This window comes from Syngnathus leptorhynchus, chromosome 1 (assembly GCF_054491065.1).
Source record: "Syngnathus leptorhynchus isolate UIUO chromosome 1, UIUO_Slep, whole genome shotgun sequence".
Lineage (NCBI taxonomy): Eukaryota > Metazoa > Chordata > Actinopteri > Syngnathiformes > Syngnathidae > Syngnathus > Syngnathus leptorhynchus.
The window spans coordinates 17,347,188-17,556,617 of record NC_141195.1 but is presented as its reverse complement, the minus strand read 5'-3'; the positions used below and the strand labels follow the sequence as shown (position 1 = coordinate 17,556,617).

Here is a 209,430-nt window from a genome sequence, read left to right as displayed (position 1 = left end):
ATACCTTTGCTCACTTGATATATGGTTTGCTTCAAACAAAAGGTGCTCTGTCCTGATTTGTTTCACACATCTAGATGTACATACCATGATGGGATTCATCTTTGATCAGAAACCCAAATAAAGTGCACACCAGCTTTATACCATTATGCGTACTTGAGCCTAATTATAATCAAATGTGAAAGGGCATAGTGCACTTTGATGACATTTATGAGGTCAAAGAAGGATTTAAGGCATCCTTATCAGCACAAAACCTTATGGTTGTAAAATATCTTGCATGTCAGCGTTGGGGCCCCTTTGGTCAGTCAATTTGACAGACACACATTTGCCAAGTCTCGGATTGCTCAAACACAAAGACAAGCCCAAGCTTGCATTTCATGATCCGAAATATCTGAATATCAGCTTGGATTTATTTTTGTTCCTCTGTTCTGGACATATTTAGGGAGCCCAAGACACAAGAGGGGGAAAAAAGAGCATTTGTAACTACAAGATGGATAAAATGTGTGTAAAATCCAAAGTTGTGGCTCGTATTGACTAATTTACTTATCTAAAAAAAAAAAAAAACACTGCTCAAAACGGTTGTGATGCGTTTTTAATAATAATTTTAAAAAGCACATTTTAAATCATACAATACATATAATACAATGAACGCTTTTAGTTCAGTGGGTCTCCTTTTGGTGTGTGCATCCTGGCCACCAGGGGGAAGTATAATAAAGACGTGTGGAGCTGGTCAAGCGGGTGTGACGAAGCATCATTTTAGTGATGTGCATTCCAGTTCTTTTAAGTGAACGGAATCTTTAGAATCAGTTCACTCAAAAGATTCGTTCAAACGAATCGTTCAACAAATCGTGCCCCCCCCTCACACACACACACACACACACACACACACACACACACACACACACACACACACACACACACACTGATCCATATATTATATTATATATATATATATATATTTATAAATCAAATAATCAATAATCATGGTCAAAACTTCACGGAAAGTGAAAAGTGCCACACCCGCCCTCACCCCCACTTTCTGATTGGCTGCTTGATCTGTGACGTCACTTGAACACTATTAGTCTCGAGCTGCTCCATTAAACCATATAGCGTACGTACCTTCCAAACTCCACAAGCCAAGGTTCCATAGTATAGTGGTTAGTCGTCTGGACTCTCACCCCAGCGACCCGAGTTCAACTCCCGGTGGGACCCATCAACAGTTTTAAATTGCAATACAGTGTTAGGGCCAGGGTTGGGGTTAGGGTTAGATTTGGGGTTAGGGTTATAGCTAGGGTTAGGGTTGTGTTATGGTTTGGGTTAGATATAGGGCTGGGGTTAGGGTTAGAGCTAGGGTTAGGGTTGGGTTAGGGTTAGAGCTAGGGTTAGGGTTGGGGTTAGAGCTAGGGTTGGGGATAGGGCTAGGGTTAGAGCTAGGGTTGGGGATAGAGCTAGGGTTAGGGCTAGGGTTAGGGCTAGGGTTGGGGTTAGGGTTATAGCTAGGGTTGGGGTTAGGGTTGGAGTTAGGGCTAGGGTTATAGCTAGGGTTGGGGTTAGGGCTAGGGTTAGGGTCAGGGTTAGGGTTGGAGTTAGGGCTAGCGTTAGAGCTGGGGTTAGGGTTGGGGTTAGAGCTAGGGTTAGGGTTGGGTTACGGTTGGGGATCGGGTTAGGGCTAGGGTTAGAGCTAGGGTTGGGGTTAGGGCTAGGTTTAGGGTTGGAGCTAGGGTTGGGGTTAGGGTTAGAGCGAGGGTTAGAGTTATAGCTATGGTTAGGGTTAGGTGCTAGGATTAGGGTTAGGCCTAGGGTTAGGGATAGGGTTAGAGCTAGGATTGGGGTTAGTGCTAGGGTTGGGGTTAGGGTTAGTGCTAGGTTTAGGGTTGGACTAGGGTTGGGGTTAGGGTTAGGGTTAGAGCGAGGGTTAGGGTTATAGCTAGGGTTAGGCCTAGGGTTAGGGATAGAGCTAGTGTTAGGGTTGGGTTAGGGTTAGAGCTAGGGTTAGGGTTGGGTTTAGGGTTAGGGTTAGAGCTAGGGTTAGGGTTGGGAACAGGGTTAGGGCTAGGGTTAGAGCTAGGGTTGGGGTTACGGTTAGAGCTAGGGTTAGGGTTAGAGTTAGGGTTGGGTTTAGGGTTAGGGTTAGGTTTAGAGCTAGGGTTAGGGTTGGGAATAGGGTTAGGGCTAGGGTTAGAGCTAGGGTTGCGGTTAGGGTTAGAGCTAGGGTTAGGGTTGGGGTTAGGGTTGTGTTAGGGTTGGGGATACGGATAGGGTTAGGGTTGGGGTTAGGGTTAGGGCTAGGGTTAGAGCAAGGGTTGGGGTTAGGGGTTAGTGCTGGAGTTAGGGTTAGGGTTAAAGCTAGGGTTAGGGTTGGTGTTAGGGCCAGGGTTAGGACTAGGGTTAGATCTAAGGTTAGGGTTGGGGTTAGTGTTAGAGCTAGGGTTAGGGTTGGGTTAGGGTTAGACACATTTCTCTCTATAATACAACACCTACACACTGATCCGTTGGCAACAGTCTCTTTTTGCTTTTAGGAAAAATAATACTGGAAAGTGCTTTTTTGCTTGTTATGAAGTTCGCTGCATCCATCTGATGCATAACCAATTTTTCTTTTCGACGTTAAAACAGAAACAAAAAAGGTTAGAATATTTGGAGATGCCGGGGTATTACATTGTGGCCACAAAAAGTAACTCCACAGACAGAGGTAATATTTTCTTCAAGGCTTAAATCAAAGAATTCTTATCATAGAAGTAATGCTGGAGTGAGTATAATATATGAATGTACCAGGTGCTGTCCTCACTGTCTTTCGAGCAGCCATGACCTCCAGGTCCTTGACCCACGTGTACATCAGGAAGTTGACGTCCTTCCGAGCGTTCCTGCGGCGGCATGGTGGCATTTTCACACGCCCAGCTGGAATGACTGGAACTTCACGTGGTGTTAAAAAAAAAAAAAAACAGCCAAGTTAGGGATCATCAGCTTTAGAGAAATATTGTGTCAGACATCATGAATGATGTTTCAAGTAATTAGTTTATTATTAATTTGCATTTCATTTGGATTTCTACAGACCATGGCTATAAATTGAGGCTGCAAAATTGTGAAAATCAAGCCCTCCTCTCAGCTTTCAGACGCTGTGGGCATGTCCAATGCCCTAACCCTGACTCTAACCCTAAAACCACACCCTGCTCAAGTGTCAATCAAAGCCCACTGTTATGACCTTGGAAAATGGATGCTACTTCCTTCTGCATCTGTCTTGGAATGTTCCAGGATACGACAATAAGGTGTTATAAAGTGACCACGTCAGCCCTCAAAACCCCTGTACACACACTGATGTCATGTCTGGACCCCCCCATCCCCCCCCCCCACACATACACACACATACACACACACACACACACACTCATTGCCGACAACGAGGCGCTCTAGCACGTCAACTCAAGTGGACAATCTGAAGAAAAGATGAGATTTCCTGGTGAAGACACAGCTAGCCTGTTAACTACACATTAAAATTACGCCTGGCAACAGTTAAACACGATACGTATTTCCACAACTGAGTATTACTTTCTGTTCCCTCACAAATTACAAGGAGCATTTCTGATGTCACAAGCTTTTTAGGCTGACACAAGAGACATACTTGAGTAAAGTGTAATGTCTTAAAAATTTACATTTAGATTTGGTTTGCTTTACTTTGTTAAAGGAGGTGAATCCATACACAGGATTTCTTTACACAAGTATTTGTACTTCTAAATACACTGAATTCTGTTGCTACCTAAAATCAATGTTGCCAATAAAATCAGCACTTTATAATCAACACCTCCGTTTTTGTGATGCACTATCACAATGCTACACAAAAATCCTTTTAATGTTGATGTGTAAAAAGGATTTGTTAGGTTTAAAAAGACTTTCAAGCACCATTAGCAATATTGTCTGAAGCTAGCATCAATGACGTCATTCTTGCACAAAAATAGTCAAGTGGAAAGCTTTCCGACGTGTGTTACGTAAACGGGCCTTGTTTTCCAGCTGCTTAAACATTTAACTTTTCAAACTTTTCTACTTGGAGCTACATTAAAAAAAGGGGAACTCGTGACATTGAAGTTGAAATGATGTAACCATCAACATTTCTACAGGTAGACTGAATGTTGTTTAAATGACAAAATAAATCATTTCAATGTAAAATTCTTACAAGGTATTTTGTCTCTGAGATGAAAAAAAAAGCAACAAAAAAAAGGCAGAAAATTATTATTTTGTGAGGTTGCATGTAGAAATTTGAGGACAATATCAGTGATCCATTTTGGAATGAGGCTGCAACATTCACAGAATATGGAAAAAGTGAAGCACTGTAAGTTTACTGTGTGTATGAAAAGTCTACACACCCCTGTAAAAAATTGTAATTTAAGAAAAAGAGAGCAAGGTAAATGATTTCAAATAGTTTTTCCACCTATAACATTATCTATAACCCTTGCGGTTGTTGCTAGGCACAAATGACTTTGCATCAGCCAATAAATTTGAATGACGAGTTCATATATATTAAATAATTCTTCAGTTGAATCACTGCTCTGTATTAACTAGAAAAGGGATGAAAAAAAGAGAAATCTGTTTGAAGTGGTGGGCTACTGATGGTGATTCAAACCTGGAGCTGCCTTGCTGTGGCAGGACAGCGTCAACATGAATATTTTCACGTGGCTTTTTCACACAGGGCTTGTTTCTCTACATTTTTGTCTGATGAGGGACTTGAAATGTCTAGTCACTGGGCTCAGAGAGGATGTTGATCAGAGAAAAAAGTGTTGTTTTAAGAGGAAACTATTTGACATGGTGGGTGTTAAAAGAGACCGATTTGGAGAGTCCAGTTGTTTTAAGAGGAAACTATTTGACATGGCGGGTGTTAAAAGAGACCGATTTGGAGAGTCCAGTCAATGACCTCTTGTGGGCTTGTTGATGCCGCGATGACCATCGTCTCCTCAATCCTGCCTGGAATCATGAGTCAGTGCGACATCATAAATGGAATTCATGTGCATTTCAAACTCGGGAGAAAAAGAACAGCTGTGGGACCGTTCTGTTGGCCACAATAACGCTCAATCTCCACCCACCTCAATTAAAAAGCGATTTCTTCAAGTGGAACACTGTAATGTAAAACACAGTCTGTTTCCTGTCCATTTGAGTCAAAGCACGTTTTGCATTACAACAAAAAGTCACCGAACAAAAATGTGGCAAAAAATTGATACAACACCAGCCAGAGATGGAGTACTCAAGTCATCTGACTTGACTTGAGTCAGACTTGAGTTGCCATTTTTTATGTGTATAATGTGTGATCAAAACAGAACTGTACCTAATGCATTGTCCTTCCGTGGTGTCTTGCATTGCGCCACCATTTGATGTTGCCCTTCCACTGCAAAGGAAACCAATATGAGCTAATACTGGCTAGATGTTGTAAAGCAGGGAATTTCAACTGGTTTTGTCCAAGGGACCACCATTATAACCAAGATGCAACTCAGGAACCACTGCTTTGCCGGAATATTATTTTATTTTGCACCGAAGAAGGATAGACCCATACAAGCTATTTATTTGCATCTGTGTGGCTATTTTGGGAATATCAGCTACATTTGACATGATTTGGATGGTTAAATGATTCCCAAGATTAGCTGGAAAATAAATCAAGTCTAAATAATAAATCCATTTTATTTTCAAAAATGGTACAATTATTTTCCATTTCCAATTTTACGGACCACTTGCAATACCCGTAAGGACCAGTAGAGGTCCGCGGACCACTGGTTTACTGTTGTAAAGTTTGCCGGCGCCATCTCGCGGTTGGGGTTTAAAATGCAGACGTATCCTGATTTATTTTTTCTTCAAGAAAAGAAAAAATCGGGCAAACAACAACTCGTATCAAAGTATAGTATATTTTTTTGACATGACTTTTCTGTGGTGGTGTTCTGTGAGATTTCACTGGTATAGAATATGTGCTTTGACTCAACGAATGCCAGGAAAGACTGGTCAACATTGGCAACCGTACTTGCCAGAAAGCTGCAAAGCGTATTGCAGTAAATGCTGTAAAAGTTGTCCAAGTGGGCTGGCATAACAAAAGAAGCATTTTTGAAAAATGCTGTCATCTCATTCTGGCCGAAAGTTAGGACCTGTGCCAGGTCTGGAGGATCCCTGTGGAAAAGCATCAGTGGGCGCCAAAACGTCACGTAAAGCTCACAGTCTGTGAGCCACTCTGCGTGTGTCAGACATTGTCTATTAATTGCGTCTGTTTGCTTTTAGGCACAAGTCTCAGTTACAGCTTGTCCGGAAACCACAAACTGACGAACCAGAATATTGGAAGGCCTAAATGTTGGGAGGTGCACAAAATGTACTTTTCAGAGTCAACATGGTGCTGGAATGTTACTGGCAAAAGGTCAAGAGGCACCAAAACACCAAGTCCAGACACACAAACTGAGTATGTATTTATGTTCCAAACTGCATCCGGTGGAAGAAGTCCCATGCCACACACAGAAAGAGTTCATAATGATGCTAAAAAAAGTTTTATTTTGCAGAAAAGCTGTCAAAATTACACAGACAGCAACAGCGTGGTCTTGAATAAGCGAGTTTGTCCAGAGATGGTTGACAAAGTGTTGACATTTACAATTCAAAGCATGCAGCCACTATTGTTTATGGAAGTGGCCAGGGAAGAAAAATAACAGTTTCTGAAGAATGCAACCACTGTGGTAACGCCAGACCGGCTTCCCACCTGGAACCCACCTGCTCACGTACTCCTAATACCTCTCATTCAGTCCTTCCTGTTCTATTTATAAGTCACATTGTCACTGCCCACCCAGAGAATCTTATTTCGCCACCTTTTGACTTGACTGCATTTGTGTACACGTTGTGTACATTCAAGCGATGGATAATGTGGGTGGTCGAGTCAGTGTTTAACGTGAACTCATTCTTTTCTTATTAATCGACCTTTCGGTGTTGACATGAAAAATTGGAAATGGTTTACCTTCTTTGACAAGTGACCTACTTGCCTAAATCCTCCTCTGTTGTCTAATGTTCATTCATCGTATCAATTTTTAAATATAATTCTATTGTGTGTGTGTGTGTGTGTGTGTGTGTGTGTGTGTGTGTGTGTGTGTGTGTGTGTGTGTGTGTGTGTGTGTGTGTGTGTGTGTGTGTTTTCAAATAAACACTTCTCAAAAGTGTTTTTGTAAAGACAGAGTTTTTGGCAAGATGGGCGAGTCAATATTTGTTTGTGTGACATATTTCAACAGTTATCCTCTAGCCCATTGGGTCAAGTGTTCACTATCAGAAAAACTGACCTACATTTAACATCTAAATTTAGATATTTTTTGTCTTTTAGTAGCATTTCTCTTGGCTGCATTTCTCAATTGAAGGTTACTTTCAATACTTTACGTAAAACAAAGTGAATGAAACATTCTGTATTGAAAAACGACCACATAGCCTCTAATCATTAGCATCTATGTTGCGGTATGGCTACCCTTTAATGTCTCTAATGAATCTCCATCAGTTGGAGAAATGCATGTACAAAGATGATATGATAATATAAAGCATATAATCTCCGCAAAAAATACTGATATTACTGCCGTACTGACAAGTCAAGAGAAGAGCTGAGTATGACTTATGCTACATACAGTATAATATTAGTTCTGTTTTTGTCAATCTGAATTTTTTATTTATTTTTTGCTTAATACTTGTGTCTCCCATGTGGCTGGTTTCTTTTCTTCTGTGGGAGAAGATGACAGTAGTCGCCAGCAGAAAGCAGGCGGAAGACACGTGGATCCAATCTCGGTTACGTCTGGATAATTTGAAGGATGGAATAGTGGAAACGTGTGTAAAAACATCGACGTTCTGAACTCCCCGCCAATTAGACTGGAATCGTCACCGTACCCGTGTCTCCCCTCGTTTCATAAGCTGGAACATCACACAGCTGGAAAGAGAGGGAGGGCACTCTGGTGGAGAAGGAATGTGAAACATTTCTGATGTTGCTCCAGTGGCTGTTTACACGGTAGTCATCGTGGCAGCGTGACATCAGAGTGCTGACTTTATAAATGTCAGCAGCAGGCCAGAGGCGAGTGAAACGGACACAGCCCGGAGACAGACGCAGACCCGAGACGGACGCAGACTCTCTCTCACCCTCATGGAGCGACTACTGTGTGATTGTGTGACCGCTTCGGCCCTGCTGCTGCTCGCTGTGGCCTCGCAGGTGAGCCTTTTTTTTGGTCTAAAAAATAAAATAAAATCATTTTTAGTCAAGCCACTATGAGACGAGAGGATGCAATGTTGATGAAGCCTGTCAGCCCCTTTAGCATTTTTCAGTATTTTTCAGTATTTGGTCTTTCTACTTTCATGTCGACATGTGACATATTCCCGCGTTGGCCCACTTGATGGCTCTCCAAAAGTGATGTAACATAAATGACGCAATTTACCTCTTGATGGGCGGAGCTAAATACATTCCTGAATTGCTGTTGCAGAATAATAACCAAATAATCATAAAGAAAAAAGTTTGGCTCCAAACAATTCGGCCACCCAATTGGGGAATTCTCCCGATCAACTGATATTGACCTTGTACTGCAGGGAAACCAATGCGAGTTGATCTGAAGGTTGCTGCCGCCATCTAGCAGTTTGGGTCTAAAGTGCACTTGGAATTTTGCTCATATCTCAAATAGGTCAGGTGGCACCAGTACGCTCAAGGTGCCATTCTATTCAATTGAAGTAGAGATTTTCAAAAATTCTATTTCTGTCCAATGACAAAGTAGTTATACTTCCTTAATTCCCAACAGTTTTTGTCAGTGGTTCTGATATCGGTTTTATATGAATTATCGGAAGCCTTTGTGCCATCCTGCAGGTGTTGTGTCAGGTGTGTGACGGGCCGTGCCTGTGCCCCCGATCAGCCCCCAAGTGTCCCCCCGGAGTCCCACTCGTGGCGGACGGCTGCCAGTGCTGCACGGTGTGCGCACGGCAGCGGGGACAGCCGTGCACGGAGAAGTTCCCGTGCGACAGCCGGCAGGGGCTGACGTGCGACTACAGTGCCAGCTTCCCCGGGGGTCCCGGGGAGTGCGTCGGTGAGTCGCTCCCTATGAACACTCGCCAAGAGGAGTCCTGGAGTCAAAGCTCCTGATGTCATCAATGTGTAAAAACTTTCCAACCAATTGTACTTTCTAGCTCGGGAAGATCTGACCTGCGAAGTCAACGGCATCACTTACCAGGACGGCCAATCCTTTCAGCCCTCATGCGACGTCCACTGCCACTGCAGGGGCGGCGGTGTCAACTGCGTGCCCGCTTGTCCGCTGAATTTCCGCCCCCCCACTGCGGACTGTCCTCACCCGCAACTTGTCCGGCTACCGGGGAAGTGCTGCAAAGAGTGGCTGTGCGAAAATCTGGACAACTCTGTGCTTCAAGACGCCATCACAGGTAATTATAGTCACCATTCTCAAAATTGACCTTGCAGATTTCACACTAATTCAGAATATTTGTGAGTAAATTGAAAAAAGAGCGTCATTATTTCATTTCACGTTTTGCATTTTATTTGATGTTGTGCCAGGAAAGTTTTTGTATTTACTAAAATGAATGTCTCAGTTCAGTAAAGGTTGGAAAACACTGCAATGGTGGACACTGTTAGGAATTTGACATCATGTCATATTTAATCAAATTTAGATGATTCATCTTCGACTCATGGCAAAAATAGCGAGGTGTAGTTTTTGGCCTCAACTTCCAAGAGCTCATGCAGCTCAACTATTTCATCCTGGTGACTCATTTAGTCTCTGGCTGGTTAGTCTTCATGCTGGTGACTCACTTAGTCTCTGGCTTGTTTTAGAGGATTGGCCTTTTTTAATAACAAAGAGTTAGAATAAGTTTGGTTAGGGTAGTTTCTTCCAACACAAACATGCGTGCAGGTATCGTGGAGCAAATATTCAAGAAGGAAATGTTCTCCTACTTGCACTTTGTAGCAGTCAGACCATTGTTTGGAGTTTCAAATGTTTTTATAGTGGCTTCATTTCCCTTCTCTGTGGCGCTCTCTGTCTTTCTCACACACATAAACAAATAACATCCACTAGTGTTTAATTTCTACACAGCTGCTTGTTGCTATGAAGCGCTATTAAAAGAACTGTTTGCGCCTTCCTCCCCGATGAATTGTGGCTTGCTTTGGCCAGACGCAGCCTTGTTAAAAACGTGCAGACATGACCAGTCGCCATATGGACGAGCAATCACGGAGCCACTAGGGAGGATGTTGCAAATATTTGGAGAGAAATGACAACATGCACCATGGGAAGGAAATATGTTCGGAATTAAGTCGGATCAAGTTTTACAGACTACCTCCACACGCCGGAAAATAAGCTCGTTTATTTTCCATGCGCAGTGTTACATAAGTCAAATTCTTCCAACCTGTTTGTTAAATACTATGAAGTTGCCAATGCCACAAGATCCAGATTTTTTTTTGCCTTTTGTTTCTGATTTTCCCAACAGCTATGAGCGGAGACACTCCGCAGCCACCGGTCCCGGTGCCGGTCTCCTCCATGTGCACGGAGCGGAGCACCCAGTGGAGCGCGTGTTCCCGGAGCTGCGGGATGGGCATCTCCACCCGGGTTTCCAACCACAATCCAGCGTGTAAACTACAAATGGACACTCGCCTGTGTAAAGTGCGACCCTGCCATGCTCATCTGACCATGCCGAGCGGACCCACGGTGAGTCCAAACAATAAATCCTGTATATACCGAAACAATGCAAAACAACAATCCGTCCTGGTCTAAAATATATATATATATATATATTTGATTTGTTTATGCTGGACTAACCAGCTGGGGCAGCAGGGCAAGTGCACGGTCAGCTACACGGCACCCGGACCCGTTCGGCTGGTCCATCAAGCCTGCAGCAGCGTACGCACTTTCCGGCCGCGGTACTGCGGCTCTTGCAGCGACTCCCGCTGCTGCACGCCATCGCAGACATCTACCGTCGACGTGACCTTTCGCTGCCCTGCCGGCAGCCTGCGACGGCGACCGGTCATGGTGATCCACTCGTGCATCTGCCACAGCGACTGCCCCTACTCGCCATTCACCAACCCGGCTCTTCGAGGATACAGACCTTGACTGGTCAAGAAGATGGTGGGTTGAGACGTTGCTATGCCTTGAAAGAAACAATGACTATTTTGTAGATAAAAGAGAAAAAAAAACTCATTGTTTCTGCACGCATCATGGTGTGCCCTGCGAACTCTCAACATTTTCTGGTTCAATTTGAACCGCTATTTAAAGAGAACAGCCCTGTTTTGGAGGCGGTTTGTGTTGTTGACATTTTGATGTCTGGAACTAGATGATAAATGTCAATGTTAGGAAGGACATTGGTCATGTGGATGTGGGCCTGAATATGGACGCATACACACCCACTCAGACACAAAACACTGACAACTTTTCTCAAACTACACACAAAATGATACACACAAAAAAACAATTCAATGTTTATTTGATCATGAATTCTATGTGGCAGAAAACAAATGTACTATTTTTTTACTGCTTATTGTATGTTTATGAAATGTTTTTGTTAATATGACTGTTTATAAGCTTCCAGCTTCAGCCTACTCCATTTGTGCTCCTTTCTTTACAATGTAATGTAAATATTGGATGTAAGTGAAATATTGCACATAGCTCAAATAAACGGATTGATTGATTGATTGATTGATTGATTGATTGATTGATTGATTGATTGATTGATTGATTGATTGATTGATTGATTGATTGATGACTCTTCTACCATCTAGCATATCATTGTTTTGCCTTTTGCTTGATGGTCGTTGCTCGATGATCAAAGGTATACTATCCCGTTGGTGTATGAATGTTGTTGGTGCCGATTTAGCTTCCTTGGCTTAAATTCTTATTTTTGTTTAAGATTTGCTGGCTTTGGGCCATGGACTTTTATTTGACAAAGCCTTTGGTCACCTGGTTAGTCACCTGATCAGTCACCTGATCAGGTAAAGATGGCTGCTCCCACTTGGTAGTCAGTCTCACCCAGTCTCAGTGAGACAAAAAAAGGAGATCATAGTGATATAGTTTTTTACCGCTCAAAGGCCGCTTCAAACTACTTCAAGCCTGCTCCAAGCTATAAGTATTTTTCTGAAACTTGAAAACAAACTTTAGTTTACTTCTTGGAACCCTTTATGTTGAAACCTCTGTTGGATTCCAAACAATTTGAATTTGCATCTGTGTGCAAAATCTGTGTGTAGGAATGCTTGCCTACCTGCCATCCCCCCCCCCCCCTTTCCTTGCCTGGCTTGGCTTACTGCCCTTGCCTGCCTGCCATTGCCTCTCTCCCTCTACCTGCATGCCTGCTTGCCTCCATTTTGGACATTCTACCTCCATCTTCAGAAAGGTATGAGCAACAGCTGTACACAGTGTTTTGAGATGGGCATGTGACAAGAACTATACAACATCTAACTTTTGAAATCTAAACTGAACTGAAACTGACACTCACAAATGTGTTCATCTGTTAATTACTTAATTCCCGTGACAGTGAGGCATTCACATCTTAAACATCTTAAACTTCCACAACTGGTTCATGAAAAAAAAAAAAAAAGGAAAAGTGGCTCATTTTTTATAACTAATTAATTGACGTTCAGTAGAATTTTTTTTTTTTCATTATAAAATAAAACCATCACTACAATGCACTGCTGTGATTTTATGTATGTAGGACACTCCAACTCTCCTTGTAAAATAATGTCTAATCTCTACCCTATTTTTTGGTCACTTCCCCCAATCAACCAGCAGAGGACGACTCTTAACTTTTGAATTTCTCAACTTTCATATTCCATGTTAGAGCAATCCGGACACACATTTGACACAGGCAATATAGAAATTAGCTGGCAACCGGTTCAGGGTGTCCCCCGCCTACCACACACACATATGATGATATTAAGATTTGGATTAAGTTGGCTAAGGTTCCAAAAGCTGCATTTACAGCTTTATACATGGACAAAGCTTCAGACAACTCTTTTCGCAAAATTCATAATGTGAATGTAACGAGTCACAAACTTTCCTTGTGGGGCTTCTTTTCAGGAACTACTGTCTCTTGGATTTGAATGTAGAATTCTTGGGCCTCACTAAGCACTTCCAGAGACATCTACAGGAAACCCACAATGATGCAATGACCAGAAAACACAAGAGCGCAAGTACAGCAATCACATCCAAGGAGTGATAAGTGTACCATGGCATCTTATAGGACTCTGTGCGCAGATGTGGGGCACCTCCATGCCTCATGACATACTCTATCCAGAAGACAGCAGTGTCAATGGGTTTCATGGGTGTGTCGCGATGAAGTTGGGAAAGTTTCATCATGTTCTGCTTGTAAGACTTCTTGGGATCGACAATGTTCTTCAAGGAAGCGGTGAAAGATTCCACGTCGAGAGCCACCACATCCACAATCTCGGCGCCTCCCAAGGCCTTCATCCGCACCATGTTGTCATGCTGATCGAAGATGAGCGGAATCCCCAAAATCGGGACGCCGTGGTAGATGGCCTCGTAGATGCCGTTGGTGCCCCCGTGTGTTACAAAGACTTTGGTCTTGGGATGGCCCAGTAAGTCGTTCTGAGGCAACCAGTCCACCAGTAGGGTGTTGTTTCCCAGAGTGGCGGGTCGCTCCCCGATATGCCTCCACACGACCTTCTGAGGTAGGCTAGCAAAAGCAGAGGCGATGATCTCAGATAATTTAGGACCTAGGTCGCCCAGCAGGGTTCCTAAAGTCATAACCACCACTCCGTGTTCTCCAGAACTCTGCACAAAGTCCTCCAAATCTGCCGGCAGAGGTTTGGAGGGCTTCCCCTGAAACCCTCCGATGTAGACCACGTTGGGCATGGTGGGGCGCGGGAACTCAAAAATAAAGTCCACCCTCATCAGCCAGATATCGGCTCCCTGCATGAGAGACATGGGATTGACGTCCCCTCCTAAGTAACGATTGCACACGTCCCGGTAAGGCGGATCAGACACATAATGGTGCATGTAGATAAGAATACCATGATAGAAGACATTGTTCAATCTTTGGAAGAAGTCCATTTTGTCCGTGTAAAGGGAGAACAGTTGAGGGACGTAGGACAGAGGAGACGGCGCAATGGCAAAGTGAGCCTCTCCGTTAAAAATCCAACGCACATTGAAGACCATGGGGAGGTCCAGATAGTGACCCATTAGCACCCCACCCACAAAGGCCGGGTCTGTCAAACAAAGATCATATCTACTTTCTTTCAGTTCCTGGATTAGAGTTTGATTTTCAAATATGCTGACCATCATATGGGCTACAGATATATGGGTCTCCTCGAGAAAGTTGAAAATGTTCCTGTAAAACTCCACAAAAGCCCACAGCGAGCCTTTGTGCCGCTGAATCTCGATGGACCTCTCCAGGAAGGACGTCATGCTATTCTGGCTCTCGATGTTGTTGGACTGCTTCACCTCGATGGTAATGGAGGTGTAGTGGGGAGACTTCTCGGGTATGTACCAGCTGGTTGAGGTTCGCAGCACTGTGATTTGGTGGCCTTGAGAATGAAGGCTTTCCAGCAGAATTTTCATGTTGATCCAGTGACTTCCTTCTGTGGGGTAGACAAAGATTTTACCGCCCCAGCATGTCGCGGAACACATCAGCAGGAGTGCCAGACTTGGATATGGTGCCATTGCTTAAAAGGACACACACACACACACGAGCTGTTAGCCAGAAAACTGAAAACTTAAATCTCAAATTCCAAATCAATGTAAAAATATTAACATTCTGGTATGCAGATAATAACAAATGACGAAAGCACCAAAAAAAGTCTTAGGGTGACTTAATTGTTTGCTCTCAAGCTTAATGTTTCGACTAACAGTGTTAATATTATGCAAATCTTTTCCTATAAAATCAATAAATCCCTGATTTTAAAAAATCAACAACTTAGAAGTAATTTAAACTTGAGTAACTTATTTGTTGTACTACTTTCATTTTGTCTTCTCTTGTAGATTATTTTACTGGTTCTTTTATCACAGACAGAGTGTCTGATAAAAGAACCAGAACTGTCACAGACAGAGTGTCTGATAAAAGAACCAGTAAAATAATGAGTAATTTATTACTCTACACAGACAACGATAGTAAATATATTATTTTTAAATGCAAGTAACTAGTTATATGAATTGAAATATATTACATTATGGATGCAAGTTGCCCAACATTGCAATTAATACATTCAGACAATTATTCTTTACGTTCATTCTTTACGTAACAATTCGTGTAAAATGAAGATCTTCCGTTTATAGGTCAGTCCTGTTTGCTTTTTTCTAATGCAACACAAATGTCGAAAATCACAAAGAATATCAAATCACTGCACTCCGGTGAGGGAAATAGTGCCTACCTACGAATGATGAAACAAATCTGACATTTTGGCAGTAAAGCAGATCTCACCTGAGGTCTTGTCCCGTACCCCGAGAGAGAAAACTCTCGTATCTGCCGTTGTGTTGTAGTGCTTGCGCTGAGGTTATTTATGCAAGTGGAAGTCAATGTGTAACTGCTCCGTTTTCCCGCTTGTTTTTCTAATGTCTTTGGGGTCATTCTATGAGTTGGTCAACATTTGGAGTGGAGTCACTGTTTTAAAAGAGCAAGTCCAAAATCTGTAGTCCTATGGGAGCAAACTGAAGGATTGTATGCTCCAAGCTTGCTTTTTATCTGGAGTAGACTCGATTATTTCGATGGTCTTCCGACGACTCAATTAAACACTGCTCCGGGTCTATGAATCATTAAGAAAATGCTCATTGATTATAAACCCAGGAGGGCTTTGAGGTCTGCAGACAGGTTAATAAGTGCATGCCGGTGAACAGGAATTTACCAGTTATGCTGCATGAAAATGGAATATGGAGCTATCGGAATTAGGCAAACCTCGTTATGATAAACAGTCTGGAAGATGAATGAACAAATATTTCACGCTACAGCCTTTTAGTAAATTTGGAAAGCTACATTCTATTTCTTTATTTTGATTTGTATTCAAATCTTTTGGTTGCGCAAGTAATTCAATGTTGTCATTATACATTAGTTCAATCATTTTCATAAGCTACTTTTGTTGCCTTTGCGCTGCAAATGTCTTCAGTGGTTTTGCTGCTTAAATGCATTTCTTATGTTATGCTTATGGTTGTGTGAAGTACACTGAGTTCCCCTGCGTATCAAATGTGCTATACAAATAACGATGCCTCGTATGTCACACATTACGGTTTGTTAGCCGAAATAGATAATGCTGCATTATCGCATACACTGCCCCCCATTGGCCAGCCATTGAAAGAGCAAAATAAAAAGCAATAAAAATGTATGGCATATCTATGGCTCTTACTCTTCTACATTATAGAAACTCTTCCCATTTTTTGAGTGACCTTTGCACTCGCTACCCGCCCTCTGCGTGCTATAAACAAAATGTATGGGTTATTAATTGCTCTCTATGTCCGTCTTCATACACACGAAAAGACTTCTCACTTTTTGAGTGACCTTTGCACTAGCTAGGACTCGCCCTCTTCATGCTGACTGTGTGTGTGTGTGTGCGTGCATGCACGAGTGTTATGAACTCCAGCCCTGGCAAACGTTAAAGGACATCAGCAGTGCGCTGCTATCGTATGTCCATGTGTCATGAAAAGAGGGCTGCGGCGGGTGGGGAGTGGGCTTTGCTGGCAAATAACTTGGGCATGAAGGGCTTGATGTCTTTATAAAAAGCATTGCTTCTTCTGTCCCCGGGCTGCGTGAGCTTCGCTGACGGATGCACACGATGGAGCTGGAACAGACAGTGAGACGCAGACGGTGCGACAGTAGCACAGGTGAGGTCGGATGTGAGCTGCGGAGAGCATCGGCCCATTTATAGTTGTCTTGTAAGCTTTGTGTTAGGGCAGAATGAAGTTCTGAGGTTGGGGTTTGAATCTGGCCTTTGACCTTCCCATGTGGTGTGTGTCCCGGGTACTCCACTTTTCTCGTACATTCCGAAAACATGCTGGCCGGCTTTATTGAAGACTTTCAATTGGCAAAAACAGGTCTGCTTGCCAACGGATTTAGGATTTTTTTTTTCTCCTCTCCCGGGGCTAAAGGGAGGGGGTGATGCTAAGACACGAATTTAAAAGTACAGTATGTTTTATAATATCAAAGAAAATCACAGAGGAGCTTAATTTTCAGCTTCACATGTTTCTAAAGAGGCCATTTGCCTCCCTTGAGTGCAACACAGTCAGATCCCCAAAATAAATCGTAACACAGTTCTGCCACATGTTACATTACTTAGCCGTCACACTCAGTAAAGAAGCACAAAATAGTCTTAGTGTGACAACAACACAAACCACCAGAGGGCCAAAGAAAAAGTGCTGAAAGTGTTATTACAGTGGTCATGCTTTTGTTTTGAAGGCCTGACTTTGAACAGGATATTATGCCAATGTTGTCCCAAATGCTGGAGTATTGCCAAATGGAGGCTTGTTTTACTTGAGTTGGTAATCCATTGGATATTTTGCTGTTTTTTTTAACAGCTGTTAATGGAAAAGCCTTGAATAACAAACAAAACAAAATAGAATAGAAAGTAGGATTTTTGCAGGTATTTTGACAAACTGACAATTGAGTCGTTTAACAAGGTCGGCTTTCTCGAGGTGCAAAGTGCAGCAATGATTACACTTTATCAGTTGTGATTTTTGTGTAGCCTTGTTGTTGAAGCCTTCTTTGTGAGGCCAAAATCATACGTACTACAGGGCGCAACGATAAAGAAACGAGACTTTGGCTGCCATAACCTTAACTGATTGCTAATTGTTCCAGTGTTGCGCAACATCTTGCCACCATTCTGCTGTAAAGTTATTCACTTCTTTTACAAAATCTGGTTCGCATTCCTCAGTGTCACTGCAGTTCTTGTTATTTTTTTGCACTTTATAATCCTTAAGATTACAACCAATACGTATTTTTTTAATGTCGTGTCGTCATCAGAAGTAGCAAGGAGTAGATGGTTTGAATTTCTTTTTCTTTTTTTTGTTTTAATGCAAGAAGGAAAAGGAAAATGACTTCTGTGACAGGATTTCGATCTTCTGCCTAGTCACAATTTTGTATCAGATACAAACACAAAAATACACTTCTTACCTTTTCAAAATAGGCTTGGAGCTTCTTTTGTGGATGATGACATGACTTAAAAAAGATGTAACTAGAGAGAGGTCAAGTCATCTGGCTTTGAGTCATTGATTGATCAAGATTTTGGGCACTTGGAAGGGAAACAAATGGGAGTAAATTGAGATGGGCTTGGGAGATCATTATTTCAAGAAATACCTTTTGTAGCATTTTTCTTTGGTGGTGTGCCTTTTGTTTGTCACCGTCAACAGATTGATTTCTTCTTAGTCCTGCATCCCACACATGCTGGCAGGGGATCCAGACAGTGTTGGTGCCATCCGATCCCATGCCAGCCAGACTAGACTCAGTATAGGCTCAGTCACTGACGAGGCCCTTTCAACATTTTGCACATGTGGCATAATCCATTGATAATCGGACAGACTGGAGGCCAACAAGCCCCCCCCCCCCCCCCCCCAGTACCACACAGACACACACACACACACACGAGCCATCCGGGTACGTTGGCGGCACAAACGTCTGCAGGCTGCCTTATAAATGACTGACACGTTTCCGTTTTAATCACCATGAGCAACAGCAGAATCGCAACAGGGTAAGAGTCAAACCGATCCTTTTTTTTTGTATCTTGGAGATTTGTCAACTTAAAAGGGAGTTTGCAGTTTAAAAAAAAAAAAAAAAACACGACAAATTTGTTCAAACTAATTGTGACTTGAGCATAGAATGTGATACTTCTGAGCAGATCAGGGGGGCAGCCCTGTGGGAATAAACAGTTCGGAAGATGAATGAATGAATGAATGAACGAACTGTGGATGGATGGATGGATGGATGGATGGATGGATGGATGGATGGATGGATGGATGGATGAATGAATGAATGAATGAATGAATGAATGAATGAATGTGCGTGCTTACCCTATTAATTTGGGCTTTTCCAACCACAGTAAGATGTGTCACAAAGGTGTTCTTCATCACTGTCCACGCTTGGGAATTATCCAGAAGAGATTCCAGAGGAGTCTACTCATCAAAGAAAATACACATCATCATGCTTGAGTGATTTAAATTGTGTTTATACCATCAGTGCCGCAGCTCTGCAACTCTCCCACACTCATCGTCATGGTGGGCCTGCCAGCTAGAGGGAAGACTTACATCTCCAAGAAGCTCACCCGCTACCTCAACTGGATCGGAGTTCCCACGAAAAGTTGAGTTTCACAGCAACAAACAACGTGAAAGGAAAAACAATCAACTATTGAAGCAATATTTCACTTGTTGTTGATTCCCACCAGCTTTTAACGTCGGCCAGTACCGCCGTCAGGCTGTCAAGACCTACGAAAACTTTGAGTTCTTTAAACCGGACAACGAGGAGGCCATGAGGATTCGCAAGTAAGGACTGACAAATCAGTGACTTGATGATGGCGTTAAAGAAGCCTCAACGTTGCGCCTCGCTTCGCAGGGCGTGCGCGGCAGCCGCCCTTAAAGACGTCGCCGCTTACTTCACAAGTGACCAAGGTCACGTGGCGGTGAGTCGGAGCAATGTTGGAAGCTTCCCACTACAGCTGATTAGGTAGCACTTTTTGCCCATAGTAACAAATCCGTCTCACGCAGGTTTTTGATGCCACCAACACCACAAGGCAGAGAAGGGCAATCATCCTCAGCTTTGCCAAGGAGAGAGGCTACAAGGCAAGTGCAATTGGAAAGAAAAGCCACCCCACGGCCATCCTCTGTTTTAAGTGTCTTTTAAAAATATCTGTGCCCAGGTTTTCTTTGTCGAGTCAATCTGTGACGACCCGGAAATAATCGCAGAGAATGTCAAGGTGAGAACTTTTCATTTCTTGTACTTAACTCTAAAGTGAGCAAACCCAAATTGTTATGTACACCATCCCTTTAGTGCATTTAAGTTTATCCACAAATGTCACCAACTTTTACTAGCAGTGCTTGCATGCTCCATTAAAATATCCCAAACTCACATCCTTTGCAGCAAGTAAAATTCGGAAGCCCAGATTATGTGAATTGCAGCATGGAGGAAGCCATGGAAGACTTTCTGCAACGCATTGAGTGTTACAAGTCCAGCTACATGCCGATCGACGACGAGAAAGACAGGTCTAGAGCCGGGATGGAGACGATGCTCTGATGACACGACATGCACCTCTAAAGTTTGTTTTCATGGAACAGGAAGCTCTCCTACATCAAGATATACGAAGTGGGTAAAAGATATCAAGTGAATCTGGTCCAGGATCACATCCAGAGCAGGATCGTCTACTACCTAATGAACATCCACGTTGCGCCGAGGTCCATCTACCTGAGCCGCCACGGGGAGAGCAAACTCAATCTTCTGGGTCGCATCGGCGGAGATTCTTCTTTGTCCGCCAGAGGTTATGAAGTGAGTGGAAGAAGACCGTGCCTGGTTTCACTTGACTAATTGGGAATCCATGTGTGCAGTACGCTGCTTCTTTGAAGACTTTCCTGCAGAGTCAGAAAATTCATGACCTGAAGGTGTGGACCAGCCACATGAAGAGAACCATCCAGACTGCACACACTCTGGGGGTCCAGTATGAGCAGTGGAAAGCTCTCAATGAAATAGACGCAGTAAGTTACATTCTGATTGGACAGGAAATAAGGTGACCGCGAACATACAACTGACATTTAAGAGAAAAATATCTATTTTTATTTACCACTTAGCATTATATGTTTCTTAAAAATCTGGACCCAAGAACAAGCAATAAGTCTAAATTTTATGAGGAGTGGTTTTTTTTTTCCTGCTGCCCCAAGGGTGTGTGTGAGGAATTGACTTATGAGGAGATTCAGGAGCAGTTCCCCGAAGAGTTTGCACAGAGGGACCAGGACAAATTTCGTTACCGTTACCCAAAGGGTGAGGTAAGGCTTCCCACCTACGCACTTCATCATTATTATTATTTTTTTTCAGAAATGCAGGTAACTTACATTGTCATTGCAAGTGCTGCATGTGGAAATATATTCCATGATCCCAGTTTACCTAGAAACCGGCAAATGCAATATAGTTGAATGTCAACATTGCCTTGAACAAATAGAGAAAATTTCTTTCTTTGTGTCAGTCCTATGAAGACCTGGTCCATCGCCTGGAGCCCGTCATCATGGAGCTGGAGAGGCAGGAGAATGTTCTGGTCATCTGCCACCAAGCGGTAATGCGTTGCCTCCTGGCTTACTTCCTGGACAAAACTGCAGGTACATAACTTATCTCATCCCCCATCGGCACATTTCCTTCATAATCAATCTTTTGGTCTCTCTGAAGACCAGTTGCCCTATTTGAAATGCCCTCTCCACACGGTGATGAAACTCACACCAATAGCCTACGGTAAGTGCTTGCCGTTTGGCTCTTTGACAGCACGTTCCACGGTGTTCTTCTTGTTTGTAGGCTGCAAAATTGAGTCATTTTACCTCAATGTAGAGGCAGTCAACACGCACAGAGACAAACCTACGGTAAGAACAAACTAACAGCAATCAAACCATACTGGCTCTTACAATTTTATGAAACAAATGAGTGAAATTTCCATTTATTTCAGTGACCTATTGATTACAAACTCCCCATTTTAGTGGACTTATTGAAACCACACATTGAATTTGTTGCTGCTGCAGAACGTGGATATCAATAGGAACCCAGAGGAAGCGCTGCAGACGGCTCCTGATCACATTTGAACGATAAGAAATTGGGATACGGCTGGCATTTTGGACCTCCACACTCCACAAGGATTCAAGCGTCCTGTGCCGAGCGGCTCGAAACGCTCATCATCGACTGGCATCAGCTGGAAGGTCGATTGCGTGGCTCCATATTCTACATGATTTGAAAGCATATAGTTTGGAGGGCAGACGCTATCTTGCAGGGATCCCTTCCTGTCTGTATGTATGTCCGTTGGAAAACTGAGTTCTTAAAATTCCAACTAGCCTACATTTCACCCATGTGGTTGGTTAACACAATGCCAAACAAATTCATCAGCAATGAGACATTTTCAAAGTAGGCTGGTCAAATAAGAGTCCATTGTAATGTTTATCGTTCCATGTGCTCCTTCTCAGCAGTATGATGGAAGCAAGATATTTCCCATTAATAGTCTTTAAGACAATTATTGAATGTGGTCTGTGTCAAAGTCTCAATCGTAGTCCGTCACGACAGTCAGCTACGCCTCCCTATTTAAAGCTTTGCCGATGAATTGTCTGTAAATTACCGAGTCGTCCAAGACTTTGGACCAAGACTTTGGCCTGGATGTGCTTGGGTTCTTCACCTCATGTCGGTCAACTAGACAGCAGTTTGTGTGAAGTGTATCGCCCCCACTACCTTTCCAAAATGCTGCATTTTACAAACCACTAACTGGATCATAATGAGTATTATGCATTTTCTGCATTGTAAATTAAATCCTGGTTTTATATAATAAAGGGATAGAAATTTTGATAGAATGTTTTGGTTTTGTTACATCTGATTCATCAATTAGTAACAAAAATATTTGACGGATTATTTATTAAATTAAATTATTACATTTTTAAATTAATCATTAGTGAGGAGCGCTAAATTTAACAACTCATTTGCCTATTGAAATGTATTTATAAAATTACATGTATGTTTATAATGTTTATATTCATGCTTAATAGGCAATTGACCTGGATGTCACTATTTTTCCACACAACCTGAAGTCTGGCTTTATTTGAAAAGAAATAAATACACACATGCAATGAAAATTAAACAAATGTGACAGTTAAATAGGACATATTCAAGGACTAGAATCACAAACACACAAATGACTCGGATTCATAATCTTAAAGAGGAAGTCAACCCCAAACTTTTCTTTGTAATACTGTTCTCGGAAGCCCACCCAGTGAAATTACAGTTTTCTGATAAATATTTGGAAAGAATATTTTGACTGAAAATGACATTGCAGTTGCTGGGTCTCAGGTCACAACCGATCACAACTCATCAGTTTTCAGCCTTCATTGTTAGTCCATTCGTACATATGTCCAAATTTAGCACACAGCATATTTGTCAGATTTCTTCTTTGTGCCCTTCTTCTTCTTCTGTTCATGTATGTTATTACAATAATGGCCCTCAGTGTTCAGACTAAGACATCACGACTAAAATAAACAATGCCTTAAGAACAAGATGATAAATGTTTGCTATTCCCAAATGTTACTTTAGCATGAACTTTAATTCTTTGAACTTCATTGTATTCCTTGAAAATAAATTGCGCAACTCATATCTCAAGGCAACATTGGCCAATCTTTACCTCTACTGCTACTCTTAACACAAGTAAATGGAGTTCGAATAAGCACAGAGCGTGATACTTTTTTTTTTTTTTTGCCCCCTCTGGTGAAGCCCACGTGTGTGTCCAAGCTGTCCGTGTACAAACAGTAAAAAGACTCCAGTGTGGCAGGCAGGCAGAGAACTGCGGGCTCGTAAGTTTTTTTTTCTCTCCCTCAAATAGCTGAGCATGCATGACAGCAATCCGTCATTGCACTCATGAATCCGAGTGGCAGCAACTCGTGGAATTTCCAGTATACGCACAGAAGAGTTGCTCTCGTCAACCCCACTTGGAATTGAACTTTTTTATTTTTTTGCAGCATCTTTTTGCTCACCGTCCTCTAGCTAAATTGATACTTGGCGTGTTTTTTCACGGACCTGAGGGAGGAGGGAGGAGTGGGTGTGGATGTGGGAGCCCCAAGGGAGCAGGCAGCGTGCGTGCGTGCGTGCGTTGCGCGTAGTAGTTAGTGGTAAAAATGTGAGGTGCGTCACTCCTCCGGACATCATCTTACTTTTTTGTTTTAGTGGCCAAACAGCCGCTTGATCATGGAAACAATGCTTTTGAGCATCCAGTGCATTTTGCTTTTCTTTCTATTTTACGCACAAGAGGGATTATCTCGGGATTATTCGGTTCATCCTGGACAAAATCTTCCAAGGGTGAGGACATTTTTCCCCTTGAGGTCATGCTATATATAACGGTTAAGTCTTTCATTTTCAGACTGTTGCATGCCACAGAAAAATGAAAAATAGTTGACCTTTTTTTTAAATTGTCTCAACTTCTTGCCATTCGCGTAAAATTGATGATGAGACAGAAAGTTAAATGCTTCCCGAACAGTTTCCACTCTTCAGGTTGTGTTTGTTTGAATCCCCCGGATGTGTGGTAATGTATTGACACAGCAATGACTTGTGCCAAATGAACATTTGAAACCGACGCGTGCGCTTTCCTGCTCACCGCGTACACTGAGAGCATTTATTTATTTCCCCTCCGTTCGTGAATGGTTGGGATTCATCGTTGCACAGGGCCGGAGTGTGGTCAGCCCCTTTGCGAGACCCATCATTAGTTGTCTTCCGAAAGCATAGCAGTACCTTGTTGTTCTTCTTACGCACGAGTAGGAAACCAGGGGCGATTCTAGGAGCGCTTTAAGGGGTGCTACAGGTGCTGCAAAGACGTAGGTCAGGGGCGCTGGGGTTTGTGGTCTTGGGGGGGAGGTGGGGAGGGGGCTTTGGCTGCTGTGCACCGGTGTGCAAGGCACATTAATAAAGTACACAGGAATGCTGCAGGGAAGTCTACAAGTAAACCAAATCTAAAAAAGGTTGCCACAGCACAGGAGAAAAACATTGAAATTGGTTTGTCGCAGCACCTCATCAAGATACACATTGAGAGTGTGCATATTTTTGGAGTTAAGCAACCCCCTAGAGTGAGTCCAAAACTCTGTATAACTTTTCTTGAAAGGCAGAGGTCCAGTTAGTTCTCTCTTCAAAGTGAAATTAAGCAAATAGCAGAGGTCGGATGCCCATTTTGTGGATGGAGGATGCAGGACCAGAAAGCTAAAAAAAAAAGATGGACTGACAGAAGTGGGTTTTCGTACGTCCGTGGAATCCGGGACCGTTTCAGCACACTCACATGGAATTGTGCCAATATCCATTTTCGCTTTGTCTCGCGTATGTACTCCGTAATTATGACACTGATGACAACACGTGTTGTCATCACATTTATTCCCAGTACCAGTATCTGTTTTTCATGTTAGTATGAATTTAATTATTAAATCTGTGACTGATTTGAAAAACTTGCCCTGAAACAGAAGGTGGAGGTGGTTTCTTAAGCAAAATGGAGTTTTTACATTTCACCCGTTGCCTATACTGTGTTTTTAACAGCTTTAGAGCTTGTTCAAAACAACACAGTAAAATATAAAATCTCAAATCTTTTGGGGGGGGTGCCAAAAATGGGCTAGACATTCCTATACTCACAGCGGCTCTCTCTCATCTCTTCCAGAGAGGCAAACGCCAAAGCAAAGTTACCCGACCAGCGGTAAGTTTCTACTCCATTTCATGGTGGCTGCTGCCATCAACTGTTGTTGTCATCATTGTACGGTTCAAATGTATAGCACATACATTTTAGATTTAAAAATTGTCTCTTTGTAATGTTTTAAAACTAAACACTGAATTGTATATGTAAATATATTGAACTTCATCGTAAATTTAACTGAACTGTACTTAATAAATATGCTATGATTTCAATTGGGATGAGAAATACCCAGCTCCTGCTTCCCAAAGTAGGAGCATCGAAAATACCAGCAAGCAAGCCAGGAGATCACACGCAGCGTTGGCTGACCGCGCCGCTCTCAGCGGGCGCCGGCGTGGCCCATGTAAACAAGAAGAGGGCCATGACTGCATGTGGGGAGCCGCTTTGTGTTGTTTTGTTGAGTCGGTAGAGGGAATCGGACTGTACCCTAACAGAAAAGGAAGGACAAACATGGGCCTCATGCCACAGCTGGCAGCATGACAACATTGGCCTTTCTGTCCAAATTTTGTTTGCCCAATCAGATTTCATAACTGGGGAAAGAGATTGATTTCTTTTTCAATGGGTTAAAAACATTCCTTTGTTCCTGTTGCTTGGTACAAAAATCGGATATGGTTTTAAATTAGCTGTGAAGAAAATGCACAAAATACAGCTGCTGGTTTGAGCCGTAACATCTGTCTAAAAAAATGGTGATCCTTGTAAATCTATTCTTTGAGGTCACACAAGGATAATCAGTCTGATTTGAAAAAAAAAAAATGAAACTGAAGTTTTGATTGTAGTTCAGTGGCCATGCTTCCGTTTCACTCGATGACATACCACTGAAGTGACTGATTCCCAACAATCACACCTGTACAAGAAAGCGGTAGTTGATCCCAATTTCACATGTTCGTATGTTCCATGCCTGTAGCTGAAGGTCACGGATTACCACGTCAAGTGTAGTGTGGTGTCCCGCTATGCTGTCACCAATGTGCAGAGCTCCATTTGGAACCAGATGGCCATCACCAAGGAAGCCGCCTTCGAGGTGGACATTCCTTCCTCTGCATTCATCTCCAACTTCTCCATGTAAGTCAACATTTATACTCATATTTTGTGAAAGAGGCTCACGGCGATTCTCACGGCATAGGTTGCATTGGTTCTTTGCAGAGGATAAAGAATATGTGCATGTAAGTGTTGCTATACGTGCTAGCTACTTGGGCTGAAGCAACATGTTCAGATAAAGCACGGATGTAAATTGTTAGCCTGTTTTTATAAGTCTCTATTTTCTTTTTAGTTTTATAGTAAACGGAGAGCATCCACAAAAACTCGAGGTGTCGCTTTGAAGAATCGTTTACTGCCCGCTAACTGCTGCTTGTGAAGTGAATTCATTTGGGTTTACAGACAAAATTGAGCACTCGTATCTCAATTTGGCTCACAAATCAAATGGAAAACAAAATCGAAACACCACCGCGTGAGATTATCCACAGCTGAACTTTATGAATAGTCCAGTGAGTCTTGATGTTTTCCTCCACCTTAGGTGACAGATTGGGACCAAAGAGCATTCACTTGAAGAGCAAATATAAGATCTAGATAGAAGTTGCGAGGAATTCGGCAAGGCGTCTGGGGGCGGGGCATCATTTGATTACTAAAGGTGTTGGGAAGCACACTCATTTCAAAGTGCTAAATATAAACAAAACAAATAAGTCAACAGTCCACGCCGGCAGCCATCACGGCGCTCGGAAGCGGGAACCCGAGAGAGCGTGAATGCCGCCTTTTGTGCAAAAAAGTTCATGGAGAAAACGACAGCCGTTTGCCTAGTGCCGCTTATTCCCCCCTCAGCGCCGTAACGGTTGACTGAGGCTCGCAGCCAAGCGGGAGATACGCACACGCGCCGCCCGCTGCCGCCTTTCCACTTTTTAACTATTTGCCAGTCTGCCAGTCTATTTAAGATCCTTTTTTTTTTCTACACCTTTTCATATTCTCGCACAATTAGAGCCTGTGCCGACTGCAAATACCCGGAGGAAGAAAAAAAAAGTTGGGGGAGGTATTGGTTGTGTGTGTGAAACTTAGAAGGCTTTGTTTGTGGACGCACAGCCGCTCCTTCACCTCCACTGCACGGAAATACAAACGTCTTCCATTTTCCACTCAGAACCTTCTCATGCACATGGCCCGAACAAGACGTGTTTTATGCCCCAAGGTTTATTTTAGTTACTGTTTGAAGTTTTTTTTTAATCCCAGGATATATTTATTTTAAGGATTTGACCTTAATTTAGCACCTTGTCATGTGACCCCAGCGGTCAGCAGAAATGAGGAAGTTGCGTGAATTGGATTACACTCAGAGAGTCGGTTTGGCTCGGGGATTTTGTTGGGTGCTGCCCGCGTCAAAGAAATTATTATTTTTCCACTCGGCCTGTTTTGAAGTAAGCCTACTTTTCACACGCCATTCGCTCCTAACAAGCAACATATGTGTTGCTGCATGTGGCACTCCAACAAAGAAGGTGAAGTTCACAGCCATTTTGAAATACTGTGGCACCGTTCCATGACGTGGGTCTAACTTCAAATTGCTCGTAAAAAATAATTCCCATTGAGCTCAATTATCCACTCATTTAGTCTAGGTATGCTGGAGTCTATATCGGCTGACTATATAGACTAGATTTATTGTCATATTGTTCTGGTTTGAACTATTAAAATAGGCAAAAACCTTTTCATTTTTTTTAGGGGTCTTTTGGGAGTAAGGGCCACTGTGAGTCACTGAATTTTTTTTTTTGTCTTTCCCTTCAGCACGTCGGGCGGCAAGATGTATGTGGCCCAGGTGAAGGAGCGAGCCACGGCCAGGAAAATATACGACGCTGCAAAGAAGCAAGGAAAAACAGCAGGACTGGTCGCTACCAAGTTAGTTCCAGACAAATGAATTTACTGCACTGTGCAAAAATCGTGGGCCACCATTTTGGTTTGTAGTTTCCGCAATAATAACAATAACATTGGCTTATATGCGTTTTGGTGAGCAATGTTATTTCCAAGTTTTTTAAATGAATCATTCCATTTAGGGTGGAACAGAAGAAAAAGCTAATCCAAGTTTATGAGTTTAGCACCATACGGTTCATGTGGAATTTCCTGTAGCTCTTTCCTACAACGCCATTTTGTTTCTACCAGAGAGCGGGAGATTGAGAAGTTTCGCGTGGCGGTGAGCGTGCCGCCAGGAGTTCGGATGTCCTTCTGCTTGACTTACGAGGAGCTGCTCCCTCGCCGCTTGGGCCGCTACGAGCTTAGCGTGGCTCTGCGGCCCGGCCAGCCCGTTTCCAACCTCACGTTAGAAATCAGTCTAGCAGAGCCAACGGGTATCGCTTACATCAAGGTCCTTCCACTTCGGACAAGCAGACTGCTGTCCGACAACAAAGCTCAAGGTAATTCTGGCTCATGTTTGTATTCCAATAAAAATTGCAATCGCCGTGGCAACTAGGGGATCTGCGCTATGTTTGAGCGAGTTAAACCGTCCTTGTTGCTCGTGATACAAACTTGTGAAATGGACACATTGCAGCACGGTGTCCCTGCAGGTAACGCAGATCCTCCTGCGTCGACTCAGGTTGAAGAAAGCGTGGGCTGCGCTCGCGTTCGTTACAATCCCACCCCTCAGCAGCAGGTCAGCATTTCGCCCAAGGGTCTGAACGCTGACTTTGTTATTCAATACGACGTGAACCTCACAGACCTGATCGGGGACATCCAGGTGAGCGGCATTGGTTGGAAACCCATCTGTCAAACGGAGACGTGCCTAGATGACGTTTGTCTTCTCGTCAGGTGTTTGATGGCTACTTTGTGCATTACTTTGCACCCAGAGGACTTCCCGTGGTTCCCAAGGATGTCATATTTGTCATCGATGTCAGCGGCTCCATGATCGGCACCAAAATCAAACAGGTCACAAGATAAGACCAAGTGTGATGAAGATCACATTTGGTATTTTAAATACTATTTACGTTTACTGCAAGTGGATGTTTCTGTATTTTGTGCCTGGATTATTTGAAATGTCACACAGTGTCATCCATTTGTGGATTTGTGTCAATAGACCAAGCAGGCAATGAGCACTATCCTCGGGGACCTTCGGGAAGGAGACCACTTTAATATCGTCACCTTCTCAGATAAGGTTCACACTTGGAAGAAAGGACAGACGGTGCGCGCCACTCGGCAGAACGTACGAGATGCCAAAGAGTTCGTCAAAAGGATTATTGCAGAAGGATGTGAGTCAGCATTGTGGCTTCTGGATTTGTATCACGAGTGTCATTAAAAAAAATGTTTGCCTGATCTCCACAACACTTTAGGGTTTGAAGTCAAGGTTAGGCTCTCAATTTAGGTGAGTTTTTGAAATAATTAATTACTATATATAATCATTATTGTTTTAATGCAGAATAAAGCTGATGTGGCAGATTTATCTGTAGATGTTCCATCAATTGTTCTGCCATCATTTTCTCCAGCACATTTGATACTAAAGGAAGGTTGTTCATCGGCCTGTTGGGTTTCAAACAGCGTTTAAGGTCACAAATTAGGGTTTAAAGACAAAGTTGGGGTTTTTAGTCATTTAGCCTGTCTGTTGTTAGTCTGACTGTTCCCTATCTTCGCTTAACGCCGACCATCTCCGATGTTGCTCTCTTTCTCTCTTCAGGGACAAATATCAATGCGGCTCTGCTCTCGGCTGCCCAGCTGCTAAACCATCCATCCCCCGGCTCCCGCCGCGTCCCCCTGGTGGTTTTCCTCACCGACGGCGAGGCCACGATCGGAGTGACGGCAGGTGACGTCATCCTGAGTAACGCCAAGAAAGTTCTGGGCTCAGCCTCTCTCTTTGGCCTGGCCTTCGGAGACGATGCCGACTTGCCGCTCCTCAAACGTCTGGCACTTGACAACCGGGGTGTGGCTCGGATGGTTTACGAGGACGCCGACGCCGCTCTGCAGCTCAAAGGCTTCTACGACGAAGTGGCCAGCCCCTTGTTATCTGACGTCCAGCTCCACTATCTGGACCAGCAGGCGTTTGACATCACCCGCTCTATCTTCCCAAACTACTTCAGAGGCTCCGAGTTGGTGGTGGCCGGCAGGCTTCAAGCGGGGTTGAAGGACTTCAGGGTGTCGCTCTTAGCCAGTGATTCCAAGCAGCGCATGAAGTTGGAGAATGACGTATTAATCAACAGCACCTGGCTCTCGTCGGACTGTTCGAAGGCTCCTGAAGGTATGTCCAGCTTTGTACGTCGTCTCTGGGCGTATTTCACCATCAAGGAGTTGCTTCTGGCCAAACTCAACACCACAGATGCCGTTACGCAGAAGCTCCTGGCAGACAAGGCCACCAATCTCTCCTTAGAGTACAACTTTGTCACGCCTGTCACGTCTTTAGTTGTCGTGAAGCCCGATGTGGACGAAGCTGCACCAACCACTGCAAAGCCTTCCGCCATTGCAACGACAACCGCAACGGTGACAGCCAAAATGTCCGCTGCAAAGAGGGCCCAGTCACCCTCTATCTCGAGAACCAACAAACCTAACCCTCCTAAACAACCTAAAAAAACAGCACTACCTCCTCTCGCCACAAAAACTGTGAAAACAACACCAATGTTCAGCCCCGCTGCCACTCAACCTCCCCCAGTGCCATATTCTGGCAAAAAGCTGAATGATTCCAAAAGTGCCTCTATGCCTCCTGGTGGGAAACTGTCCAGTTCTCTTTTCAATTTTCCCAAGACAGCTCAGCCTTCCACGCCCTCTTCGCCCCCCACGGTTTCAACTCCCGCCCTCCCTGAAAAATCCTCCACCACCCCGCTTTCTACCAGGCAGACGGAACTAGAGAGCAACACTGCATCTACCCGCCCGGACATCACCGGCACGCCGCCCACTCCCACTCCGGTCCCTGCTCCGGATTTAGAAGGAAACGTCATAAAAGTTGCGGAAGAGAACGATATCCGTGTTGCCAACCTCATGGCCGCCACTTTTGCGCCCATGCCAGGTGTGACAGACGGGCCCAGGTTGTGGGAGGCAGCAGGCCTTCTGGGTAAATGCCACTTCATTTAACTCTCTTAGCCCAACAAAATAAGTCAGGTCAATAACTGAACGCAACTTTCACAGCAACAACTGTACCAAAGCAGAAAATTATAAATAATACGCAGAGCTCAATCTATTCCAATATTTAATTGCGATTAATAGCATCATTTCCTTCGTTAACTTACGATTATTCACTAAATAGTCGCACATTTTTATCTCTTCAAAATGTACTATAAAATGATTTTTCTACCAATGTGAACAAAATATGAACAAATCTGCTTATCCAGAGTGACCAATCACTTACATAGCCTCATGAGAGCTGTAAATATTCATTCTTTATCTTTCCACTAGATGTCTCTACCTCCATTCAGATCCAGAGAAAAGGTGAAGAGAAAATGTTTTCATCCAAAATAGTACACTTTGTTTCAAGACAGTCTGTATTCTCATTTCTATCCATACATCTTTTATTCAACAGATATTGACCTTGTGAAAGGTAAGTATGAGGAATCATTTTTGATATGATAAATCATTTCATTAAAACTCAACTGAACTCTTTGCTTTGTCCAGACTATGACGTGACGTATGATTACGACTACGATCTCAACTATGATGCCTGTAAGTTGAAAACGGGAACATGAGACCATTCTCTACTCTCTGAAAACATGTTTGCTTTTTTTGTCCCCACTCGTTTTAGGGGGCAACGCTGCTGACACGGAATCCTTCGGTAGGTACACTTCTCAAAAGGTTGAAGTGCTGAGATGCTGTCACCATGCCACCCGTATATGTGGACTCTTGTGATTGATTTCAGTGCTTGGGAATGAAGAGGATTGTCCTATAGTTGAATGTCTTGTGCTTTTAGAACCTCCATCCAGACTGAGCGCTGAGCACTTCTCCTCATCAGGTAATTGAATCTTCTACTTGTTGACTCATTACATATGCATCCATTCATTTTCTGTACCGCTTGACCCCACGGGGGTCACGGGCGCGCTAGAGCCTATCCTAGCAGTCATCGGGCAGTAGGCGGGGGACACCCTGAACCGGTTGCCAGCCAATCGCGGGGCACACAAAGACGAACAACCTATGGGCAATTTGGAGTGTTGCATGTTTTTGGAACATGGGAGGAAACCGTAGAGCCTGGAGAAAACTCACACAGGCACGGGGAGAACATGCAAACTCCACACAGAGGGGGGGCCGGAGGTGGAATCGAACTCGCACCCTCCGAACTGTGAGGCGGACATGCTAACCATTGTTCCACCGTGCCTCCTCATTACACATCATTCATTTAAAACAAAAATACTGCATCATTTTGTAGTCATCTCTGTCGAGTGCAGTTGAGAAGACCATTATTTGAGTTCTACAAAAACAAACTTAATAAATGATAAAAACTGTCTGGCTCATATGGTGTTCGATGTTCTCTACTGATTGCTGGAGAGGGAAGTTTAAAGGTTGAGGCAAGTGTCTGTTTGAAATTTTAATTTCGCTTCAACTGCTTGTATTCCAGCTGACGGAGATCCTCATTTTGTGCTCCAGTTACCAAAGCAGAAACACAACTTGTGTTTCACCGTAGATGGCCGAGCTAATGATGTGCTAAGGCTGGTGGAGGACCCACAGACAGGTATTTCATTCTTTGGCCATTCACACATCAATTCAGGGTTCTTTGTATATATGTCAATATCTTACCATTCGATTCGAAACAGTAAAAATACCATGATTGATTTTGATATGCTTGCTTTTTGTTTTTGTGTCAAATCTGTAACCCTTTCAAGGACTGATAGTGGATGGCCACCTGACCGGAGCTCCCCCCAAGCGCGGTCACGAAAACCGCTCGAGAACTTACTTTGACCGGCTGAACATCTCGGCAACCGCTGGCCGCTCAAGCGCCATCACGATCACGGTGTCGTTGGAAGAGGTGGCAATCGAAGGCGAAGGGCGGGACATTCTCAGCATCAATCAAACAGGATCGGTAAAGAGGCAGGGCGTGACGGTCGCCGTGGACAACCACCGGGGCTGCTGGATCGAGCTGGCCGAGGATGTGCACTTTCTGGTTCTCTTCCATCATTACAAGCACCCCAGCTACCTGCAGATGGCGCACCTGGGCTTCTACATCACGCGTGGACGCGGGCTGTCGGCCTCCACTCGAGGCCTTCTGGGTAAGATGACCAATAGCCACGCATTTTCTTCAGAATTACAGGGAACCCTGGATTTGATTGGGAGTCGGTTTTTTCAAGGCGCTGCTGGACTTGAATTTTGTAACATTTTACTTTGGTAAAAGATGCAAAAAGTGGCGAAGCAGCGCCCTCTGTTGGACAGCTGCCGCTGATTTCGGAGTCACAGCACCACTTACATTTTTTCTCAGGGCAGGTATAATTTAAACATAAATAAACAAAAGTTTTGGCATATTGGAGTATTTGTAGGCTCTTGACAGATTTCCTGATGAGAGGTGTGTTATAGTAGTCCATCTTGGAGGAGACAAAAGAAAATGAGTTTGGCAGTATTGTGGAGGTTATTGGTATGATTGTCAAAACTAAGTCAAGTGCGGACAAGAAAATGTCCTTCAATTTTTGCGTCATCCAAGTCTGTTTTTTCTTTTATTTGAAAAAGTGATTTTTAATGATGCATTTCCATTCTGTCTGCAGGCCAGTTTCAGCATGCTGCCTTAAGCGTAGCAACTCTGAGCCATTATCATCATGGGGAAAACAATGATGGAACGTTGGCTCGGGGAGTCCTGAGGCGGGGCTCCCAGCTGCTGCCTGTCACTTTGCAGGACAAGATGCTGAAGGATACACTACTCAGGCGACACACGGAGCAGTGCTGGGTGGTGCCCAAGTCGGAGGTAGAACGACTGCTCGGACAGGCGTACGCCAGGTTCGTGGTGGATGCAGTGTAATCGTAGCTCAGTGGGCTCCGCCCTGTCCCCTGGCAACCTCGCGGCTCAAGTCCAAGTGAAGGCATTGTGACATTGTGGTTTGACACATAAACTGCCGCTCGGACGGGTTGCGGTGTTGTCACGTTTTCTTAGTGACAGTCTGTATTTCTGTCCGCAGAAGAGATGACAGTCAAATTCAAAACAAAGATACACACAATCGTTTGAGCCAGGCATGTCAAATTCATTTGACTTGAGGGGCCTCATTCACCCCACTTTGGATCAGTGTGTCTGTTGCTTAAAAAGCTAGTAGCAATTATTATAAAAAGTTTCCATTGTTTTCGAGCCAATAATTACAAGTCAGCCTGAAAATAATCACATTAGTTGGTTATTTTATTTCTATTCACAGATATTTCTGCAAATCATAATAGTAAGCTAAAATGTGTCACAAGAATTATTTCAGTTTCAACAGAGAACTTTGACTCATCAGTACATTTTTTTTATTTCCACATGAATGTGCAACTTATAGCTCAAAGTGGATTTATATACCGTATGTACCTTTTATAAAACAACTTTTTTTATGAAGTAGAAATCATTTTAAAATTACTTATATTTTTGCATCCATCTAGACGTCTTAGTGATGTCAACTGACTCACCACACCATACAAACTTAGTGGGAACATTTCAGATACACAGTATAGTCTGTAAATGTAGACATTAAACACAGAAGTTGTGGCAGTGGCCTATCTGAAAAAAAAACATAAAAGGGTTCCACTAAACAAACCACTTATGGAAACGTGACTAAAATTTGGCATTGTTTAACCTTCAAAAGTCCATCAATATAAGATTTAAATGATTAGTGGTAAAATTGAGTCGTCGTCAGTGCGCCCTCCAGTGGACAAAAATATCAACAATAGTTACATTGGTCAAAGAATTGCGGTTTATTCTCTATGCCCACCAGCCAGATTGGACTGTCTGATGGCCAGTTTTGGCCCACGGGCCGTACGTTGGCCACCTCTGATTTTGAGCCGTATGTTCTCCGGTTCACATTCACAATGGGTTTTGTGTACGGTAGCAATATTTGTAAGTTGTTGTTTTTTCATTACTTGTAATCAAGTAAACATTTATAATGTTTTCTCATTTTAGTTAACATGTATTACTGGATGCATCCATCGGTTTTATCTTTAAAAAGAAAGGCAGACCAATTCTTCCAGATTTCGCCATGTGCTTTTTTTTTATTTTTCTATCATTTCATTCATAGTTTACTTCATTGTATTTGTTACACAAGACATTAGGCATTGTTCACATACTAGTGATCAAACAAGGACAGTAAGGTTTCTACTACTCGGCCTATTTCTTTAGTCAATTCAATGGGAAGTTGTCAATAGTGGATCTCGGAGGCCAAACGATGTGAATTAAAACAGTACAACAACATGTGGGCCTTTTTGTTTTCAATAAATTAAATAAAAAGATGTTATAGCACTTTATAATGAGGAAGGCAGGGCAATATATTAACGAGGAAAGCAAATTCCAGTTATTTTCAGGTAACATTTGTCCACACACAAACAATGTTGAGTTAATGAATAAACTGTGAAAGTGGCAAAAAGACAACTGTTCGCATCTGGACTGGGACTGTCGTTAATACCGTTTCTCAATCCAAGCAAATAATTGGAAGGAAGGATGACTGGTCAAATGAAACACGCCATTGCTCTGTATTTCTGTGTGAGCACATTGCAGAACAAGCAAAATGAGCGGATAGCATCTTCAACTTGAATAAATAGAGAATATCATTAAGACACATACACTCATGAACTCTTTTCAGGGTTGCCGAGTGAACAGATGCTAAAGGAAGCAGTTGGATGGGCAGAAGCGTAAGTGAGCAAGTGCTTTCAGGAACATAATGGGCCAGAATTTTCAATCAAACCCCAAATTAAGGCTTCAACCAAATAACAGCGTGTCGGTTTGTTTGTTGTGGGGCGGCATTTCTCTTCGGCTTTGTCATCGTGGAGGCTTCTCACCTTCCCTCTGTCGCCAAGCTTATATTTTCACTGGAGTCACGTCCATAGTTATCGGGAAATGGAGACAATTGTTGTCTTTTTGGATCTAAACACATCTTGTTGGTTTCATTTGGTCCAATTGTTACCATGTCCCAATATTTAGGGACCTGACTGTACATTTAGCCTCCAAGCGACTGACTCATCACATTGACCTACACAAGGCTTGGAACAACTGGGACACAATCGGGTGCTTTCACTTTCAGACAAAATGTCAGTCTTCATTCACTCACGAGTGAAACATTCCGCTAAACTATTAACAAATGTGCTCGCATCTGTCATTTCCAATCTCCACAATCAAAAAACAAGTCTCACCTCAGTCTTGCTTACTCTCAACAACATTTCTGCTCAAGCTCAGTTTGTACCTCACCTCTGTAAACGTCATAACTTCAGCCAGTGAAAACGTGCACCAAACGCAAACACATAAAATCCTTTGAAATGTTAAAACTACTGCACTGGTAAAAAGGGATGTGACGTGTTAAACAAACCACTGCTTTTGTACGGAAGTGACAGAAAAGAGCCAACCGACCCAAAGTAGGAGTGGCGTGTCATACGAATAAAAGCAGGGCTGACAGGTGTCACAGCGCGGCCTTCGGAGCGCCGTCCGTGTTGTATGCGCGCTACTACTGCGTGGGAGGGACTACCATGCATGCACGTGAAGCCTTCTGGAAAATTCTACACAAAGCTGTTAACTGACATATGAGAAAAGATGGTCGGAAAAGAATGAAATGCTAAATTCTAAATGGACATCTACAGACAAGACGTGATTATAGATTCTACAACGGAATGAATGACCGTATCAGCTCTGCTTTTGGGTGACTGCGGTGTGTGTGTGTGTGTGTGTATGTATGTGCGTGTCAGGAGAGAGGGGAGCGTACAAGGAAAAGGAGGCAAATGGCGGCAAAAGGCGGGCACAGCACTTTGATGCCAGGCCATCTCCCCCCTTTTGCCCCTTTCCAACGCTGCCTCCTCCATCTCGAGCGGACCGCTCACTGTTCGTCCTCCCCGAACACGTCGTTCTGTTTGCGCTTCATGTTCTCAAAGTCAAAGTCGCTGCCCGTCATGCGCTTGTAGATGTCCTTGATGTCATTGCAGGTGGTCTCAAAGTGAGTGGTCGCGTCGTAGGAGCTGGAGGCGAAGATCTGCCAAGACATGCAAAGTTATTATTACCAGCAATAGATCTAGCGATTCAAAATGAATCGAGTCATTGACAACTAACGGTTTAGAGACGTTATTTAACTTGTCCAAGTTGTGCAAATCCTTGGATTTTAGTCAATGCAGAGTTCGGCGTTACAATGATCATGTTTTTGCATTTTCTGACATTTTCTGACATTAATCTATTATATTAATTATTATTGGCAGCCGTAATATTGTAGTTGAACCTGAAACAGCTTAAAAAGTGTCGTAGTGCGATTTTCGTGCCCTTCTTTCCTTAGCGTGTATCAGTAGCCAAGAAGTAGCTCTCACTTACCAAATAGCTGTACATCACTCCCACTCGTGTGATATTGTGCACTTGTTGTTTATTTGTTTTTTTAATCATTAAATAATACCAAATAATCAGATAAAAACAATGATTGGTTAAAAAAAAAACACCTTGCAAAAATCTTAAAGCATTTTTTAATGCAGTTATTTAATCAATTGATGACCTCATCGATTCTAAATCTTTTCCTGAGTGACATCCCTCAAAATAATCTCACCTGGCTCTCCGTGCCGTCATCCGTGGGCTCGTAGAGATCACTGATAGCCACAAACCTGCAAGAAACAAAATCCTCACTGTGGCGGTTCTACAGCCTAACGGTGATCTCAGGTCGCAATGGAAAAGGAAAGACTTACTTTTGGTCAATTGGCTCCAGTAGCTCGATGGCAGGCTGGATCTCAGACTCCGGCTCGCTGGTTTCCACCGTGGTGCTGACGATGGCAATGTACTTCCCCTGGGCCGCCACGTTGTGGGCATAAGAGATCATGCACACGTAGATGTCTGCACAATGAAGCAGAATGTCTTAAAAATAACCAATAAGCTATTTATAGAGCACATTTCAAACAAGTATTGCAGCACAAAAAAACACAACAAAAAAGGCATACAACAACAGTAAAAGAAGGTTTTTAAAACTTATTCAGAATTTGCTCTAGTGGAGATTTCAGCTTGAGACTGTAAGTGAGGCAATTTACTAAAAAACATCTGGAGTGGTCATAAAATGCACAAGTAATTTGTACGACAGCGAGACTAAATTCCACAGATTCCATCAAGATTGTATAACTTGAAGGTATGATGCCACGTTGAAAGTGAGTAACGCTCACCAGAGTTACGATTAACCTGATTCTGAGGGATGATGATCTGGCAGGAGTTGGCATCGTTGGTGTTTTTGATGGGATGGCTGAGGATGCAGATGACGCGGATCACCTGGCCCGCCTTGCGCACGCGGTCGGGGATGTAGCTAGGATCGCAGATCAGCTGCTTACAGCGAGCCACCTGAAGCAAAGTTCACTTCAATTATTCCCATGACTCTCTATGTCTATCAAATACAGTGCAAATAAACAAGTATTCCTCGCAGCGTCACTGTCACCATACCTCGCCTTCAGACTTAACGCCAATTACGTGGCCGCCTTCAATAACAATTTCATCCACTGGCTTGTTCAGCATGTAAGTGCCTCCGTAGATGGCGCTCAATCTAAGGAGAGTGAACTGTTCAAGCATCCGCATCAAAAAACGGATAAATGAACACTGTCACGACACCTGGCAAATCCCTGCGGCAGCTCTCCAAGGCCATACAAGGGGTAGAGATACGGGCTCCTCCCGTAACGTGCCAGCGACTCGCTGTACAACTTGATTCGATTGATGGTGTCCAGGCAGGGGAAATCCAGGTACCTGATGACACACAAAATACCTTGATGTCAACTTGAACTCATTCACTGCCATGGACGTTTGTATTTGTCAGCTGTATTCCGACCAATAACAAATATCTTCAACAGGTTGCTAGATTTTGACTGTTTAATTCATATTACACAAACAAAACATGAATCAGAACATTGTGTTTCAATTTGGGATGCACAGAACATATGATAGCTAATCAAATTTGGGGGTTGACTTCCTCTTTAAAAACGTGTGACAGACTCATTGTAAATTGGATTTTGATGGAATGGAATCGTCAATCAACAATCGATCGTGGGTTCTCTTACTCATCTGTCCTGTAGAGGGCAAGGGCATGGCCGGTAAAGTCGATGACATCCTGGCCCAGGTCAAACTTCTTGTAAACATCCCTCATGGTGGTGGTCTTGGGGTCCATGCCCTCGAAGGTCTTGGGGTCGTTCTCGTCAAAGTTAGCCACAAAGACTAAGAACTTGCGGAAGCGGCGCTTCTCAAACATTCCCATCAAATCTGGAGATTCGAGCGTAGGCGTTACTACTAAGGCAGCAGTTGTGCTCGATTTGTGGAGGCATTCGGACTTACTTGAAGCTAACGCCTCAGTTTCGGTCGACGGGACCTTGTAAATCTTTCCTCCCTTGTAAACGAAACTTCCTTCCACCACTTTGAAGTCCAAGTACCGAGTCACTTCTGTGTACAACAGCATCTTCACCAGTTGACCTATAAACAAAAAACACATTTGCTTGCAGTATTGTTAACATCTGATTTATAACAACAATTTATACTTTTGCTAAAGCCTCACCAATAAGAACAAAACATTCATGTGTGATTAGTGCTTGGTTTTGATGGCCTTTTTCAGTTTTAGTCTAGACTTTGTGCCAAGATAGTTTTTGTTAGTTTTGGTTACGTTATATGTTTAAAGGTTAATGAAAATGAAAAGATATTTTAGCATAGATTTTGTAAACCACATTAAAACACACATTAATTCACAATTGCAATACAATTGAAAAGTAGTCGCCAGTAGAATACCTTTTTCAAATTGTTCAGCCACATTTGAGATACAAGTATTTGGCGTCTCCAATTAAACGTGTATGTCAAGGCTTCTAAGGCTTATTGGCCGACCTGTTTCCACGTACGTACAAAACCGAACTGACCATTGGCCATGAGAAACTTGGGGATGAGGTCCACGTTCCAGTCGCGTCCTCGGCCCATCGATTCGGGCGGAGTGTTAGGAAGGCTGAAGCGCTTGTAAAGCTGAGGGAACGCACAAGATGTACATGAACAGATGCTGCAGCTTGTGCAAAAGGAAACACCTTGTGGCACATCGAACATTTTGAGGGCCCCGTTACCTCTTCCAGTGGGGTGATGGAGGAGCTCTCACCACCATAGTACGGGTTCCTGTCCATGTGCAGAACCTTCTTGCCATTCACAGACATGATCCCAGATAGGATACATTCCTGCACAAAACAATTGCATGGAAACAAATGAGGACTGTTCAAAGGGCAGCTTTTCACCCTTATGATAATCTAGTTTAATTATTATTAATGATATTTATTAAAAATAACTATAATAATAATAATAATAATAATAATAATAATTATTATTATTATTATTATTATTATTATTATTAATTATCATTATAAATAACTTATTATATATAAAATATATAATAATCATCATCATCGTTTAAACTATAATCATTATTGTTATAACAATAATTATTAACATATATAATTATTATTATTATTTGTATTATTATTGTTGGTGTTGTTTATAAACCCAGTAAATGTCTTAAATATTGCTGGGCAACAATTAATCAATTATACTAATAAAAAGAAAATCAATTATCAAATTAATAAAAAAAATCTTGTTAGCTGATTAATTGTATAAAGAAGAGCTTGTTTAGCTTCAAATTGTCTAAATCTTCATAATTTCAGCCTCTCAACAAAGTCAATATTCTCCCAGTTCTGTCATCCTGCATGAAAGCACATTGGTTATCGCTTTTTCAAAGACATTTACCTCCACCTGCCCTCAATATTACACAAAAATCTGGAACTGAATCATTGTGATGTTATGTTTGTGCATTTTTTACAATGTCCTATTTTTTTCTACAACCGGCTGGAAATTAAAAAAAATAATAAAAATTTATTCGATACAAAATCAGCAGATGGTTTTAAGACAATAAAGTGTCCTTTAAGTGTGGAATGTGAGTTGCTATTGATGTTTATCTATATGTGCCCTGCCAATTGACCGCTCTTGCTGTATGTCAGCTGGGAGAGTCTGCAGCACACCCGCAACTTGTGAGAACGGACGTATCCACTATCCACTGTGAACTCTAAGTTGTGCACTTTGACAAACTGATTCGTAATGATGCACACATTTTTGTGATGAAAATTCAGATTTTGCACCAAACCAATGGAGAATACTTGGAAGTGGTTATTTATAGCGGCTTAGGCCACAATTATACTGACCCAGCCCATTTGAACTTAAATTGAGGTGAATGTGGCCAATAAATCAACTGTTTGACCCTCCCCTGGACAAACTAGCGGAAGTGATGCGAAATGAACAGACGGATGCGGGGAGGAGAGCCAGACTGGTATGCGCATGCGCCATTTCGGGCTTCAAGCATTTCTCGACTTTACTCTTTGCAGGAAAAAAAAAAAAAAAAGAACAGGAATATTGTCAGCCTCGATGTGCGTGTCATGATGACGTGTTCACACGAGACAGCATGACAAGATTGACTGGAGAAGGCTCTTCTCAAATGACTACTTTTGCAATTCAAATTAAATGTCCCCCAAATGTGCGTGAGGACGCATTAATATCGTGTCGTGGCGTGAAGCAGCAACTGGAAGACGATTCGAGAGGGGCTCCGGCCTGCGGCGGCGAGGAGGAACAGCAGCAGCAACGGGGTGACGCCTAAAAGATGCTACAGGCTGCAACACTACACCCCACGTACACCAAACCCGTCCCCCGCTCGTCCACGCACAATTCCACTCGTATTTCACTTGAGCGTCCATCTAAGCATCTAAATGCACATTTCCTATCACAATGTCACGAATGCACCGGCGGGAGGCTTTTTATGTTTCGGGCCTCGATGGTGCTGGCCAACACTAGGAGACGCTCAGTTGAAGCCCAAGGATGCAAAAATGAAGCTTGACGTCTTACTGTGAGTCCGGTGCCCAAAACGATCACATCATATTCTTCATCCATGTTGTCGTCTCGCCGCCTCTCCCGTCTCGCCCTCTTTTTTTTTTTTCTATGAGAAACGCAGCGAACTCTTCCGCTCGGGGAAAAAATGCCACTCAGTGTCCTGCTCACAGTGCAGCTACTCCGGACGCCTGGTCGGCACTTTAAATGTGTTTTGTGATCATAAAATGAAGCAACGAGGAGTTGAATGTGTAAGATGTCCACACTCGATGTCACTGGCGAGGACGACCAAAGATGGCCTGGACCCTGGAGCGCTCGGGAACAGCGTGTCTGCCCGCTTGCGCGTCGGCAAATAGTGCGCTCCCTCCCTCCTCACAATGGACACCGAGCAGAAAATGACACGCCAACGTTGCCCCCGCTGCGGTAAGCATAATCCTCAGTTTCAGAGCTCTTCTTTGAGTTTATAACGACCACAACGACTTTTTTTTTAACAATTCGATCCTGTATTTTCTTTTTCTAGCCTCCCTTTCCAGTTGTAGGTTCAGTATTATGTGGACGAATGGGAGGTATCCTTCCGCCAGTACAGCTGTGTGAACTGCTTTCCCACACTTCCGCACAGAAAATGGCGAGAAACCACATAAAGTCGCAATTTGTTTCTCCAAGATGGTTTGTCTGTTTGTGTAGCACGGGTACGTGGTGTTCTTCTTCTTTTTTTTTTTTTGCCTATTAATCCAAACCAATATGCTGACAGAAACGTAGCACCATGGACAGTTGCCAGGTGCACCTGCACGTCACGCATCCACCCGAAAAAAATAGTGGAACTTGCACATGTGACATGTGACGTTTATACCCCCTGGCATAAATTGTAGTTTTTGTTCCTTGTTGTATACCATATCTGTATACCTGTTCTTTATCTCTATTAAAAAGTAATAAAAAATAAAAATGAAAAAGTGGAACTTGCTCTCTGTATTTGTAATTTGTATTAAGTATGACTGCCACAACACGGGACAAAAAAAAAGATAAAAAATAGATGGATGGAGTTTGATTATAACATATAGCTCCACGTTTGATTGCGGTAGTTTATCCCGTAAAAAAAAGATAAAAAATAGATGGATGGAGTTTGATTATAACATATAGCTCCACGTTTGATTGCGGTAGTTTATCCCGTTATAAACAAGTATTACGTTATAAAATTAAGTTGAACTTGTTTGTATAAAAACCCTTTTACTTATAAAATAAGAAAAAAAGACCTCATGTTTACAATCTAATCGTAGAATTTCCCTCATAATATTCCATTATCTTTTTCAACTTGTTTTCCTTTTCTTGATTTTTTTTCCATATAATTTGTGATTTTATGATTTTAATTACTTTTATTTCCTATTTTCATATAATTACCACTTTTTTTCCACAGTTATGTGGTAATCCTGTCACTCCACTGTTATAAATGGTGACCCTACTTTGAAACCCTAATCCAAAATTAAAACCCTAATTTGAAACTGTAGTTCAAATCCTTTATTTGAAGCCCCAACCCCAACTTAAACCCCCTAATTTGAAACCCTAACCCTAGTGGAAAACCTTAATTTGAAACCCTAACTTTGTTCAACTTGGAGCACTGGCGTCCCTAACCTGAAAGACAAACATACTGACAGACAGTGAAAGTGAAGAGCTGGGGACATACTGACAGAGCGGCAGTGAGCGCATGCGCAGAAGCTCGCACCATCTTGGTCACATGACAGTCAGCTGTTTGGTGTCACGTGCAGGAAAGTTTTGGTACAACTTGTCAAGATGGCATCAGGCTGGCCGTGCTATCGTCGAGCGCGGCCAATGTTTTTACTTTGTGTTTTTTTGGCCTCTTTTGGGACGGCGGATTCGACTGCTCAAGTACCGCATCTCATTTGGTCTTCACACGGGTAATATGTCACGTATTCCCCTCATTTAGTCGTGAAATGAACGTCGCCGTGTAGCATGCTAACGCTAACACCCGTTGCTAAATTACTTTTTTCTCTTAGATCTTTGAATAAGAGCAAGCGAACAAAACTCGGGCAAACCTTTCCCTTCCAACGTCTAAAGACGAATATTCAAATGCAATACAGTATTCATTTGAACCTTCAAAGAAATTTCTTGGGAAGGATTACACTCGTCGATGTTATGTTATCCAACTTGGTCTCATAATTATTATTATTAAATTATTACTAATTTGTTTTTTTTATATTACTGGAGCTTATACCAGCTGACTGATTTGTATTCTCCGGGTACTCCGTTTTCCTCCCACATTTCCGAAATATGCATGTTAGGCCGATTGAGCAATCCAAAATTGAAGTAATTCTTGTAATAAATGGTATTACTGTGCATCATGAATATACGGGACCCGCTTTGACAGGCTCCCACCCCAAAACGGTGCATTGTCCTGCCCTCTGTTGTTTCCAAATGGAATGAAATATTCCAGTGGTGTATTGTAGGGCTGTGCAATTAATCAAAGTTCAATTACAATTATAACACTCCACGATGAAAAAAATTATCATGGTCGTAAAAGTAAAAAAGATTGTTATTTGGTTGGTCAAAAGGGAACTTAAAATAAACATATTTTTCAAGAAATGTATTGAAGGAATTTGCTTGTATGCAATCATTGAATGAGCTGTTTCTCTTTTGCTTTCCAGCAGTTTGCCACACGTGGCCTCATCTTCAGCAGGTCATGTCACATCCTCCCAGCAGCTTGCCTCCTACCTCGGCTCCGCCTTTGGCTCCGGTGTCCACACCGTGCTGCTCTTCCTGCAAGATAAGGTCGGTGAGGCGACATGTTAGATGAATGGAGCAGGCTAGTGGGGAGGGGGAGAGTCATGTGACACGGTACCACGTGATGCTGCGCTTCTTTGTTCTCATCGTAGTGTGACATTGAGTTGGAGACTTACTTCCTCTTTGGAAATTCCTCTCCACAAACAATTACACTATGTGTTCTGGGGGAAGGCGTTTCCGTTGATCTATTACAATAGCTCGTCTACAATTACCACGCAGTTCCTAAGTCAGGAGATGACATATAAGGGCGTTAAAAGTAAACGTTGTAAACATCAGACAAATGTAGCTTTTTAGCATAGAATTTGAGTTAAGCAGCAAAATTCTGCCAATTTTATCCGTCTCAGGGGGTGGCCATTTTGCATCTTTTGCAGTCGATTGAAAATTACATCACTGTTACCAGGTCAGGCTCAGCTTTACAAAACTGGTGAGCCATGATTGATTGTGACCTTGGGTGTGAATATTAGCAGAACATATGTAACAATATACTGTCTGTATTAGCAGAGTAAAATGAGATGTCTTTCATCATGAATAAAGAACACCGCTTAGCACAATAAAAATAATCATGAACAAAGACCACCGCTTAGCACAATAGAAATAAACAGTATGGTTCAAAATAATTCTTAGTGTGCAATCTGATGCATCTTTATGAAAAAAAAATTTCTGTGTTTGTACAGTTGAGCAAAGATGACTTTACAGTGTTCGCCGGCGTGTTTGGAAACAAGCAGGATGGCGCCTTTCAGAATCTGGAGGTACCTTTTCCATTCACCTGTGTGTTCAAGATCGCATCGTTTGGCCAGTTGTTACTCACCGCTTTGTGTCCAGGTGCTGCTACGGTCGTCTGCATCTTCAGTGACGTTTCCCGCTGTGGCGTGGTCGCCCTCGACATCCACGTCAACACTGCTGGAAGAGCTTCTAGGCGTCTCGCCAGTGCTGGTGGATGGGGACATGTCGCAGGTGGACCTGGATGCATCCGTCAACAATCTGCTCATCATCAAACTGCCTTATTGCACAAGGTCAAGTAACACCGGATGAAAATGCTTTTTCATTTGTAGCAGTATGATCTATAACATCAAGAATGTAATTATTTTTACCATGCAGCGTGCAGAAGTCTTGCCAAGAAGTGCTGCGTGACAACGGTAAGATTGATTGCAATTTGCCTGACTGATATCCATTGGTTATTATGCCCCAGAATTATTTTAGCAACATGATTAACTGATAGCTTGTCAAAATAAAAATTTGGGTTAGAACAGCACCTTCCATGTGAGTACACCTCACCAACAATTTTGAAAATCACTCACCCCTAAGCTTCTTTTAAAGAAAACTCTTTTAAAGAAAAAATATTATTACCATTATTAGTAATGATGCCACTTATTATATTTATTAATATAATAATATTATCAATATGCATTATTATAATAACCCTGATGAGGAAAAGCACTATGGAATTTGAACGAATACCTTCTCATATTCCTTCAACAATGAATCCCTCGTCTTTTCAGATGCGATGATCGCCAAGGTTGTGAGGACGATGGACGACATCAATGTGCCTTACACAGCGGTGTATACGGGAGCCCAACCATCACGAGTGAGGAAACAAGGCCCTCGTTGAACGCATGGCGCCAACAGTCTTTATTTCAGCTGACTTTATTTTTCAGATAATTTCCTCGCCCTCTGTGAAGCGTCCTGCCATCGGTCGGTCGTTGCTCCAAGCCGCCGTCCCTGATGTCAAACCGCCCATCGTGTTCAACAATGAGTCCGGCAACCCCTGCATCATGCTGTGGGCGCAAAACCTCAACATCCGTGTCTCACCCACCGAGGGGTGGATCGACCTCGCCAACAACACGCCCTCCTTGGCGGGCTCCATGTGCAATGCCACCAACTCCTTGTGAGAGGCGTTGTTTGGACTTTTGGACTACCAATGTTTTTGTGTGACTTTAATGTTTGCCTTTTTATTTTATTTTTTTATTTATTCAGGCTTGTGCTCAGCTACCCATCAGGCGTCAACCTGAGGTAAGGAATTCAAGGCCAAAGCACAGGTCTTGAAGCCAAATTTTGCAATGAACTCACTTGCCTGTAAGGAATTGATAGGCAAATTGTCAAAGCCATTGAGTGATTATGGTGACCATTTGCCCTTACTCAGCACGTTTCTTCCACATGCCTTTGCAGCTTTGCCATGAGTCAGCGCTTCTATCCAGTGTCGGCCAGGAACTGGTTCACCCTGGACTGGGTGTGGCTACAGTCCAACAACGGGACGGCATCCTTCATGGGGACCCGCGCCCTCTCGGCACCCGCCGAGTATTCCTTCCGGTGCGGCATGTTCAGCAGTTTCCGCAATGCTCTACTCGTGCCTAACTCCACAGAGGAAAGTGTGGCCGACTGGAGGTTCAATTTCATCGACTTCCAGGTAATTTCCTCGCATGCTCAACAGGGCTCACATTGGGGGGGGGGGAATCATTATTTAGCTAACTTTTCAGGATATCCAAGATATTTCCCTCATTCCAAAACTTCCCACTTTTCCCCATAATTCCGAATTCCCCCCCAACAACAATCCCACTTAACACAGTAAAATACCCTCCTCCTTCCACATTTCTTGACTACTTCCAATTACAAATTGTTCATTTAGTTAAGAATATACATTCTCAAAATACATTGATTATGTTTCTCTAATTTCCCCGAGAAAGTTTACAATGTAATCTTATTTCTCTCCTCATTCCTTGACCGATTCAAATTCATATTTCACTCTTCCGTCCACATTTCTTGACCAGTTGGAACCATTCCTACATAAACATTTTAACAGTTTAATTAATTCCACTGCCTTTCAGTTGAGCTTCAGCTTTCCGATTCTGTTGCTACTGAATTGCAACCAACTAAATTGATGGATTTCCTTCCGCTTTGCAGATTCAGGGCTTCAGCTTGGTCAACGGAACGAATTTCTCTTATGCTAGCGACTGCGCAGGCTTCTTCACGCCAGGAATTTGGATGGGGCTGTTGACGTCGCTGCTCCTGCTGACCATCTTCGTTTACGGGCTGCACATGATCATGCAGATCAACACCATGGACCGATTCGATGACCCCAAAGGGCCGTCTATTTCTGTGCCTCAGTCAGAGTGACAATATTCAAGCCCTTCTCTCTGAGCTCCGTTTTAAGACGCTGTTATTCCCTAAGTGCCAAAACCATCAGGTTGAGTCACCCTTTTAGTGTATATCTAGTTTAGCTTGATTGTGTGTGCATGTTTCAAAGGTTTACCACAATTGCCAGAGATAGAATGCCTTTTTTGCATTTGATTGTGTGCTTGATGCTTAGAAGAATGTTTCAGACCTGTGATTTAATTTGACACACCATTTTTATTTTGAAAGGTGTATGCAGTGTTGTATAAAAGTCCACTTATCCTGAATCATTCCTTTATGTTCAAGTCACGTTCAAATTGTGCCACTACTGCTCTCGAACCTTATTTATTTGCACAAAGGAGGCCTTCAAAGTTTGATTCAGGATCCTTACACTATGCAATAAGTGAGTGCTGTTAAACTTGAACATGTTTCTTTCTATTGCCATCTGATGCAATTCAAAATAAAATATACATTTTGTTTGTCATTTCTGCCTGATTAACAAGTAGTTTGGCAATTTATGAATCTTGAGTATTTTTTCTGAATGCAGATGAAATTTGCAGAAGCACCATGTCGCCCAACTGTCATTAAACCAAGGCTCCACCTAAAAAAAGTACAAAAAGCAATTAATGTACTCAAAATGTGTGTGGTGTGAAATGTGGTTCAAGTTATTCTTATGCAAAATTATGAACACAGATCAATGAGATGCCAATTTGACAAACCACACAACTTTACAAGTCATTTTGTCTATAGTTAATGAAAATGTGCATGGTCTGGTGGCACCAGATTAAAAACCATATAGTGTGAGTACCTTCCCTGTTGATAGAGCAAAGGTTCCATAGTGTAGTGGTAAGTGCTTTGAACTCCCACCCTGGCAACTTGAGTTCGAATCACGGTGTGACCAAGTGAAACAATTTTTAACCCTAACACAGAGATAGGGTTAGGTTCGGGGTGAGAGCCACCCGCCCAACACCCCTAAGTTCTAATTGGCTGTTTGATCAGTGACGTCACTCGGACACTATTAGGTATACCGCCATTTTCAGATGTTCCTAATAACAGGCCACTTCATTCGGGAAAAATCATGGTCAAAGCTTAATTAAAAGCGAAAAGTGCCACACCCGCCCTCACCCCCACTTTCTGATTGGCTGTTTGATCTGTGACGTCACTTGGACACTCCATTAGGTACACCGCCATTTTTAGGTGTTCCTAATAACAGGCCACTTCATTAGGGAAAAATCATGGTCAAAGCTTACATGAAAGTGAAAAGTGCCACACCCGCCCTCACCCCCACTTTCTGATTGGCTGTTTGATCTGTGACGTCACTTGGACACTCCATTAGGTACACCGCCATTTTTAGGTGTTCCTAATAACAGGCCACTTCATTAGGGAAAAATCATGGTCAAAGTTTAAATGAAAGTGAAAAGTGCCACAACCGCCCTCACCCCCACTTTCTGATTGGCTGTTTGATCTGTGACGTCACTTGGACACTCCATTAGGTACACCGCCATTTTTAGGTGTTCCTAATAACAGGCCACTTTATTAGGGAAAAATCATGGTCAAAGCTTAAATGAAAGTGAAAAGTGCCACACCCGCCCTCACCCCCACTTTCTGATTGGCTGTTTGATCTGTGACGTCACTTGGACACTCCATTAGGTACACCGCCATTTTTAGGTGTTCCTAATAACAGGCCACTTCATTAGGGAAAAATCATGGTCAAAGTTTAAATGAAAGTGAAAAATGCCACACCCGCCCTCACCCCCACTTTCTGATTGGCTGTTTGGTCTGTGACGTCACTTGGACACTCCTTTAGGTACACCGTCATTTTCAGGTGTTCCTAATAACAGGCCACTTCATTAGGGAAATATCATGGTCAAAGTTTAAATGAAAGTGAAAAGTGCCACACCCGCCCTCACCCCCACTTTCTGATTGGCTGTTTGATCTGTGACGTCACTTGGACACTTCATTAGGTACACCGCCATTTTTAGGTGTTCCTAATAACAGGCCACTTTATTAGGGAAAAATCATGGTCAAAGTTTAAATGAAAGTGAAAAGTGCCACAACCGCCCTCACCCCCACTTTCTGATTGGCTGTTTGATCTGTGACGTCACTTGGACACTTCATTAGGTACACCGCCATTTTTAGGTGTTCCTAATAACAGGCCACTTTATTAGGGAAAAATCATGGTCAAAGCTTAAATGAAAGTGAAAAGTGCCACACCCGCCCTCACCCCCACTTTCTGATTGGCTGTTTGATCTGTGACGTCACTTGGACACTCCATTAGGTACACCGCCATTTTTAGGTGTTCCTAATAACAGGCCACTTCATTAGGGAAAAATCATGGTCAAAGTTTAAATGAAAGTGAAAAATGCCACACCCGCCCTCACCCCCACTTTCTGATTGGCTGTTTGGTCTGTGACGTCACTTGGACACTCCTTTAGGTACACCGTCATTTTCAGGTGTTCCTAATAACAGGCCACTTCATTAGGGAAATATCATGGTCAAAGTTTAAATGAAAGTGAAAAGTGCCACACCCGCCCTCACCCCCACTTTCTGATTGGCTGTTTGGTCTGTGACGTCACTTGGACACTCCATTAGGTACACCGTCATTTTCAGGTGTTCCTAATAACAGGCCACTTCATTAGGGAAAAATCATGGTCAAAGCTTAAATGAAAGTGAAAAGTGCCACACCCGCCCTCACCCCCACTTTCTGATTGGCTGTTTGATCTGGTACGTCACTTGGACACTCCATTAGGTACACCGCCATTTTTAGCTGTTCCTAATAACAGGCCACTTCATTAGGGAAAAATCATGGTCAAAGCTTAAATGAAAGTGAAAAGTGCCACACCCGCCCTCACCCCCACTTTCTGATTGGCTGTTTGATCTGTGACGTCACTTGGACACTTCATTAGGTACACCGCCATTTTTAGGTGTTCCTAATAACAGGCCACTTTATTAGGGAAAAATCATGGTCAAAGTTTAAATGAAAGTGAAAAGTGCCACACCCGCCCTCACCCCCACTTTCTGATTGGCTGTTTGATCTGTGACGTCACTTGGACACTCTATTAGGTACACCGCCATTTTTAGGTGTTCCTAATAACAGGCCACTTTATTAGGGAAAAATCATGGTCAAAGTTTAAATGAAAGTGAAAAGTGGCACACCCGCCCTCACCCCCACTTTCTGATTGGCTGTTTGATCTGTGACGTCACTTGGACACTCCATTAGGTACACCGCCATTTTTAGGTGTTCCTAATAACAGGCCACTTCATTAGGGAAAAATCATGGTCAAAGTTTAAATGAAAGTGAAAAGTGCCACACCCGCCCTCACCCCCACTTTCTGATTGGCTGTTTGATCTGTGACGTCACTTGGACACCCTATTAGGTACACCGCCATTTTTAGGTGTTCCTAATAACAGGCCACTTTATTAGGGAAAAATCATGGTCAAAGTTTAAATGAAAGTGAAAAGTGCCACACCCGCCCTCACCCCCACTTTCTGATTGGCTGTTTGATCTGTGACGTCACTTGGACACTCCATTAGGTACACCGCCATTTTTAGGTGTTCCTAATAACAGGCCACTTTATTAGGGAAAAATCATGGTCAAAGTTTAAATGAAAGTGAAAAATGCCACACCCGCCCTCACCCCCACTTTCTGATTGGCTGTTTGGTCTGTGACGTCACTTGGACACTTTAGGTACACCGTTGTTTTCAGGTGTTCCTAATAACAGGCCACTTCATTAGGGAAATATCATGGTCAAAGTTTAAATGAAAGTGAAAAGTGCCACACCCGCCCTCACCCCCACTTTCTGATTGGCTGTTTGATCTGTGACGTCACTTGGACACTCCATTAGGTACACCGCCATTTTTAGGTGTTCCTAATAACAGGCCACTTCATTAGGGAAAAATCATGGTCAAAGTTTAAATGAAAGTGAAAAGTGCCACACCCGCCCTCACCCCCACTTTCTGATTGGCTGTTTGATCTGTGACGTCACTTGGACACTCCAATAGGTACACTGCCATTTTTAGGTCTTCCTAATAACAGGCCACTTCATTAGAGAAAAAGCATCCAAACATCGCATTACAGCTGATGCTATTTTTTGCAGGCAGTCGGAAATGCAAATGAGACATTTTGTTCAGTTTTTATTGAGAATTTTGACAGTTTTGCAATCAGGGAAGTTCCAAGTCGCTTGTGACGAGTCTGCAGTCGCGAAACACAAAACTGCAAGACTCGCCTTAACATAAAAGTCGTAACTCGAGACGGATTTTGTCGAATAAATTTCACCCAAAATGCGATTTATACTCCGGAGCGACCTATATATGAGGTACTAGCTCATCAAACTTCAAGTTTCCCGTCAGTCATACACAAAGTCATAGACACACTAAGGGCTGGTTTGGAACCAATAAAAACAAACAGTAACCAGGTTGAAAAAAACTCACTGTGGCACCGTTTGTATGAATTCAACTATAAAAGGGATACAAAAAAGAAAATATGCATTTATTCACAAAAAATCTGTGATCCCAAATGACAAATAGATGCCTTTCAACGAGTGCTTCAAGAACTGAAGAGAACAATAAGATAAAATCAAACACAATGTTCTTTTGAGTAAACCAATCCAGGTTACCATGACAACTGATAGTCCAACAGTTTGTTCATTTCTTCCTCCTCACTTTGGGTTTCTTGACGGGTCGCAAGTACGGGTTGTCGATCACGTTGTCCTCGTTGCCCTTGGTGGACGGAATAGCGCCGCCTGGAGGAAGCATGGTGTTCTCTTTGTCCACCACTGTGTCATCCTGCCAAAGCAGCACAATTTGGAGATATTTCTTGCCTAGTTTCATTCATTCAAGAGGAATACAATAAGGCTTTTAGCTGCTGCAGTTTCTTCTCATCTGTGACCAATTCAAAAAACAAGGACAGTCATACATGCCAACACAAGCGTGCAAATTTCCAGCCTCAAGAATGTTTTGAGTTCTAGCACGTGAACCTTAAAGAATTCTGAGGTTTCACTTTGTGAAGTCCAGCTTAATCCACCCTGCCCCAACTTGAGAACAAATCGAGCACCTTCATTTGTATCAGCAGTGCTTCGGCACAATTGCACAATTATCAAAATAATGATTGATTCTAAAATTGATGAGTTGTTGATGAATTGATTAATCACTACACCCTGCTGTATTAATCATTTGTAAGACGTTGCTCATTTCGAATTTGAGCTACAAGGCTTCCCATCTCAATGGCCTAATTACAAAAAGGTTGTCTTGTTTTGAATAGCGGCATCTTACACTCAAAATGTTCCCGGCAGCATTCTCGCCATCCGTCTGGTCGTCCTGCTCTGATGAGTCCGCCTCCTCCAGAGTCTGCAGCTCCAGTTCGGACGGCAGGAGGGCACTGAGGTAAGGGACGGCACTTGGCTGCGCTGCGATCACTAGCCGCAACACAAAATGTGACACACTGATACATGACAAACGCATTCGTCCGTTCATTGCAACATTTCCCTCACCTTGACACCCTGATATTGACACTTTGGAATCTGAAAATTCGACTTATGTTAAGACTTTTGAAAGTTTGACACAATTCAGGCCTTGTTTTTTAACTTTTGGATTCAGTGACTTTTAAGAGATGGGAAATTCATTTGTCAAAAATCCCCCATTATTTACTTCCCATGTAAACATACCAGGAATTTAACAAAAACGTTCCACACATTTTCACGTGAGTTTGCTCTTCTGTTGATGGCACTAGAGGGAGGAGCTACCATGTGAACAGGGGAGCATACAGGTTGTCATTAAAAAAACGACTTACATGGGAAAGAGGTGATGTCGTCTTTGAAGAGGCTCTGCGTTTTGCTGGTCTTGGCCATGAAGCGCGTGAGAGCTCGCTCCACATCCCGCCTCTGCGTCGCTGCTTTCTCACGCACCACCTGGTAGTCTGAGACTGGTTCCCGAAATGTCTGCGCAGAGGAAAATGACTGACTGTGTCAAGGTCAAGAAGGTCCAACTGGACAATGCAATACAGGAACTTTTCTAGGTTTGTGATAGGGCTGGGCGATACAGCCTACAAATAACACCGATGTTAAATGACGGCTCTTTTTTTGCAAGAAAACAATTCTTATTTTAGTCAATTTATTATCCTTTGCTTGTATGAAAAATATTAGTTTTGTGGCATAAATGCCCAAGTCTTATTTAACTCATTGTCATGAATCCTACTCAAAAATAACATTGTGCCAAATAAGAAATGTGTTTTTGTTTTTTTTGGGTTTTTTTTTGTAGGTATGCGATTTTTGACTCACGGGGGTTTTGATGTAGGTGTGTGGGTCGGGGAACTCCGGATAGTGGCTGGGAATGTGAGGCGGGTGCATACGCTTCTGTCCAGCCGACAGCGCTTTGGGTGTCATCGGGTGGTTGGTGACTGGAGCTGAAAGTCAACACACGTGGCACATTTCACACAAGCTGTTCAAGTCAACGCAAGTTGTTCAAGTCAACGGATGACGATGAGGAGGATTCTCACGTGCGGTGATGACCATCCTCTGGGAGCGCTTGGCGTATGCGGGCAGCGTCTCAACATTAAATCCTAAAGGCAAACAAACACAGAATCTCATTTTTATCCTTCCGTTTGTGGATGAATGCTATGCTTCGTAACTCACCCATTTCAATAAGTGTCACTACAGTGTCCGAGAGAGTCGGGATGCTTCTGGCTGTGTGCTCACAATACGACTTAGCACAGCGCCCAATTTCGGTTATATCTGAGGAAAAGAGGAAAAACTAGTTGTGTTATTTATTCCGCAACCAAAAACATTTACCTATCTAGCTTTTCAAATAGCAAAAGGATAAGAACTGGAGTGACTTTCTGATGGGGACGTACAACTCTGCATCATCTCGGTGAGTGTTTCCACGGCTGCTTTTTCGGCACAGTCGAAGCCGCACTCTGTTAGAAGAGCGCTCACCACCACCTGGAGCGTCCGCCGTCGAGCCATATGATAGTTCTCCACCGGGCTGCTGGTAGCTTTATTGCCAACTGCACGCTGGAAAGTCACAGCAAATACTTTCAGTGATAGAGTAATGTAGACAACACTTGCTTTATTGTTATTCATTAAACACATGGTAATGAAATGAGTAGGTGCATAGAAACAAGACAATAATACTAAAAAAATAATAACTAAGCATAACTAAATAACCACTTGGATTTCATGCATCACACAAAACGAAATAACTAACCTAAGTAAGTTGTTATTGTTTTTTTTTTTATACATAACTGCACGGATCAAAGCGTAGACGTAACAAGACATGAAGGAAAGACGAGATATTAACCTAACATTTTTTGAACGGCATGCATGTAAAAGCAAGTGTAACTTGAGCCTAAATTTACAGAGTGGTAAGGAATAGATATTAAAGATCACTCAAATGTTTTTGCTAAATCCATGACGTATGCGCTCTTTGGCATTTGAGGATCAAACAGCGTTTAGGAAAAAGACCCAGGAATGTGCCCACTTCTACACATTGATTTGGGAAATATACTACAAACCACGTCAAAATGCACATTTAATACGAGCACAACTTTACAGTAGATGCCATTTAATCAAACGTGCGTGTGTCATGAAACATTTTGTTAGGATAGCTTAGCCCCCCAAACTCGCTAATCTGTTGCCCGCATTTGAGTTCTTCTCACCCCGCCAGCAGCCAGCGATGCTCCCGTTGCCACCGCAGGATCCGCCATCACACGTTCCAACAAGCACCTCGCGTTTGTTTTCACTCATTCATACGGAGGACAAGTTGATTGATTTTTACACTGCGCTACGACCGCGGAGTCGCCGTTAGTAAACAACACTCTGCGCGCACGTTCATGACATCACTTCCGCCGACGACAAAAGTCAATTATTTTTGACGAGGCTGAGCTCGCTAGTGCTACCAGTGTTTACAAATATAATTACATCAATTTTTGAGTCACTGTCATCTCATTCCGCGCAAATGTGCCCATGTGGTCTTCTTTATCGAAAGTACCATCTGAAAAATATATACGTGACTCTCCAAATTTAGTACTGCCATCATGACGAACTTTGTCCATCCATTTTCTCGAGCAAGTCGAGTCGCATGGGGAGCAGTTTTAAAGGGGACGTCAACCCTAAAATTCTCTTTACAATAATATGTTGTTTGTGCCCCCACCCTTCTAAACACAGTATTCTAGTTAATATATTGTGTGTGGAAGGTGGTCGAGTTAAACAACAAAATTCACCCATTTTTATCCATCAACCATTTTGCCACTTGCTGTTGACTGAAAATGACGTCAAAGTTGCCACGTCACAACCAATCACATCTCCACATTTCTTCTTAGTTTCCTGCTAAAACTGCCACAAAGGACAAAGAATCTGACAGAACACCCATAAGTGACTTTATTTGGTGAACAAACATGGCCAATAGCTGGATAGAAGTACGCTGCCCAGGTGTGTGGGTGGTTGACTGACTTTCTTAGAGTGACCATTGCCAGATGTTTGGACTGCAAAGCAGCGTAGTGTGGGAACTGGTGGACACCCGTTTCTTGGCCTTTAAGAGCACTTCCACTCTTTCTTCTCCTCCAGTGTCCAGCTGCTCAGGGACTGGCACGAAGGCCATCTCCAGTAGCCCTCCTAGCACCCCCAGCACCACCAGAGCTGAGCCCAGCACATAGATCTTCAGAAAACCCAGTCCGGGACTCTGGTGCAGCATCTACTTGGTGAACGGGATTATATCGTCTTTCAACTGCGTTTGATACCGATAATGATATTATTATAAGTCGATAAGTCAAACGTGATTGGTCAAATCAAGTATTGTTCATTACATACAATTGCGAGGAGGTACTTACAGTGAATCGGCCTTGATGGGGTTGTGTTGTTGCGGGTTGGGCCTGATCAGACATCCGCAGGCACACTCAATGGCTGCTCTTGTGCTTTATATACAAGAGGAGAATCGGCCGACTCCTACCGGGGGCCACATAATTCATATTCATGAGTAGCTCTTGTTGGAGACCAGGTAAAAGGGCAAAGTGTTCAGAGAGACAAATAAACCCAGTGGATTTCACAATGATAACAAAACTTAATGAGATGGCTCTGTGTCCCTAAATGTATTTTGGATGCTGATTTAAATATTACTAAATATTATATGATCATTAGGAAAACTTGATGTGCTCGACAAAACTAGGGCGAATTAATTATCAGAAAAAAAAAAAATCACAAAATGTTACTTGCATCTCTGATTAAAAAATAAGTAAAAAAAAAAAAAATGTTAACCATCGTAAGTTTGTGCCATAACATGTTCCAAAGGTAATAAATATTCCATATAGGCCTCACCCATGTATGGTACAATTATTGAAACCATCCATTTCCAATCAGCACTGTATTTATGGAGAAACATTGCATCATTTTGCACACTATTGATAATCTTGAATAAACTAATCAAACCACACGATCTGAAGGCGCTCCAGTATCTGAGCAGGAAGAGTCTCACGGCCAAAACCTTCGACCTGGTTCATACTGTCGCGTGTGTCATCAGGCTGTTCACTTGCGAAATGTGTCTGATCTTTGTCACAGAGAGGCTTGATATCATTTGTCCCCTCTCGACCTCACGAGGTCCGCTTCCACATCTCGCCCGTCATGTCATCACGCTAGTGACTGGAGTCCACGTCGTCCACATTTGAATGACATTCACCAATCTGGTTGGACTTGAAATGCCAACTGCAAGCGTGCAAACACCCATAAAAGCAATATTACAATCTTTGTTGACTGTTTATCGAGACTTGAGCAGTTGCACCACTTAAAACAGACAGAGAGAGAGAGAGATGCTGATTATTTAAAGACTATAAAATCCATCCTCCTCCACTAGTTAGCTGTGTAGTCAGAGCTAGCGAGTTAGCTTGCCACCCAAAATCTTTTTTTCAGTGTTGAAACAAGCCAGTAACGGTGCTGGGTGAGCTATCCTCACAATTTCTATTTATTCTTGAAAAGTCCACCTTGAAACAAAAGTTCTAATCTCTGCCATTCATCTTAATGCATGGCAAAAATGTTATTAATCAATCAGAAGTTTGAAAGACATGACTTGAGACCTGGCAACTGTGATGTCATTTTCAACCGACAGCAAGTGGCAAAATGGCCGCCCCTCAAGATGGATAAAAACGGATGGTTTTTACTTGTTTTATTCATATTCCAAAAACTGTGAGGACATCATGTTTCAATTAGTTGGGCTACACAGAACATTATCGCAAAAAACAACAACATTGATTTGACGTCCCCTTTAAGGTTACAAAGGCGTGTTGATAAGTCAACAGTGCACCTTTATACAGTTCCTAACTTTATGCCATTCAATACCATCTTGCGACTCTCACCTGAACTGCCCCCGAGGCTAGGATACAAATATTAACACATATTTCTGGAACTGTTGCTTTAATTATGCTAGCAGTGAATTTTCTCATTGAGGCCGTTTGAGAAACGGATGTTAATCACCAGGGGGGGAAAAGGTTGCCCTTGTTTGGAGAACTTTGCTCCATCTTTGTGCCTCCTGCGACTTGTTTGAGTAGACTGTGGCTTCACCAGGTTATTATTATTTTCTGCCTGGCACATATACACAATTGGATGTTTAAAAATCATTTGAGAGGAAAATCAAAAGCAGGTTTTCACATTCACTGTCAACTGTTAAAGTGGTGTCACACATAAAATAGAAAAACAACTGCGTTTTTAGACTATAGGCCAAGGCAATGCAGCTTTATTTACAAAACACATTTCAAGCTTTATTCGTCCATCACAGTTTCAAACACAAGCTCACCCCAATGTGTTTAACACAATCAAATAAACATTTGAAAAAAATTACATTAATTTGTCTTCTTGTCCAACAAGCGTGGTTCATGACGGAGTCAATGAAGTAAAACTAAAACTGATTCACAGTTCACAAAAATAAAAAATGAAACATTGAATGAAATGGAAGGGAAAAAAACCCCCAAATGGACTAATTAGGTCGTGCAATGCCCTGACATGTGGGCAATGAGAGCGAGATATTTAGCATGGAGGTCCGCTGACAACACAATGTTTTTATTTATGCTTGATCATGACACACTTCTATGAAATGATACTCTTTTCCCATAATTCATATGAAATGTTTCCTGTAGGGTATATAATTTCACAGACCGCATTACAGGAAATTGCCCACTCTTAACAACCCCTTAAATTTGGCACCAATTGAATAGAATCTCAATTGCAAAATTTTGAAAGGAAATGACCAAAATGATACTCAAATGTAAGACATACGGTGTCTTTATCCAGCATGGCTTCTGGTTTTTATCCATCTACATGGGATAGAAGTGTCTCCTGAGTTTCATGTTGCTACTAAACTGGCATAGAGGGCTGGATTTTCATAAATCCAGGGGGCGCTGCTGAGGCCACTAAACTGATTTTCAGCATGGAAAGGTTTGTAAAATATAATGAATTTTTCAGTATGGGAAATCACTAGGACTACAAATAATGATACTTTTACAAAGTTCAAATTATATATAGCATTTTGGTGCTCAACATTTCAGAAAATCAAAAAATCAGAAATTGTTGATCATAGTTTTTTGTTGCAAATGTAGTCGAAAGCCTCCTGGGCACATTTGTAACTAAATGACAAGAACCAATGTGACAAATGTGTCCCATTGGCTGCGGTGGAGAGTTTGCAAACAGACGGCTCATTTCCAGCAGGCTGAAACACTTCCCATTCTCAGCACCGGGTGGCGCTGTAGACAAAACAGCCGCATGCTGCTGAGCTGCTCAGTGTGCAACAGCTACACGAACCTGCAGAGAGCCAAGTTCAGAGCATCAGCAGAAAGCTACTTTGAAAATGTTTGCGTCTTTTTAGATTTTGATCAAATGAGAATGGCACAAACGAGAGTTGCATAATCAAAGAAAAATCTCACCCATTTTTTTTTTTAATAGAGAAATAGGTTATTTCATCATTGTGAAAAATGGGCCCATTTAATTGAAAACAGTGCTATTATGCTGATGTAAAGGCAACAGGTTCATCGAGTAAACCGGTTCTCAATCTTTCGCATGTATTAGTACCAGTGATTTTTCATTTAAATTATTTTTTGTACCACTAGAGAAAGCATACGCATCACTGGTGGTACTCGAGAGGCAAAGAAACTGATCTAGTGGAAGAGCATTTAATCGTGTCTGTCACTATGAATGAACAAATATAAATTAATAGAAAATAAAATTGTGAAAATGAAATGAAGCTGGAATATTTTGGGTGGAACGCCTGATGACCACTCCATGACCAAGCAAAGTGGTTGGGCATTAGTCGTCCACCATGTTGTTTATCAGTATGAAAGTGAAATTAATTCTGCACTTACCAAGGAAAGAGTATTTTTTCTCCAAGTAAACTTGATTCAAGTTTCACATGATGGAACAAACGCTGGTCTGAAGGGTCTTTCCAATTCTGTTTTTGCCATATCTGAAAAAATAGGCGAGATGATGTCAGGTGAGTTCACAACATTGGCCTGGCGGCCCAAAACGGATACGCACCCGTTGAGGTTGGCCGGTTCCGAGTGGAAGATGTACTTCTCCGTCTCGGCGATGGTGGGCGGGTGCTCCATGCTGTGGTTGGCCTTCAATGGGTGGAAGTGGCACCTTAGGTCCACATGGCTGTCGGGCAGACTCATGTGGGTCGCAGACGCCATTTTCCCTTCGGCATCTTGTTTATCGTGTATATTTAGGCCTTTGTGTTGCAAGACAGGGGAGGATGCCTTGACCACATGGATGTCCGGGATACGAGCCATCTTGGGGACCTGCCCGGCCGCGGCGTGCGCAAGCTGCAGCTTCTTCATGTGGTGGATGGCCACAGTGGCATTGATGGCTTGCTGTCAACATAGTACGACACAGCCACATTTTGATACTTCGAGTCTCAGTGAAGTAAAAACAAAATGTGTTGATTTTTTTTTTTTTTTTTTAATCTATGACACACCACAGAAAAGACACAGCTGCCAAATGTAACAATTATTTTGATATTCGATTAATCGAGTGGTTATTTTTTCAAATAAAAAAATCTTTTCATTGAAACACCAGACATCCAATTGACAATTGCAGAAAATGTGCAAACATAAATTGATTATGATTGACTGACAGGACAAGTTTGAAGTGAACAGCACTTAAGGGCTAATTAAGAGTAAAGTGCTAGTAAAAGTCCTACATCAGCGACCTTGATTACAAAACAAGCTCGATTCAACTGCCCTTAATCATTGAGGATTTAGGCAGTCACCCAATTGATTGAGCGTAAATGGCCCGCCCTCAATGGGCTTAGCCGATCAAAGAAAACAAATGAGCCGGCACTGACCTTCCATTTGGACTTGGCAAAGTTCTTTTGCATCTGCACACTGACGGAATAGTAGATGTCCTGGCTGCGGGCCGTCTTTCCGATTATCCTAGAAAAGCACGCAACAGGTGTATTTTCGGGGAGGCTGCTCATCTTTCATCCCTGATTGCTTTTCTTCACTTTATACGATGTAGACTAAACGGCCAAAAAATTAGGCTTAAAATGTTTTTAAAATATATCATATTATTTAACAACATGATCTGCCAATGGAACAGCAACGGTGTTTTAAAAGGGCTTTCAAGGCAGAGCTTTTTGAAACTCACCAGGGATGTCGGAGTGCTTGGTCAGTGGTGTAGCGCTTGAGGGGGTTCTTCTCCATCATGTTTCGGATAAAGTCTTTAGCTGCATTGATTAAGAAAGATGGTTATGAGACTCCAAAAACGAGAGACACCGGCGTCCACGTGGGCCTCGGCCGCTCTTACCCGATTCGGAAATGTTGTCCCAGAAGGGAGAGTCAAACTCGTACTGCGCCTTGATGATCTTGGAGAAGAGGCGAGTTTCGCTCTCTTCGTAGAAAGGAGGATAGCCACAGAGTCTGAAAAGACACAATTAAGAAATTGAATCAATCAGAACAAAAAGATATCAAAAGAAAAACCATCAAAAATGCTTTTATTGAAACAAATTGGCTGAAAAGAAATAAAAAAAAAATAGATATATATATAATGGCACCAAAATTGTTCTTTGTTTTTATCGTTGTTATTTTACACCATAACTGAGCTTTTAAGGTTTATTTTAAAGGTATTTATTTTGGCATTGCTGTACATTTGCAAATATTTAGTGAGTTGTTTTTAGCTGGCACTTGACAAGCACTTCAAAATGAATGAATGAATGAAAGAATGAATACATTTGCAGTTGTGCAAGGCAAAAACGACTCTGGAGAAATTGTGAATTCAGTTTTGACTTTTTGACTTGGACGCTCACAAGATATAGGTGATGACTCCAATAGACCAGCAGTCCACTGCCTTGCTGTAAGGCTTCTGTGCCAACACCTCAGGAGCTGCAAGAAGTGAAACATTTTCAGTTCAAATTCAAACCAGTCTTACAATGTAATGCAACAAATACATGTTCATCGATTTAGGAATAAATCATTGAACTGTATCTTCCTCACCAACATATCCTGGGGTGCCACAGGCAGTGGACATAACACCCTTGTCCATCATCTTGGACAAGCCAAAATCACTGATCATGATCTTGGAGTTCTCCTCTGGGCTGTAGTACAGAATGTTCTCTGGCTACACAAAGACAAAATGTGCAATAAGTTTGTCGCAATGATGGTGAGAAGCAGATATTGACATTTTGCTCATATTTTAAATACATATCGCACCACGGCTCAGCTAATTGGTTTGCATGCTACCGTGCAAAATCTCTGCAGTTAATATTTCACTTTGGAGATTCATTTTGTTTATTTTGAACTGTATTTGTGGGTAAATTAATATAATTTGTATTTATTTCAAGTGTCTGACAGCAGGCAATATTCTAATTGATGGCTCAGAAAAAAAAAAGTAATCCAGTAATTGATAGTTGTAGAGATCCCAAAATTTTGCCTGAGGCCAGCAAGGTATTTTGTCCATATTTTGTTTTCAAAGTTGTACCTTGAGGTCCCGATGGACAACGCCGCTCTGATGCAAGTAGCTGACAGCCTGCAAGACTTGTTGGATCACACGACTGGCGTCCCTCTCAGAGTACACACCTCGGTCCAGGATGCGGTCAAAGAGCTCGCCGCCGGAAACGCTGGTGGTGGCGCATGGACACACAACACTTGTATCAATCAACCTTTCAACTGCTTTGTGGACGCCATTCATCCAATTTCAACTCACAGTTGCATGACCAGGTAGAAATGCGTCTGACTTTCATAGAAATCTTCCAGCCCCACAACGTTCTCATGTTTGATTCTGTTCAAGGAAACAACAAATGTGGGGAACGGTTCATTTGACTCAAAACAAACGTACAACGAGCAAAATCAGACTCTCCAGGTTTTCTGTCTGTTGAATCAGGATGTGCATAATTCAGCTGAAATAATTAGGTCTGATTTTTATAGATAAAAAAAAAATCTCACAAATAATTCAATACTTTGATGAAATGTCAAAAAAGGTGGTGAAATAAAAACAACATATATGGACTTGAATCTTGCTTGCTTGATACAACATGCCAATTAAAGTCTAGACGTGACAAACCTCCTGAGCACGTTAATCTCGTTCTCCAGGTTGAGGTCCCTGGTATGCTTCTTCTTGATACATTTCATTGCGAACGACCTTCCCGTCTTCTTCTCCCTCACCATGAAAACCTCGGAAAAGGCCCCTCTGTTTTATTGAATGCATAGAAACACAGAGGATGAGTTTGATATTTGATTTCACGGCTTCTATCACACAGATTACGTTCAAAGTACATAGACTGTCACAGGTGGCAAAAGTATGACGGTGAAAAAAAATCACAGTCCATCATAATTCAGATGATAAAAGAGAAAAACATGCCTCACACCCTCTCGCACTCTTTAAACCCTTAGGCCGCATAAGACGGGTAAAACCAAAGTAGGGCTAAGTACAGTAGCAAAGTGTTTGTACTGAGTGTGAGGTGTTCACATGTCGGGGACATGAGTCGTGATGTGCCCTGGCTATGTTGAGCCGCGTCTGAGAATAGGTGTTCCAACGTGCGGATTAAGGCCTCTGTATTAAGGCCTCCGTCCCTGACGTCACGGAGCTGTTCCCCCCCCAGGTTGCACGTTGGACCACTTAAGACGCAACAAGCTCCTTTGTGTCTTCGTGCGGCTCACTGGCTGACACCCGGAGCACCCCCATGACAATGATCCACTTCACTCCTCAAAGTCTTTCTGTTTATTGTGCAATTTAGTGCGCTTACAATTATTATTATTTTGTTTATATTTCTTTAAACAATTTATAGGACCTCAATCATAAGCATGGGAGGGAAATTCTCAAATATTTAAGGGCATGATATCTACTTTTACACCAGATAGATGTGCTGATTTTACACACAGACTAACATATTGTAGTAGGGTCACATTTAAGGTCTTTTGTGTCTTTCCTTTTTTTTTTTATTGACATGATGTACGCTTAGTTTGCCGGATCGTTACTCCAATTATGTGCCGGGAAGGTGTGCCATCAAGGGTGGAATTGGTTCATTTGTTTCCTTTGTTGTATTATGTCTATGTTTTGGACACTGCATCAACCCAATAAGTTTAAAAATAAAAACTCATTTCATGTCCCCCTTATACATAAAAAAAAACCGTTCAGGTACATTCATCAGTCAAACGCTGTTTCTATGGGAACTACAACTCATTTTCCTTCTATGACTCTCCTGGAAGCTTCTGATGGCCCTCAGGAGAAATCAATGGGCAGGAAAGCTCAAATTATTTTGGAGTCGAATATGAAGACAGCTGTGTCCGTGGATGTAAACGGATGCAGCATATTGGCTCCTCAGCATGTTTGCATGCAGCACAGCACATGTTGCTTCGGAAAATAATGCCATGGTGAACCTAACGCCCACAACATTGCAATTTTGAACAGCATGTGATAAATGACTTTAAAGTGCGCAACACAATATTTAAAGAGCCCCGAATAAGAAATGGTGGCAAGAGAGAAAAAAAAAAAAAGACGTGTAGCTCATAACATGCTAATTTGTTTTCGCAAATTTGTGGCACCATGTCTACCTTCCTATTTGAAGCATTGACATGAGAAAAATATCGTAGCACACCACCAAAAACTGTTCACAAAATTTACGGAAAGTCTATTGCCTCCCAAATACAAATATTCCTTCCGATGTGAAGGTCACACACCAGGAGTAGGCTACATCTTAATTGATTCATATGTTGTTTTTGTGGATGGACACCTCAACTGCCAAACAAACCAGACGCCATCGACGAGGTCAGACAAGGCCCGCGACGGACACAATGTCTAAATCGCCTGTAAAGTAGGCCTTGTCGTCGTAATCCCATCAAATGATTCGTCTGGCCTCCAGCAGTAAAAACTCAATCACATTGGGGACTGTGTGTGCTAAGAAGCATTAAAATGGAAGAAAAATCCATCTATCCATCAATCTACAGTATCTAATTTGATGAGGCTAAGAAAAGTACAATGATCAAAATGGAAAGAAACAAAACAAAACTACAATGTTCATCTAGGTGTACTTACGATCCCAACTCCTCCATGAAGTCGAAAATCTCCTGGATGTCCTGCGTGTCTTTTTTCCACACGTCGTCGGCCTCCTGACGCCCCATGTCTGCAGTGGGCCTCGGCGGGGATTTCTTTGGCAAAACAAAAGAGAGCGACACTTTCAATTTACTCACTCGAGACGACGGTTGCGCCAATGTAAAAGCGCCACGGAACAATTGAGCAAGGCTGTTGAAGCGCGCGCGGTCCTCGTTTTATAATCCTACAATTCGTGTGCAGACATCCTGGACGGCGCCAAGAAGAAATGGGATTATGAGACAGCGCACATGGGTGAAGGTCGCCGCTCAGACTGTTTGCTGAGGTCACCACACGCAAATTTGTCTGGCAGGTTCGTACTGATGTTCTCAAACTTTTGGGGTTAGGAATCATTTAACAAATGTATTGCACTGTATTTCACAAAACTTTATGCACAGTTTGAATATTCAATTCAGTAATGCTTTTGCATACCACTAGAGGGAGCTCACAAGTGGTACCACCATCTTTCGAAACCAACGTCATGAATGTTACGTGGAAACGAATTAGAGGATTAAGAACACCTGAAATGAGAGGGTTACCCAATTTGTTCTCCTGGCCTCTTTTCTCTTATATAATGGATTAGAAAGTCTTGATCTGCTCACCTTGATGACATCCAATGCCGCGCATGCAACTTATGTAAACCATTTATATAAAAAAAAAAAAGCTTTGTATTCTTCATTGAAAATTCAAGATTGCAACTCATACGAAAGGTACTACACTGAAATGAAACACAAGTTGAAATTGTTTTCGTTACATGCCATCTGACAATAGCTCATCAAAATCAAGCAGGATGTTATTTTTGTCTAAATAAAGCGTAAACAACCAAATCACAAGAAAATAAAATGACAGCAAATGTTGGCACTTCAGTAGAACATCACACGTGCGACTATCCATTTTTATACATCACAATCTGCAGCCGTTGTTGAAATGTGACACAATTACATTTCATTATTTTAATGTCGAGAGAACTTTCAATGTGAAATCAACCCACTCTGTACATATTGCAATTCATCTTAATCCCAAAAATGAACTTTCCAACGTGCATTAATGATGCAAGTATTGGTTAAGTTATATATTGCGTAATACATTTGTGTCTATAATTACAACTGACCACACAGCAACATCTTAAGCATCTATTTTATTCGGGTTCATCTTAGACCTGAAGATAATTCCTCACTGATTCTCTTGTATTTATCTGTACTTAGTTGCGTGTTCTATATTATTAATTTAAATATTTGGGAGCATTGCTGCAGTGACAAGATCACTTCCCTTCACAGAATCAAGCAACAATCAGAATATAACCATCCGTCCATCTAGCTATCGCTCTATGTCATAGGACTCACCTAGAGAAATGCTGGAAGTCTGCTGTGACTCTTGTCGTGTGCGCTCAGAAGCCTGGCTGGGACGTCGCATATACCTGGAGGAAGAGGAGGATGAAGAAGATGAAGGAGGAGGATGAAGAGGAAGGGGCGGGGCATAGAGCATTAAATGCAGTATAGACAGCAGTCACATTAAAATAGACAAGAATTGTCAGAGTTTGTGCAATATAAAACTTCACAGCTAGCTGTTTTTCCTTTTACCGCAAAATAATTGTGTCTCCAAATTTTAGTTATGGGCCTCTCTGGATTTATGTATAATTCTCAGATGGTTTTCCAAAGAGGTTTGGGATATTGAGACTTTGGGGTGAATCTAAAATGCACACTTGACCTTTGGGCAACTTAGTCTGACCTTTATTGAGACCTTATTATGCAACCTTAAACAAAGAACATAGCTGTAAAATAACAAGCATTTGATCCATAAATGGAAGAACACATTTTTTGCAGGTTCAAAAAGACTTGTTCTGCTTTTCATTGCTCTTGACATTTTGACATCATTTCAGATGCCACCCAACAATAGATCAACAGTAACTCACCATCAAACAGAAAGTACTCACCAAATGTGTCTCCTCTCCACCAAGAGACAAAACAGGTCAAACAGATTGCACACAAAGGAAGTTATTTTGGTGTTCACACAATTACATAAGTCGATTGAAATGACAGTTAACCCGCCGGCTGCTCAACAACAACCCGGGATTATTGCAAGACAGCAGCACTTGATCAACCAACAAGAAAATTTCACACACAGCAACAGCAAAAACAAAACATACAAATGAGCTTTTGAGATGATGCAAGTTTTTGCCAATATAGTTATTTCTCTAAATTCAAGTAGTTCAAATGTGGATTTTGACGTGAATAAACGGCATCAGCTTGTTCATATGAATGAGTCACACAGGAAAGGAAAAAAAATATTACAGTGGCGTGATTATGTTTTTCTGACTTTCTTGCATGTTTGTCAAACTTGGTAAATATTTCCCATCATCTAACAAATGTAAATATCAGTCAAGTAAAGACAAAATGCAGTTTTTATATGAAGTTTCTCTTATTAATGGAAGACACTGGACGGTTTTTGAGCATGAACGGCCTTTTAAAGGTCATGCTGCAAACCTTTGTTTGGACCTCATCAAAACCACTCCAAAATCTTCCTTTTGTTTTTTTTTCCAGTTTACAACTGGTCCTGGGGCAACAAACCAGCCCCATATCATCTCACTACTACCTCCGCGTTTGATTCTAGACATGTTCTCCTAAAACGCTGCGCTATATTCTGCACCATATGTGACAAGACTCATATCTTGCAAAAAATTCAATTTTTGTTTCATCAGTCACATCTTTTGCAAAAGACAAGATGTTTTTCGTTGTTGTTGTCAGTAGTTGTTTTTGCCTTGGAAACCTGCCATGTCATTTTGGCCCAGTATCTTGCATATTATTAAATCATAAATCCTTACCTTAATTGAAACGAGAGCCATCAGTTCTTTTGACATCATGCTGGGTTCCTTTGTGACCTCCTGGATGAGTCATCTGCATCGGCTGGCCACTCAAGTAGCCGACTTCTTCACACAGGGTCAGGAAGCATAGAATATTCTTTTTCTTAACGGTTAGTGTTATGGGCTGATGAATAAAAACAAATAATGTAAAAATTGCTTTTTTTGTCATCTAGCTTGTCTGTTAATTCTTTACATTGGTTGGATGATCTAAAATATTCACATGGGCAAATCAATTGTAAAGGAGTAAGTGCTTCAATCATAAATACTTCATCCTAATAATTGATATAGCCGCCCCAAATAAAAAACAATTTTTTAGTCTTTTCCTTTTAAATCCTTAAATCCTTTTTAAGTGTATGATTTAATGATCGAAGACTCATCAGTTATTATTGTTTGTAATTTCATGCTTTGTAGGTTTTTCACCTGACGAAATAAATTGAGTGAAGCCACGTCCCCAAGTCACGGTCCTTCTTTGCAAGTGGAAAAAGGTGAGCGCTCAAAATATACTTGACAGGCAAGACGACAATACATTTGAATGGACATTTTGCGCCCCCTTGTGGAGTCACTCCGAAGTGGTCATCAAGCACACAGTTGGGGATGGAACAAATTCGGGTCATACATGGAACTCAGACGATTTTGCTTCAAGGAAGTCCAACATTATTAACATTTGATTTGGGATTAATAAACAGCCTTAACATAAGTAAGCATACACACTGGAAAAAAAAACTGATTATTTCAATATGCTGCTATTGAGGTATTACTATATTTTTTGTTTGCAATGCAACACTCTATTTGAATTGTCTGCTTCTTCAATAGAAATTGTTCATTGCCGTTGCTTTATTCCTGTTTATAATCAAGCTAGAACCTTTCTCTGGTTAGAATGGTTTCAATCTCTTGAGAATTGTGTGCAGGTGACTACGTATATGTAAACAAGGGAATTCTGGGAATGGTGAACCAGAAGTCAGTCCTGAATGAGTTGATTGTTTCAAGCAAAACGTAAACTCACACGGACTTGGGTAAAACATCTGCCCGATCGGCATTGCTATGTAATAGCGAGAGAATAAATCCGATCGGCTGACTGCAAAATCTTTGAGGTCCACCGTACCATAAGCTTTATTGACTAGATTGAGAAGTACCAAAGAGAGCGTGTGGATTATTTCTCACTCAATGAGTGAACAAGAAGCAATGTAAACCTTTTCAAAGCCTCCATCCGGCTCAACATCTTTCATCTGCAAGGCTGTCATTTCATGCTGCTTTGTCGAGACAGCCTGTTTACCAGACAAATCCAGGTCAGGTCCCTCGCTGGGCGATGATTATCCGCCATTTCTGCATCATCAACACCATCATCTCCCATCTGATGTCTCCCCATGGTGTGGATGGAAGCTGCTTCATTCAGCTCGTCATTGTCTTTGGCTTTGCAGCATTTGTGTTTCAAGTGTGAGCACGCCCAAAGAGTTTTTTTTTTTCCCTTCTTCTTTTTGTTGCCGTCAGTGAACCTGAGCTCCCGTCTTGGAATGGCGTTTGGCCTCCATGACTGAGAGAACCTCCCGCTCCTCTTGGATTTCCTTCAGCCTTTTTTCCTCCAGGAAGGACACCAGCGAGTCTCGCATGTCCACCACCTCGATCATCTGCTGCAGGACGCGATCCTCCTCCGCCTGCTGCTCGGCTGTCTTGTCTGACACACGGAAGGAAGCCAATAGACGAGTCATAAATCACCGGTATATAGTTTCAGTCGGAAGTCACAGAATTTTTTTGGCAAGCTTGATATAATCAACAATAAATGATGACATCACATATCAAGTCCGCATGCCTTGAGTTTGACACCGTTTGCAGATCTAAATAAATCATCAATGTATACACCCACCGCTCATATCCATGTATTTCCTGAGCTCCAATTCCAGCATGCTCTGTTTGTCTTCAAGCTCCAATTGTCGCGATCTGTGATAAAAAGCAACATTGCATATGGAATGCTCCCCACTCCAGGCATGATCCAGTTAAGTCAAGTCACTTTAATGTCATTGACTGACGGTAGTGCTAATAAGGCTACAGAAATCATGTGAAGGCACTTAACACATTCAGCAAATGACTCCTCATACAATAAAAAAATCAAAAAACAAAACACTAGCACTTAGCAAAGGAGGCGAGTCTTTCTTTTTTTGTCCACAAACGTCAGACTATTCCATATTTCTTAAAAATGTTCCTACACAATGACTGTGGTCTGAGTCTGTGTGGGAGAACAACTACAGCCATGGGCTAAAATGCACACTTACGCCACCATGAGGTCAGACTCCTCTGAGACCAAGGCGTTCTTCTCGTGGACCAGCTGCATCCATTGCTCGATCATGTCGGGGGAACTATCGATCTCTACAAGTGTAAAAGCAGAATTTTGGATAAGTCAATAAAGATGACATGCTGATTGAGGTTATTAACAGCATGAATATTCAATCTAATGAGTAACTGGGAGCACAACTGAATATTGGCTGTGAAATCCACAGCAGACTGGTCTCATTTGAAGCTTTTTGGGAAGAATGCATTGTCTTTACTGTTTTTTGCTTTTGTAAAACTAGGCCGCAACATTTGAGTCCCAGGGCGAAAACATTCAGTTGAGAATCACAGCAACTGCATGAAAACTACAATCATCAGCCATCATTGAGGGAGTCACGTCCACCAGCAATAGGTGGAAATATACTTTAGTGTCTCGAAAATGCATAACAATGAAAACAAAATGGGTTCTTACGGGGTTCTCCTCTTATACTTTGTTCAAGAGCCACGCCCTTCTCCTCCAAATCCCGGAAGGTCACCTCAATCTCTTCCAGCCTTCTCTGGATTGACTACCAACAAAAAGGGGGGGGAGGGAGACGTATTGTGACAATATGCTAGAAAAATAAAGGACAATAATGATTATAAAAATGCACTGTACAGTAAAAGTTAAATAAAAGTAGTTCACCTCGTTGCCAGCTGTTTTAGCACATTTTGTCTGAGCCTTCAAAATGCACACGATATTGTGTTCTACAACAACAAAAGCTCCCAATCTAACTTCTTTTAAAAATATCTTTCCTTTCATTAATCATCAAGTCCAACATTGGCTGGTCACCAAAAAAAGAAAAACCCACCAACTACTGACCAAAAAGTGAAGAAAAATTTGCTTTTTGTGAAAAACAAAACAAACAAAAAAAACAACCCAAAAATTAGAACTGTGACTTTGGGACCAATACATTTTGCTTTTGTGACACCTCAAACTATAAAGCCAAAAAAAACAAGACTAGAACTATTTTTGAATGGGCAAAACAAAACAAACTAGAACATGACAGACAGGTGTCATACACACCTGTGCTTGTCGGAGTCTTTGTAACTCGCTCATCTTGGCTCGCCGCTCCAGCGTCCTCATCTTTATCACTTCCAACCTCTCCGCCTCCACCGGGTTGACCGGTAACATCCGAAACTGCAAAGTCATCACGGTGAGTGCACGGCGCTGCGTCGAGCTCGGCAATTCAAAATTTCTGCTTGCCTTCTCGTCCAATAAGTCGATCTCGTCCTGGTCCAACATATCATCGTCATCGTCTTCATCTCCGTCAACACCTTCTTCGGAGTCCCCGTGAATGTGTCTAAAGGTTGTTTCTGTGGAGACATAAGAACCAGAAACAAGTTTGCTTGCCAGCCTACAGCGTTCCATCCATTTTTACTTTTTTCCCTCCAAAAGTATCTATTTTTTAGTTTATACAGAATTGTTTATTATTACGTTTGTACTCCATATGCATTAATGAGTTATTATTGTGCAACTTTTTTGCCCATTTGAAAATTGAAATGAATAAAACACAAATTATTTTGTGTGTTTTAATTTCTTGAATGATTTCTGAATTAACATCAAAGCATTTAAATCAACATCGAATCAAATCGCAACCTAGCATTTTTAGGGGTGGTGGCTATCGAATATTTTTTGAAGAAATTATTTTACCGTTTACCCCAAAAGTCATTCAAGTAATCAGCAAGCACGTGAGGGACAGGCATGATTTTTGGACACCATTTGTTGCCGTTTGTTCAATGAAGCAATTGGTCGTAAACAACCTTTACTCACCCACTTTCCCAGGCTGATGAACGCTGAGTCGTGTGTCTCTGCCGATCCTGGGCGAGGAAAGATTCCAAGGGGAGAACTTGGATCGTACTCTGGGTTGCCCGGCGGGCATCTCTTTCCTCCGGAAGCAGCGTCTGTTCCTCTTTTCGCGAAAGTGACTGGCCGTACTGCCGCTCCAGTAGCCCTCCTCCTCTGGTCCGTCCTCCTCCTTGGGAGGACTTGTGCCTCGCACCGTCGCCGAGGACGAGGAGCAGGACGAAGAGCCACCGGGGGTCTCTGAGTCCGAGTCGGCGGTGAAGGTCAGGAGGTTGACCAGGTGATCCTTCTCCTCATCGCTCAACTTAAGTTTGCGGAGCGACTGCTTGGGCCGCGAGTCGAGAACGACCTTGGGTGTCTCTCGCACGGCATTCGGAGGCGGAATGTTTTTCGGACTTGCGGGAAGCATCGCGCGAGGCTTCACCACGGGAGGAGAGGGCTGGGGGCTGGTCTGCCGAGAGAGACGGGGCTTGGGGATTGGGGTCTGTCTGTCTGTCTGATCAACTCGCCACTCGGCATCGTTTGTGGTTCCTTCTTTGACAGAAGGTAGCGATCTTAGCGTGGGCTCGTCATCGTCATCAGATGGGGACGGCGTGCAACCTTCGCTGGAAAGGCTGTTTTGTTCATTTCCTATACTGTCCTAAGAGGACAAAATACATAGAAAAGATATTTCAGACTGTGTACAATGCAAAATAAAAAACACTGTATAGTGTTTTAATGTCTGTCTACATGTTGGTGCTGCACCATTTGTGTTTAGTTTATTGGTTAAAAAGTTGAAACACTGAAAAACACTAGCTTATCGGCATTAAGTTGGTAAGGCTTCACCTGGTCTCTTTTCTTTATGTGTAGTTTTCAAGCAAATGCAGCAATATCAAGATTTTTGCAAACATGTAAAGGTTTTTCATGTGGCAAAATAAGCTAGATCAATGCAACCTTTCCTAATTAGTTGTTATTACACAAGATAACTATTAGCTGGCGATGCAGTTTGCGTCTGACTAGCAAAATTCTAATAAAAGCATTGTGTGGATAGGAAGCAGCAGAAAGAAAAACAAGAGCACTTTGCATCTGATGTGTTGTGTGACGCACCTTACGAGACAAAATCCCGGCTGGGTCTTCCAGCTCTTCAGCGTGAAGCTCGCAGTAAAATCTCCCTGAGGGGGATGACACGCATGAAATAAGCAGGCACACAGTCTTGTGCCTACAAACGAGCTAGTTTGTATCTATTCTGTTGTCTTAATTTATTTTTGTTTCTTTTATTTTATTTAAGCCACTGCAAATCAAGCAGCAACAGACAACAACAACAAACAAAAGGCAGACGTAAAGCACTCAGCTTATTGTTTCAGGCTAGCAAGTAAATAACTACTGTATTTTTCAGACTAAAAGTCGCTCCGGAATATACATCACATTAGCCATAAAATGCACAATAAAGTGAAAAAATACATATATAAGTCGCTCCGGAGTATAAGTCGCATTATGGGGGAAATTTATTCGACAAAATCCAACACCAAGAACAGACATAAATGAGCAACAACAGGCTAAACGATACGGTATGCTAATGTGACCTAAACACAAACACAAAAACCCTGGTACTAACCTAACCCTAACGCCTCGCCCCAACCCTAACTCAGGCTGCGAAAAAGTAAGTACCTGTGTCCTGATGAAAGGCGTAGTCTCCGAGTCGCAGCGTGATGCCACATCGGTGGCACATGAAGCAGCCACGATGGAAGAACTTGCCCTCTGCACTGATGCGCTCCAGCACATAGACCCGGCCGCCGCAGAAGTAGCACGCCTCGCTGTTGGCCTGCGACATGCAAGCAGGCTCAGGCTCAAGTGCTGGAGGTGGACTGAGATCAGGGGAGCTCAGGGGTGCCGCCTGAGATGTGGAGTGACGGATCCCAAGTGTCCTGAAAGGTGCCTATATGTAAAATGAGAATTAGAATCATTATAGTTATTATTATTAACAGGGGCACTTAGTTGTAATTGGCCTCAAGGTTCCAATTCTCATTGTGAAATCATGGACTGTTAATACTGTACTTAGAAAAGGTATACCATAAATAAATGGTTTAGTGACATTTTCCAGAATTTCAATTCAGAAAACATACTGAAAACCAAATGGTTCATCTTTCACTTAAGTTCAAACAAAAATGTGCAAGGACGGACTGGCTCTACAGGAATGCAGCTGCAATAAGCAATAAAAAAAAAAACGATTAAAAAATCCCCCCCAAGAAAAAAACAACAAAAAAGAGCCATTGCTAATAATTGAAAACCCTTTCTTTTAAGTAAGTCTTTGAAACCCCTTAATAATTTGCTCCACATGATTGCCCCTGCATTTTGCTTCTTCAAATTTTATGCTAGATAACTTCTTTTGAACAAAAATCAGGGAAAATTGATGGCACGCCCCCCAAAAAAAATGACCAGGAGGTATCAGATATGGCCCACAAGCCTTGAGTTGGCTACCAATGCATTACATCATTATGGCAGAGCTATGGATGCTCTTGCAAACATTCTTGTGGTTGTTAAAAAAAAAATAATACTCATCGGTTGTTTTTTTTGGTCAGTGAGGTTATACCCAAAATTTAGGCATGTGAAAATATAATTCTGTTTGTATTAGCTTCTCTGGTTCAGAAAGCTCTCAAATATGTGGTTTAGTGAATAAAAACTTACACAGTCCTCTTCTCCCATCTTTGTATTGTTTTCTTCGGTTTGCTCTTTCTCGGCTGCCAGTTTCTCCTGCGGATGAAATCCACTCTCATGACTCGACACACTATTCTAATGAATAATTAAAAACACATTGCCCTGAAATGTTTGCGCTTTCACTGCTCAGCAGTCATGAGTCATAATCAAGAAGTCAGGGTCAAGACGCCAGACAAGCGACGGGCCGTCACATTTCATCAATTTAAGATGGTAAGTGGGTGTGCGGGTGGGTACCTTGCGTCTTTGCAGAGAGTTATGCTTAAGCTTGCTGAGGAAAAAGACAGCCGAGTGCGTCTGGGAGAGAGTCAAAGGCTTGGACGACGTCAAGAAGCCTTTGGGCTCTGGAGCTGAAAGAGAGGAAGAAGAACAACAGGAACATGTTAGGCAAGAATTACGTTTCACAACACATTCAAATGTTGCGGCACTGCACTCATGACAGCTCATCAGCACAACAAACTTTGTCTATGCAGATGAAACCGTGAGAAATGTCATTTTGTCTGCATGTTTTTTTTTTTTTGTGCAAAATTAGCTTGATTATGAATCCCAACATTCAGAATCGAATTGAAGCAAAGCATTCTCTCAGTTCATCAGCACAGCATCGTTCTACGCAGAGGCACGGCACTAAACGTTCTGCTGGCTGTGAACGTTCTCGTCACCGTGTCACACACAGCCAGCTCGTCTCGACTGCAGCCTCTCTGTGGTCCTCCCGAACAGCTGGGACCGCTTCACATCAAAACTCTCTGGCCGCACTCAAGACGAGGTTACCGGTAAATGACGGCTCTGCCCGCTGCATGATCAGCCCATCCTGAGCGCAGCATCACAGAAGGGAGGGTGAGCAGCGCACCCCAGCTGGAACACTTGACACGCACACTGTTCACGTTGTGAAAATTCATCCGCGGGCAGTGTGTGTGTGTGGGGGGGGGAAAGTCCTGGTTCAGCACAGACTCATCCCATCAGAGCCTGACAAAAAAGCTCCATGGCAAATGCTGCGCTGAGGAGGAAAGCAGCAGCAGCAGCAGCAGCTGCAGAACACTAGCGCTCAATGAACTATGGGTAATCAGCTCTTAAAGAGCCAGTGTCCCTACGATGCACATTTCAGTGGGAGGACGGAAGCGTCTGAGCCTTTGATGAGTGTGTTACGCAAGAAGAGACACTGCTGTTACCACAAATGTTGGCGAGCTCAAGCAGCAGCTTTTATATGACTTATTTAATGGAAGCGTTCATTTCCTGAATTTCTTTAAGGCTTACAATAAAATTGTGTCTTAGTGACATCTATACCATCGATTTCTTCGCCAATTAAATTCTACTTAGGTGATACGGAGCTGACATTTTGTGCAAATACACCTAAGCTGTCTGCTCAATTTAAAAAATAAAAATGAGTTGATAGTATTTCAAATGATAGCTTTGTGAAGAAGAACACATTGATGCATACTTGGGTAGCTGTCAAAAACCTGATGATCCGCACATGACTCAATTTACACTTTGCCATTGTGTCTACAGACAGACTGATAAATGACACTGAACCCTTTTGGCATTTTTTTCCATCATTGCTTACCTGGTGAGAGGACAGTGAAGGCATTTTTGATCTGCGTGAGGTAGAGCACCAAGGACAGTCTGTCTATTTGCCCGTCGTTGGCAAAGTCAGCGGCCGACATGACAGGCGGGATGCCGAATTCCTTCTCCAAGATGTTGAAGGCCACTTGGTGATTGTGAATGCAAGCCGACGCTTTCAAGGACCTCATATCACTGCAAAAGAAGACGCACGCTCAGGCTCACTATCGACTCCACCGTTTCCAGTGAATGACTCACATGAGCTGAGGTCGGAAGTGGTGGATCAAAGCGCATAAAGCCAGCCCGGACCTCCACGAGTTGGTAAAATCTTTCACATCCACATCTCTGTAACCTACAGTGTTCTTCTGGCACCATTTTAACAACTCCTCAAAGCCACTGAAAGAATCTAGAAGCCACAAAGGACAATATATTAGCCTTTGAATGAATTTCAAGTGAAATTATCTTTATAGTAACGTGGTCCACGCCTGCCCACCTTGACGGGTGTATGACAGTCTGTTATTCTGTTTCTTGCGTGACGAATTGGATTTATCAACGACGTAAAGGTGCTGCACCTAAAAAGAGAGAGAACTGGATGAGAAAGCAGAACTCTAAAGCAAAATCAGAGAAACTGATCATTCTGTGAAAACTTAAATATCCAAAGAAAGCTAATTAATGGATTAAAGAAAGGCAAAATGACGCTACATTTTAATAATACACCGCACCTTGCTAGCCCATTATAAAGCTCTAAAGAACAATTCCGCAGTTTTTTCATTTCATAATTTACATTAAGATTTTGAATATTTTTTTAACAACTATTTTCTCCATCAGGTTATCACCTCAGTTATGATGAAAGGAAGTGATCTCAGAAGAAAAAAACAGAAAAGAGATGATGTGACTGACCTGGCTGGTCTGGATGGAGGTGAGGTTGACTCTGACATAACGCGTTTTGGGGTCGATGCTGTAAGCGGCGTAGTTTTTGCTAGTGTTCTCTGGTGTGGTCTGGGACAGGGCCTGGTAGATGCTTTCTCTACAAATTGCAGAGAGGAGATTTACGGAATGTGACAGAGTGCATCTGCAGTGACGCAACACTAACTTTGTCCCAAATTCAGAAGAATACGTGTATGACACATTCAAGAAGTTGCGACGTTCGAAATGGGTGGTAGAGTCAAAGCAATCAGCTTTTGTCATTACAAAAACTTACATACGACAATGGACAGGCCAATAAGTTGCTAACAGGTCTTATTAAAAGGTCCTGGATGTAATCTAATCACAAATTCAATAACGTTTTGTGCACTTTGACCTCCAACTCACCGCTCAGCGAGGACTTTGAGAAGAGGCGTCCCTGCACCCCAACTCTTCACCATCCACGCCGTGTCAAAAGCTGCCAGAAATCCCCGAGCGACGCCGGTCCCGAGAGGCCAGAACGGCTGCCGAGGACAATGCAAATTAGATGCAACTACACATCAACACCGGCCCACTTTTAATTAGATTAGAGTGTTTTTGTGAGTTGATCCCATCAGATTTAGCTTGAGAGGCAAGATGAGCAACACCCTGCAATGATTGCTTCAAATCCAACAAACAAAGACGCGCCACAACAAAAGCAATCAGCGCTTATATAAAGCACTGTTTGTCGAGAAGTGAGTTGAGGTGAGTTGAGGAGAGCAAAGGCGCACCCACCTCCACCAGGCAATCTCCAACGAGAGCCATCAACAGCTTGCTGCCTCTGCGCTCCCTAACGAGCGAGGCGTTCTCGGCCCGTTGCATGCACGTGAAGTCAAAGACGGCCACGTCCGGCTGGCGGGCGTGGTTCTGAGCAAACTGCAACTCGGGCAGTCGGCCGCCTGTGGAGAAGTTGGCGGCGGCGCGGGCGTAGCGGCACAACGCCTCCTGATCAATGTTGGCCGGCGCCAGCAAATCCTCTGCTTCGTTGAAGTCCTGGATGACAAGTTAGAGGATGTATGCCATGTGTCAGATGGCTTCCGGAAAAAATCACGGTTCCATTTTGTGACAAAGACGTGTTGTTCGCACCTGCTTGATGACGCCCTTCTTCAGCAAGCTCATCTTTTTGGCAGTCATGACAAAGTAGTGGGTGTCGTCTTTGTAATATACGATGTTCTCCAAATCAATACCTGGACAGTAGGATGGAATAATGTGAAAGAGAGAAATGTACCAAGAGAATGTGGCTGTCAGGTTTTATGGTGTTTGAAAATCGCCTAACAAATTGCATAAAAACAGTTAAGAAAAATATTTATTTTAATCTACAGCAATATTAAAATTGATATAAAAATCTGCGGTGAAAGTAAAAAAAAAAGTTATTGTATAAATTATTAGAACACTTTAATAATGGGGAACATTTTGTGTTTAGTGACATTATAATCCGAAAATGAAATTGCATAAAAGTTATTGATTCAATGAATTCCTGACCTACAAAAAGTCAAAATATAATAACCTCAAACATTTCACTTCTTTAGTGGAAAACCAGTGGTTGCAATGATAAAAGGGCATAAAAACACCCGACAAATTTTATATCTATCATTAATTTGGAGATTACATCTGAAAAGATCTGATGGTCAAAGAAAATGATATATTCATAATTTTAACACAGAGACCATTTTGGGTGCCTATCAATGTTAAGTTTGCTAAATGTTAAGATGCCTTAATGATTAAAGTTGAGTTTTTAAATGAATGAATAATTGTGTCTATCAATAATGATGTCAATACAATTAACAATAATCACGTTGATTATTTTTTCCACAATTGTCGCAGCACTGTCATCTGCTCACGTGGACTCGTACCAGTCTCGTTCAGCAGGTCCTGGAAGAACCTCTGGTTGTAGATGCGGGCCACGCCGCTAATCTCGGCCACTTGGGCCTCGGCCGTCGTGTTCCTGTTGATGAAGTTGACCGTGATGCCGATGGCTAGCTTGCCTCTCAACTCCTTGTGTTTGAAACCTAGCAAGCAGAACTGAAGCAATGAATACGTCAAACGTGCGTTATGACGATAACGAGGATATGACGGCCTTGCAAAATGTCAGATTGCAGCCCCCCCCTTGCTACGGCAGCGTGTCGTTCGTCTCACCCTCGGGGACGAACCTGCCTCCGCCGGCAGAAATAAAAACATCAAACTGGAAGGTTGAAGCGGGATGAGTCTCAGGCAGCACTTTGGCCGTCCAACCTGTCAAATAGAAAAAACAGCAGTGCCTCAAGCACAGCAGATCCTGTATGAAATGTGTCCCCAAAAAAGTGTCAATGGTACCTTTGTCTCCTGAGGGCTCACACAGACCCAGGTACTCCACTCCGGTGTGAACCTCCACCCCAAGGAGAAGTGACACTTTTAAAAGAATTAACTGCAGCTGACGAATACCTAAAACACAAAAAGATGAATTCAATCTTTACCGTCTTAGCATCTTAAGTCAGATCAGGTGTGTCCAAACTACGGCCCCAGGGCCATTTGCGGCCCACTGTCCATTTTGGGGCAATCTGTGGCATATACTAAAATTCACAATTGACGCAGCTTGTAGTTTTGCTCGCATTGTATTGTTTACTTTTGACATTGATGGCAAAACAAGAGAAGATGGAGGGGAAGAGGGGGGGGTGTAAATCATGTGTTCTCATCTCACGTTTTTTTTTTTTTTTTTTTAAATTTTTTTAAATTTAAATCCTTAAAAAATGTCCATAAATGTGTTGACATTTGTCTCTCTAACTTTGAGCTCTTTTGACCTGGGGAGTTCAAACTGTTCTGCAAACTAGTTTTACACAATAAATGGCACAGGAAATGCCTGTGCAACACAAAAAGAAAATGCATGACGTAATCTCACATACAAGGGGTGAAATGGAACAAAATGAAATAAAGGCCATAATAGAGACTACAGATAATAAATGCTTGTTTGAAATATAAACAAGCAGAATATTTGAATTAAAATACACCAGCGTGTGCACCTTTATAAGACCACAAGTCTCCTAAAGGTGCCACTGTGCACTAGCGACAGCAAAACCTTTGGTGCTCAGTTTCCATTTCACCTTCTTGGAACTTGTCAGCCTGACAGGTGTGTCTGCCGTTTGTTTCCACTTCCTTATTGTGAAAGGGAGTTTCTGGCGTCTGTTTTTTTTTTGTAAAGGGTGAACAACTATTGGGCTCAATTCAGCCAAGTCAGGGTGTCTTCAGGAGAGACTGTGGCTTTTTCAATGGATTGGTCCGTAAGTGGAGAAGATGTTTGGGCGGTAGCAGCTTGTAGCACAAGCTTGGTTGGCAAGTAGAGCTGGATGATCAGTTACTTGCTTTGCTTCCAACTCTTGTTCTTCCAATGTGTCTGGATTATGTGGCCAATTGTTTGTTGTGAGACGCTGGCACCGCTGTGTCTCCTAGCATCAGAGAGGAGTATCGATACTCAGAACTAAAATATCAATATGGTGTCATTTTTATTCATATTGATGCGCATCTAGGTATCAATATTTTGAGCACCGCCCTAATTTGATGCATTCAAGTCATACTTAGCGGTAGATGGTATTTATAATTTTAATAAATCTTACAATTTACTCGAGGTAAGTTTGTTGTAAAATATAGATTATTATGATAAACCTTGAATAAGTTAATTACAAAGCAGGCTTTGCAAAAATAAATGAATCTGGTGGTTCCTATCGTGTCCCTTATTGGAACAATTGCAACCATTCCCGGGGTCCCCTACTAATGCATGTCAGCCATCACTCACTGATGTGATCCAGCGAGCCGGTGCAAAATTTTCCGTAGAACTTCTTGGCGCCGAGGCTGCGGAGGTCACAGATTGTGAAGGGCCACAGATGGAGAACATTATTCCTGGAGAAAGTATCTCGCTTCTCCAGCACCACCACCTGAACCCCAAGTAGCGACAGTTCGATGGCCGTCCTCAGCCCGCATGGCCCGGCGCCCAGGATCAGACACTGCACAGGAGGAAGAAATACAAGCACACACCAAGACAGTCAGGTCAAACACAGGAGACTCAAAATCCAACCAGATCTTAACCATGAGCCTAAGCTTTTCAAAACTGGTCGCAAACAACGGGATCTTGCACAGTCAGGAAAATAATTCATTTGGAAATATTGTTCAAAATAAAACACCATAATCAGTAGAGTCTGTAGGCTCATTCTGTGGGGATTCTCTAGTTTAACATGGCAAATGTGATTTTTTTCTCAACTGCCTTACATAAAAAATAAAATGAAGAATGTTCCACCTTTGAACACTAGTGGATTTTTTTTAATTTGTGAAGCAGCGGGGTTTGCTCATTGTACCCAAGTGTCTTCAATGTGTGACAATTATCTCAGGGTAGCTTCAGAACGGTGAATTGCGTAATTTCATCTTGACAATACCTTGTTTTTGGTGCATGCTTTCCTTTGCTGGTAGTCCGGGTGAGCCGCCCTCTTGTCCAGTTTAGCCCACAAGGCTTTGGCCCGCCAGTAGTTGAGCCTTTCTTTCAGCTTGCTGTAGAAGCTCCGGAAATCCTTCAGATTGATGTCCAGCTGCTGGCAGAGCTCGTTGAAATGCCGCTGGACATCTTTGCAGTCCTGCGCTTGGATGAAGCGGTCAAAGGCCGCGTGCGAAGGATTGACGGGTTCCTGGCTTGCCATGGTGGACGAGAGCCGCCACTCTGAAAAAGAGATTCAACTTTAGCTTGGACGATTTCCTTCCTACCTTCAGACGTTAATGATCAAAAGACCTAGTTGCTGGTCGCTGCTTGATTTTTATAGGCTCCATCTAAGTCTTCCCAGCTTCTGCGTGATGGGAAGTCCCCCATTCACTCGGCGCTCCTAATGATAGGCCTGATGATTAAACACCGCGGACGTTGGCTGACTCATTAACAACTTCCTCCACGTTGTTGTTTTGGTAACTTCACGACGGTGTTTTAGAGTCATGCTTGCATATAGCCTCAGGTGACAAGTTGTTGTTGGTTTCAGTCTCGACGTGTGTAACAATTTCCACATTATCGCAGATTTTTCTACATTGCTATTAATACATTGAAAAATTAACAAATTAAGAGAGATTGGAAACTATAAAACTATAAATCTAAAACGCCTTTACATCAGAGTAGAGGCGTGACAATTCATTGATTATGGACAATAATCAATTAACAACTATTTGGATCACTCGTCAATTAGAGACCTAGATTAAAATTGACTCACATCCTAAAATATTTAACCTCCCATCAAAAACTATTCTAGGATTTCTGTAGTAGGGGTTTTTTTTTTTTTTTATGGTCAACAAAATAAGATACATTGTATCGGCTTTAAGTTTGGAAAAGAAAATTTTACATGACCAAACCAGTAACTGAATCATAATTAGTTTGTGGCTGCATTTTCAGTTTAAATGAAATTATGTTTTTGAATCAATGGATGGGATTTTTTTTTTTTTTAATCAAATTCATTCATTAAAAAAAGACATGAGTTGATCATTAAAATAATCACATTGTGCCATTAACAAGTGGGTATGTAGTAGGTATAGATTACAAATCAACGAGCAAAAAGTCTGATTTTGAACAATGCCTTCCTTCACATTGTTGTCTTAAGGTGGTTTATTTGCAGCACTTGCTAATCTTAACAGTCAATATTGCAGTCAAACAATGAGACGTGTCGGTGGCTTGATCTACACTACGCCGAACCTGCCGTACGTGTTATGAAGTGATATTTCTGCCAAGTAACCAAGGCAACGATTCCGGAAGGTACTACAACCTCAACTCTGCTGCTCCCGCTGACTTCCACCTGCGCCGGATTGGCACAATTTCACTGCATGAAGGCTGAATGAGCATTTACGCTGCTGCATTGCCGCCTTTTATGACATTACAGGAACACAACAAGCAGTCAAATAATCCTGCCATCTGTTATGTGCTGAAACTTGTGAATTTCAGTTTGCGATTGGATGAGGACCAGTCCAGGGTGTGCCATGCTTCTTGCCCCAAAGTCAGCTCAGACAGAGGTATCAAATTGCTTATTGTAGTTACAGTTTCCCTCAGAGGGCTGTTAGAACTGTTATCACAGAAATTTACAGCACTTGAGTAAAACTATGAGGAAGTTTTAGAATGTTTTCATTTCAATACGTGCTTTCGATAACAAAGGTTCAACTGGAATTTTTAGTAGTTTATACAACAAAACTGTCATTTTAATAAAACATAAATGTCAAAATGAGAATTTTTTTAGTTTTAAAATGATTGAGTAATGCAGTGATGTCTCCATTTTTTGTCTTCCTCAAAATTGTTATCTTTATGGCTCGAAGGACCACAACAATAGATTTGAAATGAAACTAACAAGATGTTCTTTAACTATAGACTTCATAATTTATACACCAATTTACTCGTATGTTTTCAAAACAGAAGTCAAGGGAACCAGATTAGTTCAACTATTGTTCAATTTAGTTGACAAAAAAAGATGGTAGTTATAAAAAGAGGTGTGTTAAATTTGGAAATCCATAAAGTATATCTGATTCACCTATTAAACAAGATTACAGAACAGGACTTTGGTGCCTCTATTTCATTGCCCTTGTGGAATACATTTTTATGTATTCTGTGATTACAAATGTGTGCCTCGTGTACCTACGTTTGGAAAGAAAACGCTCTGCAACCCTTCCCGTCATGGATGCTGGCAAGGGCAGTTTCCCTTTATGGCGCCTTCCCAATCTGTCCCTATCTGTGATTCAACATACAATTCCCCATAAACATGCACGTGATTTCCTTGCTGCAAAGCACTTTGGACTGTCTGGAACAGTAAACCAGTCTCTACATAGTACAAAACTAAATGCTGGCCACCTTTGCCCTATCTCTATTAATTAAAGTGGGAAGACAGCTGTTTTTTTTTTAAAGCTAAAAATACTTCTAAAATATCACCACAGGCTTTTTCATCTATTTCTAACTCCTGAGGAATATACAAACATCCTCTTTTTAGTTCCATGCTAAAAATACAAAGATCACATCCCCATGAAAAGTGATGTTTCCAAATATAGTTGCAAATGATGAATAAACCCTTCTATAGCAGCATTTTGACTGCTTGAGTATGAGAAGCCATGCAGTTATTCCTAAAAGTTGTTGCTTTGACCCACTTTGCCATGACGTCTGCTGGCTGCAGCCCAGCACGAGGTTTATTACCAAGGGAGAAAGACAGGCAAGGCTCTTCAACCTCCTGTGCTCTCTTTTTTTTTTTTTTTTTTAACCAACAGTGGACTGTGTGTTTAGTACCTGGGTTTTCTGTGAGGAAGAAATAACCAAATCCATACCCTGGATTGGTCTCCAGCCAATTGCAGGGCACACATAGACAAGTAAACATTCACACTGGACTGTGCGCCAAAGGTGCTACACTTGCTTCCCCTTGCTTAATTGGGCAAAGTCATTGCATAAATGCAAAAAAATGTGGAAGTTGGGGCCGTTACACAGCAAATTGTAGTTAAGGGTGCCATCAAATAGGCCTCTTGAGTCTTATCAGGCCACAACAGATTTCCACTGTTGCTTGTTGGATTGACAGAGGTGTCATCTTCGTAGTTTACAATAAATACAATGTTTTGTTCTTTTTCTCACACTGCATAAGCAACTCACAGTGGTCTGATGACCCGTTTGGCAGCAGAACGTTATTTTTTGTGTGGACTTTTACAAGCAGTCTTTGCACTGAATGTTAACTTTTCCGTTAACGGCACTGGAGGGAGCTACAATAAATTGTTGCAATACAGCAAAAGTATCTTTATGTTAGAATACATTTGCACACAACAGCAAGCAGGTGATATTTCTGAGCTATGTATAAATTTGTGAACATGTCAGAATTGTTATATGGCTTTAATGCAATTACACATAATTGCCTTTACTATTATGCTTGAAATCTTTTAATAACTTTTTGAAGTTAGGATTTTCAACATGGCTTATTCAGCATGGGTGAGACATTTACACATATAAAAGCAAGGCAGCATAAATAAAATGATGAATTGGGAAAAATGTGTTTTAGAAGTACATTTACCGTTATTAATTGCTTGATATGAAAATGATTTCATACACCTTGTGTTCAAACGCTGGATGACAAAAAAAGATTTGTAATATCTGTACCAAGTCAAGAAAATGTGCGCACTTTTTTTTTTTTTCCTAAAAATGAATGGAGGGGGGGGGGGGGGGGGGGGGAACTCTAAGAACATTAAGATGCGCTTACGCAAAAGAGCTGAGCCAGGCTGAATCTGAGATCTGGCGTTTGACAACAATGCTTTAGAGGCATCCATAAAACAAAGCAACGCGAGGGGCTCTTGTTACTGGAACAGGATTCAAGTCACTTCTTTTAAAAGTTCGAATCAAGTCATTCATTTGAGGACTTGAGCAAACAACCCGACAGGAAACCTCACTTGACACCACAATGCTTACTTAATTAGGTCACCCAACGCGGATGAGAGAGCAAGGGTGGTGAAGCAAACGATAAAGTAGCGACACATCCAGAAATGGGCCGCAAAACATTGGAAATAAGCGCATCAACTTACTTCCTTCTCACGTGGCCGCTCACGGAAAGCAGGAGAAAAGAAAAACGGCTTCTGTGTCCGTCCAACTAAATCCTGCTGGTCCCGTACATGCTTTGTTTGTTTTGCATTTGCGTGTGTTGCTTTCTCTTTGCTGACAAGGTGACGAAAATACGAGAGGAGCTCACCTGCGTGGTTGACTCTCGCAGCGACTCGCTCTTGTGCGCGTCGCTTATTGATCACTTCCGGGGAGTTTATGGGAGGCGCGCACCCTAGTGCGTTCAAAGATACTAAAGATAAGTTTACGTCACACGATCACCGCGTGATGACGTTAGGGTTAGGGTTTGAATCGTTTGTTCACGCTACTTGTTCCAAAAAAATGGCTAAAGAAATTTCTTTTTTTTTTTTAACAATAGAAATAATAATAATGAAAAATAAAACTTAGGAAAACAGCCGTTTTTTTAAATAATAATAATTAATAAATATTCTGAGTTTTTGTTGTTTTTCATTTACTTTGTATTATTTATTTTACTCACTTTGTATTATGTATTTTATTTCACCACCACTCTATGTATAAGTACAAGAAATACTGCTAAACGGTATATACGCATTCAACAACATAAATGAAAGTTTGAATGTACATTTTAAAAGTATTTAAAGTGGAAATCAGGGCAAAAATGTTCTTTGCAATATGCCCCCCCACACACACACTATATTCTAAATATAGTAATCTAATTAATATTGTGCTTGTGAAATAAGAATTAAGGAAATGAATCCAAAGCTACCTGTTTGATGTCCGTTCGTGTTGCTGCTGTTTTTTTTCTGCCTTGTAAGACACGTCTACACAAGATGATTTGGGAAAAGTAAGGAATACTAAATTCAGATACTTATTTTCAATGTAAGTCGTAAATGTAAATACAATCATCAGGCAAAATAAATGCTCAATAAAGGTTTATAACTGAAAACTTGATCAAAACATTTACAATTGTACATCAGTACCTTTTACCTCAACTGATCATTGAACTACTTTGTTTTCTTGTTTTGTTTGTCGTCTTTTAAACCTTTGGTAGAGGTGCGCTAACGTAACAAAGGAGCAGTCTTCAAAAGAGAAGGCGCGTAATGCCATCTGGTGGACGTTTTGTATTACTGCACTTGATTTTCAGCGGCGTAACCAGGACAAACGCTTTACTGATAGTTAAAGAGGCATGATGCTGTTAATGAGACAACAATGACTTGTAGAAACAAACAAACAAACAAACAAACAAACAAACAAACAAACAAAAAAACAATGACATGTAGCAAAAGTGTAAAAACACACTCAGCAGTACACGCACGCACGCACGCACCCACGCACGCACGCAGCAATAAGAATAATTTTGTACTGTGCAATTCAGAATCTGTACTTTTTCAAACTTTTGCTAAAAGTGACCATTGATTAAGCTGAACATTGCAACAGCAAAAGACAACGCACTCTTGGTGCACTAAGACTTAGACACTCTGCCAACTTTTTCCCATTGAGTGTTGACTGCCTGTGAAATCACTTGAGTTTCTTGTAAGCAATGACTCAACACATACTGTTGCACGCATATCGCATTATTTCGCAAAGGTTGGCTGCGTTATATCATCGCTCCTAAATGACTCATTTGCAAGGACTAGGGGCTTTTGGAACTGGAAGGTATCGTTTGAGTCCTGCTGTCGACAAAAATATCAAATACGGTGTGCAGTCCAATCAGATTTCAGCCATCATCAATTTCATCTACCTAGTGTTTCTGACTGTTTCTTGAACCAATTGCATTTCAAATATACATATTACTTCAGGGGAATGGAGTCATTGCTTTGAGTAATAAATTGATGCTAGATACTTGATACAATCCTTTGTTCATTTGAACAAATTTGGCAAAGAAAAAAAAAAACGAACAGATCAACACATTTCTAGATTTTTCAAGTGATAAGTTGATTACAAAATATTTGATTACAAACAGAATGATTGTTTAGCTTCTAGCTATAGCGAGAAGGAATAATAGATAGATTAGATAGAATTTATCATGATTTGTTGGTTGTCGTGAGCGGATGCGTTTGTCTACTGAGTCAACCATTTCGAGTTCAAATTGGATGAAGTCAGTAGACTGAGTGTGTGTCACTCCTCAAGTAACCTTTCAGCTGGCTCCTCATGTTATATGCCCAAGTACGGAAATATTTCACAAAGAAAAAGGCCTAACATCACCTCAATAAAGAAAAATTGAATATTGTAAAAATACTAGTGTTTTTTAAGAGAAACTTGGTATATATTTTTTTGGTTTTAAAAGAATCCGAACTTTTTTTAAATTATTTTTTCATTAATTCATTTTATAATTAGGAGAGACTATATATTATTGTAAGAATAAATTGCAAACATTTTGAGCATGGAAAGTCTTGATCTTAATTGTCCAGAATAACAATGACGAAGCAATTTCAAGCCGCTCTCGGTGCCTGAGCCCAAATAAAGGCACCGATCCATTTCCTCTCTTCCTTGCGACCCCCGTGCAGTTCATGAGTGAGTCACATCCTGGAAGGAGCTTTTGACCGTGATAGCTCGAGTTCCAGTAAATTAGCCTGGGATCCCCCACCCCCGAGTACCACCCTGCTTCCCAAACGAATGTCCACCTTATCTTCAGCTGGCCATCCCACATCGAAGATCTCTTCGCTGCCAGGTGGAGATGAATGCTGCCCTCTGATTGACTGAGAGGACTTCTGGGTAGAGCCCTCCGGTGACCTTGTCCACTCAGAAGCATCTGAGTGGGAAAAGCAGAAGGAAACGTGGTCGACGTGTGCAGTTGGACGTCAGTGCAGATTTTTGCAGGTATGTCATCACAATATTATGTATTTAATCTTATGAAGAACAGGAAATGACTTTGTGTGTCTTAACGTCTTGCACGTAGTTTGGTGTTCCACTTTTAGGCAGAAAGCCAGTTTCACACTGAAGGAAAAAATCCCATCCTTACTCAGAGTTAAAGAAATAGTGATTTGGAAATGACAGCAAAAATCCCAATATTGCATGTAAGCTGTTTTGTTTGTAAACTGAATCTTAACACTGAAAAGAATCTCCTCAAATCCTCAAATCAAATGTATTCATTTTAATTGACATCCTAAATTGTTAGTTCAGTCACTAATTTGGCCCATAGAAATGGTCAGAAAATCGGAAAAATTGTTAATAATTGTTTTTCAGAGCAGATGTTTGTAAATGTCTAATTTGCTTTCACCACATAAACAATCAGTCTGCTTTCACCGAGGACTACAGATGTTGCAGGTTTATGGTTGAGAACCTGAAATCAGTGGATTAGGACAAGGTCTATAAACAAAAATCAAAAAGTTGTGGATCAATTTGACAGTTATTACGTTGTCGATTGTTGTAACTTTCAAATGTCATTTTTGTTGTGTTTGGACAAAGTAAAGAGCATGCCTTTCCATCTCCGTGACCTTGTCCTGTTTTTCTTATCTATTAATGCCTGACCAAAAAGCAAATATTGACTCTTTCAAAGGAGAGGTTTTTCTAAAATACTGTAGTAATAATTGTCATCACCAGCAATGTGCAAGTGCTAAGCAGAAAAACATTTAAACTATGGTGCGGCATCAATTGAATTTCAGCCTTCAACTCATTTACTTCCATACCCAGAAAAAATTGAAAGTAATGTTAATGCCGATGGCTTCCATTGGTATCCCTGCAAAGGAACCGACTGTCCTCTTTTCCAAGGGCAAAAATAGCGACATCACCTAACGCTTCTCTAAGTCCAACATTCCATCTGTCCTTCTGTCGCGCTATACTGAAATGATTCATGTGCGCTTTGATTATCACTTGATCAGGCCTGACGAGTTCCTCCAGTTGCACTCAACTGACGTTCCCTGACCTAACAACTCTCCTAGATTCCATCTGTAAACATTTGCAGCCTATTTCCATAAACATTTTGTTTCGAAAAGGCCACCACACTGAAATTCAAAGGCCTGAAAATTCAACCTAAAGGGGAAGTAAACTGAATTTTTGGGGGGGAAAGAATCCAAGCCAGCACTAGTCAAAACATGGTATTCTGATTAATATTGCATTTGTCGAATAAGATTAAACAGAATTATATATTTGATCAATGGAAATTTGTCAAAATAGCAAGTCTGGTTGGAATGACATTTTTAGAAAATTCCACAAAGATGGCCGCCACTTGTGGCAATAAAGATTTGCGGGTCAGTTGCCCAAAATAAACATGCACCCACATGTAGAAGCGTAACAAAAGACAAAGTCTCCTTTCTTGAACCCGACTTGTACTGACCGCTGACTTGTTCGTCAGGTACCAGATGGCAACAGTGGAGGACCATGCAGACAAGAAGAAAATGGTAGGTGTGCCACTTTGGAATTCCAGTTTGGCTATTGACAGATAGAAGGTGCAAAGAGGCAAGAAACACAAGATGATGGCAACAATCCTCCGAGAATGCAGGTTAAGTTTGTGTTTTGTTTGCCACCATGGAGCTTTCTAGCACCCCCCTCCCTCATTTCCTGGACTTATTTTCCCTTTTTGCCCTCACTGACCACCTCTGTTTCTGATTTTCTCATCCTCCCCGCCCCCTCACGTCCCTCCCTCTCTCCTGGTTTCCTTCCTCCTCTCTCTCTCTCTCTCTCTCTCTCTCTCTCTCTCTCTCTGCTTCTCTTATGGGGCGTAGGGGGTGGGATAGGTGCTGATCACTTCTCCTCCTTGCTCTCACATCTGGAGCGCCTTGTGGCATTTCTCACCGGCCGGCTGACACCCGATCACACCAGAGGAGCGCCGGGTTTCCAGCCCCTCGCAGGTTTTAACTTCTTCTACAGCTTTTTTTTTTTTTTTCCTTCTTACCAAGTGCATCCAGCATACTATTGTCTCAACTGTTCTTTGTCTTTTTGTGCAGTTGTTTCCTGTCTCTGCTGTCTTTTTGTCCAACCCCATACCCTCCCCCTCTGACAATGTTGCTCGCCCTTAAGTTGTGTTTAAAATGTCTCGAGCCTCACCCAGTCCGTCTTTATGAGCTTCATTGTTAGAACTCTCCCCACGTATCCTGTAGAAGGCAACGCGTATCGCTCATTGTGTGTCTAAAAAAGGGTGAGTCATCACATCTGGAGACTTGATGTGGCTCAGGGAAAAAACATACTCATAGCTTTGTCAATTTATTGTGTTGTTTTCTTTTATGAGAACTTTTCTTATTTTTTCATGACAACTTTCCTTGCTTTCAGACAATTACAGGGAAGTTCTTTTACCTGGCTGATAGTTGGAGAAACAGAAACTGTTTCCCAGATCACAGAACTTTTCTTCACCCCCAAAAATTCCGATAGAGATTCTTGCGCTCATTCCTGAGTATATTGGACCAGTCAGAGGCAAGCTTTGGTGTGTCCCTCGTTTCTCATAACATGATATTCCTCTCTGCAGGTGGCAGAATCGTCACAGTCATCCCTTCGCAGTGGGAACTTGAGTGTTTTAAAGAAACATTGGGAACAGCAGCAATCACCCAGCAGCTCTGCCTTCCAAAAAACTCAGCTCACGTGGCAGATTCAGAAAGCACCGGACACCCACGAGCTCCTGCAAGAAGACCCGGGCACCGAGTTGGCAGCACGCGGCCATCGAGAGCAGATGGATATGGAAGACAAGACCAGCAGAGTTGCAGAGGAGCAGGAAACAGCGAACGCAGAGGTGCCCGATTCGGAAAGACCGAGCGTTCCCCTCAACGACCTGAAGATGATTTTCGAGAAAGGGGAGTCGGACCAGGTGAGTCGCCTCCTCGAGGATCAGAAAACACGCCAGAACCGAATTGCTTGACCTCGGCGTCACGCTCAATCCAGCTGCTCTGATTTCAAAACAAGTCAACAACTCTGCCTTTTAGTTCCATCTGCCGATAGAACGGGCTGCTGATGGGTCACGCTCGGAGACAATAAGTCGGCTTTTTGTTCAAGAAGCCTCGGAGGCGTCACGCTCCTTGTCACATGGTGCGCTCTCCCCTCGCTATCCTTCCCTCAGCTGACGCCTGAGCTAATGCTCCAAAAGGGAGGCTCATGCTTGAGAGTGGAACATGACAGCAGACGTGTAGAGCCTTCAGTCACGCGTGACCTGCAGAATGCAGTCGGAACACTCGCAGGTGGGACATGTTGACACAAACAGTGTTGTTCATGAGGGCAACGGAACGTAGAAGAAGTGATTGTGTAGCTTTTAGGTGTATGGTAGTCGTTGGAGGGCAGAGAGCAAATCCTCGCGCTAATTATGAGTGACTGCACTTCTCTGACAATTCTTTCTTCTTGTCTATATTAACAGCTTAAAGTGAATCCTAAGAAGTTTCTTTTTTTTCCATTATACAACAATACCCTTAAAATGAAATCATAAACAATAAAAAAAAAAGAAGAAAAAATGTGACCAATGTGACCCTTGGTGTTCTCATATTTTACACGTGGTAAATACTCTCCTAACTTCTTCCGTTAACAACCCGGGCAAAACTTTGCTCCTTCTCAACGTTTCTAACTTTTATTTTAGCTGAGATGAACCTGTGGTCATTAACACAACAGAATGATATAGTAGCTTTGAGATCAACTAAAAAGGGCCATATTTTAATTATTGAGAAATGTGAGCTCACCATTATTTCAGTATCCAGTCATCCCACGCCCTATTTTTTCAATTTTGCAGTTTGACTGATTTTTATTTTTATTTTTACATGACTAATCTTGCAGATTTTTCACTAGATTGCTCAAATTTATGGTGATCATTTTCCCACACAGATTAATGTTCTGCAGACACCCTTTTTTTTAAGCACATAGTATTTCAATCAAAAATTCAAATAAAAGTTCCAAGATAGCAAAGCCTTTCTGTAGCTTGTAACGTTAGCACAAGTAATTCACAAATTAAGCCATAAATTGAATAAATAGACAACTAAAAATAGTCGGGTGGGGGGGGGGGGCTACTCAGTCACATGGCCACGCATAATCAATGTTCATCATTACTGCGGTCACTCCTTATTATGTCAACAAAGGGGAAAAGCAGTTGAGTTGAAAGCATGCCAGATCTAGCGTGTGCGTCTTTAAACCATCACGCGTCATCATAAAGGATGTGACACCAGACGCTCAGTTCTTGCCACATGATGAGCATAGTTGGAGATCGGCGAGCGGTCGGTCGGGTCTTTTCAATTCAAGCCAGTGAGTATGGAGTTTGGGAAAATACATCATTTTGATGGTGCTGTCTCGGAATGAGAAGAAAGTTGGGCAAAATGCTATCAAGTCACTCATGTTTCGTTAGTTGTGTTTTCAAGGGAGCATGGGTTCAAATCATCTCGATGGAAAATTGGAGCGGAGATACGCCGCCGCGCTTAGGAATGTTCGCCTGTCCGCTCATGTGACCTTTTTTTTTTCCTTCTTTTATCTTTGGATCAGGAATGTCTTTGTATTAAGTTCACCACAGAGGCGGCCTGCTTAGACACGATCGGCAGCCGTACTTCAACTTGGAGTCAGATCAGTATTTGCCAGTTAATTCCACTTGATAAAGTCCTTTAGTGTGTTTGGGTCATTGTCCCATTGTGTGATGAAGCTTCTCTTGATTAGTTTGGATGTATTTGTAAATTGGCGGACAAAATGGATTTGTAGATTTCAGAGTGCTGCTACTATCATGAGTGACATCATCACTAAAGACCAGTGAGCTCGTTCCAGCCTAAGCCATGACATAACCTCCACCATGATGAGCTTGTTTGTTTTAGATCACAAGAAAATCCTTCCTGTCTCCATCTTCCATCATTTTGGTAGAAGTCAGTACTGGTCTCATCAGTCCATAAGACTTGTTTCCAAAACGTTTGTAGCTCATCTCTGTACTTGTTTGCAAAATCCAAACTGGCCTTTTCATTTTTTTCTTGTTAACTGAGGAGTGCTTTGCATCTTGCCTGTAAATGTCTCTAAATGTGGAAGAGTAAGGTTTTAAAACTAGGGTTAGGGTTTCCAACCCTGGCTGGAAACTACTTTTAGGGTTTCTAAGATTAGGGTTTTAAAACCTGGTTAGGGTTCCCGACTAGGTTTTAAAACTAGGGTTAGGGTTTCCAGCCAGGGTTGGAAACCACTTTTAGGGTTTCCAAGATTAGGGTTTCTGACTGGGCTGTCAGCCTAGGGTTAGGGTTTCCGACTAGGGTTCCCAACCAGTTTTAGGATCCCTAATTAGGGTTTCAAACTAGGGTTAGGGTTTCTGATTAGGGTTTTAAAACCTGGTTAGGGTTCCCGACTAGGTTTTAAAACTAGGGTTAGGGTTTCCAGCCAGGGTTGGAAACCACTTTTAGGGTTTCTAAGATTAGGGTTTCTGACTGGGCTGTCAGCCTAGGGTTAGGGTTTCCGACTAGGGTTCCCAACCAGTTTTAGGATCCCTAATTAGGGTTTCAAACTAGGGTTAGGGTTTCCGATTAGGGTTTTAAAACCTGGTTAGGGTTCCCGACTAGGTTTTAAAACTAGGGTTAGGGTTTCCAGCCAGGGTTGGAAACCACTTTTAGGGTTTCTAAGATTAGGGTTTCTGACTGGGCTGTCAGCCTAGGGTTAGGGTTTCCGACTAGGGTTCCCAACCAGTTTTAGGATCCCTAATTAGGGTTTCAAACTAGGGTTAGGGTTTCCGATTAGGGTTTTAAAACCTGGTTAGGGTTCCCGACTAGGTTTTAAAACTAGGGTTAGGGTTTCCAGTCAGGGTTGGAAACCACTTTTAGGGTTTCTAAGATTAGGGTTTCTGACTGGGCTGTCAGCCTAGGGTTAGGGTTTCCCAACCAGTTTTAGGATCCCTAATTAGGGTTTCAAACTAGGGTTAGGGTTTCCGATTAGGGTTTTAAAACCTGGTTAGGGTTCCCGACTAGGTTTTAAAACTAGGGTTGGGGTTTCCAGCCAGGGTTGGAAACCACTTTTAGGGTTTCCAAGATTAGGGTTTCTGACTGGGCTGTCAGCCTAGGGTTAGGGTTTCCGACTAGGGTTCCCAACCAGTTTTAGGATCCCTAATTAGGGTTTCAAACTAGGGTTAGGGTTTCCGATTAGGGTTTTAAAACCTGGTTAGGGTTCCCGACTAGGTTTTAAAACTAGGGTTAGGGTTTCCAGCCAGGGTTGGAAACCACTTTTAGGGTTTCCAAGATTAGGGTTTCTGACTGGGCTGTCAGCCTAGGGTTAGGGTTTCCGACTAGGGTTCCCAACCAGTTTTAGGATCCCTAATTAGGGTTTCAAACTAGGGTTAGGGTTTCCGATTAGGGTTTTAAAACCTGGTTAGGGTTCCCGACTAGGTTTTAAAACTAGGGTTAGGGTTTCCAGCCAGGGTTGGAAACCACTTTTAGGGTTTCCAAGATTAGGGTTTCTGACTGGGCTGTCAGCCTAGGGTTAGGGTTTCCGACTAGGGTTCCCAACCAGTTTTAGGATCCCTAATTAGGGTTTCAAACTAGGGTTAGGGTTTCCGATTAGGGTTTTAAAACCTGGTTAGGGTTCCCGACTAGGTTTTAAAACTAGGGTTAGGGTTTCCAGCCAGGGTTGGAAACCACTTTTAGGGTTTCTAAGATTAGGGTTTCTGACTGGGCTGTCAGCCTAGGGTTAGGGTTTCCGACTAGGGTTCCCAACCAGTTTTAGGATCCCTAATTAGGGTTTCAAACTAGGGTTAGGGTTTCCGATTAGGGTTTTAAAACCTGGTTAGGGTTCCCGACTAGGTTTTAAAACTAGGGTTAGGGTTTCCAGCCAGGGTTGGAAACCACTTTTAGGGTTTCTAAGATTAGGGTTTCTGACTGGGCTGTCAGCCTAGGGTTAGGGTTTCCGACTAGGGTTCCCAACCAGTTTTAGGATCCCTAATTAGGGTTTCAAACTAGGGTTAGGGTTTCCGATTAGGGTTTTAAAACCTGGTTAGGGTTCCCGACTAGGTTTTAAAACTAGGGTTAGGGTTTCCAGTCAGGGTTGGAAACCACTTTTAGGGTTTCTAAGATTAGGGTTTCTGACTGGGCTGTCAGCCTAGGGTTAGGGTTTCCCAACCAGTTTTAGGATCCCTAATTAGGGTTTCAAACTAGGGTTAGGGTTTCCGATTAGGGTTTTAAAACCTGGTTAGGGTTCCCGACTAGGTTTTAAAACTAGGGTTAGGGTTTCCAGCCAGGGTTGGAAACCACTTTTAGGGTTTCCAAGATTAGGGTTTCTGACTGGGCTGTCAGCCTAGGGTTAGGGTTTCCGACTAGGGTTCCCAACCAGTTTTAGGATCCCTAATTAGGGTTTCAAACTAGGGTTAGGGTTTCCGATTAGGGTTTTAAAACCTGGTTAGGGTTCCCGACTAGGTTTTAAAACTAGGGTTAGGGTTTCCAGCCAGGGTTGGAAACCACTTTTAGGGTTTCCAAGATTAGGGTTTCTGACTGGGCTGTCAGCCTAGGGTTAGGGTTTCCGACTAGGGTTCCCAACCAGTTTTAGGATCCCTAATTAGGGTTTCAAACTAGGGTTAGGGTTTCCGATTAGGGTTTTAAAACCTGGTTAGGGTTCCCGACTAGGTTTTAAAACTAGGGTTAGGGTTTCCAGCCAGGGTTGGAAACCACTTTTAGGGTTTCCAAGATTAGGGTTTCTGACTGGGCTGTCAGCCTAGGGTTAGGGTTTCCGACTAGGGTTCCCAACCAGTTTTAGGATCCCTAATTAGGGTTTCAAACTAGGGTTAGGGTTTCCGATTAGGGTTTTAAAACCTGGTTAGGGTTCCCGACTAGGTTTTAAAACTAGGGTTAGGGTTTCCAGCCAGGGTTGGAAACCACTTTTAGGGTTTCCAAGATTAGGGTTTCTGACTGGGCTGTCAGCCTAGGGTTAGGGTTTCCGACTAGGGTTCCCAACCAGTTTTAGGATCCCTAATTAGGGTTTCAAACTAGGGTTAGGGTTTCCGATTAGGGTTTTAAAACCTGGTTAGGGTTCCCGACTAGGTTTTAAAACTAGGGTTAGGGTTTCCAGCCAGGGTTGGAAACCACTTTTAGGGTTTCCAAGATTAGGGTTTCTGACTGGGCTGTCAGCCTAGGGTTAGGGTTTCCGACTAGGGTTCCCAACCAGTTTTAGGATCCCTAATTAGGGTTTCAAACTAGGGTTAGGGTTTCCGATTAGGGTTTTAAAACCTGGTTAGGGTTCCCGACTAGGTTTTAAAACTAGGGTTAGGGTTTCCAGCCAGGGTTGGAAACCACTTTTAGGGTTTCTAAGATTAGGGTTTCTGACTGGGCTGTCAGCCTAGGGTTAGGGTTTCCGACTAGGGTTCCCAACCAGTTTTAGGATCCCTAATTAGGGTTTCAAACTAGGGTTAGGGTTTCCGATTAGGGTTTTAAAACCTGGTTAGGGTTCCCGACTAGGTTTTAAAACTAGGGTTAGGGTTTCCAGCCAGGGTTGGAAACCACTTTTAGGGTTTCTAAGATTAGGGTTTCTGACTGGGCTGTCAGCCTAGGGTTAGGGTTTCCGACTAGGGTTCCCAACCAGTTTTAGGATCCCTAATTAGGGTTTCAAACTAGGGTTAGGGTTTCCGATTAGGGTTTTAAAACCTGGTTAGGGTTCCCGACTAGGTTTTAAAACTAGGGTTAGGGTTTCCAGTCAGGGTTGGAAACCACTTTTAGGGTTTCTAAGATTAGGGTTTCTGACTGGGCTGTCAGCCTAGGGTTAGGGTTTCCCAACCAGTTTTAGGATCCCTAATTAGGGTTTCAAACTAGGGTTAGGGTTTCCGATTAGGGTTTTAAAACCTGGTTAGGGTTCCCGACTAGGTTTTAAAACTAGGGTTAGGGTTTCCAGCCAGGGTTGGAAACCACTTTTAGGGTTTCCAAGATTAGGGTTTCTGACTGGGCTGTCAGCCTAGGGTTAGGGTTTCCGACTAGGGTTCCCAACCAGTTTTAGGATCCCTAATTAGGGTTTCAAACTAGGGTTAGGGTTTCCGATTAGGGTTTTAAAACCTGGTTAGGGTTCCCGACTAGGTTTTAAAACTAGGGTTAGGGTTTCCAGCCAGGGTTGGAAACCACTTTTAGGGTTTCCAAGATTAGGGTTTCTGACTGGGCTGTCAGCCTAGGGTTAGGGTTTCCGACTAGGGTTCCCAACCAGTTTTAGGATCCCTAATTAGGGTTTCAAACTAGGGTTAGGGTTTCCGATTAGGGTTTTAAAACCTGGTTAGGGTTCCCGACTAGGTTTTAAAACTAGGGTTAGGGTTTCCAGCCAGGGTTGGAAACCACTTTTAGGGTTTCTAAGATTAGGGTTTCTGACTGGGCTGTCAGCCTAGGGTTAGGGTTTCCGACTAGGGTTCCCAACCAGTTTTAGGATCCCTAATTAGGGTTTCAAACTAGGGTTAGGGTTTCCGATTAGGGTTTTAAAACCTGGTTAGGGTTCCCGACTAGGTTTTAAAACTAGGGTTAGGGTTTCCAGCCAGGGTTGGAAACCACTTTTAGGGTTTCTAAGATTAGGGTTTCTGACTGGGCTGTCAGCCTAGGGTTAGGGTTTCCGACTAGGGTTCCCAACCAGTTTTAGGATCCCTAATTAGGGTTTCAAACTAGGGTTAGGGTTTCCGATTAGGGTTTTAAAACCTGGTTAGGGTTCCCGACTAGGTTTTAAAACTAGGGTTAGGGTTTCCAGCCAGGGTTGGAAACCACTTTTAGGGTTTCTAAGATTAGGGTTTCTGACTGGGCTGTCAGCCTAGGGTTAGGGTTTCCGACTAGGGTTCCCAACCAGTTTTAGGATCCCTAATTAGGGTTTCAAACTAGGGTTAGGGTTTCCGATTAGGGTTTTAAAACCTGGTTAGGGTTCCCGACTAGGTTTTAAAACTAGGGTTGGGGTTTCCACCGAGGGTTTCAAACTACTTTTAGGGTTTCTAAGATTAGGGTTTCTGACTAGGCTTTCATACTAGGGTTAGGGTTTCCGACTAGGGTGTGACACCTTCACTCCTGCCCAGTGGAGCTTGGCGGTGATGTCACGCACTGTTGTCTTTGGTTGTTTCTTCACAATGTTTTTGTCATCAACAACATCCCTCTTGGTCAACCTGCTTGATGTCTGGTGCTCGGTACAGTCTAAATAGTTTGCTTTTCTCCCATAGACAGCTTTCTGGGCACCATGTCTGCTTAAGATCAAAAGATTTTTTTTTCTTTTTTACAGGAGAAACCCAAAGCTAGAAATAAGCACTATCTAATACTAAAGCAATAACACCCGAGCAACTAGAAACATGCACCAGTCACATTTTGTTTACTTGAAAAATGTGTGGCTTCAAACTAAAGTTCCTCTATCCTGAATTGTGTGAACACAACTTGAACTTTTGTCTCATATTCATCTTTTGATTTGAAGTGTAATTAATGAAGTGTATATCACCATAATGAAAACACACGGCAAAGCAAACGTTCCAATTTACACTATTGAAAATTATTGACGATAGCTTTTTTTATTTGGCAAACGAAATCAAATGGAGGTCAAGTCCAGTGCGGTTTGAGAGTCCAGCTGTGGATTTCAGTGGAATGACTCACTTTGTAGAATAAGTCTTGTTTATTGGCATTTGTTGCCAAGAGCAAAAATAACTCAACATTGAAACTAGACTTATATGGTAATATTAAATTGGCAGATACATGTTGGCTGTACATGTATGTAGTATACAAAAGCGTGGCCTGGTAAAAGTAGTTTTATTGCATAGTCTGATGATGAAATGCTGAGGCCGAATGAAAGGACACATTGGGTCAACCGGATGCCAATGCCGGGGCTCGCACAACTGTGCATCTTTGTACCAGCCATGATGTCATGCTGTGTGCTCATGACATCATCTGATCTTCAACCTCATCAAAGCGTACCTCATCAATCACACGTGCGCCCCCCCCATACACATCACGAAATGCCCCCCCCCTTTGGTGAACCCTTTAATCCCACTGCCTCCCTCCAATGTTTATCTCAATACGCCCCTCCCCCATCCACTCCGTCACCCCTCCCATCCTTCCTGGCTCGCACAACTACAACCCTATTGCCCCATTGTGAGGCCTGGAAAGAATAGCGGCCCTTGTGCCATCTGGGTGACATGTGTGAGACGCAATGGTCGTCCACCAAGGCCTTCTCTGTTGGCCTAACTATACCTAATACCAATATTATCGACTGTTCATTTGGTTGCATTTATCTTGGCTGCACTGGCCAACAATAATGTTTGGCAAAACATGTCGGTTGTAATCTGCAGAACATTCATACATTTCATAGGAAGGTTTTCAGATTTGACGTTATGTTTTGCGCTATTGAGTTAGCATTAAGCTTGTGGGTCGAAAGGCTACGATATTATACACAATGGTTAATTTTCTTTTGTTTTATGTTTTGATTTTGAGTAAACTGGGAGTGGCACTGAACAACTTGAAGTCATTTTATTTTCCTTCTGGTGAGATGAGTTGAGTTGACTTCCACCACACTGTGCTCATATCTCAAATATTTGCTTGCAAGTCAAAACAAAGAATTGTCCGAATGACAGCTCGCATCTGGAAAAACTTTGGTAACTTGTATCTCAAGGCACAACTCAATTCACTGAGGCTCAAAAGCAGTCATGTCCAGTGACGACATCCGGATTTTCTAAATTAAAGTCAAGTCACGTAGATAGTTCAAGCAAATTTGCGGAAGTCCCAAAACTGGTGACTTAACTCGGACTTCAGTCATGTGACTTCAATCCCAGAGCTTCCGTCGTAGCTGGACCTTGATTGACACATGTCCCTTGCTCCCATTTGGCACCACGAAAACCTAAACCCAGACATGTTTGATTAAGCCCTTCAACCCCCCCTTCTTCCCCTTTTGATCAGGCAAACCATCCAGCACCCCCCCCCCCTCGCGCTGCACCTGCTACTTGTCCCCATTTCCCCCGCCTTCCCCCGAAGCCTCCCCAGGGGCTCCGCTCCAGCTCTCATCCCTTCTGTGTGTCATGAGCCAGTCTGGGCTGGTCCGCTCAGTCTGTGCCTGGACCCTTCGGAGCTGAGCAACGCGTTGCCTGAACGTCTTCGTCCGTCCATCTCAGTCATTGGTTCTCTTGACCAAAGGTAGCTATGTGTGGGCTTTTGTACTTTGCTATTCTTCTCATGAAAGTTGCCTTCATAAGGGGGAAGTTCACAAGTGGCTCTTTGGGGCCAAACATTCTCACATGTTTTCCTGCCTAGTCTTTGTTTTTGGAAGGGACTTCATTTTGCTTATCCGAGTGTGTCATACTGTACGAGAGTTTTAATGGCATTAAGATTAGCGGCATATTCTTTGTCTGGCTCTTTGATCCACGCTCCTGAGAACCCGCGTTTGTGTTTACATCGGGCTAGCCACATGTTTACACCCCCTCCCTCAGTGTCTGCGACCAACATCTGTTGGTCCCTCCTCTAAGCTGCCCCCCCTCAGCCTGCGGAACTTAATCCACCCATGGGGATCGATCCATTACCATGGAGGTGGTTTTGGAGTGAAAAGGGCGGAGCTTTTTAGCTTTTGGTCTTTGGGTGACTCACGCATTGTCAAATTGCAAATTCAAGTCTCACCACATCATATGACATAACTTGGCCCTGCATTTAGTTATTAATTTTATGGTTAATTGAGAACAAAAGTCAAGAATTTAAAAATACTGTAGCGGTGACCACTATCACGAGGACCTCATGAAATGGGCTGGAACTAGCATCAGTTTGACAACTGTACTCAAAATCTCAAGAGGGCAGAAAATCAGCAAAATATGGTGCCGATTTAACTTTGAATTTGTTGTGCCCCTCAACCGCAGCTCTCAAACGTCTGGCCTGGGGGCCAGGCCTGGCCTGCCACAAAAAAATTTTTGTGGCCTGCTGTGGTTTTTGTTTCATCCTGAATGAATTTATTCTTTTCATTTGAGCAGATAATCTGAACAATAATTGCAGTTTTTTTTTTGTTTTTCTTTTTAAATAGTTGACTACCTTGAGCTGGAATGGGGCACTTTGTTACAATGAGCTTGATGACTTGAGACAAACATGCCAAAGCTCGTGGAGCGTTCCATTCCACCATGATCAAGTGCGCTTCCCCTTCAACTCTGTTTGAGCTCTTGGAACAAATTCAGCACTCGTGAACAGTACGATCTTGTCTCTGTTCTCTTCTATCTTGTGAAATCTTACCCGCTGAGGCCTGCGCTGGTTTGTGTGAACCAACAACACACCACGAGCAGCAATGGGAGAAAAATAGGGCAACTAGATGAGTCCAGCCAGTCAAGGCAAAATTTTAATTTTGCAGCCTGGCAATTTTATTAACATTTTCTTGAACAAAGTTGTCACTACCTTTGGTCCATCATTTTTATAATTTTCTGAGGCAAACAGCAGGGACCCAAAATAATAGCCCCTTCAATTCCAGTGGGGTTTCATGATTTGAATTCAAATCGCAGGCATTGAAGCAAAGACGTGTGCAGTGTGTTTTGTCTTCTGCTGATCAGACGGGTTGTCTGTCGAGGCTTTCTGAGCTCATTAAGGGGATTAAAGTGGTGGGGAGACACACTAAACAGTGGCGCTCCGCATTTGGATTTCGCTGATGGACCTTAGCTGTGCATGTTGATGCATGAAGAGTGTGTGTCATGCAGGACACACTCTCCAGCAGTTTTTTGCTCTCTGGCTTGTGTTTAATTGCCTCCTATTTTGTTTTTCTGCTCTTTTCTTTTCAGGTGTCTCGAGAGCAGTCAAGTCGAGGAAACGCTGCTAATACAGCCAGCATGGAGCAGCTTCCAGGGGGTATGTATGGACTCTAACTGTGTCCTCCTGAATGAATTACAACACTTCTGCCTATTCAACAAACTTTATATCAACTTGACAGTGCAAGAAAATGCACAAACATACCTTAACAAAGATTCAGTTACTGGTTTAGTATGTATCATCCATCAGAAAATAGCTAAATTGGAGGAATTGGGCAAGTTCAACAAGGCCAGTGAACAAACAATTGTCAAAATACTTGTTGATTCATTTGACAACTGTTGCACCTCTGGCGCCTTCACATGACGATAGAGCGTGCAGCTTCAAATTGTGTGGAACAGTCTTGATTTACCACAAGAGGTTATGAGGAGTTGAGTGTAAGTTGTACACATCGCGTGACACAGCCGAAAGCGACTGACATGGACCATAGCAAAAAAAATTGGAATTGGCGTCTCTTCGCCAGTCACTAAGTGATTAAGTACCACACAATGACCAACAAACTACAACGGAGAAACTGAAACCTTACATGAGGTTTTGTTTGAGGTTCCACTTACAGTATTGTAATTTTTTTAACTGAACTGCAAAAGGATTGGATTGCCATAAAAAGGCGGCGAGTGAGAATAATGAAAAAGCTTGAATATTTTGAGAAGCTATTGAGTAGGATGGACTGCGCTCGTTGTGCGTTTTGGCAAGTGAGCCACTCACTTGAATCCAACCGCGCCACTCGGTGCGTGACGGGCCAACGAAACAGAAAAGGGTGAATAAATGAATAAAGTGAGCTTTTGACTGAACCCCTGAAGAGGGAAAATTGTCCCAGTGACTTTTTTTAAATAAACTACGAACAAACATAACAAAGATTTTAACACACAATAAAAGAAGTGGACCTAAAATTGATCCCTGTGGATCACCTTTTCTAATTTTTAATGAGGTTAGGGATAGCATCACATCGACCAATATCTTAAAAACACTATCACAAGCAGTCTAATAGGGGATTCTGATTTCTGAAAGTGAAACTGCCTAGTTGTCCAAATTTGACACAATTCTAGGGGTACATAGTTTGAATACAAAACAGGGAACTGCAACATGCTAAATGAACTTTTCCTCTTACCTTTAATGTGTTCTCTTGTGTTTGCATCAGACGGAAGTCTCGCGGAAACGACTCCTCTCAGAGACAGGATGGCTCTCTACCAGGCGGCCATCTCAAAACAGGATGTCACCCCGGTCAATGTGAGTGCTGTACATACTCCAGATGATCCATGAAGTAGTTATTCCCTTTTAAAGAAAGTAATCATTAAATTAGTCATTTATAACTCTTAGACTGATCTGCAAGAACTATTTGGTGGCAAACAGAAAGAGAACGTCCCACCCTTCTCCCTGGACATGGTGAGCACAACCTTAATGTGATTACCGTGATGACTTTTGGATCATGAACATAGGACTGAAGTTTGTTTCTCTCATTTGCAGAGTCCAGAGTCTGAACCGCCAAACAACAGAAAATGTTTTAATGACGAGAACAATGGTAATTTATTTCTGCACTTGGAAAGTTGTTGAAGACCCTGATCTGTTAAGGAAAGCGAAAAAGAAGCTCTGTGGTTCAAAAGAAATACCTTAATCCAACTAATAATCAAAATGGCTTGGACAAAGTGTTGACTCAAATGTCCAATAATAATCATATCTGGATCCTTCAGAATATTCTCGGGTTTTGTTTTAAGGGATTTATTGTTTGTCTTTATCCTGCAATTGCAATCAGGTCATACGACACCGGTCCCGCAATCATCAAAAAAACTTTGTGGCTTATCAATATCAAGTCCACTCCAGTTCTTATCAGTTTCAAGATATCTCTGTGATGATAATAGCTTTTTCAATTTTGCCTGTGCCATGTGTACAAAGAAGAGAACATTTTATCTACTGTCAGTGAAACATAGTCTGTTCTGAGGCTGTTTTGCTTCATCTGGCACAGGGTGTCTTGAAGCTATTGAGGTATTGTGAGGCCAAACGAGCTGCTTAATGTCAAAGCTTGCTTGTAGTTGCAGGTCGTGCAAGTGGATTAGAGACACCAACACACAGCAAAAAAAAAAAATAAATAAAAATCTGTGAAAGAAGCGAAATATTCAGTCTGGAGAAGTCACATTTCAAACCTGACAAGGTAATTGTACATGAATAATGGGCCAAAAGATGTCGAAAAGCCAAGGAACGAGATATATATATTTTTAGTCGCTCTCAGAGTTAAACTGCAACTATTCCCTCTAAAGGGTGTGCTGTTTAATCTTGCTGGTGATTTTGATATTGATCTTCCATTAGTGAGCTCAGCCAAAACAGATTCCCATCGCATGAGTGAGCACATTTTTCAATTTGAGAGCTGCTCAATAAGGATTGATAATACATAATCAACTAATCAGTCCATTATTTTTGCAAATAATGGATGAATCAGATTTAAATCAAAAGGATTCTTTCCAAAATCTCATTCATTTGTTCTATAACACAAGACATTATTTCAAATTGTTTGCAGAAAACACAAACGTAAATTACGTAAAGTCTGACCTCTCCACCCATTGAGCGTGTCATTTTTGTCCAGGCTTTTTTCATCTGTTTTATTGAAGATACAAAAAAAAAACAATGCCTTATTTCTATTGCTTAAACTCAGCAATTCCACAGCATTCTAAATTTCTGTTAAAATGAGTGTTCTTATTTTAACTCAAATTTGCCAGCTCTCCATTCCTCTGCAAAATTTTAACAAGTTGTGATTTCAACTGCTCAATGGCACCACCCAGTGTTCAAATTGCCAACATGTTGATCTGCTGCCACAGGTCCTGGTGATGACAATCCATCTTCCTGTTCTCCAGCCAAAACTCCAAGGGTGAGTTTTTACACACCTACACACTCGGCTCACACTCATTTGTATATATCCTAAGCAGAATTTCCGTCTGCCCGTGAGGGAAACGTGCGTATCCTGTCAGAAGACAGTGTATCCTCTGGAGAGGCTGGTGGCCAATCAGCAAATCTTCCACAGCGCTTGTTTTCGCTGCTTCCACTGCAACACCAAACTCAGGTGAGCAGGCAGGCCACCTAACTCGAGCTCTACTACTTTTCTTTGCAATTCCAATGACAAATTAATCAATTAAATTAAATTAATTGAAGATGTACTTCCATATCTCGATCGGATATTATTTTGAGATTATGTACAGTATCCTTCCTAATTAGGGATGTGAAGAAAAATAATTTGAATTGGAAATGTGTTTTTGATGTTTAAAATCCAAATGGAATCATTCGTATTAATATGAATTTAAAATGCAAAACATAAGTTAACTTAACAATTGGACGGACTGTTGTACTTACACAACTTGTTCTCGAGCAAGAATCTTTACGGCATCCACATGTTTCGAAAAGTTCAAATTTGGAGGTTCGTAGCACACTTTGGGAATAGCGACTTTAACGTATGCAATTTTTATACATTCCATTTATGGGCATCAATTCATCACGCAGCAAAGCTTGGCCACATGAATTTGTTTCCAATGAGGCTCTAATATTAATTTTTTGTCTTTTGCCCTCTTTCGCCATTTAGTTTGCTCAACTACGCCTCCCTGCACAACAACGTGTATTGCAAGCCACACTTCAGCCAGCTCTTCAAGGCCAAGGGTAACTATGACGAGGGCTTTGGCCACCGGCCTCACAAGGAGTTGTGGGAGAGCAAAGGCGAGACGGGGGAGAGCACCGCCACACCGCTGATGCAGACGACTTCGCCGCCGGTCGCCAAGAGCCCCTCTTCCCTGGGCTCTGAGCTGGCGAGCCCCAGCGTGGAGGAGTCCCCGCTCGCCAAGGTCAATGTCCTGACCGCCACCATGGAGGCCCTAAGACAGGGCACCCCGGAGAAAAGTGACAGGCCGGTGGAGACGCGCAGGCTGAAAATCTCCTGGCCGCCACAACCGGAGACTGACGCCGGTGCCGCTGTGCTCGCCGACTCAACCGGCAAGCCCATTCGAGCCAAGTGGCCACCGGAGGACAACGACTCCTCCGTCTCCTCCTCGCCACCCGGACAAGCCAGTGGAGCTTCCGATCAGGGAAGAGGCTCCTCCTTAAAGGAGCGTTGCATGCTCTTCACACAGGCGGGTCATGGCGCAACGGAGGAGCTGAAAACCGGGGGCCAGTCGCCAGATAATCACACACCCACAGAGGACAGCTGCGTGGATGTCAACAGCAGCTTTGGAGAGGAGGGTGAAGACATGCTGGAGGAGGGAGTTCAAGATGTGAAGAGAGAAGACGGGCCAAAACGTCGTCTCTCCCACAAGGTCAACACTGTGGGTCTCGCTCACCCGGGGGAGTCGCTGGAGGACCAAGAAGAGGAAGAAAAAGTGAAACCTGACAGGTCCTCTCAGGAGGAAGAGGTGGAGGCCAGTCGCTCACCGCAGGATGTGGGCTACTGGGAGGGCGAGGAAACCGACGATAAACCGGAGCTGGAGACGCTGAGCGTGGAAGAAATGATCAAGCGAAATCGCTTCTATGATGAGGGAGAGGACTTCTGAATCCAGCCGATGTCCAGTGACTTCCTTTAGTTACCGCTAGTTTCAGGTTGAACACGACCAAATTCTTGAACTGTGCCTCTTTTCTACATTCAAAGCCATTCCAATGTTTTCTTCCTCTCACCTTTTTTTTTTTTTTTTTTTTAAGTGAAACGTATTTAAAGCTTCGTCTCAAACATTATTAGAGGTAAAGGCCGAAAGACTCAAATGTATTTCACCTTAGCGTTTTGAATTTGAATACCACTGCAATACCAATCAATGCCATTTTGCAATGCCAATGCCGTGTTATGCCACTGTTGCTCGCTGCCTCTTCTTTCAAATTCACAATAACGGCGAAACCTGCAAGAAACGAAACAAACCCTTCAATCTGTTACTATTTAAAGAAAAAAAAATGTTTGGTGTTTTAAAAACACTACTGCCATTTGCAATGTTTATTCTGGAAAATTATAAACCAAAACTGAATAATCTGGTTCTGATGTACTGTTTCTAAGGCCGTGACCTATTTAAATAAATTGTGAACAAAATATCTCAGTTGGGTTTTTTTTCTCCTGGGGGGAAGTAAAAGCAAAATAAGAACAGGTATTTTTAAGATGCCCTTAAAAAAAACAAATGGTAGCAATTTAGGGAATATGCCAAACTCATTCGCTTGTCCACGCGTCCAAAATTATTCAGCTTCTCATTGATGCTCAAAATGTTGCAATTATCCATGTTCTAATATCTACACTTTGATGACAAATTACTTTCCAACAATTACTACTATCAAAAAGGCATTTTGCCGTATTTTGCTGTCGACTATAAACGCCATCACGTGTGCTCAGCTTTTGAAACTCACATGGGCCGGATGTTTTGTCTCTCACTGCTGCAACACACCCCATTCAAATGATTAGGATCTTTAGCCGCCATTGCTTGCTGATCATTTGAATGAGGTGTGTTGGAACAGGGAGACTTATAAAACATTCAGAATAGCCACCCCTGGCTTATGGCTGTGCAAAAATCTTCAATTTAAAACCACTTGGGAGGAAACGAACGGTGCTTAGAACATGCAACATGTCCGCCCCCATCCGGCAATCTCAAGTGAGGAGCAACTCTGTGCTCCATCACTAGGAGGCGCCCTACCTCTGCCATACAGAGATGGTTGCCAAAGTAGGGTGGTTGGAGCACCTCAGGGAACTTGCTTGTTTTGCTTGGACAGTCAAATGAAATAAAGCAGATAAAGGGTGTTGGACCTCTGCGTTGACAGATCACACTGCGCAGGATTTACAAGCGGCAAGGTTGCCTGATGAGGCGCTGTGATTATGACGATGACATTTACAAGCCAGTGTAAGTCTTAAATAAGCCAACTGCAGAGTCACGAGCATGTTGTGAACATGGGTCTCACCCGTTGAGGGGATGCAGATCCACTGACCTTCTCGCAGCTGCTCAGCATCTCCAGGGTGGTGTGGAGGTTGCCAGATGCAATGCCGGATCGGAAAAAGAGGCGTGATCAAAATAATCAGTTATTTACTGGTTTCTCCAAAACAAATTTATAAAATAGAGCATGCAAGCTATTTTTATTTTCCTGATCAAAACATACACAAAGAGAGTTTATGAGTTTAAAATGGGCCATCCTGGCCGAATGGGCCCTTTAAATAAATAAGTGGCAACAGTGTGATGTCAGTCAAGTCGATTTTAAGTTTCCAAGTGGGCCAAGTGATCAAATATTATCCAGCTCTCATGAAAAGAATATGGAGACACTTTTCAACGTTCACACAAAAGGCTTCTACTCAACTCGGAGAGCAAATACACACGCACGCTAAAACAACAAGTGAAGTGTGTGTTCTCATATATTAAACAGCTCATGTGCCACCCATTTGAAAAGGAGCGGCTTAGTTGCTATTGTGAGGCAAACTGCCGTCATGCGTTTGCAACAATAATGGCAACGTGGTGGTAAGGCACACGTAAGGGTCGATTACACACACATCACACACACACACACGCTGACGCACCCTCGCACACGTGCAGTCCCGCCCGCCAACAAAGACATCTGATGTCAGGGAACAATGCAGCGAGGCTAATGCATTGCGCTGAGTAAATATTGACAAATCAGAGGATTTTCTGTTCTCACCCACTTGGGTTTCAGGAACACATGGGCTCACATCAACCCGTTCACACCTACGAAGGCCTGCGTGCGTTCTTGATGCTGACGAGACTCAAGTCAGAGTTCCTGGCAAATGCTGTCCTTATTATGGTATAGCGTTTATGAATTAATAAAACAATGAAACAACAATTGAACTATCAAACGAGACCTTTTCAGTTACCGGCGCGGTTATTGTTTTCCAACGTAAAAGCAGATATTTTCAATTATGAATTACTGTTGAGAGGCTGACAGCAAAGAATTTGGACAATCTTAAGTTAAAAAAAAAAAGTCTCCAAACGATGACTCGATCATTAAAATAGTTGTCGATTAATTGATTGCTCACTGTGATGCTGCTACTGGTATGTCCGCTTTGGCCACTTGGGGCAGCAAGACAGATATGTAAATGAGCTTTCACTTGTATGGATTTGTCTACTGATAACGCATCATCATTCAAGGGGGTTAATTATTCTGCCGTAGGACCTCTTTTTATAAATTCACTGTTCACTACTTTTTGAAGTTCTCCTCATTGAATTCACTTGCCACCATATCACGATCGTATTGCAATTCTATTCTTGCAAGCCAAATGGACGCATGACAGCTTGTGTCTGGACAAACCCGTAAGTCGAGTCATACTTATCTGTAGATAGCATGGAACTATGCATTATTCGGACATTTGTTTAAAAACAAAACTGCACATACACATTGCTGCTGGACTATGAAGACGTTTTATGGCTTTAATATTCCGAAACTATGTCGGAACCCATTATTGCTCACATTCATGACATTGCAAATATTCTAATCACAATCAGTAAAAACACTCTGTCATGAAAGACAGTACAGCACACTCCAAACAATCATGCAGACTAAAAGATGAAAAGATAAATCGAAAAAAAAACGTTGCAGAGGTAACCTGCCTGCGGACAAGGGCTTCTCAAGGAATCGGCGTGGCTCCTGCGGGTAAATATTTACCAAGTTGTCATGGGACCCGTCCCCAGCGCAGGATACTGTTTAAACAATCAGAGTACAAGGAAGTGGATGGAGACACTGTATCATTGTAGCCCTCATGCGGGACCTTGACACACCACACACTCTGCTAACACGCCAGAAGGGTGCAGCTTGGCTAAAAATAGTTGAGTGGGACTTTGGGAGTGTGGAGTGAAGGTGAGTTGAAGGCAAGCTTTTCCAACAAATATATCCAAATACTGATAAAATATCCATCCATCCATCCGTCCGTCCATCGTTCCATCCATCTATCGTTCCGTCCATCCATCCTTGCGTCCATCCATCCATCCTTGCATCCATCCATTGTTTTGTGTCCTGGGTCATCCCAGAAGCGTGATGGTAAATCTTCACCTTTCGGCTGAGGTCTGTCTCCACTACAACAGACCAATACAAAGTCCACCAAGTCAACTAATCAATCTCCAAAAAGAGAATAAATGTTTTTTATTTGCCTTTCCAAATTACTGACGCTGTTTGGTGGAGAGTGATGTTTTTGTTTTGGAAAACTTGAAAAACCTGATTGTGGTGCACTACACTGGAAAGAAGTGCAGTGGAATATAGTGAGGTTCTATATACAACAGTAAGTATGGATAATTTACAAGAAGCAAATACTTTGGCAAGAATAACTTTTATTTACTGTATATCATGAGATCAAATTTACAAAAAAAAAAAAAAACCCTAACCCCAAAGTTATAAACACAGCAACATGTCAGAGAACTGCTGCATTTCTCGGAAAGCTGGTTTGGAATTCTGAGCTTTTAAGCTCTGTCTGTCTTGATCATATGACCAACATATGCACTGTCACCAATCCAAAGTGCATATGCACGCACTTCTCAGACTATCTGAGAACTTCTGCTCTCCTTTTTAAGTTGCTGGATCAGAGCCCATTCTTTAACCCGCTTGTCGCAAAGCTGATCTCAGAAAAACCGCAAGCATCATTCTAGTCTCAAACAAATAAGATTAATGGTGGCCGCGTTAGGGTGCGCGCATACGGCTGCCAAACCAGACAGACCGCGCGCAGCACTCGAACTCCGGGGCCAGGCTAGTGTGCGTCGCCCATCACTCAGCGGCAGACTCGTCCGCAGACCACAGCGGGGCTTGCCGCTCCCGCTGTTTTTTTGTATTATTATTCATGCCCGAGTGAAATCTGCATAAGCAGATTGGAATCGAAGATTATAAACAACTTCGAATCATGCGTGGAATGTACAAAGGAAAATATGTTTTGATATGTGGATTTCTGTGCAGTGAAACCATCGCAGCTCATTTTAGCTCCTAGCAGAGGATGAAGAATATATGATTGGAAGTACCGCATCTATTGTGTTCAAATGTCAGTTGCAAAAAAGGATTAGATAGGAGTTTGCTGAAATGTTAGCATTCAACTTCAGGCATTTGTTTTGGAAAACGTTTATTTCTCTAACCTTTCTATTTCACTTGAGAGCACAGTTGAACTGGAAGGGAAACGAAACAGCTTTGTCATGTTCCATCGTTTGTTGAGTTCTATGTTCTTTATCCAGTCTTTTGTCGTCTTGGCTACTTTTATTTTGTAGTTATTGCTTCTTCTCATCCTCTTTCCTCATGGTGATTAGTAAGCTCGACTGTAGTCCATGTTGCCAACAGTCTGCTTTTGTTACTTTCTTACTTTTTGTTACTGATTAATTTTATTTGGTTTTGTCTCCAGTTGATAGTTTTGTTCCTAGTTTATACCAGATTTGGTGAACATTTGAGCTATCTGAATTTGACTTTCTTCCTGCTTTGCTATTTTTTTTTCTTTCTCAGATATTTCTTGTATAGTTATTTGTTGAACTTTAGAGATCCTGATTATACAATTATCTTTTGAAACCTGTGAATCGTGATTTGGACTCCCCCCCCCATAGAGTCACTAGAGTCATGGTACCAATGTCATAATTGGTTAAACGTCTCTTGCAAAGTGCATCTGGTTGGAACCGGCGCTTTTTTGTAGCCATCAAATGTGGGATAATTGTAGCTGGCTCTTTCAGCACTCTTGTTGGCAGAATCAATCAGATCAAGTCAATTCAAATTGGTTTGTTTCCTGGCATGTACTCAGGTTTTTTTTAAGCATAGTCCAAAATGCAGTCAATCTTGACTGCAGCTGCTTATGAGAAGTTAACAGGGCTTGGCCTTGTCAATTTTTCGCATATTCGAAAGAAATTAGAGCGGCCTGTGTGGATTAGAGAAAAATCCAAAACAAATTCAAACTTGTGCGCCCAATTTGTGTTCTTTTAACACGTTGCACAATCATTCCACTCAGGAAAGGAAGTGATTGAAATAAATCATTAAAAGTACAAATTTAATGAGATAAATTTCCATGCAGAGTAATTGGATGCTTCAAGCTATCATGTAAACATCTTTGTCACAAAATGTCATCTGTAGCTGTGGACCTGATTAGCAGCTAGCGTTCAAAAGCATCATTCAATAGCTTGACGCAGATCGGCAAGCTTTGTCACTTTTGTAAACGACGATATTGGCAAATCCGTCGTCCAAAACGGATGAGACTTAACATATGGAAAGAAAGATTACTCTGACTACTTTTTTTCTTGGCTATTTCTTCACTTGAATGCGAACATTGGTTGTCTTGCAGATAAATCGAGTTTTTTCTGATAATGTGAGTGGCTGCAGGTTGTTATTTTATCACCCTGCCTCCATCTTTCATGGGCTCTTTTCTAAGCACCCTGACATTCCCTCGCACCCTGAGATGTTTGAGTCGAATGTCAACAGATAGTATGATACTAACGCTGTCTCCCTCATTCCATTCAGGAGGAATTCCACACGCTTATTTGAAAAAAAACATTTTCAAAAAATAGGCTGTCATTTATATAAATTATATTTAAATGTAAAAAAATATATTAGTCAGACACCACCCGACAAATAATCAGGCACACATCAATAATGTTACATAAAGTAAACCAAAATTGTTTTTTTAATTATTGTTGTTGTATACCGTGTCAAGGTCTGGGGACAAACATAAAAGTAAGTCTGTTATTTTATTTTAGAAAAAAATTCAATATTTGACTCATATTTCACATTTGCTTGAATCCTATATGCTCTGGTGGAATTTAAAAACTAAAAGAAGATTTTGTCAAATGTTTTTGTGCAAGCGGTGGCGATGATTTTACGAGGTTCCGATTGATCTCGCAATCAACCTGGAATCGGAAGTCGCTGTCGAGCTTCAGATTCAAATATCAAACTATATTTTGTAAGTGTACTGTATTCATTAAGCACGTTTTAGAGCATTTCAGACAATCCATGTGCCAGTCCACATATCCTGTTGAGTCACAGGGAAGGCAGAGTCAATCGTTACACCCTGAACCGATCATTGTTAATCACAGCACATACACTTAAATCCTTTTTGACGGGATTTTGCCAGACTTTCTGGATTTTAATCGAATTAAAACCTTCATATTCTTTTCCCTTTACCAACATTTTGGCAGGTCTAGGCTGATCTGCAGGTGCCAACAAAAACAACTGGCGAGCCAATTTTAGACAAGTGTGACTGAACTAATTGCCAGAGGTTGTATCTGTCTTCAAGGCTTCATTATTTAAGAAACACACCACACGGCATAGCTTCAACTTAGATCCCTCTGACATCTAGAGAAATGTCTGTTTAAAGACAAACAGGCTTTAAATGCCATTTTAAAAAGCCCTAAATATGTTAAAACAGTAGTTTTCAAACTTTCCACTTGTTTTATTTGGCTTTCCATGTACGACCACAATGTCCAAAATTAAACATAGTAGTGTTTCATAAAGTTTGAATTGTTTTAATAGTGTTTAAGACCATCAAAAAATCAAAGCATCCTAAATGTTACAAAAACATACCCCGGCTATATTTAAATAGGGTATTTTCATATTGCTGATTTGATTGCGCATTGGTGGATCCCAAGACGGAGCGAGGATTACGTTCAATGTTCAACTTTGTCCGTGGCCGCATCTATTTATGTTTTTGAGTAGATGTTTTTATTTGGAAAGCTACATTAGATTAATTTGACTTTCATAAAGGTGGGTCATGAGAAAATTGTTGAGAATGCCTGCTTTAGAAAACACAAATCACCTAAAAGCACATTAAATCAGCAACTTTGCGGAATAATGAATAATAAGGTCATCGCATCCTGGCGGAGTGCAACATCTGGCATCAGGGAAACATTATCAGCTCACTTTCACAAGGCCACTGGGGACGAGGAAATGGAGATAGCTTGAGGGAAGAAGGCAAGTGGTGTACACGGACAGATTGAGACATCAGCAGAGGAAGACAGAGAGACATTGAGGAATGTAGTTACCGCTCCAAGCCCCAAACCTGTTGAGACGCCAATTCTGCTCCTCTATTGTCTTGACCGCAAGCCTGACGATTCATCAGGCTAACTAACGTGATGGAGGATTGTCTGCTGCCTGATTGATGACTCCGTCGCAAATCTCTATTTCGATGACCCAAGGGCGAAAAGTGCAATTTGACCAACACATTTGCGTCCGATGGTGACGAATCAAACTTCAAAACCAACGGCTCAGCTTCAGACGACTTGTGAGACCTGGTAACTGTGATGTCATTCTCAGGTGACAGCAAGTGGCAAAATGGCTGCCCGCTGAGATGGATAAAAAAAAAAAGTGGCTCTGAGTTAAAAATGAGATGAAACCTAAACAGGAAACAACAGGTTGCCAAGGCATGCGCACCAGAAGGAGCAACATTAAATCAGGATGCACAAACTGTTTTATTATTTACGTTCTATTTGATTATATTAATATTACTTTGTTTTTCCAAAGGCAAATATTTGAGAGTTGTTTTTTTTTTTGTTAGAAAACACCCCCACAATTATTCGTTTAGGATGGGTTCAAGGCATTTCCATTCATTTCAATAGATAAAGGCAATTAAAATTTTAGTGTTTTGAGTTACAAGCAAGGCCACTTAAAGAAGAAACTTATATCTCAAGGAATCACTGCATAATTTTTTTTTAAAACTGTCAAAATAATTTTTTGGTCACCATTTGGCAAGAACAATTTTTTTTTATTAAATCATATTTGACATGACAGTCAAGAATTATTATTTTTTTTACATTAATCTTGTATAATTTTAGATGATGCAAGAGACAAAGCTGCAATTTAATGTGGTAGATGACTACCTCCAATTACTTTTGATGCATCCAAAAAAAGAAACCAGACCACCGGGAAAATCATAGCGTGCGTTCTGGTCAGCTGCGCAGGGATATTGAGGTACATCCTTCCCATGCGGAACAAAGAATGAACAAAAGAACGCTTTCTAGCTCAAAAAGAAAAGTGCCGTCTTGCCAATTTGCTGATTGATGATTGGCTTGTCACGTTGCTGTCTCTGGCTATCGTCCTGTCATCTGAAACTCATTCCCAAAACTCAAAACATGTTCTCACTTTGCTAAAGTCCGTGAACTATGTTTACTTGACTTGGACAGTGGCTATAAAAAGCGCACACACACCCATGAGACTAATATTGGCATAATTTGGAAAAAGTATATCAAGATTTAAAAGTTACCTGTACTTTCAACCTCAAGAAAAACAAGAAAAATATTAATTTCAGTGTAAACTCTGCCATCAATTATATAAAGTTGCTCTGCTGAGTTCCAATTGAAGTGACACTGTTGACATTTGTCCCCACAAGGTCCATGAGCTAAAGAGGTTGTCCCATTTTGGTTCAAGTCTGTGGAGGCTTTGCGCAACCTATCCAATGTTCTCACAAAATGTTCCCACTTGATTTTGCCTTGCAGTCAGTGAAGCCCACCACGCCTGAAGTGGACCAGAAGGTGAATGAGTTCATTTTTCGAATGAATTCACAAAGTCCATTTTAGATGTTGTTTTAAGGTCTTGTTACGTATTGCTAAAAAAAAAAAAAATCCCATGTCTTAGCATCTTTCTATCTTGCTGACTTAGTGATACCATATGTTTTACCCCAGAACTTATGCTTGCAACACACTTGTCTATTGGTGACTAAAAAAGCTAAAAAGGAGTTTTACCGTATTTTTTCAAACTAAAAGTTGCTCCGGAATATACATCACATTTGTCATAAAATGCACAATAAAGTGAAAAATAAAAACATATGTAAGTCGCATTTTGGGGTTAGGGTTATTCGACAAAATCCAACACCAAGAACAGACATGAACAAGCAACAACAGGCTAACCCGAACCCTAGCCCTAACCACAACCCCCAACCCTAGCTTTAACCCCAACCAACCCTAACCCTAGCACTAACCCTAACCTTAACTCCAGCCCTAACCCTAATTCTAACCCTAACTCTAGCCCTAACCCCAACCCTAGCACTAAGTCTATCCTTTAACCCTAGCCCTAACCGCAACCCCCCGAGCTCTGCCTCTGACTCCAACTCTGACTTCAGCTCCACCTCCAGCACCAGCTCCAGCTCCTCACTAGCTCTGCCTCTGACTTCAGTTCCACCTCCGACTCCAGCTCCTCACCAGCTCTGCCTCTGACTTCAGCTCCACCTCCGAATGCAGCTCTACCTCTGGCTCCATCACCCGCTCCACACCAGCTCTGCCTCTGACTTCAGCTCCTCCTCCGACTCCAACTCTGACTTCAGCTCCGCCTCCAACTCCGACACCAGCTCTCTATCCACTATACCATGAAGACTTCACTAGTGTTGCAGGGAAGGAATGTACACTATATGGTTTAATGGAGCAGCCTCTGACTCCAGCTCCACACCAGCTCTGCCTCTGACTTCAGCTCCGCCTCCAACTCCAGCTCCACACCAGCTCTGCCTCTGACTCCAACTCTGACTTCAGCTCCGCCTCCAACTGCAGCTCTGCCTCTGACTTCAGCTCCGCCTCTGACTCCGACACCAGCTCCACAACACCAGCTCTGCCTCTAACTTCAGCTCCGCCTCCGACTCCAGCTCCGCCTCCAGCTCTGCCTCTAACTTCAGCTCCGACTCCAGCTCCTCCTCCGACCCCAGCTCAACACCAGCTCTGCCTCTGACTTTAACTCCTCCTCCGACTCCAGCTCCACACCAGCTCTGCCTTTGACTTCAGCTCCGCCTCTGACTCCAGCTCCACACCAGCTCTGCCTCTGACTCCGCCTCTGACTTCCACCTCCAGCTCCACACCAGCTCCGCCTCTGACTCCAGCTCCACACCTGCTCCGCCTCTGACTCCAGCTCTGCCTTCAGCTCCGCCTCCGACTCCAGCTCCACACCAGCTCTGCCTCTGACTTCAGCTCCGTCTCCAGTTCCACACCAGCTCTGCCTCTGACTTCAGCTCCGCCTCTGACTCCAGCTCCGCCTCTGACTCTGCCTCCGACTCCAGCTCCACACCAGCTCTGCCTCTGACTCCGCCTCTGACTTCCACCTCCAGCTCCACACCAGCTCTGCCTCTGACTTCAGCTCCGCCTCCAGCTCCACACCAGCTCCGCCTCTGACTCCAGCTCCACACCTGCTCTGCCTCTGACTCCAGCTCCGCCTCCGACTCCAGCTCCGACTGCAGCTCTGCCTCTGACTTCAGCTCCGACTGCAGCTCTGCCTCTGACTCCACACCAGCTCTGCCTCTGACTTCAGCTCCGTCTCCAGTTCCACACCAGCTCTGCCTCTGACTTCAGCTCCGCCTCCGACTCCAGCTCCACACCAGCTCTACCTCTGACTTCAGCTCCTCCTCCGACTCCAGCTCCGCCTCTGACTCTGCCTCCGACTCCAGCTCCACACCAGCTCTGCCTCTGACTTCAGCTCTGTCTCCAGTTCCACACCAGCTCTGCCTCTGACTTCAGCTCCGCCTCCGACTCCAGCTCCACACCAGCTCTACCTCTGACTTCAGCTCCTCCTCCGACTCCAGCTCCGCCTCTGACTCTGCCTCCACACCAGCTCTGCCTCTGACTCCAGCTCCAGCTCCACACCAGCTCAGCCACTGACTCTAGCTCCACACCAGCTCTGCCTCTGACTTCAGCTCCACATCAGCTCTGCCTCTGACTTCAGCTCCAACTCCAGCTCTGCCTCTGACTTCATCTCCGACTGCAGCAGTGTCTCTGACTCTAGCTCCACACCAGCTCTGCCTCTGACTTCATCTCCGACTCCAGCTCCACACCAGCTCTGCCACTAGCTCCACACCAGCTCTGCCTTTGACTTCAGCTCCACACCAGCTCTGCCTCTGACTGCAGCTCTGTCTCTGACTTCATCTCCGACTCCACCTCTGACTTCAGCTCCCCTCTGACTCCAGCTTCACACCAACTCCACCTCCACACAAGCTCTGCCTCTGACACCAGCTCCACACCAGCTCTGCCTCCAACTTCAGCTCCGCCCTGATTCCAGCTCCGCCTCCGATTCCAATTCCACACCTGCTCTGCCTTCAGCTCCACCTCCAGCTCCACACCAACTCTGACTTCAGCTCCTCCTCCGACTCCAGCTCTGCCTCCGACTCCAGCTCCGCCTCCAACACCTTTTCCATGATGAAATATTTTTTTGGGTCCCACCGGGATTTGAACTCGGGTCGCTGGGGTGAAAGTCCAGAGCACTATCCACTATACCATGAAGCCTTCACTAGTGTTGCAGGGAAGGAATGTACACTATATGGTTTAATGGAGCAGCCTCTGACTCCAACTCTAGCTCCATATCAGCTCTGCCTCTGACTTCAGCTCCGCCTCCAACTCCAGCTCCACACCAGCTCTGCCTCTGACTTCAGCTCTGCCTCTGACTCCAACTCTGACTTCAGCTCCGCCTCCGACTTCAGCTCCGACTGCAGCTCTGCCTCTGACTCTAGCTCCACACCAGCTCTGCCTCTGACTTCAGCTCCGTCTCCAGTTCCACACCAGCTCTGCCTCTGACTTCAGCTCCGCCTCCGACTCCAGCTCCACACCAGCTCTACCTCTGACTTCAGCTCCTCCTCCGACTCCGCCTCTGACTCTGCCTCCGACTCCAGCTCCACACCAGCTCTGCCTCTGACTCCGCCTCTGACTTCCACCTCCAGCTCCACACCAGCTCTGCCTCTGACTTCAGCTCCGCCTCCAGCTCCACACCAGCTCCGCCTCTGACTCCAGCTCCACACCTGCTCTGCCTCTGACTCCAGCTCCGCCTCCGACTCCAGCTCCACACCAGCTCCGCCTCTGACTTCAGCTCCGACTGCAGCTCTGCCTCTGACTCCACACCAGCTCTGCCTCTGACTTCAGCTCCGTCTCCAGTTCCACACCAGCTCTGCCTCTGACTTCAGCTCCGCCTCCGACTCCAGCTCCACACCAGCTCTACCTCTGACTTCAGCTCCTCCTCCGACTCCAGCTCCGCCTCCAGCTCCACACCAGCTCTGCCTCTGACTCCAGCTCCGACTCCAGCTCCGCCTCTGACTCTGCCTCCAGCTCCACACCAGCTTTACCTCTGACTTCAGCTCCAACTCCAGCTCTGCCTCTGACTTCATCTCCGACTGCAGCAGTGTCTCTGACTCTAGCTCCACACCAGCTCTGCCTCTGACTTCATCTCCGACTCCAGCTCCACACCAGCTATGCCTTTGACTTCAGCTCCGACTCCAGCTCCACATCTGACTTCACCTTCACACCAACTCCACCTCCACACAAGCTCTGCCTCTGACACCAGCTCCACACCAGCTCTGCCTCCAACTTCAGCTCCGCCCTGATTCCAGCTCTGCCTCCGATTCCAATTCCACACCTGCTCTGCCTTCAGCTCCACCTCCACCTCCAATTCCAGCTCCACACCAACTCTGCCTCTGACTTCAGCTCCTCCTCCGACTCCAGCTCCACACCAGCTCCGCCTCCAACACCTTTTCCATGATGAAATATTTTTTTGGGTCCCACCGGGATTTGAACTCGGGTCGCTGGGGTGAAAGTCCAGAGCACTATCCACTATACCATGAAGCCTTCACTAGTGTTGCAGGGAAGGAATGTACACTATATGGTTTAATGGAGCAGCCTCTGACTCCAACTCTAGCTCCATATCAGCTCTGCCTCTGACTTCAGCTCCGCCTCCAACTCCAGCTCCACACCAGCTCTGCCTCTGACTTCAGCTCTGCCTCTGACTCCAACTCTGACTTCAGCTCCGCCTCCGACTCCAGCTCTGCCTCTGACTCCGACACCAGCTCCACACCAGCTCTGCCTCTAACTTCAGCTCCACCTCTGACTCCAGCTCCTCACCAGCTCTGCCTGCCTCTGACTTCAGCTCCGCCTCCGACTCCAGCTCCACAGCAGCTCTGCCTCTGACTTCAGCTCCATCTCCGACTCCAGCTCCACACCTGCTCAGACCCTAGTCCTATCACTAACCCTACCCCTAACCGCAACCCCAACCGTAGCTTTAACCCTAACAACCCTAACCCTAACCCGAGCACAACCCTAACTCTCGCACTAACCCTAGCTCTAAACCTAACCTTAACCCCAACCCTAACCGTTATCCTAACCCCAACCCTAACACTAACCCCAAGTCCAGACCCTAACCCTAGGCCCAACCTTGGCTCTAACCTTAACCCTAACCCTAACCCTGGCCCTAACCCTAACTCTGGCCCTAGCCCAAATACTAGTCCTAACCCCTTACTCTGGCCCTAACCTTAGGCCTCACCCCAACCCTATCCCTAGCTCTAACCCTAACCCCTAACTCTTTCCAATTTTTTATTTTTTTTTATTTGAACTCGGGTGGCTGGGGCGAGAGTCCAGAGCACTAACCACTACACTATGGAACCCTTGCTCTTTCTTCATGGAAGGTACGTACACTATATGATTTAATGGAGCAGCTCAAGCTCTTTGTCCTTTATGTAAAACACCGCCGCAGCGTATGCGCCGCAGTTCAGATTACAGTAATCCCTTGCTACATCGCAGTTCGTTTGTCGCAGTTTCACTGAATTGCGGATTTTTGAATTTTGAAAATTTGTGAAAAAAATTCACATATAAGTCACTCCTGAGTATGTCACCCCCCCAGCCAAACTATGAAAAAAAACACGATTTAATGTCCGAAAAATACGGTAATTCTCCATTTAGGCACCGGGACTCCTGAATGCCCAGCCTGGCAAAATGAGAGCAGTGACCTCTGTATTGTCGACTTCAGGCTTGGTTTTACACACATTTGGGTAAAACACATCTAGTATGCAAATTTCCTCTTGAACCACCTGAAATCTGGATTTTGGCCTGTTTTACTTTTTCTCCTTCCTCCTCTCCTGCTTGCATGTTTGAAGTGGACCACTTTGCCCAGAGAAGTGTGACTGTGAAAGTTACTCTAAAATATTTTGGTTGTTGTTATCAACGGGTTTATATAAAGATAAGCGTGGAAGTCAAGTCGCACGCATTGCGTTTGCGCATACCAGCACAAGCTCGTGAATAAGGACTGGAGCTGTGCGGGGAACCAATGCAGGTCTGTGTTTGTAACACTGGCCTCTAAACTCCAGATGATAACAGAAACAATCTGACATTAGTTGATGATCAGGCTCCAGTGAGCAGAACAACAGAGCGGCTGTGTCGGGGCATGCAGGCACAGATACAACAGATAAAGTCACTTGTTTGTCGCAGGCAGAACAAGGAGGATGGGCGCACTTACGAGAGATGTGTACATTTAGGTATATGTTTGAAGAATCTATCTGTTCTTAAAAGGTTTTAAATGTATTCAAACAATGCCCAGTGTATAAGCTTGTGTATGAAATTCACTTGAGAAAAAAACTTGCCTTTCCTTAAATTGGCCCAATTTGCTTCACGTTAGGGGGTTGTCAGCATGACAGCGGGAGGAAGAGCTGCTCTCGAGAGTGAGTGAGGCCTAACCAGGCCTGAGGAAACATCCATTTGATGACACTAAGTCTTTAATCCTCCACCACAGTCAGTTTCTTGTACATCTTCAGGGGTTTGTTTGTTTTTGTTACCCCTAAATTCCACTGCAGAACTTAGCCTCTTTGTTTAGTGTCCTGGCAACCAGTCTGTGTACGAAACAGAAAGACAACGTATCAAGCAAATGCGCTGTACATTCAAAAGCTTAGGGCCTTAAGACAGAAAGAGGTCAGGTAAGGTCTACATACAGAATTTTTGTGCCAACACACATACTACTTTTTTTTTGTTTAATAAAGGTATACAGGGTAGATTTCATTTCGTGTGAGAATCAGAAAGACAACAGTGAGCAAGACAATGAGAAATAGAATGTACAATAATTGAGGCTTATTTGCAATGCGTGACACCGCTATATCTAGTTGCCTTCTCATGGGAGCTTAAAGAGATTATTGAAGGTGCTGGTGGTGGGGAAGTTCCTGTTAAAGGCAATACAGCTAAGTAAGGGAGCAGTAAAAGCAGAGTAGAAGAATGGGAAAAAAAAAAGAAAAATAGGCTTCAACGAATTTACGGGATTGGCCACAATTAAAAATTTCAGAATGCCGTCTGTTTTCAAATCTTATTTTTGTTATAGAAGTCAGGTAGTCAACACAGTCTGTACTATCTTCCCTAACAATATCAGAGTCGGGGCAGGGCGATATATCGTTACCGTATCAAAATCGAGATATGAACATTCATTCATATGAACATTGACATTGGGACAAAATCAGCCACGTGATCTTGCAACGTTTGTGTAGCATGTAAAGATCATTCCAACCAATCTTATACCTCCTGTCAAGTTTGATCGTTGATCAACAGCTAAAATTAGACAAGGACAGTGACGAGGGTTACATGGAGTCAATAAACTTTTTAAAACCCCAATATTGGCAGTATTCGAGTTTTGAAAGTCCATGTAAACACCCGCAGAAACCCAAATATGTCCTTAATCGGGTCGTTACATTTTTGAATAACACCTCTGAGTTATCTCTGGTGGAATTTCCTAACATGGAACGGGGCCTTCAAACATTTCTTAAATTCCTCCATAAGAAATAAATTCAGGAAAAATACAATGGATGACATGATCTATAATAGAGATATGAAGAATCATTTTTACTGTTGAGTCAAAAGCAGTTTGGCCTTTCACCTGTACCTCTCATTCACTTATCTATTTACCTCTCAGTGCATGTTTTCATTTGGACACAAGAGGGTGGCATCGACTGGGTTCTGCGGGCAATAATTAGACCAACTAGGTGCACCGGTGGGCAGCTTCCACCATTGAGCAACTAGGCGCACTGGTTGAGCCCATGGGTGTAGCATCGCTTTAAAAGCCTCAATTTCATTGACAGGTCAATTCATTGTGACTGTCTAATACATAAGACTCTATATCTAAAAGTTTGAAACTTTAAGTTCATGTGATCGATAAAGTCCCTGGAAGTTGAAGGACTTGTCTATAGTAGTAATGCAATTTTATTTCCTTGTTTCAAGGTTTTCAACCTGTATCTGTGTCTTAATAGAGACAATAAACTGAATTGAGCCTACATCCACTTTCTTCCTTTTTCAGGTTGACCCGACTGGTTTACAGCGAAAGGAAAAGAAACATTTCCTCTTGACCACTCTTTCCATAGGTGACCATCTAGCTCCAGACTAAACATTTTGTCATTTTTGGGGACCACCAAGCTACTTTTACATCAACCCAAAACGTTGGTACCATAGGCTCACAAAATAAGCTACGGAGAGGCTTTAAAACAGTTTGGGGATTTACCCGCCTGCTTTGTAGACTCCCTGAAAACATTGACGGGCCCTGAATTGCCGGATGAACATCCTGCAAGTATGAACAGCCACAAACAGATGGCGTGTGCAATCCAAAATTATTATGTAATTAATTGAGGTCGACATTATGCTCCATCATGTCACCATGTGAGGATGGATGGGTATCGTGTTTAAGTGAGTAGGTGGGCAGCTAAGCAACCACAAAGACGTACAGCTGAGAATCCTTTCAGTGTCATGTGACTGCACGCTTGAGATTAACCGAAATATAATGAGAAAAATACGCCTACCGTTTAAAAGGACGGGATGACAGATGACGTGGAGGTGGACAGAATTAGCCTTGTATTCTTCTTGTTTGCGCACACCTGCACGTGTGCGAGCAGGTGTGTGCGTGTGTCTCAATCTCGGAGTGAACACTTTAGACATCAGTAATAACAACATCGAAAAAAAAAAAAAAAATCAAGCATTAAAGTTAGGGTAGTGTGCTATTTTCCACGTCTGTTATTGTCTGTTGCTTGGTGAGTCATCAAATTCAAAGCAAGTTAGAAATAAATACAAAAAAAACTCCCGCTCCTTTGCGGGTCAAAAATGGGTCATTTTCATAAAAGCTCGAATCACACTTTTAATTCCAAAATGTTCTTTGAGCTGAAGTGGCAAGTTTGCATACGCACACTAGCAGAAAGGAAAATCAATGGTGTTATTTCCAAGATTTGTTTGAATTTGTTTCCTGTTTTCACATGAAGCTGTTTGTTTTAACGGTTATATGAGAAGTCAGGCTCAGCAATTAATTGAAATGTAATCGTAATTTCGATTTTGGCTTCTCACGATCGTAAAAACATTGTAATGGAAGAAAAATGATGAATGTGCCAAACAGCATGGTTTATGATATGGTTTTTGCCCTCCCTGAGTATGCTTTAAGCTTTTTATTGACACCAGCCGATCGCCGGATTTAAGACATTACCACCCATGAAAAAATGTGCATGAAATGCAAATTCTCAGCCAATCAGTTAAGTTTACTTTTGTCTTGAGTAAAATTCAGCCGATATTTTGGACTAGCATTTGCACTTGATGGACAGTCACACCTACTTCTTGCTTTGTTGCTGTTGAGTAATGGAAGCGGAGCGCGAGACGTAGCCTGGAGCAAACTGTGCCTCACTCAGATACCTGACAGTCTCCTTACCTTGCTCGTGTCCAAAGTAATTCAGGTGCAAGAAAATTGATGATGGTGTGCAAGACTTGTTTTGTTGGGCTGCTGCCTGGGAGACAGATGTAACATCTACAGAGTGGCTCTGCCAATTTCCTGTCACTCCTAATGGAAGAGAACGTAAAAAGAGCCTCATTGAGAATTGCAGCTGCAAGCTTTCTGTTGAGGGCAAAAACTTTGTAGTTTTAACTTTGTTTCAACTTTCTCATTGCATAAAATCATTTTACCACTGCCTCTGGCGTTATCAGTAGCTCACATTTGATGATTACGAATGAGCTCCCAAAATGCTTTGGAACTGTGCAAATGCTTTTGGGAAAGAAAATAAATAAATAAATAAATAAATAAATAAATAAATAAATAAATTCATACATTGGTGCATTGCAATATAAGTTGAATTTGTTCTGTGACCACAATTCTAACTCGAAACTGCACTCAAATCATTTTTCCTATTGAAATGAATGGAAATGCCATTAATCCGTTCACTGCACTCCATAAGATTGTGCTTAAAACATAAAAAACATACAGTCATTGACATTGTTAAATAGAATTAAAAATAATTTTGTGGCACGGCATCACTTAAGCGAAGCTCTAATTCTTCGCTGAAGTTACCAATGCAGCACTAATATTAGTGTTCTACATAGAGGATATGGCTGAACCATTTGTTTTCTGTCCAAAGCTTCAGGAGTTAAAGTTAAACTGCCACCATAAAACACTCGTTTCTCAGATTTGAGTTCAAAAGTCAACAGCCCCACAAAAATTAATCAGTCAAAGGGTAGTTTGTATCTCAAAAAAAGGATGAAATTGGGTAACACTATTGTGTGAATATCACTCATTCGGAAAAAGATTTGTGTCTTGCTCCTGTACAATTAAGTCTTCAAAAATGAAGGCAATCCAAGAAATCCATTGTGAAACCTTTAAAGAGGCAGCTTACCAAAGTCAAATCCAATATTTTTTTTCTTAATGCTTTGCAAAGGCCTACAATGACTGAGTAGTCCTCAAAGACAACATGTTCTCTTCTTATGAAATATGCTGGCAATTCAAACAATGTGAAAATTAAACAGCCCCCTTCGCCGACTCTGCCAATTTCATTTGGAAAGTATGTAAGATGGATGTGTCTTTTTGGAAAAATTGGGGCTCATAAACAATCACACATTTCGCGAGGCTGCTTTCCAGTGCTTAAGCCGGACTTGTCCATGGGATGCACATATTTGTGAAAAGATGATAAATGTTATGACGCTCCAAATATCAGTGTGGTGCCAGAACACAATTACAAACAATCCATCATTGCTACAGCATACATAAATTGGGAGGCGTGAGGTAATAAATAAAAAATAAAAAAAAACACTGAATGAATGCACTCGTGTTGAGTGACTCGCAGCACTTTGTTGAAACTGCAAACAGACCCATACAAAACGTACAAAACTGCAACATATACCACGCTCTTCAAAAAAACCCATCACGTTTTTGACGCTTAAAATAGATCACATCACTCATCCATTGCAAAACTTGAACAGCATTCCTGATCAAGTGTGAAACGAATCAATGCGAACGCGCACTAGCGACAATGACGCCTATTAAGAAGCACAACGGCACTCTGATGAGGTTGTGGAACAAATGAGCCAAAACAAAACACTGCAACAGCTCATCCCCATGGCGAGGACACTGTGAAAAAAAAATCAGTCTAGAAACCAAGTATCGACAAGCAATAGAGCTTCAAATATTATATGGTGAACATCTTATGACAATCAATCACAAACTTAATGGGAAAACAATATGCATACACTTGGCAGTGTCATCACACGGAGTTTTAAAAGTTGTGAGAGTCGACGATGTTTCCTTCCACTCACAACTTGTCACTCGCTGGCTTTTAATTCACTTCACTTACGATTGATTAGCAACACCACTCCTGCAAATCGGTATGCATCGTCAAAGCTAGCAATTATTGCCAGCAATGAGGCTTAATCTGATGCGAGTTCCAAACGAAATAAATCATTCATTAAATACGTGAAATAAATGTGAGAAAACGTTGGGTTTGTGCCCCCTCAAGGCTGGATTATGGCAATTTTGCTAGGTCAAAGACCTTCCAGCTGAGAAGGTTCTAGTAGTTTGGCTATACTGGCTTCCTCAAAAATTTAAAACAAAATTCGTAAGACCATTCTTGCTTGTTTTATTTCGAAAAACTACACAGTTTGCAAAAATTGAGCAAAGGCATGTACATGTAGTGTAGAGTTGAGAGCAGATCTCTTTTTGAGATCTTTTTCTCATGAAGAAGTTGACGTATAACTCAGTTACCCTTGGCTACAATTCCTTCGATGGCCGCTGCCTGATTTTTTTTCTTATCCACAGGTTTGAATCTCTTCATTCATCGCTCTCAAAATCTGTCCGCCGACATATTTCCATAGTGTGCTGCATTGGGTTGAGTTCCCCTTGAAAAAGCTTGCGGTGCTTTATCAGTTAAATGGAGTTCAAACAATGACTTGTTTTTCCCAAAATATTTGTAGAATGGGAGGTTGAGACTTTTCCTCCCTTGTGGAGCTATCCTTCAGATGCAGTCCGCACTCTCTCTGTTGAAGAGTAAACTCCCAACTTTCCTTTATGAGGCCCGCTCTGTGATTGGACAGGAGCTGGACAACCTTGAGACTATGGCTGAGAGGATGATGAATGACAAAATCAGGGCCATCAGGGCGCCCTCCTCTCACCCTCTCTATGATAAGCTTTTTGCCAGATAAGCTCGAGGAGCAGAACTTGAGCGTTGTAGTGTTACTTTGTGTCCACAACCATCAGACTGTACAAGACTGGCTGACAAGTTTCACTTCAATATATTTCATTTCAATATATCCACCAATACGTTTCTTCAATATAAAATAAGTAACTTCAATATGTTTCATTTCAATATATCCACCAATAAGCTCCTACTGGGCGAAAGTCTGACAGGTTCCCCAATATGACCATAATGTTTCCAATGCCGTCACTTGCCCTAAAAACTTAACGTAAAAGGCAAGTCAATCCCAAAACCATCTTTACAATAATATATTGTATGTCCGGCTCAACTATTTGAAACAGTGTTCTGATGAATGTTCAGTTTGTGGATTATGAATCAAACGGGCAATGGCCACTTGCTTTTTAGCCATCTCGGCTAACATTTTGCCACTTGTTGTCGACTGAAAATGACATCACAGTTGCCAACTCTCAGGTCACAATCAATTACGGTTCAGTGGTGAGCAATGTTTTATAAAACATATTACTTCAAAGAACATTTTGGGGTTGACTTTCCCTATAACTACCGCAAATGGAACAGTATTTATGAAGAAGAGAAGTCTAAGCACTATAATCACCCCACCCTCGGGAAGTCTCTCAGTGCTATATAAATCCAAGTTACTATTATTATTATTTGAATACATCAGGTACTTTACTATTCCTTTCCAGAGTATATTGAGGTATCCGAAGCGCTCATTCTATGTTTGCCTTTGAGAAAATTCCACAAAGATGGTTGCTACTTGTCACTTACATTGTTTTTTTTTTTTTTTCCTCGAAAGACTTTACATAGTGTTGAGTACATTATCCGCGACATTTGATTACTTAACTGTTGTTTATTTCGAGTGGCATTTCAACGACAATCAAGTACGTACGCCTCTCACTGACAGACACAAAGAAAAAGCCAAGCGAAAGTGGCATAAACAGCGAGAAAGGAAAATGTTTAACAACCAAACGAGGGTATGATGATAGTAGAAAGACATCCGTGATCAGATAGGCCACCTATCTAAACAGGATGGCAAATCTGCACTGTAGACAAGTCACTGGCGCCATTGTTCTCTGTGCCTTCTGCGGTTTCGCACTTAACAAGTGTGGCCTCTTCAAAGGCATACCAGTCAGAAAAGTCATTTGTCTTGCGGAGATATTCTGTCACTCGCCCCGTCCGTGTTGAAATCAGCAAGGACAGCAATCAACCGGAACACTGATTACAACAACTTCATCAAATAGCAACGTGTAAAGTCTACTTTGCTGCTGAGCTGTAGCGGAGGTGTTATTTATTTATCCGTGGCAACAGAACAATCACGAAGTCGTCGGGATGATACTCTGGCTGGTTGGAGAGGAACCCGTAGCTGCTTTCGTACTGGCCGTCAAGAGTCTAGTAGTTCATACTGCATGTCATTTTCCCATTGGTTTTGGAGTCTCAAATTATTTGATTATCATTGTTATTTATCTGCTGTATTTTGTTAGAGCTGCAGTTGTGAAAGTGCGCGAGAAAGAGAGGTGAGTGCAGAAGAGCAACGATTCATCGATTAATCAGCGACTCACTCGTTATCAAATGACTCAACCATTTTGATCATGTATTAATGGCTTAGAGTAGGGGTGTTCAACTCATTTTTGTCGCGGGCCGCATCAACGTCTTCTATATACAGTATAAGCTACAAAACAAACTGATGAATAACTAGTTTTGAAATCAGAGTTGTAAAAACTGTTCAAAATTTTTAAAAGACGAATGGTAGTAAAAATAGCAAGCAATATCTTTTTTTTTTTAAAGTGAAGACACTTTGTAATTTTAGTAATGATACAAAGTCGATGCAAAATTCGTCTTGGGGCGACATAACATTATGTGGCGGGCCACATCTGGCCCCCGGGCCTTGAGTTTGACACCCATGGCTTAGAAGATTAGAGTAGGTACTGTCCGCTCTTTTTAATATAGATATGATAACTAAAAAAAATTTTAACCCTACAATTAATTGGAACAAAAAGAATGTGAAGAAGATTACTCGTACGTGTGACTGGGACAGTCAAAGTAACAATATAAACTTGAGGCAAGAAAAAAAAGGACATTCTGGATGGGGACCAAGCCTTATGGGGTGCCATCACTTCTTGTGGAAACCACAAATACAAAATACCATATGAGTTTCTGAAGAGATAACATGGGGAGATCCATCGTTCTGCAGATTGAAATGACATGGCAAAACATTGGCTGCCCCCATCCACCACTTGGGTTGCCAGATGTAAAACTAGCAGAAATTCAATATTTTCTTTCAGCTAAAATTAGACAGCGGACAGTTCAACATAAAATACTCCCCAAGTCTTTGACTGGAACCGTGAAAGTGGAAGAAAACATAAGAATGTTTTTACAACATTCTCCAGAAAGCTTTCAGCTTTTCACTTGCTTTTCTCCCATCCTCAGACTTGTGGGGCATGCAACACTCAGATGTTTAATCAGAAAACAAAATGTTTCCTCATCTTTGTGTCTTACTGTTGAGAAAAAAAAAAAAGCCAAGACTAACTCCATTTAAAACAAAAAACAAAAAAATAAAGATTTTTCATCATCTTTGTGTCTTACTGTTTAAAAAAAAAAGCCAAGACTAACTACATTTAAAACAAAAAAACTAAATAAAGAATTTTCCTCATCTTTGTGTCTTACTGTTTAAAAAAAAAAAGCCAAGACTAACTACATTTAAAACAGAAAAACAAAATAAAGAATTTTCATCATCTTTGTGTCTTACTGTTAAAAAATAAAAAGGCAAGACTAACTTACATTAAAAAAAAAATAATAATAATAATCAAAAGAATTCTGATTGAAAAGCTTACTTTTCAAAGGGCTGGGCACATTTGTATTGAGAACTGTACACAATTAACTTTTGTTGAATTTAATGAAGATATTTTGTGAAACTACCAAGAATTAGTCGATTATTCAAAAAGTAATTGATTATCAAATGAACCATTATCAATTAATAATTCAGAATGCTTGCTTAAAGGAGCTGTATCATGTTAATTATAGGCATATACATATATGATTATGTATTGCCACAATGGTGATCTAATTTTTTATGAAATCTAAGTTAGGTATTGGTGCCAATTGTTCTAACCCAGAAGGCAAAGCATCTTTGCAAAACATCTGCTTTAACTTTAGAAGCCAATGAACATTTTGAAGAATCCCTTTATATTTCAGCATTTTCTGCACTGTTAATTGCATAAAACACATTGATGTACTGCAGATGGCATTCATCGTGTACTGTCGTTAAGTTCCTACCACATAGTGGCCTCATAAGATCATTTCCATTGCAGGAAAGCAATTTATTCATTGAGTCAGACAACTCCATTTTTACAATAATATTTTGTTATGGCTCTGGCCGGAGGACATATTTTTTGAGTCTGTATGAGCTGCTGTCTCTTGTGTTGTGTTGTGTTGTGTTGTGTTGTGTTGTGTGCGAGCGTATGTGGCGTGACTGCTCTTATCCTGAGGAGGATCGCTGCAGAGACTAAGGTGGCCTACAATGATTGGCTGAGGAGGCAGAACAGAGGAAGTTGGCCTCCGATTGGCCAGATCTCGCATTTTAGTTTGTTTTCTTGTAAAAAATGTTTTGCCATTAGGGTTGTTTTTGTAATAAAATGTGAAAAAAAATATTGTGTAAGTTTGACAGATGGCCAATTTTGATGGCTGCAGGTGAATAATCGAAATTCGGCAATAAAAGAGGACTCAAAAGAACAGTGACTATTGCCTTTAAAAGTTAAAACATTGTTACGCCATCGAGATCAGACACAGGCAGGCACAGATTACGACATTATATAAACCGAAGCCTCGAGCTTCGCCCAAACATTAAAGGGTATAGTGACTAAACGGCTGACACTTTGAGGATTTTATTAAGCGCAACCCAAACAGCAAACTGGGAGCAACTGTGACTCAACAAGGTAATCTCGCTCTGTCAGAAGACATTCAACTCAATGTTTTATCAGTGCTCTTTCAAAAGGCATCACTCAGCACAAGGAACATAAAGAACCGCTCTTGTGATTTATGTATGTATATATACACAATTTGTTAGACCAGCCGTTTGTGGAACATTTGCAACTGGGCCACACAGGGACAGTGTACAAAAAATATTTTATATGAGATTCAAGTCTGAAAAAAAAAAAAGTCTTATTGTGTTATGCCAGACGGTGGTCAAAAAGTAAAACCACACGTTAGGAAAAATAAAGCCAAATGATAAGCCAGAAGGAGAGCTGACAGACAACAAGCTGCATTTAGGAGATGAAAAATGCTGTACGACTTTAAGTATGGGTTTATTGTGACAGGTGATTTTCGCACCATCAAATCTGCCCTGAAATGTAATTTTACGCAAACCACAAGAATTAATCGATGCAATTTTTTTCCCTTAAAACTATCATTAATAATCATCATATGTATTTCCACCACCTGCAACCAGCGACCTCTGTTCATGAAGTAGAAGATGCTTGTAGTGTATGGTTGCTCAAGACTACAGCAATCAAACTGGAGGCCCGGGGGCCAGATCCAGCCAACTGCAACAATTTATGTGGCCCGTGAAAGCAAAAAATGTCAGTCATGACCCTAGCTAAACTCTTTATCAAAATGTTTCTCATTTGCAATAAATGAGATTTTGAAAGATTTTTTTTTACAATAACTGGAACAATAATTGAAGAAACTGCTATCATTGACATCTATCATTTTTTTTGTGTAATAATGATATGACGAGACAATTAAACATTTGGTTAAACCATCCTAACAGCCCTCCCAGGGAAGAAACATCTACTGCTCTAGACTGAAAAGGGACAAAACGTGATTTTATAGATTACTGCTGGTGGAGATGGAGACTCGAACTCTGTAATGTGATCGGCGTGACCCCGAGCCGGCAGCTGCTTCAGCAGACGCTCGGTGGTGGCCTGCAGCTATGGACCTCTTTTTTTTTTTTTACCCTTAAAGGGCTAATATCTCTACAGAAAAGTACACCTGTGCTATTTTGAAATGCAGATTCTGATAGACGGGTTCAGAATACATACATAGATTATAGCAATTTTGTGTACCTAATTTAAAACAAAAGATGAGGGCCTACAAATGGGGTCCAAAATTTAGTGTGCAAATCCTGAATCCCAAAAAGTGTCCCAAATTTTGACAGGCCATAGGGGCTCGTTTTCATCACAAATTTGCAAAGATCTAGCTAGACATTATCGGGAGGAAAACAAGGAATATTGAACTCTTTTAAAAGGTGATGTGATTGTTAACGTACTGCCTGGTTGTTTGTTAATATTTAAAGGGCTAAAGTCCCACGACATAGAAGCTAATTACCATTAGCATTTAGCGACCAGGTTGAAAGGCTCTGGTTATTTTGAATGCAAAATAACCATAGCCTTTCAACCTGGTCGCTAATGGTAATTAGCTTCTATGTTGTGGGACTTTAACCCTTTAAATATGAACAAACCACGTGATTGCTTTTTGGGTGTAGTTTGACAATAGACTTTACTAGGAGTGGCATTAAAAAGACATCGATGACATGTTAAAAATGTGTTTATTATTGAGTGAGGTGAGTTGTGTTCGTTGCCAACATATGGCGTACGTATATACGTATAGGATATGCTAGGACTGCGCTGGCATTTTGTGTGTTCTGTCACCACTGTGTATTCTCAAACTAGAAATACATGCCTTCTTGTTTAGATCTCCAAGCTCGTTCACTGACTAATCCATCTTAAGAGGCGCTTTTTTTGCTCTACAAGGATAGGAATGTGCTCAGTGATGAGCCTGACAAACGAGCTTCTCAAACCAATGCGGTGAGCCCAGCGGAATGTTGCGCATGTTTGAAGAAGGTGAAATGGAGCCCACGTGAAAGCCAAGCCAGGAGAAACAGTAGGAAAGTCACGATGCGTACTTTGACAGCAGCCTGACCTTTAATAGAAGAAAAGCTCCTGAATGTTTGAGATAAGTGGACAGCATGTGCGTCACAGCTGGAGAAATTCATTGCAGAAAATAAAATAGCCGCATACTTGTATTGGGTCGGGCTTGTTTAAATGTCAAGGGGACATATCGAGTTCTGAATGTGACGTCTCATTTCACTACAAACTTGAAAACTTTCAATGAGTGCGTCAGACATTGCGTTTTACAGGAAATGTCAGGCACAAATGGAGAGGCCCCTCGATACGATCCGAGCACAAAGTCAACTTTGTCGTTTTTTGTGTGGCATCTTCAAAGGAATACTTTAAGCCCGCTTCACACGACAAGATTTTGAAATTGTCGCCCGACTTCCAACCTCTGAGAGACCCCACGCGTCAGAGGGGAAATCTTACAAAACCTCTCGTGACTTCGGAAGAAACAAATATGGCGGACGAAGAGGAGGCAGTTGTGATAGTTTGTTGTTAGCAGAAAAATGGGACATAAAAAGAAAAGGCATCAGAGGAATGAAGACAACGTGAGCATGGACTTTCTGTTCTGCCGCCCTGCTGATTTCGGATTCCCCCACGTTTGTCTTCAGGGGGTGACACAATGCATTTTGAGCCTGAAATGGCAGCAATCACGGCTTATGCCGCAAGATTTTGACAATTTTAACTTTTGGGCTCTCAATGACAATGATCAAAATAGTCATTAATTATAATAATGTATAAAAAAAAAAAAACAATTTATTTATCTACTTGATAAAACCATGGCAAGGCTCTGCAAAATCCCTCAATAATACTTTTTGGGACAATAATTTATTCTTTACTCTGCCATCTGGTAATGCTCAAATGTTCAAATATTCACAATTATCATGTATGAGTTGCTGAGATGCTAGAAGGCGACTCAACAAGCACTCAAGTCTGAAAGCATCTACCGCAGAGCCTGACTGTACCTCAAAGTAGCAATTTCCTTTTGACAAAGGATGGCCAGCCACATAGCAACCCACTTCTTCTGAGTTCCCTTGGTAACTAAAGGGAATAAATTACAGGTTAACACGGAGAGCGTGAGTGTGCGCGCGAGTGTGTGCGCAAGTGTGTGTGTGCGCAACTTTTAAGTAAAAGTGCATTGACATTATTGATTCAAACAGCATCAAGCCACTTTTAAGTACAGGCTCACATGGTTATTCATGAGGAAAGAACAATTCAAATGAAATCAATGTCAGTGAACATAACAGCCTTGCAATGACTCATCATCCATTCATGAGACAGCAAATTGTAGCAATGGGAACAGGTTTGCCACAGAACATGAATATATTACATATAATACAGCTATTTTGATACAAATAGAAGTCAGAATTGATCATGTCTATCATCATAATGTCACATCTGCAACATATACAAAGTATCTAAAAAAAAAAATGACAGTCAATCATTTTCATCAATTGCCAATTATATTTGCAATTTGGCATTTACTGGCCCAGTTTTTCCCTAAGTGTCATCCTTGCCAGCTGAACACTTTTTTTTTCCCATGAAAATTTTCCTAATCAAACAACTTAAATATTTCTTTTGTTTTTAAGGTACACTGTTCAGTTTTGGGATAATAGCTTATTGTTTTGCGTTTGGTTTTATAATTCAACAAAACGACTAACTTAAAAATGTGCTCACGGATTGAACAGAGATCAGTGATCATTTTAGAGGGGTAACAGAACTGTGAAAATTTTTTGAAGGATCTCTGCTGTTCACAGAGCAGCATTATTCAGCAACTAAAAATGCTACAAATGTAGTCAATTATTCAAAGTAGGACGCAGGTAATGTCCTTGACAAAGACAAAGTGACACTTCCAACCTTGGTCAAAGCAGACATTGAATTTCAGGACATTTTGTCTCATAAATCGAGTGGTCTATAAGTTGAAATTCAAGGTCAGGGTCAAAAGGTTAGGTGGCCTCATCATCCCACAATCCTAAAAGAAAATTGCCCCAGTAATTCCCAAGATACTCGAGTGGAACGGTTGGTTTCCATGCGCAGTTTTGCCAAAATCTTCAAAACATTCGGCGGGCCATATCTCCCAAACCACTGATATAATATTTTGGATTGGCCATTGAAAGATCATACTAAGCAAATAAACCAAGTTTCATCTAATTCTGAGATTGTTGGGTTAAACTTGAGGGGGGGGGGGTTACAGTACAGTCACGGACGGACGGGGTCTTTTGAGTTCATTCACTGCAATTATTATTTTTGTTTTGTTTTCATTTACTTATCGTCTAACTATTTTCATTTACTTATCGTCTGACTAAACACAAAATGATAATCCAATTGGGCCATAGCATTTATTTTGACAGCCCTACTTGAAAAAATGTCAGTGGAATTAAGGACGTTGATCCTGTGTTGACACCGGTTGCCATGTTGACAGTAGTTCAAAAAAAGAATCATCCTGGGAAATGTGGACGCACAGAGCCCCACTTGGTCTGCCGCTTGTCTCGAAATGTCCTCCGAGTATGCCAGATATGCAGACTAATGCTGAAGTCTGCAAACTGATGCGAACGCGAGTCAGCAGGTGATTTTAGCCATCCGCGCCAAGATCAATACAACCTGCGAGCCGCAGATAACGGTGTCATTTTTGGCCTCCTGTTCCAAATGAATTCTCGTGGACCGACGGGGATACGTATCCGCTCTGCCGCGCCTTGACGTCCACTCTGACCCTTCGGCACATAGAGCGCATTTGTGTGCACGGACTCCAAAGCCCTTCGGCCAGATCCTGAGCACATATAGTATTCTGGAGGAAATTGGATACCGCTAGCATTACAAGTTAGCCAACTAAGAGGAGGGCCAATAACGATTCTTGCCGCTGAAACACTTTGTACTCTTTTGAAATGGTCATGCTCAGAGTACAGCGGTGCATATAGCATGTAAAATAAAAAATTACGGTAATGACATCATTAAAGAGAATCTTAATAATCATTTGCATCATTGTGTTAGCCCATCTACAGTCTTTCTCATTAAGATAGTTAAAAAAAAAAAAAAAAAAGATTGATGTTGCATTTTCCTGAGAGGAACAGATGCCAAGATGTTAATTTTTCGAGTACTTTGTACATAATTGTTTTCAAAGGCTGCTTTGGATTAATAAATGTTCTTTATCGCTCCTAATATCTGTCACGCGACAATGGCAAAATGCGGGTCACAGGGTCACCGCAGTTGTGAACCAATGATTGAAGAATGATGCGCTGGTTCCATTCATTTGACTTCTTGAGCAGCCACAAATGTGACACGGTGACATTATCCCACAGCCAAATGATGCGGGTATTGTGATGTCGGGGACAGCTGGACCGAGCGTTTTGCGGTGGCATTTGGAGGAGAAAGGTGAAGGTGACACGAGTGATCCATGTTTGTCCAAAATAGCTTGTGCTATTTTTAGCCAGCAGATTGTCCACGGGGGACCAGGAGCTGGCCTTAACAATTTAGATGATTACTCTTCAAGTCCATCGACAGTCCTGGATGTGGATCGGTACTCACTTGTGCGTGCCAAATTCTTTTCTGTGTGCAAATTGACCTAATTTGGCGCCTGTCATTTTCTCAAGTGTTGCCACAGGGAACGTTGTCTGTCCCCCCCCCACCCCCTCCCCGACTGAAATATCAGGCGGCTGTGCAGAGGCGATGGAGATGGAGGTGTGCTCATATTTGTTAGCATGACATGTTCTTCCGGACCCTCCCGTGGCATCGGAAACGGTGGAATAGGTTGTCTACTTGCAGAATGAGATGAGATGAATATTGCATGTGTGAGTATTTGGATCATTTGTGAAAGGGACAGCATCCACCCCCCTCTTCCTCTGTCCCTCCCTGCCACCTCCTTCTTGTCCTCCCCCCTCTCTCTCTCTCTCTCTCTCTCTCTCTCTCTGTGAGTCCCAGCCCCTGAAGGTGTCATAGCTGCGCCCGCTCTCCCTCTCTCTCACTCACTCACCGCCTTTCAGATCTTTAAAAGCCGGCGCCGTGCCGCCTCTCTCTCGAGCTCTGTTCGTCTCCTCTGGCACCGCAGGGGACTCGGCACCGAGGATAGCTGCTGTCCTAGAAGAGGGAGGGCGAGTGAAAAAAAAAAAGGGGGAGAGAGAAAGAGCAGAGGGGAGCTCTAGCTTCAGCCACATTTACCTGTCAGTGTGGAGAATCTGAGAAATGCCTTTGCTTTGTAACTTCACTAGCGTTGTCTTATTGCTGATTGTTCACTGGGGATCATGGACGGGAGCGAACCGTTTGGGCCCCTTCAAGGTCTGTCCTAGCTGCAGGGATCCACTGGGGGCGGGTAGGCCCCCCAGGGAGCACAACCTTGCCGGCAGCACGTCGCTGTTGGCCCAGGGGGAGCCCTGTGGTGTGTACACCCTCAGCTGTGCCAAGGGGCTCCGCTGCGTCCCCCCACCCAGGGAGCACAGCCCCCTGCAGGCTCTCTTGCAGGGCAGGGGCATTTGTGTCAAGCACAGCAGGACCAGTCCCACCGAGCGGCCCCACCCCACAGGTAAGATGCGCCTCCTTTACATGTGACCTCCACCTATGCATACATAGGTCGCCTGCCGCACACACACATGCGGTCGCTGTACACCGAGGCCCGTTGTCGCACGCATCATCCGGCGCTGCTCTGCAGTGCCTCGCTCCACTCATTCGTTATTTCGACCCACTCGCAATTTGTTAGCAAGTTGTGTGACAGACGCGGACGAACGAGGTTCCAGCGAGGCGCCGTGACAAGCGTCCGAAGAAAACGATGACATACGTTTGCCGTCAATGTGAACGCTCCACTAACGTTCTGATGGAGAAGCTTTATACCGCCAAACAGAGACTCCGTCGGCTGAAAAAATCATCTTCCTCACTACAGACGACCGCCCATCCATCCATAGATTGATTAATATATCTGTGCCACCGTTTGAATTTTTTTTGTGCGGACACAGCTAGGCAAAGTGTTCCTACTCTTGGTAGATGCTTAACGTTGTTTCCGTGTATGCTTTTCTCCCAGGTCCTCATCCTTCACACAGCGATGACATTGAAAAAGTAAGTTGTCTTTATTCTCTCGTAATGTACAATTAGTGAAGGCGATTCACCGTCACGACTTCCCAGATGAGGTCACACTGATAAACGTCAGATTGGATGTGTAGTTTTAAAACGCTTTATTGGCCAGCTTTGCACGAGCATGGCGTTACAGTGTACGCATGATGCGTGCGCTGCTATGCGGCACAATTATTTCAGCACGATGACAAAGGCCACACAAAATGCGTAGAGTTTTACCCGAGAGGCTTTTTAAAGGGGGATTATTGATCACTTAGAAGCACCCGAAACATCCGAAGCATCGTGTCGTGTAAACATATTTCTGGCTGTAATGCGACATCAGTGAACATCTGACCCGACTCTCGAGCTTTGCCCCCCTGGTTTCACTCAGCCTTGCTTTTTCAGGCGCCGTGTCGCAAACTGCTCAACAACGTCCTGAGAGGTTTGCAGCTGACCGTCATCCAGTCGGACCGCGACATCTACATACCCAACTGTGACACGCGAGGCTTCTACAGAAAAAAGCAGGTAAGGTCGGGAATGCTCCAAATTTGTCATGTGAGCACAGTGTTGGTGCCAAAACTGGATCAGAAAATCAATTGTTACCTTCCTCTCACTCTCAGAAAATTAAATTTAATAGTCCCAAGAGATGAAATTTGAATATTAAAAAGCTTCTACTACGTTGGCGTAGACAAACTAACATTATATTTGAATTTTCAGATCTGAACTAATCTTGTAATATAATTGCACAACTTGTCACTTCCATTCCTTCAAGAAATATACCCAGAAAGAGAAATATATCCTCTTTGTGTTAGGATCTATACATTGACCAGGCCAATCAACCGTGTCATGTTGTGGTTCAAGTAATACTAATATAATACAGGATTTATGGCACCTCAAATGTTTCCCAATATGAACACCAGGGATCGCAGTTTTTTGCAGACTGCATTTTGTTTGCGATTCTACAGTTCAGCTACATTCAGCCTGTGGTGGGCCTCTTAGACAATGAGGTTTTTTTCAAGAATAGTGGAATACGTTTATTTATTTATTTTATAATATGCAGAAAAGACCATTATATTAAAAAAAAATGCATGGTAGTTTCTAAACAATACTTGGAAAAAATAATTTGTTTTTGCTTATCACGATTTAAAAAAATATCCAGACATATCCAGAAAGGTGGAATTTTATATTAACGAATAATTTTAGTTTTAATCATCTCCTATCTTTAAACAATCTAACAACAAAAAACATCACAAAAACAGTAATGGGAAGTTTGATCCATCTCAATTATGTAAAGTATTGGTATATCAGCGATACTGGCCCTGTATTGACTTGGCATCTTGAATTAAACCAACCAGAAATTTAAATTTGGCGTAGTCTAACGGTCTAATCACGATTGTGTTTTGACATGGCATTTTTTTTCTCTCCCACCATCCTGTCCAGTGTCGCTCTTCCAAAGGCATGCACCGCGGCCACTGCTGGTGCGTGGACGAGCTGGGCACACTGGTGCCCTCCCGAGCCAGCGAGGACGGTGTTCTACCGTGCGATGGGGAGTGAGTGTTGAGCCTGTGCTATCGTTCTGCGCCTGGAGGAAGACGAGGAGGAGAGGTGCTCAGGGAGACGGACGGGGGCTTTAGCGTGGGCTAGACTAGACCAACACTGCCCGGACAGGAGGTAGCAGGGAAAATAAAAACACTCCCAAAGGAAAATACACATCAATCGTGAGGGGAAACGATATGGGTAGACTTGCAGCTCGGGCCTAAACTGCGTCGTCTGTAGACAACACTGCATGTTCACGTTGGCGGCCATTCGAGCTCTCTTTCCTGCCTCTTGTCCCGGCTTTCGGGTTAGATTTCTCTTTTGCTTTCTTTTAGGGATGCACCGTAATGAAACTTTTCCTTCGTAAGCACAACTGAACATGAAGAACCCAAGGCCAAAATAACAAAGACCAAAACATAGAAATTGCCATATCTTTAAAAAAAATATATATTACATTTTCATGGCTGGACCAATATCAATACTTTGCCAAATTTGTGCGAGCTGTCAGGTTCTTTCTGAGTAATGCGCCCACTTTGATGGCTGCCGGAGAGGCAGTCCTCCCCGGCCGGGCGGCCATCTTGCCCTGGGCCAATGGCCGGCTGTCACTGCAGAAGAATTTAAGACTCAGTTCCTCACCTACCGCTCAGTTGATGCATGGGCGACCACTCAGTTGTGAGTTGTCACCGCTACTCCCTACTGGATTGGCCCCATCCCCTTTTCTCTTCTGAGTCTAATTTTACCCTAAGTTCCAAGTCAGTGCCCAACAACCTCCCTGTCATCGTGGCCAGCCAACTAGCTTTCTAAGCGGCCTAAACAGCCTCCTTGGATGGACGCCCCCCCAAAAAAAATTGTTACCTACAAACTTTAAGTCAGTACCACGCTGGCCCGAAACCGTCGTTTCACACTCGTTCCACTGGGCTTGCTTGAAAGGTTTCACCGCAACATCCCGTTTCGGACATTAAATTTTTCGGCTGAAAAACGAAAATGCAGTTTCAGGCCATTTGAAATGTTCAACGACTGAATCTTCGGTGCATCCCTACTTTCTTCTTTAGGATAGCTGACACTGCCTGTGCATGTTCTGATCTCAGTGGGCTTAAATACTGTTACACAGGTGAAGTGACACAAACGTTTGAAAAATGTGTCTCCCTCACCATCCTCTCTCCCTCTCTCCAAAGATACACTGATATCAACGATTCCAATCTCTTAAGAGGAATTTATTTTTGGGTCTGTTCATTGTATACTGCTTTAAGCTTACAACCTTCCTTACCTTCTATATTTGTGTATGTTTTGTCTGAAGAAAAAAAAAAAAAATAGTCACATGAAAATGATCCAGGATGCTTTATTTGTCAAGTGAGTGTGGTGAATGCTTGTCGGTTGATTGTACAATACGTTGGACTCTTGTGCTTGACTGTGTGATGTTCCGAAGCTGCAGACAAAAAGCGTACGGCTGTTGTCCTTTTCAAAAAGTTGTAAGGCATATTTTTATACACCTCAATATATTTTATATATGAATTATTGCTTTTATTTAACAAACTACAGTATATTGCCATGTATTTTTATATTGTCAGCTATTTCTTATTTAAAGACTGAGATTATTTTTGTTTCATGTTGGTGGAAGTCTAGTGCTTTAAGGGCACCTAACTTTATGGAAAAAAAATATCCATCATCGGAGCTCACTTCAACTACTGTACGTGTTTTTATTTTCTCTTTTAATTTATGTCTTGTTGATTTAAACCCGAGAATGTCCATGAAAGCATTATGTTTTCCTCTTACTAATACTTTACTGAACAGAAAAAAAAAAAATGTCTTGACAAAGTCATAAAAATGGGTGTGTTAAGTGTGAGTAGAATTTATCCATTACTGACCAATCTTGTCGTGCCGATGTGTTACCGTGATGGTTGGATGTCTGCACACAAAGGACATTACACCTAATGATAATAAATATGGAAAGAAATAAAACTTATCTTAATACAAGTCCAATCACTGAGTGAATTCTTGCTTCCTGATTCACAATCACTGTATGCAGCACCGAGACATACGGAAATGAACGTCACATACTCGAAGGAGAGCATTTTTATGCGTCATGCTCCACACATGAAGGATTATTTCTCGTGATTCTCCACAGGATTTTGCAACATGCTTGTTTCCAAGGTAACACCATTCGTGGAATTACCCTATCTGTCCAACCATAATGGAAACCATAAAGCCTTGTTGAAAATGATACAAATTGTATAACCAGTGAATCTTTTGGTAGGCTTTTTGAATGCTGTTTGTCCTATGACCTGCCAATTGTTCATGTCATTCTACAAAAAAGCATCTCGATATCAAATATTTAGGTCAAATGGTCAAAGCGAACTGGTTTATGTATATTCACTGAAAATCAAAGAGCGTTAGAGTCCCCTAGCGGCTTTTGTTGTAACTGCAAGTATTCGGGTTTCTTTCTTTCTTTCTTTTTTTTTTTTTTTTTTTTGGAAAATGAGGGACTATAGGGACTAGATAAGCAAATTGCTTCATCCCGTTGCCCATTTCGGCAGGGCATGTGTTAACAGAGCATGATATAAAATTGTGATGAATGATGACAATGTACTAACCGAAACAAACAATTTGTTTAGAGAATTTTTGCATGCTTATAAACCTACCCATTCCAAGTGGCGTGCAAAACAAATACAGAATTTTCATTTAGGATGTCAAAATATTCCGTTCATATTTGAAATAATTCCAAACCAACCATTCATTTTCAATACCGCTTAAGAGAAAAACTGAATGGGTCGCACGATACACATTTCCAAACCCAAACGTTTTCAACAAAAAACATTCAACAAAACAATGACAAAAAAAATATTGAAATTCAAATTATAGTCTAATCTGTTTCATAATCTGACCTAATTTCAAATTAATGTAAAACTTTGATTCTCTTACCTAAACTTGGAGATGAAGTCTGTCACGTACCTATACAGTCTTCAATTGATGCTATAAGCATCAAGTCTCTTTTTCCTGTGTGTGCTGAGAATAATTGTTCATAGTTGGCACGGCACACACAAACTGGAGTAACTGTAAACCTTTTTTGTCAATTGAGACCAAAAACCTTGACCAAAATGCAGTCCAGGGTTTTTGTATTTATTTTGCACCGTGTGTTGTCAAGCAGGTCCGATGAGGTCAAACTTTTGAGCAACTCGTGTGCCGTAGAAAAAGAACAGGACCGACGTGACCCGGTGTGCTCTCGTACGACCCCTTCAGGGTGGAGGAGACCACTGACACATTAAAAGGAAGCTGCAAACGTTAGTCTGAGTAAAAGGGATACTTTAAATGCATCTTACAAATATCTTAAATCATTAACTGGAAACGTGAGACAGACGGCATGTGTTGTAGTACCATAACTTTGACAATAGATGGTGGTGTTGCACTGCACTATTTCTGATATAGGTCAATGCCACTGACGTCAGGTTTTGAGGTCAAATGATGATTTATTTGAACAGAGACAATGCACATTAATGAACATCAGTATACATCAGGCTTTCCCGTGTATCCAGAGAAAGACTGTTCCAGATGTTAGTGGCTCTCACAGATATCCTCCTGTCCAAACGTTGTTCTCCTGTAGGGGACCTCAGTCTCCTTTTGAGGAGGCCCTGGTTCTCGGGCCACTTAGTCTTAGATTTGAACAAGGTAGACACTGTAGGAGGGGCTAGTCCACATAGCGCTTCATTAATGAAGCATACATACTTAAAGTTTATAAGATTTTCAAAATCGAAACGATTGTGCTTGTTCAAAATATTACATTCTTGAAAATAATTGGATTTTTGGTCAAAAATGTTGATTTTTTTTTTTTTGTACAGTGATTCTAATTTTACATTTGTAGCTGCGGTGAGAGACCAAATTGTGATGCAGTATTCAACATGAGATAAAATCATTGAATGGAATCAATGAATGAATTCAATAAATCATCATTGAGTATGGCCGATCAACCTCCCCTCAAAGGACTTACCACGATCACTGCAAGTCCTACCTCAAGTTTCTTGAATTATGTCAACTGCATTTGCCAATGACTCATAGCATATGTAACTTTCAGTTTATACCAGAAATTTCCAGGACATGTATATTTTCAATCCTGTCTCAAATTAGTATCAGTTTGGACAGACCAAGCTGACAGAAAATTGAGTTTGGGATCAGTTTTACCACTTGACAGGAAATGCATTATTCTGCTGAGAGATGGACGTGTCATATATATATATATATAAAAACTATATATATATATATATATATATATATATATATATATATATATATATATTAATAAAATAATATATAAATTTCACAACTTTGTTAGTAGAATGAACACAACAATCCCAAGTTTTTTGTAAAATATATTTTGGTCAAAATGCTGATTTTCAAAAATACATGTGCAATCGATGAGGCCTTAAACAGAGTAGAGGTTTCTGTACACTTCCATGCCAGGTTTTTGGAATGTTGCATTTTGTTAAGGCTGACTGCTAAACTACTCAACTGCAGATCTAAACATAGCCCACCGCGTTGCAAAATGACCGAATATTGTCACTGTACTGTATTCTCGATTCTTCCCACACAAAACAACAATACACCATCATCAATAAACTACCACTATGATATGCTTTTAATTCAAATTGCATATATTAAATATTTAAGTCAAATATTAACAAGTAGTGTAATCCTTTCAAAACAAATTCATTTCTTGCACTTCCGTCACAGTCAAGTGCAAATTTTGCATGCGTGATTGTGGACATGGCACACATTTTGGCACTCATTTGTCATCTCTCATGCATGCCATTAGGGCACCCTTAATTCATCTCCATTCAAGGTCCAACAAAGTCCCCGATTCACTTTGTTGCTGAGATTCACGTCAGGAAGCTAGTGACTCATTCAAGTCTGCCACGTGGCCTCTGAAACTGCTCATTAATCATCATTTGCTTCCAAGAGAAAACTGTGACACTCTGTCTTCCCGGCGGAATGTACGTCAGTGTGCTTGCGAACCACGTGCGGTTTTGTACATGTTGAGTTCATTTACAGGCTGGTCATTTTACTCTCTTTCCCACAAGTTTCATTCATATTGTTTTGCTTCCACTAAGAGAAACCTTCCACAGTTTGACAACGCTCATCCTCAGTTCCTAGTGAAGCTGAAGATCATGGGCTACGGTTCAAGAGGAACTTTGAATTAATCACTGGGAACCTATTGCCCAGTTCCTGGACTCGAATGCCAGTACTACGCAACAGCGGCCTCTAGTGCCAAAGGGAAGTTGCCAGAAGGGCAATTCCTTTTTCGAATGCAATCTTTACTGTAAAAGGAAGAAACTATTGTGCACTTGAACAAGGTCAGTTAAAGATCCAGATTTCTTCCCTTCAGAGAAATAACGAAGCACATGATAATGAAGCACGCTATACTGTCTCTATGCAATGGAGGTCGTGTTCATGTCAACAAATTCAAAATTTTGCCCGGGCGCACCAATTTTGGTCAATAGCAAGGCATGTCGTTTATGCAAAAATGTTGGAGATGAAATCCCGGAACCGTTTGGCGTACTGCTCGGGGTGTACGGTGGAGATTTCGGCGCCCGCCTGTGACAAAGGGGCACAAGAGCAGACAAGCGGGTCAGAATTGAGTCAGTAGAAAGTCAAAAGCAGCCCTCCTTTCTTCCTCAAATCCCTTGCGCGTCATACTCACCCCGTGCTTAACTGTCTTGGCCGCATGAGCTGCTTTCTTCTTAGTGTCGTATTGAGTCAGGACATCGATCAGGCCCATGAAGTAGACCTCCCTCTGAGGGGCTCCTGCAATAACAAAAAGGACCGTCGTGAGAGAGCTCTTTTTGGCGGAGCTTCTCCGTCTGATGCTGCAATCTACGATTTACTGTTGGTTTTTATTAGGGCCCGACTTATCAATCAGCCAGCTGATTATATCGGCCAGTATTAGGCCTTTTTTAATTAACAGTGACCAAAGTTTTACCGATTCAACACCGATATAATCTTACTTTCTTTTTTTTTTTTAATAATTAGACAAAAATCCTTCAATTTTCTCAAAAATAGCCAGTGTGCCTTGTAACCCCCCAAAAATCTTGGTCAACTTTGACATTCATCAGATTGGTCGGTTGGGAAAAATTTGGGGCTGCTGATTGACAGCAACACTGTCTGTCGTACTGAAAACAGTCAAATTGCTTTGTTCTTGTGTTACGAAACCAAATAAGAAGTTGTCTTATTAATTAATTATCGGCAAAATATCGATGTTAAAAAAATAAAAAAATAAAAAACATTATCAGCCTGACCCTGCTCACAATAAAGACGCACGTGTACTTGCTACAGCGTATCCGCACACAATCTCACCAGGGCAGCTTGCGACAGCATAGACGTCCACGTAAGGGTCAAACTCGCCGGGCCCGAGAGGTTTGCAGCAGGACATGTAACCGGCGATCCCCTCCGGAGACGTGCCGTAAGATCCCACGGCGGGGCCAGGGGCCAAGCCGTTCTCACTCTCCTGGTCTTCTTCGTTGGAAACCTCTTCGCCTTCCTCTTCCTCCCTCTCGGCGCGGCCGACGTCGTGGATGCCGAGCAGGAGGCTGTAGTCCATGATCTTCAGCTTCACCAGGAACTGAGGAAAAGAGGAGCATTGTGACACTGTCCATGGTATCTACTTACTTTTATACCGTCTTAGCAGCCTCCACACAGGAGGGCGTCTTTGCTAGCCCATGTGACAGTGTGCGAACTGATGGCTTTATGTGGATTCAACTGGATGTGTGCCAGAGTGCCAAAGATAGAAAGCCAAGCAAAAGCTAGACAAAGGTCACAGCACTATCACAGTCTAGCTCAAGGCGTCTATCTAATTAGACGCGCCAAAGAGGCCTAATCTAATAAGAGCAACAAGTTAATTATGAACTCATCCACAACAGATTGCAAGCAGCCATTACAGAATATTTGGAGTTATCTTTTAAGATGCATAGAATATTGTGCTCTGTGTGCATCAAACCAACCAACAGTCTAAAAATCTAACATCATAAAATATTCAAATGATGACAGGGAGAAAAACAGAAAAACAGAAAAACTCAAAAATAAAATTTTAAATTGCATAGCAAACAGCAATTGCAACAGTGAAGGGGAACAAAATAAAATCATTTCCATTTACGTGCAACTCACTTCCACATCTCGATTAAGTTTCTCGATGAACTTCTCCTTTTGCTCGTCTGTGACGTACACCTTCTGCATGTTGTTCCTGAAGTCCTTGTCCTTAAAGGTGGGAAGCTCTTTACCCTGAATTGTACAATTGAAGCACAGCCAAAATATTCAAAGATTAAAACACTTTGGCATGTTGGGAAGTTAAATGATTAGAAAGTCACGTCGGCTTTTACTCGTTCTTTGTCACTTGCTTCTCGATCCACCAGAGAACCCTGCAGAGATCACAAGATTGAAAATCTGCATCTTTCTCAAACATTTCACACCAAATACCACCTAAAAAATATATATATAACTGACCGACAATTTACTGCAATGTAAGTTGGCCATAAGGCTTGTTAGACACTAAAAGGATTTTTCAAATCTTCAAAATGTGTCTATCTGTGAAAGACCCCACACGAGGATCGAAAATCAGGCATTTAACAGTTTTGGTCAGAATGCGCGGTGTGGTTTGATTATCTCAATTCTCAACACAGAGAAGAACCACACCAATGAAGATTCTGTCCAATAATCAATCTTGAAACTAAGTCATCCAAAGCAGAAATCTCCAGTGATCTAAAACAATAAAATATAATAAATATAAAATCTTAATTCGCGTCGCAGTTGCCTGCAGTCTGAACAAAGCCTATGTTGTGGAAACAAGTTTGACCACAGCAGTGCAAGCAAGAAGTAGCGTTTAGCCTCACCTTTAGGTCATACTTCCTGTGTACTACCAATCTGTGGCTGAACATGTTCCTCATGACAATCAGGTAGGTCTCTTCACTCTCTACGCTAACACGGTACATTCCCAGGAACTGAGGCAGCAGGGTACTCCCGTGACACTTCACTATATGCTTGAGGGGCATAGATGGAAAAAATAGAAAGACATTCATTCATTCAATAAATAAAATACAAGGAAAACAAACTTAAATTCATTCATTTTTTTATTTTAACTAATTAATTTGATACATTTTGTTTGGTCTAAAAAGAACTACATATACAAATTATTATTTGCATTTGGTCCAAGGGATTCTCATTCCAACTCACCTGGTGATAATCCGACAGTATGTTGTGCATGTCGGCCACGTCCTCGCCAGAGATTTGCTTGACGATCAGCGTGCGGTCGTAGGAGTTGAGGAGCAGCCCCTCCCCTTGGTCATTGACACTTCTCGTCGGGGGGCTGCGGGTCAAAGACACCTTGGAAGTTTGGGGATAAAGACATGTCAGTCATGTTTCAACACCAAGACAAATCCGTCGCTGCGTTAACCCTAACCCACTATTAAGTGACATGTAAAGACAGCAGAGAGAGGTCTTCTACCTGATAGTCCAGATCTTCTATACCAAAGCGCTCTCGAAGATTTCTGAAGACTTGAGGACAGTATTCCTTGAATTTAAAGTGTCCAGGAAGATTTTCTCTGTGCCGAGAGGAAAGCATTGTGATGTTATTAAAATGACGTGACTGTAACCTTTGAAAGCACCTTCATCGAGACGACATACTTGTTGAAGAGGTGGTTGTTCACTTTGATCTTTGTGTTGGCCTTGAAGTCATCGGGGAGCAACATGACAGGCACTGGAACCTGGCTCAGATCATTAATCTGGAGAAAAACAACACGATTCCTTCACTAGATTAACAGTGGCAAATGTATTAACACACTGTAGTAATTGGACCGTGTTAAACAAAGCAGGGTTTCATTTTATATGCTTGAAGCAGGTGTGAATACACAAAAACATATCCAGGTATGAACCAAACAACCAGTCCAATGAATCTGAATACTAACTGGTTAGCAGTCCCTCTCACAGTTCAGAGGTGCACGTTTCGATTGGGTTTCCTGTGTCGAGTTTGCATGTTCTCCTATGCCTGCAAGGGTTTCTTCCGTGTGATTCGGTTTTCTCCCATATTCCCAAAAAATGTACAGTAGTTTGACTGGGCACTCCAAATTGTCCGTAGGTGTGACTATGAGACTGAATGGCTCTTTGTTTATATGTGCAACCAGTTCAGGCTGTCCCCCCCCCCGTCCCCCCCCCCGCCTACTGCCCGATGACTGCTGGGATAGGCTCCAGCACGCCCGCGACCCCCGTGAGGACAACCGGTATAGAAGATGGATGGATGGATGGATGGATTGTAGCCCTATGCACACTCATTTGTTAGAAGATACTGTACTTTACTTATTGTGTTTAATGGAGGGCTAGCAAGCGTTTTCTAGTGTATATGCAAATGCCCCCCCCACACACACACACACACAACCCTCATGTTTCGTTTTTAAGGCCATATTATATGAATATGAAGTCCCACAACGGTGAGCAAAATTTCGTGAGAGCGCGTGTGTTTGTGCGTGCGCGCATGCATGCAGGCATGCGTTTGGCGCACCTGCTAACATCCAAGCTAAAAATGCTAAGCGAGGTAGCAGCCGTTAGCATGCTAGCTGGTGACTCACCGAGTGATTGACGCCCCACATGAAGACGCTGAGGACGGGGTCGCTGGCTCGAAACACTTTGACCTTTTGCTGGACAAAGTGCTTCTTTTTCGTCTTGGTTTTGGGCGCCAGCACCACCATAGGGCTGCTGCTGTTCGACGAGGCGGCCGCCGAGTTCCCCAGCGAAGCCATTACCGCCGCTCAGCTAAACCAAATGATGCTCAAGCAAAGGACAACCAGAAGTTAGCCGTCGACCTCCGAACCGATGTGTCACACGGATTCACGCAACTTAAACGCACTTGACGCTTCAAAACAACCCTCACTACATTAGTCGTGAACATTCATCCCCAATAAAGTTGAAAGCTTCTTCTTCGTTTTCTACTTTTAGTTTACTGGCGGGTTACGATCATTTGTCGCACACCGCCACCTACTGTTCAGGAAGATGCAAAGGCAAGTGTGAGTGGAATATTTGCTAATTTCACCAGATTTTTCTGAATATTCTCATTTATGAGTCACAAACGTGTCTTTTTAAATCCATCTATGACAGCAAATGCATTTGGCAGAAAGTACAAGTGCAATTCATGCTGCTGTTTATTTTATTTTAAAATTGTTGGTGAATTAAAAAAAAATTCCATCTTACTTGATTTATTATGATTCTTGTTCGTTTGTTTATTGTAGTGGCGATTATTGCAAGGGACACTCACCTTTTTGGACCCCCCCCCCCCTTTGAAGTGGTGAATTATATACTGCGGTGTGTACTTTTGATTGATTAAATACGCTCTAGAATACCTTCATCTTTTGTTTCGAATCAGCTACTTATCAAAGGTGAGGTACATGACATCCTTTTAATTCACCTTGCTGCTTTATTACACAATAATCATCCATTCCAGTTTACCTAAGAGGTCAATAACCGTAACTTTTTGTGTTAAATCAGTTATGAGGTTGAAGATGAGGATGATGACAAGGATGTTGTGGAGGTCAGGGACTGTTATTTGTCTCGTTTGTGTCAGAAGAGGGATTTCTGCTGACTGGTTCCTTCCTGTCAAACTCGAGAAGACAGAACATGCTGACTGTTGGATGTCTCTCATCACATACAAACACACACATAAGTGCCAGGCAGGATGAGCGACTAGCTAAAGGGTCACCATGCGAGTCCCAAACTGCTGACAATTCCGAGAAGCAATAAGAACAGCGTATCCATTAATCTGCACAGGTCCAGGCCAATGTAAATGTTCCTGCTTTTTTTTTGCTTTATGACCTTTTCCTATATTCCAAACTGCCACTGCAGCGGAAACACAACACGAGCACACAACCCTGGTGAATTGCCAGATGCATAGACTATCAAATTCATAAAAGCGCAATAATCGATCCATCTGGGTTTTTTTTTGTTTTGCTCTTCCGGGGTCGGGTCGCCTGGGTAGAAGCCAGTCTCACCAGAAACTTGGTCCTTTCTTCAGGGGGTTCAGCAGGCATAAACGCCAGCTCTTCCATGGCCCTAATGAAGACAACATATAGAAACATTGGTAAGATGGATGGATACATTTGAAATCTCCACATTTCATAGCTTTAAGAGCAATATTTACAAAATGGGAGATTTTAAAGACATGTTTCATGTAAGTAATGTTTCACAAATTAGACCTTGGCACAGAGCAGTACACCATTTTCACACCTGAAATGAAATTATTTCTCTTCCTCAAAGCGTTACAAAATAAATCTGTTCCAATTATTCCTGTCAATAATTTTGTTTTTTTCAAGCAACATTTGTTTACATACTGGCTTGTGTTGCCTTCTTCCATGCCAGCTACTCAACAAAGTGTTTTTTTAATTTCCACTATTAGAAGTAGATTGATCAACATGCTAAAATGTGATTCCTATGTAAAAATTTCCAAATTGGGCATAAAGTCTCACGAGTACTATGTCAGTCCACCATTCTTTTCCAGCATTTCTTTTGAGCGGCTCGGGCATGTCCGGAGTTCACAGCCTCCCAATTTGCCGCTGTAATCCTGTTGTACTCCGCTCATAAAATAGGTGCTCTCACTTTTGCAAGATACAGTACTAGACAGACAAAACAGATAACTCATGTGATGCTAAGGAAGTGTTTGTGTGCAGCTATGTTAAAGGGGCCCCTTCCTCAGCTTCCCTTCTCCCCAAACCCATCTTGCCTGTCTCGTGTGTCCCTTTCCTGCCATTGTTGTGCGCTAAGCTATGGCACCTCTTTGAGTTTGTACACCAAATGTATCAGCGACATGTTTTATGTCATTTCTATTTTTTTCTTCTTTTACTACAATGTTGTTTGCCTCCTTGACCAATTGGTACGGACATTAATCTATCTCTGGAACTGAACAGGTTTACGTTTCACACTAATTGCAAATTGATGGAAACCATCATTCAGAAGATTCTTTGTGCCATTTTTCTATGGTGATGTGCTGTCAGACTCGGCTAACCTAAAACGGCAGGCTCGGCTCAATAAATATACACTGTGATAGTGTCCAGCATTAAATGCAAATGTCCTGGTGGTAATGATTATTATTTTGCCCTCTTAACCCTGAAGTTGAGGTGAGGGAATCGCCGGATCCACAATTTTGCAACTTACACAGGATGTCCTGTTAGATCTGTGTGTGCGCGCGTGTGTGTATGTGTGAGAAAGTGGGGAGAAGGCAGAGTGGGACCGGACCGGCAGAGAGCTCAGACATCCATCAACATCAGAGCTGCAAAGCATCTCTAATTTGCAGGCAAGGAGGCATCAGGATCCCACCAGGTACGCTGATCATTCATTCGTGTCTTGTGTGACATTTGCCTTTTGATTCTTGACGGCAAGCCTTACAATGTGGAGTTTAAATATTTATCGGCGTGCATAGATACGTACGGTGGTCATCAAAAAGCCAGAAAAGAGTTTTATAAATATTAGAGTTATTGTTGACAGTTTTCTAAAACTACATTGATAAATTGCACATGAAAACAATTAACCTGTTGAACTCTAAAAGCAAACGCCGTACCCTCGACTAAGAATTGGAATACTGCACTGTTAAAACCTTAACTTAGATACAGACTCAACTTTTTTTTCTCCTTTGTCCATTAGGCTGCAAAACATACCTCCTTGTTTGAGAGTTAAAGGGTCATGTTTAGTTTTTTGTCGGAATCTTTGATATACATGTCATTGGATTTGCAAGATATTGTCGTTATTCGGAATTGTGCGGTCCGTTTCTTGTTAATATTTGAAACATATTCCGTGTAAACTTTACTCCGACTGAGAAAAGCCTTCGTTAGTCATACTGACGTTTTGTGATCATATTGCAGTCGTATTTTTTTTTTTCTTTCTAGAACTGAATTTGACTTACCGTCACCTTTGATAAAAAAGAAAGGGGATGGCCGTCTGTGGAGCAAAGTAGGCAGTTCACACATCCAGCTCTGGAAAAAATAGAAGGGGTCATTGCAAATGCACAAAAAAAGTCCAATGCTCCTTGCTGTCACAACCAATCATGGCTCATCTTCTGGTGAGCCGTAATTGGTTGTGACTTGAGCCCTGTGGAAACATGATTTGATTTACGAATGTTTGGAGTGCGTTCACCGAAAGAATTTATCTCAAGGCACCTCTGACCAACTGAATTTGACCTGATAATGAATTTCCAAAAAGTTGAAGCCGGTGTAATGTTCTGCACCCTTTGTACATTTGATTAAGTGATAGGTTCTGCACTTAGACAACTGCTGAGTTTCCCGAAAACATTTCCTTTCAGTGAATCTTCAAAAGGGTCTCATTTTCAGCCGTGTCTTACTTGTTTTCAGAGCCGTCCACGATGAGCGTAGAGAAGGACAACATCTCAGCCAATGCCACGCCATGGTTTGTGTCCGAGTGCACCCTGGAGCTGGATGCGGAATACCGCCGCATCTGCCTCTTCCTGCTCTACCTGTTTGTGTTCGTGGCGGGTCTGCTGGAGAACGTGGTGGTGTTGTGGGTCAACTGGCGGCGGCGCCACTCGGCCAATGGCGTTCTCTTTTGCGTGCTCAACGTCAGCATGTCGGACATGATGGTAATCATCGTGTTGCCCTTCTTCATGATGGAGGTGACCGTGGACCGCGTGTGGCTGTGGGGCCGCTTCCTCTGCAAACTCACCAGTCTGGTCTACGGTGTCAACTTCTACAGCAGCTCCTTCTTCCTGGCCGCCATGACCTTGGAACGCTACCTTTCGCTAAACCGGTCAAGGATCGTCTTGTTTCCAGCGACGGGCTGGCGCCGCTGGGCCCTCTGCGGAGGTCTCTGGCTCTTCTCCCTGTTCCTGGCACTGCTGGAGAACATCCACGTGGACCTCCTGGAGTGGGACGAGCCGGGCTGCTATATGCTTCCGGAGGCCAATTATGCCGAATGGTTCGTCTCTGTGGCCTTTCTGTGCCTGATCTTCCAGTTCCTGGGGCCCGCCTCAGTCATCATCACCTGCAATGTGCTGATCGCTCGCACCGTGCGTGCGACACCAGACGTGGAGGGCCGACGGGACGTGTGGTTAGTGCACGTCTACTCTCTGGTGTTTGTGGCCTGCTGGCTGCCCTACCACCTGGTCATGACGTTGATGATTATCAGCGACCTGTCGCCCGGTCTGTTCAGCTGCAACGTTGTGGAGTTTGTCTACTTCTCGTTCAGCGTGGTGCAGAGCCTGTCGCTCTTTCACTGCGTGGCCAATCCCGTCCTCTATAATTTCCTGAGCAAAGGCTTCCGCGACAACCTCATTAACGCCGTGGTCAGCCGCCTACCCCGGCAGACGGACACGGGGACCAAGCCCAACGGGGGAGGAGGAACAGGAGAGACAGCTTGCGACAGGGGCTCGCGCCGCAAGTCGAGCGACGTGAGCACCAGCCAGTCAGATCTCGGGTCCTGATTGGAATTTTCTTGCATGTGGACTCTCGGTTCTTTAGTGGCTGATCAAACAAGCGATCGATTGACTCCCTCCCTCAGGCATTCAGGCATGTTTGGTCAATTCATAGATGTAAAAGCCACAGACATTACAAAATGGTGGCCACGTTATAGATAGAAATGCCCATTTGTGGCCACAAACTGCACTCACCAGAGCCCCTTATCCTCCTGAAGTGTTTTCGAAGGACACTAATGTTTATGCTCATTAAGGTTCGTCAAAGGAAGCAAATGTTCATGAAATGGTTACCAGATATTTACTTGTACTTTTCTTGTCGCAAGGGAATTGTGAACTTGAATTTCCTTGCGATAAGAAAAACAACAAAAACTGTTGGTAAAGATCTGCGACCTTGAACAAACCCTGACGTGTGTACAGATTCGCCAAATGTTCGCCCCCTCAGTGGGAGAAAGACTAGGAATATTGGTGACATTTTTGTATGAACCGAAAATGCACAGAAATGGATGCCCAGGTATTTGTGAGAGCAAACTCACTCAGACCCTGAATATAGAAAAAAATTTATTCAGTAAAAACAGATGTTTGAAAAAAAACAAAAACGGGACTAAGTGGCAGATTGGGGAAAAAAATACTGCGAAAAAGCAGCGGTTTCCACAAAAATGGGATAGGTTCCATACTTTATCTAAATTTGATTTCTGCCCCTGTTAAAATGAAATATGCACAGAGAATGCACAGCAAATCACGTAAAAATGGAACTAAATGGAGAATTGTGAAGAAAACACTGCAAATAAGCAGGGGCTCCTGCGAAAAAATGGTGATAGGTGGTAATAAAAACAAATAATAAAAATCTGTCAAAAAATGAAAATCAGTGTTATAATAAATATAGGTTTTTTTTTTTAAACATCATAAAGAGAGGGAAAGATGTTTTTAACATCACTTGATGATTCTCCTGTGTATGTTTTCTCTCACTTGGCCAGTCTCCAAGCTGACCGTGAGCCCTAATGTAATGTTTTCTTTTTTTATCTAAGCCATAAATTAGTATGATTTAGTTAAAACCTCTTGAATGTAAAAGCACCAGAGCTGCTTTTTTCACAAATTTCACAAAACATGAACAAATTAAATCTAACACCATTTGTAAGAAGGTTTCTGCTGATTCTTTTGTTGTTGTTGTCATTTCCAAAAGAGGAATTTGTCCCAGAGTTTGAACAATAAAGAAGGGAAAGAGCCGGTGTTAGGACAATAGCAGGAAGAGGACGACAAGAATTTTACAAGGGGCAAGGGTGGTCGCATAAATGTGCTGTGTCATCACGGCCTGGATGTGTTCTTTTTTTTTTGTATCAAACAACTTTAGGCAATCATACCATGCATGATGACACAATTTCCTTGGTGCACTTGTTCTATTCTTGTCAATAAAAAAGCATTTACAAAGAGAAACACATTGTATAAAGATGTACAAAGTCATAGCGGTCACAGTATCATAAATATGAGCTAAGGCTAATTACAAAGTGAACATGAAACATTCCGAGAGTTCTCACTCTTTAGGTATTTCTTGAGCGTGTCCAGAAAATAGAAAGGAATTCTATTAATATCATTCATGGTCAGCTAGGTAAGCAGAGTGCAGCGTTTCTAGAAAGTATGTAGAAGTAGAGGACGTTGCACTTTTTACAGAAGGTGTGCTCCATTTTGTACTCAGACATCTAACTTGTTTTTGGGAACAATGTTAAGAGCAGAATTTAGTATGTTGTGGATGCAATTGAATACAAAATAATACTATATCATGAAAAAAAAAATTGGTATTTGGTGGCCATCATACAGATGGTGCTCACCAAATACATTTGTGTCTGAGAATCGGCTGTGGCTTGACACTTGGGTAAGAAAATGGAGCGCACTTTCTCTACAAATGAGAAAGTAGATCTAGGGGGCGAGACTATACAAATGACAGACATTGAATTGGATTTTGGACTGAAGATGCGCTCTAGAGACATTCAAAAATCAAGTCACCACAAAGAATTGTTATTACTGAGATGCATTCAAAGAGGAACTCGAGTCAAAAAAAATTTGGCACAGTAATATATTCCATGCAACAGTATTCTGAATAATATTTGGAATAGATTCTGGAATATGCAGCAAATCTCCTATCGGGCAGCTTGTTGACTGAGATGGCATTACAGGAACAGCTTGTGAGCGTTACATGGCCAAACACAGAAAACATCATTTTCGTTAATTAGGCACTGTGATGTCATTTTTAGTTGACAGCAACTTGCAAAATGGCCGCCCCCTGAGTTAGAGGAAAACAGGTGGATTAGCGATTTAAGTCATATTTCACAAATGCAATATTAATTAGAATGCCGTGGTTAGAATAGTGAGGGAGCATAGAACATATTATTGTAAAGACATTTTTGACATTTTTTAAATAGACTCCAAAACGACTATAGCTTTTTTTGCTAAGAAAGACATTTAAAGTTTCTGGAGAAGGATCCGCTGCTGTGCTCCATTAGCTTAACCGGACAATGAAGATATCACAGGAAAATTTTAAACCCACAGTTTTGTATTTCATGAGCACGTCATGCCTATTTTGTGGCCATAATTTAGTCCAGTATTTTGTTTCAGTAGAAGATAAAATGTTGTGGATGTGAATAAACAGGTTGGAGTCCGATCATTCGCTCATTTTCTACTCCCTGATCCAGGGATGTCCCAGAAATGTTTTTCATCGAAAGCTGGCTTGCTGATGAAAAATGGAAGAAAGACTGGGATTTTTATATAGAGGCCCTTTAGAGTTACTAAAGTTTAAAAAAAAAAAAAAAAAAATTATTTGTGCGCCGTTTTATGCAAATAAATTAGTAATTGGGATTTTGTGTGCATGTTATACACATATTGTACCGACAATAAATTTGTTGTCATATTTATTCTGTCACTACAGCGAAGAATTTTGTGGGCCTAAATGAGCATTTTGTAACTACGTATTTAAGTAGCCACATTTTAGGTGCCAACTACATCTACCACAATCGAGTGTTGAATCCACATGACCCCCTGACCCCCACACTCACACACACACACCTGTGCCAGGAGTCCTTTAAGCGTCCACAGAAGTCAGCGCTTCTTTGGAGTGGTCGTTATACATGAAGGTGTGCTCAATGTTGAAATCGTCCGGCAGCTGTTCCTTGTGTAGCTCCATATGTGCGGCCATCATTTTGAGCGTAGAGCAGTAGAGGCCACAGACGGTGCAGCGATACATGAGCGCGCCGGCGTGTGTCTTGAGGTGGCAGATCATGGTGGAGCGGCCTCGGAAGAAGCGCTGGCACACCTTGCACTGGTATGGCTTCTCCCCCGTGTGGATGCGCAGGTGGTACGTGAACTCACCCGAGTGTGCGAAGCACTTGCCACAGTAGCGACAGCGGTACCATTTCCCGCGCACGCCCGCCGCCCCATCGTGTCCCGTACTCCCATTGGTCAGCGCAATGGAAGACAAATTGTGCGTGGACCCCGGGAAATACTTATTAGGAGAGCAGAGGCCTGTTTCGCTTCCTGGGCCAAAAGTGGTGCCACTTATCTTTCCGAGACCTCCGAGGTCTCGTGGAGAGGAGGAAGAGGAGGGCGGGTACTCCAGTGGCTGCTCGGCCTTACGCTTGCCTAACAAGCCAGGACCCCCTCTCCCTTCCCCGCCGCCCCCGAAGGACTCCGATGTGTGCTGGCTGAGGTGGCACAGGAAGGCAGAGGAGGTAGGCAACGTCTGTGGGCAAAGGAAGCAATTGAGCGCCTCCGTTCCCGAAAGATTTTCTCCCCCTACTGTGACCACTCGGATGTCCTCGCGCTCCTTGGCGTCCTCGCCGTGCGCGGCCACATGTGCGTCCAGTAGAGGGCGCTCTACAAAGCAGCGGGCGCAGTACGGGCAGGGGAAGACAGGCAGCGAAAGGTGGGTGAGGGCGTGCCACAGCAGAGAGCACAGGGAGCGTTGGGGCAGGTGACAAACGCCGCAGCTCAGGCTTTGGGTGCACACGTGGCTTAGGATATGCTCTCTCACCATCTGGTAGCAAAAAAAAAAAAGAAAAAAAAGGCAAGTGAGAAAGGTTGTAATGTTTATTCCGAGACAGAGAATTATTAGCGTGTACGTTGTAAGCTGTATTTTTATCTTTTATCTTATATATACTTTCCTTACAAGTATCTTATTATTTTGAATAAATAAAATACATTTTTATCATCTATCATTCTGCTGCTTGTTTTATATGTATTTTTTTTTTCCAATGTCTTTCATTACCACAATTGAGGTACCTTATGCATGTAAAGTATGCAAGTCACAATTTTCGAATCAATACGCTACTTTCAAATGATACATGGTATAATTTCTTGCCATTCTTTCTAGCTTTTGCAATTCTTTAGAAATCAGCAGCAGACTATCTGTGGGTTTTACGAAACAGATCTGTCTCTGATCAACAAAAAGAGAAAACAAAGGTTTTGCTGAAAAAAATATCTTGAGAAAACTAGCAACTTTAACGTTAATCGGTTTTGCTTTATGACACCCCAAACTATTTGACAAAAACAACACAAAGGGCTTCTGATGGTGAATAATTTCTTTACAGATAGAATCAAACCATAAAAATAAAGTGCTTGAAGTTTATTGACTAATTGCATGGCTTTGGTTGAACATTAGAATTTTTTTACATCGCTGTTGCAAAATTGGGGGGGAGAAAAGAAAGAAATCCATGAACATGCAAACTGAATATTCAGAGGTCGATTGTAGTGTTGTAATATCATCCATCACCACTAGATGGCTGACAGGTGCCCTTCCACTGGGTCACGTATTGCCCTTTCTATAGAACAATGTGCAAAGGCTTTATATTTTTTCAGAAAAAAACAGTACCTCAACCCAAAAAAACTTTGAGTACATCAGGTAAAGAAGGGGTCCTAAGTGGCACCCAAATAGCACTGATGAAAAATTGACCCCCCCTCGAGCATTTAAGCTGCCCATCCTGCCTGATATATAGGCAATTCTATAAATTTTGGAAGGGGCGGCAATTATGGATGGCAAACCTGGAAGTCCTTGCTGAGGCCTTTTGCGCACACGGCACACCGTAGCTCACAGCCTTGTCCGAGCTGTGCCTTAGCACACGCCTTAGCACGCCCGGACCCGTTCTTCCGCTGGTGGCGCAGCAGCTTCTTTTGGCTGCAGAAGTCCAGGTGGCACATGTCACAAGAGAAAAGCTGCGTCCCCACGTGGGCGAGAGAGTGGGAGACCCCGGCGGCCCGGTCCCGGAACGAAAGGCCACACAGACTGCACTGTCCGAGCTCGCTCACGTGGCTCTCGGCGTGTCTCCGCAGCGCAGCCGGAACTGCGGGTAGAGGAGCCGCACAGGCTTGACATAGCAGCACGTCTCCCAGAACCTGCAAAACAAAAACAATGGGTCATATGAACATGCAAAATGCATCGGTTACATTCCAGAGCCAAAACCCAGCATAGTTGGCTGGCGGTTAACTGGCTAAACTTTATAAATTACCACTGCAAATATGACCTTTTCGTGGCCGTTTCCAACAGAGAGGTCGTCTTCATCCTCGTCGTCCTCCTCATCTCTCTCCTCCATGAAGTTGTCGTCGTCGCTCAGTTCAATGATCTCGCCTGCCAGCCCCCCCCACTGCTCCTCCGTCGTCTGTTCAACTGCGCCATTGAACCGCAGAGCTCGCCGCTCTTCGTTCCCCTGCGAAACCAGCAACTCTTCCCCGCTGCTAGCGAGACCTTCAGAGGGCGAGGAGGTTCCCGAGCCGAGTCGAGCGATAGAATCGGGAAAGGGGCAGGCGAGGGATGGCTCAGTGTCGCTCGTCTTCTCAGAAACCTTCGGCCTGCCTTTAACTGCCTCCTCCACTGTCTGCTCTTTCTTGGTTAAGAGTTCAGCCCCCACAGAGAGCTCCTCACTGCTTAAAACGCAGCGTCCCGGTTTCTCTGCAACGATTTGCCCATAGCCTATAAGAGACTGGATGTCTTCTATTTTGAAGTCCATGGGCGCAGTCCCAGCTGGAGACCGGCGCTCCGGCACCGCACCGACTTTGGCGTGAGGTGACAGGGCACCGGCAGGGGTCGGGGCAGCGGAAGACGACAGAGATGAGCAGGAGGCGGAGGAGGAACAGACGGAGGAGGCAGCCGGAAGGTCTCCGGGGCTGCCGGCCTTGGCGTTAGCTGACATGGAACCCTGCAGGTCCGGGAAGGTGGCGTGACACGCACTCGCTAGTTCGCTCAAGCCCAGCCTCTCAGCCAGCTCATAAAGAACCCCGACATCTATGAGATCTGTCAAGATCTCCCCAGTATACATGAAACTCAACACCTTCTCAAAGTTGGATGGGGAAATAAACTCCAGCGAGACGGGGTCGGTGCGGGCCGACGGAGCCTGGCTGAACAAGTTGCGAAAGTACGTGCCAGCGCAGGCCAAAACAGCGCGATGTGCCGCAAACGTGCGCTTGCCCACTTGCAGGGACACATCGCAGTAGCGGCCCGATTGGCGGCAGCGGTTGAGCTCGGCGAGGAGGAGGCCAGCGTGGCCGGGACCCTGGAGACGGATCCTCATATTTGCTTCTGGCCTAAAGGCCACCTGAAGGAGCGCAAATGGTAGGAAGGAAAGCTGATGATTTTCACAACATTCTATTCTATTCTATCATACAGTCCACTTCCAATTCTCAATGGGGAATATGTGCCGGATCCATCAGCTAACTGTTAAAATCCCCAATATGACGAGAACATGTAAAAAAGTATATGCCTACGACTACACATGGGTCGTATATACACCGATATTTGTTTCAATTAAAAAATGACAGGGATAGACATTTTTCATTGATTCATAAACAAGACATTATTAAATTGATTACAATTCGGTATGTGGTTTAGTCCGTAACGTCCATCATAAAATCTGCAAAAATGTTACTTGTGATTTCTGAATTCAAAACCAGAAATTTACAAATGTCTTACTTTTATGAACCAAAAAGACAGTCACTTTGTTTTCATTGATGTAAATATTTACTACTGAATTTTTGAGCATTTGGACAAATTGAAGTTAAACAAGGTCTCTAAACCAGTCATCGATTATTACAACTGTTAATTTGTTAATCAATTAATTGCCAATTAATCAATTAACTGCTGCACCTGAGGATTCAAAATACCTTCTCTGCGTGACATATGATATTTCATTTTACAAAAAGCTTTTTTGGACAAACTGGTTATTTGGGTGGAACCAACCCATGTTCTATTGATGATTACTAAAGAACAGAAAACGCATGAAACGAGTCTACTCTTCTTTTTTGGTAGCTTTGGTGCCTGTTTTGTCGCAGAAATTAAAATGTTGTGGGTTTTGAAAGATCAGTCCTTGAAATGCTTGACAGAAAATAGTAAAATGAATGCCCCCCCCAAAAAAACTACATCGTGATTTTGGCGGGGAGGGTGCTGAACTTGAACAATGGCATGTGAATTGATGGATGATGGAAATATATTTGATGGTTATGGGCCTGACAGTGTACAAGTTCCGTCACGTGCTCCTTGACGTCATGCGGCTTCGCAACGTCCACCAATTCACGTGATGGATGACATTAATTCATGCGTGTAAGTAGAAATCGCCGAGAGGGTCAACGTAATGTCATTTCCAACAGGCGTGAATTCCATCGAGAGCAAAATGTGTTAAGCAAGCAAACGGCAGAACGGTGTCCTTGCAGAAGCTTACCCGGTTAAGCAGTCATTGTGTTGTCGCTTGCTCGCTGCTCGATTGTGTTTACAATGACTTAAAAGGATCGGTGACGTCATCAATATTGAACAATCAAGGAGCTCAACTCGGAACGCATGTTGATGGCGTCACGCGATGAAACGCTCGGTGGGCTGGCGCCCTCTTCAGGCACAATGAAAAATGTAACCCAAAAATACAGCAGTCTCTCTCTCTCTCTCTCTCTCTCTCTCTCTCTCTCTCTCTCTCTCTCTCTCTCTCTCTCTCTCTCTCTCTCTCTCTCTCTCTCTCTCTCTCTCTCTCTCTCTCTCTCTCTCTCTCTCTCTCTCTCTCTCTCTCTCTCTCTCTCTCTCTCTCTCTCTCCCTTTTTTCAGAGGGCCGTTATGAGTCATCCTGAGCCAATGTACTTATTCAGTCTGGCGCCATTACACAAAATTCTGTGAAAGGTAAAGGAGTTATTAACACAAAACAACATTTTAAAAAAAAGTTTATTTAATACTGGGATTCGCACGACCCACCAAGTGTCAGAAATAACATACGCTTCATTCGTAACAGTAAACTCATGGAGTAGACCTACACAACAGGAACAGGATATCAATCATGGAATCGCCTCTCCTCACCTTCAGTCATTATCCCAAATGACATTTTATTACATAACATGGATGTTGTCATAAAATTATGGAGACAATGAAAAAAAAGAACAGGTGCCTTTTAAAAAGAGCATTTAAGAAATCATTTACAAAACGGATTGATTGGTTTCCATTGTGTCTTTGTTACAGAGAATGTAGTATAGGTTTAATTACAGTATATTAAAACACCTTATGTTGGAGCAGTAACAGAAACATACATTGACACATTTCATGTTTTCCCAAGTATTCCGTCTTGGAGAAGAACTACCAAATGACCTCAGGCGCTTCTCAAGGCCAAGGCCACCGTCAAAGGGAGGCAACAGGCACACAACAGGCAGACATCTCCTAGCTTTGCTCTTGTTTGTTAAAACAATGGAAGAAACGTTTCCTCAGCTGACATGAATACATGAACAGATCGTCTCCTCAGCACGAGCACACACCGCCTGCCGTTTTATTGCACTTGTTCTGGAGGAAGTCGAACACAAGTCCGCTACAAAGAGTCTACTGAAGTCGGCATCTCCCCGATATTATACATGGAATGAATATTGCTTGCTTCAAATGGTTAGATATGTTGCTCAGTCTTCTGAGACATTTGACTTAAACCAGAGGCGGGAGGAAGTCACAAATGTGCAAGTCATCACAAGTTTTAGCCTTCGAGTTTTAAGCAAGTCCCAGGTAAATATAAAGCAACTCAAGTGAAGTCCTCACTAAATTTCCAGCAAGTCACAAATTGATTTAAACAAGTCCCACAATAATGCTCAGTCACAACAAATATTAGCACATTAGTCACCTGTATCTGGCTTGGTAGCTACCGTGCTAACACATTCACATAGTTTTTTTTATTCTTCCAAAATCAGTGTCAGCATTGTCTATTTCTTTGCAGTCTTCTTAATTTGACAATAAATGGACATGAAGCTTTTTTGACCAACTATTAGGAGGCTAAACTGTGAGGTTAACAGAGCTAACTTATTTGTACATTGTCATAGCTCTTATGTCTCTTATCTTGGAATTTTAAATTTATTGCTTTATTGTCTTCTCAAATAAACATGACACCAGCGCTATGAAGTGGCGTCATCATAGCTCACGAGAGTGCCAAGTTGGTGTGGAACACACACACACACGAATAAATTTTCTTTCAAGAGCAAAACAAGTGACACACTATCTTAAAATTTGTGCATCTTCCAATGTAAACACGCAGTTCAAATCTAGGTCAATAAGAGTCAAAGTCGAGCTTTTCATCCTTTTTAGCCAAGATCGTCGGATGTCCTAAAATTGGTGAGTTAAATCTGACTTGTGTCAAGTCATGTGAGTTGCGTCCCCCACCTCTGCATAATACTCCATCACTCATGTGTGTTAAAAGTTTGACAACAGTTCCCAAACTCCAGCGGTCAGGAGGAGGTCAGCGTCCACGGCCAGGCTACGGAACGTGTTTCCTGGGACTGCTTCGACCCAGGCTGGCGGTGCTGGAGCGGCGGGAGAGGACGGGTGTGGCGACGACGGGGGAAGTCTCATTGGAGCAGCCGTGTTGGAGCAAAATATCAATGCAGCCTTTGCTTCCGCCTTTTCTGGCTATCATCATGGCTGTTTGGCCTTGGTGGTCCCTCGCTTTCACATCGATTCCGTACTGCAGGTGGAGAAATGACACGGTCTGATGTGTACCCGGAAAAAGCTCATTTCTGATCAATTTGATATCGTCACACCACAACAACAAAACCACCATGTTCTGAATTCAAGTGTACCGTATTTGCTACGAGAGGACATTTTGGGATATGAGAAGAAGAAAAAAACGCACCCAGATGAGCAGTTGCGTCATAACCACGTCGCCGAGCTGACAGGCAGCGTGCAGGGCCGTGCCGGCGGGGGGCGGCTGAGCGTTGATGGCCTCCTTGCTGCTGTGTGCGAGCAGCAGCAGGAGGCGCGCCAGGTCTCGCTCGGTCACCGCCGAAAGCAGCCGTGCCGGCATATTTTCGTCCGTACGCGGCTGGAGTGGCGGTACAAACGCCCGCTGTTCGTACTTGGCACGAATCCACGACTCTCTCTCCTCGCTTTAAAACAAAACAAAACAATAAAGAACTCACTGACATAGAATACAGCGGGTTATAAATGTAATTTCCAAACCGCCCTTTCCTCCCCCAGAAAATATTCTGAGCGTGAACCCACCGTGAAGCATTGGGCGTGGGCTTGGCCCTGCCAAGAGTGCGACCCTCCCAGATGCTGTTAGCCGTGTAGTTCCCAATGGCGGACAGCACTTGCGTGAGCTCTCCGGGCCAGTCGTCCAGGTCCAGCGAGCGCACCCGAGACAGGTGGGTGCCCAGATTCCGATGGATTCCCGAACACTCGATGCAAATCAGTGCGCCCAGGTTGAGACTAGCCCAAGTAGGGTCTTTGGAGAAGGAACAACATCAAAGTTGTGATTGTGTCTACATGGGGTTCTCATATTTTTACCATCAAATAAAGAATTCCAATCAAGCATGAATTTATCTTACTAAATGTTGGATTGCAGCTCGAGATGCATACGACCACTTACTTGGGGCTTCACAATCCACACACAGGTTGTTGCCTTTGGTGTTACGGATGGCCTGCAATGCTACTGCCTCGCTCTGGCTGCTGCGTCGTGCCTACAAACACACACACACACACACACACACACACACACACACACACACACACTTTCACAACAGTGCAAATGCGCTCTTCTCCGAAAATAACAAAAGAAGAAAGACTCCAAGCATGCGCACAGTTAGCTTGTACTTTGTGCCAGATTTGGGCTGGGCACGAAAAAGGGCCCACAGAGTGTAATTTCTCTGTTTTATGTTTAGTTAAATAGTAAACCTCATGTGAGGGGCGGCAACAAACAGCTTGACGCCTCTCATCTACAGCTTGATGCCTCTCATCTTCCCAATTGCCGCTTGTTGTGTACAATACTCGTAACTTACCTTTCCGCTCACAAGTCAAAGCACAAAATTCACCGCTCGTATGTTAAAAAAACACACAAGATGGGTCTCGAAAGAATCGTTTCCAGTTTGTACAGATTGTGCTCATTTCCCTTTTCAATTAAGTCATGTGTATACCTTGTTTCTGCCACTCTCACACGATTGCAGGCTGGCCAAGATTTGACTCTCGATGGCCGACACCCACGAGTCCCTCTCCTCCAGACTGGGAGCCTCAAAGTGCCACGTCTGTCCGTTAAAGGACACCACGATAAAGTCGGCGTTTTCTTCATCTGAAAGACAAACAATGCGATTGCGATAGCCTCGGTCATCCATTTTGAGCGAGCCAGGAAGAGAAACGGCATGCTGACATCAAACGGAGGCAAGAAAGCCCACATCGCTGTGACAAACGAGACAAATGAAGACGACCAGGATTGGCGATGAAAATGTCAGTCAAACAGAGCAAATGTGAGCGCAAATGTTACCTGTCCTGTTAATGTTTCTCAAGCTACCAAAGCTCTTTAACTTCCACATTTTGCGCTTGGCTGCAGAGCGAGAGACAAGCACAGAGAAGCAGAAGACAAAGCAAAGAAAGAAAGAAAGCGCAGATGTTAAAAATAGCCTGAGAAAACATGTTCAGAGAAAGTCACATTTAATTCAAGAATTCATTCAAGGCAGAGAAGATTCTTTTTTTGGGCTGCAACTGACTTTGGGTCAAGGTGTCAGGTACAACCTGAACAAACCAATCGCAGGGCAAACACACAATCACAACTAAAGACAATTTAGAGAACATGTGTGAAATTCGCAGAACATTCCATCAGCAGTGAGATTTTTGTCCGTTTATGCAAAAGGATAACTTTCCCTCATGGAGAGCTTTATTATTACCTTCGGCCTGTCCGACGGCCGCGTCTCCTTTTTGATTCATGCTTTTCTTCCTCCTGTTCTTCTTGCGGTCACTCATGGGAGAGGATTGGCCAGCATCTTTTCCAGAAAATGGTCCGGACGCCCCCTCAAGGGCATCTAACAGTTTGGGCAAAGGCAATCAAATCACAGATCAATTTGCAGTACTACTCTGAAGACCTTTTTCTTGTACTCAACCTTTGAAAATAGATTACAGTATGTACTTTTTACTGTTTACGTTGTCAATATAGTTTTTTTTTCAACCTCCCAAGCTCGCTGCCTATCTTCTCTTGGCTACCTCGGCGAATTTCATAAATAAATAGAGTGAATGCATTTCTTTTCAATTCTAGGTCGTATTAACTGTGGAACAAGTTTTCCAGTGAGTCATCACCAATCACAAAAATATATAAATTCATATGCAATTTATTTGTACTTCTACTTAAGTGCGTTTTGTGAGTGCTGCGGCCTCAGAGCGCCTTTAGAATGAGTTCGTACCGACGCTTTGTGCTTTGGTGGACAAAGACGAGACGCAGCGCTGAAGGCCTCGCTCTCCTCCGGCAGAGCGGTCATCGAGGACAGAAAGGGTGGAAGGACACAACTGAGGCACTGACACACAGACAGAAATTCTATTTAGACATACATCTACAACAGGGCTTCTCAAATTAGGATTTCCAGGTTCTGGGATGCTTTTGGCTTGTTTGGTACCTGTGCTGGTGCTTTCAGCAGCTGCCAGCTCTTTACTGAGCCCGTTGACGCCAGATGAGGCAGGAGGCACAGGCGAGGGCACGGGCGCCACGGCTCTCGGAGGACGTTTTCCCGGGACCTTCACGGTCACGCGCAGCAGATCGATTTCCTTCCCGTGCACATTCTGCATGTAGTCCTGAAATCCACAACATCTTACTCATCCGCTTCACCTGTTCTTTGTTTTGGGCATGTGCTGTGTTTCAACAATAAAGCTTCAAAATTATAATCTAAGCCGTGTATGGAAAACGTATGAAAGGTGAAGCTAAACGTGAGAGAAACGTCAATGCTCTGTTATCGATGGTGTCTTCTTACGCTGGAGCTGGAGTGGTAGCACAGCGTTCCGTTTTTGGATAGAGTGACGTATTTCTTCTTCCACTCCTTGTTCAAGGAGCTGCCACTTCTTTTCCACAGGATGCTCTGTGGAAACACAACAAGCTAAAGTAGGCAATGTCTTCAGTGAAAACTGTCCCGCAGCAACAGCACAAAGGACGTTATTAATAGAAAAGCTAACGTGACATCGTGATTTCATCTGATTTGGTCATTTCATCTGCAACTTGAAAAGAAAAAAATCTGGCGTTTTTCACTTTTCATCACTCCATTTTGCAGGGCTATAAAAGGCGAGGTACATCCTGGATTGGTCACCAGCCAATCGCTCACCTGTATAGACCAACTTTCCAAATCACACTGAATGACAATTGAAAGTCCAAATTTGAGAAACATATTTTTGGAATATGAAAGCAAACATTTTCTTCCATTTTTTTTAAATTTTTTTATTGTGGTTGGCTCCAACCTGTTTGATAGGGATGGCCCGAGTGCCGCTCGTGTCTCCTTTGGCATCAGCAACTCTCCTTTCAGAGTCCCGGTTCTAGAAGAAAAACCCAACAACAGGCGGAGTATGTGTGACCTACTCAAAACGTGCCAACTGGACAACAAGTGGAACAAGTGGTGGCGTGAAATGACGACAAAGTTGTGAGATGGCAGCGGGCGCGAACACAACTGACCTTGAAGAGCGAGGGTCTTCGAGGGATGCTCTTCAGGGAACGAGAGCTGCCGCCCCCCTCCCCGTGCGCCACCCTCAGCTCTCTGTGACCGAGCATGGGGGTGGAGGGGAGGGAGCAAGCGTAGCCGCCACTAACGCCATTAGTGACCTGAGAGGAAAGGTCACAGGGTGCGGCGGGTGATGACATGATGAGAATGAAGACGCTGAATGTGAAATGTAAAACAACTCCTGCGTCAGAGAGACAAAGTCTCAGACAGCAGGAAGGCGGTGTGAAAGGGACCAATGGTCCTTGCGGTTACCCAAAGTCTTCAATGCTAACTGGTCAGTCCCAAGGACCACATTTAGGCCAGTTCTAAAAATAGATCACCACTCAGGGTTCACCATCATTTAAATTTCCAATCACAGCAAAACTAGTTGCCATAGATTGACCACTTGTGGACTTTAGCAGTTTGGGAAACCACAAAAAAATGAGTGGGCAGGACACAGCGCTATGGGGTTCTCCAACCTGTCCAGGGAAGGAGGCCGAACCCGGCGTGGAGCTTCCGGAGTGACTGGGAGAGTTGGGGAGAGACTTGCAGGCCTGCAGCGCAGCCTGCTTCTTCTGAGCGACAATTTTCTGGGCAGCTGGAGAAGAGAAGCGAGTGAATTTTTGGGTGGTGATGACTCAGTCGTTTCTCGTCGTATCCTCACCCTCTAAGAATACTCGATCGACATTGAAACCGTAGGTGGCGCAGGTCTCGTAGAAGAGCGAGTGACGCACGTCGATACACAACTGGCGGGCTCTTTGGTCCTCGATCACACGTGGGTTGCTGCTGCTGATTTTATCTAAACACAAAGATATTGGCATTTCCCCAAAACATTTATTTACTGGAACATAACAGAGTGAGAAGATTCCTGTCTGATTGGGTAATGTCCTCCCTGCCGCTGATGTAGTCAAAGTGGAGAACCGCTTTTACGACTCAACAAACATCATAAATAAAGCAAGTGGATCAGCAGGGGTTGCCCTCACCAGGGAAATGCGTCCCGATTGACGAAAGGATCCCTTCACTTGACAATCGGGAAGCACTCACCTCATGAATATTAACGTCCACCCCGCCGTTCTCAACCTGTTCCGCCAGTACGAGTCACGGAACCGCTGAGCTCACCTTGAGTGCCGACAACGATGACGGGGACGTCCGCGCGCAGCGAGCCGAGCTGGCTGTAGAGCTGGTAGAGCTCCTGGAAGCTGCCTTCGTTTTCCAGACTGAACACCAGAATCACTGCGTCCACCCAGTCGCTGAACTGAAGGAGGCAGAGAATGAGATGAGGCAGACTGAGTCCATCAAGGAACGCCGTGTATCGGTCCACAAACCTGCGCATCGGGTGGCCCGGCTTCCTCTCGGATCAGTAATAAATAACTCTGTCCGTCCACTAGCACCTCCTTTTTATACCTGCCACCTGACCGAGACAAGTCATCAAGCACCATCGTGTAGTCAGAAAATGACACATCCTGTCTTATGCAATATGTTTGAGAGAGGCTTGTTACAAAGATTGTTACAGAACACACAAGATTAAAAAAAACAAGCATATTGCACTTTTGGTCACAAAAACACCAAAAAAATTCAAGAAATATGTATTAACATATTTTCTACTTTTACAACTTGATTTTTTTTTTATCACTGATGGTTATGAAAAGTATATTGTCATTTAAATTCTTCAGTGTGACTCTTAAAACGGTTGCTTTGTTTTGTGTTCTTCACACATTTCTATTAAAAGTCAGGTTCCGCTTACCGTCGGGTTTCTCAAGAGCAACATAACTGCCAGTGATGTATTTGGTCACCAGGGCCGACTTGCCACTTTTCACACTTCCCAGAATGCCCTGAGAGAAATGAGCGGAAAATTAAAAAGGAGCCAGTGCTTTCACTTCACTCTGTTCAAATCCATCACCTCAAATACACTTTTTTAGTCTCGTATAGAAGAATACTAGAGTACATTTGATGTTTTTATGATGTTTGCAAATGTTTTCCTTCTTTTCTTTTTTTCCTTTTTGTCGTCCAATCTGTTGTTCGCTTGCACTCCAACTGTCCTCTCAGCCAGTATGCTTTCGTTCGCCAGTTTCTTCACACTATTGACATTGACGCTGTTCTTGTTGTTCATCATCTAGTTCAGGGATGGCAACTGTGCTTACACTGATTAAAAGAAATACTGTGTGTGTGTGTTTGTTTGTTTATTTATTTATTTATTTATTTATTTATTTATTTATTTATTTACAGCGAAAGCCTCACCAATCTCAGCTCTGGGATGGGTCTGCCCAGGCTCCATTCCTGGCTGTTGGCGATGTTTACTGCAGACAGAGAGACAAAAACAGTCAGGAGGCAGCGACATGACGAAGGCCTCATCAGTCTCATCATGATCATTAAAGGGCAGCCATCAGGACAGCCCGCGGTGAGCAATAAATCAGAGCTCCCTGACTGGGTGTCATAAGTACACGTGTGGCCGGGCCAACTGCATTAAATGAATGTAACCTTTCTATCACAACGGGGGATCCAGAGCTCTGCTGCCACATTGCTCGTTAGCCGCTTTATTCCCCTCGTGCGGGAAAGGACTGACAAAGCCTGAGAAGGAACTCTGTTTTTTTGAAAGCTTCAACGCAAGCTCTACAAGTGCTGGGAGGCCGAAACTTAACAATAACCCAAGTTGACTCTTAACTCTTACTTAAATTCCGCTTTCTGCTCCCTTTTAACAAGAAATATGTACTATTCCGCATTAAAATGATCAAATCAGAAATACTGTAACATGATATGATTTTCAGGCCATATTGCTAATCCCTCCGTTCGTTTGGAATTGTATGAATACATTTTCTTTCATGTTACTGCACATTATGAATCATACTGAAGCTTGATTCAAGAAAATTGCATATTAAATCAAAATCTTGCAATACGATGTTTTCTTAGAATCGTTCAGCCCTCGCTCCAGGTATCACCATTTTACTGCTTGCATGGCGAGAAAAGATATTCATAGACATTGGCTTCATCTTTGTCCTTCATCCCGAGCCAAAACTGATCAGACATTGTGATTCTTCAACTGCTCTGCTGCCCAGATTTCCACAGAAAGCCAATTACCCACGCTCTGTGGCCCGAACCAGCCGTGTGGGATCCACTTAGCAGCCACATGTAGCTTACCAGTCGACGTTTAACGCTACCAATCTTTCCATTTCATTGTTTTGGAGAGGGATTTTGTGACAAACCTGTGTCACTCACACACACCAACAAATCGCCCTCCTCCTCCACCCTTCTGTTTCATCAGACTCTGCCTCTGTAGCAGCAGCAGCCGTCCTGCCGGTTGCCATGGCAACACTTCCTCCTGCCCTAGCTGGGTGAAACTGCATGTGTGTACTCGTGTGTGTACTCATGTGTGTGTGTGTGTAGTCTGACGACTTGAGTGAATCCACAATGTGCCTGTGTAACCGTGTGAATGCACAATGAATGAATGAATGAACAGACACACACACTCACTTATACAACCACAACTGTGAACGATATCTCAATGTTCAAATACTATTGACAAATAAAAACGGTACTGAATGAAAGTGAACATGTGACAGAGGGAGGGAAATCCATTTCCAGCACATGAAGTGGGCGGACTTCAGAAGAAACCCTCTTGGCTGTTAATAGCCCTCTTGACGCGGGCGAGGGTATTTTGCCTCGTGCTTTTTTGCCGATGCGACCGTTATATCTTTATGAGCTAAAAAAATCACCCCGAGCAGAAAGACCCATCTGTGCCGCCAGCGACCCCGCCCCCACCACGCCTTGGAATCATTATATGATTTAGAGCTATGCTGGGAACGCTGGTTTTATGTGTGCAAGCAGATTATCCCTCCAGCGGCGTGAAATCAGCCCACGCTCAAAGGGGAATAAGATTAAGACTGTCCAAGACGATTGCGTCGTGCGCTCTCGGATGAAAGAAGTTCATCTGTCATCAGTCTGAATTTGCACATTTACAAAAGCTTATTTCAGGACATCCATTTTGAGAGTACTGCAGATACACCAACCGCACCCAGATAAACAGGTACGTCAGTCTCCGGTGTCCAGTGTTCCTTTATCATGAAAGGTGTGAGTGGACACCTACCTTCCTCCTCACTGGAATCCCTCTGAATGAAGACAGGAGCAGTCGTTGTGGATGACCCGGCCAAAGCGGAATTGCTCTTTGTGAAAATGCCACTGATGAATTTGAGCATCTTCCTATCTTTCGAGGCGCCCCGCTGACCCTGCTGGGCCTCCCTGCTCAGTGCCAGGTCTTCAGAAAGACTGTTCAGGTCGCTGTTGTCCAGCGTGCGACTTTTACCTTTACGTGGAGCTTTGCTTGCCTGGGTAGCAGGTACAGGTAGGGAGGTTGAACCTGACTTAAGTCTGTCCTTGCGAGGCATGTCTCTGAGCATTGCGGCCACCCCGCCTCCAATCTCCAGCTGTATCCCAGCTTGGACTTCATCCCGCATGTCCCTCCATACTTCGGTCCGGCTGGCCTCGGCCCACGAGGCCCTGCAGGGGCCGGGGGAGCGTGTGGGCATTCGGCAGTCCTTGCGATCCAGACTCTGCGCCGAGGTCGGGCTGCGATCGCGACCCTCCTTGGACTCCCGGCCTCGGGTGGCCACGCTGCTGTGAGACTTGAGCAGACTCACGGGCCTCTGGCCTACAGGACGGATGGGCAGGCTGGTTCTGGTTGGGGTACGAACAGGTTCAAGGGTCTCTGCTGGAGGTGTATTGGGCAGAAAAGGAGGCCGAGGTTGCTTTGTTTCAGGGGCGCAATATGTCTTTTCTTCTTGAGTTGCGTCTGCCTCCGTCGACTTTGGAGTCATGGCTCTCTCAGGTTGTAAGGGGATAGAAAGTTTGCACAGTGGTTTCTCACAGATAGTTCTGGGGGCATCAACAGCGCAGGATGAGTCATCTTTTAACTTGCTCAGAGGTTTCCTCCCTTCATCTTTGACTTCATGTGATTTAACCCCTTTGACAAAAACAGGAGCTTCAGCGCACAAGGTTTGGGCCTGAGTTTCTCCAGCTTCACTCTGTGCTTCAGTCTCCACCTTCCCCCTGGCTTCTCCTCCCTGGCTCTCCGCTGAGTGGGTCCCCGATCTCGCTGTGGCGTCCCTCTCCGAGGCGCTGCCCTGGACCTCCCCTCCATTCTCCTCCACTGCCTCTACCTTGACCAAGGTGAGGGAGATGAGGTAGGTGGTGCGTTGCTGCAGGGCGCCGCTGTCGCTCATGGGGTCCAGCTTCAGTTGACACACAGGAAATGAATCAAAGCAGACGCTAGGAAGTCAACTAATGACAGTTTGCCGGCGAGTCGATGTGCGGAAGAATCCGACGGTGCGGCTGAGACAAAAAACTTGCACAGGAGATCAAGTTTCTCCTTACGCCAGTAGAGGGACTGTTGGCTTCATCCATTCCCCAAATCTCTCTTATCCTTTGTTTGAGGTTTTAATTTAACTCACAGAGAATCTACACATTCCATTCCATCGCTTTGGCACACAAGTCATTGAAACTCTTTTAGTCCTGGAAAACACACCGCTGCCTGAGTGTGGCTACTGAAGCTGATGAATCTTCATTAACATGCGCAATACCTCATTCGTGTCGGACTTCGATTGACCTTATTTTTAGCACCTTCCATCTGATGTGTTACTCATTCCCCACGGCTCTTCTTGCGCCAAAAAAAAATGATTCCGTTCACGACGACAACTGCCCTGCGTCTCGTACGTCATCCAACACGGGATCAATGGCAGCCGTAAAGGTGAAGTCTTTAAATATTCAGTAGGGTCACCTCAAAGAAGCACGGTAGAGTGCAGCCAGGGATCTGGATCATGAGCTCTCATTGCCATTCCTCAAGCCTCACGTGTGTTTACAGCTGCAGGCAGGCAGACAGGAAGGACATGGACTACGGCTGAGGTGGATGGAGAGAAGATGCCAGAAGAATTCCTGACGGAGGTAAACCAAGGAGTCAGAGCGCGTCTGGCCATCACGCCCCTCTCGCAGTCTCCCTGGTCCCCCGAGTCCTTTGAGCGCATGAAGCGTTGAGCATGACAAGACGTAAGAGACAAGGCGAGTCACGGCTTAGAACAGCAGAGATGCTGTAGCACAGGTCCGACGAGTCTGAGGCACGCTAAGAGCTAAGAGCCGCATGCCCCTCCTTGTTGCAATCCACACAATCCTGCTCCTTTGCCGATTTCTCTTGCAGACTGTGCTTGCTTTCTGCTCTTTGCCGCTCATCCCTCCTATCCCCTCCTCCCCTTCATCTTTCTCCCAGCTTGCCGCCGAGGCAGGGGTGGGGTGTCTATGGGGGGGCGCTAAATGAGCGGAGAAATTGGAGACAGTGGAAAATATCAGTGGGAAAAAGGAGGGGCTGGTAACCAAGAATGCAAATAAAGGATGGAGGAGGGAAACGGGGGCACTCAAGATGTTTTTTTTTCCCGAGGAATAATTTTATCAGGACCATCCATCTGTCCTCAGCTGTCTGTCGTTGTGCGTACGTGTGCATGTGTGTGTGCGTGTGTGTGTATGCGTTCGTGCATGTGGCTCCTCCTCAGTGGGAGGCTTGGCTTGTTTGTTGCTAAGGTGTTACAATCTTCCTGGCGATGGTGGCACAATCATCTCCTCCGTGTCCTTCCTTCCTCTATTAGTACATTTTGTAACGCCGCTTCACAATGCTTCCCTACGTGTGTGTGTGTGGGTGAGCTTTTCTGTGAGTGTATTGATCTGTTGCGTATTGCCTGCTACGGCATGTGTTCATTAGCAGAAGTGGGAAAGCTCTGGTCTCAGCAGGAGGATGGGAACATATTGGACATCAATAGTTGGGCCACAGAATACTATCTGTCATCACACACTTACTTAGATGTGAAATAACGTACAGTCTCTCATCCTCATTTCTGACCAAAGAAGGATCCTTACACCTTTAAGGATCTAATCACCATGAGATAACATTCATGGTTGTCCCTGTGTGGCACTCTGTCAGTGTTACCTTGATCATGCCAAAAATAGAACATTGTTTTTGGTGGCGGGGTGTGGCATGGGATTAGAAAGGATCCATTACGTCGTGGAGCCGATCACTCAAAAGAAGCAGCACTTGTCATTTTGTCAGTACCATTCCTGGCGTAAATTCGTAAGCAATATGGAATCTATCAATCACAAAGCTCTGAATCAAACAGACTTGATTGTGATGTCAGTAAAATTAATCATTATGATCATGTGATGATTTACAAATAAATTCTGGTCACATACACAACACAAAAACAACAGCAAGATTTATGTTATTAGTCGCAGTGTTTGATCATGAGCAAGCAAAAGTAGCTACGATAAGAACGCGTCCAACTCTTTAAACACAAAATTCCATGTTAATTGCTCTCACAAAAATGCTCTGATATGATATCCGAGAATATGCGCAACATGCCAGAATCACAATCAGACTGTCCACCTGCTCTGCCTGCATGCTCCTCCTTCCCTCTCTCCCGCAGTCCGCCCAATAACCACTCACACTGAATACAAAAGAGCCAACAACTGCCTTTGGCTCAAGGGGACAGACAGCAATGGCGGCCACAGCACGCTAAATTGTTTTATTAGCATCCAATATGAAATTCAGAAGCCTAAAATAGAGTCACATATCCAAAGCACAACTGCTGTTCAGCAAACAATGACCAAAGGCAGCGGTCACGCCGGGTGAGCACACGTTTCTCCTTCACTCGTCCTTTCTCGCACATGCTAAGTGCTCACAAACACATGTCAACGTCTTCATTTCACTCCCTGGAGCAGATTTGTCGTGCTCAGCCAAAAGGAGAAGCAAGCTCTCCTTTTAGCATCAGTCAACTCTGAACTCCGACATCAAGGCCCCCGCTCGCTTTGATCCTCAATCCAGACTCAACGCTCCAGCCTAATTATACAAAAATTCACTTGAATGTTGTCAAACGCCAAAACGGAGGGAAATTGTTTCAACATGAGCCAGAACCTAAAAAGACCTCAAAGCTGAGCAACCCCCCCAAGGCAGTTTATTGACCTTGGAGCAAATATGAGAAATGTTATACGGTAGATTAAAATAAAAATAAAAACCTCATTTGTTTGACCTCAGTGAAGATGAAAATTAGCGTTATCTTCAAGGAAGATGTTTTATTATGACCTGATTTAGCTCCTGTTTTATTTTTTTATTTTACATTTTCTGACATTGACATCACTTCCAACACTTGACACCAGAAAAGTCGCAATACAAGCCAATAATTGCCTGCGGGGGCTTTCGTCATTTTAACAAGAAGCGATGAGAAGTGAAGGTTGCGCGGAAACGAGGTAGAACTCGTCAACGTCGCACAAATAGGCCCATTTGTGTGAAAGGAAGTGGCTTTGAGAGCGGTTGCTCATTGGCAGACAGGAAGTAGACATCTCACCACTCTTCTGCTGCAGCCTTCAGTGCATTCAAACATACCGCTACTACTCACATTGGGGAATAAAAACGAAACTTTGGGTGGAAGACACAACGGCTAACAGGAAATGCAGAAGACGATATCCGTCACAACACCTCATAAATTTTCAAATCAAACTCACAAAGCCAAATGCGTCGTATACGCATTACCCACTCAAGTTCTGAACATATTTCAGTTTTTTTTTGTTTTTAGGGCTGCAACTATCAAATATTTTTAGAATTGATTATTTTATCAATTATTTATACAAATATACAATTTGTACAAACAAAAATCTAGTTTTAAATCGATTGCAAAATCATTTCCCAATAATTGTTTATCAACGTGTTGTTTATTTGGTATTTTTTAATGATGGAAACAAAACTAGATAAACAACAATGAAGAAATATCAGAGTGACTCCTTGGCGAATGATTCATGTGGGCCAGAAAATTATTTATACCAAGACTGCAAAAGAACGGCTTACCTTCTATACTGCGGAGATAAACTTTCAGGCCTGAGCGAAGCTGCAAGTCATCAACCCTTTCCAGTTGCTTGTAAAGTCTGTTGATGCCACTGTAGAGCGATTCGAACCTTTTGACCTCTGCCTTGATCACGGCCGAATTTACCAATTTGTTGTTGCCACTCATGATTACACGTGCCGCAAACACAAGGAACGATGCAGTGACTCACTCGGGCCCATCGAACCGATTTCCACTGCATCAGTTTGAGTCAAAGAGGTATCAGAAATAAAAGAGGGTCGAGTTCTTGTTGCAGACCTTTCAAGTCACCATCCGTCAAACCTTCCTGTAGGTTTGAGATATACTGAACTCACTTCCCCTTCTCAAGTTGAATTTGACGGCTCTTAAGGGTACTGCAGTTGAGAGCATGACTCACAGATGACAATCTTCACTTCCTTTCCCATCAAATATTTGTTCTACCTGCACTTGTTTACTGCTTACTGAGTGTATGGAATAGAGACGAGAAGAAGTGACAGTGCAAGTTAAGATATTTTTGGGGCAGGTGCTCGAGCAAAAAAAAAAGAACACAAAATTATTTGATATTAATTTCTCCATTTATTTCTGTTAATACCATCATCCAAAATGCTATAATTATCAACTAAGTCGTGAGGGGAAGCTACATTGAATTTAAATAGCCCTGTTCTATGGACAGGTTTTTGTGATATATAAAAATTAAATTGTAAGGGCAATTCTTTTTTCATGCAGAGCCAAAGGGGAGGTGCTTGAGCACCACCTAGTGTCTATATGTGCCTGATGCGAATAAGCGTTAACCTCAGCCGATTTGCACTGATTTCTTATTTTAAACCTTTATTTTGGAATACTAATCCTGTCTTGAAATTAGACTTCACGTGCCTTGAAAATCTAACCCTAGTTTAAAACTCTTAAACTGGTTTTAAACAACGATTTGAAATCTTAACTGGAACTCCAAAGTCAAACTCTGGCAAGAATACCCATCTTGAAATCTTGCTTTGAAACTCTAATAACAGGGATTTAACAGGGAGACATATTAGTTATGCTTCAACCAGTAACTAACTACTCAGATCATATTCTTTCCTTCAATGCTCTGATAACAAGCAGTGAACAGTCATCAATGGCAGAAAATATTGGACACAGCCAGTGTCTTCAGCCAGCTTCATGCTCAAGAAGGAATATCCTTACTCATCATCGTAGTTGGCAAGACAGATCACTTTAGAAACACATTTCTCAAGTCAAGGACTATAGAAATGATCCCTGAGAGTATTGTCTTAACTCAACTAACAGCAAAGATGGGAAGTCAACTGTGAGAGTGCCATTGTCACTCAGAGGACGTGTTTTTGCTCACAATGAAAAACAACCTCTTCATGCTTGATAAACAAAATTAAGGTATTGGCATTTGTTTCATTTGTTTATGTCGTCGGTCGACCAAACCAAGTGATTCTGTTCTGTGATATATACCATAAGGACATCAAACATTTCTGAGGAGGTGTCAACAATTTGTCAAATAAGACCCTTACATTAACAACCATTCTTCATCGTGCTTCAGCCACCATTATGAAAAATTGTAATGCACAATACATGTTCTCCGTGGCATGACTTTACATCAGCAACAAGATGTTTAACGTTAATATTAATATTCAACTCTTTGTACTTATGAGGAATATACATCATGTGTTTTCTGCACTTTGCCTACAGTCAGCTAGTGTAGATGAAATACTGATCAGATTCACCAACATAAAATATCAGGTGATCAATAAAATATCACAAGTACACTGACAAATACAAAAACACAAGCTGGGCTGCGGGTATGCAGATCACGCTGTGCACTATGGGTAGAGTATTTCTGTGGATAACAACTTTGAATGGGTGTCAATTGAGAAATCTATGATTTGGGCCTTTAAAATCGACCAAGTTGAAGTTTCTGATTAGATCATCTTAAAAAAAAAAAAACGGGGCAAAAAACACTAAACGTAAGCGTTCCTGAACAGGAAGACGACATTTTCAATGGTCACATGTTGACGTCACGCGTGATGACTACGTCATGTTCTCCGTACGCCCTCTTTGCTGGTGTCTGAAGAGCAGCCGTAAACAAAATAGCCATCGTTTGCCAGACACCAACGATTGCTTCTTCTATTTGGCCTACAGTCGGTCGCCCGGCCGAGCCGAGAGAGTCGCGATGGTCTGCGGTGGCTTCACGTGTTCCAAAAACGCCCTGTGCTCCTTGAACGTTGTCTACATGGTGAGTGTTGCAAATCAATCACGGCGCTAACTTTCTCATTGCTAGCTACCTTAGCGTGTAGCATAGCGATGCCTTAGCATCTAGCATAGCACAGCCTAACCCTGCTAGCAGTTTAGCCGCAACGCAGAAGAAATATTTTGACTTTTTCTTTTATTTCAACACGCCTCCGGTTTTCAGGCCTACGCGGGTACGTGCGTATCTTTAGCAGTTATAATCTCCAAGTAGATATGTTTATAGCAAATCCTCAATGTAGTTAGTCGTGTATCAGTTAGCCTGCTAGCTCCTATTCCGAGGTGAGCTTTAGGCCGGTTGAGTATCATCGAGACAAATGGAAAACCCAACTCACCCCGCAAGTTCTGTCTTCTTTGTCCATTTGACAGAACAACAGACACACCCCATACATGATAAACATTTCCCCCAATATTCTTGGTAGCATCTTCATTATTAGCAGCGCCATTACTGCTTTGCGTGCTATGCTCAATACGTTTAAACTACCTAAGCTAGGTTTTATAGAATATTACTCAAGGCCCGGGGAACAGATCTTGGCCCACCACATCATCGGATTGAAATGACCACCGAGGTGGAAATTGTCTTTGGCTCACCATACAGAGAGCACCAATCAGGGTTCTAGACTAATATTTTCTGCCACATTGTCACGGTATAACTCAAATACTTGCAGGAACTACAATGTTTCCAATTCAGATTTTATTGCGCAATTTTTTTACTCCGTGACACTGACATTCCAACAATGCACAAGTACAATGTCTTTATATTTTTACTTATGTAATAGTGGTGGTTCAGGAAAAAGTACTGTTGACCCCGTGAAGACATTTTGCCGAACCTGAAATAGCTAAAAAAAAATGTATTCACCATTAATGACACTTGAGCGTGACAGGTTACCAACTGAATCCCGAGCGAATTTTTCATGAAGGTAACAATACGGTGCCACAAAGTTTCTTGATGTTGGTAAAGTTGTCCCTAAACATCTACAATGAATGAAGTCATTTTCAGCACACATTGTTATCTGTGTATCATTGGATGGAATCTTCTAGCGAAAAAAAAAAAAGTGTCACTTTGCTTCACTGCCTTTGTTGAACAATCCCGAGGCCCTGCCGGTACCGCTTATGAATCGGGTGCTGATCGAGGTAGTCGAAGCTAACGACATGAGGCTCAGCGCATCTCATGTTTTTTTTAGCAAATTGTTTGAAGTGTGGAACAGAATGCAGCAAAATTATTTCATTAAGAAACCTCCGGGTAAACAATCATATAGAAAGGAAGCATTTTGTGGCTAATTACTGTTGTCATTTCTGAAACTGTCGTGTCTGAAAAGTAGTATCACGCCCAGATGACTGTGTGTTTTGGTACGCTAACATATTTACATTGGAATATTGGCTAATCAACTGAAATGAATTGATCTAATGGATGAGCGGCCCAGTCGAGCTGTTTGTAAGTTGCTCCTTATGTGATGCCCAGCTGGTCGGCCTGCTGCTGATTGGCGTGGCGGCGTGGGGGAAGGGTTTCGGCCTGGTCTCCAGCATCCATATCATCGGCGGTGTGATCGCCGTGGGCGTCTTTCTTCTGCTCATCGCCATCGTGGGCCTCATCGGAGCCATGCACCACCACCAAGTCATGCTTTTCTTCGTATCCTTTACACGCGTCGGTCGGTCGCAGCAAATTCACAGTAGCCTCGCACGCTTTCTTTAACGTCTGGCTTCCCAGTACATGGTCATTCTCTTCATCGTCTTCCTCTTCCAATTCGGAGTGTCCTGCTCCTGCCTGGCAATGAACCGCAGCCAGCAGGTGAGTTCGCTTGTCAATATACTTGTCAAGAATATTCCTTTGACTAACTTGTAATGAAGTTCAAAAACAAAAAAAGCTGGTTAGGTCCCTACTTTTTTTCCCCCAAAGAATCTGAATGGAGAGTCGTAAGAAAGCAGAATCAAATTGAAAAACCAGAATCGTCCAAATTTGAACAATGGCCAACCCTATTCAAATTGTTTCCCATTCAATGTACATATGAGGCTGAGAATCCCTGATGTGCTTTTCCAGGAAGGACTCCTGAACTCAGCATGGGGAATGTTGGAAAATAACACCAAGACCGACTTAGAGAGTCAGCTCAACTGCTGCGGACTTCTCAATGTCACCAGCAAACGAGAACAGTTTGAGAAGGATTGGCAGAACTGTTCCGCCGTAAGTCTGCAAATGAAATGTCACCTTTGGCGAAACTGCAGGCACAGCTTGAGCATGATAATATTGGTTGATAAATAGCCGTGTGAGCCACTCAAGAGTATCCACAACTTCCCTCGCTTTTAGCTACACAGTTCGTCCCAATAGCTCGAGCCGTGTAAGTAGGCCACATTTGAGCTCAGCTGACAGCTTGCGGATTCGCAGCGCCGCAGACCAAAAGGCCTTATCTGCTATTTTTGTGTCTTGGACTGCAGTTATGCAAGAATACGACTTTATGCTACACCTGCGGGGATATGATGCTGCACCATGCCAGCGAGGCTCTCAAGATCCTCGGAGGCGTCGGGCTTTTCTTCAGCTTCACCGAGGTGAGAGATTGACCGTGTGCGCATGAGCATCATCAGAGCACGCCAAAAACAAATTTGTCTTATTTTGAAAATTTTATTTGATTTTCCGTTTGTATTAGATTAGGGTCGATGCATGCCATCTCCTTTTTGTTGTTGAATGAGCATTGTCTGAGGAGATCAGCAACTTGTGACTTCACTTCTGTGATTAGCGGCTAAATTGGAGGTGCCTCTTTCACCGTAAAAGTGAATTAAACCAATACAGAGGTTGGTTTTTCAGCATTGGACACTTTTTCCCTAGCTAGCCCTATACGTGTATAGCTAGCAGCGTCCCTTTAAGGATTTGTCTCCAGAAACTCCCAAGAGTTCATCTTTGGCAGCACAATGTTGATCTCGGCTGATTTTCATGAATGTCCTCCTCCAGATTTTGGGAGTTTGGCTGGCAGTGCGCTACAGGAACCAGAAGGACCCGCGAGCGAACCCAAGTGCTTTCCTATAGTCTGCCCCGCGAGTGTAAACATTACGGCTCCGCACCCTTTCTGACTCCACCGGTACACGACGCTCGACGCAGAACAGACATGCCCGGCGCCCAATCGACATGAGAACACGTCTTCTTCACCTGAAAACCTGAGAACCTATCTGAGCTCACGCTTAACCGATCGAGGACTCGCGCATGACGGGATGATTCGTAATACCGGTGAGCCCCACTCGCTCGTATCGCGATGCAGCCTTGATTTGAGATCCCGACGGACTCGACTCACCCATCGCACGCCACACAGACAAGCCGCCACCCACCCAACCCTTCAAGTGAGAGGCGTCTCACAAATTATCCCTGGATGTGTTTTTCATCTACAGCACACGTGCTGGTCTGGTCTGTCTGATGAGACTGTTATAGGGAAAAGACTGGATGTGTGGAGCAAAGGTTGCTTTTGTCTAAATTGTGTCACAAAAAAATGAAATTAGCAACGTGACCAAGTGGCCACCATCTTTGTGGAATCATCTCAACAACAACAACAACAAAAAAACATGGAACGGACACTTTTAACGCCTCTAAATTCCTCCATATCCATGTACTTCTCAAGTGTCCACACTGCTCTTCTCACTAATAATCTTCAATTTGCGTCAGAGGTGCAACGATTAATCGGTTATCAAAATTATCGTCAACTGTTTTGATGAGGATTAATCGTTCAAGTTGGCCAGCTATTTTCAATTTTTGGCTCTTAACATTTCAGGCATGCTTTGTGAAAGCAGCCATTTTCTGCTTAAGCAAAAAAAAAAAAAAAAGTGCAAATATCAGCTTTGATAGCTATGATCATTTTACCCATTTTCTGGAAGATGTTATGGAATTCCAAATGTCCTGTTTTAATTGAGGGGGTTGATTTTTTTTTTTTTAACTCATTCATTAATTCAAAATTGATTATTAATGATCATCAGTTCCAACCCTAAATAGTTACTAAAGTCACGTGTAACATTTGTAGCAGATGAGAAGGAATGTTGAAAAATAATAAAAATCTGCTCTTTTAGAAGCCCTTTGAACAGATTTTCAAAAAGCTAATTTTCTCCAACACAAACTCAATTTCTACTGAACCCATCATTTGAATATTACAATTTTTGTTGCATTGTATTCAAATCAAACTGGCTCTTCCTGACAATTTTGCTTAATCTTGTCCTATTGGTGCTTCTCGTGGTTAGGGAGTAAGGAATGAAGAAATATTGCAAATTCAGTTAGAGTTGGAAATTAGTCACTCATTACTTACTCAATAATGCACTACAAAGCAATTCAGGATCTAAGTTCAAGTGGCCAATCCAAAGAGAGATAGGATTTTTTTTTTTTTTTTTTTAATCTTGTCATGTCGCTATTAAACTATCGTTTTGACCAAGGGTAAGGTAGTCAATCACATTGAAATATTTATGAACTGTAACTGAGCCAGCTGTCCCAAGTTGGATTGCCAATGGACTGCAGACTTGATGTTGTACATAATAGTGATGAAGTGTGTAGTTTCTCCTTTAGCTTCTCATCCCTTGTGTTGCACTATGATTTTGCTTCGTATGGCTTGGCAGTAGGTTTCCAGCCCATTTCAACCCAAATCTAACCAGCCAGTGGTTAGGTCTCAGTGTTTGCATATCACTGGTAGTTGTGTGTCAGTTAAGTTGTTTGAAATGAGTGTGGACTTGCATCAGACCCATTCTCCGTTGAAAACAAAAATTAAACATAATTGTCTCTCCTTGTCAATGAGTTATGGGACCAAATATTTATTTCATGATCCATTATATACATTTGCTTTTATTAATCTGGCATTCAGTCTTTTTTTTTTTTTTGGCCCTTCTTTTCTGCCAAATATTGGGATCTACATCGGGCTCAGAAATAATCCATATCAGTCAGCCCTGCAACGTAGACTGTGTAGTGCAAACAGTATATATAGGGCAACAGAAAATGATGCTCGATCACTTGGTCGAGGATTTTTTTTTTTTTTTTTTTCTTGTGAAGTGTGAAATGGCCTCAGTTGCTGTCCTCTTTCGTCAGTTCCTTTGTTAATAATTGCCAGGAGTCTTTTACATTTATCAGTGTTATTAAATGAATGCTTTGTACAAATGTGTGGAATAATGTTGGTCTATTTTAAATGATCTTTGATGGGTGTGCTTATTTACAGCAATGGCGTTCGTTGACGAGCTTATAGATGAGCGCCGACTTTAGATCCAAGTCTTACTTGAACTTGTCAGTGACAGCGAGTGCACGTTTTGCTGCTACTGTTGCTGCTGCTGGCGAGAGGTTTCCCCCCTGCTGTGTACAGATGCTTTGCCAGATATTCTGCTCAATATTTACACCACACCCTTAATTTGTGTGCACTTGTGGTTGAATTGTATTTTTCCCTTCATTTGGGGCACCTAATTTTACAAGTAATAAAATCTCAAATTAGACCATACTTTGGAGTCTTTGTTCCTTTACTGTATGTGTGTTTTAATGGCAATAGAGAATTTTGCAAATTACAATGGAAACAATATTATGGAAAAGCAGTACTGAGAAGCACAGACCTGCATTAGCTACATTTTTTTCATGCTACATGAAGTGAGCTATGTGAATTTACAGTTTCAGATGTTTCATCTGAACATGTTTAAGATAAAGTCATTGAAAGCTTTTTATTTTGTTGCCATGGCGATGCACCATTTGCAAAGGACATTTTTTTATGGGGTCTAAACATGGGCAAAAACTCATGAAACTTACCCGACTAAGAAAAAACATTTCTATCTTAGGTTATTGTGCAGTTTCTTAAAAATGGTTCAGTAGTGACCCCTATATTTTTTTAACAAAGTACCCCTGGTTGAAAAAAAAAAAAAATTAAAGCCTTTAAGTCTGCCTTATGGTGCCCAAAATACGCTGTGTGTGTCTGTGTGTATACGTGTATATATACTGGACCAACGCCCCTGACCACTAGGTTCATTTTCCTGACACGTAAGAACGCCCCTGGAAGCTATTGAGAGCATTTCCGGCGTGTGTCTCGTGGATCCGATGCCAGGCTCCGCCTTGCGATGCGGGCCCATATGCCTAACGGGTCCTTTAGCTGGCATTAGCTGTGGAGGATTGCATAGAGAGAGAGAGAGAGAGAGAGAGAGATGGCCATCTGTCTTCTGAAAGCTTTAGAAGATGATCTCCAAACACAACAACGATGCATCTGCAAGGGTGTCGTCCAAATCCGACCTGTGTGGAAACCTGCTGCAATTTTTCCAAACTAGTCATGATCAAATGCAAAAGTGGGACTGGCAGATGAAGTGAAGGCTATTCGGTCGCAGTGGTTGCTAAAAGCTCTCTCTACAAGTGTAGTGTTTGAGCAGACATTGAAAGGATGGAAGGAGGTTCTCGATCAATAATTTCTTAAATGCATACTGGATGGTCACCGTCGGCCGTAACCACCGCAAAAAAAAACATCAACATTCTCAGTTATCTTTCCACACCCCTGGTCGACATGGATTAGCATTCCCTATTCCAGCCAGTCTGCACAACTGGTGTGCTTTTATTTCCTCCTCTGGATGAGAATCCAGTTTGTTTTCACAGCTCAGTGAAGACAAACTAGAAGGCAAATCATTCTCTTCAGTGAGGAAAGACAAACAGGTCAATAAGGCCTATCAATAATGAAACAGGGCAGGAATGCTGCTTACTTGCTTGTCGGAGAGAAGGCCGACGTGAGTGTGTGTGTGGGGGGGGGGGGGGGGGGGAGCGGTGCAGGTCATCGGGGAAATGTGGCTTACGGCGGTAATGAAGTACATCATGTCACCTCTTTTACAAGAGTGTCATGAAATAAATCATTTGCACTATGCTGAAGAGCCAACGTTTATTACATGAAGTCATCATACCTGATGTTGTTTTGAATCTTTTCACGGAACCCTACAAGTCTTCTCCGGTGATTTGTTGTAAGCAAATAAATGAGTGTCGATCCCCGGGCTTTTTTCTCTAGGCTAGCGCTTGAAACGGCAAAAACGCAACAATCCGCGCAAACATTTAGAATTGAAACAGGAAACAAAACACTCATGATTGAAGCAGGCAGCCGCCGGCATAGACATCAATTCGTAGAGTGACACATTGCGACGGTGTCTTTGTTATAGCCCCGATTATAAAATGACTCGTGGTTTGTATCAAAGCTGCATGTCTGATTTTTGTAACAACCCAATCTGCTTCAAAATCAGACAAAATAATTCAATCAGATATAATGAACGGTCTCGGAAACTATAGCTCCCTAGAAGAAGGAAAAGCTGCATGCAAGCTAACTCACCCAATACCTTTCCTTGTTTATTTAATATTCCTGCATAATAATTTTGAACCAGTAATTAAATATATTTTTTAATCAAATCTGCATGATTTCATTGATTTAAACAATGTTATACATTGCAAATGTGAAATGGCTTTTGGGGGAACTAAATATTGCATGAGCCTTCATAATTTGGAAGGGTTTAATATTAATGTTTGTTTGTCTTCATTGTGGCTGCCCATGCTAATTTGCTAACTGTGTTACATAGGAAGAATACATGTCGCATTGAAAGGCTACATTCATATTTGCAACAAGCAGAGTGTGAAAAATCCATGGCGATCAATGTGTCAGGGCATTTTGTGCCAAACGTTGCCATGGAGCAGAATGCTGAGTGTTGAAGAGGCGCCGACGGCGGCGTCTTCTTTGTAAACAGCAGATGAGAGTGACCTTTGCACTCGCGCCTCTGATGTTTTTCTAATTAACTTGTCTCGCCATCTTGACAAATGAGACCAAGACACTTTCACTCCTCTTACTGCTGCCGCCTTCAAACTGAAGCGGGGAAGATTGCCAACATGTCAGCAATTTAAACTCTTTTCAATCGACCTAAAATGCCAACTCCTAACGAGATGTGAGATTCAAACTCCCGTCCACTGGGAGGCAGAATACTAATCGTGTGATCGAAATAGAAATGATTGTTCATGAAAGAAAACCATGTCGCTTGATTACTTCTATCGATGTAAAGGTCATAATCGAATCATGTGCACAATATGGCCCAACCTTTATTGAACCAAGGCATACATTTTGAAATAGAAGGCTCAGATAGAGAATGCATTGAATGCATGATTTCTTTTCTTTTGGGGGGGGGGGGGGGGGGGTCTATGAGTCACCAGAGAACCAACTTCTTGTGAGATTAAGGCTTGCAATTTATATTTTTAATTGGATAATTTAGCACAGCACATCTCATGATCTCTCAAAGCACAGCCACCGATCTGTAGAGCAATGATTGTGTGGGCGTGTCAAGTGTCAGCTGGAATGAGGATATTTCACCAGGTCAATTCCTCGGAGGTGAGCTGGAACATGAACGCAATTTAGATTTGGACAGGTTGTAAAATATATATACATTGTAAATTCAGAGTTCACATGATCATTGCGGTACTGGCTAATGAATTGACCTTTCTGTTGCTCACATCGATTGAAATGGTCATTGATCGGTTTTACCTTGCAAAGCAAGCCGTTTGTTCTGTGTTGTTCAATTGGAGGTGGCCCGAAACTAGCTGGCTGTGACCCACAGGAAAGAGCAAGGATGGGAGGGCAGACCCCGCTTTGGCATCAAGCGCATGCACGTCAGCAAAGAGGGGGAGGGAGGGAGGGAGGGCATCAGCACCCCGGACAGCGCCTAGTCAATACGCCGACCGCCTCTCGCAGGGCTTCACCCACCTTCTCGATAGAAATTGAAATAAATAAAAATAAAGTCTTTGTGTGTGGACAGGATGTCAGCAGACTTATTCCGGAAGTAGCTTCATGGGAGAGCGACCATTTGGAGGAGGGGAAACGAGCGAGCAGCATCCTGATCAGGAGCATCGACGCGCTCCACTAATCGAAGCTACTGCTGCTGGCGTGTCATTGTTGCTGTGGGACGCCTTTTTGGTCTTCTGGGTTCTCGGACTTGAAGCCCAAATAAAACCACAAGGTGCCTTGTGATTTGTTTTGTTTTTCCGCCTTTGATGGCGGCAGACGGGCAGCACTCGGTTGTTTTTGCCGGAAAATGCAAATGATTGTCTTTTTGGGAGGAGATGGACTGAGGAAGAAAGTGAAGGCGGACGCTGTGACTCTTTTGTTGTCTTGAAGGCGCCATGCAGCTCGCTAGTCTCTCTTCGGCCCGTTTGGCTCTTTTGTTGGATGATGATTGTAGCCCAGGCTCCCAGATGTGAGCGCGTGGATGGCGTGTCGTGGTCGTGGTGCCGCACAGCCCGCGTCGAGTCGCCCGCGTCGGCGTCGCTCTGTCTTCTGCTTCGGCGAGCGAATATGATGGCTCGTCGTTCTCTCGTCTCGCGTTCGTCCCTGCTGCTGCTGCAAGCTGCTCGCTGCACATGAACGCCGGCTGTCTTGTTTGTTTGCCCGACACAAGACAAATGATATGGGGATGTGTTTTGTGAAGAATGGACGCTGGCTTTTGGCACACATGGCTCGTTTTTTTGGCCGATAGTGAGAGCGCGTGAATTGTCCAAGCGAGGAGCGTCAACACGCATCCAAGCGCACTTTTTGGTGTATTGGCGTGCTTGTGCGCGTGTGTATGTAGCGGGCCCAACATGTTCAAGTATCGGATCCGCATGTTTCTAAACGAACTGAAAGTGCTGGTGTTGATGCGATCCGAATCGAGCCCGTCCGGCGGTGGCTCCTCCTCCGAGCGCTCGGCCGCCGCCATGCGAGGCTTGGGGATGGGCGGCTGCGGCTGGCCGCCCTTCGTTGACTGCCGCTCGCGCAACGACGACGAGGACTACTACGGCAGCAGCGAGCCGCGGCCGCGAAGCCTGCAGGCCTACGACGATAAGGAGCCCAAGCTGCAAGTGGGCCTGGACGCTGTCTCACTCGCCAGCACCGCCAGCAGCCTGCGGAGCCCTCAGTGCAGGATCTGCTTCCAAGGCCTTGAGCAGGTACTGCGTTCATTCGCTTTGTTGCAACTTCCTTCATCCAACCAACCGCTTTGCTTCTTACATCACGAGTCAGCAGCTGCAACAACAACAACAACAGTTTATCGGGATTTTCTCCGATGGGATGCGGAAGCCGCCACAGTTGATTTTGGAAGGGGGGGGTGGTCATATGACGTTCATGTGCTAAGTTTGACATTTTAACGTGATAAGTTGAACGAATTAACGTGGGAAGTGATTGCGTGATGTTATATATGCTCTAATATTTTTAGAATAACAATCAACGCAATAGAATGCAATTACACAATAATCAGCAGATTTTTGCAGTGGGGTAAACAACACCTGCTTGAGGAGTGGCCGTGCATGCGTCTGTCATTGTTTATCATACCACAGTCTGGGTTTCAGGAAATAAAATTCACACAAATCCACTGCCCATCACAGTAAAAGGCAACATTTTACTGAGTTTAATTTGCCAGATGATGCCATTTTCTTTGCAGTGTCTTTGTTTTTGTGTACTATCTCTACTTCACTCTTATACAAGTTATTTATTTGCTATAGCTTACTGCCAATCAAGCCATTTTTCATACTATCAATGGTTCATTCGTTCAAATCATATCCTAAAAGCACAATGACACAAAAGTGTGTTGCATTGGGGATGCATCTAAATCAGGCTGGATTGGAACCCTTGAGGATCGGATTTGGTGACCCCTGCACTATATATGGGTGCATTTTATTTCATGAAACCATGACTGGATGGATAAACAATTACTTCTTAGCTATGTTATGTGCTTACTATGGTGTGAAATTAATGAGTTTGATTGATGTTGAGTGTAAGAAGTGAATTGAAATTATTGGACAGACATTGCTTAGAATGTCAAAATAACAAGGATCAACCAGCCTCAAAATATAGACATCTCGACTTGGGCCCTCTTCAACATCCCAAAACAATTATCCTTTACATGGCTGACACTTAAAAGAGCAAGAAATGAGTCGCTTCAAGCGTAGGAATGTGCATATGAGTTTGATGGCAGTGAATCACCGTTGCAGACGCGAGGTGACAAGTGAACATGACAAACCAAGTCAGAAAACAAAACACATTGTGTGACGTAGACGAGCCCATTCCCCAAAAGCCCTTAAATCACAACAGATTTTTTTTAATGGTGTGAATTTTAGAGTCTGACACAATTTTCACATATGGATCTATTTTATAAAGGTGCCAATGTTCAGCTCGTTGAACTGTCTCGTTAAAACTGTTTATTAGTTTTTGTCTTTAAATGTGCAATTATTACAAGATAGACTTTGGGCAGAGTATCTAAGGGTCTAAGAATATTGCATCCACGTGAATATGAAAGAAAATCATTGCTATCAAAATTCCCCCCTAGGCCAGTCTGGTGGCCCTAGAGTGACAAGCAGTGGGTGGCCTTGCCGCCCGGGCATCCTGTAACTGCGCCCCTGATAATAAATATTTAAAAAGGTTTCAGATTTAAAAATATGACGCACATACGGTGGCCCTGGTTAAGAAGTGTTAAAAAAACGGAAAATAAATTTGATTGCAGAATTGCAATAATTGCAGAATTATTATTATTATTATTGCAGAATTATATCCTTCAAATTTCACCAGACACAGAATAAAGGTCCCCCCCATGGCCATTTCAGTCCTTAGATATCAACCCTATTGAATACCTGAGAGGAGGAGAGTGCAGAGGAGGACCCAGCTCGATCTGATCCAGGAGGAATTGCTTCATTTTGTTCAATGCGGAATTCAGTCAAATTTAGGACATTCAAACATGATTCTGAGCTAGCTTTGTGGGCTAGGGGCTTTAAGATATCTCAAATGTAGGATAACATTTTCTCCATAACCTTAGGTAGGCAGTTAGGACAGATTTGCCCATCTGTCGTTCTGTCTGTCCTCGACGGACACCCATTATGCAGACAAGCAACGAAAAAGTAAAAAAAAAAAAAAAAGCACAGATTCAAGGTTGACAGAAGTGTTTTTTTGTCCATCCAAACCTTTTGGCATTGTTGTGACAGCATGTTACCGGTCCTCCATGCAAATTGAAGTCTTGTGCCACGCTGGTCCTTTTTTGTCAATAACGTTCATATCAAGCACGTATGCCGATGTTGTTGTCTTTCAACTCATCCGGGTTGGAAGAGTAGCAGGAACATTCACCACCCTGCCAGCATAGCAACAAAGAAAGTTAGCCAATTAGATCTTCACCATGACAAACAAACGCAGTGCGAATGAGTCATAAGAAACGGACCATCACCGCCTGTCAGTCACACCTCTCACTTCTCTCTCGCCGTAGGAACGCTTTGGCACTTTTTTTTTCCACATTTCTGAGTCAAAACAAAAGCGTACGTCATGATGCGCATCTGTGCTTCGTGTCTGTCACCTGATGTGCTCAACACCAGCAGATCCACCTGAAGGCCAAGATGATAAGTCGGCGACTTGATAATGGTGCAGGAGCGCAGATGGATATTTCTATTTAGTCACTTCTCCCATGTACACACGTGTTATTACAGCCCATGTGCTAATTAATGACATCTGCTTCATTGTGTGCATTTCTCTTGTGAAGCGTAGTAAAGCGGACGACACTTAGGGATACACTTGCTCTCGCGCGCCTCAACGTCTGGGCTCTCCGGAAACGCGACTCAGCCCCGAGCTGCCCGCTTTGACTTTCAGACAAAGAGCGAGCTTAGTTCACTGTGCCACCCGTTCTCAGGTGATGGGCACCTTGGGACCTGTACGCCCTTTTCCATTGTAGATCAGTTGCCCCCATAAATTAATCTGCGTAAAGAAAATGTATTCTTACAAAATAGCCTTTTGAAAATACAAAGTTCTGGAAAAAAAGCCTTCTGATGACTAAACAAGAGACATTTTGGGTCCGCGATTCATCACTTGAGGGTTAGCGTCAGTTTATAGTGGTGGTCATGTTGATGTTAGCTTATTCACGTGTGCTAAGTCTTCCTGGTGCAGGCAGGGTGCACGTTTGCCATTTTCTTGTTATTTCATAATTGAAGAGGTCTCGCATGGGGGGGCCGTCAGCGGGCCAATTACTGGCAGGCGTCGTCTCTTCACATGTGGGCCGCACGTGTCAGTCTGCTGCCCTTCTGACAAATGTATGTCAGCCTTCGTTTGAAAAAATCTGCATGGTCTCATTAATTAGATCAGAAATGTTTACACCTCAAAAATTGTTGGCTCTCCCGGTATCACTGTCGTGACCTGGTTCAAAATGTCCAACTATAAACTATTGGCTGGCCCTGCTTCGTTTTTCATCAGAGTTTATTGACCAAGTCTGGAGGTAATCGGGTTTAGGTGTGGTCAGTCAAAAGTAGTGCTATAGTAAACCCGGCCATCTGATTGGTTGCTAGGGCAAAAAATACAAAACGGCCGTTATCTCGAGATAAATTGAATCAGCTATAGTACGTTGCATGCTCTCTACCTGAATGGACCTTAAACCAACGCTAAATTAGACCGAACAATGAAATTTGGCAACACAGTTGATAGAGCTAACAGACAAGATGAAAAGCGAGGGATTTATTTTATCTTGGGCCGGTTGACGGGCAGCGCATATCAGTCCTGACAGGCTCGTCAGGGTGTAATCTATCACTCGCAGGATGGTCCGGTCACAATTTTAATCATGACTGCCATCCAAATGTCAGGTAGGCCAGCAGCCGCTTTAGTTAAGCTACCGTTCACTTTTTAAGGCCCTAGGAAATGAGTTATACGATAAAAGATGTTCCATCTGCTTGTTTTCTAGCCATCATTTGCTCTGCAAACATTGACGCTGAGGCTGAAGGTGGGTGGCAGGCAGGGAGGGGTAACAATAGCCGAATAGTCGACTCCCTACCTCGTTTTCCCAGAGACTGGCCGGCTTTATGACACACTCTTGCTACATTCACCGAGGTCTTGCTAACCTAAAAAATGGCATTTCCCAAGTAACATCACAATGTTACGATGAGGTGATGTGTGTCAGTGCCACTTTTCTGACCAGAATTTGTCTCGTGACTTCTTGCGTATTCGTTCAGTCATGCATCTCCCAATGCACCTTTCACTCATTTGCTACAGTATATGACCAAGTGATCATGCATTAAAATGATGACTTATTTTTATCTGAGTGTGAGCACACATTTGACCTTTAGATTTACAGATTTTCCTCATGTTGACTTAAATGTTAACATGTGCATGAGCAAAAAAAAAATTGTTTTCTTTTCATTCTATCCAACCATCCACCCAAAGAGCTTTTCCTCCTTTTAAATGAAGGTCGATGGCAAATTGTAGAATTTTGTGGCAGTAGTAGTGCTCGGATCACGGACCTGACAAAGAGTTCACATTGACTGTAGAATGTCTATTGTGTATATATACATATTTATTTTCGACTTGTGCACAAAAGTACGTTGCATTGTAAGAAAATCGACACATCGATCATGTGCTCATCAAAATGATGCAAGGATGAGTCAAGGCTGTTGTTATGGTTACAATCACATTCGGTCATTGGCAAAGGCTCAAACGCTGGTTACGCTGAAGATATCAATACACGTTGCGAAGGCCAATGGTCAATAGGGAGGTGTGGTGAGTTTTTTAAAAAAAGAAATCAGAAATTGTATTTTGTTGTTTTTCATCATATCATATGATCATGACAATTATGAAATATAAATGTTGCTTAGCATTCATTCATTGTGCTAGTGTCAAAGATGGCTCAGATTATATTCAGATAACTCAACACTCAGATTATAGTACGTCTGCAAACCTCCCTCTTTATTTTTAATTAGAATGTCAAATTTAACCACAAATGTAATGTCAACTGGGCAGCATGAAATAAGTCATATTTCTGTATACATCTTTATATTTATGTCAAGAGTAGATTTGGTGAAGATGAAAAAAAAAAATGCTGTGATATCTGTTAAAAGCGAAAACAAATCATTTTGGAACAGATTGTCAGCCAAAACGAAAAGAACAAATTCATTTAGAATGCGACATGAAGTAAACACGCTTGATGATTGATTGGCTTCAGTGAGGCACAAAAACTGAACAAGAGTAAAGATATCTGTTTTCCAATTGGAAAGTCAAAACTTAAGAAAAGATACATGAGAAAATCAATCTAATTTATTCCATTAACGAAATATTTGTCCTTGGTTACGTTCCCACTACTGTTTTGAATGAACAAATTCAAGCAAGCAAGCGAGCGAGCGAGCGAGGATGATCAAAACAATCCCTCCGGTCTCCGAGACACTCGAGCGCTTTGTGTTAAGAGTCGCGGCGAGTACCGAGGAAAGATTCCATTTTAGGAGAAACGTGATACTCGATCAGCACTGAGTGCGCCGACGTTATTGAGCAACAGCGGAGTGCTGCTTCACATGAGCAGGCCGGTACCCAATCATTAGATGAGCATGTGCGCCGTGTGAAATATTTAGCACCTAGCATCTTTTTAGCACCACAAAACAGTAACACGCAGGTGGATGTGCTCACTTAGTCTTTCATGTGTATCCAAAACGAGCGATTAAGCTGTCAGTCAGTCAGGCCTGATGTGACTGACCTCTTTAAGGTCGAAAAAGAAGGGTTGCACAATATATCACTAAAATATCGTCATCGCAATAATGCCACATGCAATTTCCGTATCGCCAAAATGTGCAGTAATACTTTACTTTTTTTTTTATTACCTGGAAAATGGTTAGCGCTTTATCTACGGTGCACAACACATTGCAAAGGAAGCCAGATGTTCAATTATATGAAAATGTCCTAATATAATCATTCTCTCGCTCGCTCTCTCTCTCTCGCCCCCCCACACACGCGCGCGCGCGCACCCAAAATCAGCCATATGTTGCCATTTCAGTTCATGCCACTCACTTTCTGCTTGCCGGAAGTAACCCAGCGCCTATTGTTTTCAGCTGAGTCTACTTTATTGTTTTTCTGACTTGCTGTCATACTAATCTTGTCCTGCAGGGAGAGCTGTTGAGCCCGTGCCGGTGTGACGGGTCGGTGCGCTGCACCCACCAGCCCTGCCTCATCCGCTGGATCAGCGAGAGGGGCTCCTGGAGCTGTGAACTCTGCTACTTCAAGTACCAGGTTTTGGCCATCAGCACCAAAAACCCTCTGCAGGTATGACATCTGTCCCATTGAATAAATGGCCCGAGCAAAACGATGACCACAACAATGTCTACTCATTGGGTACATTACAGCTTACATTTTGGCAGTCAACTCGCTAAATAAGCTTCAATGAATACATTTCGACTAGTTATGCCTGATTTTGATTTCTTTTTTAATCTTCATTCATTATACAACCTGATAACAGTAGTCACTATTTTATTTAAAAATCATTGTGGACTGGAAGATCCTCAACATGCAACACAGATGAGAAGTAGTTCTCACCAACAATGCTTGTAGTGATTCACAGCGATGACAAATCATTTTCAGTCTAAAATATTTGACTTAAAGAAAAATGCACATGTATGAAGAATAAAAATAGATTCCAGAAAATATTTTTTCAATCAACCCACCGATTATTTGTCTTTGTTTTCTGTACATTAATCATAACATTGATGATTTTTTTCTTCACCTTTGGATTTAAAATTTAGTATGCAGTGTTCCCAATATAATGAGATAAAAATTAATTCCATGAAATCATTTCTTTAAGGGCTGTACAATTAAAGCCAATATGTGAATCACAATTATTTGGATCGTTACTGTCAATTACGTTTATTCATCATCATTATAGTATCAAATTTTCAACAAACAATGCATATGTTAACTGTGAAATTTTAAAACAGACGTTTAATCCCTTTCACTCTCTTGTTATTTAGGAACAAGCCTTAAATGCTATCACGTCCTTGTAGTCGAAGGAAAAAAAAATCTTTGACCGCTCACCGACGATTATAATAATGGTGGTTACCAAAATGGTGGTCACAATGAAAATTCGATTCATTGTGCAACCTTAATGTCTGCGCTGTTCCACTTTCTCCGCACAATGGTCACACCACAAAGAAGGAGGTGGGCTGAGCAAGGCCTCATCTGCATGAGACAAGACGGCCTTCCCTAAATGTGGCAGCTATGAACAAGAGTGTCATTAAAGATAATTCACTTTAATGACAAATGACGTTCTATATCTACATTTTTAACATTTACTGACATAAAATTATCACTCACTTAACCTATCAAACACACACAGGCTACCTTTTGATCTCAACTGACAAGCACAGATTACTTTATTGGGAAATTGGCGTAACTGCCATCTCGAGTCTTGAAGAAAGAATCTCCGATTATTTTTTGCTGGTGATGTCACACTTTTGTGTTGCAATTTGTAGACAGGGTAGGAATTGTAATGCAACAAGCTCATTTGTATCCCATAGAAAATCTCTACCTAGCTACCTACCTACCGACCCCATCCATCCATCCATCCATCCATCCATCCATCCATCCATCCATCCATCCATCCATCCATCCATCCATCCATCCATCCATCCATCCATCCTTCAATTTATCCATTCATCTCTTTTTAAGATGCTGCACATCTCCATGAAATATAGTGCAATCTTTGGTCGGGAGAGAAAAAAAGCATGTTTGTATGAAGGAGGACAAGGTTCCCTGCACACTATGAAGTGCATGTGTGCACCTCTCTGATTGGTTGAGCTGGCTGTTGCCATGGAAATATGAGCAAGTCGGAAGCCAGGAAACAAAGCATTTGGCCATGTCAATGGAATAAAAATTGACAGAACATTTCTGGAAAAGTTTGATATCAGTGAAAATGTACACTGAAAAAAAAAAAAAATCATCCTGTTCCATTGCATTTAGTTGCAGTTTTTCCTTTGTTGTTTTGTCTCATTTCTTGAAACAAAAAGGACATTTTTGAAACTAAAAGATCATTTGGTTCTGCTCAACAATACAGCTCATTAGCAATAGATCCTATCTCTCTTAATGTTCGCTTATGCTTCAAACTAAATCCAGCAAAATAGCAAAAGGTTCTCAATCCTCAATTGCATCCACGTAGTGCTTTTGCATGACTGTGTGTTTCCTTGGTGCTGCGGTGCAGTGGCAGGCCATCTCTCTGACAGTGATCGAGAAGGTGCAAATCGCCGCCATCATCCTGGGCTCCTTGTTCCTCATCGCCAGCATCTCCTGGCTCATCTGGTCCTCCCTCAGCCCCTCGGCAAAGTGGCAACGGCAGGACCTGCTCTTCCAAATCTGCTACGGCATGTACGGATTCATGGACATCGTCTGCATAGGTAAAGTGCGCAAACACAAACGAATCAAGTCCGATACGATACGAAAGGTCTTTTCAAAAAAACACTTTGACAAAGCGGTGCTTTGAGATGCAAGATGAATTTGTTTTTCACTCAAAATTCTCATATCAAATCATCTTTTTCCATTGAAATGAATGGAAATGCCATGAATCTGTTTCCGGCCTGCAAATCGCAATTTTTGTTTTTTTTTATAATTGATGCCTATTGAAATGCATTGGAGGAGGCAGGGGGGGATGACTACACAATCATGATTTTAGAGCCGGCCAGCAAGTTTACAAAAAAAAAAAAAACACATTACCAATCACCAAGCCTATCAGAAAATGAACCAATCCATCCAGTTTATTTAAACAACTTCTTTACTGTATAGTCGAACCCCACTATTTGGAGTTGATTGCTATCGGCCCGGCCCAAAAATAGCCAAATGATTTGAAAGACTATGATCACTTAATCAAACAGTGTAAACAAAACAAGCTCAAAAAATATATGTGTTATGAGTCAAAACTGAGCACTATCATCTTTTTAAGGGTGCAATGTTTACAAGAGCTCTCATTGTGGTTCTCATTACATAGACCAGTGGATGCATTATGCAACAAGCTGTGTAACAAAACAGCGTCAGAAATATGAATACCAATATGGCTCGTTACATGTATTCAGTGCACATTGTGGCCCTCGCTGAGGTCACACAACGTTGCACGGAAGCCAAATGAATGAAGCAGATGGTGTGCAGGTAGGAGACCGCAAGGAAGTTGAAAGGAAGCAAATACGGATGACGTCACGGCGGGGCAGGTGGCGTCACATGTGCTTCCATCGCAGGAAGCATCCATCCGTTTGATCAATTCATTTATCATGTACTGATGTATGATCCAGAAAATTAAAAACTGTCACCACTGGAATCACAATGTGACAAAAATTCAACCATCAAGCTCAGCTCTAAAACAAAATCATTTTCACTTTGGACAAACTTACTGTCATACTGTACTGGAGCTTCAGCTCCTCTCTTGTCTCCTCAGTACGGCAGTAATAGTTTATAGTTTAATAGTAATATCACCATGCTCATCCCAGGCGGAGAGGGGCCGGATGTTTAAGACCTGCATTTGTTGGAGTTTTGTTTTATTTTTAAGTTTATTAAACTTAAAACAAGCAGGAGTGCTTGTTTGTTTGTTTGTTTGTTTGTTTGTTTGTTTGTTTGTTTGTTTGTTTGTTTGTTTGTTTGTTTGTTTGTTTGTTTGTCTGTCTGTTTCTCTGTTTGTTTGTTAAGCAACAAATATACACAGACAGCACTTAATGTTGATTCCAAAATGTCTACTCACAAACACAGCAGACTAGCTTATTGTTTTTTGCTAGTTTTTTGCTAGTCTTTTATTCCTCGCATAAAAGAATGTGTTTGATTGTTGACATGCATTCTAGCACCGTTCCTGTTCAGATATATGTTGCGTAAAGGGTTTCCGCATAGATGCTAATTGGCGTTTCCCATTAATGTTAGCGTTCAGCTAGTGCAGGTTATGTTGTTGATTGTAACTTTCAGATGAGAGTGACCTAAAACAGCTTGAAGACTTTTTTTTTGGAAGAATTGTTCACAGTCTGCCAAACTGATGCTATTCTTTCAGTTTTGTGCTTGGAAGTCAAAGCAAAAAAATTCATTGGCTCATGTCTCAAAAACTCCCAAGTTGGGTAACTTGTATCTCAAAGCACCACGGTATTCAAGTAAAACACTAGAAGTTGACAATGCTTATTTCGGGATCACTAGCTAAATACGCCGTCGGTCAGAAAGAAGCTTGCGACAACCAAACATCTGAAGAGTTCCTCCTTTCTCCCGCAGGCCTCATCATCCACGAAGGCTCGTCGGTCTATCGCATTTTCAAGCGATGGCAGGCCGTCAACCAGCAGTGGAAAGTTTTGAACTATGAGAAAGCCAAGGACCTGGGCGACCCGGTGAGCCTGAGCGGCAAGGCGGGGGCCCGCGGGGCTCGCGGGACTCCTCACGGCTTGGCGGGCGGCAGCGCGGGCCGCCAGGGCAGGAGGCTGAGAACTATTTTGAACCACCACTGCGGCTACACCATCTTGCACATCCTCAGCCAGCTCCGGCCCAACGACCCGCGGATCGGGGCCGCCGCCAATCGGGAGGTGGTGATGAGGGTCACCACCGTATGAGGCCCCGAAGGACCTCGGAAGAACTCCTCTTTGCCTTTGAGCGAAAGGACATGATATGAAATATGAAACCCGAAATAGTAGATGGACTCGCAAAGGAGGCAAAGTGACGCCCGGAGCATCAACATCACACCGAGACACTCACCAGGAGTTCTCCACTTGTTTCTTACAACTAAAAGGAAGCCAGATGCTCCTTTTCAATAATGGAGGAAGTGGTGGGAAAAAAAAAAAAGACAAAATATGTTTCAAAGACATCAAGGAAGGATGGGAAAGGTGGGCGGGTGGGGTCTTTTTAACCTAATGGGAGACGATGAGATGTTTTTTCCAGTTCAATATCAGGATGCACAGAGACTTTTCTCTTTCGGTTGATCCTCGCATTACATTTGCATCTCTTCTCCTGCTTTTGTTTTCTACTCCAACTTCAATTTTGTACGGATCAAGAAACCATGTAACTCATACATACATGTCGAGCCTTTCCAGTCACCTCCAGTATGTCCAATTCTTGATCTGAACAAGCTTCCCAATGCTGGCCAATAGACGGAACAGAAAGAAAACAAACAGGAAGAAACTGATAACAATAATGTCCATAGGTGTGATTGTGAGTGTGGTTTGTCCTGCGATTGGCTGGCGACCAGTTCAGGGTGTACCTCGCCTACCGCTCAAAGACAGCTGGGATAGGCTCCAGCACACCATTGTGAGGATAAGTGCTTCGGAAGATGAATGAATGACTAATAATAATCGAGAAATCAATGAGACATAATCTCTCTGCAATAAATACATATTGTCGCTGTTGGGCGGAAACCCAAACTGTCAAAATGACAACTTGACAGGAACTCGAAAAAAAAAAAAAAAACCGGCAGCTTGTTTTGAGTTCCCAAGCACCGCTTTGTTCAAGTTGTATGATATTACTTTTCCACACTCGCAGGTTTCCGCCAAACAGAGATGAAATGTACATTTCACAGGGAATTCTGCATGGGTATATCATTTTATTTATCACATAACATGAACACAAATTTGCTCTGTTTCGAATGGTGCTTGCCAAAATAAACACTTTCAAACCATCCGATTTTATTGCACCAACTTTTTGTAAACGGGAAGAAAGCCAGGCAGTATTTTACAGCTCTTTAAGACAGCGACAAAATATTGTTGCTGCCGTCGCTGTGTGTCGAGTCCCGTTTGATAAGTACACAATTGGATTAAAACCAGAGATCAAATTATCTCTTAATACTCCGACTCTCTGTCTCTGCTTCAATGTGCATGATTTGAATGCATCTGTGCAAAAGTACTGCCTTCAATGAACACTTTCACTGACATGGTAACAAAAGAGAGGAATATCTTCATGACAGACACACACAAAAGATGAAATGAAACAAACAAAATGATTAGATTGGTTCAGTTTGATGCGGTGGTGGATTCCTGCAGAGCAGGATCTGTTACTTTGCTCTTGAATTTGAATGCTTCATGTAAATTTGTTGGAAAAAATATTTGAATTGTTGTACGATTTCTTTCATCTTTTTTGTGGGGGTTTTTTTGTTTTGAAGATATACATATTTATTTTTGTCTCTTAGTTAAAAATCTTAGACAGTCATAGAGTGGTGTCACATCTAAACAACATCTATGGGATAGGTTTTAATGTGGATTAATGGCACAATTATAATAATAATTATGTTGAAAATAATTTGAGCTTAATTTAAAATACTCATCAGCAAGTAATGGAAAAAAGACTTTTTTTAATATTGTGAATCTTCTTGGCTTGTCAAGCTTATCTACCTCAGTCCGGTAGATTTACGTATGATATAAAACAACCCCAAATATATACATAAATAAATATAAAAATTCAAAACTGATTTGAAAATAAAAATAAATGTAGGAATGAGAACTAAAAACGATTATATTAATAGAAATAAATATCATTAACTCAAAAGACCGCTCATATTTAACTGATTTGTGTGTGTGTGGCCGCACCTTGACTCAGGGTCAATGTCCAAACTCAACTCACTCTCAACTTATACTTCCTCCTCCTCCGAAACTTAAAATGTCCCCGCCTAACCAGAAATAACAAACAATCTGGCAGTTCGGAATGTTCTCCTTCCTCCGACCAGGTGAGTTTGCTTTCTGATACTTCTTTCTTTTCTTTTTTGCCGTCTTCCCGCTATATCTGTCAGTCACAAATTAAACAAGAGAGGAAAACTTTTTAGTTCATTCATTGTTATTCAAGAAAGTGGAAAAACATTTTACTCGGGGTTAGGATCAGGTTTAGGGATTTCTGATCATTTAACCTGTATGTGAAAGAGGGAAACAACAGACTAATTACAAAGTTCCACTAAACAAGTCCATATTAACTATACACGAAAGATTTTTATAGTTGTCTCACAGTCGTAATGTGTCACCTGAACATTTTACTGTATGTAGCTCCTTGTCATTAAAACCGAGCCGTTAGCTCCTCCCCAAAATACTTTGATGTTAGTCTTGTATCACTTCCAGCCATCTTGTTGCATCTTATCATAGAAATAAAAAGAAAACTGCAAATAGGTGAGTTTTCAGCAAATCGCTGAAGATAGGTGGAAATTCACTGTAAACATTTGTTTGCATTTAGTATGGCTTCATGACAGAATTTGGGTTGTTAGAGAAGACATCAATGCATGTTGGTTTTGGTGCATCACTTATGCGTTGACGAATGTCAGCGTATACTGTTGCCATTTTTTTTGCGTGCATATGTGTTGAGGTTAACGTTGATAAGGATTACCTTTGTGCTTCCAGCCAGGGCAAGGGACCCCCCACCTGAGAATCTGCACGCCTCCTCTTTGCCGCCCAGTGGTTCCAACGATGAACCACAAGACGGCAACACACAAGGTGGCATTTTTGTCAACACATCAATTATGGGTGATAATTGTTTAGTCTTGTCAATTTACCAACATTTGGACCTCCTTACTTTACCTCTTTAAGGTACTTTGATACCCTATGGCAAAATTCTCAAAAAGCAGTCAAAGTGAATGATGTAATGGGAAGACAAACATGACATAAAGTTGATGCCTTTAAAAATGTAGAAGATGCCCAATTGTTGCGTTGAGATCACCTAGGACAAAAGGCAGACTAAACTAATTTGTTTGTGTGACAGACAATTCAGAGGCTGCCGTCTGCGGAAACAAGTTTGTGATCCCGACCGGACACACACACCAGGGTGCCTTCCTCCACAGTCCTGACTATGGAGCCAATTCTGGTACTTATTTGGAGGAGAGGGTCCCTGTACCCCAACAGGACACAGAGGTAATCCATATCATTTTGGAATGTCTAGATTATAAAAACAGACTGATTCATTTGTAACCACAAATTAGGTTTGATGTGAGCACAAAATACAAATGAACGATTTGAATGTCATTGAATATGGTGAAAAAAAAAGTCCCCATGTCATATCTGGGGTTCTGTACGTGTTCCTCTAAACAGCAGAGAGGCTTTAGTTTGCGGAAGTTGTGGGCCTTCACCGGGCCGGGTTTCCTGATGAGCATCGCCTATCTGGACCCGGGAAACATCGAGTCAGACCTTCAGTCTGGAGCAAAGGCTGGTTTTAAGGTACAGATCTTTTTTTTTGAAAGAAAGATTTTTTAAAAGTGATCTAAGAAGCAGCAGTCGACTACACGACTAAACTACTCAGGGTTTTGGGACTGAGCCCCTATTGCCTCTGCAAGTAATGTAACCCCCCCCCCAAAAAAAAAACAGTCATTTCAAAAGCCTTTTACATGAGACGTAAAAATAAAATGATTAAATGTTGAAAAAACAGATCGATCTGACATATGCAGAAGAGCAAAGCCTGCTGAAAAAAAAAAAAAAGGGGCGGGGGGCTCCGCAATTGTCATGGTCCCCATTCACCATTCACTCCACCAAGGAAGAAATGGCTTTTGCATGTTTTGCACAGACAACAATTCACCTGATGTAAAACTCCTCTAACTTCCACTTCCAACCCAGGCTAAAGTTAGCTCCTCCCGATAAACAAATCTTGTTTCTCAGTTGAGACGTGTCACTTGTCCACACTCGCTCGCATGTGTCCAAACATAAGACACAGTTGAGTTGTTCAGTTATTGTTTCTCAATAAAAACGGCTTCAGAAGTTGAATTTACCGAGCCAATTCTGGAGGGTCAACAATGATAGTTTTGGACCTGTCTGTCAGCTTCTGTGGGTATTGCTGGGGGCCACCATCATCGGCCTGCTACTACAGAGGCTGGCGGCCCGGCTGGGCGTGGTCACCGGAATGCACCTGGCCCAAGTCTGCCATCGCCACTACCACACCGTGAGAGACCACGCAATATCTCAGCTGCATTAATATGTCTGTATATTTGCCGTACTAGCTAAGTGAGGAGACATTTGCGGCATGTGCGCAGGTACCCCGTGTCATCCTGTGGTTGATGGTGGAGTTGGCTATCATCGGCTCCGACATGCAGGAGGTGATTGGCTGCGCTATCGCCTTTAATCTCCTCTCATCCGGCAGGTGTGAACTCACGCAAAAGCATTGGACTTTTTCTCAAAATTGTGGCCTAGCGCTCTCGTTGCTACGATTGCTGACAGGATCCCATTGTGGGCTGGCGTCCTTATCACAATCGTCGACACATTTGGCTTCCTCTTTTTAGACAAGTACGGTAAGTGATTTTGTTGTCAAAATAGGCCGGACAACACGTGCTCGGAACAAAATTTGTCTGCTCGTCTTGCAGGACTGAGGAGGTTGGAACTCTTTTTCGGTTTGCTGATCACTATTATGGCCATCACGTTTGGATATGAGGTACAAATATTTGTTTATGTATATTTTGCTTTCCCCACAACAATTGCACTGCTATGTTGATGATGGTGCCAAATAAAGGGAACGTTGACTAGTTATGCTGTTGACATTTGAATTTGCTTGAGCTGGTGACTGACCAATTGACCTACGTCTGTCTTCTCTACCTTTCCACCAGTACGTGACCGTGAGTCCAGACCAGAACCAGCTGCTGATGGGGATGTTCGTGCCATATTGCAAAGACTGCGGAACCGTCCAATTCGGCCAGGCAGTGGGCATCGTGGGAGCTGTCATCATGCCCCACAACATTTACCTTCACTCTGCTCTCGTCAAGGTAAACGTCGACGCTCTTGTTTCCTGTGAAGGCGCAGCAGATAACCGGCGGGTGGTCACAAATGTCTTTTTCAGTCTCGAGAAGTGGATCGGTCGAACAAGAATCAGATTAGTGAAGCCAACAAGTACTTCTTCATCGAGTCCTGCATAGCCTTGTTGGTGTCCTTCATCATTAACGTGTTTGTGGTGGCCATCTTTGCAGAGGCCTTCTACGACCGCACAAATGTGCAAGTGGTGTGTTTCTCCTCTTTGAACTTGAAGTGCCTTTCTCTGCTTTTCTCTGGATTCTTTCTTACAGTTGTTTGCCGTTTTTATTTCAGAACAACGTCTGCAACCAAACAGGGAGTCCTCACTCACACTTGTTTCCACTCAACAACCACACTCTAGAAGTGGACATCTACAAAGGGGTAATGCATTTTCAAGCAAATTTCAGGACAATAGATTCTAAAAACAATGACAGCCCTAAATGTGTCATTCTCTTCATTGGATATTTCGTTTGACACTAAACTTGAGCTCAGAGTTGCAACTCTGTCTGTGTTCAGGGAGTGGTACTGGGATGTTTCTTTGGGCCAGCGGCCCTCTACATCTGGGCTGTTGGCATCCTGGCGGCCGGTCAGAGCTCCACCATGACGGGAACGTACTCGGGCCAGTTTGTCATGGAGGTCAGTGCACAAGCCGAGCGTTGTGTCAAATATTGTTCTCGGTTGCACAGTCGTCTTTTAATTCCGCAGGGTTTCTTAAACTTGCGCTGGTCTCGCTTCGCTCGGGTGTCGCTGACGCGCTCCCTGGCCATCGTGCCCACGCTGCTGGTTGCCATCTTTCAGGACGTGCAACATTTGACTGGCATGAATGACTTCCTCAACGTGCTGCAGAGCATGCAGGTCACTCTCCGCTTAAACGCAACTCACCCTAGAGGAGCAGCTGAGTAGCACATTTCCTATCTTCTGTTCTTCTAACATGTGATGGGAGTAAAGTAGGTTTTGTTTTGGTCCTATACGCAAAAAATGGCAATATTGGGTTTTGGGGTGAAATTTCAGGATAAACCTAAAATGCACTATAACTTTTTCAGGTCAGCCTAAAACTATGTTCACACTGCAGCTATTTTTTTCCCAATATCCAACGTTCACTTGATTTATTTTCTTAATGCAATGTGAACAGTACAAGTTCGTTTTTTATTTAACTGACTTCTGCTTCGTAATTTAGTTCTACCCCAATTATCTGTCATTGTTTTACTGTAGATTAGATTAAACAGGACCTACAAACAGGAAAAAGAAAAAAATAGTTTTATAACCGCGCATGAACCTCTTCTTGTCCGGATAAAGTTTCTTTGTGTCCCACAGCTTCCGTTTGCCCTCATCCCCATACTAACTTTCACCAGTTTGCCATCCCTCATGAAGGACTTTGCCAATGGATTGTGAGGCCGCCATCAACATTAATCAGATTGCGTCTGCTTGGAAGCAAACTCAGAGTCCATGTTGTTTTGGCAGGTTTTTTAAGATCTGGGGCGGCCTGGTCATCTTGGTGGTGTGTGCCATCAACATGTACTTTGTGGTGATTTACGTATCAACGCTCAGCCATGTGTGGCTCTACGTGCTGACCGCCTTACTGTCTGTAGCCTATCTGGCATTTGTGGGATACTTGGTAAGTCACATTTGTCTTTTTTTTTTTTTTTAAAGTCAATATCACTGAGCAAGATGAACATTTCCCAGAGTGTCCAAAATGAATAGAAGTCAGGTCTCAGAAATCCATGCTGGAAAAAACAAAGTGTGCCATTCTGTTCAATTCATTCCTAATTTAAAGCACCCTTAACCATTGCTTAATCTCCAATGGTTGAATTGAGGCAACTTCTGGTTTGCTGAATTTGATGTATTAATTCGTGTTTTCTGTAAACATACAGAAACAATTTGAGAATAAAGTTAGAATTGAAGTCACAATTATGAAATAAAAGTGAGAATCCGGCATTCATTCTTCATCCCCAACTATAAGTAGAAATGTAAGGTGCAAAAACGATTTTAAATTCGGACCATTTCTTGCTGCTCACTTGTTTGTGCAGGCGTGGTTGTGCCTGATTGCTCTGGGTGTGCATTGCCTGGATCCAAGCGGCCGCAGAAGGAACGACGTTGTCGTCCTTATTGAGCCGCAGCTGGAGTTTGAGTCCTGAAGGAATCTTTGAGCAGGTCAAAGATGATGTTGAACTGCACATCTCCGGTAAAATGTCATAGCATATACAGTCAAAAAATACATATATATGTAGTATATATTTCATTTTCAATGTATTGAATGTTTATCATCGTTTTCAGCTTCTTATTCGTAGGCAGGGCCGGTCCCAATTGTCTGGAAATAGCGAGGGTCGACAGAACAGTTATCAAATAAATTGTTTTAAATCGATTGGACAGATTGGTCCATCTTCTGATCGAATTTTTCTTTTCAATTTGCTGATCGATGATCGGCCTCAACTCCTGATGATGTGTCAAGCCGTGTTGAATGTATGAATTGCCGCAAAAATAATGCCTGCACCTAACATGAATAAATTGTTTGTTGAAGTACTATATGAGTGAAACTTTAAAATATGTGTAAATAATACAGTGAATAAATACTACTGATTGCTACTTTGCGGATTTTGTCTTTCACCATGGTGGGACTGCAATAAATTAGGAATTACTCCATAAAATATTTTGAGGACCTTTCCTCTCTACATTTGAAAACACATGCTTCTTACTCCTTTGTCATAATGGGCTTGTTACTTTTTTACATCAGTAAAATCGTAAAAGAAACAATGTAAACAGACTGAGGGTGTCAACTGTGGTTGAGATGTTAATTGACACATCCTTCAGAGAAGCAATTAAGATATTCCCCATTCATGGTCTCTTGTTGATTGCAAAGATGATTAGTGGCGAATGTGTTGTGCATCGTGCCCACCAGAAAAGGCCAAATCTCTGGTGTTTAAAACGACTTGTCTAATCTGGAAAACTAATTCATGTATTTTTGTATATATATTTTTTTGTTATCATTAGATTATCTATTTTCTTCACGTCCGTGCTATTTTGAAATACTCATTGAAATACATTTTGGATGGTGGATAGCTATTTGCATTTATTTTGATGGGATAATAGGATTTGAGATATGAGTATTATGAGCTACAAACGTGGCCACGTAACGAGTTCAACTCGTTTCTTAATGCGCACCAGCATTGCTGTACTTAGTACTTTGCTTGGTGGGTCCTGCACTTCATGCTTTGGCCACATGGAGGCAGTGCGGGCTGATCAGATAAATGCACTACTGTATACGAGTGTAATGATACAACACATTCGTTGAGTTCCATTCTGGCTTACATCTAAATGATCACGACTCAGGAGCCAAACCACGTATTTTGTTTAAAAAATCTCAACAAAAAATGTTTTTATGGCTTAGTTTACTCAAATGTACAAATGGACTTGGTTTCCGAGTGAAATGAGATCACAACTATGCTTGTGTAATTCTGGCGTCTCTCAAAGCTGTATGCTTGTTTTGCATCAAGCTGGATGTCAGCAACAACTGACAGAATATCTGTTTTATTATTGTGGTCTTGGGATAAGGATTTTGTCGCCGGGGTCATGACCCCTTAAATTATCCCACCTCCAGAGAAGGGCGTTTTATACTTGCTCAGGACAAGCGACACTTGAAATGATTGATGCCTCTGTTGATGCACTGGCTGACTTGCCTTCTTTGTCCGTTTTGTCCCAAAAACATCCTCGGTAGGGACTGGAATTGAGAGCAGTTTTACCACGTGACAAATTAAATATGTTTTTTTTTTTTTTTTAATTGCCTTTTCATGCCAGAGCGTCTTAATTCACTGGTTACAGTAGAAAATGAGAGTTATGAGGATGCAATTTTAAAGGGAAAGTAAAAAGAAAATCTAATACGATCTGTGCAGCCCAACTAGTCGCAACGTAGTGTTCTGATTAATGTTTTGTATGTGGAATATGAATTAAACAGGGGACATTCTGTTTTTGTCAATTTCCAGCTTCCTAAAACTGGTGAGCCGTGACCTGAGTGACAACTGTGATGTAATTTTCAGTCGACACCAAGT

The 209,430-nt window shown here is 42.8% G+C and overlaps 18 protein-coding genes, 1 long non-coding RNA gene and 1 other non-coding gene across 33 annotated transcripts; 10 read left to right on the top strand and 10 right to left on the bottom strand.

The window, feature by feature from the left end:
* The first annotated feature begins 8,061 nt into the window (after positions 1–8,061).
* ccn5 (cellular communication network factor 5) lies at positions 8,062–11,747 on the top strand. Its single transcript, XM_085904738.1, has 5 exons — positions 8,062–8,179; positions 8,822–9,038; positions 9,139–9,387; positions 10,441–10,658; positions 10,773–11,747. Exons 1-5 carry the CDS (start codon positions 8,114–8,116, stop codon positions 11,058–11,060), a joined length of 1,038 nt encoding a protein of 345 aa, XP_085760864.1. The 5' UTR covers positions 8,062–8,113; the 3' UTR covers positions 11,061–11,747.
* On the bottom strand, positions 11,414–15,441 carry ugt5e1 (UDP glucuronosyltransferase 5 family, polypeptide E1). The gene is made up of 2 exons (XM_085904253.1): positions 15,376–15,441; positions 11,414–14,620 (listed from the first exon to the last, which is right to left on the bottom strand). Exon 2 carries the CDS (start codon positions 14,616–14,618, stop codon positions 13,020–13,022), a length of 1,599 nt encoding a protein of 532 aa, XP_085760379.1. The 5' UTR covers positions 14,619–14,620; positions 15,376–15,441; the 3' UTR covers positions 11,414–13,019.
* Positions 12,207–22,428, top strand: pfkfb1 (6-phosphofructo-2-kinase/fructose-2,6-biphosphatase 1). 4 transcript variants are annotated; one of them, XM_085904536.1, is made up of 15 exons: positions 12,207–12,333; positions 13,017–14,437; positions 19,111–19,230; positions 19,316–19,412; positions 19,483–19,549; positions 19,635–19,709; positions 19,787–19,843; positions 20,008–20,129; positions 20,202–20,409; positions 20,469–20,615; positions 20,799–20,903; positions 21,101–21,230; positions 21,298–21,360; positions 21,421–21,485; positions 21,642–22,428. In XM_085904536.1, the coding sequence occupies exons 3-15, from the start codon at positions 19,146–19,148 to the stop codon at positions 21,699–21,701; spliced, it is 1,281 nt and encodes a 426-aa protein (XP_085760662.1). In that variant the 5' UTR covers positions 12,207–12,333; positions 13,017–14,437; positions 19,111–19,145; the 3' UTR covers positions 21,702–22,428. The 4 variants fall into 4 exon arrangements, with proteins under 4 accessions (XP_085760662.1, XP_085760579.1, XP_085760488.1 ...); XM_085904453.1 differs by lacking the exons at positions 12,207–12,333; positions 13,017–14,437 and adding an exon at positions 16,644–16,766 and having other exon boundaries at positions 21,569–22,428; XM_085904362.1 differs by lacking the exons at positions 12,207–12,333; positions 13,017–14,437 and adding an exon at positions 16,645–16,766.
* An 884-nt stretch (positions 22,429–23,312) lies between these two features.
* On the top strand, positions 23,313–35,839 carry itih6 (inter-alpha-trypsin inhibitor heavy chain family member 6). Of its 3 annotated transcripts, none has more exons than XM_085910901.1 (17): positions 23,313–23,444; positions 25,283–25,318; positions 26,217–26,371; positions 28,067–28,177; positions 28,439–28,689; positions 28,840–29,009; positions 29,081–29,197; positions 29,346–29,517; positions 29,940–31,304; positions 31,646–31,678; positions 31,770–31,787; positions 31,862–31,909; positions 31,989–32,018; positions 32,103–32,195; positions 32,796–32,909; positions 33,061–33,444; positions 33,931–35,839. In XM_085910901.1, exons 3-17 carry the CDS (start codon positions 26,301–26,303, stop codon positions 34,179–34,181), a joined length of 3,228 nt encoding a protein of 1,075 aa, XP_085767027.1. In that variant the 5' UTR covers positions 23,313–23,444; positions 25,283–25,318; positions 26,217–26,300; the 3' UTR covers positions 34,182–35,839. The 3 variants fall into 3 exon arrangements, with proteins under 3 accessions (XP_085767027.1, XP_085767019.1, XP_085767011.1); XM_085910893.1 differs by having other exon boundaries at positions 23,428–23,946; positions 32,154–32,195; XM_085910885.1 differs by having other exon boundaries at positions 23,428–23,946.
* On the bottom strand, positions 35,372–42,967 carry gdi1 (GDP dissociation inhibitor 1). Its single transcript, XM_085910933.1, has 11 exons — positions 42,240–42,967; positions 40,424–40,531; positions 40,229–40,328; positions 39,660–39,794; positions 39,389–39,587; positions 38,946–39,077; positions 38,781–38,880; positions 38,510–38,681; positions 38,045–38,189; positions 37,909–37,963; positions 35,372–37,353 (listed from the first exon to the last, which is right to left on the bottom strand). The coding sequence occupies exons 1-11, from the start codon at positions 42,282–42,284 to the stop codon at positions 37,201–37,203; spliced, it is 1,344 nt and encodes a 447-aa protein (XP_085767059.1). The 5' UTR covers positions 42,285–42,967; the 3' UTR covers positions 35,372–37,200.
* Positions 42,968–43,960: 993 nt separating this feature from the next.
* Positions 43,961–48,606, top strand: atp6ap1b (ATPase H+ transporting accessory protein 1b). Of its 2 annotated transcripts, none has more exons than XM_085910920.1 (10): positions 43,961–44,131; positions 44,882–45,002; positions 45,689–45,763; positions 45,837–46,027; positions 46,113–46,150; positions 46,514–46,599; positions 46,670–46,899; positions 46,989–47,024; positions 47,181–47,418; positions 47,913–48,606. In XM_085910920.1, exons 1-10 carry the CDS (start codon positions 44,007–44,009, stop codon positions 48,123–48,125), a joined length of 1,353 nt encoding a protein of 450 aa, XP_085767046.1. In that variant the 5' UTR covers positions 43,961–44,006; the 3' UTR covers positions 48,126–48,606. The 2 variants fall into 2 exon arrangements, with proteins under 2 accessions (XP_085767046.1, XP_085767037.1); XM_085910911.1 differs by having other exon boundaries at positions 44,879–45,002.
* A 3,984-nt stretch (positions 48,607–52,590) lies between these two features.
* taf8 (TAF8 RNA polymerase II, TATA box binding protein (TBP)-associated factor) lies at positions 52,591–56,033 on the bottom strand. 2 transcript variants are annotated; one of them, XM_085914860.1, is made up of 8 exons: positions 55,774–56,033; positions 54,970–55,129; positions 54,752–54,850; positions 54,616–54,678; positions 54,398–54,522; positions 53,911–54,058; positions 53,394–53,536; positions 52,591–52,942 (listed from the first exon to the last, which is right to left on the bottom strand). In XM_085914860.1, exons 1-8 carry the CDS (start codon positions 55,819–55,821, stop codon positions 52,823–52,825), a joined length of 906 nt encoding a protein of 301 aa, XP_085770986.1. In that variant the 5' UTR covers positions 55,822–56,033; the 3' UTR covers positions 52,591–52,822. The 2 variants fall into 2 exon arrangements, with proteins under 2 accessions (XP_085770986.1, XP_085770976.1); XM_085914850.1 differs by having other exon boundaries at positions 52,591–52,907; positions 55,774–55,995.
* A 3,318-nt stretch (positions 56,034–59,351) lies between these two features.
* Positions 59,352–67,138, bottom strand: LOC147062355 (calcium/calmodulin-dependent protein kinase type 1D-like). Its single transcript, XM_085911332.1, has 13 exons — positions 67,015–67,138; positions 65,618–65,730; positions 63,647–63,772; positions 63,290–63,364; positions 63,065–63,203; positions 62,581–62,704; positions 62,394–62,469; positions 61,895–62,007; positions 61,736–61,814; positions 61,434–61,521; positions 60,626–60,960; positions 60,454–60,554; positions 59,352–59,896 (listed from the first exon to the last, which is right to left on the bottom strand). Exons 2-12 carry the CDS (start codon positions 65,701–65,703, stop codon positions 60,497–60,499), a joined length of 1,299 nt encoding a protein of 432 aa, XP_085767458.1. The 5' UTR covers positions 65,704–65,730; positions 67,015–67,138; the 3' UTR covers positions 59,352–59,896; positions 60,454–60,496.
* A 2,478-nt stretch (positions 67,139–69,616) lies between these two features.
* On the bottom strand, positions 69,617–86,860 carry mical1 (microtubule associated monooxygenase, calponin and LIM domain containing 1). Of its 2 annotated transcripts, none has more exons than XM_085909542.1 (24): positions 86,511–86,860; positions 82,224–82,501; positions 81,590–81,797; positions 80,137–80,244; positions 79,960–80,055; positions 79,677–79,832; positions 78,910–79,010; positions 78,559–78,816; positions 78,193–78,308; positions 77,782–77,908; positions 77,375–77,453; positions 77,140–77,287; positions 76,886–77,076; positions 75,565–75,677; positions 75,301–75,366; positions 74,284–74,551; positions 73,723–73,787; positions 72,604–73,276; positions 72,037–72,146; positions 71,857–71,970; positions 71,266–71,359; positions 70,799–70,892; positions 70,393–70,466; positions 69,617–70,203 (listed from the first exon to the last, which is right to left on the bottom strand). In XM_085909542.1, the coding sequence occupies exons 2-24, from the start codon at positions 82,479–82,481 to the stop codon at positions 70,016–70,018; spliced, it is 3,705 nt and encodes a 1,234-aa protein (XP_085765668.1). In that variant the 5' UTR covers positions 82,482–82,501; positions 86,511–86,860; the 3' UTR covers positions 69,617–70,015. The 2 variants fall into 2 exon arrangements, with proteins under 2 accessions (XP_085765668.1, XP_085765579.1); XM_085909453.1 differs by having other exon boundaries at positions 86,347–86,859.
* A 2,141-nt stretch (positions 86,861–89,001) lies between these two features.
* Positions 89,002–107,985, top strand: lima1a (LIM domain and actin binding 1a). 3 transcript variants are annotated; one of them, XM_085909671.1, is made up of 10 exons: positions 89,002–89,161; positions 90,636–90,681; positions 91,743–92,078; positions 102,918–102,984; positions 104,081–104,169; positions 104,260–104,325; positions 104,407–104,461; positions 105,750–105,799; positions 105,858–105,991; positions 106,505–107,985. In XM_085909671.1, exons 2-10 carry the CDS (start codon positions 90,643–90,645, stop codon positions 107,460–107,462), a joined length of 1,794 nt encoding a protein of 597 aa, XP_085765797.1. In that variant the 5' UTR covers positions 89,002–89,161; positions 90,636–90,642; the 3' UTR covers positions 107,463–107,985. The 3 variants fall into 3 exon arrangements, with proteins under 3 accessions (XP_085765797.1, XP_085765874.1, XP_085765961.1); XM_085909748.1 differs by lacking the exons at positions 89,002–89,161; positions 90,636–90,681 and adding an exon at positions 90,990–91,131; XM_085909835.1 differs by lacking the exons at positions 89,002–89,161; positions 90,636–90,681 and adding an exon at positions 91,019–91,418.
* Positions 107,986–120,967: 12,982 nt separating this feature from the next.
* On the bottom strand, positions 120,968–143,624 carry LOC147062351 (uncharacterized). Its single transcript, XR_015066094.1, has 3 exons — positions 143,407–143,624; positions 125,266–125,394; positions 120,968–122,434 (listed from the first exon to the last, which is right to left on the bottom strand). It is a non-coding gene; the product is annotated as an uncharacterized LOC147062351 (long non-coding RNA).
* igfbp6b (insulin-like growth factor binding protein 6b) lies at positions 131,889–142,488 on the top strand. Of its 2 annotated transcripts, XM_085912498.1 has the most exons (5): positions 131,889–131,961; positions 137,214–138,430; positions 138,923–138,957; positions 139,357–139,476; positions 140,392–142,488. In XM_085912498.1, exons 2-5 carry the CDS (start codon positions 138,094–138,096, stop codon positions 140,503–140,505), a joined length of 606 nt encoding a protein of 201 aa, XP_085768624.1. In that variant the 5' UTR covers positions 131,889–131,961; positions 137,214–138,093; the 3' UTR covers positions 140,506–142,488. The 2 variants fall into 2 exon arrangements, with proteins under 2 accessions (XP_085768624.1, XP_085768617.1); XM_085912491.1 differs by lacking the exon at positions 131,889–131,961 and having other exon boundaries at positions 136,103–138,430.
* Positions 143,625–144,835: 1,211 nt separating the features above from the next.
* Positions 144,836–150,495, bottom strand: LOC147062350 (phosphatidylinositol 5-phosphate 4-kinase type-2 gamma). Its single transcript, XM_085922240.1, has 10 exons — positions 150,087–150,495; positions 149,149–149,246; positions 148,970–149,066; positions 148,699–148,848; positions 148,359–148,505; positions 147,849–147,887; positions 147,637–147,750; positions 146,830–147,094; positions 146,177–146,280; positions 144,836–146,070 (listed from the first exon to the last, which is right to left on the bottom strand). Exons 1-10 carry the CDS (start codon positions 150,255–150,257, stop codon positions 145,990–145,992), a joined length of 1,266 nt encoding a protein of 421 aa, XP_085778366.1. The 5' UTR covers positions 150,258–150,495; the 3' UTR covers positions 144,836–145,989.
* A 3,364-nt stretch (positions 150,496–153,859) lies between these two features.
* Positions 153,860–154,933, top strand: ackr5 (atypical chemokine receptor 5). Its single transcript, XM_085923619.1, has one exon. The coding sequence runs from the start codon at positions 153,860–153,862 to the stop codon at positions 154,931–154,933; it is 1,074 nt and encodes a 357-aa protein (XP_085779745.1).
* Positions 154,934–155,498: 565 nt separating this feature from the next.
* On the bottom strand, positions 155,499–162,728 carry zbtb39 (zinc finger and BTB domain containing 39). 2 transcript variants are annotated; one of them, XM_085925256.1, is made up of 5 exons: positions 162,616–162,728; positions 160,429–161,496; positions 160,214–160,300; positions 159,950–160,120; positions 155,499–158,945 (listed from the first exon to the last, which is right to left on the bottom strand). In XM_085925256.1, the coding sequence occupies exons 2-5, from the start codon at positions 161,470–161,472 to the stop codon at positions 157,995–157,997; spliced, it is 2,253 nt and encodes a 750-aa protein (XP_085781382.1). In that variant the 5' UTR covers positions 161,473–161,496; positions 162,616–162,728; the 3' UTR covers positions 155,499–157,994. The 2 variants fall into 2 exon arrangements, with proteins under 2 accessions (XP_085781382.1, XP_085781374.1); XM_085925248.1 differs by having other exon boundaries at positions 155,501–158,945; positions 159,950–160,300.
* A 355-nt stretch (positions 162,729–163,083) lies between these two features.
* Positions 163,084–178,031, bottom strand: agap2 (ArfGAP with GTPase domain, ankyrin repeat and PH domain 2). 2 transcript variants are annotated; one of them, XM_085908668.1, is made up of 18 exons: positions 177,711–178,031; positions 171,080–171,138; positions 170,586–170,673; positions 170,167–170,252; positions 169,961–170,096; positions 169,506–169,640; positions 169,321–169,439; positions 168,817–168,963; positions 168,606–168,680; positions 168,128–168,232; positions 167,777–167,951; positions 167,567–167,677; positions 167,057–167,191; positions 166,313–166,464; positions 165,769–165,859; positions 165,402–165,624; positions 165,034–165,286; positions 163,084–164,865 (listed from the first exon to the last, which is right to left on the bottom strand). In XM_085908668.1, exons 1-18 carry the CDS (start codon positions 177,871–177,873, stop codon positions 164,659–164,661), a joined length of 2,460 nt encoding a protein of 819 aa, XP_085764794.1. In that variant the 5' UTR covers positions 177,874–178,031; the 3' UTR covers positions 163,084–164,658. The 2 variants fall into 2 exon arrangements, with proteins under 2 accessions (XP_085764794.1, XP_085764784.1); XM_085908658.1 differs by lacking the exon at positions 177,711–178,031 and adding an exon at positions 172,923–174,985.
* A 744-nt stretch (positions 178,032–178,775) lies between these two features.
* On the bottom strand, positions 178,776–178,990 carry LOC147062346 (small nucleolar RNA U3). The gene has a single exon (XR_015068164.1). It is a non-coding gene; the product is annotated as a small nucleolar RNA U3 (small nucleolar RNA).
* A 735-nt stretch (positions 178,991–179,725) lies between these two features.
* Positions 179,726–185,411, top strand: tspan31 (tetraspanin 31). The gene is made up of 6 exons (XM_085908682.1): positions 179,726–179,959; positions 181,433–181,600; positions 181,679–181,759; positions 182,009–182,149; positions 182,401–182,511; positions 182,912–185,411. Exons 1-6 carry the CDS (start codon positions 179,762–179,764, stop codon positions 182,984–182,986), a joined length of 774 nt encoding a protein of 257 aa, XP_085764808.1. The 5' UTR covers positions 179,726–179,761; the 3' UTR covers positions 182,987–185,411.
* Positions 185,412–189,457: 4,046 nt separating this feature from the next.
* Positions 189,458–200,521, top strand: marchf9 (membrane-associated ring finger (C3HC4) 9). Its single transcript, XM_085916975.1, has 4 exons — positions 189,458–189,883; positions 195,822–195,977; positions 197,905–198,097; positions 199,935–200,521. The coding sequence occupies exons 1-4, from the start codon at positions 189,539–189,541 to the stop codon at positions 200,264–200,266; spliced, it is 1,026 nt and encodes a 341-aa protein (XP_085773101.1). The 5' UTR covers positions 189,458–189,538; the 3' UTR covers positions 200,267–200,521.
* A 1,801-nt stretch (positions 200,522–202,322) lies between these two features.
* On the top strand, positions 202,323–207,880 carry LOC147062343 (natural resistance-associated macrophage protein 2-like). The gene is made up of 16 exons (XM_085907886.1): positions 202,323–202,365; positions 203,024–203,116; positions 203,382–203,530; positions 203,708–203,833; positions 204,429–204,548; positions 204,640–204,746; positions 204,824–204,894; positions 204,967–205,034; positions 205,207–205,362; positions 205,437–205,595; positions 205,682–205,768; positions 205,904–206,023; positions 206,093–206,242; positions 206,702–206,775; positions 206,849–207,002; positions 207,415–207,880. The coding sequence occupies exons 1-16, from the start codon at positions 202,344–202,346 to the stop codon at positions 207,520–207,522; spliced, it is 1,764 nt and encodes a 587-aa protein (XP_085764012.1). The 5' UTR covers positions 202,323–202,343; the 3' UTR covers positions 207,523–207,880.
* The last annotated feature ends 1,550 nt before the right edge of the window (positions 207,881–209,430 follow it).

Bases quoted from the DNA above. Each gene is read 5' to 3' on its own strand.
- ccn5 (XM_085904738.1), top strand. From the start codon at position 8,114: ATGGAGCGACTACTGTGTGATTGTGTGACCGCTTCGGCCCTGCTGCTG. The intron at 9,039-9,138 runs GTGAGTCGCTCC...TGTACTTTCTAG, and splicing joins GGGTCCCGGGGAGTGCGTCG to CTCGGGAAGATCTGACCTGC. The intron at 10,659-10,772 runs GTGAGTCCAAAC...TGGACTAACCAG, and splicing joins CCATGCCGAGCGGACCCACG to CTGGGGCAGCAGGGCAAGTG.
- ugt5e1 (XM_085904253.1), bottom strand. From the start codon at position 14,618: ATGGCACCATATCCAAGTCTGGCACTCCTGCTGATGTGTTCCGCGACA.
- pfkfb1 (XM_085904362.1), top strand. From the start codon at position 16,709: ATGCACACGATGGAGCTGGAACAGACAGTGAGACGCAGACGGTGCGAC. The intron at 19,710-19,786 runs GCAAGTGCAATT...ATCTGTGCCCAG, and splicing joins CCAAGGAGAGAGGCTACAAG to GTTTTCTTTGTCGAGTCAAT. The intron at 19,844-20,007 runs GTGAGAACTTTT...CATCCTTTGCAG, and splicing joins TAATCGCAGAGAATGTCAAG to CAAGTAAAATTCGGAAGCCC.
- itih6 (XM_085910885.1), top strand. From the start codon at position 23,836: ATGGAAACAATGCTTTTGAGCATCCAGTGCATTTTGCTTTTCTTTCTA. The intron at 28,690-28,839 runs GTAATTCTGGCT...GTGTCCCTGCAG, and splicing joins GTCCGACAACAAAGCTCAAG to GTAACGCAGATCCTCCTGCG. The intron at 29,010-29,080 runs GTGAGCGGCATT...TCTTCTCGTCAG, and splicing joins ACCTGATCGGGGACATCCAG to GTGTTTGATGGCTACTTTGT.
- gdi1 (XM_085910933.1), bottom strand. From the start codon at position 42,284: ATGGATGAAGAATATGATGTGATCGTTTTGGGCACCGGACTCACA. The intron at 39,795-40,228 runs GTCAGTTCGGTT...TTTTGTTTATAG, and splicing joins CAAGTTTCTCATGGCCAATG to GTCAACTGGTGAAGATGCTG. The intron at 38,190-38,509 runs GTGAGCGTTACT...TTCATTGTGCAG, and splicing joins TCAGGTTAATCGTAACTCTG to ACATCTACGTGTGCATGATC.
- atp6ap1b (XM_085910911.1), top strand. From the start codon at position 44,007: ATGGCATCAGGCTGGCCGTGCTATCGTCGAGCGCGGCCAATGTTTTTA. The intron at 45,003-45,688 runs GTCGGTGAGGCG...GTGTTTGTACAG, and splicing joins TGCTCTTCCTGCAAGATAAG to TTGAGCAAAGATGACTTTAC. The intron at 45,764-45,836 runs GTACCTTTTCCA...CTTTGTGTCCAG, and splicing joins GCGCCTTTCAGAATCTGGAG to GTGCTGCTACGGTCGTCTGC.
- taf8 (XM_085914850.1), bottom strand. From the start codon at position 55,821: ATGGCGGATCCTGCGGTGGCAACGGGAGCATCGCTGGCTGCTGGCGGG. The intron at 54,679-54,751 runs GTGAGTTACGAA...GTTTGCCTTTAG, and splicing joins AGTGACACTTATTGAAATGG to GATTTAATGTTGAGACGCTG. The intron at 54,059-54,397 runs GTGAGTCAAAAA...TCCTCTGCGCAG, and splicing joins ACACCTACATCAAAACCCCC to ACATTTCGGGAACCAGTCTC.
- LOC147062355 (XM_085911332.1), bottom strand. From the start codon at position 65,703: ATGGGGCGTCAGGAGGCCGACGACGTGTGGAAAAAAGACACGCAGGAC. The intron at 63,773-65,617 runs GTAAGTACACCT...TCAATAAAACAG, and splicing joins TTCATGGAGGAGTTGGGATC to AGGGGCCTTTTCCGAGGTTT. The intron at 60,961-61,433 runs GTCAGTGCCGGC...CTATGTTGACAG, and splicing joins TTGCCAAGTCCAAATGGAAG to CAAGCCATCAATGCCACTGT.
- mical1 (XM_085909542.1), bottom strand. From the start codon at position 82,481: ATGGCAAGCCAGGAACCCGTCAATCCTTCGCACGCGGCCTTTGACCGC. The intron at 79,833-79,959 runs GTGAGACGAACG...TCTGCTTGCTAG, and splicing joins AGGCAGGTTCGTCCCCGAGG to GTTTCAAACACAAGGAGTTG. The intron at 75,678-76,885 runs GTAAGCAATGAT...CCTCTCTTTCAG, and splicing joins CTTCACTGTCCTCTCACCAG to CTCCAGAGCCCAAAGGCTTC.
- lima1a (XM_085909671.1), top strand. From the start codon at position 90,643: ATGGCAACAGTGGAGGACCATGCAGACAAGAAGAAAATG. The intron at 92,079-102,917 runs GTGAGTCGCCTC...TTTTCTTTTCAG, and splicing joins AGAAAGGGGAGTCGGACCAG to GTGTCTCGAGAGCAGTCAAG. The intron at 104,170-104,259 runs GTGAGTGCTGTA...TATAACTCTTAG, and splicing joins AGGATGTCACCCCGGTCAAT to ACTGATCTGCAAGAACTATT.
- igfbp6b (XM_085912498.1), top strand. From the start codon at position 138,094: ATGCCTTTGCTTTGTAACTTCACTAGCGTTGTCTTATTGCTGATTGTT. The intron at 138,958-139,356 runs GTAAGTTGTCTT...TTGCTTTTTCAG, and splicing joins ACAGCGATGACATTGAAAAA to GCGCCGTGTCGCAAACTGCT. The intron at 139,477-140,391 runs GTAAGGTCGGGA...CATCCTGTCCAG, and splicing joins GCTTCTACAGAAAAAAGCAG to TGTCGCTCTTCCAAAGGCAT.
- LOC147062350 (XM_085922240.1), bottom strand. From the start codon at position 150,257: ATGGCTTCGCTGGGGAACTCGGCGGCCGCCTCGTCGAACAGCAGCAGC. The intron at 149,247-150,086 runs GTGAGTCACCAG...GTTTTTCTCCAG, and splicing joins TGTGGGGCGTCAATCACTCG to ATTAATGATCTGAGCCAGGT. The intron at 149,067-149,148 runs GTATGTCGTCTC...CTCTCGGCACAG, and splicing joins AACAACCACCTCTTCAACAA to AGAAAATCTTCCTGGACACT.
- ackr5 (XM_085923619.1), top strand. From the start codon at position 153,860: ATGAGCGTAGAGAAGGACAACATCTCAGCCAATGCCACGCCATGGTTT.
- zbtb39 (XM_085925248.1), bottom strand. From the start codon at position 161,472: ATGAGGATCCGTCTCCAGGGTCCCGGCCACGCTGGCCTCCTCCTCGCC. The intron at 160,301-160,428 runs GTCATATTTGCA...TTTGTTTTGCAG, and splicing joins TTGGAAACGGCCACGAAAAG to GTTCTGGGAGACGTGCTGCT. The intron at 158,946-159,949 runs GTTTGCCATCCA...TTTTGCTACCAG, and splicing joins GCCTCAGCAAGGACTTCCAG to ATGGTGAGAGAGCATATCCT.
- agap2 (XM_085908658.1), bottom strand. From the start codon at position 174,054: ATGAGCGACAGCGGCGCCCTGCAGCAACGCACCACCTACCTCATCTCC. The intron at 169,440-169,505 runs GTGAGGATACGA...TCTCTTCTCCAG, and splicing joins CGATCGAGTATTCTTAGAGG to CTGCCCAGAAAATTGTCGCT. The intron at 165,287-165,401 runs GTGGGTTCACGC...TTTGTTTTAAAG, and splicing joins CCCACGCCCAATGCTTCACG to CGAGGAGAGAGAGTCGTGGA.
- tspan31 (XM_085908682.1), top strand. From the start codon at position 179,762: ATGTTCTCCGTACGCCCTCTTTGCTGGTGTCTGAAGAGCAGCCGTAAA. The intron at 179,960-181,432 runs GTGAGTGTTGCA...TGTGATGCCCAG, and splicing joins CCTTGAACGTTGTCTACATG to CTGGTCGGCCTGCTGCTGAT. The intron at 181,760-182,008 runs GTGAGTTCGCTT...GTGCTTTTCCAG, and splicing joins CAATGAACCGCAGCCAGCAG to GAAGGACTCCTGAACTCAGC.
- marchf9 (XM_085916975.1), top strand. From the start codon at position 189,539: ATGTTCAAGTATCGGATCCGCATGTTTCTAAACGAACTGAAAGTGCTG. The intron at 189,884-195,821 runs GTACTGCGTTCA...CTTGTCCTGCAG, and splicing joins GCTTCCAAGGCCTTGAGCAG to GGAGAGCTGTTGAGCCCGTG. The intron at 198,098-199,934 runs GTAAAGTGCGCA...TTTCTCCCGCAG, and splicing joins CATGGACATCGTCTGCATAG to GCCTCATCATCCACGAAGGC.
- LOC147062343 (XM_085907886.1), top strand. From the start codon at position 202,344: ATGTTCTCCTTCCTCCGACCAG. The intron at 203,117-203,381 runs GTGGCATTTTTG...TTTGTGTGACAG, and splicing joins ACAAGACGGCAACACACAAG to ACAATTCAGAGGCTGCCGTC. The intron at 205,035-205,206 runs GTACAAATATTT...CCTTTCCACCAG, and splicing joins CCATCACGTTTGGATATGAG to TACGTGACCGTGAGTCCAGA.